Raw genomic sequence first — 272,492 nt, forward strand, 5'->3', positions numbered from 1 at the left:
ATGCCGAGTGCTAAGGAACTTTTCCGAGAACTTGTCACCAGCCTTCAGTGTGCTTCTGCTAAGCGCATATGGCTTTGGGTTTTGAGGTAACTTGACCAGATGCAACTGGCTTGTCACAAACACAGCAAAAACTGGCCCTGGTTTGAACATAATTCCTCTCGGTTATATTAGTGGAGCTGTGCCAGTCAGAGCGCAACTCCTTCTCTGAAAGTCATCAGATGCAGCTGATGAGGGAAGGCATAGGGACAGGTCAGGAGATACTTCTCAGCTACATTCTCCCTGGGATTTTGACTTCCAGATTGAGAGATGTTGTCTTTGCAATTAATATGCCTTTAAGGATATAGTTTTTAAATTTGTTGAATAATTGGCATATTTTCTTAAAGCACACAGGTACAAGAGCAACTGTAAAGAATTTTTAAACAGAGACACACTTCTGTTTCCCTTTGCCCAAACACATACCTCATTTCCTCAAAATGACTGAATGATTTATAAACAGAAAATGATCAGAAATCAAACCTAGAAACCAACAGCTAGGATGGAAAAAGTTAGGGCAAACTGATAGGAGTTTGGGGAAGTGGGGGAGATTAAAGAGCTCTATCTTGACAAGAAATGATGGAAATTCTGAACTCTAGCTAATGCCTCTAACTGGGGGTAAATGGGTGTAAACAAAATGCCGGGGTGCAGTGCATTGGACACAATGATACATAGGCAGTGCCCAGAAGCTGGCTCATGGGTAGGATATTTCAAGTTGGACCACTGCTCATTTGCACTCTGCAAAGACTGCTCTGCCTCCTCTGTTTTGCCCTCAGTTGCACCAAAACGAAGCACAAGAGTTGGGCTGTGCTTGCATTCTTTCTCCCACGGTATAAATCAGTTGTGTTAGGCGCACGCACACACTCTCGGTTTTTCAGCTGTTATCACTTTCCTTTCCTTTCATTACTCCTCTTCCTTTCTTTTCCTGTAATAAATCATAATAAATCTTTTCCTGCAGTGTCCTCACTATCTTATTTCCTTTTTCTTCATATGCAAATGACAGAGATACCCCATTATTCTTCAAATGAGAAACAAAGCCAGCCCCCTGGACACTGACAGAACCATCCAAGTTAGGAGACCCAAGGTGACAAGTGACGTTTAATGAAGAGCAACTTTTAGAATATGAAGTCTGGAGAGTCAAATGTCATTTGAGGGCTTGGGAGTACATTTGCCTTCAGCCATATGCCTTTCTTCATTCATTTTAATTCATTATTTGTTGAAAAAAACTCAGGTTACTCAGAACAATACTCAAAAATGGTAACAGTTGATCCTCCCTACTGAGGGCACAACTCGATGTAAAGAATGAAAAGACTTGTGACAGTTCTTTTAGTTATTTTTTTGAAACTTGGTGATAAGAAGTTCTGTGAGCTCACATTTGTGAGGCTGACATGAAATTCCACAGGCTGCCAGCATGAAAGGCAAGTGCCCCTGGTGATGTGGGCTCTGAATCCAAGGTCTTCACTGGGCCAGTTTGGCAATTCCCTGTCTCTGCTGTGAATTACGTGGCTTAATCCTGGAGCTGTACTGTGCAGACTGACCGGGCAAGCCTGAATCTACATGTAATGCAGGGGAAAGGGTACTTTAACCAGCAGATAAAGAGCATTCTTCTTGATGGAGGCAATGTGTAACTCAACTGTTTTTAATCCGAGTGCAGATGTCCGCAGTGATAACACACACCACATAATTAGACAATAATGGTTTGCAGGAAAAAAATCATTATCAAGGGGACACATGCACTGATGTTTAGGAAGTCAGATAGGAGGATTCCCACGATTGCCTGAGATGAAGAAGAAAGACAACATAGGTCAAGCCTAGAGAATCCTACTCTGGGTGTATACCCTTCATCACTGACATTGGTTTTCACAGTCCGGTGGATATTTTATAAGAAGATGGCTGAACTAGAACTAGATATTGGCAATAAATAACAGTATTGAGCTGACTGCTGCCCATTACTGTATTCCACAATTTTAAAAATCTGTTGCCCACTGTGTAGTCACACTCTTTATTTGGAAGCCTGCTGTCTCCAAGGATATGTTTGCAATCCTTTAACCTTTAGACTTCTTTCCCTTTTCCTTCCCCCATGCTTGCTTTGTCTGGTACACACTGTCCTTCCCTTGAATTTCCTGGTCAGGTGGACATTTGAGGCTATCACCTCACATCTACTTCAGTCTATCCCAACAGCTAGTTTATTGCATTCAACCCATTTAACACCTGGCTACAGAGGTAGAAATGCAATTATCTGCAGAGAAGATGCACAAAGGGTCAGAAGTAATTTTCATGTTTTCTGTAGGATAAAAACTAAACCATTTTCCACTGAGCCTTTCTCAGCTGTCTGTGCAAGAGACGTTCAGAGAAGCCTCTCCTGGTCTGAAGCTGATGCTGTTCTTTATGCCTGTGGACTGACCTCACTGTTCTACACCAAGGCTTTCTGGCACACTTAATTAGACTTTCCCAGATACAAATATAAATCAGGGTGGTATGTTTAGGCAGATCCTCAAACAAGATGGCTCTAATTTCTGCCTTGTTCAACATATGTTTCTGTAGGTTTTCCTATTCTCTCACCCTTGATACAGGCCAGGATAGAAGTAAACACCCCCCCCCCTCTCTCTCTCTCTCTTTTTTTTTTTTTTTTTTCCCCTCAAATTTCGACTTCCACCATTAAGACAATGATGTGGTGTGTTTCAGTTGTGTTGTAAGGCTTCCACTGAGAGCCAGAGCTGTGCAGGTGCATTCTGCAATTAGGCAGAAAACAGTGACTTAGACTACTGGCATGCTTTGGTACACTGTGCTTATTTATTTTTGCTGAGAACTTGAACAGAATGGACACAAAGGCTCACAGAGTGGACATCACTCCCTCCTTCCCAGCACAGACTTTAAGACATTTCTTGTTGTTTCCTGGAGATGTTAAAGCATTTTTTTTTATTTTCCTCTTGTTTGAAGCATGTCAGAGTGGCTCTCCTGGATCTTCGCTTGTCCATACTAAGTTGCCCCAGGTCTTTCAATTATTTCTTGTAAGTAATCTTTCTGAAACCTCCATTAGTTCCTCTCTAAACAGCAGTGCATGTAATTATTTATTGACACAATATACACGAAACCTCTAAGTGCATCGTGTTTGTTTTTTTCCTCTGATACTGTCTCAAGCCTTTCCCCTCCACCTGGCTACCTATTTCCAAGTTAAACAGAGCAACCCAGTATCTTGAACACTGGCAAATTTAGTTAAATCCATCAGGACAGTTGAAGAAAGCACGTATGAAGCTGTAGGGATAAGGCTTCCCCTCACTCCCTCTCAAAATGTACGTGTGTATGTTCCCACAGTGATGTAAGGGAACTAAACCTTTATATCCCTTTGGCTCTCAGACTTGCTTATCTCAGTTTATCTCCATGATGATATGCCTGCCATTAAATTTCTTCCAGAATTAAGGTTACTTCATGTAAGTCTCCTCTCATTTTCCTCCCAAAATGAATACAAACTTTTTTTTTTTTTCCTTTAATTTTTGATAACTGAGATCAGCTCCTTGTCAATCTACTAGTTTTGCTAACTGAAGTAAGTTTTCCCTCTTTTCAAACACTTGGGACAACCATGCCTGATGTTTGCATTTACAAGTCATGCATCATTACCAGGCTGTCAAATCTAATCTCATTGTTGGTGAAGATTTTGAAAGACCAAGCTCAGCACATTGTTTCATTAACCAGCAATCTCTCCCACTCTTTATCTTACAAACTAGCTATTTTTTTCAGAATACAATTTCTTATTTTCTTTTAATAGTTAGCAAGTTAATGCACCTACAAAGAATTAGAAATCCTTAAAATATTCTAAAAATAGATGAGAGAAGCCTACAATTGCTTGAATATCTGCAATCTAGGACTAATGTTAAGCAATTATTTCAAATTGGATTAAGAATCCATTGTTAATAGAACTTTATGATCTTGTAGAAGCAGTGTGCTGTCATGTTAGGGCTGGGGTGGCTGACCAGACTGCTTGCATACAGAATGGCTGAGGAAAATCCTTCTAAACATTACAGAAAAGAGGGAAGAGGTGAGATTGCCTTTTATCTCACCTACTCAAGACATTGCATTGGTAAATATTATGCAAACATATAAAGGGATTTATAAGGCAAAGCAATTTGAAGACTAAAATGTCCTGTAACAAGTGACTGTGCAAGTGATGAGCAAATCTGCAGCTGAATGGCTGAATAAGCATCTGGATGTCACAGTAACTGTATATTGACCAGCTCTAGCTCCAACACAGCTATTGTGGCTTTGGTCCCCTGCATTCTTAAACTTTGTGACCCAATCAAATAAATTAATCTTTTTCTAATGAGTAAAATCCTTTTCTGTCTTTTATTCTCCAGTTTCACCCACATGGGACATGTTCATGGATTCATTCTGTTCTTCTCTTTGAAAATGCTCAAGAATATTTGGTGTCAATTTTTCCAAGAAGTGGAAATCTTTCCTTAAAAAAATATCCATAAAGAGTTTATGAAGTGGAGTCTTTCAGGCGTGATTTGGTTCACTGGCTGGTTTTTAATCTAACAGTCACCTGACTCACATTCATGTACTCTACTGGTGTGTAACCTGTGCAGCTGGCTTACTGATGCATGACCTACACGCGCTTGGTTCGTTGAGTATAGACCCTTTCCTCTCAGCTAAAAATATCCTCGATTCATTAAAAAAAAAAAAAAAAAAAAAAAAAAAAAAAAAAAGTCTTGATCTATTCAGATGTTGTTAAAGGAGAAATAAAACATGCAGTCCAGAATGTTTCCTGTACTTTTTTTTTTTTTTTTTCTTTCCAGCATATTAAAAGCAAAACCAATGACTTTTTGGTCCAATATTTGTCAGCTGTAAAGTTAGCGGCATGTTACCATAAATACACGTGTTAAAACACCTCCAGGCATCTGCTTGAAATCTGGGAAACCTCTTTTGGGGAAAGCTTTACTGGAACTACTATTACCCTGCCAGCAATTTAAGAGCAGTCTTCTGTCAGAAATGTAGGATGTAGGAGCGAGAATCCTGTCAGAGCACTTAACAAAACAGAATCAGAGCTGAACTCCCACCCTGACTGTACAGCAGCCCTGTGGTCTGTAGGACTTTCCATCCTTGACTGGTTAAAATCTGAATGTTAAAAAAGAACCCACTTTATCTGCAAGTTTTTAAGTTTCACACGTGGGGTTTTTTTGTTCTCATTTGGTCAACACTTTCAGAGTTTGCTAGCATCTTAGTTCTCATTTGTGTTGTGTGGCTTTGGCGGGCTGGTGGATATGCATTAAAGAGTCAAAGTTTTGTTATGAGACATGTGGGTGAAGGCTACTTTTGCTTTCTAGAGCTGTCAGAGCAAGGAGCAAAATGTTTCATAAACACATGATGTTTTCACCTCCATACATGTTTTTCTCTTTTTGAAAAGATTACACGTATGTTTGTTTATATAGCAATACAATCTGTGTTTGTATGATCAACAAACCATTATTTCTTTCGTTTCTTCTCTTCCATGGCAGCAATGGTAGCAAGCGTCAGGCTGGATTCCTGCTGTAGGAGACCTAGCCACTGCTTCAGACTCCCTGAAGCTCTACTTTGACATTCTTTCAGCTCACTTCAGCCTACGTGCCCAGCAACAGCATACCCCCCTCCTTTACACAAGCTTCCCAGGTGATCCAAGAAGGCTTGTGAAACTTCTTTTCAACACCATCAGAGAAAAAATCACACTCGGTGGTAAAAATCTGAGTGTCTTTAGTATGTTTAACCAAGATGCAGGTTCATGTAGGGATCTTCCCACCTGTTATTTTTCAAAGCGAAGAACATCTTGTTGATGTTTAATGAGTGAAGAATCCACAGACAGTTATTTGGCAACAACATCATTGTACTTTTCAGGAGAGACAGCTGACACAAGGTGCATCCACACAGCTCAGCAGTGGCACACAGCCTGAAAAACACCTTTGGACTTGGAAGGCAGGTCAGTGATGCTATTAAGCAATACTAGATGGCTTTTAGGGCTGGTGGCTAGTGCTCAGAGCACAAGCATAACCTGTGTCTAAGCCTAAATTAGACTGAGGAGAAAGGAAGGTTTTGGGTTGATTTCTCCCTGCTGGATAACCAGCACGATGGGCTGTGTTGAGTCAAGGAGGCCATCTCTGAACCAGCCCGAATTTTAACAGTGTGATGTCAGGACTGTGCACTTCCACAAATCACTGATGATTAACGCATACCGACCTTTTACATTTATGAACCTAACCAAAGCTGAGGTGGTGCAGATGAGACAAGAGGCAAATTCAGAGCAGAACTATGACTTTCTGCAGACATTCAAAAATGTGGTTGGTTGCTCACAAATCGTAAACTTGTTTTTTTGAACCGATACCCAGTGTGACGGAAGCAGGTGTGCTCCTCTCTGTGTGGTTAATGGGGCAAGTAGCATGTGGCTTTTTTTTTTTTCCCAAAAAATGATTTTTTGTTCTCTTTCATTAAAAAATGAGATAACTTCACAGCAGAGCTTCTCAGCTTTTTCGGAAGATATAACACAGACAACAGGGAGCCACCAGGCCAGAGCCCCGCACTGGTGTGTGGTTCTGCCTGCAGATTCCTGCACCTCACTAGAGCCGGGGGAGTGAAACACCTCGGGACGAGCCCAGGCCCTTCGTCCTCTTCCACCACTTCGCGAGCTTCGCACGGCGCCACGCGAGCCGCGCGGACTACAACTCCCAGCGTGCCTCGCGCGCCGAGCCCCGCTGCCCTTAGGGCGCGAGGGAGCGCTCGGCATGCCGGGGCGCGTAGTGCGGCGGGGCGGGGGCGTCGCGGCCTCTCCCCCGCCCGGCCGCCATTGGCCGGGGCCAGCCCCCGCCCGCCCTCCGCGGCCCGCGGTGGCCTCGGTGCGCCCCGCGCCGCGCCCGCAGCAATCACAGCGCCCGCGGCCCGCAGGCAGCGCGGTAAGAGCGGGCCGGGACCGGGCAGCGGGCGGGGGAAGCCAGAGTGGGGCTTGGGGGTCCGTGTTACGCCGTGGGGGGGGTTCATGGCTCCTAATGATTACTGATTAGCCCCGTAATTAGCGCGGGGCAGCGCGTCGGGGGGCTAGGAGGCGCGTGGGGAGCTGCCGCACCGGGCGGAGCTGCTCGGCTCTGTGCCCAGGGGCTCGGAGTCACCCCGGGAGCGGGTCCGGCATGACGAGTCCTGTATTTTATTTTTGTTTATTTATTTATTTTTTTTCCTCTGGGAAATGGTGCCGCCTCGCTGCTGCTGGGGGAAAGGAGCCCGCACGCAGCGGGATGAGTTCAGCATTGCACTGGGGTGCCTTGATTTAGCGCTGGAAATGCGCTGAGTTCAGAGATAACGCAGGAATCGGTTCTTGCTTTTGCATTGCAAGTGGCTTATACACCTTCTGAAGGTGTATTAACCACTAGACGCATTAGTCCTAATCAATTAAGCTGATTCATGAAGTATTTACATGTGGACTTTGTAAATAATGGTATTGCAACAGAGACCGTAATCTCCATCTCCTTCAAAACGTAGCTTATCAGAGGCTGCGGTCACAAAGACTTCTCCTTCCTCCCCTGGAAGTGTACAAAGAAAATCAGGCGAACTCTGCAGGGCTGAGGCGGTTTCGGTGCTCCAGCCCACGGACCGGACGGCACAAGTAGGTAGCATATTGCTGACAGGGCTCTGCAGGCACCAGGCTCCTGTGAGGAGGGCTGTCACGAGTCACATTGTTTGCAGAAGTCAGCACCTAAATGTTGTGGGGACAGGCTGGGTGCAAGCAGTACCTGGGAAAAGGAATTGTGGCTTGATTCTGAACACTAAAAGGTCATAAAAATGCTTTGAAAATTAAAGGTCATAAGAACAGCAGCTGGGAAAAAAAAAAAAAAAAAAGATTTCCAAGAACTGGAGTGATCAGCTGATCAGCATCAGCTAAGGCTGTTTGTTTTCTCCAGGACTGCTGTTAATTCATATGAAGGGAAAATGTGCATACGGCTTCTCTTCATGCAGCTCTTAGAGGCTGTGCTTGAGCTGTTTGGAGTTTAAGCTACTGGGGTGTCAACATCTCTCTAAACACCAGTGGAAAATACTTTGATCAATGTGAGCTACTTTCTGTAGCGTGAGCTGGTATCTTGCTGCTCTGAGACTTTTGATCTTAGTGGAGCGCTTCTCCAAGGAAAGGCTGGGAACACAGCAGGAGCAGGCTGCTGGCCAGCAGAATTATCTTAGCAGACCCGGCTGCTTCCAGAGGTGCTGCTAAGCATCCCTCTGATAGTAAGTCAGGGAAGTGTGCTAGCAATGCGATGCAAAATGGTTAAGGGACCTCAGGGAGGACGTGCAGGTTTTAAGAGGTGAGTGAATTACTCTGGTCACGCTGCTTACCGGGGCTGTGCGAACTGTGAGCGTACATACGATGGTCCTGCGTGCATGGGTTGGATGCTGAACCACTGTGTCTGCGAGATGTGCCTTGCTCCTGACATGGTCTCCAAAGCAAGGTTAACTCTTCCACTAGGAACACTAGGAAGAGCTGATGAAATCCTTTCCTATTTCTGGGGGGTTAACCAAAGCTGTAAAATGGTCTTGTGAATTTTCAGTTCTGCCATGCTTGATCAGTTGATCACAATGGATTCAGTTCTGATCATGTTTGTTTTGTGCAGTAAGACTCTTGCTTTGCATGCAGTTAGGATGGCTTGTGACAGATACTTTATTCCTTGCTTTCAAAAAAAAAAAAAAAAGGCTGTTTGCGTGCCTGTGGTAAGCTGGTCAGCCAAGCTGGTTTCTCTTCTAATACAACCTGAAGACATAGCATGTGACGGGAACTTTCTCTTCTCAGCTGTGGGTCAAGTACTCTTTCAACACAACCCAGAATGCAATCTTTTTAAATTGCCTGCCTGAGCAATCAAAGGCTTTCTTTCTTTAAACCAAGCAGAAATATGTATTTATTTTTCTCTAGTGTTTGGAAATGAGGAATGAAAGACCTATTCCCACTGCACATGTGTTTAATGGTTAAGCCTATCTTAAAAACTCCTCAAGAAACCTTGGGGAACAGAGCATTTCTTAATTGTGGCTTATTAATGCACTGAGGTGTGTCTAGTTTTTTTTTTTTTTTTTCTTTTTTTCCCTTTCTATTGTTAATACGATTTTATTATAGCAAAGGAAAAAGATAAGTGGGATTATATCATTAGAGACTATAAGAGAGGAGTGTTTTCTATCCTAAGTAATCCGTGACAAAACACGGGTGGCTTTCTAATAACAGTGCAAACATTGCTTGGCACTTTTTTTCCCGTCACTTCTGTATCGTTCCCAACTTCGTGTCAACAGAGATGAGAAATGTGAGGATCTGCATATCCTTGTGCTGCGTGGGAGGCTGTTCAGTTCCTCATGGAGGGACCGCCTGGGTGGGTTGGTAACCTAGACTTCGTTCCATATTCAGTCTTCATTCATTCCTCTGTGCCATGGGGCTGGCAGCTGGAGCGCCCGTGTCCTGCTCACCTGGGGTCCTGGCAGCAAGAGCTCTGCGTTAGCGTGGTCCAGGCTGTGAATCTATCAGCTGAGACACTCAAACTGTTTCCAGTTCAGCCCATAGCCCTCGGGAGTGTGTTTTCTCTGAAGTCACTCGGTTGCGTGGTGTGCCAGCAGTGGCTGTCCCCATGCGCCGGGTGCCTCTGCCGGGCTCTGCCCTCGCACTGTGCTGACCAGTGAGTGGCTGCCAGTGCTGCAGCTTCTCCTGGTACCCACTGAATTTGAGTTTGTGGTTCGCATCTACAAGAACTAAGCCTCATGTGGCAGGATCTCCAGCCCTTCAGTATCACTTGAACTGGTTAGTTCCTCTTTGCACTTCTGTAAGTACGAACGATTTTAGCTGGAGAAGTGAGAAGTTATGCTTTAATTAACATGGAAGAGGTTTCTTCATGTGAAACAAATGCTGAGCTTTGAGGGATCTGTTCGCATGAAACTTGGCTTTATATTCCAGCATGTCAAACTCAGTTAAGATCTCTATGTGTACGGTCTAAAATACATTGATTTTTCTCTTCTTGTCTCCTATTTCAGGAGTTAGGTATCCCTGAAACCGAGTAGTGGGGAGGAATAGGTTTGTTTATCTATGGCATATTTTGGCACTTGACAAAAGTTTTGAACAACTTGATATGACTCTCAGCCGTGATATAGGCAATAGAATAGGTGCCTTTTTTTGTTTGTTTCTGGATGTTGTAAGCACAGCCCATACTCAAGGCAGTTGTTGGTATGTTATCTGAGTCATCGGAAGAAGTGACAAGGTAGACAAGGCAGACTTGGCATACAAATTCTATGGCAGCACCATGACAAGAATTCACAAATGCAGCTAAACATGAGAGATTGTAGTTTTCTATCAAATCACAGGAAATTACTGCTCGTTCCTTCGTGTACATCTAACTGCTGAAGTAGCTAATAATTCAGCAAACCCTGTGTTGTTAAGTTACCAAGTATCGTTCTTGCTCTCAAATCTCCTGCTTGCAGGCAGTGCCAGCAGAGGCTTATTCCAGAAAGATAAGTCTGCTAGAGTCAAACGAGTTTTTGGAAGAAGTGTTGTCACAGCACTTAACAGTTCTTTTTTCCCCTCTCTGTTCTGGAGTTCACTGGTGTGGTAATAGCTCTTCCTGTAGAAAAAACAGTGTGCTGACATGACTTCCTTCACTTTGTGCTAGCTCCATCAAAAAGGAAAACAAAAAAAGTTCAAAAATATGTATAATTTTTTCTTTCCTATTACCACCTGCATTGCTTCTCTTGGTGACGAGGAGATCCAGTCTCAGAAAGAGCCATACTACGTGTTACATGAGCAGCTTTCAGTACACGCAGCCGCTTTGGGAGCGGGCTGGTTACTTCTCTGGTTCAGCCCCGCTTGAAGAGCTGCACATGGATGTTTCTGGCTGTGTGGAGCTGATACTATGTAGTATGGTAACGCAATACTGACTTCGGTACTGTTTAGTTATTTGGCATAGTGGTAGCTTTGGCGTTAGGCTTTCTGATGACACAGTATCGTTGGGGAATTCCCAGTTTTTATTCCAGTAAAAGCCACACTAAGTTGACTATTCCACTCTTACAAAACCTCTTATGTACGTGTGAGCAATGATCAACTTCCAGAATCTGTTTTTGTAACCAGACCAGTATCAAATCCCACACAGGATCATGCAGTTCTTAGGGGGACTTTGCTTTAGGATGGCACGTTGGGTGCAGCAGACTGTGTGACAGGTGAACATAACACTCCTCCCACTCACCCCCAACCAAAAAAGCAAACTTTTTGTTAGATATGGGCAAGTGGTTTGGTTTTGTAGCAAACTTAATCAGACGATTGAGGTGCTCAGGCAGCCGCTTAGTAGGGATGCTACCTGTCCCTCAAGAAAGTCCTCTCAAGAAAGCAGAAAATGCCATTTCTGCCTGGATTCGAAACTCTTCTCTGGCTCTGGTTTTCTGAATTTGGGTTCACAGGCTCAGGCCTTACTCTGTCACTGTGCAGCTTGTGCATACGCTTAACCATTGTGCAAAATAGATGAGAATACTGCTCTTTCATGTGGTACCCGTTCACATTTGCTCTCCACCAGCATAACAGGTTGCACAAATAGCACGAGGCTCTCACAGCCTGCACTTCCCCCCAGCCTCAGCAGCAGGGCTGTATCTTGCGCAAAACAGCACTAAGGGCTGTCCCCACCCTTGCTGGCACTGTGGGTACAGAGAGCTTTTGTGGCCCTCTGACCTTGCACTCCCAAGCAGTTCTCCGTGTCTGTGCATCATTGTGCCCACATCACCAGGGATTTGACTTCATGATAATGGGCTTGTTGCCAGTCAGCAGAAACCAGTAAATTATCCAAGCAGAGAAGACCAAGAGAGCAGTATTACCCTGAAAAAATTTCATCTATGAAATGCTTGATAGTGGTACTTGTCCTGTGTTAGAGATTTTAGTCACTGCCAGCTACTATAGAACAAAACAACCAGAGGGAGCTGAAAGACATGGTTGTACTGTTCAGGACTGCTTTCAGTTAGATTTGAAAGCTGACAGAAAAGTCTTGTAACTAGCAGCAGCTTGGTGCTAAGATCTGACCAGAAATTACACTGTGGGTTGAATTGTCCTTGAAATGCGCATACACAAGAAAGACATCTAGTTGTGGTACTGCTGGTGTTTGCTTTGGGTTTGTTTTTTTTGACTGATGTCCTCTGATCTACTTCTCTCAAACTTCTTTAGGGATTTTTTCTTCCTCCCATTTGCGGAATAAATAAAGGAGAGAGATGATATTGGAAGTGGTTGTGCTGCTGGGCTGTGCTCTGGGCATCAGCACCTTCCCCCTGGAAGAACCTGAAGATGGAGGCAAGCACTGGGTTGTGATTGTTGCAGGCTCAAATGGCTGGTACAACTATCGACACCAGGTAAGGACCACTGGTCCCACATGCTGACACTGACCATGCTCCAGAAAATGCCTGCTCTGGGATGTGCAGGGAGATGGTAGCTACCTAGGTTAGCTCAGCCCTTACGTCATTTGGGCAAGTGCTTCCACTTCTGGACTTCCAGGAGTGTGCGGAGTATTCTAAAAGAATAGCAACAAGATTCATGCACAGCCTGCTCTTTTATTGTCATTCTCATCCCCAAAATTACCCTCTGCTTTTCCCTTTACTATATGAATTTATTTGCTTAAGACTTTGTCCAGCCTTTCATCTTCTGAAAAGTTGTCATTAGCAGCAGGAGCTGTACTCTTCCTCTAGTCACACTTCTGTATCTTGGGACATCTGTATCATTTAGGCTAAATATTCCATTTTCATGCTAGAGCATCTGACCCCAACTTGCAGGTGAGTAAGTGATGTCTAGAATTAAACCTCATTTTTGAGAGACATGCATGTTTCTGTCCATTTGATTTCTTATATCCTAACATGAAATATCTCCATTTCTTCTCTGCCAGCAAAAGTCTTGGCTAAGGCTGTATATCTACAGTATTTTTTTTTTTGGGGTGAAGGACAAGGGTTCTTTTTATCCTGAATCAGTTTGCTCACAGTGTTCTAAGGCAAGCATTTCATGGCTATAGACTTGTGCTGCCACAACAAGGACACTGTGCACTGGGGTGCAGGGTGGAAAGAGGAGAAGAAACAGGAACTCTGAAAATTGATGCTGCTGTCAAAGGCAATGTTGTGGAATTATGGTGTGATTGCGAGTGTCAGGATGGACAGGACTGTGACTTAACTCTGATTAAGTTCAAGGCTTATAATCAGCAGTCAGGAGACTAGTCAGGAGCAGTTTTTTTCCTTTGGGGAATTCTTGGGCAATCCCTTAAACAGATTTCATCTACACTTAAACATGGTCTTTGTTAGATGGGAACATCTTGCTTTCATAGAGAACACAGTCTATTTAATTCTGACTTAAAGCATACATTTGTATGTTTCTAAATGTTAGAAAAATATTTTACTATTGTTAGTTAAGGTGGAACAGACACATTAGTGTACAAAACCAGTATTTTAGAAGTTAGGCTGTAGTAAATGTTCTGGGTACATATATCAAACTGACTTGCTGAACAGTTGAAACTTGCTATGTAATGATTATTTTTAATGCAGCTGCCTGTAAAATATAGAGAGACCTTATCTTCTTCATTTCTGTTGATTGAGAGAGGAAACAAACCTACTATGTGTTCGTTGTGCATGCTGGCTTTTAAATTTATGCCTCTCCTCCTTCTCTGCTCACAGTTGGTTTGGTACTTTCTGTGCAGTAATGAGCATAAAACTTGGTGAACCAGACTGACAACGTTCTCGCACTTGAAGAAGAACCTGTTACTGGCAAATGCTAGCTTAATGTTTGGACAAACTGGCTTTAGGGATTTGGGCAGCTCCTTGAACTGTAACCATTACCAGATAGCCATAAGTGATATATTATTGGCCCCATCATAGACTATTCCTATTGCAAATGAAGTCTGAAGGAAGGTATTTTTAAAGCTGAAATCTCAACAGAAAACAATTGCAAAACCACTAGTGTTGTACTTATCACTGCCCCTCCTGGCATGTCTAAATGTAATTATTCTGAGTTGTGCTTTGGTTGTTGCGTTGCTGTATAATCAGTCTTATTGGCTCACTTCCTCTAGGAGGAGTTAATGCTGCAACATTTGTTCTTAAATAAAATCACTTTTTGGAAGCTGTGGTTCATGAGAATTCCTTTTCTACAGTGGCCCAGGCACAGGGCTTTAAATAGTTCTGCTGGTGGGCCTTCAATAGCAAGTACTTCTGCCAGGTATAAGGAAGTTATGAAGGATGCAAGATGTAACCTTAAGTATTTGTGTCCAGTGCTAAGTCAGTTTCACACCAGCAAATTAACTTCAGAACATGGTCACTTGCTCATAGTTAGGTAGATACTTTGCAGGATTAGAAAATTGAGAATGGGGTTTCTTTGAATACCTTCATTTCTGGAGAGAACATTGACTAGCAATGCAAAATATCTGTAATATTTAAATCCTAGAAACGTCTGTATTTTAACCCCTACCTCTTGTTTCAGGTATAGTATTAGCGTTTGGAACAAAAATTAGGACACCATTAAGAATCCCGTCAAAGCTGTGATATCAGCGCCATAAAATAAGAGAGTCAGCGTGACGGATCCTTCACAATGGGATTGAGCTCCTACTGATCTGCTCTGGGCAAGTCAGTGTGCCTAGCTTCTTACAAAAGAGTTAATTCCCAGGAGGTGCAGTGCGTCAGAAGCCTGTGCTGTCTTGTCTAGCTGCCTCTTTTGGCCAACCTCAGGGGCCGGGCAGGAGTGAGCAGCCCTGGCAGGACGGCATACTCTGCGACAGGCCCAGCAGCTGGTCAGGGAACTGTGTATGTGCTACAAAGTGTAAGCTGGAAAAGTGTGTCTGGGGTATCAGAAATTTAGGAAAACTTTTTCCCTGCAAAACTGGCAGAACACTAGATACTTTTGAGGAGAGTTGGACAGAAGAGGAAAGGTACTGCAGAGAACTCAGGAGTTCTTACAGACTTTTAGAAATGTTATGCAGAGTGATCATTAAGGTCTTTGCATGTGTTAGTACTCCCTGCTTTCCAGCTAGGGAAGCAAAAACACTGTGTTTAAATGACGTGTTCTCTGGAACCACAAACCAGACTTGAACTTCCAGTTCTATACTTGATCCATCATGACAGTTGTGCTACAGTAAACATACAAGTTTCAGTAGAATAATAATTTTCAGTAGAGCAATAGTTGTACTAACAGAAAACTATGCAGTGCTTCAGAATTGATGATTTCTTTGCTTCATTCTTTGTAATTCTTCTACTTTTCAAAGGAGAAATTGCAGAAGAAAATACATTGTACTCTAATCCACTTTATCCTCCTGCCCCTGCCTTTCTTCCTCAGAACCTCTCTGATGTAGCCTGCATACAAAAGAATTTGTAGATGTGAATTTTCCCGTAAGTAGATACTCAATGTGACTGTTACTTATTACCAGACCAGACACTATTTCCTAAATGCCACTAAGCACTCATAATATCCCTTTGTAAGTTGAAACCTCAGCTGACACGTATCTGGGTTTCAATTGCTCAGTTCAGCTGTTCGGTGTACAGTTAATACATAGCACTGCATGTATGTATTACACTTAATGTTTTGTGAGCTCCAGTTGCTTTGCATGCTGTCTGCACATAGCACAGTCAAAACGTACTCTGCTGCCTTCCGCAGTAGTTACCTGGTGACAGGATGTGTTCGTCTGACTACGCAAACATAAAAGGAGGGGGAGAAGGTTCATTTTTAAAAATGTGTCTAATTTCATACATGAAAATTTTTTGGGAAAGTAGTCCATCATTGAACACTGTGCAGACTCCAGCAGCAGTAAGTTTGTAAAGACTGTGCAGACCCTGCAGAAAGTTAGTTTGCACCTGTAACCTCAAGGAATCTGAAACTCCTTCTAAGACTTATCTGTCAGTGGTCAGAATCCGCTGTCAGTGGTGCAAACCTCAAGTGTAGGCAAGATAAGGAAAAAAACCACTGTTTGCACTTATCTATGCTTCAGATTCACACCTTGCAGGGCACTTGTTTTCCGTTTTGGTGCCTAAACTGGGACTGTTTCCACACCAGGATGATCAAAACTTGTCTTTTACAGTTATCTGATCAAGTTCTTAACATAAATGTTAAATGTTTTGTATAGTATACAGTCTAATGTGATAGGCTCCCTGTTATTACAGAGCTAGCCTACATATAGACTTATGCTTGGTGATTCTCCGTTCTTCAGTGTTTTTAGCCATATCTTTAGTATTTTTGATTAGACAAAAACAGTGCTTCTTCTTACTGCTGTGCTTGTACCAGCTAACTCCAACCTAAAGTTGGTTTTACAAGTAGATCAAGCGGAGAGACAGACCAATTCTGTCTGGATACCCCAAAAGGCAAAAACGAACAGTGTCAGTGGAAAAGTCTGCTGTGAAATGCAGTCCTACCAAAGGCAGAGCACATACTCAAGGAGGAAGAATAGCTTTAAAAAATTAAAATGCTGAAAATATAAGCTTCTAAATTTGCATACATGGTTTTATTACTGGTCACTGTTTTTAGTCTTGCACTTAGTGAGCTTTATGGGTCAGGGGTTGGGCTTATGAAGAGTTTTGGGCACTATGAAGCAGAGCAGTTCCTTAGTTAAGGACAGTCCGTATAAATTCTCTGGTTGTTCAGTTAACAGACATAAAGGATGCCTTGGCTACTCGGCTTCAATTAGCTTTTCCTCACTGTGCTTATCAAATTGTAAGTGAAGCTATGGGAAAAGCTTTCCTAAATCCTTAATACAGGTATGGGTTTTGACTCATTGACTGGTGTTTAAGGGCTGGAATGAAGCATGGCTGACATTTTCAGCCCCGAGCAGAGCAGGCTGAGGGGAGGCCTCATGGCGGCCTGCAGCTCCCTCACGAGGGGAGCAGAGGGGCAGGTGCTGAGCTCTGCTCTCTGGGGACAGCAACAGGACCCAAGGGAATGGCATGGAGCTGGGACAGGGGAGGGTCAGGCTGGGGGTTAGGGAAAGGTTCTGCACCCAGAGGGTGGTCGGGCACTGGGACAGACTCCCCAGGGCAGTGGTCACGGCACCAAGCCTGCTGGAGTTCGAGAAGCACTTGGACAACACTCTCAGACCTGTCAAAAAAAAAAAAAAAAAAAAGGCATTCTGCTCAAAAGCTGTATCACTGAAATGTTTAAATAGCTTTATGACAGAGGAGAGTGAGGATGGTTGCCTTTTTTTTTTTGTTGCTGTTGTTTTCTTTTAGAGTTTTCTCCCAGTGCCCATTCCAGGATAACAGGGGAGTTCCACCTCTGATCCCTGTGATTTCAAGATCGAAGAGTTAATTACTTAAGTGAAATTAAGCATAGATCTTACATAGCAGTTTGCTGATACAGGAACAGGTTTAGAGGAACTTGGGAATAAAAGATCTGAACCGTCCCACTAACAGTTTCCGTTACGACTGGCACCTGGGCTGGGTTGTGCAGGTGCAGCTGTACAGCTATATATACCTTCTCCCTCTTCTCTGCTCTTGCTAACAGGACAGCTGCTACCCACACCAAATCATGACCACAAAATCATGACTTGCATTTAGTGATGGCTTTATACAGTAAATGTTCATAGCATTCATTTCACTTACAAAATCAACAAGAATAACACCAACTAGAGACCGGGAACAATGTTAGTTGTCTCTTTTAGGGTGGTTTAAATGTATAGCCATGTCACAAATACTTCTGGAAGAAACAAGGCTTAAACAGCAATATTTGATAGGCACTTACTGATCAACAGGAAATAGATTCACATATGCCTCCCTACTCTAGCAGCAGGCTGTTTCTATTCTGGTTTTATAGAGATTATTTTTTTTCAGTGTGTGGGAGGAAACAGGACAAGCATATGACCAGCATCAAAGGTGGCTTGTCTGGTCAGCTAACTTTACACACAAAAAGTCATTTGCTCAAAACTATTCTAGCTAAACCAAAGGAATTTTAGCAGCAAAATATATTTTTGCTACTCTAGCCTATGTTGGTGGTACCATTGCATTACCAGTAGGCACAATTCTCTTAGCAGAAGCCTTAAAAGGTTGAGACAAACCCCAAACAGGCATAAGTTAAGGTTGTTGGGAATTCATGTGTTTTCATGCACAGTAGGGAATTTAAATTTACCACCAAGATCTGAGTGAGACAAGACAGTGAGTAAACAGTCAACGAATCAGAAGGAAAAGAAGACACCAAAAAAGGCTGTTGACATTCATTTACAAAGCTGAACTAATTTTGGATACTTTGGTCTTAATTTAGAGTACTTCAGAAGTTCCTGTGGGCCAGGCACGTATCTATGGGAGCACAGACACTTGCCAGTTGAATATGTTGGCATTCTGTCACTATAATAAGCCTCAGCATCTCCTTGTGTTGCCAGCCTGTAGCTCTTTCTGTCAGCCTAACAGAAGCAGTGTACTGTGTCTTGAGGGTGAGAGGAGAGCCGTGATCTCTCTACTCATCAGGCTGTGTAGAGAAGCCCAGATGAGTGTTTTCTACTACTTTGGCCTGGCTTGATTCTGAAAATCAAATATATGTGTAGTCAAATCTGCACTCTAGTGTTTTGTATCACACGGGGTACCCTTATAACTGGGTTTAACCTCTGCCTTTGACTTGTCGAGGCAGCAGCTGCCATAGTGCTGTACAAGGAAATGGGGAACTCTGAACAGTGCAGATTGCTTGGGACAGGTGGGAGAAAGCCTAGCCTGACTCACGGAGTAGGACATGGAACGGCTTTCGGAAGGATAGTTTAATGTTCAGGGTTAGTTGCGTGAAGAGATTTTGCTGTGGGAGAGTTCCTTAACAGTGAATGTGCCTCGCCCTTCCCGGAGTCTTGCACAACTGCCAGCTGTTTTTCAGCCACACTTGGGAGATAAAGGATTTTAAAGCGGCAGGATTTTACAGCATCTTTTTAGTTAAACTAGTGGAAATCGCTAATGCACCTAAGTCAACTAAAATTTAGGAGGTCCACATAAGCCACTTTAGTTTGGTGTATGAATTAGCAAACTAGACTAGTTCTGCAGAAGTAAGATTTAAAGCTTACTTCTTGCCTACATTTGGAATTTTTATTTGTTAGGTGAGATTTCTGCTATTAAATCTGCACAGGTTTTCTTGCATCTGGGTTTTGTAGTTCAGGAGTTTAAGTGTGATTGCTGATAACTCGTTCAGTCATTCACAGGCTGCAAGTCTAAAAGAAAAAAAAGTATGTGCTGAGGTCACTATGAATTTAACATTCTGATAGAGGTGCATACTTGACTGTAGTAGTGCTTTAATGAGTATTGCTGTTTCTGTGCCATCAGAAGACAGTTCTATAAAGAAAATGTGCTTATTCATATCCTCTACAGGTCAGAAAAATATCCCGAACAGAAAGCTTGCAATTATGTTTTCCACGGAAATGTTTTCTTGCCCTGAACTTGCTGTGGTGTCACTTTATGAGAAATACATAATTAAAAAGGAATTTTTCCCTAACTAAAATTAAAAACAAAGTTTTGTTTTGTAGTAAAACAAAATTAAAAACAAACCAAAAAAAACCACAACAAACTAAAACCAAATCTTTGCAGAGTTGAGATTGGTAAACTGTACTTGTTTAAGCCAAGGACAGTCTATATTATTCATGCAGGCTTGGTGCAGAACTAATTGAAATTGGTGGAAATCCAACTCCTTCTTCCTCTGCTTTGAATCTGTCTGTCAGTGCACAATGTTTTTGTTTAGATTTCCTTGCAGAATTCAGAACATTGCCGAGAACTTTTTGTTAAATTTTGTTATTTATAACAAGTATCAGTTAACTTCTGGATTCTGTTTAAATAGGAATTTGAAATAGGTAGATGGAGAGATTTTAATCATAGTCTTTGTTATTAATACAGCTATTGGTAGTTAGAGAAAGACATTGAGTTTTGGATTGAACCTGTGCATTTCAGCCCTCTAACAACCCTCAATCTCTTAAATTTGAAATTAAAATACTAGGATGGAGTTTCTTTTGGACAATAGCATGATCTTAGGTTGGCAAACTGTTTCTTCTGTTCTCAAAGGTCCATTAAAGTCTCCATTAAAGCTAGTAATGAAAACCTGCTTACTTCCAGGCAGACGTGTGCCATGCGTACCAGATCGTACACCGAAATGGAATTCCAGATGAACAGATCATTGTCATGATGTATGATGACATTGCAGATAATGATGAGTAAGTGTTGAACATGAACTGGTAACAAATTATGTTTGCTAAAATATGCCATAGTCACCAATATGTTTGAGTTTGTAGTAGTTTTGTAGGAACAGTTTTTAAAACTGCCTGAGATATGCACAGAGATGTTTTATGCATCAGCACAGTAGGTCTGCTTTGTAACATGCTCTTGAGCTTTTTAAGCCTTTATCCACAGCTCAGCATCTTTGATACTGAGGACTCCAGAGCTCCTTGTCAGTTCGTCATTGTTATGAGAGCAATTGATCTTAGCTCCCAGGCATAACAGTTTTCAGCAGATAACCTAAAAACACAAGCATGGGGAAGCTCAGTGTATGACTGAGCTTCTATTGAAAAGATGTTATCAGATTGAACAAAGAAGTGTATATGTCACATCCTTGGTCACTGTCTAGAGTGTGTTATTGCTTTTGATATAAAACTGTTCACTTACACAGCCTTTAATTCTGAAACAAACTTGAGCAGAAATCAGCAGATTTCATTTGCACAGCAGCAGTGGGAGCAGAGAATAAAGGGCATTAAAGACAAGACTGAAAGCAGGGAAATAATAGTATAACAGACCACCTGCCTGTATCCTCAAATTAATCTACACAATCTGAGGTAGAATACTTGAAGGTACTGTGAGGGCAAAGACACCTAAACTGAGCATCTGTAACTGACTGAAGGGAAAAGCTCTTTGCATTCTGTGTTGACTTAACAACACATGGCACAAGTACTCGTACTGTCTAAGGTAAGCTTGCCAGGCAGGACAGTTTAAATGTTTTTCTAGTTGTTCTGTGGCTGTTGTGTAGTGCATTACTAATTCTTCATATTTATGTCCCTTTAAACTTTCAGGAATCCCACAAAAGGCATTGTCATCAATAGACCTAATGGCACAGATGTGTATGCTGGAGTGCCAAAGGACTATACGAAGGAGGTAGGAATGAAACCCCATTCCCCAGGGAAGCTAAGATTCAGTGTTAGCCAGTGCTCTGGATAAAATCTTTTAGACTGTACCTTGCACACTAAAATGTACATAGTGTAAAATCCCCATCATGCATGAATTGGCATAAAGTTCCGTGTTCATTAGATGAATGTAAACACTAGACGTTTGGAAGTGAAGCAGTGGTCATAAAAGCAAATCCTTACATTGTCTTTCATTCAAAATTGTTATAACTCAATCTGAAGAACAGCTCTTTAAGATGAATTGTTTCATTAAGTCAGAAGACTAATGCAATCACTTGGTGATTTCATGATTTGGTATCTGAGTGAGTCATCAGTGCCTAATGTGCTATTGGTGAATGCAACCCAACAGTTAAGGGTGAGGGTGGAGTGTTAAGTTCAAGATGGGAAACTGTCAGTGAAACTAAAATCAAAATGATTTATTTAGGGATCTTTATTTATTTATTTATTCCACGCCATATCAGTAATACAGTTAAAAGACTAGATCCAGAAATTCTTTTGCCAGCGTAATGTAATGGTAGGGACCTGGATGTAGGGCTGAAGAGATAGGTGAAAGTGGGGCAAGGCAGGAGCTTTTTATTTGGCTTTACTGCCAGAACAAAAATCTCGAGAAACTATAAAGATTGAGTTGCATAGTGGCAATAAGACTGTTCTTTTATCCCCAGAAATTTAAGTAGGAACAAAAATGTGGATTTCCAATTATAACTATACAGAATGAGTAAATCTTCATTCTAATACAAAAGCACTTTTCCAGCTTGGCTTGCACTTTTATTTTTATTTTTTTAAGTGCTGAAGTATTGGAACAGGAATTACTTCCAGTATGAACAATACAGGAAACTGAAGAAGTACTGTTCTGAGCATCAAGGGCCAGCTAAACTTGCTATCTGTGCATGGGTTCTAACTTTCAGAAACCATCTTTCTAAATGAAGATGGTGTTCTTGTTTTTATGATCACATTTAATTTAAATCCTCTTAAATTCTTAGGATGTTACTCCAAAGAACTTCCTTGCTGTTCTTAGAGGGGATGCGGAAGCCATGAAAGGCGTGGGATCAGGAAAAGTATTGAAAAGGTAAGAGGAGTTTCATTTAGAAAATAATTGCATGTGTAGTTGTACATCGGCACTGAATTCAGTAAAAGAAGAGCGTAAATTAGAGCCTTTTACAACTCAAGAATGCAGCAATTCCAGGTCATTCACATCAGAGATACAATGGTTCTGGTTTCTGAAACTATCTAGCACCAACAAGCAACTGCTGACATTTGACTGGTATTGAGTCCAATAAGTGAAAATATAAAAAAAATCTTGAGGACAGTGTCAGCTATATTACAATATTTGTCATTTAGATGACAAATGTAAGATGTAAAAGTATGACGTCTATTTTCTAAGGTGTGGTATATTTCTGACAGTACTGCTAGCAGACAGTTATATCATGTTATAATTTTCTATATACACTATTTCCTGTAAAAACTTTAAAATATGAATTTGACCATTTGGAAGAATTAGCCTAAGTAAGTAAAATCGCATAAGTGCCTATTTCATCCAACAGTTCAATTTAGAGACAAAGCAATGAAACAAAATAGAAGAGTACTGCCCTGGCACTGGGGACAATAAAAACAGTGAAGGAGCAGGGCAAGAGTTGAATAAGTTATTGCTCTCAATTGTTTAAACTTCCTCATGAAGAGCTGAGATAGAAAATAATCTATGCAAGTCACATAGGTTAAAAGTTAATAAATCACTGTACGGTTACAAGATTGTTCTTTTCTAGTATCTGCAATGAGCCAAGCAGCAAATATAAAACATTCTTTAGCCTAGTTAAAAAAAAATTACTTGAGAACACACCTCACCTGTAAAACCTTGAAATTATAAGTCAAATAAAGGAGTGGATATGCATAAGGCCAAAGACTCTTAGCTGCTCAGGAAGACAACTTGAACCCAGTTAAAAAAGTCTTAGTTATTTACATTTCACCTTGGCCCAATGTTTTGCACTTACGGTGAAGAGTGAGAGAGAGAAAAATGCCTCCCAGCCTTTGCTAAGCTCTGTTGTGTGAATTTCAGTCAGTGCCCTGACTTCTGCTCTTGGGTGGGGCAAGAACTGTTTTCCTCTGCCTGAAAGCCTTCTAGAGAATCTTCCAGGTGATTTATAAGAAAAATCCCTTTGCAGATCTGGCTGTTAGGACAAGTTCTTAGTATCAGAAACATGATCTTTTTGATTTAGACTGCAATAAAATTCTACTGCAAACAGTGTGCCACGCAGATCTTAGGGCATCCATGCCTCAAAGCATGCAGTGCTCAACCATCTGCAGAGCCAGGTAGGACAAATACCAGTCTAGTGAAATGGGTGAGTTTGTTTATAGATCAGTTCTTTGTGGAGACATAGGGCAATGCTGAGGTGGCTATCTAATGCCATACGGATCACAACAAGGTAGAACATAAATACACATAAGGATCTTATTAAAAGTTTTTATGGTTATCATGTGTTACTGATGCCTTACCATAACTTAGTTATGAAATGATTTCATTTTTACTGAAATGCCCACAGTAAAACAGATTCCTCAGACAAGCATTAAAAAACAGTTGTACTCCTGCCAAGTACCAGCCTCTGCCTGATCAGCAATCAGTTTTCAGTCTGAAACATGAGGTGTAATTGACTGATCCCCCATGCTTGGGGGAATAGCCATATACTCCCGTTTTTATTCCTCCTCCAGATACCCATTTCTTTTCATAAGCATATGAAGTAGTATGTTTTAGGAGGAAAAACTACTACTGAGAGCAGGAGGTGTTTCAGCTGCATTATTTTCAATTTTTGACATGCCTTGGCATTGATAAGCAGACAGTGTTTATGGTGGTAAAAATTAGGTTGGAGGGGTTAGAAAAATTTGTTTGCTATTTTCTCTTTACAGTGGTCCCAAGGATCATGTATTTGTTTATTTCACTGACCATGGAGCTCCAGGACTTCTAGCTTTTCCTGATGACGATGTAAGTATTATGGGGGAGTACTGTGACATTTGTAATTAAAAAAAATATCTTTATGCAATAAAGATGAGGAGCAATACTCTCCTTATTATTCCAGTTTTTTGGGTCATCATTTGGTACCATGACCCATTTTTTCTAGTGGTAAATACTAGAGTGTTGTGTTTCAAAAGTACAAAACTGTAGCTATGTTTAAGGGGAAGGAACAAACGTATCTACAACAGTTGGTAGTTATTACTATTAAATGAATTGTGTGCGCTGAACAGTGGTTTTAATACAAGTTTAATACAAGCCTTCTTATTTTACAGCTTCACGTGAAGGACTTGAATAAGACTATTTGGTACATGTATCATCACAAGAAATACCAAAAGGTAAAGAAGCATATCTTTGTGTGATTAAAAGAGCGGCTGGCATGGAGGAGCGTGATTTGTCTTCAGTTCCAGTGTCATGTAAAGCACAGGGAATCTGATACTGCACAATTAAACTTGAATTAGGATTTTGAACTTAAAGGACTGATCCTCTCCAATTCTTCCCTTTTCACTTTTAGTTCACTGATGCTATTTGCAATTGATGCGGCACAGCTATAGCCCAGACTTTCGATAACGTATATATTCTGACCAGCAGTGGAGAAACAACATCTCTAACTACCGCACCCTCATAATGCATACCTGACTTGTCCTTCCTGTGCTTTGTTCGCTTCAGACTGTGCTCTTGCTACAGGAAGTTTGATATGCCTCATGTTTTTCTTACAGTTACTAATGTAGCTGAAGAGACTGTACCTTTTCTTAGAAAATTCTGTGTGTTTATTTCATCACAAGTTGTTTTAAGCTGAAAAACTAATATCTAGAACATTTTGGTAGCCTTTTTTAAGTAACTTTCTGTGGTAATCTGTCTATTATGGCTGTTGTATTTAGGACCACGTAAGTGGCCATTGGTTCCAGAAATGTACATGTAATAGTGGTACATTGCTGGGTCTAAAGATTGACCATGTTTTTGATTTGTGCTTTCTACATTGGTCATTAGATTCCTATGGATTCTATAGGGATGGTTTGCATATTTTTATTGTGACTGTTTTCCCTTTTCTATATAGTTAGTTCCCAAAAAAGAAAAATGGATCTATTTACTTTAATGTTTTGTTTTTGTAGCATTATGGATAGCTTTTGTTTTGGGAATATCAGGACAGGCCATTTAACTACAGCTGAAAAATACTGAAGGACTTTCATCCATTTGCTCATCGAATTTCTTAAGGTCTCTGATCTGTTTTATAGATGGTGTTTTACATTGAAGCATGTGAGTCTGGATCTATGATGAATCATTTGGCTGATCATATCAATGGTGAGCAATCAGTTAGCTGAATGGACTTAGATTTCTCAGCCTGTCATAGGCAAGACCTAAACAGATACTGTATCAAGGAGAGGTTGTAGGCACTTGCATGTACAGTTCTAGCAGGGATGCACAAGAGTTAGAGAAATAAATGTTTCCCATTTATGAGAAGTTCCTTTTAAAGAACTAACGGAGTCCTAGAAAGACCATGTAGGCTTTCAGTTTCTTGCAAATGAGAAGTTGAAAAAGTACTTCTTTTCAGAAACTACATGGTTGCCCTTAACAGGTAGCACCTGGCTTATACTGACATTTCTCAGCTTCAGCATTGTTTAACAGCAGGGATGAAGTTCCTGCTGATGGTTTCGCTGAGTAGCAAAGGCAACCATGGTATGCAATTGCCAAGCAGTTTGCTACCCTGATTTGGGTGGTAATAGAGGAAGTGCAACAATGATTTTTCAGGGTTTCTAGTCTCTGCTGTAGAGCTGGGAGCTAAGCCTTCATTAGCATGAGGAGTCACAACTCTTTCATGCTCTGCTTCGTGTCTGAGAGACCAGATGCTCTGGCTTTCTCATGGTTTTGAAGCTCTGATTCGAGGGAAGACCCAAGGACATGCCTGTCCGCAGCTTCCTGGGTCTTTTGCCCAGGAGCAGTCTGGCTAGCAGCCACCTGGACTTACAGCTCTGTCAAGAATTTGCAGAAAGTTCACACAGAATGTTTCATAGCAGAGGTTCTTCAAAAATGCTCAGTGAATCAGCATGTTTCAAAGTTTATTCTGTTAGGAATTTCCAGTCTGGTGACTGGTTTTATTGCTAGCTCTACTACTGATTTACAAAGGTGGAAAATTGACAATTCATGTATTAGAATAGGAAGCTGTCTTTGCTGGCCTTCAGCTGTGGCCTGCAAACCTTAACTGGTTACTTAGTAAGCATGTAAAAGATGCTAAGAAAGAGCACTTCACTGCACAGACAGGATTTGAGACTCTTTTTGGCTTTTAAACTGTAGATACCTTCTGAGTGGAAACACTGTAGCTATAGGAAAAACATGCACAACTTTTTTCATTCTGGAACTTGGACTTTTCTCCAGTCATGCAAATATGCTATGAGTTGACCTTGGCAAAAAGCCACAATAGCTTTTGTATTAATATCTACAAGGAATTGTTTAAAATATTTGTTGTGAAAGAGAGGACTGGAAATGCTGTGTTTGGGTCAGATCTTGTAGAGGTTCGTTTAGCTTTTCCCTCTGTGTAGAGTGCTATCCTGGAGAGAATATTTCTTAGAAAAAAAATTTTCTAGAATAAAGATGATTTATAGGATTTATTCTAAGCTTGGAAACAAATTCTCATCCTTGTAATTAGGAAAATGTATAGGCTGTCAGTGTGCATTGTCAGGTAGTTCTTTGAAGAGTAGTTTTTGACTGTTTTTTCCCCCAAGAAGTGCATATTCTTGTTTAAATGCTCCAGACCACACGGCAGCAAGGAAGGAGCTCTTAAACAGCACTGACGCTGATGAACGAAATGGCTTATAGGTTTCTCTTCTTCCTGTTATTTAGAAGTAAATGATTGACAACCAAAATCCTTAGGCAAATATATTGTCTGTATATATTATATATTTACTATATCATAAATCATGGAAGGGTTGGGGTGTTTAAAAATGAAACAAAACCAAAACCTACTTTCCATTGGTCTTACAGTTTATGCAACAACTGCTGCCAATCCCAGGGAGTCTTCTTATGCATGTTATTATGATGATGAAAGGCAGACTTATCTTGGTGACTGGTACAGCGTGAATTGGATGGAAGATTCAGATATGGTAAGTTAGTAGATAAAGTTTCTGCATTTCCATGCGTGAATGTCACTAGCCTTAGAAAAAAAATAAAAGTTCTTTTAAAGGATTTATGAAAATCTTTGTTTTCATGTGAGACTGAAATCAACAAATTGAGTCAATAAAAGTATCTATTTACTATTCAGAACCATATAATCTTTGTTTGGGCAACTAAATGTATTTAAATATATTATTAGTAAGATTAGAAACTGTCTAGCTTCTAGTTTCAAGTTTACATCATCTTAATTTACTAATCCAAGACAACATATCCAAATTTGTTAAACAAATTGGGCCATTCAGTAAGTTGTACCTCTTCATCAGAGCTCCTTACATACTGAACTGTAGCTAACCCACTTGCTAGCATCATGGAAAACAGTGATATTGAAACAAGTCTGGAATTCTTATGTGAGCCCTCTCCCTTCTTGCACATTTTCTGGAAGATTAGGTGCTCACTAAAAGCAATTTGGGAATACCCCATCAAATTTCACTTCCATTTTTACTTCTATGTGTTTCAAAGGTTGTATAGCTCATGCCCTGTACTTCCTTCTACAAGCTGGCACCCAAGACCTTTTCTAGGTTTCCTCACATTTTTATAATAGTTGAATTTAAGTAGTTGTGATTACATGGAAGTTTCTTCATGCAGGAGGATCTAAGAAAAGAAACGCTCCACAAGCAGTTTCAGCTGGTGAAGAAACGCACCAACACCAGCCATGTGATGCAGTATGGAAACAAGGTATGTATGTGAGTGGGCTTCCTGGTCAGATGTATTTTAGAACCTTTTCTGCCCTACACATTTGTCCCTTTAAAAACAATGTCATCTGTTGATTTTGGAAATGAAACTGTTCATCACACACACAGAAAATCACTTAGCATCAAAGAGCTGATGATCCTGATGCTAAAGGAAATTCAGGATACAAGTTGTCCTCCAAGATCTGCCTGTCATTTAACTCTTCACATCAATCAAGTATAAGAAGTGTGGTAGCCACTTCTAGGCATATTGTGAATATTAATGTAATGTTAATAAAACACATTGTTCCCTTGAACGGGAGGAGCTAAGAGGTAATACATCATTTATAATAGTCCTGTTTATTCAATGTGTTTATAGGAATACTTTAAATATTTGTCAAAATACCAGGCTAGTTAACATGACAATATTTTTCCCTTTAGAGATTTGGAAATAAAAGTTCCTAAATATTTGGCAGCCTTGATCTTGGAAAAAGAAAAAACAGAAGAAAAAAACAAAAACAAAAACACAAAACAACATAAAAAAAACACCACCACCACCACCATTTCCAACCCTATGAACTGCTTTATTTTTTCTAATAAAACAAGTTTAGAGATTTAGCTTTGCACAGCAAAGCCAAGATGCACTTCCTGCTGGAGTTTCTTGATGGTTTACTTGTTTATTTTCTAACTTTCAGAGTATCTCCTCTATGAAAGTGATGCAGTTTCAGGGCATGGGGAAGAAAGCTGCCCCCATTTCACTGCCACCTGTAGAACACTACGACCTCACACCTAGTCCTGATGTGCCTCTTGCTATCATGAAACGAAAGCTGATGGCTACCAATGACATGTATGAGGCTAGGAAGATTGCTGCAGAGATGAAAACACACCTGGAGGTAAGCAAAGAAAACCAAAACTAAATGAAAAGCAAACAACAAAAACTCCACTACACTACATGTAAGGTCAGATTTATGTCAGTAAAAAGCAATACTAAATAAAAATATAATGTTAATTGTATTTTATTATGTCAATAAAAAGCAAAGTCACACCCCAGAACCGGTGGGATTTCTTCCAGTTTTTGGAATTTGTAACAAAATTACTCTTCAGACTGGTAGCCTCTGTTTGATGGTTTATTCTTCCTTAAAATTCAGGGATCTGTTCCCTGAGGTGTGTTAAGTACTAATTATCAAGACAGATGTAAGGAAATGCAATAGTCAACCTTACAGCTTGTATTGCCAGGAAATTCCCTATTGCCTTCCATAGAAATTCTTGCTGGGAGGAATTACTCATTGGTATTAGAGGAACTCTTGTCACAGTAGGAGTGAAGTCTTCCAGATCAAAAGCTCCTGCAAAAGTGTAGCCATTATTGGTACTGTCTTCTGGCAGAACTCCAGAAGGAGGATGAGCTATTTTGTGTACCAGGAGTGTGTTCATCTCCCTAGTTTTCTTTTGTATGTTAAGAGACAGATCCAGACGATTGTGCCAAATATAAGAGGCAAAATTGAATCCCTTAAAGATCCCAAGAGTTGAAGGCCAAGAAGGGTTTAATGAGAAATTTAATTCAAAGTCTTCAAATTGGGGCTCAGAAAAAGCATGTTTTAAAGTTCTTCTTGTTTTCTATTCAGGCTAAAGAATTTATCAAGGAATCCATGCGGAAGATCATTACCCTAATAACAGGATCAAGAGAACAGACCAACCAAATTCTGTCAGACAGATCAACCATCAACAATTATGACTGCTACCAGTCAGCGGTGAACCACTTCAAAGCTCATTGCTTCAACTGGCACTCTCCCTTGGTAAGTAAAGTGTTAGATATAACCTGATACACATACTGGTAAAACAAGTAGTCATAAGCAGGTCTGCAAAATGAGCTTTTATTAAAAAGCTAGCTTGGGGCAGTCTTACAGCCTAGTTTTGGAGAAAGGGCGACTGATGTTTTTGGAAGCAGGAAACCACTTCCACCGTGCTTGTAGATGAACATTACTAAAAATACCTTTAGTAAAAAGCAAACAAAAATACTCCCTAATAGGTAAAGGTATCCCTTCAGGAACTCCTTCCTCAGAAATCCCAATATTAACTAAGCCATGTTGTATTTCTGCTTAAAGCATCGCTACTAGTAAAACAGGAACATAGCAGCACCACCACTCTGAATTCACAGTACATTCAGATTTCTCTATTCTGATTGCACATTGCATAGTTCCTTGCAGTAGCCTAGCTGATACTATCAAGATATCCATGATACCATGGGGTTGAACTCCCAAGAACAACGTATGTTTTAGGGCTTTTATTACTGTGTATTCTTCCTGGGATCCGAGCTGAGAACCAAATCTTGTTGTGCTAGGCACTGTTTAGCCAAGAATAACAGAGGTCAGTTTCCATTCCAGAAAACCCAACCCCAATGTCAGGCAAGGTAACCTAAGCAGACAGGTAGGATGAATCAGCATCAAAAAAGATTGATTTTAGCAGAAAACAATGGGATTAGCTGCCAGTTGAACGAGATGTAAGTACTATTTGCAAATCAAAAGCAGATGCAATCTCTCAGCTGGAACTTCTAATCAGCAAGGCTGCTAGGAGGTCACACAGCTCTGTTAAACTTTTAGTTCCTCTTTAGTGTTTTGGAAGGGGCGGTTGTTTGATTGGGTTCTTTGTTGGGTTTTTGTTGTGTGTTTTTTTTGAGTGCAATTGGTTAGATAGGTGGGCCCTCCTTAAGGGGTAACATGTAGCAACAGCTGAATTTACCTAATGAAGTTCAAAGAACGAAGTACACAGAAGAAAGATCTGTTTAGTCTAGTACTAGATTGTCAAGACTTGCAAATAAGTGCCTTGAATGTCAATAGCATCTCTGAAGTACTTCCACAACTTAGTTTGCATAAACAATTGCTTGTCATCCTGGTAATTATTAACAACGTTTATTTCAGTATGAGTATGCCCTGAGACAGCTGTATGCCTTGGTCAACATCTGTGAAGGAGGATACCCCATTGAGAGGTAAGGAGGTTCCCAGGCACTCTGCCTAGTTTTGTCTGTGGCTATTAAAATGCAGAAGCTAATAGGATGATAAAGCCTAACGCTACTGGCTTCTCATGTATTCTCTCCTCTGTTGACCATTCTGTTAATAAAGTTCTGACTCTAAAGCTATGAATGCTAATTTTGGAAGCCACGTCATTGTTATTCCCTCCCACTCATAAGCCTTTCCCCCCAGTAAGCCTTTAATTTCCTTGTTGGAAACCCTCAGGTGAATTTAAAGCCAGTCAGAGGATCCCACTGCATGGTATAACTTCAAAATAGCATGACTGATGGGTTGTACAGGATATGGGTGTTGCCCTGCAACTTCTGTACAATGTCACAGTGAAAATGAGTTGGGAATTGCTGTGTTTTCTCCTATGCCCCCTCAGCTGCTGACTCAGAAGACCACAGCACTTCTGGGTCCTCATCCTGTAGCAGGAAAACAGGAAAATAAGGGTCCAGGCTGAAGTGCTGTGGTAGCAGCAAGGGAAGCATGGTGTTGAAATTCTGATTCGGGAGGGTGTAGCTCATGTGAGGGGACGGGAACCTCGTGAGTCACGCAAGCAGAAGAAAAGGGAGGGAGAAAATCAGAGGGGTAGGGAATGGGAGGGAGGACTGGTAGTTTAGGCAGTGAACACGCAACCCAGAAGGCGAGGAGCTGTTTTGCCAGTCAGTTTGGGAAACAATTTGAGAGAGCCTGAAAAGATTCTCACTATTACTGTTCTCTGTTGCAGAATACACTTGGCCATGGATCAAGTGTGCCGTGGATATTGATGGAAACAGCAGCCTTGTAGTGTAACCCTTACTGCAAGTGGTAACTTCTCATAACTGCAATAATCCAGACTTCACATGCATGTACCACGAAGAGTCAGCCACTGTCCTGGAGCTGTGCTGGGAGCTGAGGCCACACGCAGTACGGCACTTGTCAGCGCTCTCCCCCGCATCCCCACCTGCCGCCAGCCCGGTGGTTTGGCAGAGCCTTTTGTCAGACCACGCGGAGCTTCAAGATGGATGATTTCTTTTGAAGTGTAATGCTCTAAGAATCTCTGGATGAACACTACAAGTCACCAACAGTGATTTGAATTCCATGTGAAATTTAAACATTGACTTAAATTTTGGGGAAAAAAATGTATACCGTTGCTAAGCATTACTTTTTTTTTTTTTTTTTTAACAATGTTAATGAATTCATTACAGTGACTAATTTACAGTTTGAGTGAAGAAACCAAAGTTTGTTCTTTAAGCTTTAACTCCTTAACAGTTTAAAGAAGTGTGTTGCATTGAAGAACTATCAAATGTTAACAGCGCAGTTCAACTGGGAATAGCAAGAACCTTTTTGGGTAGAAAGCATTGTTTCCCAAAGAAAAACCACAAGTATCTAATGCTGTAAATAGAGTGCCAGTATGCTAGAATTAAATGCATTTACACACAAACCTCATACAGTTCAGGAATTGTCTGTGAATAAAAATAAAGTTGGCAGTTTCATCAACCTACAGGGCAATAGTGTTGGGCATCTTCTTTCCTGAAAATGAACGAGAGCTATTTCTTTTTGTGACACCGTACTAAAAGGTTATTTAGCCCTTGTAAAACTTTTTTGAGATAAATTGTACAAACAAAGCAAAACATAATTAAAAACAGAAATCCCAAACCACATTTGAAGGCAGTACTCCTTAGAGGTGGCTCTGTGTGTAACAAGCAGGGGAACAAATTAGAAATTATGAGGTGCTTCAAAAGGATGCAGAAATATTTGAGGGATCTTTCCAGAGTGTGTTAAAATGCACAAAATTACCTCATCTTCATGGAAAAAGAACAGGCTTTGGGTAAAACTAAACCAGTATTTGCAAGATGGTGAGAATTGTGGGTAGCTCCACTCAGGAGTTGAGGGGCAGAGGAGGAGAAGCTGAAGTTACACTTATGTAAAGAAGAACCAGATAAAACCAAGAGTATTGGCACTTTCAGCTGTTTACTGAGTAAGTGAACAAGAGCACAGTTAATATCAAAATGGATGGGACAGGGTAAAAATCATTCAGCTTTACTGAACCAAGAAATTAAAGTTTATGCTTTGAGGGTCATTGAAAGTTCAGATGTTTGCGCTTTTTTGAGAAGCTAGTTTCTTTTCAGTTGTAAAACGTAAAATAGGGATCTAAAAATAATAGGTTATTAAATTCTCGAGTGCCCAAATGTGCTTCGGATGTTCCCCTGAAAGCAGGAAGAAGGGTTGGCCACACAAGACAGCTTTCAGGCTGGCTGCTATCACAATAGAGTGTACCAAGAGTCCCCAGTCACCTTGAAAGAACAGGAAAAATGACTCGTTCAGAGCCATGTTTAAATATTAAACCTGGGGAGTGTCACGCGTCTTTGCACTAGAGTTGTTCTCTACCCTAGAAAATCCAGCCTGCTTCTTAGGCACTTGGTATCATCTCCTGCAGACCCTTGGAGCTGTGAGGATGCAAAGCCGAAATGTGGAAGTGGGGGATTTTCTTCTGTCCATTTTCCTCCTGCAAAACTGATTTCCAGATGTTCACCTTTCTGAACTTTACCCCCCGTGGCATTGCTACCCCTTCCCTTGGGGATACACTAAACGAGGCAATCTGGAGATTCTGCTGTGGCCTCGGAGACTCAGCAGGTTCTTGTCTGCACACCACAAAAAGCATTAAGGTGCTGTTGAATTGCCAGCTTGTATCCAGATACCTGCTGCCTTTGCAGTCACACAGGAAAACAACTCCGCAGAACGGAAGACAAAAACAAACAAGCAAGCAAACAAAAACAGCCAAACAACTTCCACCTGCAGTGATCAATACATTTATTTTAAGGTCTCCAGATAGCATCAGATTGGCTTAATGCCTGTGTGGCCGGCTGTTTATTTTGGGATGGTGCTAGAACCGATGAGAGAATGACCTGAGGCTTGTGCAAGCTCCCTGTCCTGCAGAGCAGCTTGTGGTGCGTTGTGCAAGCTCAGGCACCCTCGCTCCTCCTTCAGGCACGCGGTTGCTCAGGCTGCAATTCCTAGAACGCTGCGCTGCAACAGCTTCTGCAAAATAAGCCAAACTGGCGAATTCCCAGCTTGTTGTCATCACTAACCAGAACAGGGTGAAGTTAAAGCTGGGTTGTCCAGAGAAAAAAACAAAAACCAAAAACCAAAAACAAAAACAAAACATCACAAAACAACACTTTTCCCAAGCAGAATGGTTGAGTGTCGCCCCAGTCCTGGGAAAAGCACTGTCCTCACCAGCCAGCTCTTCCTTCCCTCGTTTTCAGGTGCTAGAGGCAGAGTCCAGGGCCCTTTTCCCAGTCGTTCTGTGCCAAACCACGCAGCTGTCACAGCCTTTCCTTGGTGAGGACCTGGAGGGCATCAGCAGGTATATGCTATGCTATTAAGATGTGATGCAGACTTACACAGATGCAGGTTTTTTCAGGGCTCATAACTACCCCTACTTTTCCACTAATGCTAAAGCAAGTAGCAGTCCACATGGGGTTGGAGATGATGGCTTATTTTACGGATTCCAGCAGCTTAGTAGGATTTCAGCTTTGCCCAAACCACACCGTGTCTTCCTTTGGGAGGATGGCTTAAGATGAGCACTGGACGGCTGTGCCTGTGCTGCCTCTGCCCCTGTGAAAAGGTCTGGGGGAGCAGGGAAGGGAAAGGAGCCTCCTGTGTTCACAGGGCGACCTCCCCACTTCAGCAGCACGTCACACCGGGGCACACGGGCAGTTCTGATGCCTCCTCCTTCCTAGGGATGGGATACCCAAAAACGAGACAGGGGACAACCAAAATACCACATCACTCCCATGCAGGCCGTGTCCTGCTGTGACAGCACCCTCCCAGGAGGGGTCTGGTGGGGCAGTCAGGGGCTTCACAGCGGCTGAGGAGAACATTTTTCACAGTGCAGTGGTGGCAGTGCTGGAGCAGGGCCCATGAGGGGCTGTGGGGCCTCCAGCAGCACAAAAAGGACAAGGCCCTGAGCAGCCCGGGGAGCCCTGCTTTCGGCAGGGCTTGGGCTGGAGGCCTCCAGCCTGAATGTCCCCAGGAGCTGATGGAAAATACAGCCCGGCCCTGGCTTTCAAAGTCCAGCTTGGGGGCTGGTGTGTACTGGTGCCCAAAGCTCCTGAATTCAGCAGAACTGCCTCTGGTTTCAATGGCTTGTATTTCAGGTCATATGTGACCTACCGGCGTAATTATTTCAGTGAATTATTGACAGATTGGTTCCCTGGGCACACAGTGACCACTTAGGGTTTTTATGTTTGTGTTTTTCTTTACAGAGGTTTCTGGGTTCAGCAGGTCTCTCTTCCTTTCTCACACCAGGATCCTTTGCTCGTACGTACAGGGGTGATCGTTGCACAACCTTCCTGTGGAAATGAGTGTTTGAGGAGGCCTTGGCCAGATTACACAATCCTTCTTGGTCAAAGTCTCCTGAAACACTTGTCTGCTGATGGCTCATGTGAGGGCCAGGGCATGAGTCACAGTGTGACTATCTTGACTAACCAGGGGAAGCCACAGATCACCAGTCTGCACGGCTTCCTCTTCACCTGGTCTGCAGCATGAGGATGAAAGCAAATGGACAAAATCCCATGGAGTGTTTAAAAGTGCTCATTTCATTCCCACCTTTGATGTTTTTATCCACCAGCTGAACTGTCAGACACCAGCAGAAACCGGTGCAGGAGCCCAGGAACCACCATCCGGGGCAGGGACATGCTGATGGGGACTCAGGTTGTTCCCACAGTCACCAAAACAGCAGCAAGTTTGTCCAGATGAGCTATCAGGCAAGCAGAGCCTGATTCCCACCACGTTTCTGTGAGCCCAGCGGTGGCAGCGGTCTCTGTCCAGAGTTTCTGGTCCTCCAGGATCTCACCACTAAGGTCATCTCCCAGCTTGTGTGCCCAGGCGAGGGACAGCAGTGGCAGGGCTCTGGAGGAGCCCCTCTGGAGGAGCCCCTCTGAGCCCAGCATGGGGCGTTCCTCCCAGGCAGCTCGTGTCAAAGCGACTGATCCCCTGAGTTCAGGGAAGGGAGGAGGATCCATGGAAACCTTTGCTAACCAAATGAGCTCTTTGCAGCTGTAACACCTGTAATGAATGTTTTGCATGTGCTATTTGAAAGCCTTTTTATAAGCCTGCTCCCAGGACTTAAATAACTTGTAGCAGAGGACAGTGAGAAAGGCACCGCATAATTCTAATGAATTGCTATAACTCATTCTGTCCTGGCTGATTTGCAGATCCTCAGGCTTTGCATGCAAATCTTTGCATGGGTTTTGTGCCTGGCTGTGCCCTGTGGAAACCAGACCTTTCTCCAGGTCAATGTTATCGCTCACACCTCACCTTGTGAGCTCGTTTTCCACTCGTTGAGTGAATGCACAGTTGTTTGTGACACCAGGGGCCTGCTGCTTGGTGCAGGACCTTTGTGGCAGGATGAATCCCCCAGACCTACTGCACGTGGACCCGTCCCGGTGTGATACCCATGGGCAGGTGGGTGGAAGTGAGGTGGGGAGCTCGTCCCAGCACTAGTTGGGTGGGAAAGGAGGTGAGAGGCGGTGGTGGTCACCTTTGGGAGAGTGGATGCAAAAGAACAAAGGGGGCTGTAAATGGCTCCAGGCAGCAGCAGGCTGCCCCACCAGAGGCTGATGGCAGCACGTGGGTTCAGCAACAGCCCCCTGCAGGTGGGCACCCCGGAGGCACTGTGGGGGTGCCGACAGCTGCACACGAGTAGAAATAACCAGAAAACTGAGAGCGGTGTCAGCTCCGTGCTGGTGGAACACCCTGTAAGTTCTGCATGTGGTGGCCTGGCAACCAAGGCTGCTGCTGTTCACTCTTCCTCATTCTTGGTTGTTATTCCTGCCCAACGTCGCGGGCACACAGCCCAGGCTGGCAGATGCACAGTGCTGGTCTGGCATCTCGGTGCACGTTTGGCCACTGCGTGCCACTGCGTGTTACTGCTAGCGCATGTAGATGGGGACGTTTCCAGCCCCAGAGACCGAGCACGTGATCAGCCACAGGTGATGCCATTTTCCCTTTGGAGGTTCAGGCGTAAGGCAGGGACCTCAGGCAACGTGGCCCAACTTGTTCTGTTTCTGGATGGGAGGAAACACCAGCAGCTTTGAGCCAAGCCCACAGTAAAACATTCCCTGCTTTCTCATCACAGCTTTGCTAGGCCTGATCCCATGTTTGCCTCGCTGCAGTGGAGGCTGCTTACCTCCTGCATACAAAGCCAGTCTCTTGCATTGGTAGTGGGAGTCTTGCCTGAAGGAAGGCACCCAGAAGACAAGGATCTGTCTCACAATTGAGGCTTCCACTGCCATTATCCAGTCCTGAAAAGCTGTTTTCAGAGTTCATGAAATGAATTTTTGCAGTTTCAGTTTATTCTGCGGAAATTTAGGTTGCAGGGAAATGTAAGTTTGCAGTGACCGAATGACTGAAAGCAGAGGTAGAGAAGAGAATTAGCAAGTTCTGTCTGCAACTGCCTGGTTTTATTAAAGTAATAACCTAATGGGATTTGCAGATATGAAAACACTAGAGAAACTAGCAGCTGGGTAAAAAGGGACCAATATTTTATTCTTGTTTTTTTTTTTGACTTCAAGATTATTTTAATCTAGTTTGCCACACTGGGAGAATTATTAAGTTCTTTACAAATGTTTATTTTAAAACAATTGCACCATATCACACATGGAAATAAATACACAATTAACCAAACACTATTGTGCAACCAATGTGATTAAAACTGCTGTACATGTAAAATTTATGGTGATGACTTTCAATCTTTAAAAAAACACATTGCTGAAAATGCCTAAGCCACCTGATTTTAGTGACAAATAGAAGGCAGAAAATATTTTCTTAGTGAATGTGCAGGATCCTCTTGCATGGTCTATAATGATGTGGATTTTAAAGGCAATTACATGTTGTAGATGGCAAAACAGAGATGGAGTTCTGCTACAGGTGGCACTTCTACGCCACCAAATACATCAGCCAAGACTCAGTTTATTCAAACGGGGTGAACAGACGTTACGTGGTGTAAATGCAGTCTTACCTCCAAACAGCATCAAGGTGTGTGCAGACCTTTCACAGGCCTTGTGCACAGGCATGGTTCACACCTGCCATAATTTATGTTGGGGTAAATGTCCGCTCTTCCACAAGACCTCTGGGTTCATTCACAAGACCTCTGGATTCATTCTTCTCTGTCCATTTACATTCTGTGACAACAACTGGTTGCCAGCAGGAGGTTCTGAGGTTTGATGCTTCAAGTTTTCCACAGGATGAATGTTCTCCTGAATGCTCCTTTTATTTCTGCAAATGAACTTCACTGAGAAATGCTCTGTATTCAGACAGCATCTACAACTAGCATATCTACCCTGTGTTGAAGGCCAAGCACCAGAGGCCTTCTAAGATCTGCAGAAACCAAAGGATCTCATGAAATAAACTATCCACCCCTTCCAGGATGGCAAATTCAACAAAAGAGCAGCACAGCCCTTAGGAAAAGTAAGAGTCTTTGACAATTGGAACTGGTGGTTTTTTATGGTCTATTGGTTTATAAATAAAATGGAAATCTTTCTTGGTTTCACTCTTCAGCAGTGAAGCTTTGATATGATGGGGGAGGGCTTCTTTGTCCAGCTGCAGCCACTGGTCATCAACATAAACAAAAAGTCCATAGTCCTTGGGATGGGAGACTTCAAACTTTTCAGCACACTGCTGGCTCAGCTGCTCAGCTGTGGTGTCACTCCGAGAGGCAAGTGTCCTTGACTGAGCACCAATCTCCAGAAAGGCGATGGAGATGAAATCCTGAAGAGGAATATGAGGATAGATCTTGTAATTAACACAATGACTTTAGGAGACAATACTCAGCCCCAAATCTCTAGCTACCTAGAACACATAAATGCTCCCAAATATCCTCCAGTCATCCTCCAATGCATTTTTCTTTTTAAATTTATTATTTTTTTTCTCCTCTGAAGAACAAGCTCTGAATCAGTGAATACTTAAGCTAGCAAGCACTTAACCAAATAATTAGTCCCACAAAGACATATGATTAAAGGTCAAAATCAATGAAGATTTTTTTTTTTTTTTTCTGATTTTGGTGACTATCTTTAGCGTGCAGCTGTCTCTCTACAGTTCCTGAAGAAACAGGATGCAAAAAAATAACAGACCTCAGAGACTTGGCTTGAAACCCCAGCATTTAACAGAAACAGGAAAGGATTGGTGTTGTAGTGGCCCTTGAAATTCCACTGTCACCTAAGCAGCATCTTGAGAGAGTGGCCTCCGAACTTCCTTTCATGAGTAATGAAACAGCAGAAGTTGTGCTTCTTCTGAAGGAGGCTGATTTACTTGTATCTTGTTTCATACAGTAAAAATTGACAGAAAGACTTTCTGTTGAACTTATGAGGTGCAGAAATCTACAGTACCTTTGGCCAGGGGGGAACCTGTGTATTTAATTTGTGTCTGTGACATTCAAAAAACTCCCAGCCATTTCTGTTAGAAAATACTCCAGTTCCCCAGAAGAAGTGAGAGAGCTGCGGACTCTCAGACTGTTTAAATCCTACACATTTGCCAAATATTTGGACTATGGGCTTCCAAACTGTGTTTATAGATGAGTAAGGCAGCCAGTAGGGCATGTGGGGGCATGGTGAACATGCCCGCAAGCTAGTTACCCCTGCCAGGGCAGGCTTGCATGTCTATGACATTGCACATCATTCAGAGGAAGTGAAAACAGCCCTTGTGCTGCTGGAAACTGTGGAAACATTCTGGGGAAAATGTGGCATTTGCTGACCCAGTTATTATGCTCCATGCTAGGTAGCTGCTATGAGCTACTGTCAGAGCAGCACTTAGGGATGGATGGATAATTATGTGTCCCATCCACCATTCATATGTTCTGAGATCATTCAGAACTGTTTTGACTGCACTGTGGAAAGCATATTTCCACCGTGCTGCTACACAGCTATTTAGACAGTCTCCCACTCAGCATTCTTTCAACATTTTTATTTGAGGCTCCCACCTCAGTGCTGACACTGCTCGCTTTTGCCCTGTGAAGGCTTTGCAGAACCTGAGACGTGGACTTTGCTGCCTCCTTGTGGGTGAAAATTTGATCACAGGACATGGGGCTGTCAGGGCACCCTGTCTGCTTGCTCCTGCCTCCAGCCCCACCATGGCTGGAGGACCAGAGGCACCTGTACGACTGGTGCATGGGACATCTTCACTGGGCTACTCACAGTGTGAGCTTCACAACTAATACTTCTTCAGCTAACCAGCCCGTGTGGGGTCTGCTCCACTGCTGGGCAGGAGAGGACAGGTTTTGGAAGTTGCTTGTCTGACCAGCCCTTGGGATTGCTCTGGTCCTCTCACATCTTTATGCTGCTCACATCTCCTCAGCTTAGCCCCTGGCTTCCCCAGGCCCTAAGGGCCATGAAGAAGATGGCCCTCCCCACTGCAGCTCTCCCGATATGAAGATCCTCACACACAGTCCTTGAGAATGAGCAACGAAATCACTTTTCTGTCATATTTAAAATGATTTAGTTGAGTACTTCAAGACTTCAATATGCATTCTGTATATAATATGTAGTTCAAATGAGGTTTGCTTGTTTAAGATTTGGAAATCTTGCACAGTATGTTCTGTCTCTTAATAGTGATTTGTGTTGATTTAATATTTAAATAATTATCATATTTAAAATGATTATGTATGGATAGAGCACATTCATCTCGCAGGCCTTTTCCCCAGGAAGTCTCGCCAGCTACCTGCACTGATGAGCGGGAAGCCCGGGCCTTGTTCAGTGTCCTCCGCCGCTCCCAGCGGTGAATGGAGTCCTGCACCTCCATGCTCAGCTGCCGAGTTACGGTGATTTTGTCATAGTTCTTGATGTGCTCCAGGGCCCCATAGGTGGTGGTTAAATAATAGGAGCCTGCAAAAGGAGAAGGTCTTGGATGAGCATCACATCTGCATGGGCCATTCGTTTCCCCTTCCCTCTTGACTGTGCCCATGCAGAGACCCTGTCTAATGCTTGCACTGCCCATGCCTGCAGGCAGGTCGTGGTGGCCTCCATCCTGTTTTGCTTCACAGCAATGTCAGCTGTCCAGGCTCCTGAGATTGTAGATGTCCTAGGGGGCACCACAGACCAAAGCTAAGCTACTACAAAAGCAGCTTGGACAAACAAACCCAACCAGCCACCTTTGACCACAGATGATTTATTTTCTGGGACATGTTCATCTTTTTGAAGTGTTCAACAGGGCCAATGCAGTAGGTCTGTAATGTGGGATCCTGGGCAGTCCCCACGATGCAAGGCAATGGTAAAAATCACAGTGTGCTCTGCAGGAAAAGCACAAGGCCTGCATTCATCCCCTGACCTCAGCTACCTTGATGAAATGTTTAGATCCCAAGTTCCCTGTGGGGTCAGCACCTTTGAAGGAGGTCTCAGACCTGCAAGGAAGGACAAGTCACCCTCTGCTCCCTCCACGTCTATTGACTAGATGGGGAACCCAGATGTCTGAGACAAATTCCTGTACTCTTAAAAGTTAAGAGTGATAAATCTTGGTAAACTAGAGAAAGAGGTGATGGAACACTAAAAGCCAGTCCATTTTCCTCAAAAATTCCTGACTGCCATGGTGTTGGCTGAAACGAGTAATAAATACCAACTGCAGCAGCAAGGGAAGGAGCTGGGCTGTGATAAGAACATGCTTTATCAACAGGGCTGAAGATAGACCCTGACAGGAGGGCAGAGCTCTATGTCTCCTCTGAACAAGGCAAGGAGGCAGCCCGGAGAGCTGCGTGAGGTGTTCCCTGGCCTCCCATGGGACAGAGCACACCCGTCCCAGCGGGGCGAGGGGTCAGGCCGCGGCTGTGCCCGTGTCACCGGTGAGCCCCATGCCGGGCCAGGCCTCGCTGCAGCCTCCTGCTGCTCCTGCCCTCACTTCAGCTGCCGGCAGCACAGGGAGAGCTGGAAATTGCCCCTGAGCTGGCAATTTCTCTGCTTTAGTGCTTCATAAGAGCTGCGGCGCCTCTAGATGGCGCCTCCACATCACCCAAAGCCCCTGCCCGCAGCGGGCTCGCAGCGCTCGGGCTTTGCCGAGCTTCAGTCTGCAGCTGGTTGCATAAGTGGCAGCTGAGAGCATTTTGTCTGAGCAGTGTTTTTAGAGAACCATTAAATATTAGCCTAAGAGAGACAAAGACACTGCCATTTATCGTTCCGTGCTCGGGTGGATCCAATGAAGAACATCCCACAGGTATATAAGGATTGCACATGCTGAAAACATGGCACGCTCGCTCTCTCTCTATTTTTTTTTTTTTCCCCATCTTCTCCCATAAAGCACATCTGAGAACAGACTACCACTTACCCTGTCTTAAATATACCCTTCCTTGTCTCCCTTTTGGTGTGACTCCTGCTCTGGCAGACTCAGGGGTGCCCCTGGTCAGACTGGTGACCCCTGGTGCTTCCCTTTGGTCAGAGTCCAGTTCTGCCCCACGCCTCTCCCCCCCCCCCCCCCCCCCGAGGAATTCATTACTTTTTTTTTTTTTTTTAATAATAATTAATTTTGCTTTCCCTTTTCAGCATCTTCATTTCCACACATCCGTTCCCCATCTCCTGTCCTTGCCTTTTCCCCAGTAGCCAACATCAGTATTATTAAAATTTGATCAAAGTAAATTCTTAATTTGGAGGCCAGATTTAAATTATTTTATATATTTGTCTGACTTATTTTCACAGTTTCCTCACTTCTGCTTTCCTTTAATTTTTGTTTTATTTCTGTGCCCGAATCTATTGTCATTTAATGTTGGAAGTCCCATATCAAGTTGACTTTTGACAGTTTCCATTTGCAATCTCTGAGCTGTCTTCATTAAGCTATTCTATTTTTTGCCTTTCCTTGTGTCTGCAGTTATTCCCAGTACCCTTTCTGAAGTGGTTATTCAGCTAGTGTGATCTGGAACTTCCCTACAGGTTTTTTTCCACTTCAGCTGGAGTGGAATTTCACATAGGCTTTGCATCTTTGATTTGAAAGAAATTCCACCCAGCTTTGCCATTGATACGTTGAGCTCCTCAATCCAGCTGACTTCAGCAAACAGCTCAGTAGTGTGCCCTTTTGAAATGAAGAACCTGTGGGCAGTGTAGTTACCAAAAACAGCTTAGTTATGTCAGCAAAATGCTGTGCTTAGGCTAACATTTTTATTCTGCTAACATTTTTTTTTTTTTTCAGCAGGAATATCAGCCTATGCAGAAACCCCTCACTAACGCAATTGTATGCTACTGTTATTTCTCTTAGTACTTAATTTTGCTCACCTCTGCACCATGCTGGGTAGATGTGCTCCTAGCTACAGACTGACACTTTCGTTTAATATAAATAAAATTGGTCTGCTGTTGTTCATTCAGGACTCCTTTCTACAACCTCAGTACTTACCAAAACAAGTTCTAAAATGAAGTCCTTCATATTGTTTTAGTGACTAGTTGGTGACAAATTATCTAATTCAGAGTGTACAACCCTGTACCTGTAAGTAGCATTTGCTTCCCAAGCTGTATTTGAGATGCTAAAGGCCCACAGAGCCCTAGGATATTTACCCCTCCAATAGCAGAGGTCTTTATTCACATTCAAAACTAATATTTAACCTTACTTTTTTTTCTCTACCTTGCTGTGATACTCAGCCAGAGAACACTGTCAAAGGGTCACTCTACTCATATAGGGAATGAGAATGACGTAGGGCCATAGGAATACAATGCAGTTTAAGAACTGCTCTCTTATCTCAGAGGAGTAAATAAAAGTTGCACAATGGATTGCAGCAGTTTAGGTTTAGGCAAAGACCTTTTGACTTTTCAGCCTTTCAGCCAAGGAACACTAGATGTCCCTGTTTAGGTTACTAATCCAGCAATTCAGATCTCATTTGTGCTGGGCCCCCTGCTTTTCTTGTTTGTGTCTGAGGTCACGACACTGCTAAAAAGAGTTGAAGTGTTTAACAGACTTTTTAAAGCCTCGGATTTGAGAAGCTTGGCCAAAGCTTATCCACAAAACCAGAGCCTTGCTGCCCTACCTTCACAAACACTAAAGTAAGGTAAATAATAATTTGCAAAGAGAATATTCAAGGAGCAAACATTGTACTTTACCTTCACCTAGCTGCAGAGCAGGGTCCATGAGCTCCATCATATACTCCACATTCAGCAGGACTTCAGTCAGGTTGCTGCGGGCCAGCACATACATGAGCACGGGGAGGAAGTCATCTGCACCATATGGCTTTCCTGAGCAAAGAGAAACACAGAGTGGTCCCAATAAACTCACCGCAAAGGCACAACAGTGACAGTTTCTCACCCAACTGTCTTTTATAGACTTTAGTTTAAGTTATCTGAAGAGTTAAAGATTGAAACTACCAGCAAAGAAAAAAATGGCAAAAAAAGGAAAGTTAGCTCACTTTAAAAAGTGAGTAAACTTGCTTCAAACCCAAAATAATAATAAAAATATTATTATTAATAATAAAAATATTATTATTAACAAAAAGGAACACTTTTAGTGGGCTCTATTTCAGTCATTCTTAGTTAACTAGAGAGAGAATAACTTAAACTTCATGGATCTCAGACATGGGACAACTCTTGAAGAGCTCAAAGGCTGAATCCTGCCAGTTTGTCCCTCCGATTTGACACTGCCATTAAGAGTGCAATTCATGTTTGCAATATTGACAGCAAAGCAGTATACGTGTGTTAGGAGTATTTATTCTCTTAGGTTTGCTCTTTGTTGGACTGAAGAGTAAAAAAAAGAGAATTTGAGACAGCAGTTTTTAGAACTGAGGACTTTTGTGCTTATGTTCCTTCAGAAGGCAAAAATTCACCTACATGTTCCTAATTAACTAAAGTCTACCAAGAGTTAGGACCTAAGAGGAAATATCTTTCCAGCCGTAGTGTCTAGCTAGGAAAACAAAAAGTCCTTCACATTGACTTAGACTAGGTTTTTGGAGCTGACGTTCAGAAGGGGTTACAGGAACAGATCTTAATGGGCTCAAGATTTCCTGGGCTTAAAACAACAAAGAAGTCAACAAAGTGATCTTACATGTAATCTATAAAAGCTCTTTGGGATCTCTGAGGACAAAAAAAGCATACTTGTTAATAGTTATCATAAATAATTATTACTTAAAATGAAATCCTGAAATCCGAACAGAAGCTTCACCACATAAACTGCAAAGAACAGAGAGAACTTCCCTTATTGAAAGATGCTTTCACAGAAATATGTATATAATGCTTTCATTTTCTGCCAACAGGTCACAAATCCATCATGGACAACATGTAATACCAAGCTGCTTAACAGGCCTATCTTCCCAACACTCAGGGTTGACCATTCTTCTGAAGCTAAACTCAGAGTGCATTCATTCTGAGTGATCTCCCTCAGACTGTGAGCATTTTTACTCATCTGAGGTGTTGATTTCACCACTTTGGAACTGGCCAGGTGTGTCTCACTTGAGAACTCCTTGGCTCATTTCAAAGAATAAAAGCAATTCTTGACATAGCTGCAGTGAAGTTATGCCCTGGCCATTTTTGACCCATAGTCCATATGCCCTTCCACGGTGAGGAATAAATTCCTATTTCTCAAATGTTCCCACTGCCTTATTTCAAATCCTTGCCATGAGCCAGCTTTCCCTTTTTTGTCATTCATAGCTGACGCAGATTCTCTGCTGGCAAAGAAAGATATTCTTTTAAAGCCTCAAATAAGCATGAGCTTAGACCCTGATTTAAAAAAAGAAGAAAAAAAAAAGCGTGGCTTTAAAATAAACCCAGTAATATTCTAGTGAACAGAGAGTTGATCCAGTTAAAACAAAGTGTTGGAGGATAAGAGATGCTCAGATCTGTAATTCAATCTGTTTCTAACAGAGTCTGTACGTGCCACAACACAATTTATCTAATGAAAGCTGGATTAACGCTTTCGGCTCTATTTGCTCTATTGTGGCTGTCTTTAGTTAAACAACACAGCTCTTGGTCCTCACCCAAACTATGAAAGGACTCTACTGTTTTGTTAACATCTGGATGGGGGTTTTGTTAGTCTGTTGTTGCCTTGGCTTATATCTCTGCGAAAGCTTCAGCTCAGTGAAGGGTCTGGTTTATTACTGTCATATATGTAAACACAATAGAATCAGCTTAGTATTACAGCTATTTAGTACTGTGTAGCAAAAAAAAAGATGGCTCAACTGGAACATGAAAGCTCAGTAAAAAAACTGCACTGAGAAAAGCCCTGTTTTCCTTTTGGCTTGAGTAAATCAGATGCCAACAGAGTTAATTCTGTATAGACACAGTATAATGGAACATGAAATACATTAGAGTTTGTTGGGCTCATCTTTTCCCTGCTTTAAAAACTTTTTATTTCTATGTAGTAGTTACTGACAAGTGGCATGGAATTGGTGCTCCTGATTTCCTGAAAGCCAAGAGATTTTCACTGCAGCACCCATTGCAGAATTTTATCTTCCTACCATTTCTCCTCCATGAACAATCCATATTTTATCTACTAGGTCATACAAGGAAGTTGCCAGTTCACAACATGGGTTCTTATCTACTGAGAAAAAATCTGCTGGTTTATTATTGTTATTATTGTTGTTATTGTTGTTTAAATCATTGAAAAAGATAAACAACCAGCCAACAGGTTATTTGTCAGCCATTGCATAGTGGAAACTGGAACTTGGAACTGAACAATTTGGTGTCACCAGCCACCAACTTTTAGTGTCAACTGAAATGGAAGTTGGAGAGAACTTTTCAAGAACATCTACAGAATCTCTCTATTTCTTTTTTATTGTCTGAGAAGTGGTTGTGTTTACAAGCAGGCATTGAGTCCATTATTTTTCACTGTTCCCTATCTCATTTCTATAAGCTGATTTAGCTGCTCTGCCCACCAGCCCTTGTTACTGCAACCTTTTCTCAACTTTAAATTTCATAGAAATATTATTGGAGTCCCAGCAGTTTATAAGGCAAAAAATAAGAAGTATATAATACAAAATATATAAATACAAAAAATAAGAAAAGAAAAACAATACAAAAAACAACAACAACAACAACAACAAAAACTAGACTCTATTTTAATCCATGTGTGGGAATATGAAGCTTGAATCTTAAATACGTATGTCTGTTGCTAAAGCTGAAGTCAGCAGAAGCTGTAGGTGAGAAGCACCACCACCAAGCACCTGCACCAAGGGAGAAGCAGAGCTGGCCACCCAGGATGTAGCTCTGACTCCATGTGTTGCCACGGGCATCCCGTGTTGCCTTGGGCAGGCCAGGAAGGTATCGTGCCTTCTCCTTGAAGGTGTCGCAATGGTTTCCTGCAACTGACTGCCAGGGCTGGGTGCCTGAGAGGGCAGGGCTGAAGCTCTCCTGGCCTTGGCCGTCACAGCAGGCTCAGGGAGTACCTTGGAGATGTACAGTGGGCAGTGAGGACAGCTCTGACATACCCCATATCTCAGCCCCTCTGTGGGGATGATAGCTGCTGTCAGCAGTTCAAATCTGACCAGAAGCTTCATGCAGGGCTGCTTTCCCCAGGCTGCTGCCTCCTCAGCTCCACTTTCGGTCTGTGTCAGAGCCAATTCCCCAGCCCTGTGTGTCTTTCTCGGCCTGGGGTCTCTCAGAGAGAGGAAGGCCTGCAGCTGATGGGGTTAAACCCAGCCCTGACCCTGCCAGTGCTCGTAGTGGAACTGGGACTGAGCTTGCTCGTTCAAGGTGGCGTTGTCCTACTCCAGATATGACTTTCTTGCTCTATTTGCCCATCTTTCCTGCAGGATCAGGAAACATTTATTTCATAAATATCTGTAAGGAGCTTAAAATAAGCCTTCTCTTCTGCCACAAACTCATCCTATTATGTTTATAGCAAAGCAAATACAACGTCAGCTCCTGGCTGGGATGCAGCACTTGAATGGAATGGGTATTAATTAAATACATGATTTAAAGCAACTGGAATTCTGCCCAAACCTCCATAAAGAAATTACAGCCTGTTGTAGCACATTCATGTATTTCTTCTCTCTCCATGGGTATCCTGACAACCAGCAGACAGTGATGATGCTCTACATCTTGCTCTAGTATTTTATAGCCACTAGAATGACGTCTAGCAACAGCTGTCCAGGAAATATGAATTTTAGCCTCAGTTTATAGCTGGGAAACCTAACGTACAGAAAGGTTAACTGGGATTTGTTCAAGATCATAGGAAAAGATTGTGACCATCTTTCCACTCACTAGCATTTTACTGTTTCTTGTCTCATACTGCTTCAGGCAGGTTTGATTTGTGGTATAGTTGAATTAAGAGAGTTAAAACGTGCAGACAGAATGAATCCATTTCAAAAACATATGCTCTACAGATCAGGGAAATTCATTCCCCTGGAAAAATTTGAACAGACTTTTTAGTTCAAATGTAGCAATTGCACTAGCCAGAAGAAAGATATAATCTCTAGTCCATCAACCTTCATTAAGAGTAAATTAAATAGAAATACCATTTTCCCAAAGATAGCAAAGCAAAACTGTAATGTGTAGCTTTATATTCCTCCATAGGAGTGAGATGTGTTAGTGAGCAATGCAGTGGGATTGCTCTGACTTAATTTTAAGAGTTTCTAGCACTGGCACACTGCTGACTGAGGCCAGTTTCCTTTCCAGAGGCTCAGCTACCACACTGAAGGCTCACTGCTTCATGTCCATGCCTTTGCCAACTGCAAAGCCACACAGAAGCACATCAGGGCAACCATATCCAGCTGCTCAGTTTCACAGAGGATGACAAACTTCATCCTAAAATCTAGGGAATAGAAAGATTGCAGTGGAATATATGTATTCTATCTATATTCTTCCTCCAAAAGAAGACTATTTATTAACCAGGCAAAATTATGCAATGGAAATTATTAAATCGAACATTTTAGGGCCAGCCACCTAGCCAACGTCACTCTAGTACAGAACTGGGTTTGAACTGTAGTCCAGCCCTCTGTGAGGATCTAAGATACTTCAGCAATGAAACTTCATAATCTTAGTCCACAATGTTAAAAAGTTGCAGTAAGAAAACCGTTCCTCTCCTCATTCCTTTTGAATCCCATCATAAAGCAGGCTTTATAAAGTATCTTTCAAGCTTCCAACTCATGCTTAGAGCATTACTATTTCTGATCTTCCCAGGTCACACACTGACCAAGCTTAGCTTGTTTGTCTCGCCTAGTGTTTCTTCATAAACTGATGTCCATACTACTCTATTTTTTCATTTCCATCAGTTCTCTTCTGCTGAGCAGCAGCTCTCAGGTAGCACAGGGCTTGGAGCTCTACTCTTACCGCTGCCAGTGCACATCACACATGTTGCAAATTTGCATGTAATTATCATTCCACAAGTGTCGCTTGTGCTTTTGATATAGTAAAAGGCAGAGATTATACTCCTAACATACAATACCCCTTGACATTTTGTCTGAGGAAAGGTATTTCTGGAAGATAAACAAGAAGCAGCTTTTCCTCTGTATGATTACAATGCTTCTGTGTAAATGAGATATGTGGCCAGCCCTCTCTGTGGTTACTGGAGCATGCCCTCCAAATGTTGGAGCGGCCAGACTGCTGGAAGCTTACAGTGCCTGCTGAATCCTGCCTCTTACTTTTTCTCGTGCGTAGAGTAAAAGATGCCAGCCAGTTTGCAAAGGAGATCCAAACTCCCCTTCTTCTCTTCTGTTAATGCATATTATTCTCCCTAACTACTCCTAGTATTTTTAGCAGGCAGGTTACACATCTTTAAATTGTAGGTTGCATTCATGGAGGCATATGCTGAAGTTATTTAAGTTTGCACAGAACTTGGAAAAGCTCAGTGAGACACCACAGTGCTATCATAATTGTCCCTTTGGGGGGGATACACTTACTAATACTGCTGCCTACACTGTGTATGTGAGCATCTGAACCAGTACCCCTAAACTCCTTTTATAGCCAGTGATGAACTAATCAATATCGTCAGTGGAGTTTGCCATGAGTCATCTCACCCTAAAACAGACACCTACATCTAAGCCAGATGAATCAACTGAACTCTATCGACTATGTCCCCATTGTCTATAATGAGAAGTTAGATGTGATACCCATCTGTGGCCACCTACAGCTAGATGTAGCTGTAGATGAGTCCTGCCTCAATGTACACCTACATCTTGTAGTTGCACTCAGAGGTCTGTTAGGAGGAAGGTGTTTTGAAAATGACAGTGGACTTGCCTTCTTGATTCCTTCTGATGAATCAGACCCACAAACTGATGGCCTATGACTTGAGGGAGAAATGTTAGTTTATGCCAGCTGAGAATTTGACCCATTGAGCCCATACTCTAAGTATCTAAGACAAATTGTCACAGCTAACTTATCAGACAGATTGTGTTACCTAATATAAATTGCAACCTTCTATTAAAACTCCGACAACCAAAGCAGAAAAATCCTCCTCTCTCAAAACAGCAGGCTAAACACGGAGTCAGACATGGCTGACTTCAAAATGTTGTAACTCTTGCAGCAGTACAAAGATGGGCACTGCTGCAAGGGCAGATGTTTCTCACTGAGCCTACCCCTAGTTTTAAAGTACCTATTAGTAAACCTTGGCTGAACCTCAACTGCCGTTTTTCAACCCAATAGGTTGAAAAATTTGTGTTTTCAAGGGGGTTTGAAAAAAAAAAACGGTGTTTGATTTGGTGGTATTTGTGCTTTTCTTTGAGACGTGAAACCATATTCTTAGGCCAGTTGTTCTATTGTCAACCTAAAGTGGATAAAGGCCTGGCCTGAACTTCCGAATTTCAAATTAAACCAGACAATGTAAGTAATTATCATGTCATGGAGCAGATAATTTTTCTGACAGAGGTAGACTGATTTTGGTCCTGTGGCAGAGGGAATTATTAGTTCTGTGTTCCACACGCTCAGACCTTCTACAAGGGGGGAACTCTTTAATTCAGTGGTGAGTAAAAGGAACTAAAAGAAGAACAAATTGCACAGGAAACAGAGCACGGCCGCTACTCTTCCGGTGCTAAGAGCAGTGCACTGCCCTGGGGCTGCCTGAAAGCAACAGGGACCTTGGGTGGCTGCTTTCGAGGTGGGCAGAGAGCAGAAAGGGTTCCTACCCAATGACATCTGGTCTGAGCAGCCCACAGCATACTCTTTCTGCACAGCACCGGCTGGGAATCTTCCGTCAGAAAAATATTTCAGTGTGCTGAACAGTTTGTCTTTGCCAGGTGGAAAATCAAAGTAATACTGGTGATCTGGGGTCAGTTCATTCTTGTGAGAAGGTTTCGCACATTTCATTTCTAACCGGATCTACAGGGTGTCTCACTGGATTTGCCTCTGAGTGCAGTCTCTGCCATGACTTAGACTATAGCATTTCCCTGTTCTCAGGGCATAAATTCACATGGGAAAATTTCCCTAAAGCCAGGCCAGTTTAATTCTGACTAGACCCTGATGTGCAGTATTGGTCATGTATACTGGACAGGGAATTGGATGCACACAGCAGAATTCGGCTTTTGAGCCCCATCCCACTTGCAGCAGCACTCGACATGAGAAAACAGTTCGAGATGGCTGAAATGAAGTGCTTCAGTTAGCAGAACAAACCACAATCATCTGATTTCATGAATGCCAACCTTTTTAAATATTTCAGGTTTTTTGAATTGTTTCTCTGACCCATAATTTCTGCTGCATAAAATGACACAACAGCATTTCCTGCAATAGAGAAATTCCAACCCTGAGCCAGCTGAGGCATGACAGATACATAATGTGCCACCGCCATCGGAAGGAGTCTGTGTCTCCTATGTGGGTTTTAATGAGGTGTTTGAGTCTTTGATCTACATCAGATATTCTCTCAGACTTGAAGTAACACAGCTGTTTTTAGAAAGTTACAGCAAATTGCCCTACATGCGCCAAAATCTTCTCATATGAGGTGAAGGCAGTCAAAGGTCCTATCTGCCCTGCAGCTTACGCTCAGCCCCGGTGTGGCTTCCTGTTCTGCTGTTAATGTGTCTAGATCAGTTGCTGAACTTTGCTGCATGCTGTCCAAGGGAGGACCCCTATAAGAAGCTCAAGGGACAATTCCTGCGTGAACGCCCCATGGCTGTTGTTGGTACAGAACAAAGCAGAGCAGAACCTTTGCGGATGGTAACTTCTTGAAAAACTGCAGGTCATTGCAAATGAGTATCTGGCTACTCTCCTAATTATGTATGGCTCTTCATCAGCTCCCCAATACACAAAGAAAGCTCTTAAAGGGGTAAGGCGGGCTCCTGGAGGAAGGGTTTTTTGGTCTATCTGCAAAAATGCATCCTGTCTGCAGGCCAAGGGCTTAACGTGCATTTAGCGGTTGGCCTGAGGCCCAAGTTATACTTATACTTGGAGTACGGACTTCCTCACGCCACAGAAGCTTAGTGGTGGCTCTTGGAGTTTACCAGACTATCAGGAATTAATAACAAACGGTACCAGTATTCTGCATCTCCTCTTCAATTTAGGCAAAACTTTGTAAAGGCCAAATCAAGAGACCCTTCCCAAAGACCCATGCCTATAGGTTACCATTAAACTGCTATGTGCCGGGACAGAGCTCTGGGGATTTATGGAGAGCTGCATGAAGGCTTGTGCAAGATGGCTATTACCCATAAAGTACATGCTTACAGACATTATCTGATCCCTGGAGTTATGGAGCTTAAAGTTAACTTTAACCAAGAAACACCTTGTATCTGCTATTAGTGCAGAGAACTTCACAGAAACTAACCAGTGCAATCTGAACACAACCTGTGAAGAGCTGATACCAAACACACCAAGATATAAGAGTTGATACCAAACACACACAGTCTGGATATTGCCACATCGACTGTAACATAAACCTTGTTCCTGCGGTACCTGGCAAAGGACCCGTGTGGAATACCATGTCAGTAGCAGTGCTGTACCTGGGTTTCCCTGAGCCATGGAGTCATAGATGAGTTTGCAGGACTTCAGCAAGATGGCAATCTTCTTTTCTGGAGAATAGGCCTTGTGCATGGTTGTGAACTTGTGAAGGATCTTTTCTAGCACAACAGTTTCAGGCACACTGGTTGTGACACCAAGGTCAGTGGTAGTTGTGTTTTGTATCACAAGTTGGTTCTCTCTTAGCTGCTGTAAAGATCCATCTTTGTTGTGGATTTCTTTCAAGTAAGAATTGATGGCTTCTTTTAAAGGTTTAAGGACACATTTGTACAAAGATGACTCAGCAATCGCATCTGCATAGAGACGGGAGAACACAAAATTTCATGGTAAATAATCAACACCAAAGTACAGGTGCCAGTAAAACTCCCAAGAAAACATGGTTATTCATGTACTATTGAATAGCCATGAGCAGGGAACAGAAATTACAACCCAGAGAGTAAATGGCTCGTTACTGGCACCCACCAGATGTCTGAAAAGGCTGCAGACCAACATGACTGCACAGTCTCTGCTGCTGGAGCCATAGGAGAGCTCCAGCTGTCAGCAGCCCCAGTACGCCTGCACTGCCTGACTGCTGAGCAGTGCGGCACTGCCAGGCCACAGGAAAGCCAGCTCTGGGCAGAGAGGAGGAACCCCAGCTAACTGTGCTCCTTCTCACAGTCAGTCCTGGGGGGATTCACCTCATGTCCCTTCAGACATCTCTCTCACCTGTCTGTTTACTTTGGGATGAAATTAACTGAATCCTTGAAGTGCCCCTTTCTCCACACTGACTGAAGAGGGGCTGTAGCCACCAGCTCAGAGGCGGACACCAACATCTGGTCAGAAGCCTCTCACCCTTCCTGCTCAAGTAGCTCTACTTTACTGGTGTTTAAGTCAATTCTTACGCCACCTGCGTGTGAGGAAATTGTTTGTGTGGGCTGAGCTTTTGCTTAACGTCCAGCAGGAGACAAAAGGAACCATGAGAGACTGTGAGAAAGTGCTTTTCAGTCTGTTGTCCACCTCCTAGAGACCAGTGGCAGAGCTAGCAGGGCTGCAAGGATTGCTTGTCACCCCTGCACTGTGGCAAAAAGGTCACTGCCAAGGGAGCCGTCTGCTCAGTCAGCGAGGCATGAAACAGAAGGCAGTGACATTTAGGGATACAAAGTGCAAGGATTTCAAAGACTCAGAAAATCAGCCTGAGGCAGGAGGGATTTGAGTAGTACATCATCCCTGAGGGGAATCCCTGTCCTCTACAGAAGGCTGACTGGGCCGTATCGTGCTGCTAAGGAACTGCAAGTGAACAGGGCTGGATCTAACCAAGCATGTCAGTAATCCTTGCACACACACAGCTCTACCAAGCAGAACAAGGACACTTCTTCTTTCTGCCTCCTCTCCACCTTCCCCAAGCAAGACTCATAGTGAACTTTCTGTGCTGACACCCACTCTGCCTCTAAGAAAGGGGTTGCTGGGAGAAAAGTCCCAGGTGTAATACGAGGTGTGTGAGAAGTGAAACTGTAGTTCCTCTCTCGGAGCTACGTCAAGGGGCGGGCAGCAGGTCTGTTCTGCTGGGAAGGCCTCGGGGTCATCTCAAGGCCTCTGCTGGGTGAGAAAGAAGTCAGCAGGGGCTGCTGAGACTGACAGCTGGGCACCTCTGGGTCACCACTGAGCTGCCCCCCCCCCTAATACTGGAGCTGCAGGATTGCCTGGACACCCCGGCCACTTCTGTAGTTGGCCATGGTCTGTGCTGGGAGCCTTCCAGCTCCCAGATTGCTCTGAGACAATTTAGGGATTTATAAGTAGCTCTGCATTGGTTCCCAGGTCCTGAGCAAACAGTTTTAAGTCAAAAGAGTGCGTATTCCCTCATGAACCCCTTTGTGTATTCCCTCCTGAACACACATAAAATGGCCAGGCCAGTCTATTTTTATTTATTTATTTTTAACAAGGAGATAAATGGCAAATTATGACTCACAGCAGATTGAGTGAAACACCCTCAAGCACCCAAAAAGATTATTATTTTTTCTCCCCAAAGGCACATGATTTCTGTAGCATAGAGGTGTGAATGCTGCATTTGTGTAGCCAGCAGTGTTGCAGCATGCAGCATTTCAATGCCTCAGTGCTGAGGCTCAAAGACCGACTTGGATCAAATGATTCCTCCAACCTGAACGTTCAGTCTTGTCCCTCCTTGTTGGACAGCGACTGGTCCCCAGCTGGCTGCCACAGGCAGGGAGCTCTCCATCCTCACTGCAGTGTGGGGAAGGGGATGTGGAAAGCCAGGGAGAACAGAGCTGTGCAGGGTCTTGGCCTTTTGTATTTGCAGTGAACACAGCTCTTTGTGCATGCCTCTATAGCTATATATTTGTATGCATATTTTTATGCATGTTTATGCATATTTACATACACACATCTCTCTCACACACACAAACATACATTTCTCCTGCTTAAACTTGTCCCCTTAAAACATTCAGAATAGTATTTTCCCCCTCATTGGACTCCTGTTTTTTAAAGATGCTCCCTCAAATGTTGGCAACCACAGAGCAGACTTCAATTTAAGCCCCTCAGCTTTTGGGAGATGGCTTATAATTTCTGTAAAGCAGAACTTGTGTCTGCACAGTTCTGTCTCCCTCCTCACTCGCCCAAATCCTTCCCAAGGATGAGTAAAGCACAAACACCTACCTAACTGTTCCTCGGTGTAGGTGGCTGGGTCTATCAGAGATTTCAACTCAGTGCTCTGCACCAAGTAACTCTTTAGCTGTGTCATCATCATCCGTATTTCTTGTAGCATCTCTGTGCTGGAGCTCTGCTTTGCCATCATCTCCAAACTGTATACTCTGTAGTCCCGCACGAGGTTGCCAAAGTACGAATCCTTGTCCTGTGCCAGCTCCACTATCTTCTTCTGCAGCTTTCTATCATTCGACAAAAAGACTGTGAAGACATTGGACAGGCTGACAAAGGACAGCCTGTTCTTGGCCTTGTCCAATATCATGGAGCGTGTCTTCTTACCAGATGAGCTATTCAGCATGTCCAAGTCATCCTCGGTGCTGCTGGTGGAGTAGGAGTCTGGCTCGGACGCTGATGCCTGAGCTACAGCGCTGCCTCCCAGGCCTTCCAAAGACAAGTGGGAACCTTTCAGTTCGGCTGAGATCACAGACTTGCGGCCACGTCCTGGTTCAGTCTCAGTGTTTGTGCAAGCTGCACCACCTGCTGCAGGTGCTGAGCCACTTGTGCATTGCACCTGCACCGCAGACACAGCCAGCTCCACCACCGTTCTCTGCTTTGACTGGCAGGAGCTGGGGACCCTCGGTACTTGGGAGAGCCTCTTCCTTCTCGGTGGAGGGATAGGAGGTGACTTTCCATTCTTAATGTCATTACTTTGTATATCAGGCATGTGCTCCTTCTTCTCTGCAGGTTCAGGCTTTGTCTCCTGAAACTGTGACACAGCCCTTTCAGGAACCTCCCCAGGCATTTCTACAGTCTTTCTGCACAGCAGCCTTTTATCTCTGCTCTCTGTACTCGCGTCTTGTTTTCCTTCTCCCTCTTCCCCTTTCAGCGTTTCACAACTTCCAGGCTTACCCAAGCAGCTCTCCTCTGATCTCCTCTCGCAGAGCCTTCTCCGCGGGGGGATGGAGGGCTGGGAACCCTTCTTGGGGCTCGCTGCCGGGGACTCCTTGGGTGAGCCGCTCTGCTTCCCTTCTTCTTCTTCACCGTCACCGCCCTCAATTTTCATTTCCTTGATGCTCTTTCCTAGTGGCTGAAGAAGCAGCTGGTTTTCTTCACAGGCCGTCATCGGATCCCGCAGGAGCTTCAGAGAAGACTTCTGACCGTGAGCGTGAGAAGGGGGTGGTGGGGGGGGGCGGCGGGGAGACCTCCTTTCGGCGAGCGTGGTGTCAGGGGGCAGATCGACGCTCACAGTGCGGCCTTTAGGAGGAGGTACATCTGGAGGAAAAGGATTACTGCACTCTTCTATAAAAATAGGATTCACGAACCACAGCCTGTCATTTCCTATTGACAGCTCAATTTCACATGAGCAGTGGTTTGTGCTACTTGCAAAACACTGGGTAGATCTTAAACTGTCTGCCTGGGCAGTGCTGAAAGCAGAGTCTCTTGCAGGGTGGAATAACCCTTCGCCTCTTGTTCCACGGTTTAAGGAGGAATCCCAGAAGTCTGTCAAAAAAAAAAAAAAAAGTTAAAAAAGAAGAAGAATGTAAAAACTCCCTGAGAGAATTTTAGCTGCTAACTGTATGTGGAAGTCCTACTTTTTGTTAAAAGAAATGGCACACATCTTTCACACCTCTGCACTAAGCAGTATGAAGAAAGGGTTGCTTGTTTTATGTGCATGAAATGTATGAAACCAGGGGAAAATCTCAGAAGATTCATCAGAAATTCATCAGTTTTCTAATGAATTTCTTGCCAATTTTAGAATGCTCCTCTAGTGAGAGATATTAATGTGCAGCCTGTGCAGTATGAGCAAGAAGGTGCAAGTAGCAAATATGAATGTTTGAGAAAAATGTTCTGGGGCTTGTTCAGTGATCACTACCTTCAAAATGCAAAGGTGAGTGAAGACCCCAGGCCACTGCTGTCTGCCTCTTGCTGATCGTGGGAAGGTGTGGGGCTGGGATGTGCAGCCAGGACCCAAAATGTGCCGGGAGCACCAGAGTCATCAGATGAAGACGACTCCACCCAGCAGTGAGCTCATGTGGTGGGGTCTGATCCTGCCTTGCAATACAACCACTCCAGAAATACATGACTTTGTATTACTTCCACAGATCAAATTTATCATTAACTTATACAGCTCTGGATGACCATTATCCAGAGCCGTGCCCAGGCTCTGTTTTGCACCTTGCCTTGAGACTGCCTGCCTGCAGGTGTGAAAGAGGAAAGCTGGTGCACGGGACTGTGTACATAGGAGGGTTTTATACTGAAGGACTACAGAACAGTTATGTATGTCAGTGCCATCAGCTGTGACTAGAAAAAGAAAGTGGTTCAGATGCAAGAAGTCATTTTACATGTCACAAATCTATTATTGGAATTTGTCTTTCAATAAATTGTTTTAAAAAATTATGAAGTGTTTGTATGTATTCTGAGCAGTTTCAGTATATTTTTAACCTCTTCTCCTTTTCCCAGAGGTGTGTTTTCAAAACTGCTTGCTTTATTGGTTTGATTGCTTTTAATCACTCCTCGAGCTGCTAATTCTGGGTCCACTACTGGAAATATCAGGAAACAGAGGATCCTGCAACCTCTTTGTTTTCTAACCAAAGAAAGAGGTAAAATCCTATGAGGGTATTCCCTGGCTGAGGACTGCATATGTGCCTATGGATTTAGGGACAAGGGGAAGACGGGAAATCCCAAAAACACAGAGATGCAGATAACTACATTAAACCGTTCCAGCATGCCTGGTGCCAAGCCTGCAGCTGCCTTGCTGCAAAAACCTTACTTGCCAAGCCCAGGAGGGGACACATGGGATGGCCCCAGTGCCCAGCAGGCAGCCCTGGGGCAGCAGCACAGCTCTCAGGACTCTGCCTTCAGCCGAGCCTGGCCAGGGCCGTGCTCTCCTGTCAGCTGCACCAGCGCAGCCCCCAGCCCATCACAGGGATGAGGATGCGGGGCTGGGCTGGCTACAGCCCTGGGCCTCCTCCTGAAAGCCAGCACCCAGAAATGCTTGGAGGGACTCTCAGGTAGGAAGGCTACAACAGAGCCTAGAACAGAGCAAAGAAACGCTTTCACTAAAGCCAGTACTGAACCATGGAGTGAAGCATGTTCAGATAAAATCTCTCCACTACATCCCCAAAGAGAGACCACTTCTCCTAAATGTATTCCCCGGTGCAGACGTGACTCTTGGTGGCTTCCTACTTTCAGCCAACTCAACGCAGTTGCTGGCAAAGCTGTCTTCTTTCTGCTGCCACCACAACCTGCCCTATGTAGCCTCTGCCTTTCCCCCCAGTGCCTCCCTCTGCCAGAAATGTCACCCCCAGGCACAGTCCATGGGTGTGCAGGCAGAGCAGGGTGGGCAACTGGCTCCCAGCTGCCTCTGCTCCCTCTGACCAGGCATTTATACAGAATACCTACAGAGCAGGCTACATGCATGAGTGAATTAAATGACTGCATCCGCCATTACAGAGAGAGCTAGGACACCCACAGCCAAGTGAAGAATGTGGCCACAAGTCACTAAAGCAGTGGAAGGTCACGTGCAGTGCCAGACTTGGAGCAGAAAGGCTCCTGCACGACTGTCATGTTAGGGCGGTGAAGAGCCTTTAATTTTATTTGGGTCAGTTTACCCACTGCAACCCAGCAGCTGTCTTTCTGTACTACGCTAGCAAGCCACTTATTCTGTGTCCACAGCCCCTTCCTTGCTCAAAAAATGCAAATTCTGAAAAACCCTCTGAAGCCCTGATGTTTAAAGTCAAACCATTGGCCACCTTCTGTATCTTGTGCTCTCCTGAAAGCATGTTGTACTTGCTCTGACTCTGTCCCTGGAAGGCAGCAGACTGCCCGTGGCTCAGTTTCCCCATGCTGAAAAATGGAGATGATAACAGCATCTCTTATAAAAAATCTGGTAGTCTAATGATGCAAGAAGCTAGTGTTACACACCAGCTCTTCCATTCCTATCAGGATGAAATTGTTGATTTAGTCCTTTGCAACCCAGGCTAGTATCCATGGCTAATTTGAATTTATGAGCAAGTCCCCATGTTTTCTTCAGGAGGCTGAGGTTAGCACAGCTTTATTCTCTGATTCCCTACCACGAGAGGGAGGACAATAAAGAAGCTTAAAATAAAAGTGTTGCCAGGAACAGCAGTACTCTTGACAACAGAATTCGGGAGCAGACATGCAGATGCAACAGCACATATGGTACCATGTTACGAAGCCCCTCATGAGACTGTCTAGGTCATGATTTCCTTTGCTTTAAATCCTTTGGGTATCAGCAAATGCAGAGAACTGGAAGTCAGAATATAATGCTGCAGAATCTCATGGGCTGAGGAAATGGTGAGTAAACCAATCTACAAACGGGAAGTTGGTTATTTTTCTCAGTAGTAGGCAAGGATAAAACACTGTGACAAAAATGCAATGCTCCACTCAGTCTGTGAAGGACCAGATGAAGCAGTGGCGGTCTTCCCAAGGGCTACACAGCTGCTTCACGAAGGGTGTTCCCCAGCACAGCCATGCTGTTTTGTGCACGAGGAAGGGGCAGTCTGTTCTTCTCCCATTGCTGTCCTGGTTCTTCCCTTACCTTACATCCTGGGAGGGATGATTAAGAAGTTCTTTGAGGCTTTGGCACTTGTGTGAAGGAGATATGTGCTCTCTGTGCACTGCAGTCACACTAATTCTGCTGAGAAGACACCTTTTATACCAGTGAGGTCAGGACTACAGGCCCTGCAGTATATCTGCTTTGACAGATATTTTACAACCAGGCCCTTTGTGGAAAAATCCAGCTTGCAGATTGACTTCTTATTTTCATCCCTTCCCTCTTTCCCCCCCAAAAAAATCACATCACTTGGAAATAAATAAAAATCAACGTACTAGAATTTCAAACAACACTGGGGTTCCTTTGGGAGTGCCACAATAGGCAGCATATATCGTTTGTACCCGTGAGATTTTGTTCCAGGAAGCAGCAAACACCACCACTCATTACTTCATCCTCTTTGACCTCACTGAGACAGCACGACACTCCAAGAAGCTAGCATAATTTCCCAGAAAATCTCTACACAATAGCATTTTTTCTCAGTTGTCAAAAGCTTCCCTAGGATGCAATGTCCTGTGGCAAACAAACCTCTAGACATCCCTACTTTTATGACCACCGCTGTACAGGAGAGAAGAATACAACCAACACTGCTTTGGTGCTTGTGCTTTGGTTAATCCTTTCAGAAGCTGCTGGAGACTTCCCTGAATCACAACCTTCTCAGATGAGAGAGAAGGTTGGTGAATCATGATGCACTTCTTATGTTTTAATCCAAAAGTTTACACCTGTTATAATTAATGTCATAGTAAGTTAGCAACTTGTTATCTCAAGTTGCGGGTTGGACTCCCATATTCAAGAATTGGAACATATTCAAAATAGAGGATGCTGAGAGTGTCAAGAGGCAAATCTGCTGGTAAAAGTCAATGAAGCTGGTTGAACTGAAACCAGAGGGTTTTGCCCATCCCTTCTGGGAGGTTTAACGCAGAAGATCCAAAAATAGATCCCAAAAGCCCCAAGGTGTTCTTCTGAGTATCTCTAAGTGAGCAAACTCTTCAGCTTCCAGCACTGTTTCACTGTTTTCAACAGCTGAATGGAAACTGAAAAGCATAGGAACGTGATAGGCACTTGCTATCTGCAACAGTCATCTCAAGTGGAGTGCATTTAATGGGAAGATATAGGAAGGAAAGAGAGTGCTTTTAGTTAACCACTGCATTTTCCAACTCTTTAATTTTATACTTATGATCTAAAATTTGCTCATTTGGTGCTGTCACTAAAAATAACATTTTGTTCTGTATCTTATCGATGTGAGGCAAGAGAACACACTGGGACACTTTTCTACCAGCTAGAAATCCAGCAATAGGAAGTAGACATACCAAAATAGAAAAATATCACATTTCCATCAGGATTGCCCCGACTTATCAGAAGGGGAAATTACAAAGATGTTTTCCTCTTTTCATATACCTCTGATGTCAGCTACTTTGAATGTGTGTAAGCTATCCTGAGAGGCTGTGCCATGCTTCAGCTATTGAAATTTTTGCCCCAGCTCATATGGTGAAAATGTAGGTATCATGCCCAGCATGGAAGTCCAGTGGAGGTTTAAGTCCAAAGGGGTGGTGTGGGCTTTTTTTCAGTGTGTTTCCATGAACCTAAAGATAACAAATATTTTCTCTCCTACATTCAGGCTTCCTCATCTCTTCTGGAGACAATAGCTCATCTGTTCACCAGTTGCATTATATCTGTGGAAGGCACTGTGGTTCTCACAAGCCTCAGAGAAACCTTGAGTGCTTTGAGGGACTTACCTATCCCCAGACTAGAGATAATTTCAAGATCTTGAAAGCTATTGGCTTCTAATATTGCTTGTGGTAGCTTCAGGGTGAAGGGCAGCAAATCTCTGTAAAAAAAGAAACAGTGAAAAACTAATGAAAGAATAAACCCCACAATTGCTAGGAACTCCATAATTCACCATTGGTTTAGTGATTGAATTGGCTGACAATTTCAGCCCCGTTCTGAAAAGTACTGAAAGTTGCCTGAGGCCAGCAAGGAATCGTGCACATTGTGCTGGCCTGGCTTGCTCTGATTTCATAAGAGATCACCGGCTCCTGTGGTGATGCTTCATGCCTTGCCGCTGGCTTAATCACGGTGCCTTGGCTTCCCCCTCTGAAAACAGCAGTAATGCCACATCAGGGGAGACTGCAGGATTCGAAATACCTTCCATGAAAAGTGAAGGTAATTAGAAAATGAAGTATCATTAGAAAAGCCATTCCTTCTGGCCTGGAGGAGATTTGCAGTCTTTTTTTCTTTTCTGTATACCTCTCTCTCCTCACCCTGCTTCCTCTTTCAGCAGTCAGTGTAAGCGTGAGGCAGAGCAACACAGTGAGACACAGTGGGGTTAGGAAAGTCCCCTCTGAGCAGGAGAGACCCCCGGGTGAAGGTCAGACAGTGGTGAGGTGCTGTGTGTTGCTGAGAAAACACACAGAGCTCTCTGCTCTTGGATTTATGACTGTTTGGTTTCTTAAAACATGCTGTATGTGCACTAAAAAAAGGACGTAGTTTTTCAGAGGATGGTAGCTGGGCTTCACTGAAGCACACCCTATGTCTGAAATAATTGAATGGAGCTCTTGGGCTGGCAGTCAAGTGCTTAGGTTTGCCTCTTGCCCGATGACAATTTGCTAAACCTCTTCCTACCTCAATCCTTGTTCTAGCAAGGATAAAAAAGCTGGCAATCCTAGCCTCTTGGAATGGGGCAGGGGCAATTTCCACTTTAAAAAGTTTTAGCACATAAAAATGTTCTGCAAGCTGCAGAAAATTATTTTAGAAGAAGCTGGTGATGTGAGCAGGTAGTCTCTTCTATGTGAGCACACACAGCAAAAAAAAACCATGACTGCATGCCTGAGGACCCCTCTGTGGAGAGACAAAGGAAGGCAGGAGGTTTATTTTTGCCTTGTTAACAGATACATATTTCACTGGTGTACCGTGTACGCCATGGGTTCTTTGCATTTTTCTGAACCCTCTGTTGTCGCATTATTTGGCATTAACAGATTTGACCACAGGAGCTTTCTTCATGGCAGATACCAGGTTTAAAAAAGGAAGGGGGTGCCCACAGGCCTTCTCCCTTCTTTGTTATTGTTACATGCTTGAGTCATATGTGCCCAATTTTTTCTCTGTGTGTAGAAAAATATGTCTAAAGTAAAGAAGCACGAACACTTTACATTAGTAGAAAAAAATTGTGATTTTATTTATGGGGCAAGCAGCTTGCAGATAAGCCACCATGTCACCTGTTATCTACAGGTGTAATTTTTGTGATGTAAGGTAATTTACCCATCATGGTAGAAGAGGCCAAACTTTCTTTTGGAAAGAGCTTGTGAGGCCTGATAAACTGTTTCCAGATATTTATAGATTACTATTTACTACAGCCCTGAGAACAGGCCTCTCTGCTCATTATCACAGATTGCTTCTACAAGCTGCCAGGAAATAGCAGGTCCATGCCTAAGCAGCCTTTTCATTACCTGGCTCTGTCAGGAAAATGACTCCCTACTCACCTTATCTTTTGACAGCAAGCTAAGAAATCTCCTCAACCATCTGAATGCATATTTGACGTTCTGAAGTAACAAGATATAACAGAAACTAATAGAAAAGCTTTTCTTCTTCTGTTTTCTGGGGCTCATTCTCAAACCACGATCCTTTCTGCAGGAAAGCAGAAGCGAGCAGAATTTTCCCTGCCACAAGCCAATTGCCTGGAAATGCCCAGCATTCTTGCATGCTCCTTCGGTAGGACAAAAGTCTTTTATATGGGGTTCAGGGTAATTTATGCCTATTCCATAGGGCCTATGCATATCTAGATGGCTAAATGACTTTTTATCGATGGTGCTGAGAGAATGCGGTCCATCGGGTGCGGGTAGGAGTCCTGCTCCAGCAGTGTTGAACTCAGCTGGAGGCAGAAGCAGCCCCCAGAACAGCGCAAGTGTCTTTCTGGGTAAGCTGCAGCACATTGTGTCATACCATAGATAGATTGCTCCAGCCATGTGAGCTAAACAAGTCATAGCACGACTGCCCTGTAAACATATCCTGAGTCTGCTCTCCTCTCTTAAATGGAAATAACCTCTTTAAGAGTAATCTGAGTCTATATGATGAGGCCAGAAGTTTACATCCAGCTCCAAACCAGGCCTGCTAAAGCAGGGACAGGCCAAGCCGGGTGTGTAGGTGTTGCTGCAATGTGCTTGGCACAATCGCACAGATCAGAGGAGACTGCAGGCACGCAGGTGTAATCACATAGCGGGATTCAACAGCTGGTGAGCAAACCTCGCTCGAATGAAGAAGACCTCACAGGTCTTCCCCATCTCTGTGCCCACTACGTTTGCTATTTTTACACTGTGAAAACATGGAATGTCTGCTCTTTATCACTTTATTTTATTTTTTGGCTAAATAACAGATTATTATTTTTTTCAGGATAGCTTTTCTTGAGAGTGACTAAGTGCTCCGAATCTCTCATGGGCAACAGTCTGCCAGCAGCCTTGCCAAGTTGCTGCCAGGTGTGTGTAGATGTTTAAAGGTGCTTTTAGTAAGAGATGATTAATCCAGGAACTTTATGCTCCTGGTACCCTGCTAGCCCCTGTCCTATGCCTTGGTCTTTTGTGAGTGCAGCCCTACAGACCTTCCTCAGACAAAGCTGCCAGCAAACTCAGGGACAGCTGTGGCTGTGCTGTGGGAAAAGCTTATGGGCAAAGGCAGTCCAGAAGGGACAGCCACCCCAGGAAAGAAGCAACCCTCTGTAGAAGCAATGAATCCAACTCACCTACTGACGCAGTAGAAGGCAACCAGTTTGAAGATATCCTCAAATACAAGGACAGATCCTTCCAGGTACAGGACTGAGGAAAAACAAAAGAGACAGTCATCAACTCTTTGCTTTAAGATGTATGGTACAAAAAGCTGGCTGGGTTTCAGTCACACATCCTGTATTGCGTGATTGCCCAGTCTTTGCAAGGAATAATATGAAGAGGCGTAAGGAATTGTCTTCAGATGGCCAAGCACACTGAGATTCTCCAGGGAAACACTAGAGAAAAGACATCTCAGCTTGGTTTACTGAAAAGTTAGCTCAAGATGTCAGAATGTTGTGACAGTAATGGAAACAATGGAAAGAAAAAAAACAGGACACAGCCAAATGGTTCGTTACAAGTCCATCTATCTCTAAGGAACAGCAGATCTGCAATCTATGTAGGGCTGTCCTTATAACTCCCCATGCTGCAATCTGATTTGGGCTGGATGGATGAAGTGCTTTCAAGTTCAGAAATGGAAATTACTGTTTCATTCGATGTGTGTGGGCTCTGCCCTGGGTCACACAGGCAGTGTGAGCACAGCATATTCCTAGCTCCCCTGTCTTTCCCCTCTCTTTGTGTTATACGGCAAAGCACTTTCCTTTAAGTGGCAAAATGCAATCTACAGCATGACGCAGAGCTCTTCACTATGACCTCCTTTATAACAGCATGCTATGGCATTGTGCAGCCCAAATCTCACATTATTATGGAGATTTTGGCTGCTAAACTAGAAAAATATTCCCTGGCTGATGGAGAAAATTTCACATTGACCAAGAATCCAAGGCAGGGAGAAAGTGATGGATCTGTGGGAGAGAAGTGTCCATCTTTGCTTCTGATTTACAAATTGTCTGTGCATGTGTGTACCCAGCACACAATCACAAGCAGAAACTTACAGATTTAAGGAAATCTGCGGTGGTTTCTCAAAGCTGTCTGCTGAGATCTGGAGCCCTTGGGGTTCAGCACCAGCTCAGACCCACGTACCAGTGCCGGCCGCTGCTCCGCACCGCCCTTGGCGCTGTGTCCTGGGCCATGCACAGCTCAGCTGTGGTGATTCAGCTTCCTTGGTCTCCATGATTCACAGCCCTGTGAAACCTCTCCAGCTCTTTGCCCTGCCTGGCTATTGCTTCCCCTACAAAGCAAGGCATTCAGCATCTGCAGGAGGGGAGGTATTTAGGCAGCTCCTGGCTCCCCTCTCTCTATCGACGGGTGGGTAGGGAGACACTGGCTCTCCTTGGCCCACGGGCAGAGATTCCCATGGGAAGGAAGTGCTCAAGCCTTGTCCCTTCTGCTCAGCCTCACAGTTCATTCCCCAAACAAGGCATTTCCTCCTTTTACTTCTCCCTTTGTCCTAGCCCAGGCCCTGCAGGTTGCTATTTTGGGCTCAATACACCAATGTCGGCATTTTTTTAAAGAAGCAAAGACTGCACGGTTCTCAGAAGTTGTCCTTACCATCAGTGTGTGTTGGATCAGCACAAACAGATCACCCTCAGCATGCACACTCACACCATGCTGCAATGTGGATTTTAAAACATAGTTCGAGCAAAACAACCCCTTTTCCTTACATTTCTCTCATAACTGGGAAAAAAAAAAAAAAATCCAGCAAGGTTTTTTTGTTTGTTTGTTTTTCTTTTTTCTTTTTGCTTAATAAGAATCATGTTTCAGTCAGGGACTTTCATTAAACATCTACCATGAGCAATTCCAATAGTTTGAAATCCATCTGCTTTGCAGCTCTGATAGAGGAAACTGAAATAAAGACAAACAACAACAACAACAAAAACAGCGCTGTTTCAGAGAATTAAGCAAAACCCAAGAGTCTCTGAACTCCCTCAAATCCTCAGCAATTAAATACAGCCCTTTGTGCAGACGCCAGCTTTAAGGACATTTTTCTGTGGAGAGCCACATTTTCGCTTTGGCATCCCAAGTTGCAGGTGGATGTAAAAGAGCACTCTGCACCTGTAGATGTTTACAAACGCAAGCAGATTGCTCAGATTTGGACTAATGATTGTTTCTGTGCCAGGAAGCTGCCATTTGGGAGCTGGATTTTAACAAAGGATTAGTCCAAGCACCTCAGTGTTAGGAGAGGAGTATCCACATAGAAGCATCTTGTCACCATACAGTTACATTTCCTCCCATATATAATTACATAGCACAAAATGCCACAAATCACCAGGCATTATACAGCTAAGGCAGTCTAGGTGCCAAAGAATTCATCATACAGAGATGCACAGCTCTGATGGGACGCTTTGGGGTGGCCTGGAACAGGTAAGAACAGAAAGGCACTGCTTTAGCTGTCTTATTACTCAAGACACTGCCACCATCAGGACCAGTACTCTGCCCCAGATTGCTTCTGAACAGTGACAGGGTCACAGCACCGCGAGGACTGGTGTGGGGGCACACACCCTGCTGCAGCACACACAGAAACAGCAAGAGTTTTTCCTTAACTTGCTTTTTCCCCCCACAATCACCTGCTGTCTGACCCCAGCAAACTGCTTTGCTGCTGGGGGCAGGTGATGGTTCAGCGTGGGAACACCTCTGGTGGTCTCGCTTGTAGAGACCACTGGAGAAATTTGCAGTGTGGGTCCTGCTGTGTGTTTCTTCTTCTTGGAAAGATGCAGAAAATAGCAAGTTTGTACAGCTAAAAGGGCTCTGCTGACTGCTGGGGACATAGCCTCTCTCGCCCAGTGCCATTACGCCTCAAGGCACCCTGCCTGGAGGAGACAGGCCAGGAGAGGTGCTCTTCTCTGCCAGTGGATATGCTGGGATCAGCTGGGGACGTTTCACTGGTGTGAGCACTGCTGCTCAGGGAGGGATCACGGTGTTGTCACACATAGGAACTCATGACTTCTACTAAAGCTACAAGCAGACACTTTTCTGCCAGGCTGGTGCAATCCTGCTGAAAACTGCAGCAGGCAAATTCCACCCTTCTTGGGTTCATGAACTACACCCAGGGCACCTGAAGTACAAGCAAATTTCCTCCTCTCACCAGAACAGCATCAGGATGACAAAAATATGATGAAAAAGAAGAGCAAAAACAGGCTGGGCTCTGTGAGCCAGACATTGTCACAGCATATTGAGTTTTGCCTAATATTTAGAAGCCCACAGAAAAGATGTCACCTTCAGGGAACAAAAGGGGAAATGTGGAGATCAGGATTAAGCAGCCTGAAACAAAGATTTTTTTTTTTATTATTATTTTTATTATTAGGGGTGATGGAAACTTTAGTAACATGTGCTAGTGGTTCTCTGTTGACTGTGCTCTGTTTTCTGCCCTGTTACTAAGTGGTAAGAGAGCAGGACATAGCCAGATTACACACTGCTGTAAATATTTATGATCATTTCATCTTCCCTTTCACTTCACCAACATGCTCTGAAGAATGTCATCTCTGGGCACTGACTGGAATCTGTCCTCCAGTTTCCTTCTCTCTTTTGAACTCCCTGTCATTTCTCTATCTGGATGCTGATGTTTTTGAGTCATACTGTCCCTGGGCATTCTGCCTTCCTCTCCTCTTTGATTTTTCCCTGCAGATTTGCATTTGCAAGTCCTGTTGTTCTGGTCACATGGACAAACCACCCCAATTCCCGTCTTCTTGCTGCTTATACAGGCTCATGGGACCCAATTACCTCAACTTCTTCTTCTCTAATGGAGCTGTTAGTCCCATTCACTGTTTTTGATATTTCTGTAATCCTTTGGAGACATCTGAATTCAAAGATGTGAATTTCTTGTTCTACAGCAGTTGTGTTTACATGGGACTACTGAGAACACAGCCATCCTCAGAGGTCCAGCCTCGATGTGCTTGAGATGTGCTTGTATCTTTCCAGATTCTGGCAAGCTGTGAGATTTGGTGTCATGGGAGTGATTCCATTTTTTAAGATTTAAGATGATAACTCCACAGCCCTTTAACCAGACCTCTCCTGGGCATTTCTCTCCTTCATATGTCTCTCACTCGATACCTCAGTTGCCATGACATTGCTTGCTCTGACCTTTGCCAGTGAACAGCACCGACTGGCTTTGCTGCCTGTTCAGCTACCTTCAGCCATGAACCTTCTGCTACTTGCCATGAACGTGGGATGTCTCTGAGGCAGAGGTTACCAACTGCCCTGCTTCCAGATGCCGATGCTCCTACGCCTCCAAGGGAAGGCGTGAACACAGCCGGTGGCAGGAGCAGTTGCGCAGGCCTGGCTCTCATACCTGTTGTGCTCTCCTGAGGAATGTCAGGGGGTGACATAACCCTTCACATCGTTGCTCCTGTTCCCTGAGCACACGCAAAGTCCTGCTGGCTCCTCTTCATGCACTAGGCTGCTGGTAGTATTAAGAGAAATAGCTTTAGCTAGAGACAGGAAAATTTAGATCATGTTGGCAGAAGTCCTTATAGTGTTTGTGGTGTCTTCATGTCTGCAAGAGCTCTGCAGGCGAGCTCCTGTGTCTGTCCCCGACATTGCTTCTTCTATTACCTTTCAAAGACTTTTTCAGTGGCACTCTATGACCCATGCTGTGTTCCTGTAAAACACCGTCAGTGCTTATCTATTCTCTTTTCTCAAGGCCTTTTAATTTTTTTTTCTTCTGTAATCAGCTGTTTCTGCTTCTTCCATTTGATGTCTAAGATGTAGTTTCCTTTTTGTTGCAGTTCTAGTCTGTCTTAGGCAACCCAGGATTATTTTGTCTTTCTTGTCTTTTCTAGTGACTCTTTCGTGAAGCTGACGGTTGTTTCTTTCCTTTATTATTATTTTCTCCTCAATGAGAAAGAGCAGAAACCAGAAACTTCCCTATTTTGGACTTCTGACAGTCTTCTGTTGTGCATCCAACTCATGCTTTCTCACAGGATTACAATTCTATGGTTTCCTACAGAGTTTAATCTTTCTGGCAATGACGAAAAAAATCACTGCTGGTGGCAGTTCTTGGGAAATTGAAACTAATGAATTATGAAAGTGATAAAGTGTTAATGAGCTTAGGTCTAGACTGTAAGAGAAATCTGCCTTTAAACTACGTTCTTCACAGGGTGTAATTGTATTAGACAGAATGAAATTATGAATATTCAGTGGAAAAAAAAAAAAGAAAAAAAAAAGAAGGTGCAAAATGCAGGCCTTTGCAGTCCCGTCACACCAGAGGTGAGTGGAGTGGAAGGGACACTTTGCAAAGTGCATGGTTTCCCTTTACACCGTGTGTTAAGAAAAAAAGACCCTCCTCACGTCTCATAGCCATGGGGGTCTCAGCCACCACACTGTGCTCTGCTTCACCCACATTCACCCAAGCAGATGGGCAGCCCCTCCGTGCACACTAAAACTCCATGCCTGTAGTTCAACACAAATTCTTGCTGCTGCCTGGACTCCTTGCCTCTGCTGCAGGATGCTCAAGCAGGAATGCGTTACAGTCATTTCACTGCTCTATTTCCTCCTTATTGTGAATAGGATTTCAGCAGGCGCTGAGAGGGTACTTCAAGCTCTCAAGGGTACTTCAAGCACAGCTAACCCTGCCAGAAGAAAAGTGTCACAGCTCCTCAATGCTTTCCTTGCAAGTATCCATGTGAACAGCCCTGGCAGACCCATGGGCACTATCCATCGTGTCAGGGCTTAAGATCAGAGCACAATCTATCTGGCTAATGGCTGTTGAGATTCAAAGCTCTTGTTTTTCTTGTCAGATCCTCAGCCCGTGTTTCTTTTGCAGAACTCAAATAAACATCTTAAAGTGGAAATCCTATACCTGGTTTGCAATGTTCCCTCAGACAGAAGCTGGGAAAATCCAGGACTCCTTCCCTCTACCAGACGACAACATGAGATTACCTGGAGTTTCAGATGTAGCCTTGCAGGGTCTGTTTTCTTGCTCTCATACAGCAGGGACTGGGAGGAAAACGTGGCCTCTCTGAAATGCTGAGGACTGAGGTGGCTTCCAAAGACACCCAGGGGGTAGGGTGACACCTTTCATCGGAGTGCTCCCTGCTGTAAGCAGTTGAGCTTTGTGGGATCATTCCTGGAGAAGCCACATCTTCATGGGTAACTCAGCATCCACCTAGACGTTACAATGATGGTACAAGATTTACACTGCCCAGTGTGGTGATTCAGATTGCCAGGGCTTGGGGCTGAGAAGTCAAACTGAGTGCAGGTACTTGCTCTCAGATGGCAAATATCCTTGGTAAAACCTTTTGTGGTAAATGAAGCTTTCAGATATACAAAGGGCCTGTGTAACAAGAAAGGATGCTGCTACTTGTAATTCTGTGACTTTAGTTCCTAGCAGCGATTTCTAGGCTGTATAGATAATATTGAGAGTCAACCCTTCTGGGAAAAACACATCTTATGAAACATACACATTTTACCAAGCACCATTTTTTTTTCCTGTTAACTTTGGAGAAAAGAGCATTTCTCTGGCTCTGAGGTGCATCATGAAATACTGTAGGACTGAGGTTAATCATATAGAAAAAGGAAGTTTTCTAAAATTTTTAAGGGAAGTCATCTGGTACCCAGAACCACATTCTGTGTGAGAGACTTCCAGGAAGAGGATGAAAGACCACACTTCGCAAAGGTGAGTGAAGAAAGGGACTAGCCCACTCTGAAACGTCAGAGGCAGCAGGGCAGGCAATAGATGTACAAAGTGATACGTCTGCTTCCAAGAGCAGTGATCTTGCCTGATTGCAAGCCTGGCTGAAGATGGTCTTCTGATTAAACTCTTCAATAGGATAGATTGTATTCTCACTGACTTGGAGGATCCTACTCAAAGGTCAAAGTAAGAGGTCCTTACTGCTCTCATAGTACTTTGAGCACTTCTTATTTACTGCATTTGCAAGCCTAAATTCTTCTTTAACATCTTCATATAGCAAACTGTTCAAAGGCAAAAATATTTATCATTTGTTCTGGTTTGCTATTCAGATAGGGGCACTGGTATTGTGGGTTCAGATTTAGAGTTGCTCTTTTAAAACAGGTAAGCTAATTTTGAGGTAATCCTCAAGGTACTAAGCAGAGTCGGGTAAACCAATATTGTTCTAGAACAGCATGCGTATTCTCTAGCTCTGATTACACACAGATTTTGCATTATGCCCCTTGGGAGTGCAAAACAAGGCAAAAAAAAAGTGAGGATTAACAAGGCTAACAAGACTCTGAGAGCTTCTTTCCCTACAATCCTATTAGTTTAAAGGCTAAAAATGAAAATGTTTGCATGGAGAGAGGGGAGGGAACTTTTCAGGATGAGAGCTTTTTTTTTTTTTTTTTTTTTTTTTTTTTTTTTTTTTTTTAGACGACCGCTATAAGTAACCAGAATGTTTCCAAAACAACTTGCAAACCACACAGAAACCTGGCGGTGTTACATCTTGAAAAAGCAGCCCCACAAGTGTTTTATGTTTAAAATCAGCGGTGTGTCAAAGAGACATGGAACTCAGCTCAGGCAAGTGAGTCTTGGTGAGACTTTCTGCTTTCCTTGTGCACGTTTGCATTTAGAAGAGAAATGATGAACTTGCACAACAGGTTATAAAATGTGTCCTCATACCATGTTTTACAACATCCCCCAAAGCCTCGGTTATGGTTCTTACCAAACCAAGACTCTGGGCTCCTACTTCAGAGTGGTCTCCCGAGTGGGAACTCCTTGAAACCGAATTGATTTTCAGGGTTAATAGTGAGGGGGTTAACAGGGAGCTTGTCCTTGCCATGGGCAGGTTGACTAACCTTGAGAAAGACATCTAGGCTGTGGGTACAGGAGAAATCCAGCAGAAGGCAAGGACAAAACCGCACGCCCTGAGCTGGGGGACAGGCCTGGGGCCCAGTGATGCTGTGCTGTGGGGCGGACTCACTTTGACGTTAGTTTTTTTCATCCCGAGAAGCTGTGTAGGTGATGGTAGACTTTTCTTGTTATCAAGAAACGACACATAAACAGGGGAAATTAGCCCATGTTGCACACTGGGTGATGCAGGCAGATTGTTATCTGTGTCTGAGCGAGGCCAATCTGAAGATAAGTAGGGTAGCTCTACGTCTTCAGAGCTGTACTGCAGAAAACCATCGGCAGCAACAGGAACTGCTTGACAAGGTAGCACTCGGCAGTCTACTCTCCTTAACGGCAAGGCACCTACGTCGCTGAACAGGAGTAATTTCATTTACTATAGGGAAAATAGGACACTAGCCTGCATGCCCCAAGGCCTCCTTATATGCAATTAAACTGCTTAAAATCTGAAGCGTAAGGTGAACTATGTCTTCAGCCTTTCTAGCTACCACTGCTAAAAATACACAAACTTTTATTATTCATTGAACAACTAACCTTTGGAAAAAAAAAAAAAAAAAAAAAAGTCTCGGACAAGGTCTGCTGCTGAAATGTATGATTTCTTTAATTGGGATGGAATTAAGGGAATCAGGCATTTTTGGTGAGAGAAAAGAGGAGGGAGCTTTTCTCCCACGGGCTTTGATAAGTCTGTTATTATTTTTTCCACACACTTCTGCTTTTTTCCAGCTAGTCAGGTCCAGAGCTGACAATAATTTCTTACTTTGCCTCAGTCACACACTCCATCAAATAGCAATAAAGGGAAACATCCCTCTGAAGTAAGCTGGAAAAATTGGCTTCCCTCCCGCTATGGCAGCGGAGTTGCCTGTCAGGGTACACAGAAAGCCCAGGAAGAAGTCCGAGCAGTGCTGAGCAAGGCAGGGTTACAGCGCTGAGTGCTTGGCAGGCAAAGCACCTCTCTGTGGCCCTGTAAATACAGCACTGATCCCAGAGCTGGGCTTGCTTGGGGCCAGTGGTGGACACCTACAGCAATCTGTGCCCCAGCTTTCAGCCTATGAAACAGGTGTGATGTCCCTCATATTGGTGGGATTCCATCCCAATATCGATTCCTTCTTCCCTCTAGGTTTATTTCACATAGCCCAGCACATGGCAGCACCACTGGCTAATGAAGCATTGCCCCCTATGCTGCCCCACTCCTGCACCCCACGCCTGTGCTGCTCACTCCATGACGGCCATGGGGGAGAGCACCATGGGAGCAGAGGGGCACGAGGACACAGACACAATGTACCCAGCAAATGAGGGACAGTGACAGCGCTTCTTGTGATAGTGGTGTTGGCACAGTGTTACAGCCTGAACTCACCTGAAACCTGGCCCCTGCCTCTCCTGGGATCAGTGCCCCCACCTGTTTCCATCTGCTTGAGGTCGTGACTGCCGTACCCTAGCTACTAGTTACTGGGACTACAAATGTTTTTGCTTTCTTTCTCTCTATATATATACATATATACACTAAAATCACATTCTACAGTAAACCTGAATTTTGAGATGCTCAGTGACCTTTCTGGCTGGTAGACAAGTCTGCATGGTGGTTCGTGAAGTGGTTGCCATGGCAGTCCCCTCTTCGTCTGCTTGATCACCGAATAGCAGCATGGGGCATCAAAAATATAAATAACTTTATCTTTTCAGTCCATAATGTCAGGTTTAGCCTCTCATCTATTCGGAGGAAATCAGGGCTATAAATAGCCCTACCATGCTTTTCATGCCCACGTTTACAGTACGAAGAATTCTTCTTTCCGGTGTTGAAAGCTGCAGGGTTTCCATTCAAGGAAGCCGGCCACTTCGGCTGAAGTGACCCTTTGGAGAAGGACTAGTGGGAACAGAAATAACTGCATGTGCTTTCTGGCGGACCTTTCTGCCCATTCTTTGATGAGTCAGAGGTTGTCTCCAGAGGCTCTATTTGCAAAGAGGACAGGATGAACATTTACTTCTTAGATTTGCCTGCTCCAACTGAAAAGTCCCTTTAGCACCTGCACAAAACAGCCCAGACGCCTTTCAGTGCTATTAACGCCACATGATGGAGTCTGCCTCAGCCTGCAATATGCCAAGGGGCATTAAGCTTCATCTGTAGGGCATTCCTGGGCCTTTTCAAGCATGTTGAGATATGTCATGTGGGCTAACTCAACTGGAAATGCGCAATGATTGGGTAGGCAGAGCACATTCTCTCCTTTCCCCCATACACAAGGTATCTACCAAAGAAAGGAAGGCTATGCGTTGTGGCTGTCACAGGAGGTACACTAACCTAGGAAATATTTATTTATTCTTTTTCACACCCACCCCGCTCCACCACCCCCTGTAAATCTTCGTGCTATTTCTCCCAGCAAATGGGTCTTAGAGGGTGGGAACAGCTTTTGCTGCTCTTCCTTCTGAGGCGTGCCATCCGCCCTCAGCTCGCCTGTGGGCTGACTCAGCGTCACTGCTCGGTTCCCTCTCGTGGGACCATCAGGCTGGCAGGGATCCCAGGAGGCCTCTAGCCCAAGCCCAACTGCTCAAAGCAGGGTCAGCCAAGAGGTCAGACCAAGTTGCTCAAGACTTTGTCCAGCCATGTCTGGAAAACCTACAGCTCTACTTCCAGTGAAAATCTGAAGGTGCTACCCAAATAAATGGCTTCATCTTAGAAGTCATTGTCAGGAATATAAGCACATACTTCAGTTCATTGTATGTACCTAACAAGTGGAAGATCTGGAGATTCCGACCTCAGTCAGTAACAGAGATTTCCATCTTTTCCATCTTCATGTCAAATCATAAGGGATCAAAATTAAATGCAATTAAAATGAATTTTTAAAATGGGATTGTTTTCTTATAGGTTATTTTCCTATATACTCTGTTTTCTGAGTCTACAGAAAATTTTCTGGTTTCATCTTTTAGTTTTACTCTGCAGCTGTGAGGATTACAAGCTTGCTTTCTTTCTGAGGAAAAAAAAATAAAAAAAAACTAATTCTTCGTATCTTCACTCTGCTTCCTGATTCCAGCAGACAGGGTGTTAACAAAAAGACTTGCAAAACTGATGAGGCTGTTGCGAAAGCTGCCAACATTTCCACAGATATATTGATATCACAAAGATCATGCACACAACTTTCTATGCTCAAGAAGAAGCTAAACTGTGAGTAAGCTGCAGTGACTGAGACGTCCTCCTGTTTTTTCCCATGACCTCATCTGAGCAGTACTTTACTGGAGATTGTCTGAGAAGACACTGCTGACCGTCCTATGCCAGGTAAGCAATGAGGATTTGGGCCCTAAAGCTGCTAATCCAGCCTCAGCAACATGTATTAAAAGAAATGTTAACAAAATAAAATAGGGAAATCTGCCATAGCAGGCTATGTCTGGCCACAGTGGCCAGGGTGCCAATGAAGAGCAATAGGCAAGTCTATTACCAGCATCCAAAGGGGTCTGGCCCAACGAAGAGCATCTGCTGAGTTGTTGCTAGTCAGTTTGCCTCCTCCTCCATGCCTTGCCCAGCATCACCCAGTGAGTGCCCTCATGCACGTGGACCTGCCGACCCACACAGGGACACAGGAGGAGTTTGCATCCCTTGTGTCTAAGCTCTGCCGTTGTGCCAGGCATGCTCACTGGGCTTCCAGGAGCTTTGTTTAGAGCTAAGCCTGCAGAAATGTGCAAAGTCCATCCCCATGTTACTCTAATGACCCGTTGTAAACACACTGCTGCCTTATTACTATTGCTTAATTACCATCTGTTACCTATACAGGCCAGTCAGAACAACTGTATATGTATGCCCTTTTTATCCTGTGCAAATGGCTTGGTCTAATTATCAAAAAGTTACCCATCTGTGCTTGGCAAGGAGGAATGGAAATGTAGAAGTGGCTGAAGTAGCTTTGCAGTGATGGACAGAGCTGTCTGCTGAGGGTTAGGCTGGTTTTCATGGCATTAGGGACTGCACCTAACTGGGTCTATTAAGGCAAGAAAGTAGATTTTGAAAGCTTAGCCCTTAAATTTCCTCCTCCTTTTTTTTTTTTTTTTTTTTTTTTTCTGATTCAGTTCACACTTCCTAAAATCTTGTGTGCACAGGAACACCTTTGCTTGCCTGCATTGCTGTTTTGGCACCCCAGCAGGGCCTGCTGCCTCTAGACCTCGTGTGACTTGTCACTGTCTTGACAGGCAGGACTCAGCAGGTGGATGCACAAAGTGGTCAGCTTCTCAGGAACTTTCACATAAAACAGATTTCCTTTGATCAAAGCAGATACCTAACTCAGCAGGTAAACCAGTGCTGTATGTTTTACTTGACTCCTTTTATTCCAGTTTTCTAAATCTCAGCTGTTTGCCTCAAGCATTTTGCATTGGATCCAGCCTGCACTTCCTCAGCTGAATCTAAAATTAAGAAAGGCCAAATAAGGTGTTTTGCCACATCAGCACTTTTATGAGTGACAAACCGCTTCAGGCCATATCATTTGTTCCCTGCGTCACCTCCACCTCAGTGGGAACTTCCCCTGGGGGAAGAGAATGTTTTGAGGACAAGTCACTGGCTGCCAGCAAATGAGAAGGCTCTGAGAAAGGCAATGCCATGGACATGGACATGGACACTGCAGAGTACAAACCTGCTGATGCCCAAACAGCCCTGTGGAGATTCTAGGTTCCACTGCAGGGTTTTCCTGCAGGAGTGGGTGGGCGACTGTCCCTGTGAACAACCTTGCAGGATGGCGAAGCTGAGTCCAGCTGAGATCAGCGGGAAATACAGCAGCAGAGATAAAACCAGTTCAAAGTGATGAAACAGCTAAGCCATGACGGTGGGAAGGGAGAAATAAAGGAAAATAATGAGTCACTTGGAGTACAGTGTGATGACCAAGGGATAGATGAAGGTGGCACGGAAGCCACGCTGGGAACAGAAAGCTCACAAATGTAAGGGGAAATGTGCTCATACAGACTTCAAGGGAAAACAGTGTTTGTAGCTCAGGGTCACCACCGTGACAGGTCCAGCACCTGCCTCCTCTGTCTATCTGTAATGACTGAGCTCCCAGAGGGAGAGATGTTACTGCAAAGGATATTTTTAAGAGAAGATTCAACAAGGCATTTTCAGTACTCTGTGCCAATAGAGGTGAAGCCTGAAACATGAAGAATAGCTGTTTAATTTCATCCTTAAAAACCCAAGCTCCAATTTTGCATCTCTTCCACAGTTGGTTAGGCTTGAAGCTGTGCGTCAGGACTACAGGAGCAGACCTGGGAATCCAGGTCCCCTGGGAAGGGTTAATTCTTGCTAATTTATGCTTAAAATAATTTGAATTCATTATATTTGGGTATCTGAGAGTCCAGCATCCCTCTCTGTGAAGCACCACACTGGGAATTCAGAGCAGGTTTCAGAAGGAAATAGCTTGGAGGAACCCACATGGGGTCAGTCTGTGTGGCTCCTCTCTGCATGTAGCTTCACACCTCTGAAAAGAATTTCTTCAGCAGAGAAGGACTCTGATTTTCACACTGTGTCACCTCCCTTTATTGTCTAGCATTCACTATGCAGTAATGACTTGGCAAATTAATTCCGTAATTATTTCTATAAAACACGATAATAATAAGCTCTCCCCTATTCTTTGCAACTGCAGATACTTCTTCTATTTACCTTCATTTTACATATCTGGAAAGGAATCACATCCTCTTTTTTCAGTACAGAAGAGCTGAGAAAACAAATACTACATGTTATACACTAAAGCATATAGGCAGGGCTCCTGAGAAGTATAATGTCAACTCACATCTAATTCATTTCTTTTTAATACTGCTGCAATGTCGCTGACACGTGGCATGATTTCTGGCCAGATACATGTAAAGGGAAGGAGAATCAAGACCTGAGGTTATGACCTGTTAGCTGACAAGGGAATTTGAAAAAACGAAATTATAGTTGAAGGTAAGAATCTAAGGAAATGGTGCTCAGGTCTTGAGGTGCGTGAGGCTAAGGCTCTGTTTTGGTGTGAAGTGGCTGAAAGCACCCAAAGTGGTTGAGATTTTAGCAGAGCTTGAGAGCTATCTCCCAAAGTTGTATCTTTAAATGGAAGAAATATTGTAGCATGCCTTCTTTCTGGAAGATTTCCACTGTGCTATGGTGTATCTGAGCGAGAAGTAAGGGATCCTTCAGGACAAGAAGCAAAACCACAGAGATCCAAGACTTTGAATGTTGTTGGGTTTCTCAGTCTTCTGAAGAACCACATGGCATCTATCTATCACTATCACACCTGCTGCTGGACCAGGCTTTGGCCTCCCTGTCACTGAAGGAAGGACAACCAAAGATGAAGAAGGAAATTTTTAAAATCCACTCTCTTTATTCTCCTGTTTTATAATTTTGAGAGCTACTTCATAAAGCAGGTGAAAACTCCCTAGGAAAAAATGGAAAGACTGATTTCTTGACCTTCCTACCTAGTGGGCTCTTTGGGGATTTCCATAAAAAATAAATAAATCACAATTAAATTCGGGTTTCCCCTCAAAAAAAATATACTTCCCTAAATATTTCATCCAATATCAACAAGGCAGATCTGATATGGGGAAAGAGCAAAACAATGAAGCACCATTATTTGGCTAGGAAACTTCCCTTTTTGTGCTTCAGTGAATGGCCATCTATATATGGACCCTGGAGGCTGGGTTGCAATCTCTGTATCATCGTTACTATACTGGGGAAAGCCTCTTCAGATATCAGGGTTGCAACCTCTGTAGCATCATTACAATTCTGGGGAAAACCTCTTCAGATATCATCTGGAATGTAGGATGGCAGGAAAGTAGAATTTTACAAAAAGCTGAGGAGTAAAACTTGCCGTTTAAAGCTGCATATACTGAAAATGAGGGACAGGTATCACTGCAGAGGTGGCACAGGACCATCATATCACTGTGTGTATCCCTCTAAGGACAGAGCGTGCTCCTTTGTGTCACCTCTGATGCTGAGGTTGCGCTGAGTACTCATAAGGAGGACAAGAAGCAGCTGGCAAGGTGCTCTAAAATAGCAAGCTGAGGTAGGTTGCAACTTGAATTTTAACTGGAAGGGAGAATCTTCATAAAGTCTGAGTTATGTATGTCAAGGCAAATTCAGCTTTCACTTTACAACTGACTGTGTCCTGCTGAGAACAATCAAATCTGTGGAGTCAAATGGGCCGCACTGACATAACAGGGAGAAGAACCTGTTCCCACCTCTTTATCCCCTCTATGAGGAGTCAGCTGTCAAAATGGGGTAAGTAGCTCTCCATGGGGTAGATTACACAGCTCTTTGCTTATGCGTCAAGTCAGAGAGAAAATATTAGGAGCCAGGCAGCAGAAATGAAGCCACTTGTCCCCAACACAGCTGGGAAAGGGGATTCTTGAATGGCAGGGGAATTACAACTACTCCCTTTGAACACTGGGAGAGCACCAGCTCTGCTGCACTTCATACAGACTCAAAGAGTAGTTAGCTATTAGGAGGGTTTATCTTCCTCCTTGTGATGTTCAGTGGGAGGCTGAAGCCTCCTTTGAGGAAGCATGGAAGAACTAAAGAGTCCTTAATTTTCTGAAGCTGAAGACTTAGATGCCTGGAAAATCTCTGCCAGTCTACAGTGGTATACAGCTATACAGCTGGTGTATTTTACACACTATTAGGAATTGTAGCACTTTGTTTGCCATAAACATGCATTACAAAGCAAGATAACATCTTTGGTCTGCAGTTACTCACTGCGCACACTCAGAGCTCTCCTACCCTTACGCAGTGTTATGTAGCAACACGGAAGATTAAAGTGCACTTTATTAAGCTAAGGCCATCCAAACATAGCAGTGTCTTTAGCAGGGAAGCTCAGATTCTAGTTGTAACTCTTTTAAAGCATTCTGAAAACATACAATTTCATTTTCTAAGAAACTTTAGAAAGGGCTTGGAGTTGCGCAGAAACCATAAATAAAAGCTAATGTGTTAGGTTACTCTGAGACACCACAGATGTAAATCTCCCCTTGTACCAAATATAGTCCTTTGGCTTTACAAATAAGAATCCATTCTGTTTCCTCTAAACTCAAAAGCCAAACTACTTACACTAAATGAGAAAGGAAGCAAAAGCATGATCATTTGCTTGCCCAGTGCATTCCTGTCAAAATGGTGCAGTATGGAGAAATGATGCTTTCTACAGTTCAACAGTGACTGAACTCAAGCTAAAAATAATGTGAATATCCTCCACAGGAATGCACCAGCCTCATGGCTGCAGCAATTGCTGCATATGTAGTGACAGCTCTCCTGCTCTTAGAATGAGAGCTAATTTTTAATTACGCTGTTCCATGTACTTTGCAACTTGTATGAAAGCAGTGGAAACTGATTTTAGTCTTGTTCCTATCGGAGAGCTGTGTCTTTGAACACGTCCTTCATGTTAAGTTAGTGATAAGTTAGAAGTAGTAAGCAAATAAGTTCCAAAACCACGACATAAAAGTCTTTCTAACTAGACTAACTCACAGTGAAATTTTTATACTACATTTCATTTTGCTTGTCCTCAAAGAAATCAAATTTTATGGCATAGGATACAAGTGAGGCAGTAACACTTCTATAAATGACATTTTTAGGATGGCAAGATTCAAATTTTCAACTTTTATCCCCAAAGAAAAAGTAATTCTCCGCAATGTAAAACCTAAGCCCTAGCTCAACTTCAAATAAGTGTATATAAAAAAAAAAGTTTCCACATCCTGCAGCTAACCGTTGCCCCTGCATTCTTAATCTGGGCACCTGAAGTTGTGGCAAAAGCTTTGCTCCTCCTGCCCTTGTTCAGGAGCACTGATGCATGTGCTGTCTCCCCAAGTGCATGCTCCGAGGTGCACACAGATGAGGGAGAAAGCTTCCAGGAGGCAGGCAGCTGTGCTCTGTGCAGGAGCAACACTGGCAGCCCCTGGCCTCTGCTTGATATTAGAGCAGTTCAGGAGATTCAGCTGTCCCTCTGGCTTTAACACCTGTTTGTGATGCAGGGGCATCACAAGTAAAGAAATGTACATGGGAAGGAAAAAAACAATTTGAGCAAGTAGCAACGGGGAACAAATAAACCACAGCACTGACCAGCGGAAGTGCCGGTGTTTTAGAAGAGAGTAAAACGTACACCCCAGGGGGATGGCTTAGGAGCAGAGTGGCGGACAATTTGGTTGTTTTCATATAAATGATCCATATGAAGACATTTTGATGAACTCTTCCAAGTGCATGTTTGTATGACTACCCTAAAATTCCCATGTTTGCAAATATTACTTGGAAAGTGGAAATCACATGCATTGCACATCCATTTATACCAAGGGCTGCAGCAGATGTGCCTGACTGTGAACTAGGTTCATTCTCGCTTCCTTGCAGCAGGCTTGGCTGTCTGGGAGCAGCACTGATACCACCAGGCCCAAGATCCAGCTGCGTCCCAGAGACAGAGAGGCACTGAGAACTGTCAAACAATTTAGGAGTAAACAGCTGTTCAGTAGAACCATATAAGATGTGTGCAAAGGGAATGTAATAAATGTCAGACAACTCACAGTCAACAATTCAGTGGCAGAAATAGAGACAGAGTTGCTGAGTTAACAAGGGTTAGTCTGTGAGGGCCTTGCACTTTGCCCAGGACTTCCAGCTGGTGAAAAGCAGCTCCTTTCATTTGATCAAAGCACTGGCCTGCTCATCTGGGGGTGCTTTACTTTTCTGTTGCGTGTCAGTAAATGATAAGAAAAGGTGCAGAACCGCAGAGGAGCTGAGGTAAAGCAGCTGCAGGAAATATTAACTGAACAACACCATAGCATCAAAATCTGTTGCCCCTCACAAGAGGAACCTGAGTGTTGCAAGTGAGATTACATAAATGCTGGTAATCACATGGTAATCACAAGAGGATTCTGTACAATACCAGAACGAGAGAAAAAAAATGTAAAGAGCTTACTTGATTTTTCTTCTTTAATGGTGTACTCCAGCACATCAGGAACCTCATTCTGGACGGGCAGGCGGACTGCAAGGACCATGTTGTTCACATTACCCTCTTTCCTAACCAAGAACATCTGAAAAAGGAGAAAAGGAATCAAGAGCTTAGCTATGTTACATGAGTTTCTGAAGTTTAATTTAGGTCATTGACAATGAAGTCCCTTATCAGTTCAATCTGCCTTTAAATGTTCTTAATTTAGCTTCATTCCACTGGTCAAACTTTACATGACAAAAATAATGACTAAAGGGACATTTTATTCAGGTGAAATTCAGCCCTGCCAAGGAACCAGCAAGATTTCTATGCATCACTGATGTCCCACTTAAGCCCCTTGTTTCACTAAAGGAACAGTAGAAAGGAGCACTCCCAATTTGCCAAGTGATGTTTCTCACATAAGTGCCCTAATTCATGGAGAACTCACCCTGAATGTCTCAGTCGATGTCTAAAGCAAGAAAATCACTTGTACATTGAGAAGGAAAGGATTCAAGTGTCCATACATAGAACATAAGGCATTTGTCCCATTTCATAAAGTTCCTGCCAGCCCCATCCCCACAGGTTGCCTAGGTGCCTCTGGATGGGAGCACCTCAACAGGACCAGTGAAATATATTAAAAAAAAAAAAAAAAAAAGGAAAAAAAAAGAAAAAGAAATGAAGGAGCAGCTGAGGGAGCTGGGATTGTTCAGCCTGGAGAAGAGGAGGCTCAGGGGCAACCTTATTGCACTCCACAGGTACCTTAAAGGAGGCTGTAGCGAGGTGGTTGTTGGTCTGTTCTCCCACGTGCCTGGTGATAGGACGAGGGGGAACGGGCTAAAGTTGCGCCAGGGGAGTTTTAGGTTGGATGTTAGGAAGAACTTCTTTGCTGAAGGGGTTGTTAGGCATTGGAACGGGCTGCCCAGGGAAGTTGTGGAGTCACCATTCCTGGAGGTATTTAAAAGATGTTTAGATGTTGAACTTAGTGATATGGTTTAGTGGAGCACTTGTTGGTGTTAGGTCAGAGGTTGGACTAGATGACCTTGGAGGTCTCTTCCAACCTAGATGATTCTGAGGAAGGAGGGGAGAGGAGAGGAGAGGAGAGGAGAGGAGAGGAGAGGAGAGGAGAGGAGAGGAGAGGAGAGGAGAGGAGAGGAGAGGAGAGGAGAGGAGAGGAGAGGAGAGGAGAGGAGAGGAGAGGAGAGGAGAGGAGAGGAGAGGAGAGGAGAGGAGAGGAGAGGAGAGGAGAGGAGAGGAGAGGAGAGGAGAGGAGAGGAGAGGAGAGGAGAGGAGAGGAGAGGAGAGGAGAGGAGGAAGGAAGGAAGGAAAGAAGGAAGGAAGGAAGGGAGGGAGGGAGGGAGGGAGGGAGGGAGGGAGGAAGGAAGGAAGGAAGGAAGGAAGGAAGGAAGGAAGGAAGGAAGGAAGGAAGGAAGGAAGGAAGGAAGGAAGGAGAAGAGAAGGAAAAGGAAAAGGAAAAAGGAAAAAGGAAAAAGGAAAAAGGAAAAGGAGAAAGGAAAAGGAAAAGGAGAAAGAAAAATAAGAGTCTCTTGTTCTTTGCATTGTGTGAGCTCCCAACCATGTTTCTAATTAGAGCTCATTGTCAAGTATATTTTTAGCTTGTACCTTGAAGCTGGAGATACAAAGACAAAGTAATCTGCACTCTTATCTGTTCTTTGATAGCAGGAGAGAGTCAAAGTATTTTCATAAAAATGGAATTAAAAAAACGGCTAATTCTAGAGTCTGGATATTAATATTAGAAAGAAGTGTGAGTTGATAAAATGATTAATCAATTACAGTGTAGTGAAAATCTAACAAGAAGCCATTAATTCCTTGAGAGAGGAATTTAAAAGGAGCTTTTCTCGAAGCCAGGACTTTTCTCTGCTTGACTTGCAATCTTAAGGTCATCTCAAGGCACTTTAAAGCAACCATGCTAAACACACGGCCTTGCAGCAGGTTTGCAACCTCACACAATGAGGTCTTGGCTTCTGCCATGCAAAAGAAATCCCATAGGCTCAGGTCCACTGACAGTGCAGAAAAATCCAAGTAAATGCATGGCTCAAGGTTCATGATGGAAACATGGTTATTTGTAATGCAGTGCAGCACCCACCTTCCACATAAGAGAGTATCTGCAAGTACGAGCCTTAGAGGCTCTCCATTCCTCAGGTCTTACAACCTGTGTGACAGAATGGTCCATCCAACCCACCTCGAGAGGCTGCTGCTGCTGCTACCTTGGGTCTTAGACAGCACTATCTCACATCGCAGTGGTCAAGTGTTTCATTTGAAATTAAAACAAGGAGAGAAGTGAAACCTAGAAATGAATCACTTCTGTTTTCTGATCAGCGCGCCTAGTTGCCATGGCTCCAAAGGCTAAAATTGGACCACAGATGCTCAGATGAGAGGGAGGTGGGATTTCTGAGCTGTACCCAGCCCTGCTGCCCGGGGTCAGTACCGGCATGCCAACCAGTCTCTTCCATTTTCATTGGCGGTGGGAAAGGCCTTGGCTCTGTTCTGGGAGGTGGGCGGCAGAGCCCACACAGCTCCCACGGCATCAGCAGGCGCTGCCCACTGCTGGTCCCTGCCGTGGGACACCTCTGACCTGCCAGCTCGGTTCCTCCCTGCACAGAGCCGTGCCGGAGGAAGGTGTGAGGAGGAGGAACCGGGACAAGATTCAGCACCAAAGCTGCTCAGAGGTGGGGAACAGCCCTGCCTGCAGGGAGTGGCTCCTAGCCTGGGAGGTCAGGGCCGTATGTACATGGCTCTGTCAGAGTCACTCAGGTCTCCCTCTTCAGAGGGTGCAGAAGGAAAAAGATTTCTAGAGTATATTTGCCTGGCTGATTTGATAAGTCTGGCTTAGGGTGAGGTGCAGGGCCCTGCACTGCTGTGGGGTCTCTCTGCCCATCAGCTCCTGCAGCGTCCCGCTGCCTTGCTCAGGAGCAGGCGCTGCACTGCAAGCAGCCCATGTTGGTCAGGCAATCCCACCACTGGGGTCATTCAGCAGTGCCAGCTGTAAGCCCTGTGACAGATTTTACCCTGACCCAGCCACGGGGCAGACCCACACCTCCTCAGATCAGCAGTGAGTTCCTGCTGTGCTCTGCCATCAGCTCGGTCCATTTGAAACCCGCCGTACCAAGATGCCATGAATGGGGAGCTCCCTCTGCTGCAGAGCTGGTTTTCTGAAGCAAGCTCTGAGCTTTTCAGAAGTTTGCTATTTCCAAATGTTTAGCTTATGGGCACCAAATATTAGTTACTGCAATAGAAACTACTCCCAGCTACTTCCAGAATTTCAGAGCCTTTTCTTCAGGGATTTTTTTTTATTGCTCCAAATTTGAATAGTCAACATACAAACTCTTCCATTGCAATTCCTCAGCCTAGCCTAAGACCTAAGGAAAGTCCCTCTGCTCTGCTCATTTGCTGATGCACTCATCCACTACGCCCCATGAAGACCTCCTATAATCCTGATGGATTCAAACTCGAGCCAAGGAGGCTCTTCATGCTCCTTCTCTCCAGTTCTCTGAGTTCAGGCTACATCTGAGCAACCATAGTGCTCGTGTACTCCCTCCAGAGTTAATCCTTGTGCCTAGCAGAGGGCCAGAGGTTAATAAAGAAAAACAAAACACAACTTCTTTGTACCCATTCTGCACCTGGCCAATGTCTCTGAAAATCTCCAGATCTTGGAGAATTGTATGGCCTTCCTCAATCCAGATATAGCCTTGACTGGAAAAATTTCTCTCTTGCAAAGTAAGGCTGTTTCATTTATGTTTGTTTGTTTATTATTTTTATACTATTCATTTAAAAATTCTCTTGCTTGAAATAAAATGTAAACACAGCTGTAGGAAAAATATTGCAGGAGGCTGGATGAGAGGGTGTCTGCAGAGAAGCATGAGCCCAGGAAAAGCCAGGCACAGGTGCCTGGTTTTGGGGTGAATAAGATGGCATCCCCATGAAACCACATGCTAAGTAAATAAAAGCAGACAAAATTTCTTGCTCCCCAAAGCCATTAAGTTTGTCTTGTGCCACTGTGTGTGGCTAAAGCATCAAGTGGCAGTGGAAATAGTGCACGTTGCTAAATATTTTTGCTTCCACATGAAAAGAAACACTGCTTGCTCCCCTAAACAGCTCTACCAGGGACAGGAAATGTGGTTGTCTGAACCAAAAACCACTTTGGACTTACCCCTGCTGCTTCTTTGCCAAGTATCGCCCCAGCCCTTTCCTGGTTCATGTTCAGCTGAAGCCAGACAGGACAGGTCTTGATGAGTTTATCAAGGATGCTGATTCCTGGAAGCGAGAGGCAGTTTCGCAGGGCAGTGGCCCGACAGAGAAGTGTCTCTTTCCCGTCTTCACTGGTATCACTGCTGGGGCTGAAACACAGCAAGGGAGTCCCTTGTAAAAGCAGAACAGCAGGTGGAAATCTCCGGGGGAGTGAGGACTTCAAACACACGCATGCAGACATGCACACACAGTGCACTTATGCACGAGGGGTATCAGACTAAAGATACCGTGCTACGACAGAGGCAGACTGGGCACACAGGCCCCGACAGACAGGTCCCAAGGAACATTGCCTCACACTAATAATACACGCCTGGCTTTCAGACCACAAACTTGCAAGGTGTTTTTTGCTGCCGGCTGTTGGTTTTGTCTCCTCTGCCTACCTTGCCTGAGCAAGGGTACCAGTGCTCAGGCAAGGCAGATCAGCAGGAGCTGTGAAGAGGCACCGTGTGGTGCCTCAACCCGCTCTCGGAGCCCCTCAGGGGCAGTCTGCCAGCAGTAGCCAGAGGCACCTCAGCTGCTCTCCCTTTTTGGCAGCCCCGCTGTGCAGCCAGTGAGGCTGCCCTTCGGCAGCCTGCAGAAAGGCAGACCAAGACATCTTGCTGACTAAAAATAGCAGCAAGAGCTTCGCGGCTGCACCACGGGCCTGTGCTGCAGGCGGCGGCTGGTGGTTGCAGCGATGGACGCGTCCCTGCCCCTGTGCCCCGCGGGGCCTGCGGCTGCCTTTGGGAAGTCCTCCACCTGTGCTGCCAGTTGCAGGGCACAGGGCTCAGAGGAGAGGGTGTGAGGATGCACTCTGCAGAAATTTGTCCCCTACAGAAGAGGTATCGGAGTAATTCCAGGCCCAGCCCTGCAGACAGCGCTCGGTTGATCAGTGCGACCCAGCAAGTCCTGCAGGACAAGACACAGAGGGTACAAACACAGTGAACTCTTTGGAAGGTTTGTTTGTTCCAAGTAAATAAAAACAGATGTTGCATGATGAGAGGGGCCATCCTGAGGTACCACATTAGTAACACCCAGTCAGACCTTATTCTCAGCTATGGACAAGATACAAGAATATTGAAATTGTGCTGTTGGGAATCCTAAAGATCTGGGGCATGCTCTGCTTTAGATCTGTGTCCTGATCAGAGAGACAAAGAGCTAATTCTGTTCATTTTTAGTCCCCACAGTCTAACAGCAGAATGGTATCAAATGCTGGTTTCTAGCCGCAGCACTGATTCAACAAGGCATTTATACGGGTGCTTAACACTGCAGCCAGTGGGACTGCTGACAGTTCTGGTCTTAAGAGCTCTACTGAACAAGGCTATAGATGCATGGATACGTGCTCATCACTCATCTGATTAATTGGTTTTAACAGTAGAGAAAATGTAGAAGAACATGCACAAAGTTCTTCTGTCTCAGTTTTGCTGCTTAGATGTCAGAGTTGGAAAAAGCAGGACTCTTGCTTTTGATTTACTGTTATTTCAAGTCTTTTAATTTTCCTTTTTTTTTTTTTTTCATTGATTTAAAAATGACAATGGTGATTCTAAAAAAAAAAAAAAAAGATATGGATCTTAAAGTAGTGTATTTCAAACAAGGTCAGACTTAAACTACTAAAAGAGAGTCCCTTCAAAGGCCTAATCTAACACAGCATGCTTAGTCCAAAATTTAGTTTTTATAAAAATAGCCTTTGAAATCCCAAAACCCAGTGAGATTTTATTTTTAGTTTTTTTTTTTTTTTTTCTTTTACAACCCTATGGAGACAGCTTCCTTAGAAAACGTATGATCCTCTGCAATCCCTATTGCTGATTCAGAATATTAGCCCACAGATTCATGATTTTAATCAATATATTTTCAATGTTATGGCAATGGCAAAAAGAATGAGAGAAATATGCTTAAAAAAGGAAATAGAAATAACTTTCTTGTCACTTGTGCTAAACACCCAGCTTGTCACATAGGTGAGGAAATTTCTTTTTGATACAATAACTTATGATTTTAATCAGCATCATCTCAGCAAACACAGAGTTAAACAGTGGAGGGCAGCTTTTGGAAGTTAACCCCCTGTCACCTCTTGGTTTCTTTCTTTAAAGCAGAAACTAAAAGAAACACCCAGTAACCATGCAAAAAGAAAGTGTGTGCTAGATGGGAACAGTCATATTTGGTAATGGGAAAGAAGTAATGAGCTGAAGGAAAAGGCAGGTGAGTTATAGTGAAATACTCCATAACACTGTTAGCAAAAGCTACTCCAGATATTAGTCACGCAAATGTGTATCTGTTCTTGCCAAGGATGTATGAAACCGAGGACAAAAGGTGGCCAGTGCTGATAATGCCTTCCTGTGTCACCAGGTGACGTGCATTGCACTAGCTCCAGTGATGCTGAACTTCATTACCCATTAATAATGTAACGGGAAAAGAAAAGGGTCAGCAAAGCACCAATACGCATGAATTCCATCACCTGGAAGGAACTGAGGGTATCAGCAAAGGCAAGGAAATGATGCAGAGTGTCTTGGACCCAGAGATGAGCTCAGGCCTTGCGTTCCCCAGGGAGGAGCTCAGCCTTGATGTGGGCAGAGGCACCCAGCCCTCTGCTCCCTCCGGCAGGCACAGCGCCTGCACAGAGCCCTGCTCACAGCAGCAATGCGGGCTTGGCACCAGGAACAACTGGCTGGTGAGGAAAAATAACAGAACTGCACTTGCAAAGCATGTGGATGCGTGTCGGGCTCATAATCCAGGCTTTAGAGAACAGATGAAAACCAGAAAATCATTCCAGATTTAGACATGCAAAATAAAAATTGAACAGTCAGAAAAGATTTGTTTTAATGGAAACATCTTGTGATTTAAGTGTGAGGGGATTTTCAGTGCAGATAATTAAAGGCAGTGGATGAGGCTTTTTGGCAGGAGAGGAACCCAGCCTTTTGGGGACCCTCAGGGATGGGAGCCCTGGTGTGGGGTATCCTTCCCACAAAAGCCAGCCCAACCAAGAAGAAGGAAGCAGGCTGTAATTCCTGTACACAGGCAGGAAAGGACAGCCCAGCAAAAGGGGAGGCTGTGATAAGAGGGAGAAGAGAGGAGTCATTGAGGAGGTCGTATTAAAACAGGGGAATGTTAGGCTAGACGCTTCCTGACAGTGAGCTATAACAGATGATAGATAAGTTCCAAAGAGAAGGGGGAGAGAGCTGCATTGCCCAAATCTCTTAAAACACCATATTTAAAGCACTAGCAAACACTTTATTGAGCCAAATCCAGTGCTGGCTATGAAATGGGAGTGAATGACCTGACAGACCTCTTCCAGCTGTAATGCTGTGACCCATGACACACCAGTTGACGCAGTTATGGCACCAGTGCCTGACTTCTTTCCTGGGTGCAGCTGTCACAAAGAGCCAGATGCCAGGCTGTGGGACTGCTTAATCCCCCAATTTAATCCGGCTCCCTGGTAGCTCTGGTAGCTGCAGAGAGAGGAGGGAGCACAGGCAGCTCCCGGGTTCTTGCTGTGCTGCCAATTGAAGGGATTTGCGGGGCCGTGGCAGTGAGCAGACGGCCTTTGCTATTTCGCTCACTCAGAGTTCACAGTTGGATGATTTTGAAGCTCACAGTTTTCAGAAACAACATGCTGTTTGACTAACTCTTTCCCCCTTCTCCCACCGTCCTTCAAAACCCTTTGACTGGTACAGGCAGGTGCTCATTTTTGTTAGGTGTGATGTGAAGCTGCAAAGCTGGCCTTAGAGCTGCCAGCTCTACATTTTTTATTGAGTTCTCCCTGCAAAGTACTTCCAAATTGCTCTGCTAAATTGAACTCAGTTGGGATGCAGGGGACTATGTGTTGCATATTGATTGGCAACACAGATTAATTAATTGCACAGTGATTACACGCATACACCTGCCCCAGTTTGGCAGAAGTTATCAGGTTGCTTGGTTGAGATTAATAATAATGACAATGGTGATTTGGATTACTGCACAGTGACTGTGCACCGACAAAATGCTTCCTCTGCTTCAGAAACTGGGCCACACTTGCCAGCTGAATATTCCCAGAAATCATCAGAACTGCAAGGAGATTCAAGCCACTAAATTTCATGCAGGCCTGGGTATACCCTTGCAAGGGATTTCAGAAATGTTTCTGTGGACTTGCTGATGCTAAGGGCTTCTGGGTTGTACCGTATAAACTCTGAACAGCCCAGAGGGAGCTGAGATGCACAGAAGTTGTGTGCAATAGCAGTGGTGACTGACAGATGAGTTAGGTCAGAGTTTCCGTCCATGCCAGCCCCCACCAGCCTGTGCAGTCCTGTATATTTGCAGCTTCTCCCTGCCACCAGAACAGGTCTGAGAAGATGTACCAGGTGTTATTAAATCTGAACCTTAAATCAGAAACTAAATGCTCTGCAGTGCACTGATTACTAATGACCGAGGTCCTTTCCTTGTTTAAATTAATCAGGTATAAGAATTAGCAACTAGTCTTTTATTATTACTTATTATTACTATTGCTTCTGCTTCTTCCTTTGAATATTAGAAGGCTTTAAGAGAGAAAGAGAGCAGTAGTTTGCTGTGCTGTCCTCAAGGAAAGAGAATATCTGAATTCACTACATATGATACACTAGAATATCTGTATTCACGGCAGAGCAGGCACCACAGCTGCTAAAATGTCTGCCAGTGGGCTTGTTACTGGGGGAGCTGAAGAAGGACAAGAGATCTTAACTCCATGTACCAGGTAAAGAGCAATTTTTTGCACCAAAGCCTCCTGGTACCTGAAGGGATACTATTCGGAACAAGCCAGTTTGTGTCTGAAGCTCACCTGTGTGGAAACCCTTCAAGTACAGCAATACGGTTTACAAAGCTCAAAGGAGCTGAAGAGAGAGGAAAAGGTAGAATCTCCTGACGCTGGCACACCAGTCCTGGTGGAAGTAGCTGGACAATGCTGGTTATTCCTGAGGCTGAAAGAGAGAGCTGCGAGCAAGGAGCTTCATGGAAGGCATCAGATGACAGTGCTGAGATCGCACAATTAAAAAGACTGACAGAAAACTCACAACCCTGTTCTACATGTATACCGTGTGTCACAACCAGCCCAGTTGGACTCAGTCTGCCACTGGTGATAGAGGCAGCTCATTGAATCTATTTTTTCCCAGTCACTTTCATGCTGGAAAGGGTATGAAGTTCTGAACTAGCCCACTGAAGAAGGAATAATCAGAGTTAGAAGAGTAGCAGCAAAAAAGTGCAACAAGGTTTCCTTAGCTAGACCCATTCCACATACTTAACTACCCATGCTTTTTGTGGTGTAATATCACTTCCAATTAGATTGACTCATTAAAAATCTTTGTTTCAACACTTGTGAATTCATGTGCTGTTCTTTCAGCTTACTGGAAGTTAAGCAGCGCCACAGCTAAAGGGCCTCAAGACGTATTTTGCTTCCATCTTAGATGTGGTCATTTCTCAATGTCTTCTCTTCATTTTCACAAGTCAGTCCATATTTGCTCCTTTGATCAGTTCAGAACAAACTAATCCAAAATGGAGGAGAGGGATTCATTTAATTTATGGATCTGTGTTAGGTGACCTTGCTTAAGTTTTGTTTTATCTCCCAAAAGCTGATGGAATGGAGTCTGGTACCCCAGACACCTACTGAGAGAGCTCCATCACCTGTAAACTTTTTGAGCCATTTAATCATGAAGCAGAGTATTAAGAAAATGGGAGGGCAGAAAAGTGACTCATGGAAAAACCCATAGCAAAAGAACTAACATTATCCATCAAAAGTTGATGCTGCCACATAGTAAATTTGGACTTTACTGAAAGTTGTTTTGTTTTTTTAATAGAGTCAAGAGACCAGATAGAAATTAAACCAACAAACAGAAAGCAAACAAACAAACAAACAAAAACAATGAAAAAAAAACAAAAAACAGTGAGAGAAGAAAGTTTTTGAGGTCTTCAGAGATCACACCTAGCTGATTGGCGCCCTTCAGTTAGAAATATAAAACAAGTTTCTGGGTGGGCAGGCAAATGTCAGAGAAAAGATGTAGGTAGTTAAGCAAGGAGGTTCCTGCATTGCAAAGTTCTGAGATGTATGGAAAAACTGGATAATGGAAGTGGCAATGACAGGCTCAGTGTGTCCCACGAAGCAGGTTTGGCTGTTCAGTAGCCCTTCATACCTTGCAGGAGGCTTGTGCTACTGGTCTGGCTCGGTGATGTATGTGTGGCTCAGGAAGTAGTGCTTCTCAAACTGTGGTCTGCGGACAACCTGTGGTTGGCAGAGCACTTCCTCTTGCTCACTGCTCTCCTTGTTTCCACTCTAGCTTTTATGTCCACCCTCCATCCGTTTGGTCTTTGATCTACAGTTGATGTCCTGCATTTCCCAGCCTGTAAATCACCATGATTAATAGCCAAGGAAGCAGCTGTTCCAGCTGCCAAAAGGTGAGCAGTAAGGCAAACCAATGGTCCCTTAAATACTGTCCGTTCCTCCAGTATCCCCTGCACCTCATAGCTCACCAAACATCTCTGTTGATCACTTCACTTTCTGATACAGACACCCTCAGCTTCAGCAGTGAAGGTTTGCACCCTGCAATTAAAGGCTCATTTTGGTGAGCTTTTTGTTACCCACCAGGGATTTCCAAAATGCCCCCCTCTGTGAACACTACCAGGGGGTTGTACACACAGACTGCAGGTATCCACCTCTCCCCAGCTGGACCCCACCTGTATATGTTCATAGCTGTTGGCCAAGTCATCACCCTGTCTGAGAGCTCATCTGCTGTTAAATCACCAGGCACTCACCATCCTGGTCACAGAAGCCACAAGAAATCACAAAGTATGAGAAAGTACTATTATACTCCATGCAGGGATTGGTGCAACCACTAGTTGTACAGCTGGAAGATCAGGAATTGATGTATCAAACTATCAAGTAATGAGCAACCACAACGAAGCAGTGGCAAAACTCCTGTCAAAGCCTCTGGTTTGGTCCTGTCAGCCAACGTGAATTGCAGGAGTCCTTTCAAGGAGTAGGAGGGTGTACCTAAATGCTCATTAAGTTACTACTTTCACTATGCTTCTTAGGTTCATTAGGCCTGCCCCTCCATTTAATGTATATTATAAGGAATTGCATGTGCACAAAAAAAAAAACAAACAACAAAAAAAACAAAATGCAAACTAATTCACGTTGCTGCTAATATCCAGGTCAGCCCTACTGACAAACCAGCAGTCCATCACTGACAGCCATGACCCGGGCAGAAACAAGATAAGAACAAACGTCAAAAATTCCCTGAAGGAAGAGGCCTTCTTTCAAAACCCAGTCCAAGTTGTTTTCCTTAGTCCATCTGTTTCCTGCAATTATTAATGTAGAAATTAATGCAGATATTAATGCATGTGAGCACCACAGTGAGCTTGAGTGAACATGTTCTGTTGGTGCAATGTGAATTAGCTTGTACTTAACTCACAAATGCTAGTTATCTTTATTTAACCTTGCACATACAATTTTTTGTTCTCCACAGTTTGACTCAATCTAATCAACCGTCTTTCTCTTATTCCTCAGTCAAAACATACATTCCAGCCTTAGCAAATTACCCCTTTGCAAGGTTTACTGCTCTTACTGCTCAACAGACAGTGGCTGTATTAAGTCTTTCTCCCCCGTATTCATAATCAGAGCTCTTAGGTCATTTGACCTTTGCCTGTTTCAAACCCAAATTATTCTCTTAGGAATTTCAGCATATCAGCAAAACTGAAGATTTTTCTCTGTGTGCATGCAATGAAGAATAATTTGTACTTCTGCAAGGCCCTTTCACTGCAAAGAAGAGAGCTTCTGAAATGAAGGACTAGCCAGAAGTCATTTCTGCCAAGGCCAGAGAAGCCAAATAAAACAAATTTTCCTTAACAAAAAGCTGCAAAAGTATTTGCTGGGTAATTCTATTTTAACTTCTCTGGAAAGGTTTTTGAGGTGCAGGAACCAGAAACAAATGTTTGGAAGAAAAGGAACAATTTCCTAGGCTGTAAGAACAAAAGAAAGTCAGCAACCTTTCTCTCCCTGTGGCGTCAGAGCACTAGAAGGGCCCAGCAGAGCCACCAGCTGGACAGAAGACAGATGAATTTGTTCTGTGCCTTTCAAAAATATGTGAAGTGCTGGAAGCACAGAGTACCTTGTTTTGACTGAAGGGCCAGGGCTATTGGAGGTTTTACCTCGCCCTTTCCCAGCTCATCAGGCCAGGAAGGAAGAGAGGAATGAGATCCCTGGGAATGTTTTCTCTAAATTGTGTTCACTTAACAAAGAGGGGAAAGGGAAATGGAAAATAAAGGAGAAATTCTCAAATTCAAAATTAGTTAAGAATATATTGCAATTTTGCTTAAACAGAACCTTTATGTTTCAAATCCTATATATTAAAAATGAGTTAAAGTTGTATAACATGTCAGAGGAAAAACTTCTTTAAGAGTTATAAAATGTTATAAATGTTAAAAAATAGTTATAAATGCAATGTCTTTCCTCACCTTGTGAATGAATTTAGTGTAGTCATATGAGATACATGAGATACAAGGCACTAACCACACAGACTTGCATGAAACTAAGCAGTCTTCCCCTCTTCTAAGAAAGACCTGCAAAAGTTTATCTCAGTCTTGATTTGCAAATAGAAATGTTTGTTTCACTAAGGGAAATAAATCCATTGAACTCTTGCCCTGTGATATCTCAAGAAGCAGAAATGGGCCTTCAGCATTTCAAGGCAGGTGCCCCTCCCGTTGGGTGAAGGGTCATCAGACTGGTCATTCAGTCATTGATCTGCAAACTTACTTAAACAAAAATTTTCATATTTTGGGTAAGATTTCATTCCAATTTCAGTGTGAATGCATTTCAACACATGGTGCTGTTAGTAAAAAAAATAATATCTAACTTTATGAACTTACTCTTTGTCACCTTTTATCCTTACTCCAGCAGTTTCAAATTCCACATATTAAATTTTGATTAGGCATTGGAGAAGTGTGTTTATTCCTTGCTTATCAGGGATCTGACAGGATCCCTGCCTGCATTCACACTGATGTGAAGTTAGGGATTTGCTTTCTCAGGGGAAGAAGACAAAGAAGAAAATGTCTTGTTGAGGGATTTCAGGGTTATGGAAAGGTGGTGAAGAGTGCTGGTCCCCCTGTGCAAGGATGAGAGAGGTGCTCTGGCTTGCAGGGCTAAGCTGAGTGACCTGCCCTGCCGGTGGGCATGGCCCTCACCATCCTGTGCTGCTTGGACAGCCTGGGGCCGAAGGGCTGGTTCTGGAGATGTGTCAGACACCTCAAGCTGTCCCTGCGGCAGCTGGGAGCTCAGCGTGTGGCTGCAAAACCTGCCAAGCAGCAAGGTAGGTCTGTCAGCTCCCACAGCCCCAGCTAAACCCTCACTTGTTCATCTAACAGTGCTTACAGTCACTTGGCCACCAGGGCTGTGATATAAATAAACCATGACCCAAAGGCTGCGGCTTCACAGCAGCTGAAGACAATCCATAACAGTGTTGCCGTGGTTATGTCCTCCCCAAAACACCAGTGCTGCACCCTCCTCCCCTCTCCTCTCCCCTGCCCTCCAGGCCACCATTGTGTCTCTGACCTGAGGCAATTCGACTGAGGGGGTGAGAGGGCAGAAGAAGGCCTCGCGTTAGACACAGCTCTCTCGCCCAGCTCCCTGCTCAGCTCAGCAAAGCACAGACATTTGAAAGGGATTCACCCCACTGGCACCAGGCACCCTGAATTACTCCCTGGAGCTGTTGCTTCTCCAGTAAGGCCAGAGATGCTCACAGGTGCACAGGTTCCTAAATCAAACACAACAATTTAGCTCCTAAAGTCAGGCAGGATGAACCCAGGCTAGATCTAAATAGCTAGGTCCAACTACAGTGGGAGATGCCAGAATCCCAGGTCCAGGGACCTACCATGCAGCCCCTACCACACATCCCTCTCACAGCCAGCTCTTCACAGAGCCCCTCAGGCAAACTCCACCACAGTTTCCCAGCCCCAAGGCCCCAACCCCGCTGGGAGGGCACCACTGTCACTTTAGGTTTTGGCTGGAAAAGTTACCAATGAGCTTCAGTCTAAAGTAACTTGCCAGAGAGAGAATTAGGATGGGAACTCAGTACAAAATTACACCAAAATGCCCTGTGTTACATGTTTGTTCTCTGGACAGAAAGGAAAGTGACCCAAAGCCAACCTCCCTCCTGTCTGCTGATTCAGCAGGAGAAGCTCTGGGCTTTGCCTGGTTACTGTTTTTTTTGTGTGGGGTATCATGAGTGACAGATTCCTTGGAGAGAACTCAAGGGAAAACAAAGGAAAGAGAGAAGAGAGAAAAAAATTCTTGGCAGGCACGATGAAAGGTTGGGCCAGGTCCCGGGCTGTCATTTAGCCAAATATGTGGGACAACCTTCTTTTGCCTACAAGTCTGCTAGCAATTTGCAGAACAGCATTGCAGGTAGCCAGCAGGGCTGCCAGTCTCCAGACTGCTATTTTTTGGTCTCTGTTTCCTTGGTGAAGTTTCCCAAGCAGCACACAACTTAACTGAGTTCATAAGGGGCAGCAACCGCTCCCAGTTCTGCCCAGCAGCTGCTTTTACAAGACAGAGGCTTCATAAAACTGGCTTTCTCCAGAGGGCCACAGGAGGAGTGCACCTGAGCTGTGAGGACTCCCTACATTTGGCAAGGTTTCCCCAGCATCCAAAGGGCTGAACATATTTACTTGGTTTCAACAAAACATTTAAAATTCCCAAACAATTCATTAGCCTCGCAAAAGCAAATGGAAAGTACTAATTAACATAGTCAAGGAATTACTTCAAGTATTAAGACAGGTCTTTCAACCCCACCAGAAACAGTGTTGTCCCACAGACAAATTGCAGAGAGCAAATGCCAGCAGCCCCAGCCCTTGCAGGACCAGATCTTAGCCAGGACTGCAGTCCAGCTCAGAGAACAACTCCCTAGAGCATAGTTTCATGCTCCTCTTAATTCAGGGCAATGGCAAGGATACTGCTGAAAGGGCAGTCCCCGGACCGCACTTGCACACACTCCCCCCTCTTTGCTTTTGCTGCTTCTCTTGCCTCAGATCTAGAGGCAGTGTAACCACTAAGGAAATTGGTTCAGCATCCTAATCCAGCAGAAAACTGAAAAGAAAAGGCTTTATGGGAACTGGATTCTGTTTCTGGCTTTACCCCAAACTTAAAGAATGGTAGAGAGCAAGTCCAGGGAATAAATGCATTGCAAGGATTGAAGGGTTACTAAGTGAGTGACTATAACCAAATCAGCTCCACGAGCTCGTGCCTCAATTTCCCTTCCTACAGCAGCTGTAGTAAATATCTGTCTTCAGCTAATTGCTGTTTCACATTTGTGAAACATCCTGTGATCCTCTCTTTATACGTACAAGGGCTTTATATTAATCATAAAATGTCATTAAGATTAATGAATAAGCTTTGTCCCTTTTAAAGGTATCAGTAATGCAGAAAGCAGAAATCCTTAACTTGACCATAAACATATTCCCTGTTCAGCAGAAAGGTGATGGAAAGTCTGGGAAAGGCACACTGATACACATGTATATATTCATCTGTTTGAAAAGAGCTACATTCTTCAGCACTCCCTGGCTTGTGTGCATCTAATAGAATATCTATTTAGGAAAATGTGACTAGCATAACCAGCTATGCAGTGCTCACATCTGCTAATCCTTTGCTGCTCAAGTAATCATCTTCACTTGCAAAAAGATTTATACTATTTTGGGTGCAGGCAAAGAGGAGCTAAGCACTCCAAACCTCTCACAGCTGAAACCTCGAGGGAAGCATTACCTTAGCATTCCCACTCTGGCAAGATACATTGATTTAGAGATCCCATTTCTGGAAGTGGGTAGAATTACTTTAGATAGCTCAGAGAGGCACAAAATGGACAAAGGAAAGGCTTGCGGCTACGATATTTACCATATTGGGTGACGCCTGTTGCTCTATTATATTTGCACAGCTTAAATAACTCTGCTTGCTTGACCACAGCTGCTTTGCAGCGCTGTTTTATTATGCATTTAAACACACATATACGCACACAAACTTCACAGCTAAAAAACACCAGCTGAAAGCTTGCCTTGTCTGTCTGAGAAGCAAGAACCCAAGAGCCTGGAAGGGATTTCTGTCTAAGTTTCTCTCTGTTGGAGTTGCTCCGGACTGACACCAGCGAAAAGCTCCAACTCGGCCACGTGCACGCCTGGGGATTGCTTCAGTCAGGGGGAGGTGGGGGTTGTACACGTGTTCCTACACTGTTCAAGCAGCTTGTCGATACCAGAGTGCTGCAGGGAGAGAGTGGGGTGCCAAGGGTCTTGGCAGAAAATACAGCATGTGCATAAGCAGCCTTGTGTACCAGCCTCCACTGTCCCTCCACAGAAGGTGGGGTGCCACCCTCACGCACGGACACACAACTCTACCCTGTGCAGGAGCTTAGCAGAGATTTGACAGCCAGGTTTCAACCCCTGCAAATGCTGTGCACCCTTTCTGGTGGTTAGTCCCCCAGGAAGCCTGCCCCTGGTCAGCGATCTTCTCACTGCAGTTTTTCTTCAAACCACCTAGACCAATGCTGGAGCCTGGGCGTGCCCAGCACCCTTTCGTGCCCTGCTTTGAAGTATTGATGTGCCGTGCCCCTGTCAACATGATTTTCAGAGTATTCCCCTGCTGGCTGGCTCTCCTGGAAGCACTGTCCACCTTCGTTTGACTGGTGGGTATGCTGGCCAGGGCTCAGTAATATATACATACCTTCCAGAGCAATTTGCTCTTCAAATTCAAGGGCAGCCCCTATAGGTTTCACTCCATTAATGCAGTGTTATGACCCCTACAGTCCATGGCTAGTAATTCCAGTAATTTTGCCCAGCTTTGAGTAAATCCTACAGCTCTGATAACAGAGGCAGTGACCCAAGCCATTCCCACTAGGGCTGTAAGGGCATTGCCTCCTCTCATTCAGCAAATTCTGGAGAAGAAAGTACCTTTTTAAAATCTTTTATGTATTAGCTGTGCCCAAGTTTTAAGAAAGAATTTGTCACATACTTTCCTGTACAAATACTAATGTTTGAAGGTTTTTAGCATTATGAAATACACAACAAGCACTCCAGCCCCCTCCAGCTCAGAGATAATGACCACAAATATTCACAAGGGTAAAAAAAAAAAAAAATCACTTATTTCTCCACACATAAACCCCTTAAAAATTTGGGCAAATGTAACTGGGAGAACCAAAGACTAGCAGGGTTTTGTTCTCTCCATCCTCAAACTGAACCTCCTGTAAGAGCAAATTATTTCTCTTAAGCCAGACAGAATTAGTTGGCCAGCAGGATTTCTACTACAGACTTTGCAGCCTTGAGAAACTGATAAAAGGACCTCCTCCAAACAGAAGAATGTTTTTCAAGCCTTTCTCCTAAACATCAGTATCATCTTGCCTTTTGCCACCTTAAAAATTCCTAACAAATTTCAATTAATCAATTCCTACGTTGCTTGGATGATATAGTGCTGTTACTCAGTTACAATTCGTATCTGGGACAACTGTGGTACAGAGAGGGTAAGATCAGTGAGCAGGTCATGACTTTTTGGGTGATTATTGAAAATAAGCATCATTTATTTAGGGACCTACTTATTTACTTATCTGTATTGCAGTAGCATCCCCAGTCCTCTGTATGGATGAGCACCAGCATGTTCATTGCTGGTTAGGGCCCCTGCCTCAAACTGGTTCAGTAATCCAAATGCAGCTGAGGCAAATGGATGAGGCTGCAGTGCCCCTGAGGAGAAACCCATCCACAATCCTACTGCCTGTGGGCTTAGCTTTGCTGTAAATGGCCAGCCAGCCAGAGCCCCAGGGGTGGAGAAGCTGGAGGAGGAGGAGGCAGGTGGATTTTGCACTTGGTGACAAAAGAAGTGACTCTCTAGGGACTGTACCCAGCTGTGAGAGGTCACAGGAGCTCCTTTGAACCCTATGAGGCATGTGTGTAAGGGGTGGGTGGGGTGGACAGAAGTTGAATTAAAGCCAAACAAGTGATTAAGTCTCGGTCCTACTCCTAGTGCAAATCTGGCCCTAGGTGAAGATTTACTGTGGAGATTCCACTTCAATTACCTATGATGAAATACCCGTTCAGCACCACAGAAAAAAAAAATCTGAAAAGTGGAAAGTAATCTAGGACACATGGTGGATCATGGACCACCCCTTAGACCAGTGCTTTCTCGCCAAGAATTGCTGCTTAAGTGCCTTTTTAGCATAGCTGTGCATTAACTGCTTCCACTGCGTTTTGAAAGCCTTAAAGACACTTTTCTGCGGTAAAACAGACTTTGCCCATTCTTGTTTTCTGTTTTGATGCATAACTATTCTAAAAGTAAATCTGAAATCTTCTTTGGTAGTATGAATGCTTCACACTTTAGTTGGAAAAGTGTAGTTAGTCTTCAGGGACACAGGGCTTTCAATGACCCTCTGCTCACAGAGCCATCTGTGGGTTCTGTCACAATTCTTGTGACCAGAATTCGGTCAGCCATTCCAAACAGCTGCCTTTTCTTTCTAATGACCCCCCCAAAGAACTATTTATTTCTATTCCCAAATGCAATAAATCGACTCCCGTCCAAAATTACAATGGTTAAAGGTCTGCGATGGACAGTATGTTGTCCTAGTTTCACTAACTCAGGTTTCCGTGCTCTTTAGCAATCAAAGCAGGCAAGCACTTAAGGCTCTGGGAATTGAACCTTGCTGCAGCTTCTTTTTCTAATAGACCGGTTTTAGGTATCTAATGTCTGTTTTTCAGGTCAATTTAGAGATCTTCCTGAGTCTCACAAACCTATGCTGCTGATCTCTGAGAAACCATCTATACTTAATCATGGATAAGTAAAAATGTAGACCTACAATATTTTTAGTAGGAAAAATACTACAAAATAGATCCTCTCTGAGGTACATGAACTGTGTGCACGTGGTGTAGCAGAGGATGGAGCCAACCCAAAGCTGCGCCAAGCAATCCTCACAGCCACCCTCCTGGACACACCGTTGAGCGCGGATAGCTGTACACAGAGTGCGACACATGTGCATCTTTCAGCGTATGCTGCCTCTAGGTTGGAAAATCAAGAGAGCGCGTAGCCATTCAGGACAGGAAGTGAGAAACTATCTTTAGCTGAAACTGTAGTGGAGAGGAGATGAACAGAAGATCACTCACGGCTTACGTTAATGCCCCCATTCCTATGAACGCTGGCATTGGACTGTCTGCAATGACGAGGAGCTCCCTGCTGAAGGACAACTTTTTGAGTGTGGTCTGACCCGAGGTATCGAAGGGCCAGTTGCCTTCTGTGCTAGCACCAGCACCACTGCACAAAGTGCTCAAAGCACCTGCTGAGGCTGGTGATCACACGATGAGTCAGTGTGGTCGCAAACACGCTTTTCTCTTAATTGAATTTCAGGAGACATAAGTCCACTCTGTGAGTGCACCAAGCCTCTTTAGAGAACACCTCTTTCTTTGTATCTTTACAATAATATCCTGATCCTGGTGCAACACAGTTATTTCCTTCCCGAGAAGCACCATCCTGTGGGAAAGGAAAATCTTCCCCTTTATCAGAGCTTGACAGACATCAGAGAGATTTGATAACACTGGTTTGTTTCCAGCTACCTGAACTGTCCCTTCCCCGCTTCAGCACAGCTCCCCACATGTACTGGGCTGAGGGTTTTGTTCAGCAGCACTCTGCGTTGTGCCCAAGACCTTCTGAGGCCAACACTACCTGCTCACCAATTCAAACCATCCTAGATTATAGTTCTTCTCATAGGACAGCTCTCAAAGAGAGCTGTGTTTTTCTTTAAAATTGTTTTCTCAATTCAAGTCTGAAAATGTTCATATTAGACTTACCCCACTGCAGAGCCAGGTGTGTAACCTGGGCAGGAGAGCTTTTTTGGCCAACAAGGATTTAAAAGCTCCCATTCAAGCATAAAGGATGGGTTTGACAGGACGCTTACCAGAGATGTTCTCTGGCATTCTCGACACAGGAGATCAGATTAGATAATCAAATCAGTCCCCTCTGGAGCTCAGATCTGTGAGCCCATGAGAGTCGTTTGGTTCCCAGACTCCTCCAGTTCTTGGCCTCTTCTTTCTACATTCACTGCATGAAATCAATGTCAATTGTGATGTGGGTTTTGTGCCAAAAAGACATGTCTCCAAAAAGATGTACAGTCATCACTTCATTAGCTAGCCTGGTGCCCCACAAGTGAGAACTGCTGTAACCTATCCCAACTGCCTGCACCAGCCACTGTCCTCAATGACTATTTAATGTTTGCATATTGCTGATTATGTCTGTCTCGGCTCCTGTCTGCTCTTCTCATCATCTCCTCCATACATTTCCCAGATGTTGGAATGAAGGCATATACCTTTTCATGAAACTGTGGTCACCAGGCTCAATCAGCTCACATTTCTCCAGATGTTTTGTGATCTCATCACTTATTAACGCTCCTAGCTGAGTTAGCCTGACTCTAGCTTAGGATAACTGGTTATAATTTCCTTGCTCCTCTCCAACTCGTTTTGGAAGAATCTGATTAGACTGATTTTTATCCAGCCCTTTGATACCCTTCTCCCCACATCTGTCTCCGAGGAGCTATTGGTTTTGGATGCAGATTTCTTCCCAGCATCTTCCTGCCATTTCAGAGGTGTAAGTCAGCACAACCTCCTTAGGGATTTGCTACATGCAAAACAGACCCTTCTGTCACTGCAAGGACCAGATACACAGACACTTTCCAAGTTGCCAGGGTACTCCTATGATAATTAGCACTACCATATTTTCTGTGCATGTAAGGAAGTTTTCCCATTTCATAACTCACAATTTTCACAATAAATTATTAATTAATTAAATAATTAAAATCCAGGTGGACAAAGGTACAATCTCAGCAATTGCTCATGAAATTTTTGTGCACAGAATTTTAAATTGGGTCCAAATTCTCCATCATCAGTTTGCCTCTGTTACTATCTCTTTTGAGAGCTACTATTTTTATCTACAAATACTTTGTGAATATGTGCCTAACTCCATGTGAACATAACCAAAAAGTCACATTTAATCAGTTAGTCACATTTCTACTTCCTTACATACAAGCTATGCTCGCTGAAGTGTAATTTTTTTTAGGATCTTCAGCAATATTGTGACATGCAAACAAAGTAGAAACACATTTTTTAATTATTAAGTCCTTATTTAAGAGTGGGAGATAGATTGTAAATAAAGACAATCAGGTAATGAAATAAAAGTATGTTGGTAAATTATTCAGATGCTCATAGATTTATGAAGAACACATGCATTGTGCCCATTCATGCTTCATCCACTTATTTACAGCCCAAATCTAGGGTTTGTGGCTTATTTTCTCTTGCAAAGCTAAACTGAAAGCAAATCTTTGTAAGCATGTGTTAACTTTCAACCAAGTTAAGAAAGAGATAAACAGTATAAATCTTTCAGTTTCTCAGTATGTGGCATCTCAACTATCACAAAGGCAGGGAGTATCTGAAAAGTACCTATTCCTTGGATTGCTATCTACTTGTCAGTCAGCTGGGATTGGGTTCTTCTTTTTTCTTTCTTTTTTTTTTTTCTTTTCTTATGACTGTGTGATCCTTGTCCCTTTGTGTTTAGCATTGAGTTGAACTGAGTAATTGTACCTTGGACCAGGTGTAATGTTGTTCCTTGCGACTCAGTAAATATCTGAAGGCAAAAGCAGTGACAGTTGCAATGTAGGGTTTTCTCTCCATCCCCTGCACTCCATGTGCACATTTGGGACAGTGCTATGGTGGAGCTATAGCAGCCTGTCAGCAGCTTTTCTACCTCCTTTTTGACTGTGTGTGCTGCAAGCCAAAGGAGACAGAGTTGCAGCACACTCAGTGACTGAAAATGCAAGTACACCGTAACCACCCACCCATACAGCTTCTTCTACTGCACCCATCACAGACACAGCTAGGAGCTTTCATTCGTGGGAAAAAGTCTTTCTAAGTGTGTCAGGCAGATAAAAAGCACTCTTAATATCTGGTATTATATGTTTTTCCAAGGGGGTGACTGGAAGTTCCAGCAGCTGTGTCATTTTCCCCTGATTGTTTTCAACAGGAAACAGAAACGCTCGGCTTCAGCATCAGCTTTATGATATAACTGAGCCTTGGGCAGATTCCAGCCTGATCCTGGAGCCCCGGCAGCTGACTGTCCTCCCAGTCAAAACATATTTTCTCTCCCACTATGTTTTCTTGGGGCATGAACCTGCAAGGTGTCGTGCCTGTTTGCCAGGAGCAAGGAAAGCCCGGAGTTTTTTCCTAACCAAAAGTACGTCTGAAGTCTCTTGGGAGTCTGCGGACATGGTTTGTGTGCACTTTCGCTAGGTAGGGCTGGAGTGAGCACCAGCTGGTAGGGACGAGCCCTTACCCAATTCTCAGCATTTCAGTAGAAACAAAGCAAGCCTCCCAGGAAGGATTTGTCACGTTTCCAAATAGCACAGAACTCCCTTACTCTGTCCTTTCCCCTAAATTGCAGCTTGTAATTTGTGCTTATTCTTCCCTAAATAGCTGAGACTGGAGTTAAACAAAGGTATCGCACTTTGTTTTCAGCTGGAACATGTTAGCTAAAGGAAATACTGTAACTTACAGCACGATTGTGCCACACCATAGCGATTGTGTAGCTGAAACCCCCCCAGCCAGCTTGCAAATGCAGTTAAGAGCTCTTTGTTAAGTAGGCAAAGCAAAGCGACATAGTTATTAAAAACAGTGACTTAAGTTTCAGGACTTACCCTGAGTCATCCCTGGCTCCCTTGTCTCCGGCTGATGTTTTCATCATTACAGCAAACTTTAAGATACTTTCTGTTTCACAGTGGCTTTAGAGTTCCTTGGTAAAGAAAGCAATTCCTTGCCATCGCTGAGCAGAACCTCCACATCCTTAGTTTTGTACTGAAGATGGTATTTCAAGGGACTGCAGGGGGAGGATGTGTGAAACCAGCTTCAGGCTCGGTAGTATCGGAGGGCAGACAACTAAACAAGCACTGAAATGAAAGCAAACTGCCAAGAAGGTCTGATTTTAGCCTCTCTTATTTCTACTTCCTGTATTTATATGAACGGGGGATTTCAGGAAGAGGCAGTCTTTGGTGGTCAAGGGTGTGTGTGTGTGTGCGTGCGCGTGTGTATTATAAAGCCATATTTAGTAGTGAAGGCAGGTTAGCCTTATTAGAGAGAAGGGCCCGAGACTGCCAGCTTCCAGTTTGTTTCTGTAACGTAAGCAAATTTGCGGGAAATTGTTTTACAGACTACAGGTATATCAGTAGGCAACAGAGCATGGTGAACTTTGTAAAGGATTTTATAAGCAGCAAGGCAGTAAGTCTCCGTCTGCAAATTCCTGAAGCATGTGTATTTCTACTGCTTGAGTAACTGGAACCAGATGGAACTTGGAAACCTTTATATTTACACAGGACCTGAGAAAGTGAAATATCTAACACAGGCAGAGGACAGTTATGCAAAAAAGTTCCTAGTTGAAGCAAAAGGTAATGGTTAGGCTGTGAGACTGCTGGTAAATGAGTAGCTATCCAAGCCGTGAAGCTCCGGACAGTCTCGGAAAACATTTGACCTGGAGTTACTTAAGTGGTTGACTGGTGTTTGCCGTACTGGAAACCCAACTAAATATAGACCAGCTGTGGAGGCTGGGGACTGACAGATGTGCTGTCAGATGGGGCTGGTAGCACTCCTGTTTGGCAGCTCTGCCATTCAGGAAATACTGGATGCTGGGAGAATGCATAATGGAAAAGAATACAGCAGAAATATGCAGCAGAGGCGGAGAAAAGTAATTCATGGAACAGAGAGGGAGACCTTTTTGCTCCTTTTATCTTCAGAAGGGATTTCTCAGCTTTCGAAGATATTGTCCAGTAAGCAGGCTGTGCCATGCAGCCCACACTGGAAATGGAAATGCCAGGCAGCTGTCAGCGTATCAGTCTGAGGGCAACTACATGTACAGCACAGAGCCAGTTCTGCTGGCACTGAGCTAGGGGGAGTGCGAGGGACCACCACCATCATCAAGATGCACCTGTGCATCTCAAGATGAACTTTTCTAAAGGGTTTTTCAACCAAACCTGTTGGCATTAGAAGATGTATCTTCTAGCTTTTGGAAGGGTTTCGTTTAGAAAGTCCAAAAGCCTGACTGGAAGGCTGCATGATGGAAAAGAACTAAGTTTCTTCCAGCAGAATACCAGTTTTCAGTTTCACTCAATTTGGGAGCTCTTTTTTTTTTTTTTTGTTTCTTGTGAAATCTTTCACACAACTTGCAGTTTAAAGAATGTACGCTTTCAGAATTTTAAAGTTTTGAAATTATTTGTGTTAAAGATATTGGGCAAAAGTTATTTTCAAAGTCTCTCTCTCTCTCTCGTTTTTTTTTTTTTTTTTTTTTTTTTTTTCCTCTGTAAAATATTTAGTATCTTTGCAATGCAGTTAATCATTTCTGTAGAATATTCAAAATATGAAAATGAAGACAAGTTTTTATGTAAGAGATTTTGTGGGAGCTTTGCTGAGTGTTTTTCTTAAGCCAGAGATCAGGCAGGTTTGGAGCCTGACGCTGTATTCAGTATAGAATTACACAAAAGCTAATTGACAAAGTTATGTTCAGACACTGCAAAATGCCACTTCTCTGTAATTCATCCAAGCCAAGTATGTTTTAGAGAAAGAATTGAATTTTTCAATAATTTGGGATATTTAGATGCAATGTACTTATGAAGCTAATTTTCAGCCTAAAAATTACTGCAATTTCAGTGTGTGCTAGGGGCAGAGGGGGTATTCTTGGCTTTTCTAGGACTGATTCACCCTATCCATCTTAAACCACACCATTTTGCAGCCCTTTTCTTTTTTATTATTATTATTTTTATGCAGCTGAGTTGGGAAGGTTTAAAAATGTTTGATGATGGAAGCCCATAAGTGCAACGTGCACTTTGGTTGTAATCAAGTGCTTTCAGCACATTCACAGATTATACAGCAGTTCTGCTTCCACACAGTAGGACGCGACTGCACCAATAATATGGTATATTCCTGTAGGAACTGTCATGCCTGTTGTATCACCAACCCATACATCATGTGCCTTTCATAGAGCCTATTACATAACAGATCACGATGGGTCATGAGGTCAAATGTGTGGGGGATTAGAAGAATGGGTACTTTCTATATTCAGATTTCGATTTTCAGAAGTTAGTTCTGTATGGAAGAAGGAATCTTTTCCTTTCCGAAGCCTAGAAACACTTAGCCTAGCATATACCAAAGAATGAACCCTTGTGCAAAAGTCAAAGAATGCCTGGTATTGCTCTTCTCCACTTCACAAGGGCTCTTCTGTTGATGTACAGAAACACAGTGGCTAATCACAGGTTTATACAGCAACAGGGATTCCAAAAGCGTGCACTGTGGTTAAGAAAAATAAGGTCACACTTTATCTCCTCGCAGTAAACTGGCTAGGAGCATTAATGGGAGGACTCTCGTCTAATGAAATTGTGGATAAACTAGCACATGAGCAAGGTAATTCCTTGTTCCTTTTTTTCAGAGAACTGCATTTAAAGACTACATACCTATAGCAGAAGACATCTGAAACCCTGAGATAGACAGCTCATAGAATCACAGAATATCCTGAGTTAAAATGGACCCAAAATGACTATCGAGTCCAAGCCCTGGCTCCACACAGGAGCACACAAAAATCAGACCATACATCTGAGAACATTGTCTAAATGTTTCTTGAAACATTCTTGATGAACATATCTTGTCCCAAAAGAGTAAATCATGCATTTCAGAATCACTGTGAATCAAATTGATAAACTTAACTTACCCCAAAATTAGCTTGATCCAGGTGATACTCCCTTGAACAGACGAAAATGTGTGAGCCTTCTGTCATTCAGTTCAGCAGAGACCAAATTTCACCAAGAAAGTGCAGGCACATATTCTAGCTGGGTCCTGAAATTTTAGATTTTCAACAATATATATGAGAATGCTTCATATGTTCTCAGCATCTGAGAAGAATACTGCAAACACTCACGTTGTTCTTATATAATTTATTGATAGTGTACATACGTTGATAATATAGTGCATTACAATACTGACTGCTAGAATTTTTTATAAATGTTTAGGTAACTATTTTTTTAAATTTTCACAACAAAAATAATCAGTTATCATGCCAACATTTTGTAACAAATTATCACATTAAATCCATTTGGATTTCATGACATATTTATCTGTACAAAGGACCCCATATCACAGAGCATTCACAGTGCATAAGGTCACAGTCATTGAAAAAATAAATAACATGATAAATAGATTTGTGTTATTTACAGTTTACAAACTCATCCCTTTCTGTTTTCAAAGTAAGCAGTTCTAGAAAGTTGTAATAATATTTTAAGAGGTACTGAACCTCCTAAGGGTGCACTGCAAATGCCTGCAAGTATGAAACACAGGGAAGTTTAAAAGGTTCAGAAGTTATTTTAGTGATCATAAATGATTTCAAATACTTTCTTGCAATGGAGGAGATAGCGGGAGCCAAATTCTACTCTCAGTTCCACTGATAAAAATTTGTGCCAACTACCAGGACGTGAATGAGCGCTGGCACCCTTTCCAAGAACAAGAAGGCCAGAATGTGGTCGTAACTTTGCTGCAGTTTCAGCCATTTGGAACAGTGATGCTGCTGGAGAAGCAGACCTACAAGTGTTCTTTGCATAACCAACTGGGATATGAGTGAAGGCAATAATCTTGCTGCAAAACCCGCTGAAAAGAAGCATCACAGTTGGTATTAGGCTTTCCAGAGACTTTACCTGTCTGGTTTTGATATATTCTGATAACCTTTAGATTTTGTCACACTTCCCTGTTGCTATAAACCTACCATTGTATTTGTTTTTCAAGTTTACCAAGATCATCTCAGTGATAAGACAGCAACAATCACATACATTCTTTGTGCAAGTAAGAAAGAAATGGAATTAAATTCAGTAATTCTCGTAAGAAAATATTCAACTGTTATTAGGTTCCTATGCTCTTTCATTTCTTTCAGACAATGTACTGTATGGCAGAAGTATGATAGCAAGTAGAACACGGGATGTACAAACTGTCACCATCATTATACAGGTCAGCCTATGGAGAAGGACCTACATGTATCTCTAATTTGGGGACAGGGATGTAGAGGATCTCACAGCTTTCTCTGTGGAGAAAATATGAGGACACCGCACAAGGGAAATGTAAGAAAATGCATGCTCAAGTTATTCGAAAGAGGTTTTTAAACTTGTGCACATCAGGTCAGAAACTCGAATGCACCTATCAGTTGAACGACATTCTTCTTTTCAGCGGAACATTGATCGCTTGCATACAGTTTTCAAAATAGTTCAAGAAAATAATAAGTGGAAATAAGGGGCTTAGTACAGAATTGCTGGGACTAAATGCTGTCATTTACCCGTGTAACCATCATATAAATCTTACCACCCAACAGACTGAAAAATCTAGAGTTCAGATTCAAAGAAATATAAAGACAAATGTGTAGTAAGTGGGTGAACTGCAGAACTTTTCTTCTGAGTGCTTAAACACAAGTAACTGAAGGATCTGAGACTTGCAATGACAGAACATTATGTCCAAAGGTGTTGCATTTCAATCTGCAAGATTCTTTGGTTTCACCTGGCTATCAGTGTTACTTTAGTGTCTGTTTCATATTACATTAGGTCTGATCTTTCCTTAGCATGAATAATCAAGCAGTATTTATACAGCTTAAAGCACTCTACAAAAAAAAAAAATAAATAAATCTAACAGCAGTACACAAATAAATGACATTACAATTGCAAGAGATCCAAAAATGGAAGACACCCAAACTCATGAGGGATTTGTGCAACTAGAGCAAACATAATAAAAACAAGTGTGTGTAATTAAAGCACAGTCACAAAGGAAATCAAAGAATAGAGCCTTCTCTATAACTGCTGTATAAGTATCGGAGTAGGAAAGACCTTTTCCGTTTGTTTACATGTTGACAGAATGTTTACAAATATAATGTAAAACCAGAAACTAATTATGCATTAGTCACAGCTGCAGCAAACATATCAAAATAAAATAAAATAACATTGGCACGCCAGTGACTGAGCCAGGAGAAGGATGGTTGACTCTGCTGTACCTGCTGGGAAGACTTCAGGTGTTCTGCTAGGCTGGACTCAAGCCCAGAGAGCAGCCCTTAGATCATCAGTAGTCATTGAGAAACCATAGCTGTAGCTTCTTAGAATTAGATTTAGGCATGTAGATCCCAAGCCTGAAATTTTAATTCAGGCAATACTTTCAGTGGGACTCAGAGTAGCAGCAGCTGAACTTTGATCACGCAACTTTATAATGCAGTGTGAGTGTTATGGTCTGTATGGGATCAGACACTGCTGAACTTGATGGATCATCTCTGTGGGACTGTACTACTCCAATGGAACTGCAGCAGAAAAGAGCTGCTGGGAGCTCTGCTTGGCCAGCTGTACTTCAGTTATGGTCCTGTTCGTACACCAGGACAGCTCTGAAACCTTTGAGACAAGGAACCTGTTCTCCTCTTATTTACATGAGTGGGAATATAAAGTGGTATCAGCAGAGCAGAGGTCCATAGATTCCGGCCAAAGCTTTTAACTTGAGGGAAAAATTAAAATTGTAGACTATGAAACCAGCAACATATGAAAAGATCTGGATGTGATAGAAACCCCAGAAACCATGCTCAGCTGTCATCTTAGGAAACGATCCAGCAAGGCACTTGGATATGTGTTTAGCTTTAAGCATGGAATCAATCCTACTGAAGTTAAGCTTTGCTGGATAAGGGATATCTTTTTCTGTTCTGTATTACTTTTCAGTGTTAGTACGCTGGCGATTTTCAGATCACAGTAACAGCTTTCCTCTCACAACCACCATCTTTCTCTTCACTCTTGAACTGAATATTAACTTACACACCACTGTGGCACACGTGCCAAACTCAGCCAGCTAACTTTTACAGTGGATAGTAAAACAATATGGCTACAAAATCTTGCAGACACAACCTGAACAGACGCAATGTAGAGTTGCAGTAACTTCAGAGAGCCAAGTGCAAATCACCCCTTATCTTGATTGGGAAAGGGCAAAATTTGTAGTGGTTTCCTGACCACACAAGCAAATTGTTTTCTGTACATGTGAAAGGCACTATTCTGCTATTACTCAGCAATATTCTCCTGAATTACTGACACATTCTGAAGTGGGTATCTGACATACAACAACCTGTCCAACAGATCTTTCTCAGGCTATTTAGTTTATCTGCATGGTTCGGCCTATAATTACCATCTTTATTCATTTTAGCATATTGGTAATGACTATATAGAGACTCTAACTGCTTCATACGATCATGTGTCATCAAGGCCCTGATACAGCATCTAATATCTCTTTGGCAAACAATATATCCCTGGTCACATCGTTATGTCAGAGGAGAATTCTACTAAAGTCATTTGTAATGACAAGCATGGCATGACACCTGTCTCATAACACAAGATGCATACGAGACTGCCTCAGGAAATGCAGCATTACAATCCATAGAAATAGTCCTGAAGTTGGTCTGTGTTTTACGTAGGAGTATAAAATGCCAGGACCAGCCATGTGATTTAAGGTCACTATTACCCTCCAAGACCGTCTCTTCCTACAACAGAACACTCTCAATTTTTGGAGCAGGTGATATTCAATTTAGGCAAAATAATTCCAAATGATGTCTCAATGATTCATGGCATTAGCAAACACAATTTCATGCATATTTGAGCTGGGGATCAGCTGCTAGGGAACAAATGGGTGCCCCTAGTTTTTTAAAGTTACCTGAATCAGAAATATGTAGTACAGTACAATTTGCTGGATCTGGAACTATAAATGTTGATGTCCTCATTAGTATCAACTCAGCTGATAAGTCGGCATTCAAAACTAGGCTTTGGAACCACTCTTCCGTAGCGTAAATACACCTGAGCTGCCTGAACTGTGCACAGAACAGCAGACGTTTACTTGGAGGCAACTAGTTCTCCAAGCCATGCCTCTACCTCTGCTCCTTTCAGCCTCATATCTACATACATCTCATATCATACAGGAGTATCAGCACCAAACTGTGCTCCTGAAAGAGGAGGGAAGAGAGTAAGAGTAAAGAGAGATGCTCCTTCACAGACATTCTGCAACAGAAGACTCAAAGATGAATTCCACCACAAACTCACAGACTGAATTCCACCTCTTCAGCTTTGCTGCTACAGCACAGCAAAAATGTCTTGAATGCCAGGAAACAGGGTCATCTGCATACTTGAGGACAAATGTGTTTACTGTCATGCTTGCCTATTCAATAAAGCATTTTAGTAATGCTGTATTTGTTGCCATCTTTAGGACTGGTAGTTTAACTACCTAACTACCTTATTAAAGTGAAAAACCCTAAATAGGTGCTAATACTGACGTTTGTCATGGAGCGTACAGCAAATAATGAAGACGTTGCTATTTTTTCCTTAGCATTACATTGAAAAGACTCAATTCCTAAAAAATGTTTAACAGCGGAATACACTCCTTTATTTGTATCAAAATAAATTTTAAATAGCCTTAATTGTAAACACATTGCCTGGTGTAAACAGTGTCCTACATGTGAGCTGGTTGAACAGAATTATTTGTCAGATATGCCAAGATAAGTAACTTTTTTGATTTAGTGCTTATTTATTAAGGTTCTTTAGTATGTTCTCATTGACATAGTAATGGGAATTTTTATATGTAGTCTTAAGTGCAAAATATATTAATATATTTAAAAATGCATCAACTTTTAGTTGGCAGATTTGGTTTATAAACATTAAAAAATTAAAAAAAATCTATGTATAAAGTTAAATGTGCTTCTTTAGAAACTGTGTGATCTTTCATTCGTATACAGCTTTAAAATATTTTGAAGTAGCAATGCAAAATATGCACACTGTTTCGGTGATTTGCAGTCTTATGATTACTACAATATAGAATGTTACCCATTATTTTTAATACTCTGGGCCAGATCCTGCTGTCATTTACATCCAGAGTAGTTCCCTATATCAGATTTATGCTGGTGGATAGGATATCAAAACCTGGCTTCTACTGGGGGTTAAGAAGAAGTATATCATGCCTCAAAACTTGCATACAATCAAATCAAAGACCACATTCTCTTGACAGATTTGCTTTTGTCTACCTGTTTCTTATCTGCACTGCTCAGTGTCAGACACCCACCTTCATTAAGCTTCTGGGAATAAATAAAGAGTAGAGAATACACCAGCTTCTTGACTGATAAAATAAGCTTCTTTCCCCCATCAAACAAATCAAATCATAACCAGGGTGGGTTTTGTTGTCAGAAAGCCTGGATTATGTTCAGATACTTTTCTCAGCTGATAACAATAACTGTTAGTTACTGAGCACCCAGTTGTATTTTATTTGTTTAGATTCTTCTAAATTTACAAAATGGGCATACGAGGGCCAATGCAAAATATTTCTCATGATGTAATATTCCACAAATGTTAGTTTATACTAATATATACAGCATTCCTTATTAATGGTAAAACATTATTTTTCAAGTATAAATTTCTGCATGTAATTCTCTTCTTCGATATGCAGATAGTCAAACTTTTAGTGTGCATCATCAGAAGTGATACAACATACAACCATTTCCTCTTCTTTCTCTGCCGCATTGTTCATCTTCATTGAAAAGAATGATAAATATGCAACACTGCCATCAAAACTGTCCTTGCAGTTCCTCTATAAGCAGAGCACTTGAAAGGGGAAATGATGTCCTCAACAGTGCATGCCATGATATGTGCCTTGGACTTTCTGGTCCAGTAGTTGAGACATTTTGACTAAGCCAAGAAAAGTTCTGAGCTTGCCTCTTTTCCTTCCACGGAAAGTAAGTGTCAAAACCTAAAGAACTATAAAGACTTTCTCCAGTCTTCTTGTTAACCTTGGAGGTGGTGTTTGATTGTCTGCAAAAGGAGAATGAAAATCACAACAGAAAGTCCCATACATGGGGACATTTGAGAGTTCTGCGTAAGATCCACACAGCTTTATGACTGAGCAGCAATATCCAGAGAAGGAAAATGCTTTGGTTGCCTTGAGCTAGCACGTTACAAGAAAGGTATGCTTTCCTTCCACACAGGTAAAAGTGCTTGGTAGCTGAAGAAGCAGGAATGACACTCAAATTACTGATGGAAAGAAGGTAGAAATGTGAAATGTCTCCTGTCATTTACAGCACATGTAATCAGAAGAATTGCAGTCTCTCTCCTTATTGTAGTTTAAAGTTCTTCTCGGCACATAGGGAGGTTGACAAAGGTGAAGACATTAAACTCTATCAATATAGAGAAACACAGGAAAACAGCATAAAGAAACAACACGTAGATGCCTAATTTCCTGTCAAGTTTCCACTTATTTACATGGATTCCAAACACCTGCAAGCAAACAAAGTGTTAGTTAATTAAGCCACAAAGGAGACTTTTGGAGACAATTATAAGCTAAAAATGAGAGCCTTTTGAATTAGAGATTCTGAACTAAGATAAAAATATATTCTTGGTATTTTACAGAATAAAAAGGCAACATATGTTTTTCTGATCAAGAAAAAGAATGTAAAAACCCAGTCCAATGACTCAAACTCTGGCCTTTCTTTTGTCTGAAGATCCCTTTACAAAACATTAAATTAACCTGCTTTAAGGTCACTTCAGAAGTTCTTCATGGAGCAGAGAAACAGGACCCTAGGTGCTCAGTTTCAGTATGTGGGGCATTTTCAGTATGTGGGACATATTCTAGTCAGGCAGCATTGACTGGCTATGAACTAAAGAAATGCCCTGAATATGCCTCTCCCCGAAGTGCTCCCCTACAGATCCTACAGTAGATCACCAGCACCTAATGTTCATTCTTTCAACAGCTTCAGAAGAACTGCTTTCTTTGATATTTTACTCAGCTCCAGAACTAAGGGGAGTTACAAGTTACAAGAAGCAAAGCAATGAAATCCGCATGAAGGCTCCTATTTTCAGTGGTGTTGAGTGCTTCTGAACAATTACTCTCCAAAGAGTTTTTATGTGGGAAGATCTGGGGGAATCAGGGTATCCAGCAGAACAAATGAGACAACAATAGATGCTTTGAACTCAAATGATATGGCTGAAAAGAGTCTTTTCATAAAACCCTGAGCAGCTAGCATAGGAACACATCTGCATAATCCTCCCATATTTTCCAAAGTGCTGGTTACCAGTAAGCATGCAGCAACGTCATATACAAGTGTCTAAAAAACATCTTTGTTGTTTCACAGGCGCCGTGCAGTATGATGGAACTGGAGATAGGAAAAGAAAAGAACAGGCTCCCACCACTTACGTTATTAGATGCACTAGGAAGTTAGTGGCAAAGTGAACAGTCATTCCACCACTTAAGTTGTGCACAGGTGATGTGGAGTTTTCTAAGACCTAGCCATGCAACAGTGTAGAAAATCCTGTGATGATCCCCTCCTCTGCAAGAGCCTCCATAGGCAGCCAGTGTAAGATGTTAGTATAAATGGGTATTTTTATACCTTTGGGATTTGATTCTTTCCACAGATGGCTCCCTGGGAGTCAGCAGGATCAGAGAACCCTAAGTACCAGCAAAATCAACTTTTGAAACAGAACTATTGTTTCACCTTAACATGCCTTGTGTTCTAAGGGTAACTGAGTGACATTTAGCATGCCTATTCAGAGTTCTGAAGTTCACAGTCCTCACAGACTTGTCTTCATGACGGGTTTTGGCTACAACACTTCATTAGTCTAGGCTGGTTTGAAAATCAGAGATGGAGGGATAAAAAGAGGGATGAAATATACCTGGGACTTGCCCTAGCATAACGTAGGCAGGTCTGGGGTATGCAGCTGGACACAGGAGCAAAGGAGTATTATTGGATCACATAATTTCAACACTGGCACTGAAATCAATGGGAACCTACATACATCTGTCATCTCTTCTGCCCCAAATGTCAGATTTTAGTCCTCACACAGGACAATGGAAGCTCTTCTACTCATGGTACTGTTATAAGAATGGCACATAAAAATTGATACTTTGGGGATAATAAGTACTTTAAAATTTTCCTTCCAGATTATGTAAAGTAAATAGTTAATGATTATTTTGCAATCAGAATACTCTGAAGAGTAACATTTGGAAACACGTATACTTACAGTCAGTGCCACTGATCCTAGCAAAAGTGCAACTGAATAGACCAGTCCTTTACTGTTTATCTTAACCTGTGGGAATTAGACCAAAAAAAAAAAAAAAAAAGATACCTTAAAAACATTCAGAATACAATAATTGTGTTTTAGAGATCAGAAATCAATTTATTGGTTTATGGTAGTCCACCTTCTGCCTTGAATAGTGACTGACTTACACATTTTAAACTATACAAACCTGTGACAGATTTATCATAACGGAGAGTGGGAGGGTTCAGGATTTAAAATAAATGTGTAAGAAATCCCTCCTCCATAGAAATACATAAATGAGTAAATAAAATCAGTATTTTTAATGGATTTTATGTTAAGAGATCCTCATGATGGAGGTATATCATTATTCTTGCCTTACAAGAATACTAAGGTACAGGAAGGCAGATGTGCTTGAGATTGCAGAGAGAAAATGACTGTGCCATGAACAGACATACATGGCCCTGTTTTTTGCTATAGAATATAATGTACTCAAGTTGGCAAACTGTGAATTAATTACAGCTTGTGGAAAGAAAATTGTTTATGTAACTTCTGGTTCCTTGGCAAAGAAATAACACCTTATTCAGAAAACAATACATGCTCAGCATTTGCTGTTTCATTAGTTGGTTATTTACATGCTATCTTTTAAGGATATGGTTGTTTGTTTGGTTTTTAATGGAGAAAAAGAACACATTACAAAAATGTCCAGGATACATACAGTTGATCCACAATCAATCGCCATGGTCTGCAAACCCCATGGAACACCAAGGCCCACCAGAATGTCAAAGACGTTGCTTCCTATTGTATTGGATACTGCCATGTCACCAAGGCCTGCAAAGGAAAAACAACCTTCAGGTAAAAACAAAGGATAGGATCAATATTTCACGTTCTAGAGGAAATTAAAGGGGAATGATTGCCATTGATCCAAGCCCTCTTGGACTGGCCAGAGTGAGGTAGGGAGATCATTTCCATAACTGCTTGCTCCAACTGCATCGTCTTTGTGGCTTGGCAAGCTTTACTGAGTGCATGGTATCCATTCAGCCTATGTGTTCAATGCCAGTTCAAAAATGAAGCTGATGCTGTTGTGTTCTAGACAGGCTGCAGCCACAGGGAAACTGGAGATTGTCTACTGGATTTAGTCTGTGGACACGCAGCTCACATAAATGATGAAAATTGGTCCAGAAAAGAACTCAACCAGATGGGAGTCAAAGATATTAAGCCCTTCTGTGGGGTATGGGCTTAATCAGCATCGACTTCACTTTAGGAACAATCAAGTGGGAACAATCAATAAAAATAAAAAAAGAGTGAATGGTGATGAAGTCCCTAGGCATTACTCATAATCCAGTCCTAATGCCTATCACTGGCTGCCATTTCATACTGCACCAGTATCAATAAACGTGAGGAAGGCAGAACTCTTCTCTGTCTAATTTCCCCAAGGCACTGGCTTAACTATTAACTCCTTTCTGCAAAACACACACCAGGAAGGAAGAGGAACTCTGACATAAATGGGACACATCCTACAAATACTTAGAGTACAGAGAGCACAGACAGACACTGCCGAATCACAAGTACAGTCTCTGCTTGAAGGGAGATGCTCATAGAAAGGTTGTGCTTTCAATCCGTATTATGGCAGTGTCCCTCTCTACTCTTTAGATATTTGTCTACAATCTGTCTTGTAACCATCTTCCTGGATTCCAAGTAGTGCAAAAACACTGTCTTTGAACAAGAGGGGCTGCTTTTTCCCAAGCTACTGCTTAGCTTCACTTTCAGAGGAAATAATTCTTTCAGTACTTTTGCCTAATACTAAAGAACTGATTTAAAGCAGCACTCTGTTAATTAAAAAATGTAATGTTTTCCTTCTGTTCTTTCAAAAAGCTGTTCATTTAATACTACATATGGAAAGCTAATTTAGTAGAAAGGTTGTTCCATAAGAATCCTGAATACTTTTGTTCTGCTTTTGTGAGATTTTCCTGCACAAAACAGGTAATAGAAACTCAAGAATGAAATAATTTAAATAGATCATTCTTTTTAATCAAGTGGCATTTAAGAGCATTATTTCTATCTCAAACTACAAATGTGGGACTTTGGGGTACTTAATTTATCACTTCAGAACTCTTGATATTTGCCCAGCGATGTGTTCTGGAGATCTCATTATCTGGGAAAAAACAGACTATGGAGATACAAATGGTGGAAAAGAATACAGTTAGGAGCTGTTCTTATCCTCCTGTAGTACAAGGGGATCATTTCATGTTTAATGTTTTTCAACAACAGGAGGGAATGTGTCTACAGACATTTTTCAAAAAAAAAAAAAAAAAAAAAAAAAGGAAAAAAACTTAAATGTTAACAATACATGAGAAAACATTTTAAAATTTCAATCGGAAAGCTGGTGAAAACATAGCTAACATTTATCTAAAAGCTGTTCCAGTGCCACTATTCATACATCCCAAAGGGAAAGAGGTCTACATTTGGATGAGAAGTATGCTTGGAGCAACATCACTTCTGCCAGATCATCTTAACCACTTCACTTCCCTGGGTAGAGGAGGTCTTCTAAAAATCAGTACAAGTTTTACATGGGCTAGTGCTCGTTAGCACATATTCTTCTATGCAGTTTTTTTTAATAGCTGTTATTCCAGTTTTGTCTGGCTTGTATCTTTTTACCCAGACTGATACACACCATGCATAGGATATCTGAGTTTTGAGTGACCTTCAAGAATGCTAGGCCATGCCCAGTCTCAATAAGCAAAAGATAACAGGACAGGGATGACTTCTTAGTTCACCATACTTAAAGCAATTTTTTTTAATCTGGGCCCTGAAACAGTGAGAATAAATAACTAAATAAGAATAAAATTGCATTGAGGATATGTTTGTATGGAGGTAGCAAATCATAGAGCAAGTATGTAACATTGCAGGAATGCTCCCGCAGGCACACTACCTTGTCTTGCTACTATTAGGCTGGCCATGCAGTCTGGGACGCTTGTTCCTGCAGCTAGGAAAGTAATGCCCATGATCACATCTGGTATCCCAAGCGTGTATCCAATCACGGTCACCTGAACAATGAGGAAAGTAGGTTAACCTCTCATATTTGGAAAGTCTCCTCAATCCAATACAGTTGTGGCAGACCCTTAACTTTGATTTCTGATGTGGACCCTAGCAGAATTAGACTCAAATCCAGTTCTGCAAATGAAGTAACTGTGGAATAACCAGTCTAAAATCAACCTTGTAAAAAGGAAAAGTACTTCGGTCATACTCTTCAACATTTCATGAGCAAAAAATAAGCACCATTTTCTGTAATTTGAATAGGACATACTGATTTTTTAAGGAAAAGCAGAGACATGGTTTTGTTTTTACTTTATTCCCAAAATGGCAAGATACTTATTGGTTCTTTTCTCATGAGGACTGTAGTCAATTTATATTGTGATATAGGGCCAGAAATACGAAGAACTTATTATATTCCAACACATGAAGAAGGAAACACTTTCTTGAATGACTCCTGATGTAATCCCAAAGTGAGCGTGTCTGGCTATACTATCCCCTGAGAATCCAGATGCAGCTTTATAAGTGCTTAGGGGAGGGCTGAAACTTGTAGCAGAACTCCTGGGAGAGAACAGGGAATAGTATTTAGCTGGAACATCCAAAGAAGACTGAAAAAGAGTCAGGAAAAAAGGCTGAACAGGCAGCCAAGCATGCAAAGGGAATAGCCTTGTGATAGCGAGGGGACTGAAGCAGGAACAGGCAGCTGCTTCCTTGCACAGACTGCTAAGGGTGAAAGCCTTTAAGTCTCTGTGTTGTTTTCTTGAAGTATTTTGCCAGTCTCTTACATGAGGAAGACTGGACCCTTTGCCAAGGAAAAGGTATTCTTTAGGAACCCATGAACAAACATTCACATTATCGGGGGCAAGCTGTAGCTCAGAAGAGTAGGCATCATTCTGTTGCAAGTGGTAACAGATTATTAAGGTCTGTGTGTGTCTTAAAATAAGAGGTGTTGGAGCCTTGGTGTGTATGTCTCGTTTGTGAAAGGGACTTCTGCAAATGGAACCAAGGTACAGAGCATGGTCTGACAAAGGACATATGGTACGAAATGAATGTGTGGCTTTGGCACCATTATACCAAGCAGAATGAGTGGCTGGCATATGGATTTCTCAGCATTAAGAGAGTGGGGGATTACTTTATAATGCAAAACATTGTGCATCACATATATAGAAAACACGGAATCTTCCGTGAGAGGAAGCATAAATGTAAAGTAGTCTGCAAATGTCTGACACATTTGGAGAAGGCAGAGATGTTTTCTGTCCAAAAATATTTTGCAGGTAAGGAGCTCATGAACAAAAAGTCTTCCATATACATGCCTATGAGAGTATATATATATATATATATATATATGGCTATGAGTATGTATATGTATAAGACATACATGTATGCATAGTCTCAGCACGAAGCAACCGGGCTGTTTCTTCACTATATTTTCCTTTAAAAGGAAAAATGAGTATATGAATTCTTTGGCAGCACATCCTACCTATCTTCTAGCAATAGGTATATGCAACTTCTTGGGTTTGCATCTTTTAGAATAGAAAAAGGTAATTTTCTATACTTCAGAATTATGGTGATTTTTGTTTCCATCACAGAAACTACTTTGAGGAGCTTTCTTATTCATGTCTCTTCTCTGACTGCAAATGTAAACTTAAGAATGTGAAAGAGGAAAAGAAAGAAAAAAAAGGAAGCTATTCAAATCTCCAAGTAAGTGTGCTCCTTGGTCACAATTTACAGATCTACAGCTGATATACAACTTCTCACAGATCTAGGGCAAATGGAAGCATACACGCAAACATAATACTTTTCACTAAGAAAAACTTTCTTGTGTTATTCCACTCTACTTGAGGTGTTTTACAGCACTTCAATTTTTTCCATCCATCTGCCTTTTCAGGATGTTTCAATATCAGAGCCTACAGCCAAATTTCTGAAGGTGTCTCAGGAAGTCTGCTGTGAATTGAATGCTACCATTTAGATTCCCCTTCATTAGTAGGATGCGGATGCCCACATTGTTTTGAAAATTGAGCTGGCACCTTCATGCACCATGTTGGGCCCTATATAGTAAAGGCCCAAACATTTGTGCAGAAAAGAGTAGAATAAAGCTAATATTATAATAATAAAGAGTGTAAACTGAAGAGACTACACTATGACTATATGCCTTTAACAAATATACAATAGATCTACAATCTGTTTTGTGATGCACATTTCACCCAGTACAGTATGCCTTGCCACACATGCTTACCATCCACACCATGAAGTAGGAGAACAAGGCAATCCAGAGAGTGGATAAGACAAATGTGAACATAAACCAACTCTCCCAGCGCGGTTTGCTGCAGTTTGGAATGGTGCAAAAAAGCAAGAATATCAATGGCCACGTCAAAATCCATTTAATTTTGTTCATTTTTCCATCTGCAGGACAAAGAAAGGAGAGAACCAGTTTATTTTTTTCATCACTATCCCAGGCTCACATTTCTTTGAATACAGCAGATGACGAGATCTCTGAAAGCTGGTTACAGCCGTGCATGTCAGCTCATTTTCCAGCGTATCTTTCATCTATGCTTGCTCTCTGTTTGCAATCTCAATCAAATTCTGCCCTTGCATGCACATCCAGAATCTTAATGCTAAGACTCCCTAAGTATATGTAAATCCAAGAAGGGTTTATAAGGATTTTAAACTATGGCTACTTATAAAACCAAAATTAATGGTCCAATTTGTTGCTCTTTCAAATACCTCCATTACTATTAATTCAAAGGCACAAATAAAAACAAACAATCAAGAAACCTGACTTTTTAAAAGGAAGATGGAAATCCTTGTAGTTAAAATGACCTGCAACTTCTGTGCAGCAACAGAAAATAATTTCAAAGAAAACAGAATCACAGATCCAACCTGTGAACACGATAAACTTATTTCACATACCCAACTGTGGACACTTGGGCAAGAAATTCAAACTAGGACTTAGGAGACCTATACTCATTACTCCCTCCAACTGCACACCTTGGGCTAATCTCTTTTATCCTCTGTAAAATAAGACTGGAGACAATGACTTCCCTCGTACAGATCCCTGAAATCAACAGGTGAGCAATACCAGACATATGTCACTACTGATGAAGACAAGTACATGCCTTCTTATTTGTTAAAAAATGTGTATTATTGTAAATGTGCATGTAATTCTCAATACAAATAAGAGAATTACTTTACAATTGGGTCATAAATCTCTGTGGCACTTACTTACCTTTCATAAGGTATCCTGCAAGTAGGATAACAAATTTGTTAATCAGGATAAAACCAAGTAGCACAGACAACTGCACAGAGGTTTTTAGGTTTTTGTTTGGGTTTTCCCTACATAGATTTAGAATTTTGCTAGTAAGGATTTCCGTCATAAACTGACAGTGATATGTATATGATCTGATAAAATATGCCATTTTTAATATAACGGGTAATCACACTGAAGGAAATTATCAGATACATCTTTCAGTGAAGTTAATTCAATTATAAAGGGCAGCTAAGAAAACTCCCATCAGCTTCACCAGGAATTTTCTTTCTGCAAAAACTTTGGAATTAAGGATTTTTCAATGCAAGTTTTTGTCAATGGATTCAGTTAGAATTAAATCTGTCCTCTGGAGCAATGTACACCAGATATAAAGAAATCAAAAGTTAAACCTTTTAAAAATAATAACATCTTTGTAATTTATGAAACTCTGTAATAGTTGAATTAAACTGCAAATGCAGGTCTTCATTTTACTTAGGTATGTATTCTAGGGCTAAGGTATGAATCAGCTCCTTAACTTGAGAATTTCTTGTAAATTCTAGGATGCCATCAGCCCACCAGGAAATTTTAGACTAAGCTTGGCTCTTTACTCCTTTTTAGCTTGTGGCTGTGGGACTTCCAACACATAAAACTACTAAAGTCTCCTTCATCAATTCTGCTTCTAAATATGTACATGACATTGGAAGCATAACACAGATTTTACAGGAAAGTCCTTTTTCCTTTTGCTTACATATACTGCTATACAGGTTTTAAAAACAGTAATCGTTCTGTTCTGTCCAGAAAAAGAAATGGCACTTGTTACCTCACATCTCACTAACTCTGTTAATGAGACTGTAAATATCCTATGGTATTTCATACCTCCTTCTGTTTTATTTGTTTTGGTTTGGATCATTAAAAGACTCCTGCTGGTTAATTTGTACTCTTTGTCTACCCATGTTGCTAAGCCTGGTTCATAGTCAAACAAGTCAGCATGGCCCAGGCTGGTAATTCCCCAGTTAATTCCAAATGCAGGGTGAGTGGGCGACAGTTTGACAGGAAAAAAATATGGATCTGATTCTGATCTGATGCTGGTTTAATCTGACTGACTTCAGAGGTGCTACACACAGGAGATTTAGCCCATTTGTCTTTTCGATAATACAGATAAGAGAAACAAAATTGCCTGCAGAACAAATTGGGAATCAACAGATTTTCTCAGCCTCTGTTGGAGAATATGTATTGTGTCAGAGATCCTGCCTAATGTCCTTAATTACCTAAAAAACACTTAACTTCAAGAATTCACAGTGCCTTACCACTGGCATTGCTATTCTTGCTCAGACCCAGGAAAACAGAAATGTTGGTGGAGAATTACTTGCCTGTCCTGTATCTTTGTTCAGATTGCATGGATGTGTGTCAGACTTCAGGGAACAGAAATGATAATTTTGTTGGGTTAACAGAGGAGACTGGCCATTGGCAGTTGGCCTGCAGTAGTTCTGAACTATCATGAACAAAGTAGCCTACCTGACACACCTAACACTGGCTTCTCTTTTGTGCCAGGGCTTGCCAGCTTTTAAAAGCCTTCAGATAAAGCTTTAAATGGAGCTGGCCTTGGTTCTGCCCAAGAACATTTTTTCACCTCCTACTATGCTGGGTCATGGAACCTGTGTGGCACCCAATGCTGAAATTTACTCTTGTGCTGTGACATGGTAGTTTAGTAAGAATTTAATAAGTTTAGCAGCAACCTCCAAACTACATTTCCTCATGAACTTGATGCCTTCCATTCACTTCACCTGGCTAAAATGAATACATAAACAATATCCAGCATGAAAATTTCATTTTCTTTCGCTCTTTTGAAACTACTTTTGTGCTGCTCTTTGTTTTTGACTGCCCACTCTGAAATAATTATTAAAGTGATTTAGCAATCAATTTGTGAAATTGTGTTAGGCTTTTAGTTAGTGACAAATTGTTTTGTGATTGTTGCTTAGGAAGAAAATTATCCTCCTCATTAAGGCTATTATTCAATACATTGCTGCTCTGTATAAATACACAAACAGTCCCATTACAAGATGTGAGCTCAGTTGTTTTAATGGCACTCCTGTGAGCTGTGGGCCTGAAGGCTCCTCCAGCAGCTCATAGCGCTGAGGAAAGGCATATGTTGTTTGCTGAGCCCCCACCCCGACTATAATGAGAGAATATTTCTGCTTTATTACAGAACACATCATTATAGAAGAGCTTGATTACAATGTTTCTGAAAACATATAATAAAGGGCAGCCCTACCACAAAGAGCCCTTTGGTAAATGTCAGTACATTTTGGGCCCTTCTTTCCAGTGTTGATCACAATAATCGCTTTTGCATATACACAGCGTACTGGTGAAAGAAGTTAACAGCACACCTTGTAGCACTGAGGGGAAAGGAATATTTCCTTAAGGCACTACTGAAATTGCCTTTTGTAGGAAAAATATTATCCTATTTGCAATCTTCACACTGAGTAGAGGTGAACTTTGAGCAAAAGCCTGAAACTACCCTCGTGTTTTCATTCAGATCAGGATTGTACCCTTGAAGGTACAATGACTTCTGTCTCCTGACTCTCCCCATTTATTGGAGTTTTGTTTGCGATGCAGAACTGCCTTGGATCACACCAATGAAATCCCATTTGTCTATAGCTGAACCAGAGGCACACACCTAAAATGGTCCAAATAATAATGAACATTTAGCCCACGGGACCAAGCGAGAGCTAGCCTCAAACAGAACTTCCAAATGCAACTATGCTGCCAGGAGCAGATCCAAGTTACTTTAAAACATTTAAATCACTTAAATTTGACAGCTTTTTCACTTAGCCTTCCCTTTAAAAGGGCAGCAATCAAGCACAGACCTTCACTCCACATATTAGCTACTTCAGAACATGTCTACACCTTTCAATGTGAAAAGGGAGTCTTCTGTACACAATTTATTAGATGAATGCTCTAAAAAATGGTACAATTTCCCTGAAAAGCATGAGTCTAACAGGCATATAGGATTTTTCCTAACTTTATTGTTATGAAATTCTATACATTCCTAATTTAAAGTAAGCTGGAAACAGGAAAGGTTTTCTCTAATTTAATCTATCTGCAAAATGAGGAAGGTTTCCTGGAGTTTGCTGCTGATTTCTGTTTTTCTGATTTTTTTTTTTAATTGTTGTTGATTTTGTTTGTTTGTTTGTTGTTTTGGCTTTTGACAACAGTAAAATTACAATAAAAACAAGGCACTTCCAGCTGGCCTAGGATGTTTATTGCTGTAGAATTTTTCAGTGCTCTACTTCCTAATTTTTAAATTACTTTTTTTTTTAATGTTTATCTTTTTACATTTCTCTACTATTTTTCATTAGCAAAAAATGAAGACTTTTTTTTTTTCCCAATGAAAAGTGATTTTTAAATCACCCATCCCCTGGGTCCTAATTAGGCTTTATATTTACAAAGATTAAATTTACATGCACGTATCATTAGCAATATTAATTCAAATCTTGACCTGAAAATGTGCAGCTGCAATATACACACCTCCACATTGGGAGCTTTGTAATAAATCAGAAAGCAAGCACATTTCTGCTAGAAAGTGCTGTGGCTCATCAGCATTGAGAGTGACTAGAAAAAATTAGTATATGTAAATTAGCCAACCTGAAAGCTTAATTCATTCCTGAGCATGTGCTGTATCCAAAACACGATAGAGGAATATATCTTTTTGTCTGAGTATGGGACTTAACATAGGAGCAACCAAAAGAGATATAATAAACTGGATCCACTGTGAATTTTCCATCATAATTATTTTCCACTGAAAAATGCCTTTGTAGGGAAATCAAAAATTTCTAAGAAAATGTTTTTTAATTCACTGTCAGGCAAATTGACACAGAAGCTGCCCCTCCGCCTTCTTGGAAAATCCTTATTGATTTCAGCTCTGCAAGTTTCCCTAGGCAGCGTGGAAGTGAGACTCTCTGTATTAACATGCTGGAGCCAGCCTGCACAGTGGATAGAAAGGTGTCCAAGAAAGCCCGACCTTTGTCAGCCCTCCAAGTGGACAGCTGACATATTAAAACAAACAGTCTTATGTCAATTCTTTCTTCTGCAACAGAGCTTTGGAAACTTTTTTTTTCTTTTTCTTTTTTTTTTTTTTTCCTTTTTTTTTTTTTTTTTTCCTGTGAAAAATACCGAGGTTTTACTTCTCCTCCAAAACAGACTATTTTCCAAAATACTAACACTCTTCTCGGAAGTTTCATTTTCCAGAATACAAGTTCCAAATTCCAGACCATGAGATCTGCCCAAAACAACCCAGATTTCTATTCTGAGCCTGTGCCTTTACCACACTTTGCATACCCAGATTTATGCCAATAATTTTCTCTTCAAAACACATTTTTGGTACACTGGGAACTGGTCCTGAAAAAAAGAATTTGCACCATCTGCAGAAACAAGCTTTACTCTCAGAGTTCCTATAGCTTTACACAGGACAATACAGAACAGCAATGAAAAGTAATTGAGCAGTGTGCTCACTATACTTTGTTTGACTTCAGATTTTGGCAGGATTTATTTTCATGTTTTAACCTTGCTGCCTACTTTATCAATATTTTTAAGGGAGAAATAAGATTTATAGACTTTCTCAAGTTATTTTTCACTCTTTCAGAGTGAAGTGATGAGCAAACGTAATAGAGTTACTAAATTAAATCTGTGCCTCTTTTTCTGCTAATTTCTCCTGCATATCCTCCTCATACATAGAACACATTAGTTGCTCCCCTGGAACACACTTTCCAGTTTAGTTTTCTACAAAAGAAGTTTGGTTCGTGAGCTCCAAGAATATGATGCAAATCAAATTGCAGTACATGCAAAAAACTGCGAGATCTGCCCCAGAAACACACTTGTGAAATAAATTCTGTGGTAGATGTACCACTACACAGCCAGTGGGCAAGAGGAAGCTTTTGCAAAAAAAAGTGTTTCAGAATATAGCAGTGAAGTCCTGCTCTCAAATATCTTCTTGGAAAAACTTCTCTCTTATGCAAGAAACTATGGGAACTAGTTCCTTCCTAAGTCAGTCATGTTTCTGAATTTAGGCAAAAGCACATAACACAGGAGAGAAAAACAGTCTGGGAAACAACTACAAAGAAGAATAAAAAATTCAGTAAATCTTACTTCAAATACGTTAGGAGCTGGAAGTGTGCTGGACCCACTGGTGAACAAAGGAGCACTGAGGGAAGACAGGGATGTTGCAGAGAATTCTCTGCATCAGTGTTTGCAGTGATATAAACTAGAGAAATTTCCACCTGGAACTGCTTTCTGGCTCTAGCTTAGCCTCAAAGACATAATTTCATGGGGGATATCATACAGGTCCACAGCATCCCAAGTGTCAGTGAGTTGCACAGAATTTATTTTGTTCACTGTCTTTTCCAATAAAAGAAGACATCCAATGAAGCTAGTAGGAGCCAGGTTCAATGCTAGTAAAAGGAGGCTGTAAACTCCTTGCCAAAGGATGTTGTGGGTGTTAATGTTTGCAAAGAGAACTAGGCAAATTAACGAAGAAGAAATACACTAGGGATTTTTTAATGCTCAAAAATCACACCCAGTCCAGGAAATTCCTTGAGCTGAAAATAGCTGAAGGGCAGAATGTGTTTCAGGGTAATATCACAAACTTGTCCTGTCCCATTCTTTCCAAGACTTCTTCATAAAGTCATGGTTGCATTTGGAATATTGGGGTAGATGAACATTTGGTTGGACCATTTTCTACATTTTTAGTAGATGCTGTTAATTTTTGCTTCTCTCCTACATGTTGTCTGTGTATTTTGGGCCCATATCAAAATGTGCAGGATTGCTAATCTCCTTTATTGCTATCTTATTTTAGCTCCAGGAATTAATATTCCTATTTTAGCTAACACCGTCATGTCTTACATAAAGCATCCATGGTCCAATCCTATAAGAGAAGGAATTCTTCATTTCTGTGAAACCAGCAGGAGCTGACAACACCGAGTATTTTAAAGGATCTTGAACATGTGACAATGAATGGGATTTAAGCATCCATTAAGAGCTGCACAGAAATGTTTTTCTGAGTCTGGGCTCTAAAACACTACTGAGCTATGCAAGGGCTTTTATACATCATTTTGTTGTCAACATATGTTTGCTCTGTTTCATCCTGCTTTATTCTTATCCTTTTTTCGTTTTTTTCCCCTGGAGTTTAAGACCTGTTTCCAAACAACTGTAGAGTAATAGAACAGTAGAGCATCAAATCAACCTTTGTCTTGGAAGATAATTACTCATGGCCTTACAGTTAGGTCAAGAAAGGAATTCCTCTTTTAAAGAGAACATTTCTTCCCACATAGAAACCAAAGGCAAAGGCTGGTTTGCATGATAACATATGTAGTTTCCATAAAAACTATGTATTTCCTCCTGTTCCAAGACAGGCCTGAGCCACACCCTGGGGGTGAATATCTCTGGATGTTTGACATATGGAATCTAGGCAAGAGACTAGTTAGGTCTGTTTTCATGTGCTATTCTTTTTCTCTATTTCTGTATGCTAAAGTCCTACTTTTATTACTAAGCAACACCACAGGGTGTAAAGGAGAATAATAAGCAAATCTTACAGATAGCAAATGATAACAGGGCATTACTTCAAGATGATGCAATGCTTTAAATTTCATCTATGTGTATTTCTGTTTCAGAAAACAAAACAAAATAAAAACAAAACAAACATTAAAAAAAACAACACTTGTTCTTTCAAAAGCATATAGAACATACAATTTGAAGAAAGAAAGTCAAAATCCAAACTAAGCTAAAAAAGGTGACTAAAGAAGTGAACAAAAAAAAGGGGGGTTGGGCCAATTCATAGCCACTTCTCTTGCAGTTCTTAAAAAAAGTGAATTTTCTACTTATCACACTGCAAGCAGTTGATGCAGAAAGTCCTTTCAGTGCTTATTCTTCATAGAGCTATTTATGTATTGAAAGAATACATGAAGTTCTGATCTTTAGAAAATATATGTGCCTTATTCCTGGCCTGAAAATATATCAAAAGAAAAATAGAGGGGATTCTGGGAAAATTTTCTCTAAAGCCAGTTTCAAATGTCAGGATTTTTTTAGGCTACTCATTGTGCCACAGTACTTAAGCAACAAAGAATAATGCTGTTTCTTTACATTTTCCACAAGGTTATTACAAATGTACTTTTGAAAGGAAAATTAGAAGATTTCTCTATCAGAATACAATCATAGAATATCCTGAGTTGGAAGGGACCCACAAGGATCATCAAGTCCAACTCCTGGCTCCACATAGGAATACCTAAAAATTAAACTACATTTCTCAGAGCGTTGTCCAAATGCTTCTTGAACTTCAGCCGGCCTGTTACTGGGGAGTCTGAGTGCCCAACCACTTTCTTGATGCAGAACCTTTTCCTAATCCCCAGCCTGACCCTCCCCTGTCCCAGCTCCATGCCGTTCCCTCGGGTCCTGTCGCTGTCCCCAGAGAGCAGAGCTCAGCGCCTGCCCTTCTGCTCCCCTTGTGAGGGAGCTGCAGGCCGCCATGAGGCCTCCCCTCAGCCTGCTCTGCTCGGGGCTGAACAAACCCAGGGACCTCAGCTGCTTCTCATAAGTCTTGCCCTTCAGACCTTTCACCATCTCAGTTGCCCTCCTTTGGACATACTCTCATAGTTTTATGTCCTTCTTATACAATAGTGCCCCAAAGGACCTCAGCCTCTCCTCTTACGTCTTGCCCTCCAGACCTTTCACCCTGCCCTCCTTTGCACAAGCTCTGATAGTTTTATGTCTTTATATTGTGGCAACCAAAACTGCACACAGTTCTCCATAATTTTACCAGGCACTGAAATACAGCATAACAATTGAGGAATGATGATCCAACCAATAGAAAATTATCTCCAGAAAACAGTGGAGTAACAAAACCTGAAAATAATGATGAATATTTTAAATAATCACTTTATCACTTTTACACAAACTGTTTGAGTTCATGCTGAACTTTCGTTCCATTCCAGTGTGAACTGTATCAACAATGGTTCCACTTTGGCCTGTTACATCTCAATTATCGTGAAAGACTCTCTAAAAAATACAGGAAAACTCCATTAAAAAAGGTCAATGACAGAACTCATAACTCCCTTCTTAGTTCAAAGCATTTGGTCTATTAAACATCTGATTTATTAAGATATGGAACCACTTATTTCGCCATAGAATATTAATAGTTTTTTCACGCTGTTATTATCAGAAACGCATCTAATGGGCCTTTCTTATGAATCAGTTTGTTTCCACTCTTCATCCCCGATGAAAGCCTGTAACTGCTGTCTGTAAGAAGCTCCTGTAAGAGCACATAGTCCAGTAACACATTAAAACATGGTTTTATCCAATCTCTGCATAGCATGCTTCAATGTTCTCTCACAAACATCTCTTCCAAAATGATGGTAAGTCAAGCAAATAGAACCTCTAAGAAATTAGAATCATGTAAGATGTAGAAAATTCTTCCTTCTTCTCTGCATCAGATAATAATTTATGCCAAGTAATATTGGGGTTAAACAGTAAGTGTGTAAGGGAATACTAGTGACTACATACCTGTGATAGGTTATCTAATCTCTGCTGTCTAATCTCCAAAACAGCTGAGGGAGAGTCAACCTGTAATGTACAATGTGGTCTCCAACACAGTGAAACTGGTTATATATAGCCCTTCACACCAGAGAGTTTCCAAAAAATTTCAGAAGGTATTATTAGATAATGCTGATCTAAGAATTTTAATCAACTTAAAAAAACAGTAAACACTATTTCTCCCCTTAAATCTTTCTTTCTCTTTGTCCAAACCTCCCGTACATTCAAGTTATAATGTCAGGTTATTATACATTTATATACCTAGTTGCTTCTGTTCCAGTAATCTCCAGTAGACCAGTATTAACCGTTCAATTCAAAATTACTAGCAGTGCAATGCCTGTCAGGTCGGCGTGACAAGTTTTTGAATATACACCTGCCTTACATGTGTTCTTTTTACCTCTGGCAAACCAGCACTTCTACCACATGATGCATGATGGTTGGGAAACACTTTCCTGAGATCTCCTTTTAATCATGTAGCTTATGGTCCTGTTTTACTGTCATCAAATCCAGCCTCCAGACAGACAAACCAAACCCTTTCCTCCTCTTCTGCCTGCATATGTTGTCTACTCCCATAACCCAGTGTTTGGCCTTTTAATTCTCTTCTGTTTCTTTGCTCTAAACATCTGGAAAATAAAACTCACCTGGCAATGAAAATGGAGACAGATTGTCCTGTTCACTTTCCTCCTCTTGGTTCACCACAGGGATGTTCCCATTTTCAATATTTTCATGTCTCCCATTCTGAAGTGGTTTGCCTGAGCCATTGGCAGATTGGATTAACCGCTGACGCTGCACAGTGTAAAAGACAAAACTGCCGTAAGTTTTATTCTTGACTTTCTTAACCCTGGGTTATGCTTTCTGTCCAGCCCCAGTCATGTGAGTCGTGATGCTTCTCTTGTGTTGCCTTCCTCTTTCAGCAACAAACAAAACCATCTGTGGCCTTTCTGTCTTTATGTCAGTGTTAACCATGCAACTCAAAATTAGCGGCATGAGCATTTCAAACCATGATCGACAAAGCTGCGGTATCTGTTCTTACACACTATGTTTTAATGAACATGCTTATTCTGAAGCACTTCTCACTCAGCAATTCCCACTCATACCAGTGACAGCACCATAATCTAGTGGTAACAAGATATTTCTGCACTACTAAAGATGGCTTACGAATGACTCATTGTCTGAGATCTCTCCTAGTCAGGTCAAAGTCTTCTGCCTCCTTCCCATCCCCATTCCTTGAGGTAAATGTAAAGCTCCTACTGTACTAGTTCAGAAAGAAAGATTAATTGTTGTTGTCCTAGTCCAAGTATATAAGGTCTCACAAAGCTTGTATATTGCCCATACAGACATGTTTAGAACTGTTACATTCACAATATGTAGTACAATTGCAATGATAGGTTTTAAATGTTGTTATATATACCAGTTACTACACTGGAGAATGTGAGATGTAACAGTAACTTCACACTGTTGCAGAAAATAAAAAGAATTTAGTTTGTTAGGTGAGATAATGCAGGATTGATAAGTGCCGTTATTTTAATGACAATTTTTTGCAACTTCTATGAAGTCCTCTCAATTGTCTTGAAAAATAAAGCAACCACACAACATCCAAAAAAAAATATATATAAATAAATAATAAAAAAAAATCTGAAACCAGTATTAACACGCAGTAATTAAAAATAGAGAAAACTGTATCTGAATACTTTGCAACACCTTGGTAGTGAGAATACATAAGAATATAGATCCAAAATATCCTGGTATAGAGAACACCTTTTGCAGATATTGAACAGCAAGCAAGTATCAGCTCTCTAGGCACATAGCCATTAAGAAATATATTTTTTTTTCTGACCAATGAATTACTTTAAAAAGATAATTTTAACAGAGACAGCTGCTGTTGTGTGCCCTATCTGACCTTCCCCTGCTGTTGACTGTACACCAACAAGCTGACTACCTAAAAATATTTCACTGTTTTACTCTTAAATTGAGCTTTTGTTACAAATATACTAGAGTGCTGCATTCCTTTGGTGGGGTGTTCATAATGCTGGGGAGACACATGAACTGTGTTATGATGTTCAGATTCTAGGAATTTGCTAAAGCTTGTATTTCCTAAATTACTGAAATTAATTTATTTGCCAGAGTAAAAACCTCCCATATTTGATGTTGTAGGCAGCAAAGGATAAAATCGTGCCTTCAAAGAAGCCAGGGTTGGCAGGACTAAAAATTTCATCCAAAGTATTTCATGCAAGCTGCGAACAGTGTCACTTGGCCAATCCTGTCAGTTCAGCTGCAAGGTATGAAACTAGCAATACATAGTGGTGACAGTATATTAATTAAGAGTTAACTGAAACCTTTCAAAGCAAATTCCCCTCATGAAAAGATTTTGGTCCATTTTAATTTTGAGCTGACAACTACGAAGACTACAAAGGCAGGCAAATATCTGATGTGATCACATCCTGATGTGATCACATCCTGATGTGATGGGACATAGTGCTAAGCAGTTCTTACCACTTGTTGGTTAGCATGTCCATTACCTTTTCTTAGCTTGACCACTTTCATAATGGCCAAAAACAACTCTTCTGCTGCAGATAAATTCTGAATGTGCACACATACACACACACATTGAAACAAATATCTTCTGGCAGGGAGAGAAGGGAGTCCCTCTCAGTGACTTCCCTCCTATTAAGACAAGCAGTACCACCAGTTGGGAACCCATCTTCACATCTGCTGTGACGTGGCTACTGGCCCATCTCTAGAAACAGTGCAGAATCTGAATTCCAGAATGAGCATGACCCACTCTGCTTCATAGTCATTTACTGTTTTCATAATGAACCTACCTCATTAATGATGAGTCGGCTTGCCATCCGCATTCTGGTGCGTGGTCCAAACTTATTTGTAATCATAATCCGTAACCCAGCTTCAGGGAACCGGTATTTGGGGGGACTGGAGCAGATGATCTCATCCACCATCACAACACTGTTTTTGCCATACTGCTGCATCCCCTTCACTAATGATCACAATGGACAGAGTTAGCTGTAGTAAGATCCATGCTTCCTGTCACCCAGATTCATTGTTTTCAGGCCCAGGCAGAGGGTAACACTAATCTGAATGCCTGAATGCAAATCCAATGACTTTCGTGCAATATTTCTGCAGCCTGGTAAACCTGTTCATTGGAGGAGCACCTCATTTAGACCACATGCTGAAAGGGGGTTTCACTCGACTAAGGCAGCCACCAACCCACTCTCAGATTGGTGGGAATAGCTTTTACCCAGCTACTCCTTTTGTAGTACCAGTTTTCTGTGCTTAAGTCCCACTACAGCTTTGTAAGCCTTCTCCAGAAGCACATGCACTGTGAAAACATAGACTGCACTCCCGAAATCTATAAAGCTATCCTACTGGATTAGGGTGATTAATAGCTACTGATGCACATTCAGGAGTCCCTAATGTTGTACTCGCTCCTTTTGGAAAGGAATTCACATAATATTATCAGTATCTTTAACATGACGAGACTTGAAATGATGATAAACAGCAATTGTCCAGAACAAAAATAATGTCTTAAATACGTCTTTGTTAATATAAACGATTGTACCGAGATTAAGAGCTTTGTTCTATGATGTAAGAACACAAACAGAGAGACAAAATTATATTGGGAATCAACACAAGTACTGGCAAGGACTTTGAAAGCTTAACAACAAACCAATATTCTCACAAATGCTACAGACTACATGTAGCACGTAGAGCAAGGCTCAGCAGACAGGAGACATACCCATGTGGTGTTAGAAAGCAGGGCAGAAGATATGTATATGACTGCAATAAATATTTTTTACAAGTAACAATATGTTAAGAAAAAAAAATTCTTTGCTGACTTTTTTTACTGCTTTGCTTAGCTTAGCTTCACCCTCCCACTCCCCTTTTATATTGTTACTTACATTAAGAAGAGGAAGAGAATTTAGGAGGTAGAAGTGAAAGATAATTATTAGTGCATGATTCCAGCCAGGAAGCAAAGGAAATCTAAGGAAACATTCAACTCAAACAAAGAAATTAAAATGGACCTATTCTAAACACACAGATCTACATTGTTATTGTTCACATTGTTACAGTGATGAAATATTTTTGTTTTTCAGGAAGAAGACTGGATCCATGCAGGCATGTAAATCACATCATGCAATAAAGGTTTTGCTGTCTCAAAGCATCTTCTGACATATTTGAAGTTAAAAAAAAGTATCCTTCCATCATTATTCAACAAGAAAAAACCAGCAAGCCTCTAAATAATCTAAATGAAGATGTAAATGGCTACATCTTTTACTCTCTTGCATTTGACTGTCTTGCTTTGTTTCACTAAAAGGAGTTTTCAATGAGTACGCTGGTGTCACCTGAGGAATCATAAAGAGATCTTTGGTTCCACAAGGAAATGTGTCCTCCAAGAAGGCACTGTGTAGTCTCGCCTTGCAGCTAAATCTCTGACGGAGAACAGAACTAGTAGTCATTTTGCATTTGGTAATGCAAACATAAAGGAGCAATTATCCACCCCCTTCTGACATTTAAAACAAATTAACCTTGCTGAGTACTGCAACTGATCATACAAATGAGAAGCCCAGCCATTCCAATGACTTTACAGCTAGTGCATAGCAGCTTTTCCTGTGAAGGACTATATATAGCCAGGCAAGCTACCTGGAAACCAGGCCTGACAAAGATGACCGAAGCACAGTAGCTTAGCATTTGCTGTATGTAGTTAGACAAAGAAAAAGCAATGTCTGACAGCAATCCTGGTAAGGAGAAAAGGTCAGACATGTTTTAAACAGTATCATCAGATTAATTGCTCTCAAGTGAGTTTCTTCAGTCAAGTCTGCACAGTGTTTCTTTATCTTAAAGCATTGTGAAAAAAGCATGAAAGCATTGCAGTTACTCTGGAACTGCTTCTTAAAGCAATAAGGAGACAGTAACAAAACATACTCAGCTTTGATAAAACCTCAGCAATGATGTAAAATATATCACTGTATATATATATATATATATATATGACTAACTGCAGCTGTTTTGAGTTTCTGCAGCAAATTGCTCATATATTTTCTTAACAGCTCTTCAGTCTCACTCCATATGCCCATAAATATACATATCTTGGCCCCATACAAAACAAACGGGCTCCATCTAAAAATTGCAAAAACCCCACATCTTTACAAATGTGTGACAGTGAAAAGCCTTTTCACTTCTCCTTTGTGATATACCTTAGACAAATATCTTCTGAGAACAGCTTTTCCTTTTAATAGAGTATCTAAACTTCCACCTCACCACAGAGGGTCATCACCAACAGCCCTGTCAAAGTCAACAGAAAGCTTCTTGCTGACTTTAGCTGACTCCTGATCAGGTATCCACATCACACTGTTCAGAAACTCACATTTTTCCAAGTTTCTCTTTTTAGGCAGACATCAAACCATGCCACCTGGTGGAAATTTGGGTCAATATAGTAAAACCCAAGCCACATGTTTGCATTTTATAATGAATTATTATTCAAAAAGTACTAAAACTTTGCTTTAACCCATGTGTGTAGAACTGGTCCTTGAAAATGGTGAAAAGCTCTCCCTTTTCTCTGCAAAACTCCAGTAGTGGGAGCTTTTATAATGTACTACTGGAAGCTATGGAAAGTAATAAAACTTACAAGCATAGAAGAGAGCTATATAGTATATACTGTGAACTCCCCTTTTATGTGCACATCGAGCAACAGAAAAAAATCTTTGGTAGAACAAATGTTCCTCTCCCAAAGAAGCTGTTTTCTGAGGGGAAGTAATCAGATTTCACCACAGTGGAAAATCATTATGGTTAGACCTACACCTTGGTGAAGCCAAGGGAGGTTTTTCAGTGGATCCTGAAACTTGCTAACCACTGGTTGGACAGAAGGCAGAGGACAGCTCTAGTTGTTCTCTCCCAGTTACTAGCACTGCTGCTGTTTCTGAAAGCTGCTGCTGAAGAAAATGCAGCTCAGCTTGTGAAGCCAGCCAGGTGTCAACTAACAGCGGGTCACTGATGTAGCACACATCACATGGCAGATTTTCATCCAACAGGAGAGAGAGAACAGGGAGCCATGTGATGGTTTTCCAGAACAGCTTCTTGACACATAATGCGCCCATCTACAGAGCAGCTAGGCTAACACTGCCGTCTTCCTCTCTGACAACCTACTCCAACCCCATAATCTCCTTAGCCTCTTGTTCATGTCCTCCACTCTTTACCTGTGATAATATCTACACTCTCACACTGCAAACAATGGTCCCTCCAATGCAGCGTATATTTGTGTAATGGGTACTGGAGAAGGCAAAAGGAATCAGATTGAACTGCAGTCTCAGTGCATCTTGTAAGAAAATTAAAGAAGAAATTTGGTGTGAACAGCAACTAATAGAAAAATCATTCTCATGAGCCCAGGCTTTCATTAGCTTTCTTGCTGTTTATCCTAGAAGTTCTACATGTTCTTCACAAGCAGTAAATAACCTTCACATTTCCTAGAAAGGAAATAGGTGGACAGGCAAGCGGTCTGTGTTATCATACCTTTACCACAGAGTGGCTGTAGGGAATGAATCTTAAAAGTGTATGACTTAAGTCAACTTTAAAGACATCAGAACCCAACAAACACCTCAAAAGTAAAAATCATTAATATCTGTATTCTGTTGCTGGATCACCTTTTTCCTGTGTCCCCACTGGAATACATCAGTAACAAATTCCCTAGCACATATCTTCTAAACCTTGTATGACCATATCTCCATATCCAACTCCATTACGTCACAGTCAATGTGCACAAAAATTCATTGTAAAATGAGATCAAAATATTTCGAAGACATCTTAACTTAATTATGCTTTGAGAAGTATTTTTAAATCAATATTAAACTATTGTCTAAACACCATAACTGAGACCAGAGTATTTGTGCTGTCATTGTATAAATCTTTGATACTACCTGCCTTGAAACACTAAACCCCATCTAAACACTAAAAGCAGGAAAGAGCAGGATTCTCTGCATATGCTATAAATTCCTGTTTGCCACTACTTTTTATTAAATGAAGACCTTTCCAAATGTTGTCTACATTTCTGCTGAGTTCAGTCTCCTAGAATGTGAGATGTTTGCAAAGAATACAGCAAGGAGACCTCACTCATTAAAAGTAGCTCAACAGCTCACTGAATTATATGGTTTGAGCTTTTAATGTAGCAATGATTTTGCTCTACAGAGAAAAGAGGGAAAGGAATAGAGAAGGGGTAAAGACAATGATAAAAACAAAGTTACAAAAACAAAAAAAAACAACCCAGGTATGTTTCCTTACCTTCAGTACCCAAAGATAGGTATTATCTTCCTCCCCTTTATGATAAAGACACAGAATGCAAAGAACCTGCATTTCTCAATTTTACATATGTGCTTGGCAATGTATGCAGAACTATTTGGTCATGTCAAAACCAGTCTCCTGAAGATCTGAACTCAACATGTAATCCCTCTTGCCCACTGATCTGTGCATGTCTTTCCATCAAGACCCAAGCCTCAGCTCTTAGTCCAAAACTAGTTTTGTTTGTTTGTTTTTTTCAGAGAAAATAACCTTCTTCCTGGCAATATATAAATAAATAAATATTTCTTTCATAGTGTTGTATGCTCATCACTGAACAGGAGAGAAAAAGGAAACAAAACTGGCCATGTGCAAAGCAGCTTGTGTTCAGAATCTCCAATCCTCACAAAATAACATTTTGATTTTTTTTTTCAACTGGTGATCTGACTGAATTTTCAAGTTAATCCAATAAATATTTGTATGTAAGATTGAGTCATAACACTGTCTTAATCAGCATTAAAGAGAAATAAAAAGGATATCCTGTGAACTATTCTTTTTCCAAGTCCTGTCTGCTCAGCCTTACCTTTGCATAGTAATGGAATGGATGGGTCATCACAACTAGAGGCATAATATTTATTACCATCTTCCAGCTCATTGTTGACCGTGTCACCATTTCCAACATTCTTGCTTTTGAGCGTGAAGAAATTTTGCATCCTCACATTGTACCTGAAAGTGGAAAACGGTCTGAAAAGGCTGTATTGTTTCATTTCCTCATCAAACTTTGAGTGTCTGAGAACAACTTATGCAGGCAAGCAGCAAAGCGTAGATGCGTGTTCTCTGACAACTAATATGAAGCTAAGAGAAAGGACTATCCAATTCATTGGCAGGATAATAGCAAAGCAAGAGCTGTGCCTCTCTCATGAGAATGTGAAATGACAAGAGCAGATTCAGTGAAGGCAGAACACTGGAGTTGTGGTTTTCAGAGTCAGGACATTCAGTGTACAATGGGCTCTTTCCTCCTGCACCAGCTCTCAGTTCACCTCACTGTCTCTCTCAGTACAGTGTTCCCCACGGCAGGCACTTGAGTGTTTCTGGGAGTGTTGACCATAACCTAAAGAATTTCAGCACTAGGATGGGGTTGTAGAGTGCTGTCAATGAACTCTGCTAAGACCTGAGGTAGCCACCCAAAAAGGGTGGCTTGTCAGGGCAGGACACCAAGGGAGAAGTCTCAGCAACTTCCAGTTAAAGGTGGACTCACAGATCCTTGCAGTAGCAGTCAGATCTCTGACTCTCCTGTAAGAGGCTGTGACAGTACACAAGAAGGATGTCATACACAATCTTGTATGAAATAGTTTGAAGATCAGTGCATGCTTAGCTTTCTATCTGTCTGCCTTTGTTCTCCAAAGGTTACAGCGTATGTGTAACTGCTGACATGCTGTGCACTTACAATCCTGTGGACTTTTTCAATAATCTTTGTATAATGACACTTCCTCTCAACTGCTTCTACAAGCTACTTCACCTCAGTGCACTATGAAAAGGATGCATGAAAATATTTGCTGTTGGCTGAGCACATACTTGGAAAAAAAACCGATAAAGCATGAAAACGCAGGGAATCATAAACAGAAACATGACTAGTTGCATCGTCAAGGGCCAAGGATAAAAACACACCAAAAGAATGATGGTCAATCAACACTTAAAGGGAACATGGAACAGAAAAGCACTTACTTCATGATAAGTATGTAGAATGAATACATAATGATGAGTATAAGGCTTTCCCACCTCAGAGAGACAAAAAAAAAAAAAAAGGAAAAAAAAAAAGTGTTAAAGGCCACTCAAACAGCTGTATCCTTCATAAGTTTTATGTAGGAATGTGCATTAAATATCTAGTACAATTCAGGCATCTTCCACTAGGATCCCACCTCGTACTGTTCTCTAGGACACCTAGTACCTCCCTAAACGTTAACAACTAGGATAAGAACAGAAGAACTTTGGTTATACTCCCTGCACGTGTTGAGTCTTATGTATAGCCTGTTTACTTAGTTAATGTTTCCAAGTTTTAAAATGTTCTTAGTTTCTCCTGATCATCATAAAAGATATAACCAAAGAAAATACTTTGGACTTCCTAGGTGTCAAATCCAGATGTGCTACACGGTGCATGAATGAAATCTAGGTACACTGCAACTCTTAACTGATCAGTCTCATGGTGAATATGGCACTCTAAGGAATGGCTTATACAACTTACCATTCTATTTTCTCATCATATATGAACTAGAAGAAGAAAAAAACAGGAAACATAAATGTACGTCTCTGATCTATCTTGAAAAGCATTTAAATTTATTTAATAAATATCAGTCATGTCTACACAGAAGCTACTGGAGTTTTCCCCCTCGGACCCTTTCTAACCAAAACTTTCACAGCTCCAAAGCACCAAACTTGTATCTTTTCAGTGATTGTTACAAATATTATTTACTAAAAGTGTGAGTGTGAGAAAGACATGCATGCTGTGCACTTGCAAATGATAGTGAAATCATGTATTTTGAAGAAACATGGCTCTGAGTCCTTTTAACAGTTAGTTTTAGCAAAAGAGGAAGACATTTCACTTCTGCTTTTAGACCAAGTGGTTACACACATTTTACTCCACCCTATGTACTTCTTGTCTCTAAATTGCAGGGATATGGGTGTGAAGGGAGGACTATTTGGTGAATAAGGAATTGGTTGGATGGCTGCATCCAGAGAGTTGCAATCAACGACTCAATGTCCAGGTGGACATCAGTGATGAGCAGTGTTCCCCGGGGTCTGTACTGTTTAATAGCTTTATTAATGACATAGACAGCAGGATTGAGTGCACCCTCAAGAAGACTGTGAATGACAACAAGCTGAGTGGTGCAGCTGACATGATCATGCTGTGTTCAGCTCTGGGGCCACATGAGGGACATGGACCTGTTAGAGTGGGTCCAGAGGACAGCTAGAAGGATTATCAGAGGGCTGCAACATCTCTTCTACAAAGAAAGGCTGAGGGAGTGTGGATGTTTAACCTGGAGAAGAGAAGGCTTCTGGGAAACCTTTTTGCAACCTTTCAGTAGTTAGAGGGCTTCTAAGAAAGACTTTTTTCAAGGGCACACAGAAGAAGGGGTAATGACTTTAACCCAGAAGAGGGTAGATCTAGATTAGATATAAATAAATTCTTTACTTTGAGGGTGTTGAGGCGCTGGCACAGGCTGCCCAGAGAAGCTGTGGGTGCCCCATCCCTGGAGGTGTTCAAGGCCGGGCTGGATGGGGCTTTGAGCAACCTGGTCTAGAGGAAGGTGTCCCTGCCCATGGCAAAGAGGTTGGATTAGATGATCTTTAAAGGTCCTTTCTAACCCAAACCATTCTATGCTTTTATGATGCTGTGTAGCTCCTGTAACTGATTGGACTGCTAGTGATCTATACTTATTACAAATCAGACTTTCTTCCCTTCCCTGCTACCGGACACTATAAAAGCATATGTTCAGGATCTACTACACTGTTGTAGATAAACAAAGTGATACCTCACATTGCTCTATTTAGAAAAAATTACCCTGAACTTGTAAAATAAAACTACTGTAGAAGCAAGGTGTAGCCGCGTTGTCTATTTAAAATAGAGGTGCAGCTTAAATTATTATTTTTTTTTTTTTATCTCCACTAGCGGTCCCCTCAGTCAGAAGAGAGTGCTAACTGCACCATGTAACAAGAGCCTACTAGTCTGCAGAACTTTACAGGCTGTAGGTACAACATGAATGGACACTGACAGATGTGGTGGGCATGTATTCTGTGGGGCTGTATGAAGGTTTCATATTTGTATCACATTGTAGAGCTTAGCACTCACTTCTGGATGCCACTAAAACTAGCTGGGAAAAAATTGTTTACTAGCGTGCTTGGCAGATTGGTCTCCAAAAATTCAAGCAATGAAACAGTCTAATTGGTAAGAAAACTACTTACAACAATAAGTACAATGACAGATAACGTGTAGTACACAGAGTCCCGGAACACAGCCCACTGGGTGAGACAAACCACCTGAAAAATATCACAGCTTTAGACAACAGAATTAAGTGATTCTAAAGACAAAACAGAGGTTTCCACCTTGAAATCACTTAGGTATGTGAGCAGAATTTGTGAGCAGAATTACAACTAACAATTTTGGAACAAGTAGTAGTTTTATGCTAATAGGAGTTTGTTAAACAATGGATCTATGATAACCACCACTGACAAAAATCATATAGAAACTTCCACTAATAAATTTTTGTTTGTTTGTTTTTTCTTTTACTAATAATATTTTAGTTTGCCATAATTTCAACTCTGAAGTACAATTCATTGTAGTACAGCAAAACAATGGTTCCCACTTCATTCCAGCTGTGGACATATCGGACTTCATACAGAACAGAATTGATACACAGTCTAACAGTCTGTTGGGTAGATAGACTAAACCTAATGCCTGAGTCCCAGATTCTTTGATCACAATCAGTACCAGGAAGGATTAACAGAGGCAACTGATCAGCTCATTGTGGACATGGTCTTGTATGAAAAGGAATCAGGTTCCTCTGTATACTACATGTTCAGAGTGATGAAACTTCAGCTGAACTTTGTAGAAACATTTGCTATTTGCACGGTATACGTAAATTCTTTCCAAAATTGACATTTCTCCCCATGCCAGCTTATTGGTTGTTTGTTTGTTGAAATTAATGGTTCTCTTTTTCTTTATTTTTTTTAAATATGTTAAATATGTTTTAAATATTTGATCATGCAAACACCTAAAATATAAGCAACTGAACTCCACAAACATACACATTTTACTAACCTGTCCTGCAAACAGTCCACAGACACCAACAATGCAGAGGATGTTGAAAACTGCTGAACCAACAATGGTCCCTACTCCTACATCTCCATGAGTGATAAATACACCTGCAGAATGAGCAAAATAAGCATTCTTTTTAGGCCACAGGCAATTATTCAGAACACGTGCTACCCAAGAATAACAGATCATTTGGAATTTTTAGAAAACAAGCTTTATAATAAATGCTCAGTTCTTCACAGAATATTTTGTAGTTTTAGTCTAGCTAGCAGCTCCCCATTTTTGGCTGAACATCTCTACACATATATACTTATTAAAATTAAATAATTTTCTTAGCTAGGTAGCTCTACACTAAGTCCTGCATTTCACAGGTTGGCTGTTACTGGTGTAATAATCCAAATGAGTGAAAAACATTTTCAATCACATCAGGAGCATGAAATTCATTTCACACAGTATAACAAAGCACAGAAACCTTTCTCTCAGGCATTCAATATTTAGCATCTTCTCGGAACGTCTCATGGTAATAATAGATTCTTTCCTAAAAAAATGGATAGCTATCTGTGTGTAGTCATGTGTGCCTTCTGACTTCAATGGGCAATGAGGATTCAAACTTAATGTGTTCTAATACCAACATTCACATTTCCTTTAGTACTGAACACATCAATCCCTCAAATACCTATTGGTAACATAATTATATGAGAATGACAAAAATTAAGGGTTGGAAGAGATCTCCATGGATTACCTAGAGTAATCTTCAGCATTGTGACAGGACAGAAGATAACTTGAATGCACTAGAAACTGTATCTTACTTGTACTTTAAATCTTTCACTGAAGAGAGACTTAAAGACTTACGCTCACCTTTTTTTCAAGATTTACTTCAATATAATAATTTCTGAACATCTTACCATTTTTTCCTCATCTCTGCACTTTTTCTGATTTGTCTGCAACTCTCTTGAAGCACAGTAACAAGACTGGATGCAATATCCCAAGTGCTGTCTAGCAGAACTGAGCAAAGCAGGATAATTTATAACACTTAGGCTTTTAAATTGGGCCCAACATATAATCAGTTGTTATTTGCAACATCCCACCATCAACTATTCCTCAACACCTGCTTCTATTGCAATACATCAAGGCGCTGTTAGATATATAGCTCTCCAACCAGTTATTATTCCCCTTACATATATATTCACTTCCCTTTCTTTTATGCTTCTCATTTGCTGATATTAAACTTCATTTTGTTGATTTCAAATTGATCACGATCTTTCTTCATCCTGTTTTTGCCTTCCATCTAGTTCCCATCATTTCACTCCAGTTATTCATAAAAATAAGTTATTTATGACATTTTTAGTATGTCTTGAGATCCATCTCCAGCTTTAAATCTAGCTTTTAATTACTAATATTTGAAAACCGCTTTTTAATAATTTAGACATAATATAGTGCACTCCTTTAGACTGTATTCCCCTAAAGTGTGTAAGAATGTCAGTCACTATAGTAGCAGAAAAATACTAAAGCTTTACTAAAAACAGATGTATCATATTTGCTGCTTTCCTCCTTCCCTACCAGTGTAATCCAATGCCCTTCTTTCTCTTAATAGGTACTGTTTTTGCCATCTAGACCTCCTTTCTATAAAAATAATCCTTAATAGTACAGAGATTACTTGAAAAAATCCGTAAGTAATGTACACAGAACATCATGTCCTTCCGACTTAACAGATCTGACTTATCTGTACATTAATTTGTTCTTTTTCACTGTTCTTTGTTCTCCTACTTCCTTGCTAAAATTAATTCTCTTTATTTGTGAAGAAAGAAGCAAAAGAGGCATCAAATACCTCAAATTCTCTCTCAGGGGACTGCAATAAATCTCTTTTTTTACTTCCTATGCTCAGAATCAGCCATTCCTCCCTGTGTTTTGAGAGGAGATTCACAGTTTCATGAGATATTTTGAGTAGTTAATTATACCATGAACCACAGACTAGCTGACAGCTGCAATTGCTGATTATAAATTGACAGAAGAATAGTATTACTTTTGGATACCTCTTCTTGATCTGCTGCCGATTTTTTTTAACAGATCTCATGAAAACTAGTGTGTGGTCTCCATACCTATAACAGATGCAAACAGTTCTGGCGTGGAGCTCCCTGCAGCCATGAATGTGGCTCCAGCAACATCTTCACTCAAATGTAGTTTCTGGAAGAGAAGTTTTGGTTATTTTTGGTATAATTGGTACTTTGCCTGTATTGCACAGTTCTGTAGCTGCAAAGATAGAAGCCCATCATTTTTGGCCACAGTGCTATTAAAGATTGATCAGTCACTGCGATACAGAAACAGACACTGCCTCTTGGGAAGGCAAATAGACTTTGGACAAGTAAAATGTTTTTACCCTAAGCCAGCGAGGTATCAGAAAATACTACGTACTTATAAATAACCCATTATCTGATTGTGGCTTAGTTGTAGCTGATTAGAGAAAAGCATTTCTGCAGACTCAGAAAGATTGCAAACTCAAATTGCATTCATGAATTCACTTTTGATACTTCAAACACAATCATTCAAGAATTAAGGCCAATTCCTGGGGTCTCTATAATTTCAAAATTGACAAGAGAAAAATATAATCTCTGTGAATGAATCTTATTAACAGCAGGCCTAATTCTGTCTTCACTTACAACTGTGTTAATCAAAAGTGAGTCCACTGACACACACAAAATTAGTCCAATTAGACACAGAGAGGCCTGCGCACAGCAGTTAGATCTATTTTTATGACAGTGTCTTCTCTTAAGCTCTAATAGGATATAGATCCTTCAGGCTTCTAAGACCAGTAGAAACATTTAACTCCACAAGTGAGCTGCATCAATTTCATACAGAGGATCTTTCCCTTGAACTATAAAGAAGGTTTCACGGAGAAGCTTTTTGTTTTGAGAGTCTCCAGGCTCATTGTTAGTACCTCACCTCTCTTCCAAGGACAGAGAAGTGGTTAGTGACATAAGGACAAGTACAGAAATCGTGGATTTCTCAGTCAGTATGCAACATTTTAAGCTGATAAAAATGGCATCCTACAGAAGCTGAAAAAACAGAAACACAAGCTCTTACTCTACCATGTGATCTTTAACCAGTCATACTGCTGAAGGAGCTCAAACATAAGCATGCTAACTATTTGAATTCTTAGCTGTCTCAGTATTCAGCAGAATATGAGAAAAGAGGCAATGATTTTTTAGAGAGATCAATTACAACTTAATTGGTACAATTCAACTGGTACAACTTAAATATAGTGTATAAGGTACGTGCTGAAGACAAGAACATCTGAAAAGGGAAAGATCCTTATTGAACGTTTTGCTGGTACTTCTTGCCTCCTTTATTCTTCCATCTGTCCCTCTATTGATAAGTAGAAGTACATGGCTCCAAGTAACATTAACTGGAATTCAGTGCATTTATCCATACGAAAATAGACTTCCCTTGCTAGCTACAGGAGTTTTTCAGAAAATGGTCATATGCACTTGTTTAAAAGTGAAGGAGATGAGTCTTCCACTTTGCCATCAAAATGGAAACAAAATCTGGTTTTGTATTTTGTATGCATTTTGTAGTAGTTCACCAAAGCCTTACTTAACATAACGTTTTCTTGCCAAGTACAAACTCTACCCTCTCTGATCATCTCCCTTAATTAGAAACCTACACGTGATTTTACAACATATTTTCAACAATTATGTAAAGACATTTACTAAATTTTTGGACATAAAAATACGTATTCTCATTCTATATCAAACCAATATATGCATTTCTTATGCATTCTATCCTTTCTCTCTTTTCTCCACTTCATCCTAGGACACATAAGCACTTTTCCCATGCTGATACAGTGGCAGATGTGCAATTAAAATTGCACAGCCAACACATTAATTTGTCTATGCATGATTTTTTTCACAAGTAAATTTCAAAACTAGGAGTACAGCAATAAACTCAATTCATCCATATGTCATATCCATCCTATCTACATGCTTCAGGTATTTAAGAATGGATTTTGCCAGCTGATCATCTTAAATCTCTCGATTTTTCTCTTCAAATGTGGCAAATTGGGGGACCAATATGCCCAGACCGCAGGTTAGATTTTTGTTGGAAAGCCCAAATCATTTGAAAAGCACTGAGGCCAAAAAAATCAGAGGAAGGAACTCCAAACAATGGAGGCACAAGATGTTTAGTTCTCTGATGTTCTCTAAGTGAATTTTCAAAAGAGGAATAAAGTCTGTTAACATACCTCACAAATTTTCTCTAAGGATGGAACAAAGAAGTCATCACATACTATAGCCAAAGCATAAAACATGTACAGAGCCTGTAAGAAAATAAATTCAGGAAATATTTCAGATACTTCCTCTACATAAAAATAAGACAATGCTATATTTATTCAGACTAGCAAGAATATATAGCTTCATTTTCTATCCTATTCCAAATAAAAGTATCTCTGCTGATCAAATTACAGCATAAAAGCAGATTCTTGTACCAGGGTTACATGTAGGACGAGAATGGTTTCCAGACCCTAGAATATGACATACCACAGTTTGTAAGAACAGGGTGCCTCAAAAGAATTCACAGACAGCAAAGTACCAGTAAGGGCTTTACCAAGTTACGTACTCCTCCCTAATATTTTCAATTGATTATTGGACCAATAATTGAAGAGAAAGCAACACCTTGTTGATTAGCAACACAAAAGAAATAATCACACCTGGAAGTAAGTGACCATGGCTCATTGCACCACACCTCTCAGTATTGACCCTGATTTCATGCATACACATGATTCTCCCACTGTCCTACATGGATTTATGTTTCTTGTTTACATAGTAGGCCTAATCCTTCTGTTACCCATCAAAAACAGCTTCTTTTTTCCTGAGCTTGGAAAGGAAAGCTGGACCCTGCAGGCCTTATTTGTTTTGCTTTTTCTGTAATAAAATATAAACCTCCACATGACTTTTTCTATATTATTCAGTTTGGTGGTGGTTTTTTTTGTTGTTGTTGTTTGTTTGTTTGTTTTATATTACAATTGCATCTTTTGCATAGAGGCACAATAGAAAAGAAGGAGAATCAAGAATCTTCCATATCGTGGATGATGTCATCAACAAAGGAATTCAAAACTCTGTTTATGTAAGATGAAATGCAAACAAATAGAAGTCAGTGGAAGAAATCCCTCTGTGATCCATGGGCCCAGGATTTTATCTCCAAGAGGATGAATGTGCAGACACTGAAAATTCAGACCCGCGTCATTTTCTTAAATAAATATTTCCTTTTGAGCATTTGTACCATATAGACATACCAGAAGAATGAAATCAAATTATTAGATTGCTTAATACAGATGTCTATTTAGTAAGGGCACTAAGATGACTGACATCTTAAAAAATAAAAAAATACAAGAAAAACAAAAATTAAGCACAGTAGAAGAAAACTTACAGCAATGATGTGAAGCAGAACCCCTCCTTGCTGCCGTTCTTTATTTGTAAATACATCTTCAGGAAATTCATTAATGGCTGAAACAGAAAAATACATATTTTACAGCATCTATAAATGACTATAAGACTGAAGAATAACATCTGTAGAAATATATGACCAAACATGAATGTATCTTTCAGTTTAGTACATTGCAGCCTGCCACCTCAGAATCTCTTTTCTGCTCTCTATTAGAAACAGAGAAGTGATACTCAGGTGTCACTGAGTACTATCATTCCAACCACTTAAACCAACCTCCCATGTACTAAGAGTTTCATATTCTTTGCCTTGTTTTTACTGTGTCTCCTCTTAATACACTTCCGAAGTGATCACCACAGGCACAAAAACCCATCCAGAAATAACATTCTTGGTTTTAAGTGTGCCTTGCCCTGAAATATTGTGCAATGATTGTAACTCTCCACCAGTTTCTTAATACAAACCTTTATGCAGCTCCACAGTTCAAACAACAAACTGTTTCACAAAGATTAAAAGTGATTTCAAGTGTTTTCTCATAAAGTCTAGTATCTATATCTGGCAAAGGAAGGGACGAAACAGAAATGGTAGGTGGACCATAGGAATGTGCAAAGACAACTGGGGATTGATTCTGGGTGACAGTGAAGATCCGTGGAGCTCAGTTAAAGAATTTGTGTTACACACAGAGGCAACAGAACAAAAAATAGGTTCCAGATGTTGGAGACAAAGACAACAAATAAATCAAAGAGCTGAAGAAAGATATGAGATAAGAACTTCCAGGATGACAAGACAGACAGGAATAGAGATCTATAGTGACTCAGGCAGGAGTCTGAGATGTTTAAGGGTGAAAATTATTTCAGCCACTGAAATCAAAATGCATTGAAGTCATTAAATTATTATTCAGAACTACGTGTTACTTTCACCAAGGAGCTGTATTGCAGAGATTGACAACAAGGTGAGCTTCAGAAGGTTCTTAAGAACTTAGCATAACATACTGAAACTTGGCGAAGGAAACAGAGGTGACGTATGATCATCTTCCCCATACTCAAGTCTGTGAGCTTAAAGATAAGCTTGAGAAAAGTACAATATATTATTTAATGTGGATCCATTTTCAATTTCAGTTGGCTTATTTTCTCAATTGCTTGATACAATCTTGCAAACAGTAACCACTAACATAAAAATTAAAATAAAAAAATCACAAAAATTTGGGTGATGTTTTTAGATACTGAATTTCAAGAACTATAATACAGCTGAATTTGCAGGAAATGCAAATTCAGAGCACTGTGACCCTCTGAAGGCTAAACTTCTTTTGAGTGTCTAAACTTCTTTTGAGTGTCTTAAATTTGAGTTACCTGTAATCACCAAACACACTTATATTTCTTAGCTGCAGTGAGAAGATCCTCTAGTTTCAGACCTGAATTACTTTTCACTTCCTCAGTCTTTAAGCTTTATATAAATATAGAAATGGCCCTTCTCATCTGTACAGGTTGCATGTGCCTGGGTTGAGAAAGACTTGAACAGTGCCTGCATGCCAAGGTAAAGATTTAATCTGGTTTTGCTTAGTGTCCACTACCACAAATATATTATTTTTGAATGGACATTTTGGCAGCAGGCAATGTTTAAGTTCTTATATACATAAATGTCACCTTCCTTCCAAAAGTCAAATTTGTCATTTTACAAAACCTCTCTAAATACTCCATCCTATTATTTGAAAACTGCTACAGTTTTGTTTAAAACTACTAACAGTCTGTAAAGTATTTAGCATAAAATAAAAGTTCAACAATGATGACTGACTACAATTCCTTTACGGATTTTCAGTTGGCTTTTCAATAAGACCTGCTCTTACTGTTGTATTCCAACTGGAACTAATATCAACACTTAATAGGATGAACAGAGCTTTCCCAAGATAAAGGTTCATCTTTTCTTTTAAATCTCAGAGGAAAAAATGTATATGTATACATTTGTTATAAATGTATATTTATAATAAATTTTGTTTAAATACTTCTGATACTCCAAATCATAGGTCAATCTTCTATTCTTGGTCCTCCTTCTGTAATCAGGAAAAATGAAAGGAACAGTGGATATAAACACACAAACGCATCAGCACAATAGCACAAGAATACTCAATCATTCCTTGGATAACACAATGCTGTTCAAGAGTACACAGAGTACTTCCATGCCTAAAGATAATCAGCACATCAGTATTTAGCAGCAGTTCCAAGAAAGTGGGTCTGCGTTGCTAGAGATCTCCAGTCATCATGCCCTGTTATCTGCACTCTGAAGAGATTTGTGGCCTCACAAAACAGAATTGCTCTACAAAGGCAAGCCACGCTACAAATAAAAGACATTTGCCCACCAATCCAAACAAATTCAAGTATTTCTAAAATAAAAATATATGAATAAACCATCTTCCTATCATGTAGGTTTTTCATCATGTACCCTAAAACAAGGGAAATGATAGTGGAAATATAAAAGTAACTGGGAGAAAACTGGTTGCACTGTAGTTTTGAGACCCTGCAGTTAGAGTGGACGTTCTTACTGTTACTGGAAGGCAGTGCAGGAAAATCCACAAACTGTTGGCCAAGACACAGCGATCTGCAATGCTTCTATCTACAGATAAACATTTTAAGATGCCAAAAGAACCTTATAGACATGTAACAGCCAACCAGGTTCCCTACAGCAATATATTAATATTCTATATCACTTATTACAATATTACTATGTATATCCACAGTACTCTAAATATATACTGTACAATTATAGTTACATGCAATATACTAAAATTCATATAGTAAAAAATGGCAGTGAGGGAGGAATATCCTTTTGGGGTAATATTGGAATATCATCAAATTTAAGCACTTCCTGTCGGCTACACTAGCTGCCAAAAGCAAAATTTCTCACAGGAATTATTCCCCACCACATGAAATAAAGTATGGGAATAATTAATCAGCGCCCTGAGCATGTGGTTTTAAATAAATATCCAGCTATTAACAATTCATGTTAACTAAAATTATAATTAACTAAAAAAGCATTAAGGAGTCTTCTTCTTTGGGAGAAAATCGTCAATCAAAATCACAGAATGGTTTGGGTGGGAAGGGACCTCACAGACCATCCAGTCCCAACCCCCCACCATGGGCAGGGACACCTCCCACCAGACCAGGCTGCCCAAAGCCCCATCCAGCCTGGCCTTGAACACCTCCAGGGATGGGGCATCCACAAAAAATAAAAAAAATACAGTTCCCCCCCCTCAAAAAAAAAAAAAAGCAGACCTGAGTGTCTAGCAATACTAACATAACACTAACATGGGGTACATCTTTGCACCCACCATCACGAGTGCCTGGTGCCAGAAGCACGGTTCCCCTTACTGCTACTATAAGTAAGAACCAGATGAGAGGAATGAGCCCAGACTTCTGATCGCCAAGCAAAAGCAAACCAGCTGCACTGCAAACCAGTTTGCTTTGTACACAGTAAGGCGCCGTTGTATTTCTAATAAATGACTACTTGGAATAAATATCTCTTTGCCTCAAAGAGGTATTTTTACCTCAACTAACCCAAAGACCGCTTTTCTCAAAGGCAATGCTCCTCTCTTAACAGAACTGATGTAATACCATGGTGCCCGTATACAGACACTACACCATCTTTGGAAGTCAGGGAAATGAAGCAAGAATCTGGGCTTTGGTGAATAAGATTCCCTCTCTAATGAAAAGGCCACCTGCCAGTGAGTTTCAAGGCAAACTCTGGAGTTTTTCAGCAAAAGTATTTGCTTTATGTTTTTATTACCCAGTATTACCCAGACAATCATAAATTTAGTGTGATGGTCATCTCTAAATTCTGTATCTCCTACCTACATGTATTTTCCTTTATTTACTGACTGTTATCGAACTTTTAAGATTTTAAACATGGATTTATTTTTCCTACCTACTGCTCTGATAACCTAGCTGCTCAGGCAGAGTCTGTTTGGGTTCATCTGGTTCCTCACCCTGATACCTGGGCAGCGGTGCTTTCTCATCCCCACAGGCCGTCCCTGGGGATGTGCCACTGTCACAGCCTGCGAGAGCCCGGTCTGCCCACACGGTGTGACCTGACGTGTCTGTGCAGGAGGGCACTGCTCCACTACACACCAAGATATTTTCTCGTTGATGGGAGACGGAGCTATCAGGCAGCCCGAGTGGGAGCTGCGTCTCCTCGGCTTCCACTGAAAAGAGACAGAACAGATGGGACGAGGAGCTGAAATGAAGAGCGGTACATCTAATGGGGCTAACCTTTGCCAAAAAAAGGAGGAGAACATACACCACTCATCTTCAAATCAGCTAGAAATACAGAAATATTTATCCTGCTGCTACTGCTGCGAACCCATGACTCCTGCAGCTCATCTTATCACGCACAGATTTATTGAGGGGGAAGGGAGGGCACCAAGAAAGCCAGATCTATCTTGGAACTGAGATCAGTCTGCACCTTGCTCCCTCTCCCCACACGCGTGGGGAAACAAAGAAAGCTTACCCAGCCACCAGCATGACACTGGTGACACTGCCACCTTTTTCTCTGAGTGATGAAACATTAAAAAATCCCTGATTATGCCCCGACAGCAAGGATGCCTCACCTTTGCTATAAAGCTCTGGCTGAGCTGCCTGCGGCTAAGAAGCAAATGTTTGGCCAAGGCATGCAAACAGCACGCCTAGAGCCAAACACAGCAGCAGCTGCAGGGCATGAGCTGCCTGCATGGCTCTGGGGTGCAGATGTGGCCTGCAGCAGCCAGGGATGACCCGGGCACGCCAGGGACACCTGCCCGTGCTCAGGCTGTTAGCAGCTTTCTGCTGGGGCCATCGGCGCCTTGCTCCCACATGCCCTGTGCACACTGCGCGAGGCAGCCTGCCAGCAAAGTCAAACTTCAAAATCTCCTAAGCCCGACAGAACATCTCAGCAGCCACGTGGAGCGGTGGTTTTATAACCTGCCTCAACACGTGATTTCTTCACCTTATCAGCTCTTGGTTTACTTGCAGAGGCAAGGAACATGCTGCCTCTTAATACCTGCTAAGCGTTCAAGCCTGTCACACCCCCTTAATTTCTCCTCCCAGGGAGAAGGGAGCTGTAGCTCCTTGACAATACGCATGCAGCCGGCTCCACTCTGCCTCTGCAAGGAAGGGGGTTAGGCAAATGACATACACAGAAATTCACTTCTGCTTTTAATGCCTGCATCTTGGTACTCACGTCCTGGGGCACACTTCAGGACACGTTAAATTTAGGAGCTGTGCTATGTACCCCTATCTACCAGGGGTGTCCACCATTGGACTCACCCGGGGCAGAGATGTAAGGGAGGAAGGATGGACAGGAGGCAGAATTAAGCATTTTCACTTAAACTCTCTCTATAATCACATTCACAAGCCAGCTTGAATCTTCCAATTTCATGCCATTTGTGTAAGCACTGCAAGCAGCTTTAGCCAACTCCACACTTAGTGTATTTCTATTTCTGTGCAATTCCCTTTTTACACTGCAGAGCCGCATCTTCCTAAGGCCTGGTGTTGCACTCCAGCACGTGGATTTGTGCCTCAGCTGCGGCACACCAGCTCCTCACTGCGTGCAGATAGGAGCTTCTGTGGGTACCTCTCATGCAGGTGATGCATCGTTAGCTGCTGCCAACGTGCCAGCAGATTGTACACCAAGAGGTGAACTTGTGACAGCCACCTCGGAACTGTAACTTACACTAATTTGTAACTCTGTACTCTGTGCAGGGACCCTTATGCTCATAGGAAAGTACTGACTTGTTTTATTTATGCATTAGTGTTAACAGTTGAAACGGTTGAAACGGAGTCAACCTGAAGATCATAATATCACACAGAAACTAGTGTACTTACATACAAAATGTGTCACGTAAAGTCCTCCATTTTAACACTACTTCCCTAAAATGGTAGAGGAAATTTTAATAGTCATTAGAAAATCATAAATGTGCCACAGTACCTGAAAACTTTTTTTTTTTTCAGAATTATTTGAAAACTAAATTCATGAAAAACATTACATACAACTCAAATTTTAAAATAACCCTTTCTAACTCCACTCGCTAACATGCTGCTAGCTCTGAAGTGTCAGGGGAGAAGACAGTATACTCAGCAAGTCATTTTCTACATGAGAGCTAGTAACATAAAGGTCTTAAAAGGAGCAAAACTAAAAGAAAACAAAACCCACCACAATTCACTAATAATCCTAATAAAAATAAATAAATAAAATTTAAAAATAAAATAAAAAAGCACGATTTACTGAGCTTTAAGCTCCCACTCACATTAACAGCTGTTTCCAGTTTTCTGTAGCAGGATGGGATGTGGATTTTCCCTCAAATCAGCTCAGATTCTGCTGGATACTAATCTAAGCACCAGAGTTAGAGCAATTTAGGAAGGGACAACTCAAAGCAATGTGCTCATTTGCCTGTAACAAATCTGCAAGGAAACTCCTTTAGAGATAACTCTTCAGCACACTGTTTTCCCAGATGATACCACCTGAACAGCAACAAAGCCTATGAGCAAAGGGCTGCAAAAGGAGATGAAACACCTCCTAACTTTTGTGAGAGACATTTGTGCATAATCAGTGTAATGCTGTGCGAAGCCAAAGATCAAGCTTTCTATTTCCAGGCAAAGTACCAGATGGCAGGAGGCACAGTCAGAATCCTCCTCCATAGCTCTCACCTCGCAAACAGTAGAAATTATGAGCAAATTTTTATCTTTGTAGTATAGTAATTCAATTTGCCTTGGTCAACTAAAAGAGACCTGCCAAATAGGATTATCTGTGGGATGGTAAGTGGCAGCTTATGAAGCAAATAACTGACTCAACTCTAAACTATTAAATCCATTTAATGTATGTATTGTAATAGGATGGTGCATTAATGAAATATCCTTCAAAGCTCTCCTTCCATCAGTATGAAACTGGAAAATTTCCACACAAGAATGGATTAGCTATAATAAAAAATAACATTAATACCTCGCCTGGACTTGTATTTAATTTATTCTCTCTTTTATAAAAAAAAAAGGAAAGTATTTGCACTCATTAAGGCAACGTCAAAGGATCAAAAAAAATAAAACCATTAACAATTATCTGCCAACAAAAAGAAAATTGCTGGGGAGACAGCGATGACACACAGGAGTCAGGGATGACACATGGATGCACAAGTACTGTAACATGAGGATGCATCAGCACATCGGAGTGTATCATTTCATGTACACTGAGCCTTGCGTTAATGTTTTTAATGTCCTCAAGGTAATTCGAAAAGGTCCCCAAGGTCTGCGATCAGCATTATTTTTCCCCTGGCTTCCAGACAATATGCCCTCTGGAAGCTGCCTTTAAAGAACTAGAGATCATTTACTTCAAGATTAGTTTCCCTTCCTTTCTGGGAACAGTTAGTTATCTCACTTTATTTTCTCTTATGGGTAGCGTTGGCCTGTTGCCTTCACACAGCCGCATCTCAACCTTACTACTGCAAAGTAGCAGTCCCACAGAAGACATCTGGGACCTTCCTGGAAAGTATCTTCCACAATTCGTAATCTCAGTGAAGTCCACTCAAATTAACTAATAACATGAACATTTCCAAATTAGTGCAGAACAAAGGGGAACTTACCCACACCTGGTTTTGGTGCAGTCTAACACGTTACATTAAAAGATTTGAGTTCAGTGTAGTGTCGTGCCTTAAACTTGCCTCAGTTTCACAGCTAGCTTGTGCTTCTGTGAAATAAGCTGTTGGTCTCAGTGACTAATCACAGAATTTCTGAACTCAGCAAACATCTGCTACGACCACAGTAATGGTTTTTCCCCAAAGCATGCATGTATTCTTCAAAACACCATCCCAGGACACCAAACCTCTATCAATTACCCCTTTGTTGTCCCTTTTATTGTACACCTCATGTTCTTAAGCCAGGATATTACAGCCTTTTTTCAACTTTTTTTTTTTTTTTTCCTGTGTATGTGTGTGTGTGATAAAATTACTACTTCATCCTGCCTGAGCTATGTTAACAGTACTCTGAGCCAAAGATGCCACAGCGGTTCAGACAGTAGCAGGGTCCAGCACTAGTGGTGTTTCAGCAGATACATCAGTTTCCATCTTAAGGGAGAAAAATTTGGTTTATAATCCATTCAGGACTGAATAACCACTGTGGAATAATGTAAAAAGCCTTAAAGGGACTACCCGATGATTGTTCTGTTCATTAACTACAGAGATCAGCCATTAACAGAAACTGTTTTCTACTTCGGATTTAATCCCTCTGGCTTCTCACTTTGAACTTTACACCTTCCACCTCCCCTCTCTCATACACTTTTCCCTTATTTTTTGTTTCCTGAAAGTTGATGGTTTCTCTGGCTTTTTTATCTGAGGGGGAAGCCATCTGGCTATGCAGAGTTCTGGACTCCGCTTGTCTGTGTCCTTAATCCACACAGAAAGGTAGATCCCTGGCAAGATCAACACCTGATTTGAAAAAATGTTTTGGAAAAGTGTTGATGAGTGGATTAACTATCTGTACTGTGATTCCCATATGAAAGGACAGTTCATATGGGAGGCAACCAGTTATTAAAAGGCCTGGCATTCCAAAAGAAAAAAAAAAAATCATTCCTATGTTTTTCACAGGCAAACCTTACAGCTGGAAGCAGACTGGAGGATCAAACATCACTTGCTTTCTATGAGCTGTTTGTAACATAACCTCAAGTTCAAAGAGGTCTCAGTTTTTTTTGTTTTTTTTTTTTTTTTTTCTTCCTACTCAGACTTTAAAATATCTTCCAGAACTAAAGGATGGAAAGCATTTATTCTTGTTACAGAAAGCACTGTTCAGCCTATCCATTTACAAACCTCGTCTGCTACCTCTGTGCAACAAAGCCAGAAGTCTGCTGCCAAGGATAGGCTGCGGTGTCTGCAATGTCAGCAACTTCTGCGAGGACTTCAGTAAAAATCTATTAGTAAGCTGTAAAACCAGGGAAAATGATAGTCTGGCTTCAATACCAGAGGGCTTTGAAAATCAACCAGGCACGCTGTGGCACTTACTTAAAAGATTACAGAAAGTATAACAAATTTAAGACACTGCGGACTAGTAAGCCCCTTTGAAACAACACTCCATTTGGCACAAAAGAATGAGGTTTTTGCAGAAGGTGGGCTGTAACTCCCTGGTTTTCTCACTGAATATACACTGCAGCTGCCTTTATCTTTATTGTTTTACTCTGCCTGGAGGACAGCCTGACAGTCAGAGCAGACCACTGCCTCCTGCCTTGCTCCCAAAACAACTCTTTGAGCAAGCGTGCAAGAAACAGCCACCACAGAAGTTGTCTTCGACAGATTTCTCTACACAGCAGAGTTTCATAGCTGAGAGAACCTCTCTTCTGGGCTGCTGCAGTATGCAAGTAAGATGGATCAGTTAGGGGGAATCTGGCCCAAGGCTGAAGCCTCCTTTCTCTTTAAAGATCTGGAGAGTTTCGTTTGGCATGTCATCCATTTTAACTCTGGGCTGTATTGTTATTCCAGTGACACCTTGTAACAATGGGATTAAAACTGCCCTTCAAAGTCAAAAAGAAAAGCTTGATAACAGTGTTAGATTGAATATGAAAGATGATTATTTGTATGAACAGACATACCTGGAGTACAAGGAATTAACAGTTTTCCTTAGAAAATACCATTGATGCTGTTCAATGAACATTTCTACTTGCACATTCACTATAAACATATTTCTCTGTTCAACAAAATTCTATTTTCCTAGCTTTCTTTGGTGACTAAGATAGGGTGTTACTACCTCCTCATACCTACTGGAGAGACACCTCAACTAACACAGAATATTATGGTATACATCACCGACATGAGGCTATTCCCTGCCTGACACATCCACGGCAGAAGTGACAGCCCCATCCAAACTGGCAAAATTTGACTTGATCACAGGCAGACCACAGAATAAGTTTGACCTGCTGGTAGCTAAAAAGCTCCCCGGTTGCTTGACAAGTGAACAGATTGCATACAGAAAACACTAAAAAGGAAGAAATAAGCAACCCCAAGAGGTCTTTTTGCCAGAGCTATCTTTCAGAATAGAAGTGCACTTTAAATGAAACTGTGTTATTGTGCCTTCGGCACAGTTAATGCATAATAACAGGCTTTTGAATCCCTTCTACTTCAGTAAAAGCTGCAGCATGGTTCATTTAAAAGCAGCTGTATTGGCACACACCATTCTTTTTCCCCAAATGCATGGAAAAGAAAATGAAATAAAACATTTAAAATATATGTGTTTGTTTGTTGTTTTTTTTTTTTTTTTTTTTTTTTCCTTCTTCTTCTTCTGACATCCAATCCAACCAGGAATTTTAGCCATCCAGGAAAATTGTGTTGCTCTACAAGTTGAAATAGCACAAAAGATATAGCTGATGTCTTCTACCAAGTGGATATTAAGTTCAATAGACTGGTTTTCTAGAAACAAACAGGCAAGAGGTAATAGAGGAACAGAAGACTTAAAAAGTCAGGCCTACAGAGACCAAACAGAGAAGGGTATAAAATAAGGTCAGGCATGGATAATGTTTCTATATTCAAGTTTCTATACTAAGCAGGGTTTTTTAATGTGTTTTTCCCCCTTCTGGTTATGGAAGGAAAATGCTAGGAGGCAGAAGTAAAAAGACCTCTTGAAACATTTATTCCACTCCCTGACAATTCAGGATTGTTTCCAACTGTGCGTTTTCATGTGCTTTATCCAAAAAGCTCCCTCAATCAAGAAGGAACAGGGGAAACACAAAGACACAATAATAAGGCAAAGGAAACCCCTCTAAGGTTGTTCATTAGGTGACCTTCCTGGAGCCAGATTCCCAAAAAGGTTCAGCACAGACAAGCCAACATTTTCAAAGAACTCACTCACTGTGGACCCTGCGCCCAGCTCTTACAAAAAGCAGGCTGTTAATACCACAAGCTGAGGTCAGCTGATTAATTCTTTGAATTTTGCTTTTATTTTGGAAGGAAGCAGAATTCTGTAAAATTGTTTCAAGTTGCACATCATAACCTCTCTCTCTCTCTCAAACAAAAAAAAAAAAAAAAAAAAAGCAGCATTAGAAAACCCAGAATTTATGAAGAATTCAGGCTTTGGAGTCAAACGTTTAGGATTTTTTTTTTCCAAGTACCCCTTGGTGATTTGAAAATCTCATTTTCATACAGACAAACAGAAGCACAACAGTTTCTCCCTCTGAGCCATGCTCATGCGGTGTAGCCAATTCTCATTACTTTATTGTAAACCATATGATATTTGCTTTTTTTACATTTCCTCAAGCCAAAGCCCTGGAATCAGGCAGTTAGTTATGTAAGAACCTCGGCTTTCATTTAAAACAAAAGATCTGCTTCTAGCCTTTGTGTTTGCAGAAAAGGGCCCAAGCCCAAAAAATCTAAAAGAATTAATCCTAGAAGACAAATGAAACAAAAGTGCCATGGACATTTTGTTTTCCTTTTAAGCACACATAATTGTTTTGCAGGGCCAGGTTTACGCCTCCTGAACCTGCAGGATTAGCAGCATTACTCCCCTGTTCATATGCTTCAGCTCAGCAGTCACAGACATGTGTGTGTCAGCATGTGGTTTACATCGTCAGAAGCCCGATGATGTAAAATGATGCCAACATGTTTCTTTTACCATAGGCTGAAACCTACTCACCTTTTCCACACAAGCAATCCCACCTAAGGCAACCAAGAATTGACTGGCCAGCTTCTATGTCATGATTCATTTGCTAGATAAATCATTTTTCAAATGGCAGATTTCCCCAGTCCTGTGCTTTTTTTTTTTTTTTTTCCCCCAGGCAATATTTCTGGGGGCATTTCCTGCTTGCTCTAGAAATATGATCAGGAGCTGTAATTGCTGCTGGAGGAGTTCAGGAACGATCACTTCTCAGTCCCAGCTTCTACCACATAGGGCAGAAACCTTGCTTTTAATGAGATACTATTCGATATGGAATCTGGTAAGTAAAAAACAGCTTCTTAACAGATTTGGAGATATGAGCATATTAAGCAGTAGTAAGATTTGTTGGAGGGAAAGATATTTTTTTTCTAAATGAATAGTCATTATTCCAGAATAAAAATCCAGAATAGAGGCATATAGCAGGAGAGAGCACCGTTGGAAGGTAAAAAGATAAACTACAGTAATTCCACAACCTCAATTTATAGTCCTTCTCGTGCAGTCTTTGTCCACATGAAATCCTATTCTGTGTTTAACTGGTATCTGTAAATGAATCTTGCCATGAAGCTCATACCAACTCACATAAAGGAAAGACATAATCTTTACTCTGAGCAACGTATATGCTAAACCGAGTGCAATGACAAAGGCTTCAACAGTATGTGATATTAACTAAAGCAAAAGTAGGGATAGAACAAAATGTAAATTGATTTAGTGATGTCACGGCATAGATTAGCACAAGGGTTTTTTTAGACTTCAGGACTGAAGCACAGAAGAATGAACAGTTTAATAAAACACATCAATAGTTTAATCTAGCCTGATCAGCTACTAACAATGAGGGTGCTACAGTAGCACAACTTTCAGTGCACGTGGTCTAAGCCCAACATACCTAGGTTGCAGCTGGAGCTTCTGCTGTACCAGTGGTGTACCACAGCTAGCTCACTTAAAGCTAGCTCAGGAATTCCTCCATTACTGCAGAAATACTCTAGGTGTGGGCTTGGAGTATTGCTTTCTAAAAACAAGCATCACACTGTCACGACCCTGCATACATGTACACTGTCTGAAATTGAGTCAAAGAACAGTGCTTCTCAAGCCAGAGCAGCCATGAGAACTGCAACAAATTTAAAGAGTACCAGCAGATTCTCATTTATTTCCAGACTTAATTGGCTGAGTGGCAAACTGATGGAAGTGGTATCTAGAATCCTCTCCAGAAAGGGCTACACTGGTTTCCTATATTGCATGCATGCAGACTAAGGGGTAACAGAAAATCTCAAATCAGGGCCTCAGAAACGGATTTGCATCCAATGCACATTTGCACTTGGCTCCACAGGCACTGAACTACATTGTCTGGTGCTGAGAAGCAAGAAAGGTACATTTATCTGGAGTCTGAGAAAGAAGACACCCGTGGGAAACAATCATGTCTATAAATATCACCACGATAACTATATAAATGAAGACAGGGAATTATGCAGTCTCAGAACATGGAAGGAAAAGAAACACTGTGTGAAAGTTAAGGAAGGAAAAAATAGTTAAATATATGCACTAAATTCTTGACAAGAGAAGAAATAAGAAAACAAAGCATTCGCCTAATCACACCAAACAGCAGCAGGTATTTAAGACAGACATATTATAAAGCACTTTCTAGGACCATACAGAGCAAATTAAAAAATCCCTAGGAGTATCATCTAAAATATTCTCAAGAAGAATTACAACCAAATGTGCCCAGCAAAATCCATGTCTATTAGAAATAGCTCATTCAAGGGATCTTTTTTTAGCTTGCTGTGAATGAGGCTGCATTCCAGTGTTACCCTGATCTCACTTTACAGTGCCTCGCAGTGCAGTACAACCAAGTGAGATAAAACCAGCTGCAAAATGTACAGAATGCTTTCACACCTGCCCAGATAGGAACTATGCTGCACCGCTCTTCTTTCTTAAAATACAGACATATCATCTTCGTTACATCGCATCAGGTGGTTCCCAAACTGTTTTTGCTCTCCTACCACTTGTTTAGATTGAATTCAAGAGGAAAACCCACCTCTTAATATATATTAGAAACACATAGACTATATATATGTTCTGTCTTCATATATATATTTATGTTTGCCTCAAACTGTTAGGCAAAAAAAAAAAAAAAAAAAAAAAAAAAAAAAAAAAAAAAAAGGCTGCCAAGTAGAATTGAGGTGGTGGCTGGTATTTCTGCTTCTGTGCCAGAAAACAGAGCCAGAATCCTAGTAAGAAATCTGATAGAAAAATGCTGCAAGAGCAGGAATGTGAAAGACCAGCACGGTCACAAAATAAGAAATATGGACTAGCAAAGAGAGTACTCGGAGAAGAGCTTCACCACAAACACCACCTGTGTTCAGCTGATGGAATGAAAGCAGAGCAGGAGTCCTGGCTTCAAACAGGTGATCTGATCACACCCGACCTGCCTAGGTAGCCAGAGCTAGCACTTCAAAAGTTATTTATATGCCCATGTTGGATTACTAAATCTATTAAGTTAACTTAGTGCCGCTGCGTCACGTAACACCAATCTTTTTCCCAGTCAGAGGGAAGACTAAACACAAGTAAAGTCCTCAAACTGTCTGTGTATGACCAGTGTACAAGATGCACTTGAACTATACCCTCAGTAATGTGCTTTAATTTTTGGTTAGCCCTGAAGTGGTCAGGCAGTTGTCCAGATGATCTCTGAAGGTCCCTTCCACCAGAACTGTTCTGTTCTGTTCTATTAATACATTCTTTTAACAGCCTAGATGCATGTAGCTGAGGAATGCAGCAACCTGGCTGACCAAAGTATTTTAATTTACTTGGGCTGAAGAATTTGCAAGCCAGTTACAAACACTGAGGGACGTTACCAGGTGAATTTTCAATTTTGCTTCTTTCCATTTTCCTATTCTCTTGTTCTGGGAAAATCTTTCTTCTGCTACCTTGTAATCATCAGGTACTGCACACAGAATGCACCTGGTTTGTAAAACAGTAAGACCTGGTAAACTTCTCTTGCTTAATAATAGATTATACCTTTAACAATCCGTTACTTGAGCATGGCAGTGCTTCAAGTCAAGCTGTCAGAAAGCACTAGTCAGAGCACTTCTCATCGGCCACTAACGCAACCTCTCTGTAGTCATTCAATCATAGTGTGAAGTTCTTGAGTTATTTTCCAGTGTAATCACTCACATCTATGCTAAACTAATCTGAGATAGATTGTTCAAGTTAATTTTGCAGTGAAGACACAAGCTAAATGATTTTCCCAACCGCATGGGATGGTTAATGCCAAAATTGGGATGATACATACCAGTTTGATTTCCAGCAGTTGTTCCATCCACTAGACAAGCCTCTCCCTGTTTTTACTGCATACATTTTGGTTTAATACAAAGTGGGCAGATGACCAAGTAACAGCTCGTTTTTTTCAGTTCAGCTTTTTTTTTTCCCTAAATTTAACAGTTGGGAGATTTTGAAATGGGTCTGCAGATGAATCAACAGCTTAAATGGTTCAGTGAGCAAAATAATTGTATGGATTTTTTTATTTTTTTGTCAACATAGGGATTTTATCATATTTGTACTTGGCAGACATAACAAATTCCAGTAAAACTCATTTCAGTTCAATCTCTCTTTTCTTTAACTCTCGTCTCTTAACCATATTTTTGCTGAAGGGCTAATAATGAAAACAAGAAGTATAACTCCACTAAAATTAATGGAACTTTACTGATTTACATCAGCTTAAGACTCTAGCCCACAAATTTTTCTGTAATTACAAAGGTTCAGAGACATAACTAGTGCAAACATAAAGCGTACAACATTGTTCTTAGCTATGAGTTTAGAATTAGACAAAAGAGCCCAAAGTAGAAAAAGAATTGTGTGCATGGTACATCTCAACAAAAACAGAAACATTTTTTTTTTCATTGCATTTCTTAACACCTACAAGGCACAAATCAGAGACCCAGATTCTGTAACAGGCCACAAGTTGTGTGCCTCTGTAAGTTCATCAGCCCAAATCCACACCAATAGTTACAGAAGTTTTTGCTGCAATACCAGTCCTGTTTCAATTAGACTCTTCTATTATTTGGAGTCAGGTACCTATTAAGTGCTCTGACGAAGCTCAAAATTACCTTATTTTTTAAAAAGGACAAAAAATATATCTTTGCAGATTATTTCACTGAAGACGATTCAAGCTGTAACAAAACAGCAAAATCACACTCTAGTACTAGACTACAGCAGTATTTACACCGAAGAATCACAAGGAACTACCAGTGGTAAGCAAAACAAAGCCCTATGCACTGAGTAACACATGTTGACATTTAGCCTTTATCTAAAATCAGTGGCACTGGTGCCCTTTCCTATTGGATTCAAACAAGCAAGGTTAGCAGAAGTCCAGTTCATGGGGCTACTCTGAAAACAGCACAGGCAAAATAAAGCTGAGCTAGCAGGCAATGGTGAGAAGCACCAGGTACTGCTTTCTACACAGCTGGTGGGGAGAAGTACCTGGACTTCATTGTCAGAGCAGGCTCCTTGTTCTGTTTTGTAATCTGGGTGTTGTCATCACTATGTTCCCCTTAACTGTAGGGTGAACCAGAAGTAATCCCCCTGGACAGACGTGATCTGAATTACTTATGCAGTCTCTTAAAATATGATGCCAAAAGAGCTGCCACACCTAAAATAAATTCCTCGTAGAAAGCAGTCTGAACATAAACCCTTAAAGAAGCAATGGTTATGGCCAAGCATTCCAGAATTCTGCAACAACACGCACCGATAACATGCCAGGCCAAGCCATACCCCTCTTACTCAATCACGGAGGGCTGCAGTAGTTAGGAATGTGACTGTTAGACTGAAATAAATTCAGTTATTTTTGGAAATATTTGGAATACAGGAGCTCATCAGAGGACTCTAAGACATAAACGGTGTTTCACAGCAAAAGAAGCCTGCCTTAGTTTTTGGACGAGGCACATTACACTTAAGATTGAGCTGCAAGTGGTGAAAATGTAAGGAAATGACAGATTCTGACACATGCAGAGTAACTGCAGACTTTAACAAGTCTCAGTAATGTATAGAACTGACAGAAATGGCTGCAGCCAAAGAGGATTGATGGTGTAAACTGTGCATAGGGCTGCTCTGCCACCACATCAAGTGGGAGGAAATCTGTTTGGAAACCAAAGGCTGGAGCTGCTTCCGAGGAAAGCAGGGTGGCACAGCTGTGCCAGCAGGCTGAGGAGGTGGCCGCAACCGCTGTAAGAAGCTGGGGAGGGGGCGGTAATTGTTCACACAACATTTAAGGAGGGAATTATGCACCCGCGAATAACTGACAGGAACAATCACAAGATGAGTTGAGGATTTTTCTGCCAATAATTGCAGCCACATAAAAGCATCAGAATATTCACCTTCAGTGAAAAAGCAGCATTACAAGTAATGACACCAGCGTAATGCAGATACAGGATACAGAATAATGTTAATAGCCACAGAAAAAATATACACATGCACACACACTTCACCAAGTCATGCTTTCCACCAAACACCTTTCATGAAAGAAAATGAATGCAATCAAATAATTAATTTTCCCTTAATAACAAATCTGACAAGAAGAAAGTTCCACTTGTCTGCCCAATAACACAAATGAGGAGCTGGTGCTACAGCTCCCGCAACTTGGCATAGCTCTGGGTCAAGCAACACAGACTACAACAAGGGACTGTTCCACAAAAACGATCAAGGCGCAGCAGCACCCTGTGAAGACAGGCTGAGGGAAGTAGGGTTGCTCAGCCTGAAGAGAAGACTCCAGGAAGACCTTATATAGGCCTTCCAGTACCTGAAGGGGGCCTATAGGAAAGCTGGGGAGGGACTCTTTGTCAGGGGGTGCGGTGATAAGACAAGGAGGAACGGCTTTAAACTAAAAGAGGGCAGATTTAGATATTAGGAAGAAATTCTTTACTCAGAGGGAGGTAAGGCACTAGCACAGGCTGCCCAAAGAAGCTGTGGCTGCCCCATCCCTGGAGGTGCTCAAGGCCAGGCTGGATGGGGCTCTGGGCAACCTGGTGGTGGGAGGTGTCCCTGCCCATGGCAGGGGCCTGAAACTAGGTGATCTTTATGGTCCCTTCCAACCAACCCGTTCTCTGATTCTATGAACAAATTCCAACAAGTCATTTTACATGTATTTGGCCTAAATGCCAGCTGTACTTCCAGTAAGCTTTTAAATGCTACCACACTGACATCCCAGAGACATGAAAGTGAGATAATTGGCATGTAAACGTTAAAAATAATTGAAGTTATAGCCTAATTTGCAAGCACTTTCTCCCAGTTCAAATCCAATGAGGTAGAGTTGTAAATCAGGGTACAACAAAAGTCATCCCTTCATTATGGAAAGCCCTGTTAGGAGAAGTTGAACTAGAGCATTATTTCCACAGCATTCTTAAAACTAATTATTGCATATACACTAGTTGTATAAGGTATGCACATAATAATATAACTAAGTATAATAGTTAATATCATTAAAACAACAAGAAATCATTGATTACATTACATAAAAACGAAGAGATTACTGCTAAAGAAGGAGCTATGGCAGTAAAGAGTCTCAAGGAAAAAATAGCATGGAACAGGGAAGAAATCAAAGACTTTTTGTGAAGACAGCTAAGAAAGATGACTGAAATAAGTATAGCGCATACAGACAGAAGCACAGAAAATAAAATGAGGAGTGTGAAATTACACAAAACATGCACAGTAGGGAATAACTACTGAGAGAAAAAATGATGTACCATTTTGACTAAACATAGAGGGATGTGCTAACGAGACTTGAGGACATCCAGGAAGAAATGTCTGAAGGTTCACAATCTGAGAAGAGAAAAATGTGTGAATAGGAGGCAGAGATAAACATATTTGGAAGTTACCATCAGAAAAGTTAAGAACACATCAGAGCAGAGCTGAAGATGTTATAAAGGAGAGAAGGCAACAGAAGGAAGAAAGTTGAATTATGCCAAAATAAAAAGGAAGACAAGAGCAGGCAAGAAACAGAGGTAGAGAGGAAGCATACAGACAGATCACAGCCTGTCCCAGTGATCTGCCTAAAAAGATGGGCACGTGAACAAATGGCAGCTGGCCCCTGTAAATCCTTAGGAGTGAAGCTATGGGAGCCCCAGGTGTTCAGAATGTTTTGACTGAAATGGCCCAGCTGTAATTCTCAGCAAAGAACCCACAAAAATAAGTAATGTAGAAAGAGCCTTCAGTCAAGTACAACTGGTAGTTGAGGGCAGGTGATCTGCAATTCTTTGATAATTTGCAATACTGAATTCTAAAACACAGTAAAATAAACCCAGGAGTATTTACCTAATCCCAATTATTTTCATGGTAGCTTTCCCCTTAAAAAATCACTGCACATTGTGGCCCAATTTGACATCATTTTTCTTTAGATTTAAGAATCTTTTCTCAGCCAAAATCTAATTTACTTTTTGGCTGACATTTGAACAGCATTAATTAATAAACTATAACAGTTGGACTACTATTCTATTTTCAACTCTGGCACTAGCCTGACACGTGACCTTGAATAAACCACTCCAGATCATATGTTTCCCTCCTCACCATTTTGCCTCTTCCAATGACTGGGTTCCAAGGGGTTTTGCAATGAAATATTCATTAAATAATAGTATCTACATTACATGGCAAGCTGATTTTTTTTTTAAATCATGATATTGTCAAAAAGACAAAAAAAAAAAAAAAATACTTTCCCTGCTACCAGACAAACATACCAGTAAGAATAAAGAATACAATTTCAAGACATCTGACGAGATGTAGGAGGCCTGGATCATTTAGATATTTGTTAGCTGGACTTGGTATTACTTCAATCTGTAAAAGCTTAGCTAACAATATCACACAGGCATAAGCTAGCTGTGTTTTTCTGCTTTTGATATGTGTCTGTATTTACGCTTAGGCATGAGTATTTTATTGGTGATTCTGCTGGAAATGTTTCAGACTTCAGTGATACCAAACATAATGCTCTCAACATTTTGCCTTTTTCTTAAATAGAAATTCAACAAAGGAAATAAATACACTGTAATGTGAGCACATGCTGAGCAGAGGAACAAAAAGCCATTGTGGTTTTAGAGAAAACAATATTAGACAATGCTGCATTTCATGCTTTGAAGTGTTGAATCCCACAAACTCTGACACTTTATTTGATCCTATTAGCATCTGCCTTTCCACTAGCAAAAAGAATCATTGAGCTGCAGGACCAAAACCTATTTTTTTTACAGAACCAAAACCAATACTGCTTTTTATCAGGTGAAGTTGAAGCAAACTGACTGCACTGAGTAACAAATGGAGCTGAATGACTGGAAGCATCCTCTTCTAGGTTGACTTCCCTGAATTGCATAATCAGGAAAGATACCACGTTAGCTGAGGTATGAAACACCTGTGCTACCAAGTCGTACAAGTGAACTCCCACTTACTCAACCCAATAACACATCTTCCTTCCCCCCGCCTCAATCCTATAAACTGTGCTCCTCTCCTGAAGATGGGAAACATAGAAAACGAATTCAATCATCTGAGATCACATTGAATTCGATCTAAAATTATGTGCACTCTTTAGGTTTTACTGAAATACACAGCAAGAAATACATGGAGATAGTGGAGACATATTAGAAGACATTGCTGTAATGAACAGCCATCCTTAAGAACATGTACTTGCATATCAAAGTAAGAAGGGAAGAATTTCAAATATTACTTTCAAAGTTATACCCAGGCAATTTACTCAATAGCTGTCCGAAACCAGGACTGCACATCATGGTCATAGATGCCTACTTGAGTAATTAACCAACCTGATCGTTTGCTGTCACTTCTCCATCTCTCAGCTTCACATTTCATTCTTGCCACCCATGCTTATAGCAGCCTCTCACTCTCTGTGCACCAAATATGCTTTCAGTTTTCAGATTTCAGGTTTTCAAATTTGCAAATTTCACTTCTAATCCACAGCCTTCCTGTCTCAGGTCCAGTACCTGCAGGACCTTACTGCATCTCAGTCACTTTCTTACATTTTGTTTCCAGCCCTAACGAAGGGAAGTACCTCACAGCACGGATAAATATGTCCTCTCAAACAAGGATAAACATAAACATACACTATACTAAGCAAGTATTTGCTATACTTTCTCAAGGTCTGGGAAAGCGAGTTTTTTTTTCAGTTGCAATAAAAACATTTCTAGGTATTCCATTTGTAACCTTATAAACTTATGGAGCCCCAGAAATAAGAAAAATACAAGAGGGAACAATGTCCCAAGTCCCTTTTCATTTATTGAACTAGAACAAAGTTTAAACTACTTATGAAGCATTGCTAGAAGAAAATAATTAAGACTTTGCTGTTTTTTTTGTTTTGTTTTGTTTTGTTTTGTTTTGTTTGTTTGTTTGTTTTTTTCTGGGGCCTGTTTGTTTTAAGGGATTGTTGACCAGAGCAAGGGTAAATAACATTTTCCTATACATTTTTCTTAGCCTTCTCAATATACAGTTCCCCCCTGTATTACAATGGAGCTGTAAATAATAATTCTCCCTTCTCCTTCTATTCACATCTTTTAAAAGTTCTCCAAACCAATTATTTTAAGGCAACTCTGGTCACAACAGGAACTGAGATCAACAGCTGTTACCCCATACAATAACAGGAAGCAATTAAGAGGCCAGAAGCATCCTTCTTGGTCTCACAAACCCACAGAATAGAGGAGGAATACCTAGTAGCAACAGAATGAAGATGGAACTTTTTTCACAGATGACTGGAGGATTTAGTCCTGTCTTGATTTTCTTGAAATACTGTGCCCAAATCCCTTAATCAACTGAAAATCTCAGCTAGACAGTTCAGATTCCATGATACCAGGGGGAAAATGTCTGAAATTCTGTAGTTTCCATATGAAGTATAATACGAGATACTACAATCAGTGGATCTAACAAAAAAAAAAATCCATTAAGACTGTACTTTGAGTGTTTTTGAGTAAAATACTCAACTTAAACATTTCTAACATGCCAATTAACTTGGAATCCAATTGCAAACTTTATGTAAAACAGAATAATTCTCTCTAGCTGAAAAGCTGCCATATTGACAGGCTTCAAGTTCAGCTTCAAGTATTGTATTTAAAAATCAAAGAGACTTCAAAATTTCTATTGATCCATTTCTTCCTCAAAAGATGAAGAAAGGAAAAATAAAGTATATAACGTTTGAAAAGACAGTGATGAAGAAGAATAGAGAAAGGAGATGAAGATAAAATAAATAGAATCCTGGAAAGATAAAAAGTTTTCCAGTCATAAAAGGTGTGATTACTATTACCTGGCTGTATCCAATGCACTCTTTTCTAACATCTCTGTCCCCTATCTGATGCAAGGCCAAAGGCAGACCTTCCAGCACAATCTAGGTGCTTAGAAGATGAGAATAATATTAATAGAAATAATTTCTATTAATAGCTGGTGTACACCACGTTTAAACATGTATTTGAACCAAATATATTGCTTCCAAAATGAGGTAGTCAAACTGAATGTTAAGAAATCTATTCCTGTACAAATCTCAGCAGAATAACTAGGCTTCAAGAATCATCTCTAAAATATGATTAAGGCTCCAGGTGAGTCCCTTACCACTTGTACTATTCCCTTTTAAGAGAATTTTGAATAAAAAATAAAAGTACCAATACACAGCTTATCCTCCCAAGAAAGCATTAACTTGCTAGGAATAAGAATTACAAAGCTCATGTATAACAGCACCACCTGGTGTGGCTTGCCATGGATACAAATTTCAAGTGGACAAAACCTACCAGCTCACCTAATTTACCTGTCAGCCAGTGCGGAATTCATCACTGCAACATGCTTTTGGTGCTTTTCATTTGCTAGTTCATTTTAAATTGTTGATTTTTGAAGACATAATTCACATATAATCAGATTTCTCAAGATTTGATGCAGAAGTGGCTCACAAGCTGGCAATGTGCACTTGCAGCCGAGAAGGCAACCTTATCCTGAACCAGAAAATCTGCCCCCACAGCTTTCGCTCCATCAGCCAGAGACAAAATACATGTTGATGCATTCAGCTACACCAATTCTTTTTAACATGCAGATGTTACAGTGCTCGTATTTTTATTTTTTGTCCCAGGCTACTGGTAGGGGTTGCATCTCTGGCTAGGTAGAGTACAAGCTAGCATCTGTGTAGTCATACAAAACTGCTGAAATTTAGAACTTAGTACTCTTATTTAATCTTGCCAGAGGCTAGTGTCTATATATTCTGCAAGACCATGTTCACAGTAGTCCGCTGTCCCCATCCTATAATGAGAAAATCATTCTTGAAAACCAATCACAATTCAACTTTCACAAGAAAGCTGGCACATCCCACTACACACTGTCATATCGCACTATAGATGTGTACAAAAGAAAAGGTGAAACTAACACTAAAGGATCAACACAACTGCTTTCTAAAGCACTAAATAATAATATTATCTAAATTATTGCTATGTCATTGTCACAAGTTTGGTTAAAGGTCAAGCAACTTGCAGGCAGGCTTTTATTTACAATCACAGGCTTGCTAAGTTTCTAATTACCTCTCAAATTCTGCCAGACACTTTTGGCAATTTTAAAATAGATATTTTTGTAATTGTCATCCCATTAGAAACAGAATCTGTAAAGCCACGTCACTTGCACAAGTTCCGAGTCCATATGCAAAATGCCTGTGCACACAAGCCACCCATTGTCTGGTAAGATAACCCCCTAAAAACAGACTGAGAATTAATGCTGCCACTCAAGCTGAAAGAGCCTAAAGAAACCAGTAAAATTCCTCTGTTCTGTTCTTAACTGTGAAGATCTGCTCCCCAAAAGGCACCACCTGCCAGGTTCTTCTGAAACTCCGAGGGTTCCTTTTCAATGGCAAAAAAAGCATGACTGTTAGTCACAAACATACAGAGTGCTCAAGTGGTGATTGAAAATTCATTTTACTGTGTGTTTTATCCCCTTCAGTTTTCATTTCATGTGTAGATAAGTCATTAAAGTTTCCCTTAGGACCAGTCTATGCCTATTTTTTCAATTTCTTTTCTTCAAGGTTGAAAGTATGCGTTGCCAGAACATCATCATCTGCCAGCAATTAAATTAAGTAAAACAATATCAGGCAATTTTGAAAATCCTTTTCAAAGAAACTACTCCCTCTGCAAGAAAATTAAGTGAGCAAAATACCTGTAACCTCTTGTCACTAGCCTGAAAAACTAATTAGATCTATGCTTTTGATAAAGTAAGCTGACAAGCACCTTTCACCTCTGCTGTAAGAACCAATTTGCCTTGGAAATTTCTAATTTCTCTTTTGGTGTGTCACACGTGATTCATCCAAATACAAAGCGAAGAAAGAAAAAAGAGAGAAAAGATCAAGTACTTTTGGACTCATACTAATGAATAATGTATTTTATTATTCAAGCCATATAATCAATAGTCAAAATCCAAACTTCCATGCATAACAGTTTATCAAACATACCTTCCAAGTTACCACAAAAGTCAGATAAGGATGATTTTATACAAAACGTAGTACAAACTGCCAGAAAAGTGGTTCAAATGAAGGCCCCCATTCTACTTAAATACCAGCAGAATCTAAACATTTACGTAATAACACCAAATAGGTGCAAAAACAGGGTTAGAAAAGTTCAACTGACCTTGGAATTGCTGAATGTATGTAGGTGTCCAACCAGCTGCAGTGAAATGCTTTGCCTATTTGTGTAAGCTGGGCCATATGAAACACCCAGGTAACTCCTAGCATGGAGGGATCTTGGCAATACGCCTTCCCGCTTACCCATTACTATTTTTTTTTTTCTGATGTTATAAAGGAGAAAGTGAAAATCGTTTAGTCTATTATTAGAATCCCCTTCCTCAGTTGTGGGCGATCCTGCTTCAGGAAGGATGAAATGATTAAGCAAAAAAAACTCAGATACAACTGCTCATATGTTCAAGAATCTTAACATCTGTAGTCCCCAAACATGAAGGGGGAGGGTGCTCAGTTTCTCAGCTACTCTTCAAGTTCATTTCAGCATGTTTTCCCATTTCCTAAGAACCAAATCAAAAACTTTAAAATCAAATCAAGCAGCAGTAACTTTCACACACTGGACAAGATTTTTTTACCACCCAATTTCTAAATGGTAGCTAGTGCTCTTCCAAAAAGCAATTGTTATCTCTTAACGATAAGGGACTATTTTTTCAGTGCTCTCCCAATGCTGGATTCAGAAACACAACACTGTCCTCTTAGTATTTCCTACCAGTTCAAGTCCTCAAAAACATGCAAAAATTAGAGAGGTGAAATCCTAGCATAAATTTCTGTCACAGCAAGTGCTTTTTCCTCTTTTCCAATCAGTTTTAATAGATTTACACATTTTGAAGCTAGAAAGGACCTTTCTGATCACGTATTTTATTTGCCTACTTAACTGACTGCAGGTTGTGCTATGCCAGGAAACCCCATATAATCCTTGCTTTATTAATCCACTCTTGGTTTAAAGACAAGACATTATGTTTCTAAGAAATCTTTCTTGAAGTTGGATTACACTCACTGTTAAACATTTATTTGCTTTTTAGTTTGAAATTATCATAGACCTCCTTGCAATTTCCATTTCCTGAGGGATGAAAGTGGTAGTTTTTCAAAAACTACAGTAGTTACACTAGCTTATAGGATGTAAGGATCTCATATGCCTGGGCACAGTTCTGCATCATTACTCTTTAAGACCCGATGAGATACAAACCAGCAAGACTTCCAAAAACTTATTTAATAAACAAATTATTTTGCATTGCTGATAAGCATATGGGAATTGAGGCAATCTGTTCTGTAACAAGAAAAAGGATGATGGGGTGTTTTAGAGAGGGACAGGTGCTCCTGAGTCACAGAAGCAGACATGGGTTTATCTCCATAACTATTTACAAAAAGCAGGTTCTGTTCCTGACAGGGGTTTTGGGGGGCCACTGGCAGTATATCTATATATTATAGACATAAACATTACACTTGTTTTACTGATGTTTCTATTATGCTAGAATATCTTAGACCCAGAAATGTACTTTGACACCATTGTGTAAACATAAAGCAATTATCAAATGTAAAAAAAAATTAACCCACTTCTTATTTTGGTAAAAGAGCAGTTTACCAGGTTTTGTATACGAAGCATGTAACTTTACCTGCATTTTTCTTCATTATTTCACAAGGGAAATTATTAGGTGTACGTGCCCACATCAGTGCTGTTAAATCACAAATCAATCTCAAGCTGTTCCAAAAAGAGCACGACTGATGCCACTGCTTGGTACTCTACCAGAGCTAAGCACCTGCTGCAGCCTAGTTAGTGAAAGCAACATCCCTCACCACATCTTTTCAGAATACCCTGAAAACCTTTCCTGGGCTGTACAACTGCCAATGGGGTTCACCATTCAGACACAGAGGTTAACCACGACGGAACAGCTACAATGACTAAGGCTGGGAACAGCCTGTGGCTTGCAGTTTCCCTTGAAATGAAGGGCCGGTGCTTACCATATGATCCTGTCTGGCTGATGGCAAGGTGTTGGACCCCAGCTGCACTACCCAGGTGTCAGGAATGCAAAACAGTTTAATACTGCTGTGAATTCATATCATGAATAATGAAGAAAACAGCTGAATCCAAAAAGCCCCTATGTATACTGAGAGTCATCTCAGGCTAGCGTGATAATAGCACATTTTAAAAGATTTTTTTTTTTTTTAAAAAAAAAAAGGTCAAGTTCTGCCATCAAACACATACATATGAATAATTTCTATAAGGAAAATGAAGCCAAAGGCTATGGTAAATGTCATTAGTAGCCTTCTTCATATCCAGAAGAACAAGACTGTTTCAAATATGAGGATTTCAGTGTCAAGAGAGAAAAAAATGTATCTGGATTAGCATTTATTCATACTATTACTAATATACATACAAATCAAAAACATGCACATGAAAGGTCACTGTTGTGTTTACAGATTTCAGTTGTTTACCATACCCGAAAATAGCAGTAATGAAGCTGCATGCATTAACAGTATTGGACCCAGGAGCAGCACAGGGGTAATGCATGTTGGGAATGAAGGAAGAATAAAATTCAGAGATAAAAGGGGAATGGTTGGATTCTGCAGCTCAGCATTAGTAACTACATTTCGGATGAAAAAGAGAGTGAGAAAAAGATGAACCATAGATTTGCTGAGGAACAGACCTTTCTAACACACGTTTGGTAGTGTGTGTGCACATGCTCCTTATTGTTACCTAATAATCATGTTAAAAAAGAAAATGTGTTTGGCTACGAACCATGAAGCTTTAGGCTGTGTCTGTCCTGAAATTTCACAACAGCTGACAGCATGCTAACAAAAGGAAAGTTTCCAATACAGTTGGAGAAGAGACAGGTTAGGAGCTGCTAGGTTTTGGTGACAGTCGGAGGACAACTCAAAAGAAAGATGTGAGAGTCACTGCCATCTCCGTGAGATGAGAGTACAGAGAAAAAAGAATACCCATGACAGACTGCTGAGGGAGCCCAGAGGATGACAGCAGGGGCAAATGACTTTCAGAGAAACCTGGAATCAACAGTACTTCAAAATAAAAAAAAAAAAAACACACGTTATTTACATGTTGTGAGAAGGCCCTGCAAAGGAGTGTATTTAACAGAGGACAGGTGCAGAGATTCTGCTCTTCACTCCTCTTGTCCTGATACTCTTTCCGGTCTCTTCAGTTGGATGTACAGGAATTGTCTTTAATTCCTGTGTCTAGGCGAGAACTGGATGACATAATGACTAAAATTACTACAAAAGATGATTCAAAAAGATCTTATGGCCTAATTGCTTTTCGTCTTGATAACGAACTCCACGTTCTTTCTGATAAGCGTGACAAACAACAGCAGACAGATGCCATCTAATGCTGGAGGCACTGTATGTAATTGTAACACCCAAACATGGGAGCAGCAGGAAGAGTTCTGTCTCTCACCCTTATTTCTTTGGTTGACTTTGGTATGTTGGATGCTGAGGAAAGTTTGTCAGGAAACCGTGTATATTTAGATATAAATATTTAATATATATAAGCATTATATATATTGAATATATTTGAATATAAACTATATATTAAATATATTTAAATTTAATAGTATTTATATAATTAATATTATATTTAAATTTAATTTATATTAAATTTAATATATATTAAATATATTTAAATATTTAGATATAAATAATTAGAAAATCCTGCTTAGATGGAGAAATCCTTGACTACTGCAACAGAAGAGCCAACACTTTACATGTAATCTGGTCAATAAAAGTGGTTCTCAGATATAGAATTGAAATTATACTATCTTCCAGATGACTCTCTGAAACACATTTTCTTTCCCAATCTAAAGCAAAATGTCCAAAGCAAAAACCTATGGAGCATGTTGAGCTGAATCAACAGAAGGAAACTAACTCAAATAATATCTCTAAGCTTTTTTGAATTAGGCCCTAAGGCAGTTTTGATGAGCAGAGAAGGCCAGTATCAAGAATCAAAAGACAATTTCCTAGTAGACAACTCCCAGACCAACATCATTCCTAAGCTCATTTTCAAAATAGCAACAGTGTCCTCAAGCAAATCATCCTCTTGCCTCTTATATATCTACAAATTCGTTGTTGTTTAATATTCGGTGCTTCATCATAGAATAGAGAATATTTTTATCCTCTTTTTTTTTTTTTTTTTTCCCTTTCATAAACAAAATACCCCCCTTATTCTGCTTGCAGCTGAAAATTATTATGTTGGGAACAAAATTTCAGCTAGACGCTTTAACACCATAAGAGAGCACATCTAGTAATCTCTAGTAGCAACAAACAGCAGGTATTATCTTGCTTAGTTCACAACTAAGTACAGTAGGTATGCTGTTTCAAGAGATGTTTGGGAAAGCTTCTGATGGTTCACAATTACAATGCTTTTTAGATCAAAATGTACTTTGCAATCTTGTCTCTTTTAGCATGTGTTCACAGATGACTCAGTTTCTGACAAATACTTGTTTAGTACTTTTGCTTAATAGAAAAATCAATGTGAAAAACAGAAAAAATACCTGTGGTAGTTCCATAATAAGAAAAAGGTGTGTGCTCTTTCAACTATTTTCTTTACTTTTTTAGTAGATCCAAATGTTGTTTTTTGTTTGTTTGTTTGTTTGTTTGCTCATTTTGTATCACATATGTTTTGGGTAGGTGTAATTCCTATTACTGTTAATATCGTAGGAATTTAAGAGATGTGTTAAAAAGTTATACACCTACAAAAATAATGTCTTAGCAAAAAAAAAATGCTTCTGGTTTTGCCCAGAGGAATGTTTTGAAGACACTTAAAAAAAAAAAAAAAAAAAAAAGTTGAGGGAAGAAGTTAGTGATTCCTCATTCTGTACTCAAACAACCCATGAAGAACAAGGAATTATTTCTGCATTGCTTAAAATATAGAAAACATAGATGGTAAACTTTAATTTCAGCCATAAAAACAGATCTAGATTAAGAGCTTCTGATCTAGATGAAGGTTCAGTTCTTTAAGCCCACAGCTGAGGAGATGCTTAGGCTGTATGACACCAGCCATCACCGTACCGACGTACCAAGTACCAGCCCTAGAAGCAGGAATAGTGTTGTCACAGGTGGACTAGTGAAGTAAGCACCGTCTTTCCCAAGTTCTGTAGCCTGTCTCTGTTCTGGACACAGATGTTGAAGAGGAGGTGGCAGTGACAGTACCTAGGGTAAGTAAAACTAATTCCCTTTCTGCCTTCCCCATCACAACTTGCTGGTTGAATCAAGAGTCTACAGAGTAAGGTGCCCCACTTGCTTGCTATCTTTCTTTATCAGAGATTAATCTATCCTGTTCCAGGAAAGAGAAGCAGTAGTGAACTCGACATTGTGCTAAGTAAAAATTAATCTTTTACCCACTTTTACCCTTAGGCACACCGGTACTGCTTTCTTGACTGCAGTCATACAATTTTAGCCAGAAGAGTGGACTGCACTCAATGACACACTACTCAACAATCACAGAATCACCTAGGTTAGAAAAGACCTTCAAGATCAAGTCCAACCATCAAACTGACCTTCAGGGTCCCATCACTAACCTACATCCCTCTTGTCATTAGGGCATGATTCTAGGTCCTGGGAAAGGTTGCTGTGAATCCACCAGAGCTGTGATGGAAACAAGGATTGTTTCACAATGTTCATAATGCATTCCCCAAGCAAGGCTCTCACTCCTGCACTGCTACACAGACTACAAGGACTGCTATCTCCCTTAGCCATCGTTTTGAGAGAAAATGGCCATGTGTTCCCTATTTTGGGCTAACCTCAGTGGAATGATATGCTCCGTAACACTCCTGCAGGGAAACCTCAGATTTGCAAATAATGTGGATACTGAACTTAGCACAGACAATACTCATTACTTGTTCATGCCAGAACTCTGCTATACATTTTGGCATTTTTCTCTCTTATTGGGCTTTGTGGATTACATGATCATGGGAAAATTCAGGCTGGAAGGGACCTTATGCAGTCTTCAGTCCAAGCTCCTGCTCAAAGCAGGGTAAGTTCTGAAATCAGACCAGATTGCTCAGTGCTCATGCACTTACATCTTGAGATATTTCCGAGGGTGGAAACTGCACAACCTCTCTGGACAACTTGGTTCAATGCCTGGCTTTCCTCCTGGCAAAAATTCTTTGCCTTATATCCCACTTGAACCTTTCTTGTTTCAATTTCTGCATGGCCTCAAGTTCTTTATATACTTAAGTTTGCTCCTGTGCTCTCTGGATGTCAGGTCTACTTGCAAAACACATCCAATAATAGCACTCTGCCTCTGGGGAGAGGAGAGGTGTTGTGAGAACAAATTACTTAATATTACTCATTTTATTAGATCTCATAAATGAAGTGCTCACACATGAGAATAGAACATTGCAGGCCACCTATGTGGAAATGGTACTTTAACACAACATAACATGCTGAGCTTTCAGGCTGGAGCAATGCCTGCTGACCAGTTCTGCAGATACTACCTTATTTGTGGAGTGTCCAGGTGAGGAGAAAACAGTTGGGATGAGATCAGTGGTTCATGCAAGCAGAACCTCTGACTCCGGTTGTAAATTTAGAACAAAAGAAATGAAGCGGTGACATGCTGCTCATTCCTTAAGGTTCAAGGCACTGCTCTCTGTCAATGTTGAGTGTACTCCAAAGCATGCATGGAACAGGTAATAATTAAAAATTATTCCTGCTTGTAAAAGCAATATTTCTTTTCAACAGCATTGTTTTACAGTTTGCGAAAGGGTATCCCTTCTTCACAATAACATCAGTTCAAAATCAGAAGTTAATTTTTTTTTCTTTGAGTTAAAGAACACAAAGTTTCTGACTTCAGCAGAGCCCATTAGCAATGCAATTAAATGCTCTCCTGAATTAGGACCATAATTTGATTATGTATTGCATGGGATCAGGCTGGCAGATAAATTTAAAATATTTCCTTAAAAACATCCACAGATGTAGAATTACATAATTAAGCTATTTTAGATCATTTAATGAGGTTGCAAAAACATACTAATAGTAATTTGTCACTTGGAAGCTTGTGCTGTTGGACTTATAGTTACTGAGGCAGCAGTCTGCCTTAGTAGAGCAGAGGGACAGAAAAAAAAAAAAAAAAAGTGACAAAAATACAACCTTCTAAACATTTAATAGCAATTTTGCTTGACTACGTAGAGCAAACAAACACACAGATGGATACAGTTATACAGGTTCTGTTAGCATTCAGTTGAGATAACCTCTGTTGCTCCCCCGTACTCAAACACTGGAAGCACTACTCAAAGTGTTCACATTACACAAAACACAACCGTGTGTTCTGCTCCTGCTTCGGTCACTCACCACACATTTGTGCATCAAAGAGAAAGCACATGACACACACCGTACATCTCTCAATAGGGTTTTTTAGCCCTAGGGTTATTTCAGTTGTTTTGGTTTTTGTTTGTTTGGTTTTGGTTATTATGCCACAGTAACATGACTTGCTCTTGCAGGCCTGTCTCTTATGATTCAAAATTCATACTTCCTTTTTTTTTTTTTTTTTTTTTCTTTTTTTTTCTTTGAGTGTCTCTACTCACATGCTGCATGTTTTCATTTATTTTTATCAGTTTACATGGTCAGCCAATTTTCTATTTCCTGTGTTACACTGCACCCATGTGACTGCTGTGAGGTGGACTTGCTGCTTTTCACAATGAGGAGAGAGCACGCAATATGGTAGGACTAGAGAAAAGAAAATGAACAAAATATTTCTCCTTTGATTTTTCAAACACACATGCTTACAGAAAAGATGTAATTTTTGCTTTCTGGTCAACTACACTCAATCATAACATACAACTTCAGAAATATTATTATACTACTGGGAGAACGGAACCAGGTTGGTGTTCAAATATGGGACTGGAAGGTTATAGACATTCCGCAGAACAGGGCTAAGATATAAGTGAACACTAGAGGGGGCTGGAAGTGCAGAGGGAGAGATGCCCAAACGGTGTCCCATCAATCTCTCTGTGGTACAATTTCCTTACGACTGCCATGAAAAATACTCTCAGTTCAAGTTCTCTAGTTAAAAAGAGGTACATGCTACGAAAAGAGCCTTGAGTTTATCACAGTTTATGTTCTCTGGGTAGAAAAAGCACTGCCCCAAAATTATGCAGTCTAATGGCTACATCTGTTACTCAGCTGTTACAGACTGCATGTGAGACCAGTAAGCAGCGCGACAGGCAGAAAGCCTACAGTCAAGGCACTTTTTAAATGATGTTTCACACAGCAACCAGTGATAATGTATGGTGAGAATATAGATACCGGAAAGTATCCAAACCCAGAATTTAAAAATATGGATGAACAAAATACAGAATGCTACTACTGATGGACCTTGTGTGCACACTTGATAGATGAACAAGGAAATCACTAAAAAAAAAAGCCCAAGCGGTACGCAGTGGAAGATAACCAGTAAGATGATTTGGGATACAATGTCTAAGGACAAATCCTGGGCTCTGTAGACTTGGACTCCTGAAGAACCGAATCCTACAGCACAGGTTTCAGTCTCGAGCAGGGCACTGAGCTGCTGCCTGGGGCACTGAGCAACATGCAGCGCAGCAGCTCGGCCACCTCACTGAGGGAACTGCCTGACTAGTTTGGCCACCAACTAGTGAGAGTTTGGCCACTCAGTGAGTCAGCAATGCCTACTTGGTAGGAAAAGGAAATTTGGAGCACTCCACAGCAGCATTTAGTGAGTAATTGCAAGTCCTGGAAGAGCAAGGAGAGGGCAAAAGTCCCCAAACACTCAGTGTGTCCAGTATCAGAGCCAGACCCCAAGAGAAAGAATCAGCTGGCATTTTGAAACCACATTCCCCCCACACAAATGGTAAAAGTAAACACAGTATCCTAATTTTGACTTTCTAAATTTCTTTGATACATGTAATCAACAAGAAATGAATAATGGAAAGGTCCAGTTACACCAAACAACCCATTGTCACTTGTTTTATAAGACAGAGACGTATGCCTGCAGCAACACAAATGAGACAAATAAATTCCCCTCAAAGTCACGCATACACAACTTCTTCCATCATATTGGTAGTAGGAAGGTCTCTTAACAAAAGCAATTCACAAAAGCTTAAGACAAAACAAAATTGAAAGTCATGGGCAAAATTTAAAGAAATACAACGCAATAAATGAAGGAAGAAGTTTGCCGTGTTTCTACCATGTTAGCTGGGCCTTTACCAAGATGTACTTAGAATTGTCCCTGGGGATAGAATTTCTCTTTTCCAACTGTGAAGGAAGCTTGTCTTAGAAAAGGGAGATGCACCAGATTCACCCAACCATCAGTGCTCAAAGTATTTGGAATGCCAATCTCCACCGAGAGTAAACATAGTCTGCATGGCTCAGTCTGGACTTCATGTGGTTAGTGTTACATGGGAGTTACTTGCATCATAAACAACCAACATGATCTATATTATAGGAAACTAAACTTTAAATGATGAGTACTCAGTACTGTCAGAAAAGACAAATATATGATGATTATAAAAAAAAAAATCAGTTATCACTGTTTTTGAATGAGTGAATATTATTTTAAATTTGTAGACCTGATATCTGTAGCAGAATATTTGGTATATCATTTGAAGGGTATGTAATTTTATCCTTAAATATTTTCAAGGAGGAGTTAATTCAAATGAAATGTTCAATTTGAGAAACAATTTAACATGTATTTTAGCTATATAAAATTGCCTAGTGCCTTGTATTTTGTCGTTACGGCTGTCTTTCTGATGGCATTCTGTAGCTTCAATTACTTTAGCACAACATTTCAGTCTAATGCATGCAACTTCATTACATTTTTTTGAGACAAAAGAGTATTTTTAGTCCAACTCCATGAGTGAGGCCTGTGACACTGAGTTAGATCAGAACAACAAAGTTTAGGGTTAAGTCTGGAATAATACAGAATTTGAGCAACTAAGTCTCAAGAAGGGATCCAGCGAGTCTCCACCAGTAGTTACCCATCCCTGGAGACAGCAGGAATTCAGCACCTCCCTGTTTACCTTGCAGGTTCCCTGGGCAATTTCACCTGGGGGAAAGCAGCAGCTAGCTTCTGCCTGGGCAACGCCACCCTCCACTAGCAGGGAGAAACGGTATTAAAATCTGCCAAAGGCCCTAGAGAGGCTAAATCCATTAGGTATGCTCGAAGTACTTCTTACACATCTCAGTAAGGCTGAGTTCAGCATAAGCCGTAGTTACTGTGGCCATTTTAATTAAAAAAGCTAAACTTAGATCCCTCAATTCCCGGACTGGAGCTCTCATCTCACCAGACACTTGTCCAAACAGTACCACCTCTCCCTACAACAAAGGGTACGGACTGTAACTATCCCAGCTACAGACCTAATGTTGCATACAACAGAACAGTTTTGCATCTTTGCACATTTACTATTAAGCCAGTCCAAAATGAGTGGAGAAGTGTTGCTAGCAAGACAAAACAGCTCTACGGTTACCAACCTGCTCCACCAGAGCTGCTAATTTTTAAACACGATTACTCTTACAGTCAGAGACTTTTTTTCTCTCCCCCTCCTCAGTACCTCCTTGTGTTTAGTGTGAGAGATTCTGTGGTGAGGACAACTCATCCCGACCTACCTGAGGTAGGTGTCAAAATAACAAGCCTTTTGTGTTCAGAAGCCCTCACCAACTTCTCAGGGAGTGCTGCAAGCATCATTTGGGTTTAAAGGCCTACAGCATTCCTGAAAGAAGAGACAGTTTTTCAAAAACATGGCAGAAAGTTTTTTGTAGCTTCTCTCCTAAGTGTCAAGATGTCCAGGTACATAAGGATTCACTTAGTGAGATTGCCAAAGTCATCTAACTCCACCTAAGGTCCAGAGAACCAAAGATTTCACTGAGCATCTGTCTATATTTTTAAGTATTCAGGTAAATTCCCCTTTGCACCCCATTTTCTCTCTTCTGTTCAAGGGAATTTTCCTTATTGATTTTAATGAAAATGGAATAAATTTATTTTTAATAATACATACAGTTACTTCACTAACAAAGAAATAATGTCTGTTGTTAGGGTTATAAACCACACTATGATAATATTTGATTTTATTAAGATGCCGATGTCAGTTCCATAACTTTGGATGCACAGAAATAGGTCAACAATTTAATGTGGGGGGTGGGCACACTGTGCTTTTGGACCACATGCAACACTTGCTACCATTTTCTGGCACTTTTCCACAGGCCAGGGACAGCAAAGAGCCTCAAGCACAGAGATTTACAGTTTCTATTTTACCACCCAAAGTCATCTACCATGATTCAGGGTACTTCTATGCAAAAGGTAGCACAAGAAGATTGCCTGCAAGTAATTCATTTTCATAATCTCCCTCTCTGAGAGGGAAACAAATCAAGCCATGGCTACTTTGCTTTCCACCAGCCAAATTAGTTTCACTGTGATGTTTCTGCGAAGTACAACACATGAATTTTAAACTGGTTGTAAAAGTCCACAGAAACTCAGTTTAGCATCTTCTGTCTGTACTGATTTAAGCGCTCTTCTCAAAAAGCAGCAAAAATAGTTTTGAGATGTCTTTTCCCTTCGCTCCCCTCCTTCCTCCCACTTATCTACCCCCTCTCTAAGCCTTTTGATGACACAGGGATATTTCAGTGCTTATCTATAAAACTGAGCATGCCCATGTGTTTGCTATGTAATTAGTAGGGGAAATGACACCTGGCTGCAAACTGTGATTGAGGAAATCACACACCTGACTGCAAACTGGGATTTTTTTTTCATTATTATCTAATGTCAGAACAGGGATTCACTATTTATAATGATGAATAAGCTTTGCAGGCTACTAGGCAGTCCTGCTGTGAAAGAAAAAAAGAAAAATGGTTACACAAGAAATTACTCCAAAATTAAGAGGAAACTTTTTTTCCTCTCTCTCATTTGTAAGGTGCACTGCTAACATGAATTAAGAATAATGTCCCTGAGAACGCCAAAAAAAAAGGGTATTTCTCTCAGTGGAATTAAGATTTTAATGCTTTGCCTTTGATCTGAATTACACAGTATTCTTTAAATCCAAGAGCACAAAATTCCAGACTTCCGTAAATAACCTGGGGCTTGCTAGCACAAATCTGTCAACTAACAAATCCCTCTTCATCTCTCCAAAGGCTGCATTTCTAAAGGTCATTAGATGGTCAGCTCACACACTAGCTATACAGATCATGTAAATATAGGAGACAGAAAAACATAAAAACCCTCCCCCCCCACCCCCCCAGTTTAGGTAACAGTTCTTAATAATGTCAGGACAAAAAAAATGTCAAAAAATAATGTCAGGACAGTTAGGGGCACCTAATATACACTACTGATAAAACAGTGATACATGTGGTAAATACACACATTTCCCCTCAAACTTCTAGATAATATTACTAGCAGTAGTCACACTGGTTTCAAGCTATTGACAACTTGAGTCACCACTTACTTTCACTCAGGGCTGTCTTGTGACTGTATGTTCAGCTTCACTGTGAGGAGTTAGATGGATATTGACTCGGTTGACTCAGTCAAGGCAGTTCTTGCCATTTTTACCATGCTTTTACTGCCACTAGCCTGACTTGTGTCTGTACAGAGTGAAACTCAAATGGCACCATGCTCCATCACATTGGGCTAGAGCGAGGAGTTAATGAGGATCCCTAAAAACCCGTTTAAAGCACTGACATGTATTCTGATGCACGTTTCTTTCATGCGTCTGCCCTTAAATACCAGCAGAGAGACCCTAGCTCCTGCTAGATGAAGCAGATCACTTTGCTGCATTAGGACATGCAGAACTCCTACTGATGTTAACAGCATAGAAAGAGCCAGCAGGGCCACACTACTGAATTATTTTAAAAGAAAACAACAGCAACAACAACAAAACTCAAAATCCTTGATTCCTGCACAATTCTTTGATACCCTATTTCACCTGAACACTGGCTGAAACTTGAATGATTTTTACTGACCAATACTCAAAGCAGTGGAAATGTCCCAGTCCAAGAAAGGACCAACAACTTTGACTTCAGTTTAATTACATTCAGCTTTTTGACTTGTGTATAAATGTGGTATTGAATCAAAATGTTTGCTCAAGTCAGCCAAGTGAAATCATGAATCCACCACAAGTATACTTTAAAATCTGTCCTTCAAACTACAGTGAATTCATTTCAGTCTTGGATAGCCTAACAAACTTCCAGTTCTTGACAACTTCATCCTGGGACAAAAACAGATCTTCAGGAACTGCTATATTGCTGTGTCCTATTGCTACCACTGCAGAAGTCCACCCCATAGTCTCAGTTTCCAAAATGTGGACAAAAAAAAAGATGCCAATCAATCAAATGAAAAATTAATCCAAACACCAAAAGTAAATAAACATAAATCTCTAAATCCAGACATACATTTAGAAGATTAACTTTGAGAGATAGGACTATTTCTGTAATGCTGAAGTGCAATCATGTATGTGAGGGTCATTTCACTTTAGCAGCGATGTCACTCCAGCCTGTCCTCAACACTACGTGGGAGGTTTACACTAATCAGCTTTTTCTAAAGTTTAAATTCTAGTGTCACATCAATAGCTGTTACACAACAGCAGAAACACTAGCTGTGCTGGTGTTACAAAAGCCAGCCTGTCCCTATTTTCAAGCATTGGAATCAACAGATATTTTCCCTATAAAAAAATTATTTTAGATCATAAAGTTCAGTGATTTCGACAGAAACAAATAAAATGATGCATTATGCTTTATAAAGGCAGAACTATTTCACAGTTAGCATTAACTTTTGGCAAGCCTGGGGAAAAAAAAAAAAAAAAAAAAAAAAAAAAAAGGAGGGCAGAAGTTTTAAAGATTTTTATCTTCACTGTATATGTCACACACCAGTATGATTTTTCTCGCAATTTTATTTTTGTGTTTCAATCTTTATGTATTGGTGAGTCAACTTTTTCCCAGAAGAGAGAGGGAGCACACCCCTTTCCCAAGTTTGTTTCAAAGAAAATCAAATGATCTGAAGCATTTTCTCATAAAACATAGACCACGCAGCTCATGAGCCAGCAAAGTCAAATTCCTATTCTTGGCTTCTGTTACTTTGCAGTGGTAAAGCTGCCTGGCACTCACAGCAGCCTCTGAAGGAGCACACGTGGAATTTAAGCCTTTTAGATTCTAAGAAAGTCTTTCAGCTAACGGAGTCCTTTTCTAAAGCAAACAGAAGGAAAAAAAAAAAAAAGAGGGGGGGAGTCAGACACATCCCATCAAAATACACACATATTCACATGGGGAATCAAAACATGGTGTAACTCCGGTTAATCTCATAATTGCAAGAGGCTTTCATCCATGGCTGTTAAATAATACGATCCAAGTTGCCTCTCCAAGATTAAGTGCATAAAGTCACTCTGCAACTAAAATAGCAAGTCACGGAAGGGTTTGCTATGCCGTTTACATTAAGAAGAGAAAGATCAATTTTTAGTAATTACCCTTATAAAAGAATGACTACTGTGTCTTTAACACACAAATGTATTACTACCAGATATAAATGCACTCATTGTAAACATAATGACTGTAAAACTTTGATTTTTTTAATCCTGTAAATACCTAATTTGATGCACTATTCTAAAACATGCAATCCATTTGTTTTTCCCATACTAAAGATACCTTTCCTCCTTTTTCTGCTTGTAAAATTACATTTTTAGGATAAATATATATATATATATATATATCAGAGCAATGATCTGAATAATTTGAGGGAAAGAGATAAATGTTTCCCTGACAAGCTACACCATGTTTAGATTCACTCTAAATCAGACACTATAACATGGCACCTAAGTAGGTGTCAATCTGCCATTGGGGAATCCAGGATCATCTTCATTCTCTCTGAAGAGAAAGGCTTAGTATTATGAAGATACTTTTCATGTTCAGAGCCCAAGCTAACTGGATAATATTTGTAAAAGGGATAAAGGGATCTAGCTTCCCAACTGGAATTCAATTAATTTTTTGCTCCCTGGGAAGGAAAAAAATATTTGCTTTGAGGAGTGAAGGAATATAGGCAGAATCACAAAGAGCAGTCACTGCTGCAGCCACAGCTGGAACTGAGGATTTCCTGGTCCTCTTGCCATGCTGAAAACCTGAATCTGGTCTTCAGCAGTAAATAAGACAAATGAGGCAAGCAGAAAAACATCTTCATTTACTACAGGAATGGAAGCTAGCTTTCTATTAAAAAAAAAAAAAAAAAAAAAAAGATAAGAATCTACTTTTTGTAACAAGGAGTAAGACGTTGGTTTGAGGTCAGGTCTGTAGACCCTCCAGAATCATGGGATATCATCCCCTACCACAGCCTGAGCACAGTGAGATGCCACAAGGCTAAGCTCCGTAGCTCAGAGAGGCACAGAGCTAAGGCTGTCAAACAGCCATTTTCCACCCTGTGCTTTGGATGTAGGAGGTCCTCACCTCTTCCACAAGCCCTCAGAAGTGCTCAGTTAGTCTCCACAGCTGAAAACCCTTTGAAGAAGGCTGGAACTGACCCACAGATCACAGCTGGGTCCCAGGTGAGGAGTATCTGGCAAAGATGCAATCTCTCCCCCTCAGAGCTGCTCAGCAGTGCTCAGCTCTAACAGTCTGATCCGGAGTCAGCAACGTGGTAGGACCAGAACACTTGGAAGCAGTTACTGGATGGAAGGGCAGGATTCTAGTTGTGAAGAGGCTCAATTTTTCCTTAAGAAGCACATAACGCATGCATCACTACTCCCATCCCATCCGCAATCTCATCCCAGAAGACCAGTGCTGCCAGTGGCATTTAGGTAGCATTCAACCCTGCAGGGCCAGGAATGGAAGACAAAACATTGAATTTTGAAAGTGTTCAACAATATCAAAAGATTCTATAAATAATTTAATGATGTCCACAAAATGTAAACAATTTCAAAAGCCACTGAGCTTGTAGAAACACAGCACTTTTTAAGACCCAGAAGAGCTTGTATAATCACAGCAACTGTTGTTTTTTCAATGTAACTTCTCTCCTGCATGTACAAATAGGTCTTCTACAATCATCTATAGGTACCACCTCGTGCAGCAGGTGGTAAGTAACGAGAATTTCACAAGTAGATGTTTAGCAGAGACCTAATTATTCTTTAGCCAGTCTGCAATTTTTAAAAGCAAACTTTTTAAAGTCAAGATTGCATTGTTTCAAAAGCAGTTATAAATACATCTTTCAACAGCAAACTGTGCTTGCTGTGCAGTCTCCAAGAGTACATGAAGAACAATGGTATTTTTACCATCAACCCCCCTTAGCTGATTAGAAAAGCAACCTTGGAGTTGGGTGGGAACAGACTGTGCCCCGTGCAGCAGGTAACAGTAAATCGAGTTGACTAACTTCCCTTTACCAGTCTGTTGTCTTGCAGAGAAAGCAGCCCGGCTCCAACCTTTAATTACCTAAGCAGTACTTACTAAACTTAGTTGCCCTGAATATCCACAGATTAAAGCAGTTCTGGAGATGATCCCAGATAGTATTTCCAAGTAAGAACTCTCCTATCAGGTGCTGTCACACTAATCAACCCTGGTAGACCAAGTAACCACAGTAAACACATCAGAATTAAAACAAAACAAAACAAACACAAAAACAACTAACTCACTTCAAATCTGAATTACTTTTACCTGTTCTTGATCCACCCTCAGAAGTCAGCTCCAGTCAATACAAAGCTCCCCAAGTCAAATTCAAAAATGAAATATTCAAAACCCTTTGAATCAAGCACAGGTTTGCTCACATTGCTGAACCTCCTTTCTTTCCAGCCTGCAAGCAACAGGGGTGTTCATTTTATATTATACAGACAACACTATAGCTCTAAAGTGACCTTCCTCTTCTTCCTCCACCGTAAACTCTGCATATGGCTAAAATAGGACTAATTCCTACACCAGCTCTGGCTTGTTCCAAGTGTAGCCATTCCTGGCAGGCTGATCTCCTGAGAGCACCATGATACTCATGGCTCGTTAACAGGGATTCAAAAAAGGAAAGAATTACAGCCTTCCAGACAGATTCTTTCACATACTGATACTTTGCAGCACCAGGACAGTAAGAAAAGACAAACGGATACTGGAAATTCATCTCAGTGTTTGAGTGCAGGTAAAGGAAGTAGAGGAAGGCTGGCAGCAACAGGGAAGGGGAAGGCTTGTGAAAAGCCTAAGGCGAGAAAAAGCCTTACAATTTTAGGCTACAACAGAAACCGAAGATCCTGCCAACAGATTTAGAAGTGCAACACAAGCAGGCTAGGAATGCAACCCTTACGAAGGCATGGAAAGTGTTTAAACAAATGATTCTCACCAGAGAATAATTATGTTCAGAGAACTGACCCAGAAACAGTATCTCACCGTCCAGCAGGATCTGCAGGGCAGAACCTCTTCTGCTGTAGCTGCCATGGCTGCAGCGACACAGTGGAGTTAAGGCAGCGTACAGCAGTGCAGATATGCTCCCAGATGCCTTAACGAACAATGCCTCTCTCTGTATTTTGGGCTAGAAACTCAAAATTCAAAGCACATGCTGATTCACAATAAATGAAAAAAAAATAAATCTATTTTTTCCCATTTCAGCCTCTTTGAGCTTCTAAACATAGTTTCATCCATTTTAACTTCACCATTCCCAAAGTTGAGAAATTTCCCACCATCTGCGAATCTTTACATCTCGCTATTCGAAGGTTCAAATCCCTCCGCACAATGGATCCAGTCACGTTACCCTCAACCCACTGAACAAGTGACTGCATCATATGCAAGGAAAAAAAAAGTCATCAGGTGTCAGCAAGCTCTGAGAATAGCCTAAAAAGCAAGCATGGGTGGAAACTGAACAGGCAAAGTCTAAATCTTTTGTGTTGGCAGGAACGATGGAGGCACGATGGCCACCGCTCCCTGCATGGGTAGAGAATGTCACTCTCTTAAAGTCGTTAATCCAGCACCTGTCATTAACGTTAAACCATTAACTTAATGTGGTAAAAAAGGAAACAATTGAGCAAGCAGATAGACACATAGACTGCATCCTACCTGAAGTGTCTGCTCTGCTGTACTTCACCTTATCAGCAGAGTCCCAGCAGGAATGAATTTGACTCACACTTTCTAAGGCTAATATGTTTTCTGCTATAATGTCTTCAATGTCTGTCAACTTTAAAGAATAAAGGAAACCATCACTCTTTATTGCCTGAGGGGTTTGCCTTGCTGCATAACAGGAGTGATGCCAGTTTAATTGTCAGCAGGTTCATGGAATATTTTCAGCCTGCTAAGGTGGATAACCACATCTAGTAATGGATATGGTGACAGAAATGTATAAGAAAATTCTGTAACTTCTGATAAAATAATTCAGTTAATGAGGGTCCTTGTCAAAAATATTAGCAGAACAAAGTTTAAAATTTACTGTAATGAAATTGTGCACTGTGCCTAAGTATATTTTTTAATCAGTCATTTTGGCCCTTGAAACAAATGCTGAGGTTCAGAACTGAGGCTCAGGAAGGTCTGGTTTGGGTGGAGCCTTCTACATCGCTTTGTACCTAGGTGCTCCCACTAGTACAGGCTCTGAAAATGCATGCCCAAACCATTAATATATATAGATAGATAGATAGATATAAACTGTGAATGTTTCCAGTTTTATGTGCCAAACACAAGGCTAAAGCATAGCCCTTCTGTAACTCCATCTCTTTTTAGAGCCTCCTGTTGCTTTTCATTCTGGACGCCTTGCCCAGCCTAAACCAAACTTCTCACTGCACTTTTATTTCTCTTACCCTTTTTATCACTATCTCCACTTACTAGTTCCCAGGGCCAGCCTCCTTGCCCTGCTATTGCCAGGATTCTCCCAGATTTCATTATCCAAATTCAGCCTCCTTCCACTCTTGATTTTGCATCCCTTTCACCTATCCTCCAACTCCAGTCCCCAGCTGTGGATAACCTTAGTTTTCCTAACACTCAACTCAAGTTTCAACTCAAGCCCAAGTTTCTCTATCCTTCTTGAAACTTCTGGTGACTATTTTCTACCTGCAGTTCCTTTCTACAAACTAATTCCCCACAGCCCAGTTCTGTTCTTGTCCAGTTTCACCTGAATCCTCCACGTGGTGTGGTCCAAGCTATGGACCAAGAGATGCTGAAAGCACAGAGACAGCATCTTTGCTCTCCATGGTGTTCTACAACTCACGGGACTAAACGCAGACTCAAAGGTAGATGCTTCAGAAACTTCAGATGGCCTCAAAAGTGACTCAGAAGAAATTCAAAGCTGGTAATTTTGAGTTTTAGTCTACAATTATGTATGCATCAGTGACATAACAAGTGGCTCTTTGAAGGGAAGAAAATGGGGTTGCTTGTTTGGTTGCTTTTCATACAGTTTAAAGGCTGTTTAAAATTTATCAAGCTGGCCACACAAAAGCACTCACACTTGTCTTTTACATTTCCTATTAAACTCACTGTATCAGCTTCAAATGCTTTAAGTCTGCCAAAATTACAAGCAATTCAAGCAAGTTCTTGCAATGGGACTTGTCAGCTAGCCTAAAATTGGCTACAAAGCACTGCCATCTAAGCACGGCTAGTGTCCACTTACAACTTCCCATGAAAAACGTTCTCTTTTCTTTCTCTCCAGTCAATTAAATTACACTAGCAAGTAATAAAGCCAGTGTTTTAACATCAAATAATCCAGTGTCTCGTAAAGACGCTGTCCTAGACCAGCCCCCAGGGTATGGATTAATGCTCACACAGATTGATTTGCAATGCCTTTCCACCCTGTCTCCTCCAAGACTAGAGCAAGGTGTGGTGACAGTTGTGCTTGATATAAAGTACAAGAGGAGCTCTTTCTGTCTCAGCTGCAGTATGTGGCAAGACATCAGAGACAGTAAGGTGAAAAGTAAGGAGTGAAAAGGAAATTGCCATAGATGAGGATGGGTAAATTTAAACATGCCTTTTATGCCAACAGCAAGATTTTCTGTGGGTGGAAAATGGAGCAGATTTCCACATAGAAAGGTCTGTCTGCACGGTCATACAAGTGAGAATCGAATCCAGATTCACGCGCATAGTCCCACTATAAGGGTGGGATAGTCAGCAACACCATGAAGACCTGGTTGCACCAGTCTTGTTAACTTTGACATCTCCAATTCAGGATTTCAAATATGTTCCAAGTGAAACGTAGCTCATTTGGTTAATGTACCACATCAGAGGAAAACAGAGGCTGGAAGGGACCTATCAGAGGTCAGATTAATCCAACCTTCTACTCAAATACCATCTTCACTTCAAGCCTACTTCTATGTTTCAGAGCAAAGACACACCTTGTAAAAACTATAATCCAGTGTGTTTTAACTGGAGCAAAACCAACTGTAAATAAGTTTAAAACAAGTGAAATAAAGATTATAGGAAGTAATGTCTTAATTGGGTTTAAGAATATACAGTAATAAATTAAATCGTATTTCATTTTGCTTCATTTGCTCTTGTTTTCTACATCTCTAACTGGCATTTTAGTCAGACACTTATTTACTGTGTGGTAAACTACTTCCTGCAAATTTGGCGCCTAGACCTAGGGAAATGGATAAATTACCCTGGAGTTCGCTTTCTGTTCTCAGCTCTCCAGGGGATGCCACAGGCAGGTTAAGCCAAGCACAGAGAGATGTTTGTCTCATTCCTTTCAACTCTTTTGGATGTCAGTATTAATACACTGCTATAAAATGAACAGCTCAGAGAGAAGGTTGGCTATTTTTGAAATTTCAGCTTCAAACAAAGCATATTTCCTAACCTGGTTCACAAAAAAAAAAAAATTAAAATCCTAATTAACTTAAATGACATCCACCTGTCAGCCCTTCAAATGCTCACATCAGTAAGACAGGCAAAGAGTGTGAGAAGTTCAACCTAAATGTAGGTGTGAATTCTGAACAGGAGACGCTGGGAGCCACACATGGAAAACTTGCCATTACACGTTTGTCATTTGCCCTCAACACATCCACTTAAAACGGTTTCAAATCATCACACATCTATCTCCCCCTGCAAACAGGAACCATCCAAATGAGATCACGATCAATAAAGTTTACTGCTCAGCATCTACAGGGACAAGAGTGAGTCTAGCAACTTTTTTTTTTTTTAATCAAAACAAAAACAAAGCAAAGAAACCTTACAAGCATACGACAATTGGCTACAGAAATAAGTGACATGCCAGCTGGTTAGTAAGTCTTCCACTGCATAAATACATGCATCTGTGTACGTGTACATACACATTTGCTGGACATTTCACCTATATATCTGAATACCATATTCATATGAGAAAATAAGATTTTTTTAAAAAAAAAAACCTTTCCTCATTTTCATTTTCTTTTAGACCAACACAAGACTAGAATATTTAAGGCTGATAAATTTCCTGTTCTTTCTTTATTCACATAAGATGTGTGAATAAAGAAATATTTTAAGTCAAAATGTATGCACTATCAGTGAATCTGTCATACCACAACAGCTGCACATTTTCTATGCATCAGGACAGAGAAAAAGTCTGACTGATTATGAAAGGTTGGGGAGGAATATTTGCAAATAACACAGTTATTGTCTGTATTACCTTAGTCAGACGTAGTCTTGCTGTGCTAGGCACTGTGTGAATGCAGAATGAAAGAACCTTCAGGTCACGTTGAGCTTACCAATTTAGACTGCTCGTGAAACAAGGGGTTACAGTGAAATTATTAGTAATACTACCTTAAAATGAGGGTCTAAGGCACTTATCTCTCTTAAGAAATAGAATTTTGATCTAGTGAAGATCATGAGCAAATTGTTTAAAATAAATATACATTATCACATTGTTTACAAAAATACATAGCACAAAATGACATATTCCACCAGCAATAAAAGTATGTTTAGATCAACACTTAATACAGAGTTTATGATCTTACACACTAAGGAGTCTATAAGGATTAAGAAAAAAATGACGTAAATCCCACACATTGAGAATGATGCATCTAACTAAGCACTACTTTTTATTAAAAAAAAAAAAAAATTAGGGAAAACAATGCTTCCTATAGTGTCTTGACTATGACTGTACACAAAGTAGCTTTTTCTGTCATTTTGGAAAATTACTTGGAAGAGTCAGTCTTGTCTCCTCTAGTCAGCGAGAACACCATCATTGATTTTTGCAGAAAAAGTAACAGGCTCTTGTATTCTCTACGGTACGTAGAGACTTCTGGAGTTTCTCTACAATGCATCACATTCTACATGAGTCCCCGAGGTTTGAATAACTAGCAGTGTAAAATATACACAGACTTAATGACTTTTGATCCTGACTCTGAACTCAAGTTACACACATGCTGCTGGGAAACACACTTTATTTCGTTGTAGAGGACTAATTCTTTTTCTCTCACTGCAGGAACAGAAAGCATTGCTACAATGTGCCTTTTAATTCTAAAGTAAAAAGGCAGCATGACTCAGAATGAAATGCTAACCTCTGCCTTTCCCCCAGCCCACAATTCATCATTACCCACCGATAACAATAGGAGGAGCACGCTGGAACCAAATCCCCGGTTGCTTAAAATCAATGCAGCTCATGAACTGTCCGTGGCTGACAAACCTCTGGATAGGAAAGCCCACAGACTCTTCCAGTTTCAAGGCAGCCCACTGACAAATGTCAGAAGACTAACAGAAATTTCTAAATCACAGCAAGTCATTAAAGTATTCTCTGTGATGTATACAGAGATGACTTGAAAACATTCACAATGGAAAGGAGCCCAGACCAGTTGTTACTAGCCTAGCATGATCCAGCACAGCCACGTGGCTCCAAACACCGCAGCACCTGGTCACCCCTGCTCACGGGGTGAGCTCTCGAAGCATTACTCAGAGTTCTGGAAGACACGGAGATCATGGGAACATCGTGAAACGAGAGGCGAGCCACAGGAGCAGGGAAGCTAGAAATCTGACTCGCTGGGCAGATGGCACCGCAAGCTAGTGAGCTGATGGCAGATGGAACCAGGAGCTTGGGTAAGGCAAGAAAATTGGTTGCAAACTAACGAGATCTGTGAAGACACTAATGACGACTCTCCCTTTCTGATCACTTTAAGTGGTCAGCTGAAGGGTCAGGGTCAGAGCCTTTTGCCTTCCAGTTTGTGCCCACTGTCCTGGCACTGGCCACCACCAGCTGTACCCTTCATGGCAGAGGAGCTTCCAACAGGGAGTTTCAGGCCAGAATCTTTAATGGAAAATTGCTGTACAGCACACTAGCTTTGGTCCTAGTCCGGATGAAAACTGGGGTTGGCTTGGTGTTCACGAGTGCTCCATCTCCTTCCTGCAGCCAAGCTACAGTTCTGTCATTGCCTTTATTGGATCAGTAGGATCTTTAGCTGCCTAGGACTGCAGAACAGTTACCATCAGAAAAAGTGTGTAGCACCCTTTAAGATATTCACGAATATCAGTCCCTCTAGCCTTCTAATGTCAGACAAACCTTTCCCCTCTAGTTCTATTTTGCTAACAAATAAATTGCTACCTTCTCCCCATCCTCCTTCCTTCTTTACATACAAAGACACACACACAAATACATTTTTTCCTTTCCTTTGTCAGAGCACTGGAGTTCTTATTTAGAGCAACATTGCAAAGACTTCAAAGGTTGTTGTTTTTTTTTTTTTTTTTTTTTAATTGTGATACAATAGCCTCAGAAGTATTAATAACATTTCCAGAAGAACACAACACAAAATCATCTACTCCTGTAAATGAGACAATCTCATACAGCGTAGGCCATCTGAGCTTCTAGCAGACAGCAGTTTCCAAGGGCTTCTAACATTACTACCACAGGCTTATGGAGTTTTTTTCCCCCAAGATGTATTCAACCAAGGATGAGCATTTCTTACCACTGTCATGAACTGAAAGGCTTTCATGGTCTTATAAACTTCTATAGCTGCAACTTCTGACAACTGGGGATTTTTTTATTTGCATGTAAGCAAGAAAAGGGGATGAAGTGGTAAATAAATTAACTTTGTTGAAAGCCTTTGGGAAAAGAGAAGTGAAGCTGCAGACTTGTGTGGGAAGCTAATAAAAAGGGAGCGCAGCAACAGCACTGCAATGACACAAAGGATTAACAGGCTCTCAGCAAGAACTTGCGTTCCCCGAGGTATGAAGTTCTTGTATCCTAAACACATATAGAGAAACATCCACCTAACACAAGGAAACTGCTATGTACCACACACACACACATGCATCTGTAGAGCCCCTAGTGCTTAAAGCAGATACAAAAATGGCTTGGGTAAGAATAAGTACTTCCTATAAGGGAGCCCATACAGAGCACCATATTCATATAACAAATATGCCTAATAACTATATGTTCTTAAGATGGAAAAAAATAAAAATAATAATAATAAAAAATAAACAACCAGACATTTAAAATGTTAAACACATTCCTGAGATTTTCATTAAATTTAGAAGGGTGGTTTTCTGGGATGAATGAAAGTTTGCTTGTCCCAACTGAAAACCCACATTTTCTCACCGATTTTCCACGTGATCTCAATCAAGCCTCTTGGCCTTTCACTTCACTTGGTCTCTTCGCCAAGTCACTTAACCTGTGACTACTTTCCCCAAATGTAGTCACAGGATTACACAAGCTGCATTATCATGGAGAAGAGCTATTCTACTTGTTCCTTTTTGATAGGTTTTAGGTCGTTGTACCTTCTTCTCATCCACTGCAAATCTCTATCTCCAGCTACCAGATAGGAACCAAAAAAAAAAAATCTGCAGAAGTTACTACTGAGCAATAACAAACATGGGTTCTTACAAACCCATTCTTGTCCAACAAGCATCAGTTTCAGATATTTTCAGATGTTCCCCTTATTTGTAGCTATCTTACATCTAGCCACTCTTGCAACAATCCCCCCTTCAGCTGCAGAAGATCCAGAGAGATAAGCTGTACGTAGCTACAGAATAACAGGAAGTGACTAAAAATGCCACAATTGTAAAACTGTGACATGTCTGATCTGTAAATCTGTGTTCTAACTGGAGAAACACTTATTAAAAAGAAAGACATATTCCAACACTGTGAATAGAAACTGTAAATTTAACACAAGTCTCATTATAGTTTTCTAAAAACATGAGAAGTCTGAAGCATATTTGGGCCTCCCAGCTTCCATGTGTCCCGCTCTTGTGGTTGAAAAGTGCACCTCAGCTACCTGAATTTCATAAAGCAAATCAAATGATCCAGTTGGATTTATTTAACCCAGTTATTCTTAAACTGACCTTAGAGTTTTTAAGGACCAGAGGGAGCTGAACCATAGGATGCGGCATGCCCGCAGCAGGTGGGATGGAACTAGATGATCTTTAAGGTTCCTTCAACTCAAGCCATTCTATGATCCTATGATTTGTTTCAAACATCTGGAGAAGTCAGCACTGCTCACAGTATTGCAATTTATGCAATAAACACGTTTTCCCTTAACAGTTTCATCATTTCGTTGTAAATAAGTTCTCATTCATCCCAAGTGGAAATCCCCATCAAAAACTTTGAGGGTCATCTCTCTGATCCAACTTCAATAACTTTGTGGTCTTTGTTGGCTTGGGTTTGAGTGTGCCGCCAAGTATGTGTCCACACATGATCACATTGATACATCCACATACGCAGAGGAAAACGTAATAGGAATGGGAAAGAATAGAATTAACTGGCTATTCATCAATAGCAGAGAACAACTGAATATTCAAGAATAATTGCATCTTTCCAAAGTGTCTTGTATCTCTTCTTTCTCATCTGTGAACAACTTTGACAGATATACCAACAATGTCATAAGGTTACAGATGCAAACATCAGTAAACTAACTCACCAAATTCTTAACAGAAGTACAGAGAAGCCCTTGGACATCAAGACAATAGAGCTAAAGCTTTTGGATGCCCATACTTTCCGCAATGTTCTTCCATTCCTCTCAGAAAATGCATAAGCACAGCAGTAACCCTGACTCTATACGATAGCTGCCTCAGTATTATAACAAACATGTAACTGAGAGAAGGGAATGCTGCTCCAGACTCCTCAATGCCTGGGACTGATAGGATCCCAGAACTCATGCTGTCACTATTTGCAAGAAGGTACAGACTATACTGTCATCCCCTAGTTGATCAAAGAGTCATATGGCAAAAGAAAAAAAAAATCTGAACTTTAAATTAATTTGGCTAGTGCCATTGGCAAAATGTCTCATCTCCCACACACCACAAACCACAGAGAAGCAAGGAGAGAGAGAAAGGAAATATACACTGGAAAGACAGATGGGAAGATGAAAGTGTTGTGGACTAACATTGGTATTAAAATGCGTCATCTATCCCTGCTCTCAATCAATTATTATCCCCTGGCCGGAATAGATAACTTGAAGTAAAATGGGTTTCAGGGTTTCCATATTACTTGCCTCATACCCCTACACAAAATATGAACTCCTACTCTGAATACAGAGCTTATCACTAAACTAGCAAAGCATGATTAAATTCACAGAGGTAATGAGTACAAATTACTGTGCTCAGGTGGTATCTCAAACACTGTATGTTTCACTACCTATAGTATCAAGAAGAGTGCTTCTCTCATTACCATTGCAATATACACAGCATCAGCTAGAGAGGAGTAATAACCAAAAGAAACAAAACTTGAGAAATCAGATTGTCAACACAAGTCTGAGAACAACCCCAAAACATACATACATCTGAATACTGACTCTTACTTTTGATAGATAAACTCATCATATTATATTGCACGCACACACACACACAAAATCTCTCTACATAGAATAGTTCTGCTTTTATTATTTTTTTAGTTTCCCGCTTTTATTATTATTTTTTTAAAGTTTCCGCTTTTGTTTCCTGCAGCTTCATCATGACCGCCTCGCACAATACATCTCAAGAGCTTACAAGACGTCATAAAGTTTTCCCATCTTACCTGGCTCTGTACAGTTCTTTCCTTCATGTGTCCCATTAGGTGATGCCATCAATCTTCTATTCCTCCATGTCTCTGACAATACATGTCTGTCTGCAACAGCTGATTCTTGGCCTATATTAAATACAAAGAGGTTATGTCTGCTGTCACCAGTCTTTTCCTTTATCACTTTAACTGGACTGTATGCCCGGCTGGCCAGGACCATGGACAGACCATCAGAAGGTGAACGTGACAAAATGAAGGTGCCACAGCGGCACATGCCTACATGTGTATGCCAGGTGCTCCTAGCTACAGAGGGTAAAAGGGCCTGTGAAGGTGTGGTATCAGAGCCATCGGCATGTTCTGGCTATCAGAGTACCTGTCTGTGACCCACAACCCAAAAATAATTCTGCAGCAAGCAAATGCTGAAACCTGTACCCTTGAAACTCAACATTCACAGATCCTACAGATGAAACCAGGCCAGCTATGCTGACATGAGCAATAATCTTAGTCATCTGCACTTGCATATATTACATCACTGACTTCTAAAACATAAAAATGCATATTCACAAGTTGCAGTTGTATTTTGCCTTAATCTGAATTAACGGGCCAGTCTTTTCAGTGTTGGGTGTACATGATAACATCAATCCCTGCATAATTTGTTGAGGAAGATGAAAAATAACAGCACTGTGAAGCCCCACAGGTCTTAAGAAAGAGAAACATCTTCAAAAGTCAGGGGAGCTTTTGCCTAAACTCATATTCCTGAAGCAGTCTCAGTAGCACTTACTGAATACAGTGCATGAGGAGCACTTGTGATAACGCGGGGCATACAATTATAATAATCATAGGAAGAACAAATTTCTTTAATTAAATCACTTCCATTTCAACCTGAGCTATTTCAAATGAACATATTCTAATAACAAGAAATCTTCCATGCCTGATCTTACAACTTATGCTCAGTCAGCATGGAATGCTTGTGGTTTGCTACAGTGACTGTTACAAAAAAATCTAGCTTGGGAAAGTTAGTTTGGCTAGAGTATTTGCTAAAATAGTCTGCTGTCACAGTTCTAAGGAACATGAAGAACAGATGGTCAGTGTTTATGGATACAATATACTGTAAATTAGCCGGCTGAAAAGAAAAAAACTGCCTGATGCAGCATACCATCAAAAATTAGGTTATCAGGGATTTAGCTGATAACCACAGAGATTAAAAACTTTCATTAGTCATGACATTTTTCACCCAAGCCCAAAAAAGGTCTGGAAAACCTTTATCTGGAACAAAAACCTCAAACCATCTAAACATAACCATAACCCAGCTCGCTGCCTTCACAAACCAGTATATTTACAAAAATATATCACCACTGCGAGGGGGAAAAAAAAATCACATGTATGACAAACCGTTCTAAATAAAGCAGGAGTATATTCTGAAACCTCAATTAAAAAATGCTGAAAGTTTTAAGATAAGCTATATGCTAATATAGTGTAAGGCATTAAATTCTTGTATGGATGGCTCGTTGCCATCCCAGATACATCTCAAACAGGTAATAATTTAAGGGTAAGAGCATTACAAAATATGAGAAGTTCCACTAGATTTTTTTTTCCTAAAGGTCACAATTTACCTTCAACTGTGATTTAAGCAGGTGGCCCATCCTAATGGTTGTATGAAACGCAGAGGTGGGCTCTGGGCTTCATTTGATTTTGATTAAACCCTCAAGGAAGGCTGGCGGTCCTACCTAAGGACACAAGAGGTGTCCCAGCAACCTCAGGCTTCACAGCTGGGGGATGCAAAGCACGCTGCAGGAAAAGGGCCCGAAGTAGCTGGTTTATAGCCCAAACCGTGCCAGCAGGTGGAAAAACAAAACCAAAAGCCCACGAGCGGGAGCGATGCAGATGACAAACGCATCGCTTCACCGACATGGCACTCGCACAGCAGGTGCAACGGACTCTGTAAAACACGAGGTCGGCTCCGCTCCTTGCCTAAAACACCAAATTTCTGGTCAAACCCACGCTGCGGTTTGGGGTGGGTGGGAGAGAGGCGATGGAGAGGCGGCAGCCGCGGCTGCTGGGGGCTCGGGGTCAGCGGGGCGAGGTGGCCACGGCCGGCGGGACCAGGAGCGACCGGGGAGGACCGGGATCCATGCAGAGCCGCCCCAAACCCCCCCCAGACCCCAATATCAGCCCCAGGCTCCCTCCGGAGGCAGCCGGGGCACCCCCGGCCGCAAACTCCCGACCCCGCCGCCCCCTGCCCTGCGCGGAGCCTCCGGTGCCCGCTGCCGGGCCACTCACCCAGCCTGGAGAGCAGGCTGGACATGCACCAGGCGAAGAAGAGGATGGCGCAGATGAAGCCCAGCTGCTGCAGCAGCATCTCCCGCCTCCTGCGAACTTTCCTCAGCACGGGCAGCGCCGTCTTCGGCGGGGCGAGCGGCGGCTCCATGCGGGCTCGGGGCGGGCGGCGCGGGGCCGGCGGGGCAGAGCGGGGCTCAGGGCTGCCGGCGGCCCGCGGGCGGCTCCATGGCGGGCGGCGGCGATGGGGAGAAGCCGCTGCCCGGCGCCTCGGCGAGGCAGGGAGCGGCAGGTGGCGAAGGGAGGGCGGGCGGCGGCGGCGGCTGAGGCGGGAGGCGGCGGCGAGGCAGCGCCCTCAGGGGCCGGGCCGAGCCCCGCGCCCCGCACGCCCCGCGGCCGCCGGGGGAGGAGGGAGCGGAGCGGCGGCCGCCCCGCTGCCGGCGCCGGGGGGAGGCGGCATCCAGGCGGCCCCTGCCCGCCCGGACGGCTCGGAAGTTTCTCCCCTGCTGCCCTCGGAGAACGAGCGGAGCGGGCAGCGGGCAGCCGGCCCCTCAGCTCCCGCCCGCCCCTCTCCTCCCCGCCTCTCCCCGGCAACTTTCCGGGTGCTGCCCGGGCGCCCATGGCAACGCGCGTCCCCGGGGGGGTAATTAAGCGGCCAAATTAATTAATCCTGCCCCCTGCGGCGGAGCGGGGCTTTGGGGGACTGCGAGCAGCAGTGCCCGCGGCCCCGCCGTGTCCGACTGACCTGGGCGGCCGGCAGAACGAGCCCTGTGCGGAGCGGAGGTCGGTCTCAGGCTGTCCCGAAGCAGGGTTTATTTTTTTTTTTTGGGGGGGGGGCTAAAATTCGGTATTTTCCTTAATTCAGCGGTCCCCGTTATCCAACGAGAACGTCTCAGAGGCTTTCTGGGAGCAGCGCAGGTTCTGCACCCCTCAGGGCACCCAGAACAGCTGTGGGTGTCCACCCTGGGCACTCCACCGGGAACCCGTCCGGGCTTCCCCGTGCGGCCTCTGCTTTACAGCGCACGGCATTTCACGAGCTTCCCCTGGATCTCACGCAATTTTCTTCCTGGATCTCCCTCAGTGCTTCGTTTCGTGTCTGGCGTTATTTCTAATGCAGTTCTAATCAAAAATAATAAAAACACCCTACAACAGCCAACCTTGACACACAGGATATCACTAATCCTCTGCGCTTCCCCTTCCTCCTGCTAATGTGTTTGTTTGTTTCTCTTTATGAGTTATTTCTGCCCCAGAGAAGCAGTCACAGAGTGCTGAGGGTGCTGTGGTGCAGACCTGATGTGAAGTTGCTCCAGAGTCCTGCAGAAGGCTGCCCGGTTGTCTCAACGCAAAGGGATTGCTCAAGCAGGACAATCAAAGAGCAGCAGTTTCTAAGCCTTGTTGCTTGCCTGTGTGCACACAGGTACAGAAATCGGAGCCTTAACTGTCCAGGCTGAAAGGGCACCAAGGCTCTGATGGGCCTTTGACTTAGGGATTTACCTTGAAGGAGGAAGACAAGTGCGTGTTAGAAGAGTGGCACGAAGACATGCCACGGTCTCCTTGTCTTTCATTCCCTTTACAGCTGCTGAGAGAGCAGAAGTAACAGCACACTGCTATGAGGAAGGCAGTAGAGAAGATTACAAGTCGGCTTGTGTCCTGTTATTTCTCTCTATGCCCACATAGGAAATCTCACAGTTGAACTCGGAATAATGAAAGCCACCCCTGACCAGAGGAACCTACAGTCTAATTAGGCAGCAGAGCCATGGGGATCTGAATAAGGGCCCTTTAACACCTAAAAGGCTATTCTTAATTAGGTTACCTTGTCTGCAACTGAAGATTTCTATCTCAGGACCATTATTTGTAATAGAGTTTTTTCATCAGAACCCTCTAGGCTCCACTGAAGTTTTTGGTGAGCCATGTCAGTAGAGATGCCACTGCATGGTTAGATGCCACTGCATGCCATAATGCCTGAGAGGTAGTTCTTTGTGTGGCTTTTTATCACCTCTTTTCTAGTACTAAAGCCTCCCCTTCTACCTGAAATGGCAATGTGCACATCAGGCTGCCATCCACTTACTTGGTGGTTAATAAGAGTCGAGGTGCTGACAAGCATGTAGTCTTCTGCACAAGGATTATATCTAGCAATAAAAAGGTGGTGACACTGGAAGGCATTGCTGAGGATCATTGTTTTTTCAGTATCCACATGTCAGAAGCTTATTATCTGCTTCACTGATAAGGCAGATCAGGGCCATGGGCTTTGGAGAGGCTGTCCTGGTTGTTGCATCTCTTCACACAGCTCACTGAGGTTGCTTGTGATTTTTATGCTCAACAATTTTTTTCTCTTACTTGCTCTTTATACTGAGAACATTTCCTTTTGCTCCATATCAAAGCCACAACATTCCCAATCTGAAGAGTTACTGACATTAAGACACACAGTGATAAGTTTGCTTGGAATTGATGTAAATTTAGGTCTGGAGGCGAGGCTGTGACACCCAGATATTCCATATTTCTGTCTATAGGTTGTTGACCCAAAGAGCATGGTGTTGAAATATTGTTAGAGGTCCTAAGTTTCGCATGTGAGGGATTTTCATCAATTCTATCGGGTCCTATGAAAATCACATGGGTCAAATCAAAGCACATGGTCAGTTACAGGAATGCAAGTATAATATTGTCTTTTTGGACATAGGCTGTTTTTACTTTTCTGGCTGTTAAAAAGTTGTCTGTTTTGGAGGTAAGAGCTAATGACTACAGGAACCCTGGGGCTATCCCTGTGAGGAACTGAAAGCAAGAAACAGAGAGAGAGAGAGAGAGATGGAGAAGAGACTTTTGGGAATCCTGCTACCTATGAAAGCAGTTCTCAAAACAATTTTGTGTGTGTGTGTGTGTGTGTGTGTCTTTGTCTTCTCTCTCTGTACACAAATGAGGCAGATCAAAGTTCAGACTGTACTAATCTCCTAATCATACAGGCTTCTGATTAGCATTTTTAATCAGTCTGGTGATCACAGGGCAGCCTCAAAATTGCTCTTGAATGCTAAACTTTAAGAAGAGAATTTCCAAATTACTTTTATTTTGGTGTTTGCTCTGGAATGTATCAGGTAACTCTTTGCACAGGATGTCTGATAGACGTGTGCTACAGAGTTCAGATCCAGTTACCTCTCCCCCATCAGCTGGCAGGACCCAAACCTTGAGAGTCTGTTGGAGCACATGGAGGTCATTACTGGAATGATATCCCAATGCTTTATTCTGATTTGAGACATTCATGTTACATACAAATGAATGGTGATAATGTCAGAGGCAAAAAAGAAAATGTTTTGTGTATAAGGTGTCATTACATTCATTTATATTAATTTTTTAAATCTTAAATTATCATTATCTCTTACTGCCACAAGAACAATTGTCTATAAATTCAGTGGGATCTTTCCATTAATGCTATTAAAAAAAAAAAAAAAAAAAGAGTAGGATGCCCCCCGTGGTTTTCTGAGTGATGCCTTTCCAGTGAGTGGTTTGGTGATATTCCAGATGCTCACTGTCTCCATTATAATCGGAATAAAATATTTTCCAGACCAGATCTAGGAATACTCCTGAAATAATCACATGTTGGAAATTAGAGGTATTTGGAAAATATAATCAAAACAAAGTACAGAGGTAGAAAATATTAAATAGCATTTATCTGCTTAAAGCCAGACACAAGGAACTGTCTTTCTTGTCATTGCGCTTACCATTGTGATAATTTAACTTTCATATATGTCCCACACTAAAATATCTCGCTAACAGCACCGACTAATGCTAGCTTCAGCTATCACTGCCAAATTTGCTTGTTTTTCATCTCAAGCACAATTAGTATCACGAACTGAGTAACAGCCAAAAGGCTTTGAATTAGGGAAGTGTCTCACAGGAGATCCATGAAATCAGCTCATCTAAGGAGAAAATATTGATGCTGCTGAGAGTCAAAGGAGAAGTATAACGCTTGGATGAATTCTCTATGGCACCCCCTAAAAGGAGTAGGAAAAGCAGCAGCAGCACAGCAGGGTAGCTGGAAACTGAGATGCTATTAGTTTGCCATGAAGACTGTTGCAGCACAGAAAAGCTGAGACTGCACCAGCTGAGAAGCTCTGGGGACTGCAAGGTGATCATTTATGAGTGGCACCCGGCCAGCCCTAGGAGCCTGGGCAAGGCCAGTTTTCCAACCGATACAGCCAAAATCCCAGTATCATCCCAGTATTCCCAAGGTCAAGAGATGGTATCAAAGAAAAGCCAACATAATTCCCACAAAAACAGGCAGAAAATCTCCTGAAAGCCATAAAAATGAAGCTGAGAGGAAAGGGAGTTGGTGAGAGAGAAGACTGGTCCTGCTCGTGCTGTTTGTTTGAGGTGTTTCATACAAGGGACACACTGAGAACACCTTAGCTTGGTGCTGTCAGTAATCACCCTCCTGCCAAAAAGGCAGCAATCCTGTGTTTGTTTAGGACCTGGTCCTCAGAAAAGGAACACACACTAGTATGACTTGACAAAACAAAAGTGAACATTAGCACATCCATATTTAAATGTTGAACTTTAACTCAGGCCATCATACATCAAGCAGGAATATCCAGTTAGCTCCTTAAGCACTGGTGAAAGGTGCTTTGGTGAACCGTACCTAAAGGTTTCAAAGCAGATCCAATGTTGGGAGTCTCTGCAATGGGTAAGTCCTGAGCTGGGGCCATTTCTGGATTTAGACAGGGACTCCAACTGTGGTACCCATCAACGGACTCATCCCTGTGCTAACATCCTCAACATCTCTCTACTCATTCTCAGATTGTTCTCTCCCATCCATTTTCCTGTTCCAGTGCGCAGTTCCCACTGTGTTACCATGTTGTACTTTTGCAGGCTTCAAAAGCAGAAGTTTTTCTTAATACAGAGTTATTTCTGTAGTTTTACTTGGGCCTTTGTTTTACTTCCACTTATACATCACTTAATCTTGAACCGGAATTTAAAAGCTACAAAGAAGTCAGTCTCACATCGTAATAAGGAACCACATCTTCCTCTAGCTCACCCGAATCCTCCCTTGTCATTTTATAACTTGGAGTCTTCCTACTGCTGATTTCTTTAATAATCCCGGGTAATGCTGCTTTCTATTTCTGATGAGCATCAGCGGCTACACCCCACGCTCAGCACTCAGCTAGCTGACATATTCTTACCCAGGCCTTACCTGGGAGTTTCAGTGGCAGTAAAGGGATTCTCCCACAGCATGCAGGGGTGAGATGAGCAAGAGTTCCTCGTACCCTACTTGCCACAGACAACCTCAAACAAGCCCAGGAAGGAGACCTGTGGCTACATATAATCTTGCTATACAAGAAGAATAAAATGTACCAGCCAGATCTAGGCTCTTAGTGTGATCTACTTTAAGCTACAACAGAATAAGATCACTTGACTATTGATGTCCCACATATGCTGTTAACACATTTAATTTACGTGTGTTGGCTCTATTCATACCTCTAAACCCACCAAAATGTCTCACAAGTAGAAAAGATTTTTGTTTCTCTGCTTGCCTCCTCAGATCCAACACTGAACTTGTCAAAGATGCCAAGAGGTGTAGCAATAGAGGCTGGGCACATGAGCAGGGTGAGGATATCTGCTGCCAGCCACACCACACCCCGGGAAAAGGCAGATCCTAGCATTTACATGCAGGAGAATGAGGGACATTTGCATATTGGTAGGACTCAATCTGTTGCTCTTCTGCCCATAAGGTTTTGATCAATATCTGGCTTAAAAGCAGGGTTTGTTGGAAAAAAAAAAAAAAAAAACACAGTATTTTTCTCCTTAAATTCATACCATCCGAGCCCTCCAAATTCATCACAGCATCTACATTTAACGCCCACTGGATTTCTCAGGGATATAGGCATCTGCTTAAACGCTTGCCAGATTTGGAGAACTCATGCGCATGCATAAAGCCATATCAAACTGGGGGTTACATTACAGGGACTCTGTTACACAGCATATCCTCCCCTGCACACACACCATTTCTGTCTTTCTCAGTTTCTCAGGCTTGCTTACCTCCACTAAATCCAAGCTTCAGCTGATTTTACTGGCTTTACATTTTGCCAGCAATTTTCTGTTCCTCTTTGCCCTCAGAGTCACTTTCTCTTCTGCCTATTTCACTGCTTCCCTGACTCTTTTTACCTGTTTGCTCCACATGACCTTGGGCCTCACCTCTTGACCTTCTAGGCACTGTGTAAATCTTTTCATTTGTTCCACTCTCTGTAAACAGCACTTGCTCTTCTTCAAGTCTCCCCTTAAATCTACACGTGGGTTAGAGCCTATTATTGACTCTAAACCTTATTCCCAGAGGCCTGAGGAAATCTGAGCGTGCCTGACGGTAACTGTGAGGAATCTAGTTAGGTGGCATCATGCTGAACGTGAGTGATTCTGGCTGGTCAAACTCTGCGGGCTGGCTGCAGCACTCTCTTCCATCACTGTACAACACCTTTATTTGCTCTTCGTAATTGGGTTCCTCTCCCATATAAAACAAATGAAATTCACTTCCATAAAACGTTCCCCTTTTGTTTCCTTTCTGGATTTCTTTTCTATGCTTGCGAAATACAGTGAAATTCAAAACAAATACTGAGGAAACACCTTCCCACACCCTGCTTTTCGGCAGCTTTCATACCCGCTGGGATCTGTTTCCAACCCCTTTGCTAGTCCCTCAGAATGAGAAGGGTCATTAACTAAGCAAAAATTGATTCATGGCAGTGAGAAAAAAAAAATCAGCTATGTGTTTTTAGCCCAAACCACAGACTGCTCTGATCTTATGAATACACAGGAGGAAGCTGTGGAGAATTCTCACACAAAAAAGCCTCAGTTGATGTCAGTGCTTGAAAGCCTGGAGGCTGAAGAGGTTTGGTGCCAGTCCTGTTGGGGAAGCTGAGAAAGATTCAACAGGGCAGCTCCTTTCCCTCATTAGACTGGTACATCAAAATCATTAAGGAAAGAAAAGTAGGCATGCATCCTCAGTAAAATAAATAAATGCAGACTTCTAACTCTATAAAAGCAAGTGCTGAATGTATGTCCTGGCAACTGATGTCCTTGAAACCACAATATTGAAAAGGTGAGAACTGCCTGTGTTTGGAGGCTTGGGGAACATATGCTTGGAGGAACCCTGACGGGTCAGCCTGTTCACTCCCTTTTGCTGAGGCAATAGCAACTCTCCCTAATGTTGAGTGGGCTTGCTCTGAAACTTAATTTCCATTTTGATACTGAAACTGCTGTTTGACTGCCTATCAAAGCTTTTAAAATAAAATGATGGTGAATAACATTAAGAAAATTTACACCTCCTACTTTGGCTGGCATCTTTTTTTAACTGTTAGTGAGCAGAGCTCAGAGAGTGCTGGGAATTTTCCCCCACATCTGACCACAGATTTTCAAAAAGGAAAATTTATTCTATTGAAAATCTATTATTTTAAAGCTAAGAGGAAATGTAGCTGTCAGTCAGAAGGGGGAGAATATTATTGCCATTTATTTCTATAAAGCTAGTAGAAATCATGCTCCCTTATAGATGAGTAGGAAGAAAACAACCTTGCCCTGGGAAGACAAATTCAGTGTATAAAATCATGTAAAACGATAGTCTGGAGGGAATGGCAATCAGAGGAATCAAGTGAGCAGCTACAGTGTTCAATGGAGTGTTTTGTATGAGGAATTCAGGTCATTTATTTCATTGCTGCTTCATGTTGTCTTCTGTGGAAGGGACAAGAAAGGAGGGTTAATTTGCTCCCCATTACGATCAGACAGGAGAGGGGAGAACAGAGAAGGCTGGTTCAGAAGGCTGGTGATGTGAAAGGTGTTTGTCTAAGGAGGCATTTAAGGGAAGGAAGGAAGGAAGAGCTGTGGTACAACAAGAGAGGGGAGAAGGTTCTGAGCAAATGCATTAGGCACAGCCCTCTGGGGCACCAGACAAAGGAACCTCAATCAAAGTAGATCGGAAGCACGAGTGAAACAAGCTGAAACGGGGACACGAGCAACACTACGTCCACTTTGAAGACCGTCTTACACTGCGAATTTGAAAAAGGTCAGTGTAGCAGGGGAGAGACAGATGTGGCTGTAGCACTTCGGGAAGAACGTCCTCCACGAGAGTCCCCTCTGAGCTTACAAAGTTGCAACATCTGCAGCACAGCCTCCTCCAACCCAGATAAACGATGTTTGTTATAGTCAATGAAAAGTCACGGTCAGAGCAAACTTTGGCGTATTTTCAGGCATTGGCAGGACTGCTTTTTGCAATATTTCCATGTTAACAGACGTCACACTCAAATACTGAGACAATTAGTAATTATTACTGATTTTAACAAGAAATGTTAATCACTGGCAAATATATCCAAATACGACACTCCTGCAAATTCACTTCCTTGCCATTCCCAGTTCCTTGAAAAGGCTAGCAGCAGGCTATTTCAGCTGGCCTTGGGTGTAAATGTGCTCAGCTGCTGCTCAGCACCAGGACAGCCCATGCTGAGCCCAGCCCCTCCACGCTGGCTGCTCTTTTCGGCTTGTAGTAGGAGTACAGCATAGGAGCGCTACCCCCCCCATCCGCTTTAATAGCAGCGATGGTGGGTGTCACCTACCTGTCACGCCTGACTCACCCCACCATCTTTTTTTGTTGTTTTCATTTAAATATTTAAGCACTCGGATATTCCAGCCACTCTGCAGTTCACCTCCTCGGAAAGGAGCAATGTTTCAGAGGTGTTACCATAGAAACAGCGGAGAGAGGAGGCAGCTGAACATGAAGGAAAGTCGTCCAACATTACATCCAGAGACGTGCTTTGGGGGAACTTGAAATTAAAAAATGTATAATTAATTGTGCTGCTGCTGAGCATGTGCTTTTACTTATTGCTTCCTTACAAGTGACAAGAGGCAACCTTTTTGCCTGTGACGGGGAAACAAGGTCGCCGTGTACGGAATTTTAAGTCCGTTGGGTCCTTTTTGGCATAGGAGAGAGCACCGCTCCTTGGAGATGGCCACCGGTGCTAGTCCTCTTATCAGCAAGGTCAGGGAACTGAAATGGTATTGTAAAGGGTCAGCAACGCTAGGTTCCTCAAACAAATCCATCCTACTGCTAGCAGCGGGCTGTGAGCATCGCTGAGTTGTGATTTGAGGTGCTCGCAAAGTTTAATCAGGCTATGGGAAAAAGAAGATAGCATTAATGGAAGTAAAATTGCCGCTAGATATGGCATGTCCCTTCCAATTATACAAATGAACACACAAAGCCACAATGCCTAATGCTCTGAAGTGGGTATTAAATCAACCCTGCAGGTAAATATAAAAGCATGCCATTGTCAGTCTGTCACCCTATGTCCTGAAGTACCACAATCACCTCTCTTGAGCATGGGAAGGAATAACTGGCTTTGCCAGTGCTCACATCATAAAATAATCTCTGCCATCTCTGGTGAGGTTGTGCAGCTTTACCGAACTACGTGTTGTCTGTAGGGAAGGTAACAAAGGAAAATCCAATGTTACAATTACATGTTAAACAAGAAAAGTTAAAAAAAAAATAAAAATAAAAATAAAGTAACAAAAAGCATATTCACTTCACACATTGGCAAGTTGACCACAGAAACAATATGCTTAGCTATGCCACACAAAATGTTCTGTTCAGAACAGCATCAGAAATAGAACATCAGAGACTTGAAATTTAGTTGCTCTCCATGACCATTCAGACCATGTTCAAGCCCGTCTTACTTTAACTTGTGGCAAGGAAGGGTCCCGGGAGATGTCTAAAACTCTTCCAAGAGCTGGAAGTTGTCTTGATGATTAAAAAAAGGGTTGTTCTGACTGGCAGCAGGACACATCTCTAGCAAACTGACAGCTCTGACTTGAACTGAGTGCTGAGCACTTTGCTCTTGGTGCCCAGGGTGGCCGGCTTATCATCAGCATCTGCTCCACTGCTGCCCTCCTTGGGAAGGGGGTCCCAGCACCTCCTCAAGGGGTCACACCTGCAACCAACCAAATTTTTTCTGACTTTCCTTTTCTCATGAGCCTTGTTCCTTGGGTCAATGTGGTGGGGTGTTTGCTTTTTTTCTGCACATGGATTCACAAGTTGATGGAAGCATTACTGGTGGAGCTTCTCCTTCAGAGCCTTAAGTCTGCTTTTTGAAGGTGAACAACCACCCCTGCATGTCAGGAGGACCTGTGGGGAGAGGGCAAGCCAGACCCTGCCAGCCTGAAGCCATGACTTAACCATGCACTGCTGAAAGTGCTCTCCTCCTGCATGGCTGGGCAGAGGGAGACATTATGTGAGATGCCCACATAGCCCACAACATCAGTAAACTATGAGGGAGCATGGAGGTGCTTGTCTACTGAGGTTTGGTGGGCCTCAATACCAACACAGCAAATCCTGAGGAGCTGATCCTACCCACACCCAGCTGTCTGGGAAACACGTGGAAGATGGCAAAGGAGCCACTTCATAACAGGCTGGCAGAGCATCAGGGCATCAGACAGGCTGTGATGGTCATCATAAAACATATTCACTCGATGGCTTGTGATAAAAGATAAGTCATGCAGTTCTACCCCCAAAGAAATGGATATCAAATCTCTTTGAACAAGGATAACAGTACAGCTGTTTATCTGGATAAATAAATGTTTATCTGGAGAAAACTGATCTTCCGTCCGTTTCACAATCCTTTAAAAAAGAAAGTATTGAGTTGCATTTAGCCTTGTGACTGATGAAGGAGTCTCAGAGAATTAGTTATGCTCTTGGCATTGACTGTACAAAGGAAGGGAAGAGACAGGCTGTGTTTTAAGCGATTTGTTTTTCTTGTTGTTGGAAATCTATCATACTATTCCTGCCTAAATTATCAAGATGGTTGATAAGCTGAAAATAGATCATTGTGGTGAATGTTACATAGCTAGCTATTGTGTAACTGAACTGCATTTTCTACCTTAGCTTTCCAAGCTCTAATAAATTATAAAAAAAAAAAAAAAAAGCAAGTATTCTGGAAGATTTAACCAGCCTTAAAATGTGCTGAGGTTTGGCAGTGACTTAGCCATGAAACCTGAGTGAAAGGGCACAGTTTTGTTTTTGCTGTTTCTGTCCCCCAGAACAGATCAGAAGCTTCCAGAGAGAGGCTGCCTCCTGCTCTCCTCCTGCTCTGTGCCTAGCACAGCCTGTCCCTGCCAAGTGCTGGGGCTGCCAGGGCAGACGTCCTGTCGTGCCCACTTGCGTGAGGTGGGAACGCAGCAGCCCCCAGCCTTCAGGGCTTGCACTGCTGCACTGCTTGTGGCAGGCAGAAAGCTAGTAAGTACATATGTCACTACTTTTTACGTCAAGTACCCCTCATGAACAAATAGCCATTTCAACTCTTATCTGAAAAATCTCTCTACCCTTCTGCTTTTCTTTGTGTTTCTGAGTTGCTGCTTGCTGACTCTGATGGACCGTGGACCAATTCCTCAGAGAAGAAAGAGCTTTCAGCTCATCATCAAGTCTCTGAGCAAGCTAGTCCTCCAGGAAAAAGAAAAATACTTTAAGTCACTCTCAGAATAATAATCACGCACAAGGTCTGATCCTTTTTTTTTTTTTCCCATGTTTCAACAGGTATCTGAACCAATGAATGTGAGTACAGTTACACCTCATCCAGACTCAGTTTTCTGTTTGTTGATGCAGTGGCCCTGGCTCTGAACCTTGTGGAAGGGGTTGCATCATGTATTGGTGTGCTCACCAGTGCTCAAAGGCTTGCTTAAAGCAGGTAAGTGTCCTAGCAGTCCTAGCTGCTATTTTTCTTACTTACAGGCTGCTATAAAAAGCCATAATAAGAAATCAGCCATAATAAGAAATACTATAGATTCCAAAACACTGAAAATCTGTTCTCTTTGCCTTGATAAAATAAATTGCTGGTATTAATGCTTGTGATCTTTCTGGTGAACTCAAGGATACTAAGGTGCCATCATGCTTCTAACAATCTAGTGCTATTTAGTGATTTAAACATTTTACAGTCTCAGACCATATTGAGGAGCAGGCTTAGAGGAGAGGGAGATAAAATATTTTAGCTCTAGCTTTACTGTCTTTTTAAACTTCTCAGCGTTATCTGTTTTGCTACCTGAGGAATGTTAAGGAAGTGAAATCAAATTTCTATCTGATATTAGGTCATACGCAATATTTATTCTGGAGGCTGAAGCAGTTTCATTCACTCTCGAACTACTTACAACATGAACACACTATCAAGTCTCAATAGATCATTCTATAGATCTGACAAGTAAATATCTTTGAAAATGAAAGTAATTTGCACACTGTACATATATATGTGTGTGTATAGGCTTAGTAAGAGTATTAATGGCCATCCATCCGTGCAAAGGACTGAAGAATGTAATTTATTAAAGATGGGAAGAGGCTTTGCAGGCGGAAAATAATACAAAATCTGGCCAGTCCAGCATGTGTTTTGAGCACCAAGTAGTACCAGAGGTTGCAAAAAAAGGCTGAAGAAGTTGAATTTCAGCAGGAAGGCTTCTTCTAATCCCAGATAGCTGGAGATTAGGTCCAATCCTGAAACTTGGAGAAGTTTGATCCTTCAGTAGTTTCTTGGTTTTGTGGGTTGCTTGTTTTTGGCAATTTAGAGCAGCTAATGAGTCGTGGTACCTGTTATATAAATATCTAGCCTCTCCATGATCTTTTTTTCTAATTTCTTAGTCTTTTCTTCAAGATCTGTACAGTTAACAGGGAGTTTCTCCCAGTGAGGCTTCATACATTTTTTCCTGGGTGCTGAAGTATTATAAAGGACCATGCATATTTGCTTATGAAATGATAATTGATCTGATTTACAATAAAAATCCATACAGGCAAAAGTACTTTCTTTTTGAAACTATGGCTAGAGTTTTCTCCAGGTGTATAATTACAGTTCTGGGTTTTGAGATTGATAAAATGTTGCACAGAAAGGCTAAAGAGCTGCTGAAGACATATGTTTATCTCATACTCTTTACTTTTAAAATTTATATGCAAGATTATTACTTTTTACAGGGGAATATGCAGAAGAACAGCACAGAAGGAAATCCAGAACTGAGAAATAGGGGAGTGGTAACTCCACTATATGCTTTTCATGAAGCCTGTGTAAACCCACCTGGGTGAGCTCTGCAGCCTTGTGATTCAGTGCGAGCCTGGGAGCAGCGGCCGGTACTATCCCCCTGCCCAGGATGTTCCCTCCTGCCCCACAGAAACCCAATACCTGGAATCACTATCAAAGAAGCATTCATATTTTGTCTGAATTTGCACATGGCTTAGAGTGTAGCCTTCAGTGGACATTAGGGAACCCAGGCTCGGAAGGTTACAGACTTGTCCAGTACTTCTTTCTAGGAAGCTCCAGCCACCTTCTCTAGGAGGGCATATCCTCAGAGAATTTTGGCAAGGCTGTTTTCCTGAATGATCTGGGCATTTTCCCCTCCACTGCATGTCTTCTCAGAAGAAAGCTGAAGTCTTAAAGTCTCTGAAGTTTAATGGACTGCTAAAGAATATGCACTTCTGCTGAGCAGCCTAACCTCACACAGCACTGTAGCAGCAAGGGTTGTTGTATCAGAAACTGGGTTAGTATTTCTGATGCCGTGAGTGGTGAAATCTATTTCTCACTAAAGCATTGACACTAGGAACTAAGTAATTCTTGTATTTTACTTTGTCATGGTTAGTCACGCCATTTTCACCATAACTGAAAAAGAGAAATAGACACTGAGAAATTATCACTGAGCACCTGCCTTTGTGGTTTGGAGAGGATGGGTTGGGGCTGGATTGCAGAGGAATGTATTTTGGGTCTTTGTGACCTTGCCCTCTAAGCAAAAGAAAAAACATGGGTTTGTTCAAGGATGTGTTTGTCAATGGCAGTTAGGGAGAGAAAGTTGGAAAATTAAATATATATATGTGTATCTTTCTATTTCTGGAAGCTGCCTTTCTCATCTTATTACCCTTGCAATTATACATTTTAATTCAGTAACTTTCCATTTCAGTACACAAACCACATTCAAATACATTTGTCTCTTGAATCCTGATCCTACCAAACCTTGCTGCTGTCTGCTATACTGATGTCATTCGACTTCAAGAATTTAGTGTATTAAGTTTTGACCAGTAAAAAGCAAAATGCACATATTCACAAACATTTCAGAAGTTCATTCTGGACCCAAATCCACTGCTAACTTCAGATGTATCAAATATTGTAGATTACTGATGCACAGGAAAATCTACTATAAAGATTTTACCAAGTTTTTTATTAAAATTTATACAAAGCTTACCTATTCCTATTGTACATTGGTTTTTCTTGTTGTTGTTTTTCTTCCACACGCTCAGGAATACAGCCATTCATTTACATTTGAGGCTTTTTAGATTTACTTACAGAACTGTGTGAAATCTTGTCCCACTGATCACATCAGAACCCCAAGCCACTAGCAGCCAGTTCCTTACACAACTGACTCACCTGCCAGGCCAGCCTTCCACCCCCAAAGTCTTTCCCTGTGTCCCTCTTCATGCCCTCTGGCAAGCTGTTTCTTCATTTTTCTCATCCTCTCTATATGATTATGCTCCTTGTTCCTGCTGCTCACACAGAGAGCATCTATATTCACAGTCAGTCCCCAGGCAAACACTAATTTTTGACCAGTCATGCACGTCTGTGTTCATGCAATGTCTCCCATAGTTCCTGCTGTAGTGTAGTGCTAAGAAACTTAATTGCTTCCAACATTTCTCCCAAATTAAGAGTATCTGAAATGCTATTTACCATAACAATACTGGGAGGGAGGACTATTTCAATCTCACACTGATATTAATGAGGGTTAATTACACAGAGGCTGATGGAAGCAACCTGGGATGAACTCAGCGAGTGCCCTTCAGTTTTAAGAAGTACCACATAAATCACTCTCTTTCACTCTTTCCCACAGGCCCACTTGTCAGAGATTAGAGATAATAGCAGGTATCTTTAAACTAGTCACAGGCAAGGGCTTTGTTCAGTAGTTCGTATAGGAGACCTTTATGATTATGAAAGCAAAGGTATAAAGAAACCATTTACCTTTTCAAACATCTTATTTACCTTTGTTGGACTAGACGGGCTGTGCAACAATAAAGGAAAACAAAGAATAGCTTCAAGGCAGAGGCATCAGCCTCTTCATCTCTATCAGTTGTTCTGCTTCTCCAGAAGTGGCCTCACAGTAGCAATTCTAGTAGGAATTAAAATATTTTCCTGCAGAAGATGCAGAGAGAACAAGACCTGTGTGCTGCAGAATACACAAGACTCTGAGTCATTCACGTGGATGATATTTTCCTTTGGTCCATACCATCACATACACATGACCTCTTGCACACAACCACAAAAAGCTCTCACTAGCCAGCACTAGCCAGCAGTACATTGAAGCTTTAAATGATGCCCAGCCCTGTATTATAAAAATATCAAAGAACATAAGACTGAGGATTCGTTCATACGTTCAGCAACTTTTTCAGCGAGTAACATTTGAACACTATTTTATTGCTCAGTGCACCAAATGCTGTGATCAGGACCCTGATGAGGTCATGACTAAAATAGGGCACAGAACCTGTATTAGCTCCTGGAGAAATCAGTGGATTTCTTTTTGCTGACTTAATAGGAATCAAATCTTTTCCTTACAACATAACAAGCTGTAGAAAAGAGAAGAGAGTGCCAAAAAGAACAAGAGTAATATATGAATTCTGCCCAATAATCATTATCCAACTCTTCCTTACAGTTACCCCAGGAAGAATAGCTGCTTTGGATCAACTTGGAAATTGCTGCACACAAGCTGAGAAAGATGAAAGCAAAGAATCTGCAGACCTCAGCTGATATTAACACCTGTGATGGATCCAGGCTTCTGAAATCACCATCTGATTAGATAAATTTGTACATAGGGCAACATACAAAATCAAATGTAATGTGCCTCAATGTTTTCTCAGTGCTCTGAGCATTCCTGAGGCTTATCTAACAACAGTGTTTTAGAGAAGTGGGAATTAAAGAAACTTTTCTATGGAGCCCTGGCAATGCATTTCTGGGTAATTACCCGGTATTATATTTTTTTCTTTTGGAGAAACCCCAGCAAAACCAATAGAATGCATGTGGAGAGAAACTGCAGAGTTTCTTCCCATTTGTATATCTGAGGAATTTCCTGAGTAAAGAGTTTTCCCATATCTGCAGAACAAGAAACTGCTTGTTTATACGGTAGATTTCCCTACATACCTCTCTAATGTTTGTTACATATTTTATCTAAGAGAGCAAAAGTTTAATAAAAGTAAAATGAAGAAATGAAGAAATAAAAATCACATTTTGACAAGCACAGCTGCAAATAAAGGGAACAAAACAATTGTTACACAGCTTACACAGTTGGGACGGAAAGTTGTACATGCCTAATAAAGTTAAATGGGAAAAGGTGCTTAAACCAAACAGTGATATCACTGCAGCCACCATTGAGAATGACTTACAAAATTGACTGTCTTCTTAATATGAAATAGAGTAACAAAGAACCAACTAGGACACTTAAGAGATAAGTCTCTGTGTTAGCAGAAACCTCAAAGGGAATGTAACAATTCCCCTGAAAACTGGACCTCGTTTATAGGCTACGCTGCTAATTAACGCAGCAACTACAATGCATGAGGGGAACGAGAATTTCCAAGTTGCACATACAAACAGAAAGGGAGCAGGAAGTCTCTTTTACATGCACATCAGTTTCTGTTATATTTCTCCATTCCAGCAAGAATTATTAAATGGAAGAAAAAAAAGAAAAAAAAAAAAAAAAAAGAGAAAGAGAGAGATAAAAATATATGTAACAAACCCTAGGAAATTAACTACATGAACCAATGAGCCCAGCAGTGCAGAAAACGCTTGACAATTCTCTAATTACCAGGGTACACCTAGCAAGTTAACCTTTTGTGTTCACATACTACCAGGCAGCAGGTGATATGTGCTCGTCTACGTAGGTCTGTGGAAATACGGGCTGTACGCTTACAAAGTGAGAACAGCACACCATCTGTCTAATACTACCCATACTGCAAGCACATCACTATTTTAAGTCACAAACTCCTCAGTATCAAGAAGGCAAAAGGCAACTGTTGCCATTATATTGTAGTTATATTTATGATGTGTGTACATTTTGTCTCAGAGTGAGAATCCAAGGCTAGTAGCCAAAAATATTCAGAGTTATCATGATAGTGGTGCTTCGGACTTTCCACTACACCAAATGGTACTTCATTAGCCTAGAGAGAGCTAAATTGTTACCTAAAAGTAGCATAGTTACAAAATGCAAAAGAATTTTTGTCTGTCTTTGTGAAGATAAGTCAAGAGTGGCTTCAGGAAGAAGGACAGCCCAATGTCACAAGCATAAGAGACCAGGTAAAGCCTACATCAGCTGGCACTGAGCTGTGTGCTGTGCTGCTGAGAGCATCCAGCCTCTAAAGCCAGGGAAGGAACACGTCCCCCTGCTGTAGTCAAGAATGGCAGCTACTGGAATGTAAATAGCAAAGCAAAACATAAAGATTATGTTTATGAAAGGGGTTATATATGAAAGGACTTAATAAACTCTTACAGCTATCATTCCATGAATGCGTATCATGAGGCATATTCCATATCCATATATATGCATCAGCTGTGATGAAAGTAATAGAGTTAACTAAGCCCTGACTTCCCTTAGCAACAGAGAGCATTTTCCTCTCAGTTTAGAACAGCAGCTCCTTCATGCTTTGCTGCCATGTAGTTTCCAGAGCAGCTACTTGTGGCAAGAGTGTGCGTGTCCCCTGAAACTGCAGGAAACCCCCAGCACTAGGTCTGCCTCTGCAGTCCTGGGCTGGGCGCTCCCTCCAGGATCTGTGTTTGGCAGAGGTCTAAGAGCTGGTGCTCACATCTCAAGAGAATGAATATGTCACCATCTTCCATCTTCATGTTTTTGCCTTGTGTTTGTAGTGACTGTACATATTCTCTGAAAGAATGACCTGGGTATGGAGATTCGTTTGTACTTGTGAAGATCTTGTATTCAGCCAGCTGGTCTCATGGAACCTCAGAAGAAGGTGGTATCTGTATTATTTGCATAGTTCATCTTCAGTTGCTGTCTTTCCATGCTAGAAGGCTGCTCTAGATAAGACAACAGTTGTCTGTCCCACTCCCTTTATTGTAAAAAGGAGCAGAGTTGCAGCTCCAGTGCATTCACCAGAGCCATTTTCTGTTCCTAGTGGCAATGCTGACGGGCTCAGAATTGCTCCCAGTCCTTAGATGTGTGAATCTAACATGGAAACACACTATTGCAAGATACCCTTCATCACTTCACGGGGAATTTTATTCTGCTGGCAATACGGAACCTGATGTCTATGGCTCTCTGTTGAGTTCACATTGGTTTTCTGAGTATTCCCAATAGACAGCTTTTATTTGGCTTTGATGTAAAAGCTACTCATCCTCTCTGTGGTCCAAAATCTATCTCCCTATGTTCTTCTCTCCATTACATGAATCATTTTTGCTAGGTGATAATTCTGGTTTCTCTTTTTGATCTTGAAGAAGTTGTTAACTCTCTTTTGAAATTCCGCTGCTTTTGCTTGTGTATCACTGCCTGGCCTCTGCATTTAAGGCCAGTCGGGAGTTTGCAAATTATTAACTTTCCATCATATTGAATCGTATTGCATCATATTGTGTTGTATCATATCATATCAAATAATTTGCAGGTGTTATATATCATATTACACACATATATAATATTTATAGTATATAATATATATATTTATATATAATCTCACCTTTGGAGTCACTGCTTTTTTGTTTCTCATTTTACTAATTTATAAGCTCCATAATTACTGCATATGGCCCAATACACATGACATTTTCCACCAGCATTTTCCACTCTCCATCATATCTTCATGTTTTCTTTCACATTCTGTTTGTTTTGCCTTTTGCCTTTGCATTTGCACAAATATTAGTGTATTTTGCTTGTTTTTCATGAGAAAACCAATTACCACAGTCTCTCCACCACATATGCTCTGCATTTGCAGATGAATGCGCTCACGTGTACATGTCTACGGCTCTTAGTAAAGTTAATGTGAGCTCCCTGAACAGCCTTAGTCAAGCACATTCATCTTGTCCCTATCATTTCTGACACATTCACCTTTTTAGAAGTGACAATCCAAGAGCTGACTATTTTGTGATATGCCGGTCTATTGTTTCTCCAGATCTTTTATCAAAAAGAAACCTTCTATTTATGACATTTTTGAACGATGAAACAGTTTTTAAAGCATCACTAGGATTTTATACGGTTTGTCTTGGTTTGAAGCTCCTGTTAAAGCATGTGACAGGTTTTAACAATTTCAGCTTATGGTGTGGCTGATCTTGCTCTGATTTGCATTTTATCTACACAGCAGTGTTGCTAAACTGGTCCTCCCATAAGTCCAGCCCTGCAGGGGTAGAAAATCTACAGAGTTTTTATAATTAGGTTTCTTTGATATATATATGTATGTATTTTTTTTTCCTTCTTTTCTTTTGTGCTGTTCAGTATTTAGATAGAAAGACATCCCAGCCCATGCAGGAGGCCAGTCTTTTCTCCAATTGCTCTGTCCACTTATCTACTCCTGCCTGAAAGCAGGATTCCCTAAACTCTTATGCATAATCTTTCAGCAGCTTCTCCAGTAAGGAACAGTGCCTATTGAAAACCACACATTAGTACCTTGCTCAGCTCCATATTTCCTGCATGATCCTGGACAAGTCACTTATCCTGTCTGTATCAGGATGACTAAATACTTGGTTGTGAAATGCACGTCAAGAATGGACTGCTCTACAGTGGTACAGATGCACCATGGCCATTATGAAGTCAAGGAAGTTTTCACCAGAGGAATGCACTCAAAACAGAATGAGCAAACAGAATTGAACAAGGAGCTCCCTTTACCCTGATAGGTTTATACAACTTTAAGCTAATTGAAATGTAATGGTAAAAATCAGGATTTATGGACTTCCATGAGAATTGTAGCAATCTCAGAAGAACCACAGCGTGATGGGATGAGAAACAGCTCACACCCAGCCAGGCAGGTAGTCACAACCCATTTTGAAATTCATTTCATCAAACAGTCAAGTGGAACTCAGCAAAAATTACATTTTTTCATTGGAAGAAAATAAATTCTGTTTTATATAACAATTCCCTAAATGTTCTAGAGAGGACAAAAGGAATTAAAAATGCAGTAGCTTTTGGTGACATCTAGCTTCTATGGCACATTTCTTCTAAACTGAGTAGCAAATATAATCCCATCTGAAGATATTAGTACTGTTGACCAGCCTCATATTACCCTATCCTGTTAGTCTTAGTTTACCTGAATTCAAGCAACGTTTGTGCTCTAAAGCACACTCCTATCCAGCCTGATATACCAGAGGGGAGTTAAAGTACCTTCAAGTCCATGTCCAAGGACCTGCTGGCCTGCATCCATCAGAGGGATGAAGCTACCACCCAGATGAAAGCCCAAGTTAGCAACCCTGTACAGAAGTACCTTGCACAGGTGGAGGGCACACGGCCTGTGTCTGCTCAGAGAGGCTTACCTCTCTGAGGCCTACCTAGCATGGCTGACATGCTGTGGAGCAAAGTGAGGATGTCCCTTTCAGTCACCAAGACAGCCCACAAGCAGGTGTATGAGAGAACAATTTATGTGGAAATTAAAACACATCAAATCAAATCCTCTGAGACAGCTGAAGAACTCTCAGTGCAGCTGAAAAAATGGAATGTGAAAATGCCTTCAAGTTCCCTTTGCTAAGTAAGAATCCCAAGTCTCCCAAGGAGTTATTCAAGCCCCCAGAACCAAATCAAGCAACCTTTAGGCAGGGTTTGTTTGTGCTAATGGCTGATGGACATTTTACTTCTTCTAGATTCATCCAGAGTTAGTCGCTCCTCCTGTGGTGACTTTTTTTCTGCCTTTGAAAGAGAAGTAGTTTGTGCCTGGGGTACACAGCAGCACTGCTACTTCAGAGACGAGTGCAGCACAAATCCTTACGGCAGGCAGTGACTGTACTGAGAACACACAGCGACAGTAATGTTGCCTAAAATGCTGGCATTACATCTGGGTATTTGGCTTAGAGATGAGTCACGACAGAAAAATCGGGCTGAGAAGAGACAAGGAAGACATCATGGGTAGCAGATAAACATGCAGGGCTCCCCGTGAACTGCAGGATGATGAGACATTGGACCGTGCAGGGTTCCACCAAGGAGCCACATGGGTGGATCAGGGAGATGCTGCACATGGACCAAAGGGACACTATCAGATTAAAACCCACAAAATAAAGAGCATGTCACCTTCTCTGAGAGATTTATATTCATGTAGCCGTCTGTAATGGTAATTTGCCACTGACAATAGCTTTTTCATGTGTTCCAGACAGTCATTTCGCTGAGACCATCAGCGGTAAAGAATTCTTGTCCTTCATTAACTTCTGATGCAAGCATTAATTAGCCCACAGATTCTAGTAATAATAGGCTTAGGTAACTGATGTTTGAATGTACCAATAACCTCTTCAGTGAGCTGTGCTATCCATCAGCAAAGCCAGGAAAATAACTGGGGAAGGAACATACTCTAGTTTCTACCAAGGTCTTTTTTCCTCCTCTGCAGAGCAGTTGGGAAAGGGGTTGAGGAAACCAGTTTTCATTTTCCAAGCTCACCTTTTCCCTGTAGCTTTTAATAATATATTATTAAAATAGTTAATGTCTTTGAAGTCAGTCTCATGCTACCTAGTATATATTCACTATGTAGTTCTTTTGCAACTGTGTCAATCACAAAATGTGCACTGTCCCCTCCTGCCTCTTTGTGTTACTGCTGCTGCTGTAGGGTTATATTGTGCTGGAGCCCAGGAACACCTTCTGACAGCCAGGCTCCCACAATGCTGGACACTGTTAAACACTGACCATCGAGATTGCATGCCCCAGGGAGCTAGAACAAGACAGCTGGTGAGATGCACCCAGGGAGGAGAGCACAGGGAGCCAGGAAGCAGCACTAGGCAGTATGACAGGCACCGACTGTAGCAGATGAGAGGCCACCTAGACTGATTACTGGTGGCCCTGGTCCTTGGAAGATGGCCTGTGTGCCAGGATCACTGCATCTGCAAGTTGGCCACTGAGACCTCTGGAGCCCTGCGCAGACCCTGTGGGCTTCCCTCTGGAAGCACCTTTCAGGATTGAGTCCTCTGAATGCACAAGAATGCAGAAAATCTCCCCAGTCTCCCTGTGACCTTCAAATGGCATATTAAGTTTGCTGTGTAGCTGAATGAGGTATTTTCTTGGGGTGGGCTGGTGAGAGCACTAAGGGCATTTATTTTCTGTGACCACACTTTGGTAGATGTTTCAGCCCGATTGATGTCCACAGTACCAGTTTTCCAGAGGTCCCCAAGGCCTGAAGATATCCCTTCTGTTGTCAGAAAACCTGTCAGCATGCAGGCTCTAGAAAGAGAAACCCAGCAGGGTGTTGAATAAACTAATCCTCCCCCTCCGTGGGTATCATTTATATTACAGGGGCTGTTAAGACGCCATCAGCTTGGAAGAGCACCACCTTATCCTCCAAACTGTGGAATTACGTCTGATCCTTTATGTCAGCTCTCCTATTTCTAAAACTCTCATCAGATCACAAGTTAAAAATACTTGAAGTACATGGCCTGTCTAATCGCCTGTGCAAGAAGCGAGTTCTCTGTTAGCACCATGCAACAATGAAATCTGCAGTGTCCTTATTTTAGTGTGCTTCCTGGTTCTCTGTGATACAGACACTAATGAACTGTAACCTGGGAAACCACTGAAAGTCTATTGGCTTAATGCATGTAAGAAGTTTGCCTAGATTAAGGTGTCTTTCAGCAAGAAAATTGAAAAGACCTTCATCCCCCCACAACCTCATGGTCTTCAGACTGTTCCTTTAGACTAGCAAAGTTTCTTGAAATTCATGGAGCTAGTTTTATTTCTTTTATTTCTTTTTTCTTTTTTTTTTTTTTTTTTTTTTTTTTACCTGAACTGAAACAACAACAGGAGCCTGGAAGTGGAAAAAAATCTCTAGTTTCCAAAATAAATTCTGAAAAGTGGGAAGAATATTTTGCACTTTGAGAACAGAGAAATCATGCAGAGATTTCTAAGCACTGCAGATATATTAATTAAACCTCATGCCATCCAGTTACTGCTGCATTTACCTTTAACAGGTAGCTGCATGGCAGGGAGGGTAAAGGACTCACTAGCCACACCAGGAGCAGGACTCGGACTAAAACTGAAGGTCCCAAACCTGTCCTTTCAGCCTCTGTCCATACCCATGTTGTCCTTCTGTGGCACTTCAGGAGCACTTCTCCACAAATAGTTCTGCCCACTCATCTTTCTCCTTGGTCCGGGTCAAAACAGCTGCTTTCTGTGGGCATACTTGCTGGGAAGCAGCTCTGTTTTGGGCATTCTCTGTCTCTGTTCCCTCTCTTCTTCCACTGGCTCTTTCCAGCAGGTGCTGGTAGAAAAGTGCAAGGCCTTTGTTGTGATCACTGCCACAAAACTTCTGCTGCCTGCTGTGGCTGGCCGAGCTCAGGTCTTGGGGACAGGCCCTCCTCTCTGCCTGCAAAAGGCCTCGCCTGATGTCTGCTCCTGCTAAAAACATGTCCAGCAGAACTTAGTGTGGTAGGAAAGAGAGGGTGTCTGAGGTAAAAATATGGCAGGACGGGATGTCAAACTGTCTGGCTCAAAGCACAGCTTAGGACCTACTCTGAGACAGTCCTCTCCACTGCAACCTGCCTGCTTCTGCTGACCACACTTTTTGTCATTGCTTTGCTTCAGTGATTCCTGATTCTCCTCTTCCCTCCTTAATTATTCTTCCTTCATATCCTCTGCAGCAGCAGACACCTAAGCCCCCTTCTCAGGGCTTCATCTTCAACTGTCTACTGTCCTTCAACACTTGCTCCCAGGTAATCTCATCAGTTACTAGCCAAAGCAATTCACTTGCTGTCTGTGTGTAGATATTTGACAGATCAATTAATCTATCCCACCTGGGCCTGTCTGTGTGCAAATCCAACTCTCTCTCTCTGGTACCTACCAATATATGGGATCACTAACCTGAAATCAACAGGGCTAGTCTTTCCCAACCCATCTCCTTCCTCCCTGTTTGGTTGGGATAACACTGCCATTCTCCTCCCCCTGTCACTCTGGGTCTCATCTTCTGTCCCCATGCCCCAGCTACATCTCAGCCTGGCAGGTTGCATTTACCAGTATCCCTGCTAGCTACCTGTCTTTCAAAATCCTCTGAGAAAATCATTTTCCTGTGCTTCTGCCTTAATGCTTCAGTTTCTCCTCTTCTAGCATTACAGGAATGTGTTTTCTTTCTCATCTCTTCACCCTCAGCTCTTCAGCCTCCCACCCTGTCCTAGCTCATCCTGATCCCACCCATTCTGAGTGGGATCAACACATGCCTCTAACCAGACCACATGTCAGGAACTACATATTTGGAACCCAAATACTCATTTTCTCTCTGTATCTCATTCCTCACATAAGATAGCAGCCCTATGAAGTTCCACAGACATGCTTAAATTCTCTTTTGTCATGATATCACCAAAATGCTACCAGCTAGCTAGGCTGTTGGTAGCCGGAGCCTCCTGCCTCTGATACTAAGCATAACATTTCCACTGGACACCCTGTATTCCCACTTAGCTGTCTGCATCCTGATGGATCTTATTTTACTACTAGTTGGCAAGCTTGGGGTTGGGTTCAGAAATTGCCTTTTGTTCTGTGTTTGCAGAGTGCCCACCACACTAGGACCCTAGTCCATCATTCCTGAGCCTTTTGACATCAAGGTAATAAATAAGACTGGAAATTACCATAACAAAACTGTCACATGCGGAGCCAGTGGCAGCACTGACAAGCGAGCAGAGGCACCCTGCCTTCCTTCCTCACTGTTCATCCCTTACTATTCATTTCAGTACCTCTGTGATTCTGCACCTGCAAACATGCAACCAGCAGAGAAGTAGGAATTGTCACTGTCTAGAAGTCCCCTTCTAATTATAAGATCATATGGCATTCTGCCAACCAAATAGTTGTAAGCTCTTCATATACAAGAAGCTTTCACTTGAACTTAGCAGCCACAATCCAATTTGCTGTATTGCAGTAAGGTATAAATTGTTCTTCCTGTTCTTTTTACACCAACAGCCACAGAACAGTATATTTAGAAGATGTAGATACCCTGTATGAGAGAGATTTTCAATGGGATATGTTAAGATCTTCATTTTTCCTCTCTAAGAAGTCCTGGCAAGAGAAAATTACAAGCAGTTTTAGACACGTGTTTCTCTCATATCTATCTGCAACCAAGCTAAGCTGATTTGCAGCCTTGGACACTACCCATCACTCTACTTTCGGGTTGCTGAGGACTGGATATATAAGCATGCCAAAAGCTAGGTTGCTCCCAAAATAGAACATGCTTTAGGATTTGACATAGTTAAAGCAGAACGTTCAAGTGAAAAAGCAGAGCGGTGATCATATTTACAGTGGAGTGCAACAGCACCCAGGAGAGAAAGGAAGGCAGAAAAAGTTGCCTAAATGTTGTATAAGATCTTTTGTTTTTATTGAAGGGGAGGGAGAGACGGAACTGAGATGTAAGCAGTTGTGTAGAAGATAGCAAAGAGAAGTGCATTTTCCACAGCTTGAAAGTTGTGCTATAGGTGTTAAATGACCTCCAGAGCCTAAGCAGGTTTCATGTGTAATGGATATTTTTCTTTGATGTTTCTTCAGAACACTTAGTCTAGGGAGCTGGCCACTGTAAACCTCTTAAATTTCAAGTGCTATTTTTATGGCTTCTTTATGTTTGAAGTAACCTCACTTAAAGGATTACAGGGGTTACTTCATGTCTTTGTAGCCAAACGCATTCTGGTAAAGGTCAGGTTGATCTGAAGTCAACAGTTATCTTTAGCTTTTATTGTTAATCATTCCCAAGACCTTTGTTCCTTGATTGTCACTTACATGCGGGGTGCGTTCATTAGTAGTATCAGCAAGATACTTATCAGCAAGATGTGCATTGTCAAATACAAGAAATATATCCCTGATACTGTTAGGAAAAGTATCTGAAAGTAACTTCGAAATAATAGTATTCACCTGATGATTTCCACAATGTCATGCTGATTTGCTTTAGTGTTTGTGACCATTTCATAGTAAAGACATTTAAGAGGGAAGACATACAGGGTGCTCTGTTTTATAAAGGAGGAATGCTCTCTAAGTAAAATAATTCACAGCCTAGATTGAAGCATTTAGACAAACTAAAGACAAATGAACAAGTTAAGACATTTATCAGATTATTCAGTGCCAAGCTAAAGTATAAATGATGCAGGCACTTGCAGCTTTCATATTACACAGCATGTCACAGCTGATAGCAAACATCAGAAAAGACAGAGGTTATTGATTATACTCCTATACCAAAGCTCCATGCAGCTTTGGAGTGAAAAATATAATTATGGAGAGTGTGCTTTGAAGAGGACAGTCCAAGTGCCATGTCAGGAAGAGCTGTAATATTGTAAAGAACTACTCAGTGCCTGTGCACAGCTCTGCCCTCTCTAAGACTGCCTCACAGTACCCTGCTGTACCTTGCATCATAGGACCTCCCCAAGCTCCAGCTGAGATTCACCCTTTGCTGAATTCCTTTAAACATTTTCCTTTTGAAGAAGGAGGATGCAAGATCTCCAGTGCTGTTCTCATGTTGCCCAAGCCAAGGTGTGCTTCCAGGGGAAGTTGTGGGTGGCAAAGGATGAGCATGATTACATAACATGTAATCTGGCACACAAAAATGCTTGTGTTCATCAGCCACATCTAATTTTAGGCATTCTTCTTCCTGTGGGTGGCTGCTTCACTCCCAAAGGTCTCAGGTATATCATTCCTTTAATGCACCCACTTCAAACTATTTGATCTGGGGAAAAAAAATACACCAATAAATTGTTCTCATTGAGTTAGCTACAGCACAGATGTTTTATTTTAAATTTGAGTCAAGTTATAAGCCCATTCTCTGCCTTCACAGTCACCTTACAGAAAAAGGTCACAGAATCACAGAATGGTTGAGGCTGGAAGGGATCTCTAGAGGTCTTCTTGTCCAACCCACATGTTCAATGAGGGTCATCTAGAGCCATCTGCTCAGGGCTGTGTCCAGTCAGCTTTTGAATATCTCTAAATATCTTTATGGAGACTCCACAACTTCTCTGGGCAACTTGTTCTACTGCTTGACCACCCACACAGCAAAAATGTGTTTCCTGATGTTCAGACAGAATCTCCTGTGTTCCAGTTTGTGCCCACCAGATGACAGCACGACCCTCTGGTGCATCAGCCACTCCTTCCAGCTTTGCATCATCCACAAACTTGCTGAGGATAAACTCTGCCCCATCATCCACATCATTAACGAAGATGCTGAATAGGATTGGACCCACTACTGGCCCCTGGGGTACGCCTCTAGTTACTGGCCTCCAACCAGGCTGTTCCACTCATCACTGCCCTCTGGGCCTGGCTATTCAGTCATTTTTCAAGCTGCCTCACTGTCTACTCATCCAGCCCATCATCAGCTTCTCTTTGTCTTTCGGGAGACAGTATCAAAAGCCTTATTGAAATCAAGGTGGGCAAGACCTATTGCTCTCAGTCCTCACCTACCAAGTCAGTCATTTAATCATATTGGGTTGCTCAAGCATGGCTTCCCCTTGCTGAACCCATGCAGTCTGTTACTGACTTCCTTGTCAGACCAGCCTACCTTTTGGATTAAAAGCTGTAACACCAGTATCAAAATCCGTCTCAAATATTCTCCAAGCTTAATTCAGTTCAGAAGCATTGGTAAGACACTTTCCTTCATTAAGCATAGCTAGATCAGGCCCTTGAACAAAGATATTTCTTTTTTCTGCATTCGGGTCTCCTGCTTTCATTTCCTGTTTTTCCTCCTTCCATACGATTGCTACGTTCTCCATGAGACCCCTGTGAGTTATTCTGGTCTCAATGGCAAATATCCAATGTGAAAATGTTTAAGCTGTCTTTTATTTACTTAAGAGACTGTATCTTGTGTCAATATGTACTTTAGGCAGGTTTATCATTCAAGAGACAGAAAGGTTCCAGCCTCACAGTTAAATATGTAATTAGGCAGCTTTAAAGCATGACTACTTCCAATTCACCTTGGGGGTAATAGATACTTCTTATTTAAGAACTGTTTTGAAGACTGCAGCATGAAAACCAAGAGGTAGGAATAGGATAATTACTACCTATCCCTTCAATATATTCTGTTGGTTATTTATATACTTTTTTGAAAACTGATTTCTATGTAATGAAAAAAATCTCCCTTTACAAGGCATTTGCTTCTTGTGTGCGTCTGAGACATGTTTGTGCAATGGAAACATATGCAGATAACAATAAGCTTTTCTGAAATGCCTACTTGTAACACAAAGCAGATGGGGCTTCTACCTCTACAGTTACTTTCTGAGAGCCTTAGTGGCAGCTCACCACAGAAGTCTGTTAGATCAAATAAGTCCAGGTGAGTGTAAACTCTACCAATTTACCTCTAGTAAATGGACTTAGTCTGTCCTTGACCCAACTACATCTATTACAGCAGTAGCTATTACTACTACCTTGTTTTGTGTTTTTATCTTGCTGCTCATCACTGTAATATTTAGATATCTAACAAAATATGCAAGCACTAACAAAGTCCTGAGTGGATTAAAAACTACCACTGACAGCATTTAAAACACTTCTTTGGCCTCCTTTGAGGATGCAATGTTGGCTGCTCTCTGCTCAAGAACCAAAATAATTTATTGCCTTTGAGTACAAGCTCCATAGATCATTATAATCATTCTCAAGTGTCCTCCTGAGGTTGTGTGAGAATATGTAATAAGGACATTTTCTACCATGTTTTTGTCAGAGTTCATCATTTTAAAACTGTAAAAATCATGCTTTCATACCAAAGATATCTGAGGCCTGATAAATATGGTTCTAATTTAAAAGAGGCCAAACTGAAAAGTTCCTTTCCTTTTTTTATTTTTTTTTTACTATGGTGGTTTTACCTTGCTGGGCACCTAAGCTCCACCACAACTGCTGAGAAGAAAAGGGGAAGAAGAAAGTATGCTGGAAAGAAAAAAAAAAAAAAAAAAAGGCTCACAGGTTGAGATGAGGATAATTTCACAGAATCACAGAATCACAGAATCACAGAATTTTCTAGGTTGGAAGAGACCTCAAGGTCATCGAGTCCAACCTCCAACCTAACGCTAACAGCCCTCCACTAAACCATATCCCTAAGCTCTACATCTAAACGTCTTTTGAAGACTTCCAAGGATGGTGACTCCACCACTTCCCTGGGCAGCCTGTTCCAATGCCTCACAACCCTTTCAGTGAAGAAGTTCTTCCTAACATCTAGCCTAAAACTCCCCTGGCTCAACTTAAACCCATTCCCCCTCGTCCTGTCACCAGGCACGTGGGAGAACAGGCCAACCCCCACCTCGCTACAGCCTCCCTTGAGGTACCTATAGAGAGCGATAAGGTCGCCCCTGAGCCTCCTCTTCTCCAGGCTGAACAAGCCCAGCTCCCTCAGCCGCTCCTCGTAGGACTTGTTCTCCAGGCCCCTCACCAGCTTCGTCGCCCTTCTCTGCACCCGCTCAAGCACCTCGATGTCCTTCTTGTAGCGAGGGGCCCAAAACTGAACACAGTACTCGAGGTGCGGCCTCACCAGAGCTGAGTACAGGGGGACGATCACCTCCCTAGCCCTGCTGGTCACGCTGTTCCTAATACAAGCCAGGATGCCGTTGGCCTTCTTGGCCACCTGAGCACACTGCTGGCTCATATTCAGCCGACTGTCCACCATCACTCCCAGGTCCTTCTCTGCCTGGCAGCATTCCAACCATTCCTCTCCCAGCCTGTAGCTCTGCTTGGGGTTATTGCGCCCCAGGTGCAGGACCCGGCACTTGGCCTTGTTAAACTTCATGCAGTTGACCTCAGCCCATCGGTGCAGCCTATCCAGGTCCTCCTGCAGAGCTTTCCTACCCTCAAGCAGATCGACACACGCACCTAACTTGGTGTCGTCTGCAAACTTACTGAGGGTGCACTCGATGCCCTCGTCCAGATCATCGATGAAGATATTAAAGAGGACCGGCCCCAGCACCGAGCCCTGGGGGACGCCACTAGTGACTGGCCTCCAACTGGACTTGGCTCCATTCACCACGACTCTTTGGGCCCGGCTATCCAGCCAGTTTCTAACCCAACGAAGCGTGCGCCAGTCCAAGCCAAGAGCAGCCAGTTTCTTGAGAAGAATGCTGTGGGAGACGGTGTCAAAAGCCTTGCTGAAGTCAAGGTAGACCACATCCACAGCCTTTCCCTCATCCACCCAGCGCGTCACTCTGTCATAGAAGGAGATCAGGTTCGTCAGGCATGACCTGCCTTTCATAAAGCCATGCTGACTGGGCCTGATCGCCTGCTTCCCCTTCAAGTGCTGCATGATGACTCTCAGGAGGATCTGCTCCATGAGCTTTCCTGGCACTGAGGTCAAACTGACAGGCCTGTAGTTTCCTGGGTCAGCCCTCCGGCCCTTCTTGTAGATGGGCGTCACGTTTGCTAGCCGCCAGTCGATTGGGACCTCCCCCGATAGCCAGGACTGTTGATAAATGATGGACAGTGGCTTGGCCAGCTCCTCTGCCAGTTCCCTCAGTACCCTTGGGTGGATCCCATCTGGCCCCATCGACTTGTGCACATCTAAGTGCCGTAGTAGGTCACCAACCAGTTCTTCATGGATAATGAGGGCCACATCCTGCTCCCCATCCCCTTCCACCAGCTCAGGGTACTGGGTATCCAGAGAACATCCGGTATTGCCGCTAAAGACTGAGGCAAAGAAGGCATTAAGCACATCCGCCTTTTCCTCATCTCTTGTAACTAAGTTTCCCCCCGCATCCAGTAAAGGATGGAGATTCTCCTTAGTCCTCCTTTTTGTGTTGATGTATTTATAGAAACGTTTTTTGTTATCTTTAACGGCAGTAGCCAGATTGAGCTCCAGATGAGCTTTGGCCTTCCTAATTTTGTCCCTGCACAGCCTCGCTACTTCTTTAAAGTCCTCCTTAGTGGCCTGCCCACTTTTCCAAAGCTTATAAACCCTCTTTTTCCTCCTAAGATCAAGCCACAATTCTCTGTTGAGCCAGGCCGGTCTTCTTCCCCGCCAGCTCGCCACTTCCTGGGAAGCAGGGCCTCGCTGCATTTAGTGGTTGTTTGGGAGGACAGACGTCTTCATAAAAAGAGCTCCCCCCCCCTCCTTCTGAGGAGGGGGAGTAAGAGAGCAGTTGTGGTGGAGTTTAGCTGCCCAGAAAGGTAAAAACATCACATTTACTCACTGCTAAAAACAGTGTTGAGGTCCACAGATAGTCAGATTTGAGTCCTGAATAAATTTTGAGGGCAGCCTTCTGTCAGGGATTCTGAAGCTGTGAAATAAAAAAAAAAAAAAAAAAAGGCTGCCTGGAAGCACAGAGAAAAAAAATATATCTATTCTTTATTTCCCAGCAACAAGTGATGTTCGGCCACTTCCTGGGAAGCAGGGCCTCGCTGCATTTAGTGGTTGTTTGGGAGGACAGACGTCTTCATAAAAAGAGCTTCCCCCCCCTCCTTCTGAGGAGGGGGAGTAAGAGAGCAGTTGTGGTGGAGTTTAGCTGCCCAGAAAGGTAAAAACATCACATTTACTCACTGCTAAAAACAGTGTTGAGGTCCATAGATAGTCAGATTTGAGTCCTGAATAAATTTTGAGGGCAGCCTTCTGTCAGGGATTCTGAAGCTGTGAAATAAAAATGCTCATCATTTGAACATATATTTTTACCTGTGTAACCAGGATATATACACTGGTACAGCATTTTGCATTGGCTATGGCAAAGAGCACATCTACCTGTAGCTTTGTGAAGGTGTTCTGCATAAAGCACAGACCTCTGGGACAAGCAGCTTCAGCCCAGCAAACAGCAGTATCACAACAGAATGGTCATAATGGTCATACGTGTTTCCTCTTAGGAGGCTGAGATGTTTCATACATCTTCTACCTACTTTTTTGCCTTCCTGCCCTAACCATAAATTGCTGCTAAAGACACCTGCACCAAAACTGAAGACCTACATCTCTTTGAACAACCTGAGAGGAAAACCTCAGCAATATGGTTCCACTCTGCCCGTGTGCCTGTCCTTCCGTGGCACAGTTCTTCTTGCCCATGGGATATCAAAAGAATGCCCACAGTGAGACTTAACTCATCTTCCTACTTTCCTGTATATCCAGCACTGTGAACTGCCTCAGGGAATGGAAAGAACAGAGCACAGGCAGGACACACAGTACATCCCTTCTGCTCCCCTAACAAAAGCTGAGGGCAGGTAAAGGAAGAGGAGGAAACCAGACAGCACCACCAATTCCAAGGGAAGTTTCTGTACAGCTAAGCATTTGTCTTGCATATTTATTTTATTCTTCCCTCTTTTTCTGTGCTGGTCCTCCTTGCAGCCTTGTACCTATCAGAAATAGCTTTTAGAAGTGAATAGGCAGAACCAGTCAGCACTGGCTGTGTCCTATCTTGAAGGCAATGCTGACACAATTGCCAGTCATTGCCTACTGGGCGTTCCAAATCAGCAGCATAATTTCAGCAGTTGGTGAATTGCAGTCTGCCTTGCTCACAGCAGCCTCCTCCCCAAGAGCAATATCTTGTCCAGTTACTAGTAACTAGTGTGGTTCCCTAAGACTCCATTTTAGGGCCAGTTCTCTTTAATGTGTTCATAAATTACTTGGATGCAGGACTTGAATGCATACTGAGTAGGGTTGTGGATAGCACTAAATTGGGAGGAGCTGTTGACTCCCTCAAGGGTAGAGATGCCTTGCAAAAAGATCTTGACAAATTAGAGGACTGGGCAATCATATACCATATGAAGTTCAACAAGAGCAAGTGTCAGACTCTGCACCTGGGACAGGCCAGCCCTGGGTATACGTACAGACTGGAGGAGGAGAGGCTGGAGAGCAGCCCCATGGAAAGGGATCTAGGGTGTTTTGGTCAACAGCAAAATAAATATGAGTCAATACTGTGCCTTGGCAGCCAAAAGGGCCAAAAGTACCCTGGAGTGCATCAAGCTTGGCATTGCTAGCCAGTTAAGGGAAAGGATTGTCCTGCTCTGCTCCGGTGCGGCCTTGCCTTGAGCACTGTGTGCAGTTCTGGGCACTACTGTATAAGAAGGACGTAAAACTATGAGAGTATGTCCAAAGGAGGGCAACTGAGATAGTGAAAGGTCTGAAGGGCAAGACTTATGAGAAGCAGCTGAGGTCCCTTGGTTTGTTCAGCCCTGAGCAGAGCAGGCCTCATGGCAGCCTGCAGCTCCCTCACGAGGGGAGCGGAGGGGCAGGCGCTGAGCTCTGCTCTCTGGGGACAGTGACAGGACCTGAGGGAACGGCATGGAGCTGAGACAGGGGAGGGTCAGGCTGGGGGTTAGGGAAAGGTTCTGCACCCAGAGGGTGCTTGGGCACTGGGACAGTGTCGTGGTTTAACCCGGCCGGCAGCTAAACACCACGCAGCCGTTTGCTCACCCTCCCCCCTCCCTCTCTGGGACGGGGGAGAGAAATGGAAAGTGAAGCCCGTGAGTTGAGATAAAGACGGTTTAATAAGACAGGAAAATAATAATAACAAAATAATAATAACAATAATAATAAGAATGATACAATGGTGATAATAGGAAAGTAATAATAATATGTACAAACAAGTGATGCACAATGCAATTGCTCACCACCCGCTGACCGATGCCCAGCCTAACCCCGAGCAGTCCGGCCCCCTCCCCCCGGCTAGCCACCCCTATATATTGTTTAGCACGTCAGACACACAGAAGTATAAGGCTTTAGTAGACACCGGTGCACAATGTACTATAATGCCATCGAACTACAAAGGACCAGAGCCCATCTGTATTTGTGGAGTGACAGGGGGATCTCAGCAGTTGACTGTATTGGAGGCTGAAGTGAGTCTGACTGGGAATGAGTGGGAAAAGCACCGCATTGTGACTGGCCCGGATGCTCCATGTATCCTTGGCATAGACTATCTTAGAAGAGGATATTGCAAGGACCCAAAAGGGTTCCGGTGGGCTTTTGGTATAGCTGCCTTAGAGACAGAGGGCATTAAACAATTATCTACCTTGCCTGGTCTCTCAGAGGACCCCTCTGTTGTGGGGTTGCTGAGGGTCGAAGAACAGCGAGTGCCAATCGCTACCACAACTGTGCACCGGCGGCAATATCGCACTAACCGAGACTCCCTGATTCCCATCCATAAGCTAATTCGTCAATTGGAGAGCCAAGGAGTGATCAGCAAGACTCATTCACCTTTCAATAGTCCCATATGGCCAGTGCGAAAGTCTAATGGCGAGTGGAGACTAACAGTGGACTATCGTGGCCTGAACGAAGTGACACCACCACTGAGTGCTGCAGTGCCGGACATGCTGGAACTCCAGTACGAACTTGAATCGAAGGCAGCCAAGTGGTACGCCACAATTGATATCGCTAATGCATTTTTCTCCATCCCTCTAGCAGCAGAGTGCAGGCCACAATTTGCCTTCACTTGGAGGGGAGTCCAATATACTTGGAATCGGCTGCCCCAGGGGTGGAAACACAGCCCTACCATTTGCCATGGGCTGATCCAGTCTGCGTTAGAGCAGGGGAAAGCTCCTGAACACCTGCAGTACATCGATGACATTATTGTGTGGGGTGACACAATAGAGGAAGTTTTCGAAAGAAAGAAAATAGTCCAAATCCTTCTGAAAGCCGGTTTCGCCATAAAACAAAATAAAGTCAAAGGACCTGCACGAGAGATCCAGTTTTTAGGAATAAAATGGCAAGATGGATGTCGTCAAATCCCAATGGATGTGATCAACAAAATAACAGCTATGTCTCCACCAACTAACAAAAAAGAAACACAGACTTTCCTAGGTGTTGTGGGGTTTTGGAGATTGCACATCCCAAATTACAGTCTGATTGTAAACCCGCTCTACCAAGTAACCCGTAAGAAGAATGAGATTGAATGGGGCCCTGAACAACGACAAGCCTTTGAACAAATCAAGCAGGAAATAGTCCATGCAGTAGCCCTTGGGCCAGTTCGAACAGGACCAGATGTAAAGAATGTGCTCTACACTGCAGCCGGGGAGAACGGCCCCACCTGGAGCCTCTGGCAGAAAGAACCTGGGGAAACTTGAGGTCGGCCCCTGGGGTTTTGGAGTCGGGGATACAGAGGATCTGAGGCCCGCTATACTCCAACTGAAAAGGAGATATTGGCAGTATATGAAGGAGTTCGATCTGCTTCGGAGGTGGTCGGTACTGAAGCGCAGCTCCTCCTAGCACCCCGATTGCCGGTACTAGGCTGGATGTTCAAGGGAAGGGTCTCTTCTACGCATCATGCAACTGATGCTACATGGAGCAAGTGGGTTGCACTGATTACTCAGCGGGCTCGAATAGGAAACCCCAGACGCCCAGGAATATTGGAAGTGATTATGGACTGGCCAGAAGGCAAATACTTTGGGATATCATCAGAGGAGGAGGTGGGTCGTGCTGAAGAAGCCCCACGTTGGGCGCCAAAATGACTGTCGTGGTTTAACCCGGCCGGCAGCTAAACACCATGCAGCCGTTCGCTCACCTTTCCCCCTCCCTCTCTGGGACGGGGGAGAGAAATGGAAAGTGAAGCCCGTGAGTTGAGATAAAGACGGTTTAATAAGACAGGAAAATAATAATAACAAAATAATAATAACAATAATAATAAGAATGATACAATGGTGATAACAGGAAAATAATAATAATATGTACAAACAAGTGATGCACAATGCAATTGCTCACCACCCGCTGACCGATGCCCAGCCTAACCCCGAGCAGTCCGGCCCCCTCCCCCCGGCTAGCCACCCCTATATATTGTTTAGCATGATGTCAGATGGTATGGAATACCCCTTTGGCTAGTTTGGGTCACCTGTCCTGGGTCTGTCCCCTCCCAGCTCTTACTGCACCCCCAGCCTGCCTGTTGGCAGGACAGAGCGAAAGGCTGAGATGTCCTTGGCTTGGTATAAGCACTGCTCTGCAACAACTAAAACATCGGGGTGTTATCAGCACTCTTCTTATCCTAAGCCAAAACACAGCATTCCACCAGCTACCAGGAAGAAAATTAATTCTGTTCTAACTGAAACCAGGACAGACAGGCTGCTCAGGGCAGTCAGTGGTCATGGCACTGAGACTGCTGGAGTTCAAGAAGCATTTGAACAACACTCTCAGACATAGGGTCTGGTTTTTGGGTGGTCCTGCATAAAGCCAGAAGTTGGATTCTATTATCCTTGTGGATCTCTTCCAGCTCAGGATTTTCTGATTCTATTGTCCTAACTGGTCTGCAAAAAGTAAAATTTGATGCCTGCTACATAGTTAACATCAGAAGCTTGCAGATAACTGGAGCTTTATAGGAGGAATTCCAGAAATGTGGCCCTGGTATGTGAAAGCCCCAGGAAGTAAATGGCCCGAGCACAGGCACCAACTTACTGCTTGCTTTTGGAGCAGGCAGTGGTAAGTGAAAAAAGTCATAAACTGAAATGTTCCATGCTGGGTACCAAGAACTAGATAAGTTCTGCTTAGATTAAGAGTGAATAAAACTCTGCTTTTCTGGTGTTTACCCTCAGCTCCAGGAAAGTCTCAAAGGTGTATTTATTTAGGCCTTTCTCGTGTGAGCTGAATAGACTAAAGCTGCTGACACTCCTAGAGTGGGAAAAGCAGCAGTTACTGGCAGAACAGTGAGACAGGCCCTGCACTGCCCAGGGACGGAGCAGGGCAGAGAGACCAAGGGGAGCTGAGACATGCAGCACAGAGCAGAGCCAGCATGCACAGGCGAGTAGCCAGAGATGTGGCTAAAAGCTTCTCATTTAGTCAAAGCACTTCCTTTGCTGTTTATTAAATTGATTACAATTCATTGCTTTTTTTTAACAGAGTTATTGTTTTGATCTTAGGCTCAATACAAAGGAAATAAGATGGGGAAACTGTTAGTTACTGTGAGATAAAATGAAACAATGGAGCTCAATGAAAACACAAAGGTTCCTTTTCTCCTGGTATTTGATTACGGGTAATGTTTCAAATGGAAGTTCATACACAAACAGTTCATTGATATTCAATAATATAGTTGGTGTATCTATTTAAATAATGAATTTAAATCACCCTGGCTCTGCACTATCCAGGTCCTCAAGCTGTGTTTACAAGGTAGAGCAACAGAGCAGAGAACAAGAGCTCCTGGTTTCCTCTTTTGCAAGCCATATAAGCACCAGCGATTCCCCCACACCTCAGGTAAAAACCTATTAGCTCTGCTTGGGTAGACAGTTCCTGCACAGCCATTCATCTGCATGGCCTTTTGCTGCCTCTTATGTACCAAGTCCTCCCACTGGCAGCCACACAGGAACTCTTTGCTGCAGTTTCCCCATCTGTACTTTGGGTCAAAAACATTTCCTTGTTTGGTGAGAATTGTAGCACTGACTGCCAGAAATAACATCTAAGAACTAATACTTAAATCAGAACAAGCTTTAATACAATCTTTTAAATATCCAAATAAAATTTGGATGTGGCAGAAGTTCATATATACATATGTGATTAGCACATGGTTAGAAGGTGACATGCATTGCCAGAGGCTTCATATTTTAGAGGAAATTCCTGTCTCCAGAGGGTTCTTTCTTTGCCATATGATACATAATTACTGTTGCAGCCCAAGGGCAGTAAACATCCTCCACATGCTTCATGTGGATGTGGCAGAGAATTATGTTTTTTTATTATCATCTGACATATGCAGGGCAATAACAGAAGTTCTCAACCAACCAAGATGAAGAAGACAGAAGAGAAATCTTACCAGCAGTGATGTTGGATCTGCATTTCTGAAACACAGCTGTAATTCTGACTCTCTGAGTATCAGCTGAAAATGCAGTGGGTCCAAGTTACCCTTAGGCAAGGCGCAACCCAGGAAAATAGCATTTCAGTCATGAGGTTTCAGTTCCAGCCTACTTCTGCCTTTCAAAATAATTCAACTTAAAAGTACTCACCAAGTTAATGTCACAGAGATTTTGTGTTTCTCCCAAATATCCAAATTAAAGAGAGCAGAACACAGGTTTGGGCCAAAGGCCGAGAACAGGTGTATTTGTTGATCCTTACGTAGCCTGATCAGAGTCAGGTAAGAGGACAACAGAACATGTACATACACTATCAGGACAGCTTAGGATGTCCTTTTTTTTCATTAGAAAAAAAAATAAAAAATGATAATCAGCTGCATTGCTCAGCACTGCACATTCCCAGAGACAGGACTCAAGCCATACAGAAAACCTGAGAACAAATATGTCAGCCAGATGTATTATTATTGAGAAAGAATAATAGCAGAGATGGACCAACTGTTCATGCTCATCTGATCAATCACCAGTGGCTGAAATTTAATTTTCTTGTTTGCACTGGTTTTCATCCAATCTCTCTCTTTGTTTGTACCTGTACAGAGAGCTGTTACTGTTGAAAGAACAGAAAACTCAATAGTTTAAAATATATTTTATTGGTTTTGTTAGTATCTGAATATTTGATAACTTCTAAAAAGACAACTTCAAAAATTAATCTGATGAGGCTGAAACTCTGGTTATTTCTTCCAGTGCTTGCTGCTTTATTGTCCAATTCCCCATGACTCAGAAGAAACACATAGAAAACAGACCCTTACTACTTCAACTAATGGTCTACAGTCAACAACTAAACTCGACTTAGGAACTTGGAATGAAGACATGAAGAAGTCAAAAAATCAGCCCCCTAAAAATAACAGACAAAGTCTCAGGTTGCACAAGACCACATCCTCACCAGGCTTGTCTTCACAGCTGATCAAGTAGACACAAAGCTGATACCATATCAGCCTACACTGCTGAGTTTCCCAGAAAGTCTTCACAGTGATTTATATCCTCATAAGGCTACAGCCAGGTTTGTTTGCCCAGAGAAGAAAACAACTACATCTGTTTTCTCTGCAGGAGGAACTGATTCAGTTTAAATCTTCCACACACACAGAGCCTTTTCGTGAACCCAAGTGCACCTCTATGGGTGATTTTGAGTAAATTTTATAATCCATCAAGCTAATTAAGTAGAGGTATTTCCTAGTCTAGCTATGGCAAAAGTAGTTTATTAGTGGACCTTGTCTGCTTTATTTTCCAGGACTGCTGGTCATACAAGAAAGATCTGCCTTTCTCCATGAGGAGACAATTGTTCAGATAGCGACCAGAGTATTGAAATGCGTCATGAATAGCAGTGTCTTGTTAGGATTAAGAGGAACACAAACTTCTGACTTTTGTAAAAGATTGTGTTGAGATTAGTACAGAAAAAAGACCCTGTAAGGAACTCTGAAGATGCAGTTACGTCTCTGCAAAAGTTTGTCTCAGATCGGTTAACTCAGAGGCTGCAGTCTCCAACCTGTCCCAGTGTAACATGCAAAGTTAAAGGATACAACACATGCACGTTTCATCTTTCTAGAGACCTGCTTTTAAGCCTAGGGTCAATCACAAGGAAGTCAAATTTGATACTTGGACTGAAGGGCTAAATCCAAAGGGGAACAGATTAGTCAATTAGTCAGCACCAGACAGACCTCACAGTCATGGGTAGGGTGTTGGAGGCTCCCCAGATAATGCCATTGAGCAGTAGAAAGTGGAGCTGACTTTGCTGGAAATGGGCAAATCAAGCAAAGAGCTGTCTGAACCTAGCCAACAAGGAATGTGAAGAAGAATATGCAGTTACGTTTGGTCTAAAATGTCATCTGTGAGCCCATTTCTGAGATTTGCTGTTTAAGGCCAGAAAGAAACAGATCCCTCTAAGTGGTTAGACAATTTCATATCACCACTTTTGGCGGATTTGGAGTGAGGACTTGATCTCAGTGATGCAAGCCCACATGATCTCTTTGAGGTCTGTAGCTTTGCTACATGCCAAAGACACTTTAGGAAATTCTAGTCCCTAGAAAACAGAATACTTTTTTTGCCAAATAATTTCCCTGCCTTATTAGCCCTTGAACCAAAGACTCACTTGAACAGCCCATGAGAGAAAAAGGGAATACAACTCTTTGGCTTGCTGAGCAGACTCATTGCACAGGTGGATGAGGGGATGTCCCAGATCCTGATCCCTGCTCCAAGGCAAGGCAGAAAGTCAAAGCAGCAGACAGCCAATACAGAGAGGTAAGAATTTGGCTCTGTTTAAGCAGAGGAGGGCACTGAGTGTATGCTACAGGCAAACACTCCAGCCACAAGAGGAGAAATTTTGGCAGAAAACTGTTCTGTAGTTGTATTTTGGATGTGCTCCAAGGATGCTGCCGCTGGTGGGTTAGCCTTGGCCAACAGTCAAACTCCCACCCAGCTGCTCACTCAACTCTCTCCTCATCCCCCAGAAGGAAGAGGGAGAACATCAAGAGAGAAAAACAGAAGTAAAAACCCAAGAACAATAAAGATCATGGGATGAGATAAAGACGGGGGATCACTTATCAGTCACTGTGATGGGCAAAATAAATTTGACTTGGGAAAAATTAACTTCATATGTTGGCAATTAAAATAGATATTTAATTACTGATTCAGGTAGTAAGAAACAAGGAGGCAGACATTAGGCTAGCACCTTTTCTGCTCACTCTCCCAATCTTAATTTCTCTGCTGCACTCCAGTCTCTTGTCCTCACCCAGAGCACTCCTGGAGATTACTCTCTGCTGTTCTTTCTTTCTCCCACTTTTCCCCTGCCAGATCTGTTGAGATCTGCTTTGGCACCAGAAGCACCTCCACGCCATCTTAGTGTCCCCTCTGCAGGTTCTCATTCTTTTTGTCCTCTACCCCTTTCTGTGGCATTTTCTGCCCCTTCTTAAATAAGTTCTTACAGACCGGTGACCAGCTTGGCTGAGGTCTCACCTGTGTCATACAGTGGGCCCAGTGTGGAGCCAGTTGGAACAGTTTGTGTCCAGCATGGCAGAAACCCAGACATCTGCTCATGGAGCCACCTCTGAAGCCCCCACAGTACAAAACCCTTGCCACTTACACCCAATACACCACCAGACCAATCCTCTGAGCAATCTGTATGGGCTGTCATGAAGAAAATTAACTCCACCCCAGTACAGCCTTCCCTAGCAAAAATAATTTTTAAAGGCTTCTGCAGAACACCTTAGTAACAGAAACCTCCAAGGTTAAGAATGAACTTAGCAAGGAGAGGAAAGAGAGACGCACCCCACTCCTGCTGGGCTTGGGGCTGGGCACCAAAATTCTGCCTCGCTGCTCTCGGGGTCTTGGCCCTCTATTGTTCTGTAGATGCAGTGCTTAGTTGTTAGTGGACGTTTGTATAAATACAAACAATATACAATGCCAGACACTGCTGTTTGCTAGCCTAGCAGGGTAGGGGGTTCTTGTAGGTGAGGCACAAAGTCTGGGCAGTGTCTATGTTATGTAGCTAACCATGATGTCCTATGGAAAGGTCTGCTTGTTACGGCCTTTTCTGCCTTCTTTCTGGGGCTTGAAAAGCTTTGTAGTTATTAGCAAATTGAGTTCCCTTAAGAAGAGGGATGTGAATATGTAAAATTCTAACTAAAAATGAAATTTAATTCTTCTTTGCAAGTGAGATGGAAAGCTATTACTTTCCGTGCTCCTGAAGGATGCATTTCTGAAGAGGAGATAATTTTCTGAATTGTGTGGAAGGCTTGCAAATAAATTACTGTTTCAGGTTTCATTATAGTTTTGAGGTTCAGTAGGAAGTTGCAAAAATATTTGAGCAATGCTGATGAAACAGTTGAGCGAACCTAGCAGAATTCAGATTCTGAATGAAAGTCACAAACATTATTCTCATTCAGATTTCATGAAACAAGCAAAATAATGGCAATGGCTTTTGCTTTGACATTATGGGCCACATTCAGAGGGAATGAACTGCTGCATCAATGAAGAGAGCAAGGCACATCTGATGAGTTTTGCTGACCCTATCACTGGGCTGAGTGAAAACCCTTTTAGAGTCAGCTGACAGATGATACTCAACACATGAGTACAAGGCTGTCTCTTATGGCCCTTCCCATTTAGTTTCCTTTGGAGGAACCCAGTGTGAAATGTAAAAGAAAGGACAAACAGGCCATTACAAAACAAGAACAAGAAAAGGGTTGCCCACTGTGTGGGCAAACACACGTTCCCCCAGCTGTGATCTGGTTCTTCCCATCAGTCAATCTTCTCTGCAAATGTTATCACCCACAGTGCCATTTTGCAGACGAGGAAACGGAGTCACAAAGGTTAAATCAGTTACAGATGGATCTTCAGTGCTGCCCAGCACTGCAGGGGTAAAGCCATGAATAAAGAATTAGCATTCAGTGATCTGCTGACAGGGCCCAAATTTGCATTCATTAGTTGACAAGAGTCTCCATTATTTTCAAATATTAGAGCCTAGGGCTAATGGCTTACTACTAAAAATGTCAGATTTATGCCTTCTGGTGTGTCACATGAAATGGACGCGCTGGGGCTGGTACAGGTTGTGAGGTACAGATGTTGTGCCTGGCTTATTTGCAAGACCTGTCAGCTGAGATTTGCTGCTAGCTCCCCACAAGGCAGGCAGGCACACGTACCCGGTTCCTGCTGGTATTGCCAGGGCCCAGCACATGAGCTACTGGCTTCAGGAACTGGTTTCAAAACATTGCAAATCTGAAGTAGTAGGCTAATTTTTCCCTTCTACATGTATTGCACCATTTATGTTTAGGTTCCAAAAATAACAACAGAAAACAGTAGCAACTTGTTGCTAGTGTGTAACTGCAGTTGTGAGAAGCACAAACCACTGAATTTACAGAGCAGTAAGTACTTCCCATCTCTTGTTTCTGTGAGGAAGAAGCCTTGCAGACTTGCATGAAGGAAAATTATCAAACATAATTATCAGAAATAACTTCTGCTGCATTTAATTTTTGCACCAAATACAATTAAAAAAAAAAAAAAAAAAAAAAAGGTCAAAACAGGCTCGGGCTGTCAACATTCCCCAGAAAGCTTGGCACAAAGAGGAAAGCCGTATATTTCAGTGTAGCTATCTACCTACTTTGTGTAGCATGTGCTTTGCTTCACTAAGCTCTAAACATCTTTTAGACACCTAAAATAGAGCGTATGAATCACGCAACTCTTGCTAGACTGCAGACGTGGACCAGCAGTGCAGATCTCATCCCAACAGGCAATGGCTGCTCCAGCTTTCCCTTTGGGATGTTACCTCTTGGCTACACCATCTGCTAGCCTAAATCACAAAACTGCTTTTCTCTTGGCCCAAAGAAGAGCCTTTTGCCAGTGCCTCTGTGCTCCAGGAGGCTCTTCCCCATTTGTCCTAACCACCAGGAGCTCTCTCAACTCCAGGTCGGACACAAGACCCAGTCTGCAGCTCCATCACCTGCCGCTTCCCAGCAGAGGTACCTGGCTCCAAACCCCCTCTCTGCCTACATCCGTAGTGCTCAACAGTAGCAGGACCAAGACTGAGGCCGGGAGACCTAGAGAGGATCACATCCATACTGCACTGACTTGGCCTTGCATCTCCTCTGGGGCCAAGTCGATGTTTTGTGGTTTTACATTATTGGGACAGGGAATAGTGTTTAATTCAAAATGTCTGGAACTGTGGGATTTAAATACAACCCCATCAGCAGAGCGATAATTTTAGAGCAAATGTGTGTGAAATGTGTGCCATGCAGCATGGTATAAGAGCATAAAGGAGAGTTTGAGGAAGCAAGGCTTGCTGGAGCACATCAGAGGGCTGAGGAGGGAGCCAGATGCTGTGCAGCATCTTCCATCCTGCCTGCTATGGATGGTCTCGGGGGAATCATCTTCCCTTAGTCACACAGGCTGCCAGCTGGCATAGCCCAACCATGGCAGGGAGGAATTGTGATATGGATAATTACTATCCAGTGCTTAAGGTCACTACTGAATGCTGTTTTATTTAGCTATTTGGACACAGAGCCTCATACTCAAACACTTTCCCTGAAACAGACTGCATGTGTATCAGCAAAAGATGGACTAACCCTAAAAGTGTAGATAACCTTGCTACCCAAAGAGCCCCAAAGCTCACGGGTATTTTTGCCCTTAATTTCTCCCTCCCTTAATTTCCTATCGGCAAAATTAGGGTAATAGGAAATCTTCATCAGTTGGAGATGGGGCAATCAGTTCACTGGAGTCCACAGAGCATGGAGAGGGCAATAAGCACAAGGCAGAAGCTTGCCCGGAAGACATTAGTTCTGCTTTCAGAAGGAACTTGGAGAGATGACAGGAAATAAGGCTGCAAACCCTACTGTGAATAACAAGAGCAGCCTCCAGCTTATGAAGTGGGTCCTGTGCTCTGTGATGCTGTTTTTAACTCCGGTATAGATGCACTAACGGTGCAGTAACCTGAATTCAACCCATCCCACTTCAGACATGTAACTGAGTCAAACAAGGTAGAAGCTCTGCCACTCCTGGCTTCTACTGTTAAAGGAAGGAATGAGGCCCACCTTTGTTATATCCACCTAAAACCTCTATTAGGTTAGTTACCTACAGTGGAAAAGGACTTATCTAGAACTAAAGGGTTGATTTTGCATCTAAAATGATTTTTTCAGGTTGTTTTTCTGAGATGGTTCTTAGCTGAATGATGCAGAGCCAGGAACATGCCAGACATGAATGTGCTGGCACATATGGTCCTACAAAGGAAACACATTTTGTCCAGACAAAACGTGAAAAGCAACCAGAGAACAGCAAAAGAGTTTCTCACACAGCCCCATTTTCCATAATCTGAAAAGCAATTGCGGGCAAGCAGAACATTTGCAAAACCCAACGCTTTCTCTGTGATATAAAAAAAGAAGTTGCTGAATAGAGTTTGTAAAAAGTTTTGAGCAGGCCTTTACTTAAGAACAGGCCTACCTCAAAGCAGAGCTAAGTAGGTTGCTCTGTTGCAGGTCGTCACAGATTTCTTCACCTGGTGCCGCTTTTAAAAAGGCCAACAGAGGGTACAGCTATTAACAGTGCATAATATATGTGGATGTTCCCTGTCATCTTTTTGATGTTGTTCTTACTGAAAGATTTCTGGAAAACAACAGAAATCTTTTCAGAGGCCCTCTCTGCTGAAATGGGGCACCAAGCAGCTAATGGCTGAGGGAACAATCAGCAAGGTAGAACAGAGTTTTGGGTGCAATGGAGTTTTAGATTTTCCTTTTTCACTTTTTAATGCTCTCAGCAGATGTGATGGATTAATGAAATGATTTAGAACAAGATGATGGGGGAAGAGGACTAAAACAGTTGCTTTAATTATCATAAATAATTCATCATTTGCTAGGAAAAATATCAAGCTACTAAATTTGTTCCTGAATATTCAGAAATGTGGTGTAGGGTGCCTGGCAAAGGATCTGCTCACCTATTCAAAGATCAGCTGCAGAAATTGTCCTTGTCTGAAATCAGCGATGCAAGACCTTCCTCACCAGTGACCTCACAACTTAACAAAGACTGGATTGTGTTTCTAGAGACCATGAGCTAAGTGTGGCCTTTCACTCTAAGTCATATATTTGATGAAAACAAAAACATTAATATAAATTCCTTACTACAGAGAGAAGCTGGCCTCATGGCTCTCTTACCAGATCCTCTAGACTGGATCCTGACTCTCAAAGTAGTACCTGTGCACATCTCCAGCAACACAAGGAAGCCATAAACCTCTGCCAAGAAGCAGGTACACATTGTCTCTGCATGGAAAAATCTCCAGGTAACGTTGAGAAGTGAGATAAACTCTTAACACTGTTAATGCCCGGGTTACAAGCCCTGCGGGGAAAAAATGCTTGCAGAAGGGCCCTTGGGGAAGATCTAACCAGCGTAAGCATGCTTCTGAGAGCAGTCATGAGCCAGGTCAAGTCAGAGCAGCACTGAGGCTGCTCTCACACTTACCAGAACTTCAACACTCTGAGATTCACAAAAGCTGTAGTGGGCCACATTAATGCATGCTAGAGTCCTTCATCAAGTAATACTCAGCCTCAGCTGATGTCTGGGCCTTGGGTTTTCATCCTCCGAGGCAGATTGTTTCCTTACCTTTATAGATACAGCACTCATGCCACTAGTGATGTACAGCAAAGGAGAGGTGCTTCAGTAACGTGCAAAGCTGCCGAACACTAGAAACTACCAAGACAAAAATACTGTGTGAAAGGCCAGCAGCCTTCAGAAATGTTGGAAGAAGGCTTTTTGCTGCAGTCTGCATCCAGTCGATATTAGGGCTCAGACCAGCTGCTTTATGAGTATAAGGGCTGAAGCTGACCATAACTTTTCCTTCAAAACTTTTTAGACAGTATGCTTCAGCCAAATACTTCTCTGGGTAAATCTCATCTCTTTTGAAATATTTTTTTTCCTTGGAAAGACAAAATCTAGATAAACTTGGCTAAAGTAAAAAAAAAAAAAAGAATAAAATAAATAAAAAAATAAAAACAAAATCCAGAAGAATGAAACAAACAACAACAAAAAAAGAAATCTTTATAAATTTTATTTTTAATTAGCATTTTTCACAAAGGGAGAGAGATTCTCACCGTGTCTAAGTTGGCACTTACCCAGCAGCATTCTGGTCCTGTTATCTCCACTGCAGCCTCTCTTTCTCCAACTAAGATTGTCACATAAACTTGTGGAGAGTAGAGACCAGCAAGAAACTAAGTGGGGGTTTCATCTGAGAAGATGTGACAAAAAATAATACTGAAAATAGCAATTATAATGAGAAAGGAAAGAAAAGCACTCACTATGGTCGAAATGTGCTACATGCCTTTGTTAGCAAGGGTCACCACACTAAACTTTCCTAGGCTGTGTATCTATTTGCAGCTAAAAACACCACAGCTCCCCAGGTTCCTGGTGCATACATGCAACTTCCATTTCTGTAATTACCTTTTTCAGGATCTGTGAAGGCATACTGGCACAGCTTCATCTCTCAAAAGTGTAAGTATAAGGAAAATCTATTTTTTAACCAAGGATTCAAATGGTGAAACTCCATGAAATAGACAGGATTTCAAAATTTGCAGTAGTTTAAAACATGCAGAAAGTTAAAAAGCGCCAATGGTGCTAAATATTATTCGTATGACAAAACTTAATCAGAGCAACTTACGTGGTTTGGAAAACTATACTGTGTGTGTAGAAGAGTGATACAATCAAATGCAACGTGACCTTTTTACCTACATTTCACACAGATGAATGAGCCGATCGCTTATGAACCATCACACAGATCTCATGATATTTCAAGTGGTCAGGCTCTCTTTCAGCATCATCTACAATATCACATCCTGACTGAGGTCAGGTCCCCAGTGGCATGCCCTTCTTTGCTCTCTCTTTAGTAAAGCCTCTTCCATCTGATACCAAACTGGGAGAGAAAAAGTGATGGCTTTCTCAGTGGCACCAGGGGAGAGGTAAAAAGGTTGCTCGTGACCTGGGTCTTAAAAACTTAAGCAAGATCAATCCTACAAGGCATGCCCTGTCCCTCAGGAGCAGAGCTGCTGCTGAAAGACATGCAGGGTAGCCGTCTGTTCCTGTTGCAAGCAGCATGAATTAGATTCATGATAGTGGAGAGTCCCCTCCAGACAGAGATATTGAGGAAAGATAAAGCTCTAAAACAGTGACATTTAGTACTACCTTCCCCACAGAGCTCATTACACAAGGTCCAAAAGTAAAGCTTATCCCAGAACATACCACTGACCAGTGTTTCCACAAGATTTTATCACCGTCACTTTCCAAAATCTGCATTTTTGATGGAGAAAGCCGCAATAAAACAAAGAGTGGAGAGAAAACAAAAGCATCCTTTTCTGCCACTTAGAATATAACTGTCTTTGAATGTGCTTTCACTTAATTCTTATATACTGAATTCTGCACAACTAGCAGAATTACCTAGCTTAGCATTGGGAAGGTGCTGTATCAAAGTGAAAAGTGTTATCAAATCCAGTCAATAGTGACAGTGGGATGAAACTCAGCAGTTCCCAACTCACAGCAGCAACATGTCAAACGGAAATAACCAGCAAAGATCAAAGAGTATTCAGGGTGTTGAGGTTCCAGTTAAAGATGTTGAGGCACAGCTGCGACATGGCCTACAAAGCTCCTTACAGCCACTCAGAACACAACTGAAAAAAAGTTACCTAGCAAGCAAAGACCAGCAGGGCTTTGGGGCACGAAAAGTGATTTCCTTTACTTTATCATGTGAGAATCAAGAGGCCATCCTGTGACTTGTGAGCTGTGACACACCACCCATCACTGCAAAACAGAAAAAAAAAATAGAAAAGAAAAAATCAGAGCAACAGAAATCTGACAATCTGTGTGTTTGAAAGCAATTGCTCACATGTCAGAGGGGACACACACTCGGGACAGACTTGGCAAAGCAGAAGTATTGCAATTACCGTTGTAGCCCCAAGACTACACACTTCTCAGTTACCGCTATTACTGATAAACATTTTGACGGCTCTTCAGTATGATACATTTCAAAGGCGAGACTGCGAGCCCCTGTGATAAATATCAGATCACCCAGAGCTCACAGGAGCAGAGTCAGCAAGTTCATAGACCAGTTTCTGGACTTGGTGACAGTGATGGCAAAAAAAAAAAAAAAAAAAAAAAAAAAAAAAAGATTCCAGGAACTGATTTCCACAAGCACAAGAGAAGTCCCCTGGGAGACCTGTGCTGTGAACACAGCTGTAGCCATCCTTCCTCTTCTCTCCTTTTCTAGTGAAGGGAACAAGGTGGAAGAGAGTTTAAAATAAAAACAAAAAACAATCAGGCAGATAAAACTGTATCGAGTGGAGGCTGCTGATGAGAATCTGCCAACGGCAAAGAGTTGCCTTAAAACTCTTTTAAAATATCTATTAAAGAGGAGAGGAGGAGGCTAACACAGAGAAGTAGAAGGAAGCTTAAGGCGTGAAAATGTGCATGTCTGCGTATTTATGTAGATTATATTAGCAGGATCTAAAAAGAAAGAGCGGAAGCTGGAAATTCCTGCACACTTTTCAGAAGATCACACATTCCCAAACATTATGCTGTGCATGAGGTTTTAACACCTTTGGCAACTCCAGCAGCAAAGAAGTTTGCCATAAGTACTGGAAACTGCTGAAGATCCAGTCAGACTGAAAGCAAATGACAGCTGGTTTTCTTATTAAACATTATGTAAAACTTTAACACGTAGGCCTGCCATGTTATATCCTCCTTCAGGTTCTTGGCTACATGTGTAAGCCTAAAGCAGCTTTCGCTGGAAGCATATGAAGCTAGCAAATCTATCCTTCTACTACATCCAAAAGCTAAGGTACTAATGAGGCTCTAGCAGATGTTGCAATCAGCTTCAGCAATTGTCTGGATACTAGGTCCCTCTTCTGCTCAGGGTGGTTTTTGTACATAATGAGTTGGGATAAAGGCTCCAGGAAAATCTCAAGGGACTCATCTGCAGCAGTGCAAGTTTTCTGAAGAAAGAGCCCTGGTGCACAGGAGACACAGCGAGGCAGAGGGGCTTGGGATGGCTTCCATCACCCAGGTCTAGAACAGACAGAGGGGGAAGGAGTAGTGATGCCATGCACTTAGAGGGGTGAAAACAGCCCTGGGAAACCCATACCAGTGCATGGGAAGAAGGTACAGGGAACATCCTAGCTCCTTCAGAGTAACAAGAAAATATAGAGAGGTTAAAGCCAGGCCACAAGGGAGGGAATAGCGATGGAATTTCCACACATTCATAAGGAAAGTGAGGTCCTAGTCACCTGCTGGAGGCAGCAGGGAGGAGAGCCCAGGTCCTTCGTGGTGAATAACTGTGAAGGGACAGGTCAGCTTGTCCCAGATGACCTACAGGAAGCCTGCAGGGCCTCGAGTCATTCCCTCAAGAACAAGGAAGGTCTTACCCCTTATTTCTCCTTTGCTACAAGTGGTTATCCAGGGTCATGAACACAGGTGGCAGAGGAAGAACAGAACCTCGCTCTTCTCATTTGAAATCCCCATCTTAAGCCATAACAGTAAGAATATTAATTTGTGTACTTTTCATCTACAGATCTCAAAATATTTTGCATAAAGAAGATAAAGCACCTATTCCCAGTTTACACATACAGGCACAAACTGGTAAGAGACTCTCCTAAGGTCACAGAGCAAGTGAGGAAACAGGAGGAGAGCCCTGTTTCAGGACCACCATGCCTCCTTCCTACTCAGCCAAGGAAGAGGTGAGAACCAAGGAACAGACACACATACCCCTTCCACTTCTACAGCATGTTTTCTTGCCCTTCTGCATGTTGGAAGTAACCAAATATGGCAACAGCGGAGCCAAATTAAGCATAAATTGGTTTTGATATCAAGGATACACCTTTTGCAGAGAACTCATATTACCACTTTGCTGAGCAAATATTTGGATGGAGTGAAACCAATTGGCAATTGTCATGTGTTATTTGCAAGTGAATACACCAGATCTTTCACTGTGCTGAGAAAACAAATAATCAGACCCCCAAATTCATGTACTTTCCCTTTAGAAAGAGCCACATTGTGTTGTTACATCAGCAATTGAAATATGACAGGGTGCTTGTGTTTATACTCAGAGAAGTCATATACAGATTCCATCTGTTCAACATTTGGAGCAAATTTGCAGTGATTACTCAGGCTGAAAATTGCTTTGGAGTTTTGTCTGCTGTTGCTTTATTTGAAATAAATCACTGATGTGGTACCTCACTTCTGAGCACGCTGACATGCATGTCAAAGCGAGAAGACAGCAGCTGAACTTTGGCTGTTCTGATTTTCAAGACAGTCAGGTGTTGACACTCACAGGGTGTTTTACTCATAGGCTTTAGAGAAACCCAGGAAGCGCTGAAGCTGCTGCTAAAGTGAGGAACTAATTTCCTGAAGTTTTGTCTCTTCCGATGAAGACTTGTTCTGCGTTCAACAAAATCCTTCTCATGCCACAGGCTCTGGGGCCAGAGCTGCCGATAGTGAACATCGCTCAGCACCACGGAGCCGCAGCTGCACTGCCAGAAGTGGTTGCCCAGTCATCTGATAGAAGTCTCATTAAAACTGAGGTGCAGATGATTCCCAGCCACTTGTGCAGATCGGGTCCAGGCTTACGTCCAAGCTTTGATGCAACAACCTCTCTGAACTAGACACAGACAAGACTCTGGTTCTCAATAATCTCAAGGAGAATTAAGGAATTTTGGAGCTTGCTCCAGTTTTGCTGATTGGGCTCTAAATCACAGTGACAGAGAGACTGAATTTCAAAGTTTGTCCCTGATATAGCCAAAGAGGAAACCACAAAGGAGAAAAATGAACTTTAGTCATTCAAATGTAGTTGAACATACTCAGCTGCAACTTCAGGGAGAAATCAGAGGAAGAATTTAACTGATTGGATTTTGAGCCAGAAACAACTCTTATTAAAATGCCAGATGTTCAACAGTAGTCACAAATAATAAGGGTTGAGCTCTACATCATCATTATTCAATCCTTCAAAATCCTTGACTAATGGGAGGTTTTTTAGGTGAAGATAGGCTGTTCTTCCACTGGCCTGCTTCCCCTGTGGGATCAAGTGGAGTAAAGCAAGATGATGAGCTACCCCAGCTAACAAATTGGTAAGAAGAACGAGTGAAAGCATGTGTTGCTCTGAGAATCGAGCTATGTGGGTGGCAGAGATGGGAAATGGGTTGAAGGGAGTCGGTATGCATTACCAACCCCTGATCCTCTGCAAAACTTGTTGACAATGGTACTGCAGCCAGGCAGCTTTGGAAGCTGAACAGCTTGGCTGGTAGAAAAACCTGTTCTCTGGCCACCCACGCCATGGAAACCAGCACGCAGTTGGCTTCAGATGGATGAAAGGTTATTTCTATGGATGAAACACGCTCAACAATTAAGGGTAAAGTGGCAAAGTTAGGCATCAGCTGAGCCCTAGCTAACACCCAATGACTGCAGCATGATCTGTGAGACGCTGACACCACGACACCATCTGTGTATGATTTATGCCGAACAGACTGCATATAGAAACAGATGGGAGGTGTCAGCTTTGATCAGAATTGTTATGCTGGTGATTCCGCAGCGCATTATATAGCCCAGAGCCTTACTTTCCCACGTACTTTCATAAAGAGCAAGGGATTTCATAGGAGCTCCATGTTACTCAGGGAATTATTCCTGCTAAATCCTAACAGGGCTGAATCCTAAGGTTCTGCAGCTGTGATGGATCTCTCTTATTGTACCTGATCCACTCAAGAAGGTCAGTCACTTTGTCAAGTCCAATGTTCCTAAAATAAGCTTCTAAAATATCTTTTTTGGGGGCTAGGTCTCAAGGCCAAATTGGAAACTTACTGAGACTGTGTTCAAGTTAGTTTGAAGTGAACCTTAGACACCACTGTTCTTTAGCACTGCCACGCTTGCTATTTTAGGTCTCAACATTAGGGTGTTATCCTTCATCTTTTCATGATTTCATGTAAAAGTTAGCATTAAGTTTTCATGACTGTGGGAAAAGCTCATAAATGTGATTCAGATTCAAAAGAACAGAAATGCCAGTCGGAAGGGACCTCTGGCCATTTGGGCTCATCTCTCACTTGAAGGGCCATGTCTAATGCTGGCACCGTTTGGCTGCGGCTTTGTCTAGCTGAGGCTTGAAAATCTCCGGATTTGGAGATGGCACAGCCTCCCTGGGCAGCATGTTCACAAACTGAAATGCAGATTTAAAAGAATCCAAACCAAGTATTTGACAACCCTGACATGAACACCTAATGTGGGTACCTTTAGGAGGATTCTTATAGTACAGATAACAGAAGATAAGGCCAATTTTCTATGGACTCGTACTGAAATAGCACAGTGGGAATCAGGCTTCTACCATGCAAATTAAAGGACAGAAATTCTATAGCACCATTCTGTCAGATTCTGGCCTGTCCAGCAAGTTTTCTTAGGCCACACAGTGGTTAGGAGAAAAGCTAATAAATGTTAGATCAAACTAGCAAAAAAAAAAAAATAAAAAAAAATTGCTACATAGGAAGACAACTGTTAAAAACTAAACAAAAAAATGTGAATGTTGCTTTTGTTCAAGTACAGGCACTTTCTAATATTTCCACTTCACTAAAAATCTATGTTTCATTTGGAAAGCCACTGTTATGAGAGACTGTCAGTCAGTTCTCAGAAGCCTGACAGTTGTTTTGTTTTTACCTGATTATCCAGAAGCATTCTCCAACCAGCAATGTGTTTAAAACTAATCTCACTTAAATAGCAGTTAACTCTGTCCTGAAATAAACAGGGAATAAAACTACTGCGAGAAACCACAGCAGTGGGTGGTAGAGCACAGCGGCCTGTCATTGCTTCCCAAGTTTCTGATCAGGATTTAAATGGGTTAAATTAAAGTACAAGTCTCGCTGAGTGACTGTGGGCAGAACAGAAACCCGTGTGCCCCACACACTTACAAACCTGGGGTAGTTCTGCCACAGCCAGTGACACCGAACACAGATAACGTGAGTGCAAGAGTGGCAGAAGCCCTCTCACCTTACGTCCACTGATCATGACGTGTGGAACCAAACAGTCCTCATGGATAAAGTGTAACCTCCTGGACCCCATTTTCCAAATATTTAAGAATTAAAACATCTGCTTTTGTGGAAACCAGCATTCCCCAGTGTCAAGGTACACAAATCTGCTTCCCTCAGCAGGGCATTGAGGTTCACTGTATTTTTAAGCATCAACATATGTGCCAGACCCTCAAAGCAGAGGTGAGAGCAATGACAAAATTATGGACCATGCTGCATGAAAAACTCTCTCCACCCTTCTCATGAAGCAGGGGAGTCCTGTCAGTGCTTCTCCAGGTCGGAGGCATCAGGACAACTGGTGAGTAGCTGCAGATCCTCACCTCCACTGGTGAAGCAGAGGCACTCACCATTGATTAGCTGTGCAGCACCTGCCAGGTTCAAGAATAAAAGGCAGCAGATGGCACAACAAGAGTCCTTACAGAAACAAAACAACAAACTTTTTATTTTTTCCTGAAACTAACAAGGTTTCCTAAAACTATAACAAAATATAGCCTCACACAGCTCAGAGAAGATGCATTTTTTTTCCTCAGATGCTGCAGTGGGAACCTCCTGCACTGTTGGGAGCTGCAGACATGGGGCCACACACCATCCGCTGCTCAGCCATATGACAAGGATTTGTTCCAGGGGCTGTTTGCGTTTACCATATAGACAAGAGTGGATTAAGCAGCCACCAGGTTTAGGCTGAAGAAGTCTTTCATAAATTCCCTCAGACCCATTAGAAAAGCATTAACAATTTCCAGACTCTGTTGGCTTCCCACAGTCTGTGTTGCCTCAACAGACTGGCGTTTTCAGAACCAATCCTGAAAAGCACCTGGCAGGTCAATTGCATTGAGCCACCCGGACAAGATCCAATTTTGCACAGCAGAGACTCACAGCCCCGGCTGGACCCATGGTGTGCAGGAGCAGGGCTCTTTCAGGAAGACTGCTTGGTGGTGCTGGCTGGGAGCTTCTGTCTCCATAGTCACCATAGAAAATGGTGTCCAGCTGGGGACAGAGCCATGGAAAGCAGCCACTGGTAAGAAGTTTCCCATGTGTTTAGAGGGAGGGAGGCTGTAGAATTTGGACACACACCCTCCCTTTCTTCTGCTTCTGTGCACGGTGCCATGGCTGAATTTCTTTTCCTCCTGCTCAGGTTGTGCTGATGGGCTTGGAGAAGAGTCACTGTTCAGTGCTCTTATATGTGCTCTTGAGATAGCTGGGTGTGCACACTTGTGCTAGCACACCCAGCTTGTGATGGGGGAACAAGGCACCCACCATTCCTCCAGCATCACCCAGTTCAGCTTCACTGGTATATCAGAATATGTACACATTGGTATACAGAAGTCACATAGCCCCTGGACACCTACACAGAGCCAGCCAGCATTAGATGGTGAGAGCTTTTCCCCCACCTCATCTACATTTGTTGGGCATCTTGCAGTCAGGTCAGCAGAGCAGGAACCCGATAGGGAACAGTCTCACACTTGGCCAAGTTTTGGACTAGAGGGGAAATGCTTTCATTTCTGAACTTTCCCTTAAAATAATGTGAACGATCTGTTCTGGGAACACCCACCCAGTGAAAATCCCTCCGGAGGCCGCCTGCCAAAGCCTGTGAAAATCCCTTCTGGGAGCCTTGTCCGCTATTTCAGACACAGCCTGTTCATAGGAACATAAATCTGCTGTCCTCACTGATGAAGATTATTCGAGCTGGATTTAACGTGCCTAGGCACATCTTTCTTAACTTGGCTCAGACAACCACCTGCTACTTCACGTGCACATGTTGCTCAGTACGGGTCTCAATAGCACCGCGCCTCCTGTTGATAGCGGCTGCAGGGGCTGTGCTGCTCTCACCTCTTCCCTGCAGCCCAGCACAGCCCATGTGCATCGCTGGTGCTGACGAAACAGCCGCTGCTCTCCAATCCTCCCTGAGGGTTTCACCTTGGGATTTTCTCCAGCTGCAGCATTATTCCAACTTGTCAAAGCCAGCGCAGAGAAAACTTAACACTTAGGAGATAAAGTAAAAAACAGAGTATGGCATAACTCTCTAAAAACATAATAGGTATGACACCCATGGAAATAACATCTGTAGAAATTGTGAGTTTACAAGATGGTGGGTTCCATTTGCTGAACCTGTCTGGAAGTCCATACCGGCAAGAAAATGTCTCCTGTATTTTACTAGAAGGCCAAAACCATCCAGGAGGAGAATTCTGGGTTTTATAGGATGTCCTCTCCATTATTGTAATGCATGTAGTATTGGGACAGTGGAAAGAAGAGTAAGCAGGAATAAACTCATACTTTAGCACTTTTCCTGCTGGCACTTATTGAATTGTTTAAAACCAAAAGAAACCCCACATTTTTGGGACAACAAAACATTGGCACACAGAGACCTTGGTAAGACTTGGCACAAGACAACACTGTTTTCATCCATACCCATGTAAGAGTGCTGCATACTGCCAGCGACTTCAAGATGACTGCCATCCAAACATGCTGCTGGCACCAACTCCACCTGCTGGAAACAACCTAACACCCCAACCGACTTCACATTCTCTGGCTGCAGTTTCTTTATTAGGGAATTTAACTATGTGAATATCCTTGGTGATTCCTCAGTATGGCCCCAGAATCACCCAGGTCCTGGTGCTTTAAGATTAAGCCATAAATCTTTCTGAATGAACTGATCAGAACTTGATCGGTGCTCTGGTGCAAGGGTTTAACTGTCCGTGCTGTTTTTAATTCTTCCCTGTACCCACGTATATAATAAAATTAAAAAAAAAAAAAAAAAAAAAAAAAAAAAAGGCAAAAGAAAGTTTATATAAAAAACAAAGAGCATTGGATATTTTTAAAGGCAAGATCAATTCACACCACCTTAGTTTATCTAGTTTGATATAAAAAATGGGTGAAATAATTGCAACAAATGATTATTTGTATCTCTCAGGCCAAGGCTCCTGAATTACACTACAAGCATTGAGGATTTGTCCCCTGCTAAGGGGAGATCAAATACCCACACTATCGTTACCTTATGGCAAGCACTGAGCACACAGAATTTCACATGGTCCTTCCAGTTTCAAATCCACCATCTACAAGACAGGAGGCTGAGTTGAAACAGGCTTTCACAAGATATTCAGGTTCAATTTGAAATTCTACCCAGTGGGAAAACTGCCCTGTCAACTGCTATTGCACTCAATTGTTAATTACCTTCACTGTTAACGTTTTGCATCTTACCTCCAGAGTAATTTCATTTCCAAGAGATGATGGGCTATTATCATCCCTTCGGCTGCTGAGCCAAGCACACTTTATTAGCAGAAGTGTCACAATGTGGATGTTTATCAGCTGAATAAATTATCACTTAACCTTTCCTTTAAGCTAGCCATATTTTTATCACTCTTGCTTTTCCGTTTTCCAATTGATAAAGAGGAAGAAGGGATATGACTGAAATCTAAACAAGTCAATAGCAGAGTCAAGCATGCCCTGCAGGATTCTTGATACTCAAGACCTCTGTCACTAACACTGCTTTCTTCTAAGCACAATCTGATGTTTCTGCTTCTCTCCCAGTGCTATTTAACACCAGCACAACAAGCTGGTATGTGTTCAAAAAGTCCAAGCACACTAGGGGCTAGATGCTGGAATAATACACGTTTTTAGAAAAAACAGTACTTTAAATATTGCTAAATAGCTAGGAAACAGATTGCTCAGATGAATAAGAAGGTGTCTTGTGATTGAAAGGATACAGAATGGTCATTATAAGCTTTGCTGCTTATTATGGTCAAATCAAAATTAGTTATTTGTAGAAAAAATTCTTTGATTCGTTAATTTGAGAATCAAATGCAACATCAGGATTTTTTGAATTACCCAGAGTGCTGAATGCCCAATTTTCTAGGCCTCCTATCACATATTTCCTGTCACCAAATGCATTCAACCATTGGAAGTATTAGGAAAAGAGCTAATTTTACTTTTTGTTCTGAGCTTTTCAAAATAAACTAAATGAACATTCAATGCTCAAAGACAACAGCAGACACAGGAAAATTCAGATAATGCTGTGTTAGTTCATGATTTTTTTTTTCCCAAAATCATTCAGTGATTTGATTTTGTTAGCATACTTTTTTTTTTTTTTTTTTCTTCCCCAGTAGACAGATTAAGCTTGTACTTCCTGAAGATACCAGCAAAACACTTTCATTAGCGTTCTGTATGATTCACTGCCTTTCTCATGGCTATATACCACTGCAGTAGCTATGATGATCTAACAACAGCAGAGGTAAAGCCTGATGGTAAAAGCAGAGTCTTATATATGTATTTATAAATGCATGTATTTATATATTTAGACAAATATTATATTTAAACAAATATTATACATAAGCTATATACGTACACAGATACTCCTGCCCTGCCAAAAAAGGCCAGCATCTTGATCACAGTGAGTCACACTCTACACACTGAGTTTTTATCTTATTCATGCAAAATCCACTAATTCTGCCTGAAACAACGTATGAGGGCACAAGAAAGAGAACTTATAGAAAAGACTCAAGTATGTATTTTTGTACCTGAACATCAGATCAAGTTCCTTCATACCATGAAGTGGTTTTGTAGTCCATTTTTCAAGTTATGTTTATCAACATTATATACTGGCTAAATAGAAAAGGTCTAAGTAATATTCCAAACAGCTTTTTTTTTTTTTTTTTTTTTTTTTTTTTTTTTTTTTTTTTTTGGCCAGGCAATACACTGAGTGAGTTTTAAGTTTATTTATGTAACAATCAGAAAGTATATGCTCACTTCTTCAAGATGAAAAATCCCTCAAACAAACAATAAAGAACAGAAAGTGGCACATTTGAATTTTCCTACTCCCATTTTCTGAGATAACCGGCCTGATAATAAGCTGCCATTACGTGTTAATAAAACACAGGTTACATAATTTACGATCCAGCAAGGACTTAGCAGGATAAAACCAGATACTAATGATGGTTTGTTTGGGATTAATGGTAAGCGTTGGATTAGTTGAGGGCTTCTTGGTATCTGCATTTCCCATCTCTCAACAAAAACTCCAACTGCAAAGGGCTAGTGCCACCTTTAGATGAAAATTAGTATTAGATCTCTCAGGAAAATTATCTTCCATTCCCTAGGCAGTATTTCAATGCCTTTCTGATTAGATATTTTGTCACACTTTCAGAATGATTAGGAAGAATTAATCAGGTAAGCTTTCTTCTTTCTCTGTCACCCTCCTTTCTCTTTTTGCCTCCTATTCAACTTTGATTTTTAAGCAATAAATACAGGAGCCCTTCCCTCTTCTCAGTGCTCATATCTTACCTCATCTCTTTGGATTTATCCTTAGAAACTTATAAGAAAGTCTCTTATTAATCATCATGACATTTGATTAAGGCCCATTTTGTAAGTTATTTCCACAAAGCTGTTAAGCTAACTTTGACTCTTTCATTGACTTTTTTTTTTTTTTTTCTCCACTCTAGCCTCATTTTACCTTGCTGCAGATAGCCAGAGATGTTAATATCTTCATCAGTCATCAGACTTGCAGCACCTAATTCCTCTATCAAGGAAGGACATCATTTTGAAAGATGGTATCCAAAGGATGTGTACTGGGTCTGGCTGGAATGGAGTTCGCTTCCCTCATAGCAAACCCCAGGGTGCCATGCTTGGAGCTTTGACTAAGATGTGTGGGAGCTCAGCTGCTGGCCAGCATCAACCCAACACATGAGAATCTGGGGAACCTCTGTCACAAAATAGGCACATGGAAGCATGGAGCGTCTTATTTCTTAAGGCAAAATAGGATAGCGTTACCAACAATCAAGTCTACATTCATATTTAGCATTAACAAAGAGGAGTGGAGACTGCAAGCTAAATTCCCAGAGAGAAGCAAATGATAGCATTTGCTAATTGGCTTTAGTTTTCCATCTCTGTGTGGGTTTTATAATTACATGTAAGCTTCATTTGATTTCAAGGGCTCCGCATTTATTCCTAACAGTAGCACTTGCCAGTTTTTATTGGATGATTCCCTGGAGACCTTGCGCTAGAAAAAAAATGCGATCAACCAAACACTTCACGTTATATGTTCAGGCATATTTCTACAGCAAAATGAAACAGATGCCATTCAATCTACCATACATACAGCCAAGTGACAACTTGAGAAAGACAGTCTGCAGTGAGTCAAATCAAAAGAAGGGACTTTTCTTGATGATTTCCCAGTGCAACCAATTAAGTCCACTCTCCGCACACCGTGTGGCCTTGTTTTTCAATTTTTTATTTTTATTTTTTATTTTTTTCCCTAACAATTTCCCTTACCCAAGGGGTGAATAGACAAGTGTTTGCTTTTAGCTGGGGAAATGCTCTGACATCAATGCCCCTGTATGCCATTGTAGGTTTAAAGCTTCTGATTTCAGAGCCAAGGAAAGTTTGACTTTTTTTGGTCAGTTTTTTTCCCCTTTCTCCAATCCCCTACCATTTTCAAAGGAAATTGAGGCTCATTAAGAAAAGTTTTATACACATCAACACACAATTGAGGTACAATCAGATCACTAATACTACATGAGCCATCACATAATAATGTATTGGGAAAAGGGCTCACACCCTCATTGAATTTATTCACCAAATTTTAATTCCCTGCTGTGGCAGTAGGAATCAGGGACAAAAGTTATACTCTAACTTTACTGTAACTCACAGATGTTGGTCCACAGCAAATGATCTGCTACACTGTCACTCTAAGGTTGGAAAACTTGCTCCATCAGAAGGAATACCTGATTTGAAAATCTTGTAGCAAAAAGAAGGCAAGCAAAGAAATTGGGAGAAAAAGAGTCCATTCAGATGCTAACCACAACATGAAATAAAAATGCACTTGTATCCCATCACTATAACCATCAGGTTGATTTCCACAATCTTTTTTTCTTCTTGTAATCGGCATAAGCAGTTATGTTTATGTTGCGAAACAAAATGGGTGATTTGTAAGGGCCATTTAGAATGGCCATGACTAGATGATTTAATACATTCTAAAAATCCATAGTTTCTCCATATTTTCTCTCCCTGTCTGACTGGTATTCTTCCCCTTTCTTCTTGGGAACACTGGAGCTGATGTACCTACTTTGCTAACAGAAAAGATAAAGAAGGAATTTTGTTCAGAGCAGGGTGTGTGAACACCAGCATAGCCAGCACCATCCCACACTTCATCATCACCCACAATTCACCATCCCACTCCCTGCAGGATGAGGTCCCCCCTGAACAGGTTGTGGCTTTCCAGCAGCCAGATTAAAGCCTCCCACCCCCATAAACACACCCTTCTCTCTATCCACAATCCCAGGGAAATATTAGCTCTTTGTCTAATAGGTTTAATAATGGCTCATATGCCAAAGGAAATACCAAAGAAAAGCATCAGTATCATGAAAGATGCAAGAGATGCACAGCTAACGTACTTTGACATTTAACAATAGAGTAAATAATGCAATTCTAAACAGTCAGTGAGGCACACCGTAATACAAAGAACTCCCACCAGCCCACAGATCTGGTCACACAGAAATGCAGATAGATCCCTCACGTCCAAGGCTCTGAACAAAAGCTGAAAAGGAGATTTTTCTCTTGCAACTCTCATCAGAATCCCTGTGTCTACTCAACCTTGGGTGTTCACTCCGGGCTTCCAGCCCTTTGTCCTAGTCAGGATCCGGCTGACCTCCGCCAGAACCTCTCCATACGCCTCCCCTCTGGAGCACACAGTGCCCTGCGGTGCTGAGCTCAACAAGAGCAAATAGAAGTCACGCCTGACACAGTAAAGATGTTTGTTCCACATATGGTTGCAGCTCACGCTTTGATAGTATCTGTTCCTAAATGACAAGTTTCTCTGTTGCTCTTGATGTTAGCTGGCTCCTGCCTGCCTAACCATACCGCAAGTAGCACAGCTAAATTAAGAGCTGTTTGTTTTCAAGAAATTCTATGTTCCGTCCAACTTATTTATCTGGGGAAAAATCATATACCCCATATGCCTCTTGAAGGTTTCATAGCAAATATGCTGCTTGATGGGAGCCATAATGTTGCTAAACATAAACTGCAGGCGCATTTCAGACATGGACACAAGCCTGTAATTCTGCGCCTCCCTCAGATCAGTGGGCCTTGAGAGGGTTTCCTCCACAGGGCTGAGGGGACACAAAGGCCTAGCTCAAGGAGCTTGTCTTAATTTTATTTACTGCCAGTTAACACTAACTTCTGACCACTGATCTGAGTATTGGGAAAAGTCAAACCAAAGAGCACACTCACATAAACAGCTTTTCCCTTCCTCTCCTCCTACGACCAGGGCCATTTCCACTCAGCCCTTCCCAGCTTGCCCTGTGGGCAGTGCAGCTGGTCACAGTGCTGTGGCAGCAGCTTCACCCACGGCTCTTCCCTTCCTCCTGCTTTTCCATTGCCTCTCTGCATCTTTGTATCCTTGCCTTTGATTCCTGAGCTGGTAGCTGCCACCAGCATGGGGCAAGGGATGGCTGCCACCCACTGGGCACCCCACTCAAAGCCGCTGAAACCCTGTGCATCACCAGGCCTCTGCCAGAGCCCAGCTGCCGGGACACGACAAGGTGCTCCACATCTCACAGCTTCAAATTGTTACAGCTCAACTACTACTGCTGCTGCTAGTACTACTACTAATATTGAAAAGGAAACCTCAACCTACCTTTGCTCTTACATCACCGGGTAAGTCAATATACTGAAGTAATGTTAGGCAGAATAGCATTTCAGCAGTCTTTGACACAAAAAGTGTGGAAAATCCTCTAATTATTCCAGATTTGTTTCTCTCTTCTAGGAGAATATCTTTGGGATATTTTATTTTCTCCTGCAAATTTCCATGTGTTTTAGCATACATACCGAAACCAGGTTGCTATTGCTATGAGAATTGTTTCAGTCCAATTCCTTTTTGTGGATTCTTTTGTTTGTTTTACACAAGCTAAGGAATTCATGCTTTCAAAACATACATACTGAAAGCAAATCAACATTTGCTGCAGGAAGTTTCAAATATCTGCATAAAGGGGAGTTAAAAAGGAAAAAATTACACCCTTTTAGGTGGGGTATCAGAAGTGAAAGTTTTTAAGCTACTTAAAGACTGTAAAGGACAACGGTTTGTTCAGACACAGAATGCAATTTCAAACACAAAAATATAATCTCTTCAGATTACGCGCTTTCGAGAAAATAGACTTTATTCTGGTCACAGAGACATATACATCCTGCTTTTCCAAAGAAGCTTCTTTATGAATACATGAAGATACATCATTCATGTCCTGCTTTGTCATTCAAGGCTCCAGTCTCAGTCCACAGGTGGAACAACGCACACACCCAAGCCTGTGAGCACAGACTTTGCATTACAGTGCTGTATATATCATAGCACAGAGGTGGGAAAGGAGTCTGTACCTGGTGAAACAGACACAATAGACAAGATACCACAACCAGATGTCACGTACATACAAATGAGTTGATGACACAGGACTGGTATTCAGTAACATCAGCCATATTATTTTTTATTTCAGGTGGGTATTAGAGTGGGTATTGGAAATGTCCTTTCAAAATGCAACTAATAGGACATACAGAAAGATACCAAAAGAACACCTTTGTTCTTTGCGTTGCATAAAATCATAGCTAGAATAAAAGCCAAAGAAAACTCAGTATTTTGTTTTGGCATTGCACAGTTTCAGCTGATTGCACCACATAAACTTCACATTAGGTAACTGGTGATACAAAGGTCTAGTCATTTGAACTGTTACAATCAGCAGCTAACTCTTTTGTGTTATTGTAGCACATATTTACTTAATCACACTTCTAAAAAACTGGTAAGTATTAGAAAGGTTGCACAGATCATGCCAACAAAGCTTCAGGAATATTAAATCAACCTGCCTTTAAAGTTGACCTTCTAAAAATAACCTCACTATACAAATCACTTGTCTCCTTAAAGATCTTTAAATAATACTCATTATGCTGACATACACATCTGCCTTCAGTAAACTGAAATTAAGTTCCAGCATATACAGTTTTTCATTAAGTACAGACAGAAATTTAAAAAAAAAAAGTTAACAGAAGGTGTGTGAATGTCTTCAACAAATACAAAATAATTGCCAATATTTTATTTGAAGCAGTGACTTGAACATGCAGTCATTTGTATTGGAATTTCTTTTTAAACATAGAAAAGAAGAGATGTTTGCACAGAAATTCTCTAATTTCATCTGACTGCAGCAAGAGAAATTACTTTTCATCTCCAACTACAACATCTTCTACAATATTCTTTACTGATGTGGCTAATAGTAACTAGCAAAGAGAATTCTGAAATAAATTATTTCTATAGCTACTGGATATGACAAAGTACTCAAAAATCTGTAACATCCTTGATGTTTTATCATTCAAGACAGCTAAAGAAAATTCCACATTATCGCTAGGAATGCAATGTTCTGAAAAGACTTGGTTTTAGCAGTTCTGAATGTCATTTCATCAGAAACAAGACAGAAAGCAATAGCTTTTTTCCCTCAGTTATGTTCTAGGAGTAAAATTCATGGTTCAAACATGGCACAACACAATCTTTCATGACTTCTATGCAAGAGATTTTCTGACTAGATCACAGGGATGTTTATCCCATGATTTCTACTAGTTTTATCAGACAAGGTTAAGGAATAAGCAGCAATGCAGAGTCATGTAACTTCCATTAACCTAAAAGATCCCATTGGAGTGAAGAATTCAAATCCAGTACAGCCAAGTCACGTACAGGCATTCACATTTCCCTGAAGAACAGCAACTTCTCTCATTCAGCAGTCTATACCCTACAAGTTTAGGGACATAACCACCAAGCCCTCTGAGCTATTGACTCTATACATCCTAATTTACACCTGATTTCAGAACTGCCATTTCCACAAGCTGAAAAGCCTAGCAAAGCAGAAACAACAAAGCATTGTTTGCTGAGTAAAAAGCTTTATAGAAGTCTTGGGTAGCTGCTCAGTGTACTGCAAATACTCACTGAGGTGCCTGACAAAGTCGGAATATATGGGCTTGTTAACTGGGATAAAAAAAATAAAGCATACTGCTTTAATATACTCTTCTCTCAAGCTTAGTCCCTCTACTATACAAAAGCATTTAAGACCACCACTCATCCATTGTATCCCACCAGTGAACAGACACTCCTAAAGGGGGAGAATTGTGCAAAGATCTCAGGACCTGGTGCAAGAAACCCAGTGGATACAGAGCAAAGACGTCAGGTTCTCGTGTTTTGAAACACATCCTCCAGTTTCCATAGGTAGCATAGGAACACTAGGCTCCTATTCAACTAAATGACATACCTGTGTTAGTAAAAGAGTAATTTCTCTTCTCCCAAGCACTGTAGCAGATCAAAGAGTAGAAGACTTGTACAGATGCAACACAGAAAACACTGTGCTGGAGGAGATAATTACACTGCGTGTTATAAACATAAATCACAAACAGCGTAAAACTGGTGATCCAGAAAATAATTCTTCTGTGGATGCTACATAAGCATAATTAGACAATAAAATTGGGATCTGCCCATCTTCACCAGTTCCCTCTTTTCCCTCTTGTCTTCCTTGAGGCACCACCATTCTGCTGGTGCAGACTTGTCCAACCATACTAGACATTAAAGATGCCTTGCTCACCAATTCTCACCTGTTCACACAGAGTCCTGGGCTAGTCACCACTTTCAGGGCTATGAATTAGCTAGGCAATGACAAAAGTGATCTTGGAATCACAGATAAGCAGCTCACTCGACAGTTTTCCAAATAACGAATCCAGCACTGCACTTTAGCAGTTCTTATCAGTGACAAAGCAAGTCAAAGCTCTGTGCAGTAAGGTGCAGCTGCAGTGATGATGGGAGAGATTTTACATTTGCACAAACACAAGTAGACAGCAGACTTCCAAAGTGCAATACCCATGTATCTACCCTTTTAGAGCTCCAATACACAGAAAATATGGCAGAACACTCACAACAAGAAATTAAGGTTTACTGAAGTATACATTAAAGAAATTATTATTGTTTTAAACAAATTTAGGAAGCTCAAGGATTTTCAAAAAAGGCTGATCATCATCATGAAAAGTCACTTAATATGAGGAAAATTTTTCAGCATCTTTCATTATCTACGCGCTCAACTATATATGAAATCTGGAATTAAGGGAAATTTTTAATCACACTGCAAGTGGTTGAACAACCTAATGAATTAAGTGACAGAATGCTATTATCAAGAGTTAATGAAAAAAGCATATGCAGCAGATACAAGAGTAAATATCTTAGTCCAACAAGTCTTGTAGGAAAGCATAATACACCATGCTTGTCTCCTGAGCTGACAGGCTTGCAGACACTGAAAGACCTTCCAGTAAAAGTCTCCCCTCCCAAACCTTAAACCCATGCCTAATTTATAGATAAGAGTTCGCAAGACATCCATAACCCTCTCAAGCAAAGCAAAACATCGTCTCCCTTGAAAAGTCATTAGTTTTGGTCATTTCTCCTTACCTTCTACACTGTCTAGGGCTCTTGTTCATCCCATCTATACCTTACTTCCAAATCAAGAACACCAAGGCCGATATCCTTCCCCACCCTCAAGGAGATGCTTACTTTCTTTAAGCTGCTCAACTTTACAGAACAACTCTTCCCGCAGTAGCTAGGAAGCTTATTTCAAAAACAATTTCAAAATTGTTAGAGCACATGTTCTGACAACCAAAGAAAAATTCCATTCACAGATCAAAGAAGTAACTATATAATTTGGAAGCTATTTCTTTCTTAAAAAACAATCGGCTGAATAGTCTTGCAAATGTAGGAGTGAAATTACCAGCAGTGTGAAGCACTCAAGTTGTGTACTGTTAGGTATACAACTATTAACTCTTGTATATACAGCTTACACCGTGCTGCCTCTAGCTGTTTCTGGTATCATAGACACATGCATTAAAGAAATAAGCTTGAATTTTGTATTAAAAGCAATTCTGTGAATAACTCATTTCTGTATACCAGCTTAAAGGCACTCATATACATAACTAGCAGCAAGACTACTAGTCAAATATTCAATCTTTCTGATGGTTGCCTTGAACATAAAGCTGACCACTTACTTCACTACACATTTTAATATCTCAATTACCAATACAGATTTATTTTTTTTTAAGCTGGCTTTTTACAGCAATTCCTCATACACATAGAACTTGCAATTAGTACCACAGAACTTGACTGACCAAAGGCAACGCACAATATTAAAGGAAATAAGGTCATTAATTTATGATGGCATTATGTAAAAAGCAATCAAACAATAATTAAGCTGTTAAAACAGTACAAACAGGCTACACAGAATGAACAAACAAGTGTACTTTCAGAGGATGAGGCTGCCATTCTGATACTTTTCAGCTATTAGGTTTGGAAGGTATGGACTATACACAATTTCCAATTTTTCCAGTATAGCATTTTGTTTTCTTTGTGTGCTCTGTACAAGAACCAGAAGAATTTAATGCAAGCTGAAATTTCAGCAGTCCCCTCCTCCCAGCAATGAAGCAGTAGCCTATGGGCACAGCGAAACTCAGAGCACATTTCAAAAACATCGAGAACTAATTAAAACAGTACAAGAAGTAATTAAAATGCCATTTCATACAAGAGCAAAAGTAGTATTTTGACACTTCTGGAAGAGAAATGCGAACTATGAAAAGTCGCTATGAATTTCTTTGACAAACATGATGTTAACTGCTCAACTCATCGATTCACAGACACAGAAGCTGAACTGAAGAACTGTTGCCATCGACTCCCAGGAAGCAGATTAGGATCATGGCTTGCGATACCAGAGTGGTTTTTGACTCTAACAAACTAAATTTAGACCCAGTTACATAAAAAAATACTAATAGCCTTAACACTTTTAATCAGCATAAGAGGTTTAGAGATACACAAATGATTTAAAGTCTGTTGACTAGTTTTATACTGCATTTGCAATATTGTGCATTAGTAAAATCAGGGAGATTATGAAAGAAATACTGAAGCATAAGAAAATTACATAAAACATGAAATGCTGGCTATACAGAGTGACTCCAAACCTTGATACTAACAGAATATTTTTCCAGAATACATCAAAACCAGAATTTCTCTATAGATTCCTGCAGCATGGAGGCTGGCCTAAGCAAGTAATGCAATGCAAATACCTACTAGGTTCACAAAGTAGGCTGGACTCTCTTTAAATGCAATATTAACTCTTGTAATCCTACACAGGGCAAAAAACGAAATGCCTGTTATCTTCGTGCTGTTGCACACTGCCGATGGATCCGTGGCTAGCGCAACAGCACGAAGCAATCTGGTGGACTTTCAAGTGCCAAGCCTGGCATGGTGACGGGCAATATGCTCTGCCAGCTGCGCTGCTTCTTCAGGAGCAGCAAAACGTATCAAGTATTGATCACATCATGCTCAGGGTTCCCCACCTCAAGGAATTAACACATTCCTTGGAAACAGGAGAAGATGCCAACATTGTTGTCCTAATAAAAACAATTACTTGGATAAGCTACAACCATTGCCCCAGGCATGCAATAAAATTGCAAAACAGGTGGCAATGTTGTCATATGTTCTATCTCCCACTTTTTTGAGAGAATCTGTATCATGAAAACATTTTCAGGTTCACATCCTGAAGCATCTGTAGCAGACCAGTTAGCTAAACTGTGTGTTTTTTTAAAAAACTTGAATAGCTCATTGTACAATGTCATCAGAAAGTGACCCTTAAAGGCTTGTTTTCTACCACTGCATCCTAACTGATAGAGGAAAGAAACAGGTGACAATTACCAAGTGCTATGGACGACCAAGTTCTATCTACATTCAATTTATTTCAAAAATCTTTCAAAATCCTTCGTGCAATTTTTCTAAACCACTTGAGTATTACTAAAGATAACAAGAGATTACCCACCCTTCTTCAGAATTATTTCTGAGAAACACTGCAAGTAACACTGAGATGTGCACGCTATCGAGCTTATCTGGTTGGATTTAGAAGGGGGGGGGTGGGTGGGGGGGGAGAACAACTTTGAGGCAATTACTGTAAAATACTTTTCAAGGAAAGTATTATCGCTGAAACCTGACTAGGAACTTCTGCAGCTGATTGTTCTTCCTGCTAAACTGGAGACATCATGAGAGGAAGCAGCAGTTTCTGCAGATTAGAATAACTGCAATGGCATTCTATAAAACTACAACATTAAACAAGCCCTAATAAAAATTTAGCTTTCAATTTCTCATCTATTAAACTTTTTTTTCTTAGCAGGACACATTTTCAGCGACTTAAGCTGGCTCACGCTAGATCATGTTTTTGTTCTGATTTACATAGCTGTAAACCAGCCAAGGAAGTCACTGTGCTGGGTGTCACAATTTTACGGGTTAGACCTGGTGAGACAACTACTCCAGGCTCCTCGCAGAAAGGCCAACTGAGTTAAATGACAACTCTGAGAAGGTACCAGCAAAGACGTCATCCATAAGAAACTGAACACTCCAAGAGCTCTCACTTAATATCTGTGTTTTAAAGTTAAGTCTTTGTAATTGACACCTTAAATATTTCTAACATCTGATTAGCCACAAAGGAAATAATTGCAATTGTACCTAAAAAAAATCCTTTCCACACTGGAGATGGAATAGTTAATTTTCTGCGGAAGTTATGCCTTTGCTTTTTGACAATAAATACAAGGCTTTATTTACCTCACCTTAAATATCAGCAAGGGCGCCATAGCCACTACCACATGAAAAACCGTCCCTTTTGATTTTCTTACGTAATTCTCCAAACCCAATTTTAGGATACTGCTACCAACCTTGGGCTGCATCAGACAGAAATGTGTTGTTGTTTTTTTTGTTTGTTTGTTTTTGTTGTTTTTAAACTGAAACTACCATCTTTCCAAAATTGTTTGGAACTCCCGCAGAAATACCTCTTGGAGAGGTTTGCAGCACTTCAGAAAACCTGCACTGAAAATGAGTAGTATCTGAGAAAGCAAGTATGCTATTGAAATCAACTCTGCGCTCATTACTAAAATTTGTGAATACCAGCCTGCAGTGACAGACTATGCTTTTTGGCAGATGCTTAGCTCATTATCATTCAGCTGTTGAACCACAAATCCAGCTTGCATCACCTAAGAGGATTATGCAACAACAGGCAGGTTATTACTGCTTACAGCTCAAATGCTGAACTAGCTTCTTCATAACGTTTTGAGCTTCTACGGACACTTCTTTTCAAGGAAAACAGATCTGTGGCTTATTGGAAGTTCTACTACATTCTTCTACAGAAATGCTGTAATTTATTTTACTTTGTATCACAGTGGTAATATATAACCTAGCAAGGAGAATATAATTTACAGCACACGGCATGAAACAATATAGTTCTCCCATACCTCCCATATTTATCAAGCTTTCACATTCTATCTATATGTAAGACAAAATACTTGTCAATTAATGGGTATTTAAAATACTGCTTCTCTATTTTCCTTCTACATTAAGCAAGTATTTCAGACCTCAAAAGTATTTTTATTTTATTTTTTTTTTTAAGACTAGTGCTGCTCACATTGACTTAGCTAACTATCCTGGTCTGCATTTACAGCAAAAAAGGCATGCGACAGCAAGTTGCATTTACCAAGTGAATATTACTGATGCACTTTTTGCTCCTTGAGTCATAACAATCAGAAAGTCTCAGAGGATAAGTTCTAAAATGGGTTGAAGTATTTTTAAAAACCAAGTGTTTTAAAAAATAAATTTCAATGGATTTTTAACTTACATCAGTTCCTTACACAGTTTTCAAATCAAGACCTAAAATTGTTTACTGGATAGCAGATTTGACTGTTGATCATCTTCATCACCAACAACTTTTTAAAACTACAAAAAAAATGTAACAGCCATGAAACAGAACACTGTGCCATTTTTCAGATCATTACATTAAAATTTATTTTGCTGAAGTCTCTGAAAGTGTGGTTGCAGTGTTTTCCCCAAGCAACACACTCCACTTTCCCAACTGAAATACTA

At 41.7% G+C, this 272,492-nt stretch overlaps 3 protein-coding genes across 5 annotated transcripts; 1 reads left to right on the forward strand and 2 right to left on the reverse strand.

Moving 5' to 3' along the window:
- The first annotated feature begins 6,869 nt into the window (after positions 1–6,869).
- LGMN (legumain) lies at positions 6,870–32,452 on the forward strand. Its single transcript, XM_032188670.1, has 14 exons — positions 6,870–6,947; positions 12,206–12,387; positions 20,062–20,159; positions 21,009–21,090; positions 22,100–22,185; positions 24,015–24,090; positions 24,393–24,455; positions 25,353–25,419; positions 27,097–27,215; positions 27,871–27,960; positions 28,649–28,846; positions 29,576–29,746; positions 30,869–30,936; positions 31,689–32,452. The coding sequence occupies exons 2-14, from the start codon at positions 12,250–12,252 to the stop codon at positions 31,726–31,728; spliced, it is 1,296 nt and encodes a 431-aa protein (XP_032044561.1). The 5' UTR covers positions 6,870–6,947; positions 12,206–12,249; the 3' UTR covers positions 31,729–32,452.
- Positions 32,453–37,486: 5,034 nt separating this feature from the next.
- On the reverse strand, positions 37,487–105,492 carry RIN3 (Ras and Rab interactor 3). The gene is made up of 10 exons (XM_032189475.1): positions 105,237–105,492; positions 86,474–86,660; positions 82,297–82,411; positions 64,710–64,782; positions 61,717–61,808; positions 55,420–56,907; positions 52,755–53,063; positions 44,008–44,139; positions 40,661–40,824; positions 37,487–38,716 (listed from the first exon to the last, which is right to left on the reverse strand). The coding sequence occupies exons 1-10, from the start codon at positions 105,281–105,283 to the stop codon at positions 38,408–38,410; spliced, it is 2,916 nt and encodes a 971-aa protein (XP_032045366.1). The 5' UTR covers positions 105,284–105,492; the 3' UTR covers positions 37,487–38,407.
- A 4,831-nt stretch (positions 105,493–110,323) lies between these two features.
- On the reverse strand, positions 110,324–202,337 carry SLC24A4 (solute carrier family 24 member 4). 3 transcript variants are annotated; one of them, XM_032189337.1, is made up of 17 exons: positions 202,212–202,337; positions 199,950–200,060; positions 149,006–149,082; positions 147,822–147,896; positions 145,684–145,768; positions 143,591–143,694; positions 142,735–142,809; positions 141,017–141,042; positions 140,500–140,553; positions 139,358–139,500; positions 134,316–134,485; positions 132,135–132,279; positions 121,906–122,072; positions 119,569–119,683; positions 117,355–117,467; positions 116,622–116,687; positions 110,324–114,881 (listed from the first exon to the last, which is right to left on the reverse strand). In XM_032189337.1, exons 1-17 carry the CDS (start codon positions 202,288–202,290, stop codon positions 114,729–114,731), a joined length of 1,758 nt encoding a protein of 585 aa, XP_032045228.1. In that variant the 5' UTR covers positions 202,291–202,337; the 3' UTR covers positions 110,324–114,728. The 3 variants fall into 3 exon arrangements, with proteins under 3 accessions (XP_032045228.1, XP_032045227.1, XP_032045226.1); XM_032189336.1 differs by having other exon boundaries at positions 139,415–139,500; positions 202,212–202,325; XM_032189335.1 differs by lacking the exon at positions 140,500–140,553 and having other exon boundaries at positions 202,212–202,325.
- Positions 202,338–272,492: the final 70,155 nt, after the last annotated feature.

Source organism: Aythya fuligula, chromosome 5, assembly GCF_009819795.1.
Source record: "Aythya fuligula isolate bAytFul2 chromosome 5, bAytFul2.pri, whole genome shotgun sequence".
Taxonomy (NCBI): Eukaryota; Metazoa; Chordata; class Aves; order Anseriformes; family Anatidae; genus Aythya; species Aythya fuligula.

Coding starts and splice junctions, on each gene's coding strand:
- LGMN (XM_032188670.1), top strand. CDS start 12,250: ATGATATTGGAAGTGGTTGTGCTGCTGGGCTGTGCTCTGGGCATCAGC. Junction 24,091..24,392: donor TAGCTTTTCCTGATGACGAT/GTAAGTATTATG, acceptor CTTATTTTACAG/CTTCACGTGAAGGACTTGAA. Junction 27,961..28,648: donor TGATGCAGTATGGAAACAAG/GTATGTATGTGA, acceptor TCTAACTTTCAG/AGTATCTCCTCTATGAAAGT.
- RIN3 (XM_032189475.1), bottom strand. CDS start 105,283: ATGATGAAAACATCAGCCGGAGACAAGGGAGCCAGGGATGACTCAGG. Junction 53,064..55,419: donor CTACACCGAGGAACAGTTAG/GTAGGTGTTTGT, acceptor GTCTCTATGCAG/ATGCGATTGCTGAGTCATCT. Junction 44,140..52,754: donor CATGGCTCAGGGAAACCCAG/GTACAGCACTGC, acceptor CTCTTTGCTCAG/GAAAGCCATATGGTGCAGAT.
- SLC24A4 (XM_032189337.1), bottom strand. CDS start 202,290: ATGCTGCTGCAGCAGCTGGGCTTCATCTGCGCCATCCTCTTCTTCGCC. Junction 143,695..145,683: donor ACTGTTTGCATCTGTTATAG/GTATGGAGACCA, acceptor CTCATTCTGCAG/GTGTATTTATCACTCATGGA. Junction 134,486..139,357: donor CATTCCATTACTATGCAAAG/GTAAGGCTGAGC, acceptor TGTGATCATTAG/TGAAGGGGATGCAGCAGTAT.